We start from the raw sequence: 269627 nt of genomic DNA on the forward strand, positions 1-269627 counted from the left end.
TCTTTTGCAAAAATAGATCAAGCTCAGTCAGTTTTTTTCATGTCTTACCACAGAAGACATTTTTGACTGGGCCATTTTAACACATATATATTATAAGATCTAAACCATTCCACTGTAGCTCTGGCTGTATGTTTAGGGTCATTGTCTTGTTGGAAGGTTAATTTCTTTCCCAGTCTCAAGTCTTTTTCAGGATTTTTCAAGTTTTCTTCTTCCAGGATTGTCCTGTATTTAGCTCTATCCATCTTCCCATCAACTCTGATCAACTTCTCTGTCCATGCTGAAGAAAAGCATACCCACAGCATGATAATGCTGCCACCACCATGTTTCACAGTGGGGATGGTGTGTGTTCAGGGTGATGAGCAGTGTTCCATTTCCGCAACACACAGCGCTTTGCATTTAGACCAAAAAGTTCAACTTTGGTCTTATCTGACCACAACACCTTCTATATGTTTCTATATGTTTGCTGTGTCCCTACATGGCTTGTGGCTGCAAACTAAAAAACAAAACTTCTTATGTATTCTTTCTTTCAACAATGTTTTTTTTTTCTTGCTACTCTTCTATTAAGGTCAGATTTGTGGAGTGCACCACTTATAACTGTTCTGTGGAACAGAATCTCCCACCTGAGCTGAGGATTTCTGCAGCTCCTCCAGAGAATTTGTTGCCTTATCTGGAAATGGTAACATAAGGCTATTGGCATATGATATTTGTGATATTACTTTCCATATTCAATTAAATCATTTAGTTCTACTATTCACTCTAGAAAGAGATATTTCTTGCATTGTAACTTCAATTAGACACATTTTTTACAAAAAAAAAGGAAAAAAGAAAGTTGATTCAGATTTATTTTTTTCAAACTTTAGCACCACCTTGCGGATAAAAAAAATAAGAATATTTTTCATGATAAATTAATATGTCAAATTAAAATGTCTCTTTTAATGTAATAAAATAAAAATATGTATACATGTATATGTGTTTATAAATTACATTTCTACCAGCACCTCAAAAATCAGGGACATCTCCTTTAGAATTCCTTAGATTCCTTCAGATTGCTATGGGTCAACCCAATCAAGAGATATAAAACTTAATTCTATTTAATTGATATTAATTCTATTTAAATTAAACACACAGGTGCATCTCAAAAAATCAAATATCATTAGAAAAGTTACTATATTTCAGTAATTCATTTCAAAATCTGAAACTCATATATTAAATAGATGTATTACACACAAAGTGATCTATTTTAAGTGTTTATTTACTTTATTGTTGATTATTATGATTTACAGCCAATAAAAACCCAAAAATCAGTATCTTAGAAAATTACAATATTATATAGGACCAATTGGTACTTTTGGCAGTGTGGGCAGTTTACCAAGACCTGCTGGAAAATGAAATCTGCATCTCCATAAAAGTTGAACACTGCACTGACTTTAGACTTGATAATAAAACACAGTGGATCAACACCAGCAGATGACATGTCTCTCCAAACCATCACTGATCATCAGTAAATTTTGTATTTCATTTGTAAATCAAGGGAGCAGAGTCTGGAGGAAGAGTGGAGAGACACACAGTCCAAACTGCTTGAGGTCTAGTGTGAAGTTTCCACAATCAGTGATGGTTTGGAGAGACATGTCATCTGCTGGTGTTGATCCACTGTGTTTTATTATCAAATCTAAAGACAGTTCAGTTCATGCTTCCCTCTGCTGACAACTTTTATGGAGATATGGATTTCATTTTCCAGCAGGATTTGCTGCACACTGCCCACACTGCCAAAAGTACCAATTGGTCTTATATAATATTCAATAATAATAATATAATATTCTATCTATCTATCTATCTATCTATCTATCTATCTATCTATCTATCTATCTATCTATCTATCTATCTATCTATCTATCTATCTATCTATCTATCTATCTATCTATCTATCTATCTATCTATCTATCTATCACAGTGGATACATTTTAAACCCGTATTAGTGTCTAAATGATTTAAGAAAATTCCATTTAGAGCAGTTTATATTACAAATGTAATATAGACTAATTCAGGTCATCAAGTCTTTGGTCTCTGTGAACAGGAAGGATATGGTATTTTCCTTCTGCATGGAAAGCAACCAAATGAACTTCCTTCCTACTGAACCACCATTACAATAGTCCTGAGGGCAGCGGTCTGAAGCAGACGAGTAGTTATTACAGCTCAGAGTTAAAGCGAGATGGACAGGCTGTGCGTTAAAATACTGAGATTTATGCTTTAAACAGACTGAGGGAGGTGTTTGGAATCTATTGGGGAATGTGTGAGAAATCGTCCAGCTTCTCCACGCCTTTACAGGATGCCGAATGCACTTCTGGATGGATGTCTGATGATTGTTCTGGTGTTTTCTTGTCATCTTCAAGGTGAGTTAAGGAGCTAAAGCTCTTTATACAACCAGTATTTGTGTTGATGTTTCCCTCCAGTTTTAGGCTTTTGGAATTGTTGCTTATGAAAGTCGGAATAGTCCTTTTTCTGTTTGATCTGGAGCAAACAGCATCTATTTCTTTAAAAAAAAACAAAAAAGATCTGGAATACTGATTCATCTGAACACAATACACAAATACAGCTCTGGGAAAAAATAAGAGACCACTTTTACCAAATTAAAAACCTCTGGAATATAATCAAGAGGAAGATGGATGATCACAAGCCATCAAACCAAGCTGAACTGCTTGGATTTTTGCACAGGAGTGACATTAAGTTATCCAAAAGCAGTGTGTAAGACTGGTGGAGGAAAGCATGCTCCCAACGTTATACTTTGTTGGGTGTTGTGGGGGATTTTAACGTTGTTTGTTGGTGTTTTCAATGTGTCTTTATGTGTTTAAATGCTTGTTTAGATAAGTGAGGTTTAGTTTTAGTTCTACTTGTACTATTACTAGAGTGTTATTCACTTTTTTGTTGGGTTGATGGAAAAGATGAATAAGAGTCTCCACTGGAGTGTTGGAATATTATAAGCCACTGCCTTTTATAGTATCCAGCTGAAAGGGGTGTATATGTGAAGGAAATAGTGCTAGTATGTGAAATATAATACATGAATAACAACATTTATAATTAAATATATATATATAATTTACCTCTGGGTGATAAACTATTACATTTTGCGTATTATACTACCCCAAATCAGCTAGTTAGCAGGAGGCTACAGGTCAATAATACTCACCTCATACTCAAGAGCTAGCTGTTAGCAGCTAAAGCTAATGCTCCAGCAGTGCTAGGTGAGGTTAGCAGCAGGCTACAGGTCAATAATTCACACAGTAAAGTTACGTGGGATGAACCGCTACTCAAGGGCGTAGGAGCGGGTTTGATATTGGGGGGGACACATTTGCTAATATGCACCAAAGCCCACATAGTTTCTTAGAACAACATTTAAGGAATTACTTTTAATCACAAATAATCCATTTTTTCTGTACTCTGTTTATTATTAGTTACATCCAAGTAAAGGTGACTTTACAACCGCCATGTTACTCCAAATTACATTTAAACAAAAATGCGTGAAATGTCTGAATTATATACATATATGACAAAAACTGATCAGTTATCATCTGCGCTTTTAATTGTTTCTACTGAAAGCACTTCTTATGATGGTGTCCTTTTTTGAAAAAAGAATGTAACTTTACGTTTCATAGAGATTTTTGACAGAAGTTAATATAAATATTAGACTAAAGAAAAAAACATTTGCATTCGCCTGGAATCCCTCTATTTACTCAGGATTTAGTCTTACTGTGAACTACAAATAAACAGAAGTCAGGTTAGAGCAGTGTTTCTCAACCCTGTTCCTACACATTCTACTGCATATCCCCACTGCCTTCTCTGCTTTAAAGGCACTTAATAAAGTAAGTGGAGGTATGATGTGTCTAATACACTGCTGACATACATAATGATTTATGCTCAATAGGGGGCTAAGGGGTTTTAACAGGTAAACTCAGTAAAGGACTGTTTATTAGCTAATCAGTTGGATCTGGTGGAAAACACACAATTTTAGGGCAGAGATCAGGGTTAATAAACTGCTTTAAACTACCAACATAAAGTATTGTACTAAATTCTGGCTATCCACTACAGCTGGCTTCTAGCTAACTATTTTTTTAGTTTACTATAGCTTACAATAAGTCCTGCAATCCTAAATGAATAAACACAATTTGAAAATGAAATAGTGATTAGCTGATCAGGCATATCAGGGCAAGCTGAACATAACATTTATGTTTTTTTAAGCCTTGACTCCCTGTCTAGCTAATTCCAAAGTTAAGATAACTGACTAACACAGCTGCAGTTTATTAATCACACGGTGGGTTTAATCTGTGTGTTTTGATTTGGAGAGGAGTCTTTTTAACCAGCTATCAGAAATAATCTCAACACAGGTCACATGGTTAGCTCCGTTACCTCTTAGAAAAATCGCTGTATATCCAGATTTACTTCAACACCAGCTGATGCTGGACACCGCTTCTAAATCTCACAGCGAGGGGGAGGGGCTTCTCCTCCACCAGCACGCTAACTCTTCTCGCAAGACCAGCGAGCTGATTGGCTGTTTATTCTGAAAGGCGGGACTTTCTCCCTGAAACGCACCGTGATTGGTTTCCCAGCGCTTAGCGGTCGGTCTCTTCATTAACAGTACGACTGAGCTGAGCGAAACTATTTCATTTTTGGGGGGGACATATCCACCTGTTTCTAATATTGGGTGGGACATGTCCCACCCATCCCCCCCGGTTCCTACGCCAATGCCGCTACTTACCGCTAATATCACCTTGACTTACCGAAACACTCAGGATTCACCGCGGCTAGCGCTAACAGTTAGCTGCTAATAATCTGGAAATCTAAGCTTTCTGTAAATAAACAAAAGCACTTTACTCACCCAAATAAACAGTTTTCAGGAAAGAAATCTGTGTAGATTAACATCCAGCAGTCAATTTACTTTAAAAAAATGCTTTTTTAAAAAGAATTACAGTTTTGTTTTACTTAACGTATCTTAGCTTTACAGGTCTCGCCAACCAGCGGTGTAAAATGCACTCTTGGTGTAGTAAAACATGATAAAAAGTACTTACCTTTGATGAATAGCCCAACTCCGTTCTCCCACAGCGTTCTGAGATCCAGAAATTTTAACAGTTTGTCCAAACACCCATCAGACTGGGTGACACGGGGCATAATCAAATAAAATCAAATAAATCGCTTTTTAAACTGTTATCCAGCTCAAAGTAGCTCCACACTTCTTTGCTAGAATCCGGAGAGCCCTGACATTTAAAACGAGGGATTAATAACTTAAAAAGTGCACAAGAACCTTATAAAAAAACATGTTTACACCCCATAATGCTAGCTTCAGCTCCATGCCCCGCCATATTTGTACTGATAGTGTCATAGACACACATATATATTCAAAAATATACATTCAAAAATATACATTCAAAAATATACATTCAAAAAAAAGGTAAAAGGTAAGAAAGGTAAAATAAAAAGGTGCTTGGTAATATTTTGATCAAAACATGATCAGTTCCAGGAAAATATAACAATTCTGCTTCTGTTTACATTTTAAACGATTATATTTTTGAGCAGCCGTATGGCTTCTGGAGTAAAAGAGATCAGGGCATGTGGCTGTCTGATATAATTACTGTGTTATAAGACCTGAAAGAGGAACTGACAAAAACAAAGAAAAAACACACCAAAACAGCCTAGGGTTCAAAGGGTTAAAATATATTTTAACCCTTTGAACCCTAGAAGAACCCACTGTTCTTGTTGTAGTTTAATTTGAGGGATCATTTTTTCACGTTTGTTGACAAACTCTAGACCCTCTGCCCATCTTTGCTCTTTAAATACTGTGAAGTTCCCCACTGTGGGACTAATAAAGGATTATCTTATCTTATCTTACCATATGTTACCTTAGCTTATTAAAACTCAGCTTTTTTGTGGATTCCATTGTGGATTTTTCCTGTTTGAAATCATTATTATTATTTGTTTATTTATTTATCACATTTGATCTCTTTCAGTCGGTGTGACAGGGTGCGTAAATCGAGTGGTGGCAACCCGCGGAACCCTATATGTGCCAGAAGGGGGCAGCACCACTTTGCAGTGTGTGGTGGAGGAGTGTGGGCTGAAAGACTGGACCGGAGGATGGCGTCGGAAAGTTGGAGAACATTTCACTCCACTCACACCATCTCCACAGTTCCATCTATCCAACTACACTGTATCAGCCAACAGGACACGCCTACTACTCAACATTCAGAACCTCAGCCAATCAGATTCAGGGGGGTATAATTGCATGGTCCAAAGTCTGCATTACACCAGTCAAGGGCATATAACATACCTCAACGTGACGTCAGGTAACCATGTAAACATCAGTACGTATCCTGTCTTAATACTTTTTAATACTGCTAATTTGTGTTTTTATGAAGCTTTATGAAGACCTGAGCTCACAGGATGACTAATACAAATTCTAATACATTCTAATACAAATTAATTGTACACAGTTTTCCATTTAATCCATAAACAACTGGCTAAAACATTTAATGTCTACTTTAGTTTGGCATTAGATTTGTGGCATTAATGCAGCAGGAAAACACCAAACTATTTAAAAGTCATATTTTTCGGACTATAAGGAGCATTTAAAATACTTTAATTTTCACCTTGGGATACCGGAACACACTCTAGCGCTATGGCAGGCACCATTTGCTTCCCGCCAGTGCTGCGGTTAGCAGCTAATGCTAATGCTGCTGCACCCAGCCTTATTGCTGAAGAAATTTCACTAGAAAACTGAACCTTAGACAAACTTTTGGAAATCTAAGCTTACTGTAAATAAATGGAAGTACTTTACTCACCCAAATAAACCGTTTTCAAGAGAAAAATCTCAATGTTGCATCCTTACTAGTGTCACTTAATGCGCCTCATAATCCGGTGTGCCTTATGTATGAAAATATACCAGAAAATAGACATTTATCAATAATAAATCAATCCAATACCAAGTAAATACAGGGCCAGTATTGTTGATACCGTAACCAATACCAATACTTTTGGTTTTCCTTTAATTAATCATGCTTATGATGATAAAACGCAGGACAAAGTTTTCAGGCTAATAAAATTCTTTTATTAAGTAACTCAGATATGTTTATAGAAAAAAAACTACATTTCTCTTGCATTTGCAATTAACAAACTATTTTTTTTTCCTAAGGAGAAGGTCATGCCACAGCATCTCAATCAGACTTTGACTAGGCCACTCCAAAACATTTATTTAGTTTTTTAAGCCATTCAGAGGTGGCTTAAAACAGCAGAATTCCTGGTTCCAAATTGCATGTTGTCCAGGCCCTGAGGCAGCAAAGCAGCCCTGGAACATCACACTACCACCACCATGTTATACGTTCAGTATGATGTTCTTTTTCTGTAATTATGTGCTAGTTTTACACCTTAAAATCTGAAAATGACAGTAGGGGTTTATTGAAAATATAGAAAGAAAGAAATATATAGTTTTCAGTTTAACCCAGATGAAGTGATCAGTTTAAACCTGTTTGGGGCCCAACTTTCCTTTTTTGGTTTAGCACTGGAGCTACAGTGACGTGAAAAAGTATTTCCCCCCTGCAGATTTCTTTTGTTTTTGCTTTTTTGATATTTTTATGATTACCAAACAAGCATTAATATCAGAAAGATAACCTGAGTAAATATAAAAAGCACTTTTTAAATGATAATTTTATTTATTAAAGGGAAAAAATATACAAACCAATCTATCCCTGTGTGAAAAATAATAACTAGGGCTGTGCAATACTGCAAAATTTGGTATCAATGCAATACCAATTAAATACAGGGCCAGTATTGCCGATACCGATACCAATACCAATACTTTTTACTACTACCATCTACTTTTGTGTAGGGGAGATTAATGTATCATAATGTATCATAATTTATGACGTCAATGCATCATCAATATGCAAATTTAAATGAAAACTTGAATTATTTAATTGATAATTTAATTATGTTGTTAGTTTTCATTTAATTAATCATGTTTATGATGACAAAACACAGGACAACGTTTCCAGGTAAACAGAAAACTTAAAACTTAAATGTACTTTTTGGGGATGCAATCTGCATTTGCAATTAACAACCTTTTTTTCCCCTAATGTTCCTTTAACAGTTAACATAAAAGATTTATTCAGCCATATTTATATTTCAGGGTTGAGGCATAGCTATATCTTTTTATAGGTAGCGTATCAATTTTTCAGTTCCAGTGAAATAATTAATATAGAAAAAGAATTAAAAGAATTAACTGGCTAAATATATATTTCCTTTGTGACTGTCTGAATAGTCTATCAATCAGTCTGCTAAACTACAGTAATGACCAACTAAACTGAATAATAACCTAGCTTATCTAATGCTGGAGACTAAATCTTACTTTTACTTCACTATAAGCTACCTGGATATTGTTGCTAATGCTGAAACGCCTCTGCAGGGACCTCTGTCTCAGTGCTGTGGTTCTGCTTTCTGCTTCCTCTTTCTGCCTGCTTGAGTTTTGGTTGAGGGGTGTTTTTATGTGCTCGTATAAATTTGTGGTGCTGCCACAGTTCCGAATTTCTTTTCCTTTAAACACCGCAGGTTACATTGGTTTGGTTTTCAGCTGTAAAAAAGATGGGCATGTTGATCCAAATATCGATAATATTAATACCAACACTGGTATTGATATTGATCAATACTCGCTTTTTTCTCTCCTGCATGCACTGACTGCTGCAGACTTTTTTTTTTTTAACACTAATTTAAGAAAAAACTAAATGGTACTAAAAGGAAGAAAATTCCTTATTTTTAATTGTTTTTTCTAAGAATGATTTTATTTAAAAAAAGAAAGAAAGAAAGTAAGAATTAGATTTGGTGTCTAGTGAGGGGAGAATTTTTATTTTATTTTTGTATTGCTGTTTCTCCTTCTCTGTGTCAAAAAAGATTTCTTTTCCTAATGTTAAGGCAAACTAAATATTAAAAAATATCGGTATCAGCATCGCCAATAATGGCCCTGCATTTACTTGGTATCGGATCGATACCAAAATTCCCAGTATCGCCCACCTCTACTGCTCGCATCGCAGTAAGAGAGTGTAACAGCGGAGCCCCCCTCTGGCCCTGTATTTACTTGGTATTGGATTGAGGGGAGGGGCTTATTGAGCCGGATTGAAGTGAAGGAAGAGCGGTGTTGTACGGCCAGTCGGAGAGAAACTGAAACTGAAGAATTAGTCTCATCACAAAAGTTTGATCAATGCCCAATACCAATGTTAGTATCGATGCTATCGATATTTTAAATCCATCCGCCCACCCGTAAAAATAACCAGGTTGTGCCACCTTTGGCAGCAACATTGGAGGATTTTCCAGCTTCCTGTTTAAGATCATCCACAGCATCTCAATCAGACTTTAACTAGGACAATCCAAAATCTTCATTTAGTTTTTTTTAAGCCATTCAAAGCAGCCCTAGAACATCATACTACCACCACCATGTTTTACATTCAGTATGATGTTCTTTTTCTGTAATTATGTGTTAGTTTTATGGGACACACATCTTCCAAAAAGCTCAATTTTGTCACATCAGTCCACAGAATATTTACCCAAAGTCCTGAAGATCATTAAGATGTTTTTTTGGTAACTGTGACATGAGCCTTTGTGTTGTTTTTGGTCAGCAGTGTTTTTTGTCTTGGAACTCTCCCATGGAGACCATTTTCACCCAGTCTCTTTCTTATTATTGAATCATTAACACTGACCTTAACTGAGATAAGTGAGACCTGCATCTCTTTAAATGTTGTTCTGGGTTCTTTTGTGACCTTCTGGATGAGTTGTCCATGTCCTTTTGGAATAATTGCATGTTCACCAGTGTTCCATGTTTTCTCCATTTGTGAATATTAGCTCTCACTGTGGTCTGCTAGAGTTTCAAAGCCTTAGAAATGACTTTGTAACCTTTTCCAGACTGATAGATGATCCATGATTATGTTTTCTCATCTGTTTTTGAATCTTTTATCTGCTTCATGTTGTCAGACAGGTTCTATTTAGGTGATTTCTTGATTCTTAAAGTCTGTCAGTAATTAGGCCTGGTTGTGATTAGTGAAATTGATCTTAGCTAATTAATTAAACAGTTAATTTATGGGAGGCTAGATTGGTTTGGATAGGTTTTTTTTTCCTTTAAAAAATAAAATCATCTTTTAAAAAAGTGCTTTTTATATTTACTCAGGTTATATTTGTCTGGTATTAAAGTTTGTTTGATAATCTGAAAAATGTAAGTATGACAAAAATGCAAAAACACAGAATTCTGTAAGTGGGGAAATACTTGCCTTGTGTTTTTGTTTATTAATAGAGAGTTAAACGTTTTTGCATTACCATATATTTCCAGTAATTTTGGAGAATAAGTCCAGTTATGATTAGTGAAATTGGAGTTAGTAAAAATCATGAAACAATCAAATGAAAGCTATTACTTAATAAAACTTGCCTTTATGATTTGTATCTGCAGCTGAGTCGACACACAGAAAGCTCTCTCATAGGATACTGGTGTGGATTGGTGCCAGTCTGTGTTTTCCACTGGCTCTGGGCCTGTCCTGCTGTCTGGCCTCCATACGACTGCGTCCACCACCTGTTCCACCACGCTTCAGAAGCTCCTGTAAGATCTTCATCCCTGTCTGCATCCTCACTGCATGACTGTCATATCATTAGGCTTTTATAACCCTTACAGCAATGACTCATTACTCCCCCGCTGTCCTGCACTCATAGTGAGTTTAAACAATCCGTGCACGAGCACACGTAAGTCATGACTCACTGCTTAGTGGGTCTGCTGGTGTTGTGCCGAATGTAAAACCCCTGACATGAAAAGCCCCCTCTTTCCAGAGCAAGTACACCGTCTTCTTGATAAAAGCAAAATTAATCTGCTCTAAATTGTTTAGAAATATGTACAAAAATCACGTTTATCTCAGTCACGGTTACATACATAGCGACATAAGGAGCACTCCTGAGAGGGGGTGATTTTCCTGGTAGCGGTGGAGCGTATTGGCCCCCGGCATGGTTCAAATCTGCACTCCAATTTGTTTTTAAAAAATCTGTGTCCGAGCACGCTTACATAATTACTCACTGCTCAGTGGGCTTGCCGATATTGTGCCAAATTCAATACCCCCACCATAAAAAGCACCCTCTCTCAGGAGCATGTGCACAACGTCTTCTTAATAAAAATGGAGATAATCTGTTTTAAATGACTTAGAAATATGCACCAAAAGTCACAGTTATCTCAGTCACATTTACAGTCATGTGAAAAAATTAGGACACCCTATGAAAGCCTGTATATTTCCTAATGTATTTGGACATATTTAATATCAATCTTAACAGTACTCAGAGATCCAAGTAATATGACTAAACAATTAAAAATGAAGAAAAGTCTTTTTACAACTTTTCTGTAAAATGTAATTTAATAAGAATGCAATTTCAGGTGAGGAATAAATTAGGACACCCCTATATATTGATCCACTTATCACTTAAGATCACTCACAGGTGTATCACATCAGGTGCACATGATCAAAACATCATTACCCAACATTTTAAATGAAGCTTGCTCTATTCAAACCTCTGAAATTTAGTTTGGTGTGTCCTTGACTGTAGAAGTAAGAGTGAGCACAATGGTGAGATCCACAGACGTGCCTGAGGGTCTCAGAAAGAAGATTGTGGCTGCGTATGAGTCTGGTAAGGGATTTGAAAAGATCTCAAAAGAATTTGAAATCAGCCATGCAGAAAATAGTTTGGACATTCAAAACAACTATGCCCAGGTCTGGCCGTCCAAGCAACTTCACCCTAGAGCTTAGATTCTCTGCCCAAACTCGACCCATCCCAAAGCCCAACCCGAACTCGGGTCAGGTCGGGCCAAGATTTCCCACCACTTTCCTCTGTCCGGGTCGGGTCGGGCTACAGAAAATAGTCTGACATGTAGGCATCTGTTTTTTAATCATATTTTTATTTTATACAAAGCTCTGGCGTGATAATCACAGTGTAGCTAAGTAACCAACTATCCTTAAGGAAAACGAACAAAATAATAAAAACTGAAAATGAAAAAACATTTTCGTTAACAAAAACTAATAAAAACGGTAATTAAAAGGAAACAACATAACTAACTAACCAAAACATATTGAAATTACTGATAGAATACACTTAGTTTTCGTGTTTGTTAATTCATTTATAAGCGCTGTTTCTACTCCGGCAGCGCGCGACAGAAAAGCACGTGTTTTGTAGTAAAACTGGAGATACAGTATGTGGAATAAACTCCACCCAGCTATAGGTCCATCTGAGAAGCAGCTGTGAGAACCTTTACTTGTGAGTAGCTCATACACCTGAACACCTCAAGCGGGAGGATGAAGCGATAAATCTCAGTTAGAACAAGTTAGAATGTTATAATCACGCAGCTCTGGGCGCACGTGAGCTCCTCCACTTGTCCGCGTTTGACTTGCAGCGTTGTGTGCAGCTGTTTAGAAAACATTTTTATTAAATAATAGTTCTGTGCTTCATGGGTCGGACTCGGGATCATAATGACAGTTTATGGGTCGGGTCGGGCAATTTTTTTCTCCAATTTTTTTAAGAAAAACATAAAGTCCAGACTAAAGTTTGCCAGAGAGAATGCAGACAAAGACCAGGACTTCTGGAATAATGTTCTTTGGACAGATGAGTCTAAAGTTGAATTATTTGGGCACCAGAACAGAAGACATGTTTAGCGTAAACCAAATACAGCGTTCCAAGAAAAGATTGTTTAATTGTTGTTTAATTGCAATTAAATAGCTTTCTTTTCACGAAAGAACACTCCTTAATAAAGAGCTGACTATTTTATGGGGTGTCCTAATTTTTCACATGACTGTATATTCTAAGCGACATGCGTACCATGCCCTGGCACAGTTCAGAATGATCACACTAGTCAATCGAGCTGTGCATTGGCATGCATTGCCTAGTGTGAGTACACACTAAGTTATTTCTATTAGGCTGCTCATCATTTTGATATTATGCTCCTGCACTGTCTATGAGTCCTGTTCACCTGTATTGCAATATCATCATCTAGACTTGCTCCTCATTCTACTTAACAGTTCCTTCTTTTTCTGTTTGTAGCCACTGCTCGAGTTAAACCTAAAATCGAGGTAAGTACTTTAAAAGTTCTTTGGTAATTAAATTATGTAAGGTAAAGGTTACACTAGGCTCTTGCACAAACTTCACATTTATTTTAAAAGTTATATAAATATATATATATATATATATATATATATATATATATATATATATACATTTTTAAATATTTATCAGTAACATCTGGTGGTTATATTTAAGAGGTTTTCCAGGAATTTACTCCTGTGTTATGAAACTAAACACCAGGCAAAACACATCAAATCTAACACATGCTGACATTTTACACAATTAAAGACTGTAAAAAATAACATATAAAATATACTTAATACGTTTAAAACAACTATTTGCTCTCACTTTGTTTAGTAGAGTTTACTCCATATTTTGAGTAAATATTAACTTAAGTGAAGAAGTAAGACCTAGAAAAAAATAACAAACATCTTTCCAATTGGTCCCTAACATCCTTTATTTGCATAATAGGCATGTCTCTACTACTTTCTCTCAGGTATTCAGTTCTATTTAATGTAATGGTTCACTGCCTGGTTACAGTGTTGTAGGTGTTAAGAGCAAGTTGCCCTTTTCTTCACTGCGAAGCATGACTTTACCCTGGTTTAGAACTGCAATGCATTACTTTTGCACTGTTTAATTTAGAGTAAATGTATTTACAGTGTATGGCTAGCTATATTTTACAGTACCTTATTAAAGAACCCGAACATTTAAAATACATTTGGTTATTGTAAAGGATGATTGCAGTATTATAATATATGTATTCATACCACATCTGGAATTTTTGCAGGTTGTGTACACATCTGTAGTCCTGAAGAGTCCGAGACAGACAAAATCCAAGAGTCCTGCAGAGAGAGAGCCCACTGTATACACCTCACTTAACTTCTCTGTAGTCTGAGGATCCAGACCTTCACCCACCGGATCTTATCTTCCCTGGAAGAAGACTCCTCAGACCTCTCAGGTTCTAAAAAAAAAAAACATTTCCATGCAGCAGTTGAGTGTTTATTCATCACTGTATTGGTTCATTCTGTCGGAGATTCTTGAGAACAATGTTGAAGAATCAGTGAGAAAGTTGAAGTTAAAGCACCGTGGCTGGATACTTCAACAAGACAACGACCCAAAACACTAATCACTAAACACTGCTCAAAATCTACTAAAGCATTCATGTAGAGGAACAAGTACAACATTCTGGAATGATGATCTTAGTGCTCAGACCTGAATATTATTGAAAAACAATCTGTGGTGTGATTTAAAGCAGCTGTCCATGATCAGAAACCATCAAACCTGACTGAACTGAAGATGTTTTGTAAAGAAGAAAATGGACCAAAATACCTTCAACCAGAATCCAGACTCTCATTGGAAGCTATAGGAAGTGTTTAGAGGCTGTTATTACTGCAAAAGGAGGATCTACTAAATACTGATGTAATTTTTCTGTTGGGATGCCCAAATTTATGTACCTGCCTAATTGTATAAACTCTTCTATATGATATATTTAACTGAAATTGCTGATCCGAACAACCAATGATTTATAAAAGAAAATCATAAAATATTATCAGGGGTGCCCAAACTTTTTCATACCACTGTATAAGTCTCCTGTTTATAAGTGTGCTTTCAATGTAACTCTCCTGTTTATAATGCTGCTGTAACTACAGTTGCAAGAAAAACCCTTTGGCATTACTTGGATTTCTGCATAAATTGGTCAGTAAATGTATTTCTGATCTTCATCTAAGTCACAACAATAGACAAACACAGTCTGCTTAAACTGATACCACTGATATACAAAAAAGTATATGTTTACATGGTTTTATTGAACACAACTTGTTAAAATTCACAGTGCAGGGTGGAAAACGTATGTGAACCTTTGGATTTAATAACTGGTTGACCCTCTTTTGGCAGCAAAAACCTCAACCAAATGTTTCCTGTAGTTACAGTTTAGACCTGCACAACAGTCAGGAGGAATTTTGGATCAGTCCTCTTCACTAAACTGTTTCAGTTCAGCAATATTCTTGAGATATCTGGCCGACATCAATGGAAAAATAATTTCCCAAGCTAACCAAGACATTTTGCAGGAAAACTTAAGACCATCTGTCCGCCAACTGAAGCTCAACAGAGGATGGATAATGCAACAGGACAACGACCAAAAACATAGAAGCAAATCAACAACCGAATGGATTCAACAGAAGAAAATACGCATCCTGGAGAGTCCTGACCTCAACCCAACTGAGATGCTGTTGCACGACCTCAAGAGACTCTCCAGAAGGCGTATTGTCTTCTTTTGTAGCCATTCGGTTGTTGATTTACTTCTATGTTTTGGGTCAGATATCTCAAGAATATTGCTGAACTGAAAGTTGAAGTTGAAGTTTAGTGAAGAGGAATGATCCAAAATTCCTCCTGACTGTTGTGAGCTTCAGTTGGCAGACAGATGTTTTTAAGTTTTCCTGCAAAATGTCTTGGTAAACTTGGGAATTCATTGTTCCGTTGATAAGGGCAATCCATGCAGGCCCTGAGGCAGCAAAGCAGCTCCAAACCATGATGCTCCCTCCACCATGTTTCACAGTTGGGATGAGGTTTTGATGATGGTGTGCTGTGCCTTTTTTTCTCCACACATAGCGTTGTGTGTTCCTTCCAAACAACTCAATTTTGGTTTCATCTGTCCACAGTATATTTAGCCAGTACTGCTGTGGAACATCCAGGTGCTCTTTTGCAAACTTCAAATGTGCAGCAATGTTGTTTTTTTTTTTTTGGACAGCAATGGCTTCCTCCGTGGTGTCCTCCTATGAACTTTGTTCTTGATTCTTGTTTAATATTTTTCTTATTGCAGATTTGTCAATAAAAATGTTAGCATGTGCCAGAGATTTCTGTAAGTCTTTAGCTGACACTCTAGGATTCTTCCTCACCTCATTGATCATTCTGTGCTGTGCTCTTGCAGTCATCTTTACAGGACGACAACACCTAGGAAGAGTAGCAACAGTGCTGAACTTTCTCCATTTGTAGACCATCTGTCTTACCGTGAACACATGAACATCACGGCTTTTAGAGATATTTTTGTAAACATTTCCAGCTTCATGCAAGTCAACAGTTCTTGAACGTAGGTCTTCTAAGAGCTCTTATGTGTGAGGCATGATTCACATCAAGCAATGCTTCTTAAGAACAGCAAACTTAAAACTGGTGTGTGTGTTTTTATAGAGCAGGGCAGCTTTAACCAACATGTCCAATCTCATCACATTGATTGAACTCCAGGTTGACTGACTCCTGGTTCCAATCAGCTCTTAGAAAAGTCATTAGCCAAAGGGTTCACATACGTTTTCCACCCTGCACTGTGAATGTTAACATGTTGTGTTTAATAAAACCATGCAAACATATGATTTTTTGTGTGGTTTTAGTTTAAGCAGACTGTGTTTGTCTATTGTTGTGATTTAGATGAAGATCAGAACACATTTAATGACCAATTTATGCAGAAATCCAAGTAATGCCAAAGGATTACTGCAACTGTGGAACTTTTCTAATACTGTTTATAACTGTGATTTAAATGTAACTCTCCTGTTACATATAATGCTGCTGTAACTATCCCTCCTCTAATACTGTTTATAAATGTGCTGTTACAGTTTGTAACTCTGTTTGTATCGGTGCTTTAGTTGTAACTGTGCTGCAACTGTAACTGTTGATAACTGTGCTGTTATTATATGTAAATGTGCTTTAATTATGATTTACCTGCTTATAAATATGATGTAAAATTGTGTAACTCATCAGTTTACTCCATATTTTGAGTAAATGTTACCTCAAGTGAAGAACTAAGACCTACTTAAAATAATAGAAATAGTTAAATCTTTCCTATTGGCCCTTAACATCCTTTATTTGCATAATAGGTGTGTTTCCTCTACTTTCTTTCAGGTATTCAGTTCTGTTTATTGTAATGGTTGACTGCCTGGTTACAGTGTTATATACTGTAAACCAATACTTTGTTGGAACTCAAAGGATTTAAGTCTGTTTTACATAAAATTGGATATTTCTACACAATACTCAACTATTTTGAGTTAGTTGAACATTTGTGGGCACATATATACATTCAAACTGAGATCTTTGAGTTGAACCAACTTATAATAACTGAGTTTAGTCTGTTGTCATTGGCAGCTTCTTTTCCATTGGCTTCTGTCACAATCTATTTGCATACTGGGTGTGTCCAGCAGTTTCTGACACTCACCATCAGTGTGTAGTGATTCCCCCTGGGCTACCTTAGAAATAAATCAAGTTCATCTTTAGTTGTAATAACTTGGTATTTTAATTTATGCTAACTCAAGTTTTATTCCACAATAATTTAAAAAAATTAGCAAACCGGCTGCCTTAAAAAAGTTAAGTAAACTCAACTTATCTGGTCTTACACTATTACTAAAATAAAAAAGTTAAATCAACTTCTCCTTTAGTTGTTATAACTTGAAGTTCTAAGTTATGCTAACTCAAGTTTTCATTCCCCATTACTTAACTTTTTTAAGGCAACCAGTTTCCTCAAAATGTTTTAAGTAAATTCAACTTATCTGGGCTTACAGTGTTATAGGTCTTAAGAGCAAGTTGCCCCTTTCTTCACTGCAAAGCATGATTTTATTTTTTTCATGATTTTTATATATCTTGTAAAATTGTGTAACTCATCTATCAGTGTTTGTGTGTGAATTTACAGCACTGTACATAAAAAGAGCACTGTAAATAAATGGAAACAGCATGTTTGACACAAAATACAACATTTTATTTCATAATAAATTCTCAATGGCACGTTACATAACCAAATATACATATACATGAATAGTCTCTTAAATTATCTTCAGTTATTTAACTCTGAATTTACTCTGCAGTTAATTATTATTTTACATGACATCGACACGAGGTTTGAAAGCAATAAATTATGTCAGTATAAACACACTGTCGTTGGTGCTCCAGCTCTGTTCACAATCAAACGCAAGCTCCTGGGCAGCAGCAGGACTATCCCACACACACACACACACACTCTCTGCTCGGACACACGCTCTAGTCGAAGCATCACTTTTTAGTCAAATTCTGCACCTAACAGCGCTTCATTCAGACGGGGAGGGGCTACACACTGACGGTAAACCCCCCCCTCACTACGAGTAAAGCATTTGGGTGCCTAGCAAAGCACAGTACAAGTGCAACAAGTCGCTGCTGAAAATCACGCAACACTTTCCTTTGTGGGAAACAATGAACACTTCCCATTTCCCAGACTAGTTCAGAAAGTGCATTATGTTCTCCCAGTCTGGAACGGAAACTGAATCACAAACGTGGCTCACTCAGTCACAAGTCACTTCATTTACATATGGACGATGCGCTCGGGGGGATCTGAAACTATAGCTTTATGTTTATGTACAATTCCGTTCAATGTAATGCTGAAATAATGAATGGTGGAAGTGTGAAAAAAGAAATAAAAAAAATATAATAATAATAATAATAATAATAATAATGTGGAGATTACCTATTGTAACCACTCACTGAATGAACTGAAGGTAAATGATGCATACAATTTTTAATGTCATTAAACTGTTAGCTTTTTTTATATTTTTTTTTTTTTTCAAATTTGTATCGCATTTTCTCCAATTTTCCCCAATTTACATGACCAATTACCCTTATCACTAGTGATGCCCCAACACCAGAAGGGTGAAGACTAGCACATGCCTACTCTGATACATGTGAAGTCAGACTCCGCCCCTTTTTACAAACTGCTGCTGATGTAGCATCTCCAAGTAGCATCACAGCGCTCTCTGAGGAAAGCGCAGCGACTCGGTTCTGATACATCAGCTCACAGATGTTTTGTGCTGATTGACATCACCTTTTGGAATAAAGAGGAGAGAGAGCAAGTCCAATTGCGCTCTCTCAGAGCTCCGGTAGCCGATGGCAAGCTACATGAACAGGATTCGAACTGGACCACTCTGAGCCCATTTTAACTTTCTTTTTTTATTCTATATAATATTCTCACTATTTCTCAGTACTTTGTAAGCCACGGAGTTGGATTTGTGTATCTCTATTTTTGACATATTTTAATTTAATGTTTTTAAAATATGAATAGGTCACACTTTATATAAGTCTCTGTAATAAATGTGTAGTTACACATCAACAATCTATGTAATAACCAGTAACTGTAACTACCCGTAAAATAAGCATTGATGCAGATGTATTACATCTATACAGGTTATGTAATTAGGGCTGTGAGAGTGCTGTTTTTGAATGCTATAAAAATAGAATTAAGATTTGATCATAAGAAGATGGACAAAATATTCTGCTATTTCTAACAGACACTGTGTAATTATGTGTGGAATTATATATATAACCTGTGCAACTGTAATAATGCTCTAGCAATGCATACTTCAATGTTATTACATGTATTGTTAACATGTAATTACACAGTTATTAGAGACACATTATCATGAGGTGGGGTCTATGAATGTTCCAACTGTTTTTTTTTTACGTTTATGTCAGTAAATGTGTCAAATGTGTCAATATAATGAATAGTTTAATAGAAATACTCTAATTTCTCATAAAAAAAATACATAGACTTTCTTTGGTAGAAAAGAATGTATTTATTCCTTCTCCTTTTAATTGATGTAATGTACCCTTGTTGTAAAGTATTCCCTACATTTCCATAAAAACTTGGTTCTTTAGGGAGAACCAAAAAATGCTGATAGAATTATACTTTAATTGTATTATTATTATTATTATTATTATTATTATTATTATTATTATTATTTATCGACTTTATTTTTTACAGATTTTATATTTATATTATTAAGTCATTTTGGAGCATTTCTATTGGTCCATTCATCATGACACAATTGAGAAACAATATAAAGAACAAGCCACAGATTCACCTAAATCTTGTCAAAAGCAAGATTTAGGCCCAATCCCATTTTACCACTTGGCCCTACCCCTACAACCCATGACCCTTCAACCAGGGATTTTTCAGAGGCTCAATCAAATCAGAGGGCTATAAGAATCACTGGCAAGATGGCACAAATTATGAAAACATCCATATTAGCATAGTTTAATATGTAGTTTTAATGTTTTATGGCCATTTACTTCATAACCAGCATTAAAAATTGCTAGTAGTTTGTTTCAGTAACTAGCTAGCTAGCTAACTTTCCTTTTCCACCTTAAATAGTGCAACATATGGCAGAGGCTGCAGCATTTAAGGTGGAATGGAAAAATGTAATCAAATAAAGGCTAATAAAAGTTAATTTCAGCTCCTCATCTCCCAGAGGAATTAAGGAATGGGCAATAATAATGAATTGCTGCATCACCTGCCCCTTTCCTGAAGACATACCATGCCCTAAAGTTAACTACTGTATTTTTTTGCACTATAAGGCACACCTAAAATCCTTTAATTTTCCCAAAAATCGTCTTATAATCCGGTGCACCTTATGTAACAATTTTATCAGACAGGTATTAAGAAGCATTAAAGCCACTCCTCTGAAGTACAGCTTTATACAGCCAACTCTGGCTAGCACTGCTTAAGCAGCATTAGCATTGACTGCTAACTTTGCTAAGCTCTAGGTCTTTCATCATTCAGAGGTGAGACTTTTTGACCTGTAGCTTGCCGATAACTACAGCTAGCATTGCTGGAGCAGCGTTAGCATTAACCGCTAACGTTGCTAGCGTTTTTTACTATTCAGAGGTGAGTATATCGGAGTGTAGCCTGCACGTTTACCGTGTTAAAACAAGCCCTGACTTACTGGAGCCCTCTGGGTTCCTCAGTGTAGCACTGTCAGGCGACATTATCCACTAATGGCTAGCGGTTAGCCATTAATGCTAATGCTTTAGCCTTAATGCTGAAGAAATGTGGGAATCTAAGCTCACTGTAAATAAATGGAAGCGCTTCAATCACCCAAATAAACAGTTTACAGGAAAGAAATCTTTGTAGATTAACATCCAGCACTTGTTTGACTTTAGAAAGAAAGTCTTTTTTTTAAGAATTACAGTTTTGTTTACTTAGTTAGCTAATTCTGCGATGTAGCACTTTGAGATTTGTTTTAAATGTAAAGTGCATTACAAATAAAATGTACAATTATTATTATTATTATTATTATTATTAATTAGAAGGAAAACATGGCGACACCACTGTTCCTTACTAGTTGTTAAAAATTCTTTTTATAATCCGGTGCGCCTGATGTATAAAAATAGACCAGAAAATAGACGTTCATTGATAATGCACCTTATAATCTGGTGCGCCTTTTAGTGCAAAAAATACGGTAGTTAACCAGCAGCTATGTTGCTGAACTTTAGCTCTCCACGGCTATAGCTTTATCTGTATTAGGTTCTTGAAGGACTGTCCCAATTCTTAGAAGGAGGATTTCACCCCTTTCACACTTTTAATGCTGTTCTAAAGGGAGGCGTTACATTTGAAAACAAGGAATAGGGGTACAAAAGAGAAATGGGATTGGGCCTTAAAAGTACTTTTACTTTATTTTTTACTTTTACTTTTTAAAAGTACCATTACTTAATAATGTCCGTACTTCTTCCACCCCTAAACTGGATTTGTACCCAAGCCTCTCCAATCTTGCAACAACTGTTCAAAACAAAGCATTCATGAGTAAATTGGTCACAGAGTGTATACAGTAACTATAAAGCTGCTGATGCAGTGTGAAGTGTGCTAGTGATCTAGAGAAGACTGCAAACTAGCAATGCTATTAAACTAGCATCCTGAAGCCTAAAGACTTTGGCACTTTTTTGGCCAGTAAGCAGCATCTACACACAAATCCCCACACAGACAGAGTGCTAGACTGTTGAATAAATGTGAATACATTCTGTACCATTGTGCTCTATGGCTTCCTATAGATTGAGCTGTAAATATATGCTGTAATATTGAGTACTGTACCGTGTGGATCAGTCAGCACTTACTGAGAACATGGCAATAAGGGCAGTGAATGGTACCAAAAACTACCAAACAATATATAAAGCTCACAGTAATTACAAAAAATAAAATAAAATGAATGTATAAACAGCATCTCATGCTTCCTTTCTCTTTTCATCCATCTCTCGCTTAAACCCTCTCAAACCAACCAACTGCTTCCTTACTATCCTTACCAGAATGCAGCTGATAACCTCGACTATAGAGCAACAAAAAAAAAAAACAGAGGAAAAAAGACAACTGGAGTCTTGATTATCTGATCAAGTGTTTTCCTTCCTTGCAGAAGGTCAGAAGGTCTCTTCTACGCTACCTGTTAGATGAGAAGCAGCATTATCAGAGCGACTGTGCCGTTAAACGTTGAATATAGAAGCTTTCACAGGTTTGTACAGCAGAAGAGTTGTAGAAATAGTCCAGTTTTAGCGGCTGTATGATCCATTAAGACTCTTAAGCTTTTCCGCGGCTCCCGTATCCGTGTCCGTCTCGGCTTGGTAGGCGTGAAGTTGAGCAGTTCATCATGGCGGTTGTGGTGCTGAGCAGTGATGAAGGTGGTTGAGGTGCTGAGCAGTGATGAAGGTGGTTGAGGTGCATACAGCAGATGGTCCCGTCTTTCCTTTAAAATGAGCAGAAAGTCCCTTGGCTCTGAATAAGCTACACTGCCTGGAAAAGAAATTAATTTATATTAATTTACAGTATAAGTATGAAAAGAAAATAAGAGCATTAACATCAATATAATCAATAAAATGTAAAAGAAACAAAAATTGTGTGAGTAAATGCGTACTGTATCCTACAAATTTAAAAAGTAAAGGTTTGCCTGTAATGTTCGTGTGATTTTATCTATTAAAAGCCAAAAATGATTTTACATACCGTATTTTACGCACTATAAATTGCACTAATAATCTGGTGTGCCTTATGTGTGAATTTTACCAGTCAGTAAAGAGCAGTAAAGCCACTCTGCTAAAGTACAGCGTTATAAAGGAGTTTCAGGAAAGTTTCTCCAGCACAGAGACAGGAGCAGAGACAGGAGCAGTATTAGCATTAGCCGCTAACCACAGCACTAGCTTTTTATTTGTGTGTTTACTGTGTTAAAACAAGCTACATGGGATGAACCGCTAGCTGATAGTGCCCTGGCTTACTGGAGCACTCAGGGTTCCTCAGTGTAACTCTGTTGGATGTCATTTACTAGCGCAAACTGCTGCTAACCACGGCTAGCGTTGCTGCTAATGCGCGCTAAAATATTAGAAATTCAACCCTACTGTAAATAAACGGAAGCGCTGTAGTCAGCCAAATAAACAGTTTTCAGGAGAGAAATCTGTGTAGATTAACATCCAGCGCTCGTTTGATTTTGAAAAAAATGTTTTTTTTTTTTAAGAATTACTTTTTTTTTTACTTATTTTGAAACCCTTGTTCCTTACTACTGTCACCTATTTCCATGCCAGAGTTGAGGGGACTCATTACAATGCTTAAGTCTTTTTTTCCCACTTAAATCATGACCAGCAAGTGTCTCCTAATAATTATGAAACAGTTGCTGCTGTTTCTCCTGTCCAAACTAACGGTCCAGTTCTGATTACACAGTTAGCTAGTTAGCATTGCACTGCTAACCTGTCTACTGGCCTGACCCCTGTCGCTGCAAAAAAATTAAAGAATTTTAAAAACACTATGATAAAACTGGCTCTCATCAGGACCACCCCAGGAAAGTAATATCAAGAGTTTTCTCTGTTGCACAGGAGGAAGTTAATCTGAGTTACCAGCCTCAGAAACCGCAAATTAACATTACCCCAGATAAGCGCCACATAACGCATAATGTATTTTAGTTGTTTAACATTTTTAGGTTCCGTATGTGTTATGTCCTTATGATGATGTGTCCAACCATTTTACTGGTACATCACAAAAACAGGGCATTCAATATGGAAGGTTTCGGCACCTTGAAGATGATTATTCTTTAATTAAAAAAAAAAAAAAAAAAGATTTTATGGATATGAACCCTTTAAAGTTTACCTGCTCTCGCTGCAGTCACTCCATTCTCTCTTAATGCCCCTAAAAAAGAAAGGAGAGTATTTTTATTTATATAAAACTTTATATGCAAAAGTACCCCTTGAATATATTTACATTTTGTCACCATACAATCACAAACTTAAACGTTTTTTTATTATCAGGAAAGCTGGTCAGAGTTGAGAGTCATGTAAGAAAACCTGTTGGAGGCTTCAAACGAGATTTACCTTCCAGCAAGACAATGACCCTAAACATACAGCCAGAGCTACAGTGGAATTGATTAGCTCTTTGAAAATACAGTATGTGTTAAAATGGCCCAGTCAAATTCCTGACCTAAATCTCTTTGAGCCTCATGGCAAGACATAGATAGCTTTATTAACTATTGATATAGGGGGTTAAATACTTTTGCACACCACACTTTAATTATTATTATTTTTTTATTAAACATTTGAAAACCTTGTATCATTTTCGTTCCATTTCCAATTATGAGCTACTTTTTGTTAGTCTATCAGGTTTTCTTTTTTATGTTTGTGGTTGTAAGGTGACTAAAAGTGAAAAAAAAAATGTTCAAGGGATATGAATACTTTTGTACGCCACTGTATATATTTCTCCAATCAAAGTTAACACTAGAAGGACTCCTCAGCTCACTGTTACTCACTGTTGAAGAGTGGCTCAGCTTGTCGAAACGGAACTTCAGGTTTGACCGAGGTGAAGTTTTACTTTTCCCATCTGAGAACGAGAGAGAAATCTCATCATGCATACAGTACTAAATGTGTGTGTGTGTGCAGGCCTGTGTGGTGGTTTAGGACATGAATATGAGTGATATGTGAGATATATGAGATGTACAGGTATCATTTCACTTATTACCAGTAGAACTGCGGCACATTATGAAGGGGGTTGCAGAGTTCTGGCTCTCCAAGCTGAGGGAGGGGCTGAACACCACGGGCGAGGCCAAACTGGGGTGACTGCTCTGGGGGAACACAACATCAACCAATGCCCTGTCACTACCTCCACTGACTCCATATGCCTCTCACTGGCTATAATAAGCCCCCAAAAGCCCCTATAATAAAGCCCAATGATTCTCAAAAGCCTAGTTTAACCCTTATGTGGTTTTAATACTCTGAATAGTTGAGTTTTCTCTAATGCTGGGGTTGCTCTAAGAAAAGCCAATCAACTTCAAGCTGGAAAAATATCATTTTGTCTTTTTTTTTTCTGTTAAACATGGTGGTGGGTCATTTTTCAGTCCCTACTCTAGTGAAAAAAGTAGATTAAAGTATACTATGCGTTATTATGCTATAGTGCACCTAAAGTGTACTTATAGCCACATTGTTAATCAGTTTATTTAAAGAGTGCTAAAATGGAACAACTTTTTTTGTACTTATTATACTTTAATTATATAAAAGAAGTACAAAATCATATTTAAATTGCGCTTAAAGTGTTCATGAATTGAGTACAAATATGCTTCTTGTTCCTGTCTTTTGTAAATAGCACTCTTCTAGTATACTAAATTGGGTATCAAAAATAATTTTAATATACTGTACTACAATTTTTAGCGTGTTGCAAATTTACTTTAATTTTTTTTAATTAGTAGTACTAATTTAATTTACTTCCTAAAAATGTACATGATACATTGTACTTTAAGTACTTTACTTTATTCTCGTAATATTATGACTTTATACTCGTAATTTAATTACTTTATTCTCGTAATATTACGACTTTAATCTCATTATATTATGACTTAATTCTCGTAATATTATGACTTTATTCTCATAATATTACAACTTTATTCTCATAACATTACGGCATTATTCTCGGAATATTACGTCTTTAACTCGTAATATTATGACTTTATTCTCGTAATATTATGACCTTAAACACGTTATATTATGGCTTTATACTCATAATATTATGACCTTATTCTTGTAGTATAATGACTTTATTCCCGTAATATTATGACCTTATCCTCGTAATATTATGACTTTATTCTCGTAGTATTACGACTTTATTCTCATAATATTATGACTTTATCCTTGTAATATTATGACTTTATTCTCATAATATTACGACTTTATTCTCATGATATTACGACTTTATTCTCATAATATTACGACTTCATTCTCGTTATATTATGACTTTAATCTCATAATATCACATCTTTATACTGGAAGTGAACTGTTTTTATTTTTTTGTATGGCCTTCAAATGCCGTCGTAGTGTTTGCTATTGGGGAGCTGTAGAAATATAAATAATGTGCTGTATGAGATCATGCTGTGCTGTGCTGTGCTGTGTTGTGCATAACTGTGCTGTATCTATGCAGTGTTTCTGACCGTGTCCAGCTCCTCCAGGCCGTCTCCCTCTCCGGCGGTGCTGCTGAAGCTGCTGGTGCTGGAGGACGAGCGAGAGATGTTGGCCCTGCCGCCGCACTCCTTCAGCTTCACAAACGGCCTGGACAAAGACAGGGACAAAGAGACAGCACAGAGACAGAGAGACAGACAGGGTTAACCACTGTCTGGAGGAACTCACACACCTGTCTGATCACACAGCAGAACTGAAAGACCGCAGTGAAACTGACCTTTCTTTGTTTGGACAGATCTCTGGTGAGCTTGGGTTGGACGATGTCTCTGATCGGCCTTCCTGCGAGTGTGAGATAATGTCCACTGATTTCTGCTCACTGCAAAAAAAAAAAACACAGAGAGCAAAGCACACGTTTGTTTGCATATTAAACAAACTGAATCAGACAAACTCAATAACTGCACAGAATTGACTTGATTTAAACGTGGGCATCATTTTCACGTTAATAAAATACACGTTTCTGTTGTATAGTAGTGCACATACAGAACTCTCCCTTCCAAAATCACTTAGCTACTTCATAGCAACCATCAGGCAACACCAATGCAACCACTAAGCAATATCATATCAACCACCAGTGTTGGGCACATTACTTTGAAAAAGTTATTAGTTATAGTTACTAGTTACTTCTCCAAAAAAGTAACTGAGTTACTAACGGAGTTACTCCATTGTAAAAGTAACTAGTTACCAGTAAAAGTAACTATTGCGTTACTTTTGTGTTACTCGCCCCCCTAACCCCCACCCCCTGGCCCCCACCTTCTCAGAGCATGTTCCATAAGCCAGATGAATAGAGTGCATGACAGCAAAGACAACAATCATTGCTTAGGCGGTTATCTCATCCCCCCCTCGCTTCTGACTCACACACACACACACACACTTGTGCTTTTGTCTGTATGCGCGAAGTAAAAAAAAACGTTAATTGAGCGGCTAAAGTAACGTGCAGTAACGTTATAGTGACAGTCAGAGTAATTAGTTAGATTACTCCTTACTGAAAAAAGTAACACCGTTTATTTCAACGCCATTATTCCCATCACTGTCAACCACCATATAAATAGCTTAGCGGTAACCACTTTTGCTAACTTCTTTTTGTCAAATGTCTTAGTTTATAGTTCATGTACCACGCCGTATTTGGTAAATCTGTGCTGCTAATGCATGAGTGTTGCTAGGGTAGGGTTATCCATGTGGGTACCAAAGGGTTTCTTAGTGGTTGTTAGATGTTTGCTATGGAGTTGCTAAGTGGCTCCAATTCCATCGCTATGCTAGCCTGGATTGCTGTTATCCCATGATGTTGCTTTAGTATCCCAAGTGCTGACATTGTGTTGCTTAGTGGTTGTTATAGGTGGTTGTAATAAAGCTTTTAAGAGGGTGCTAGCTGGTTGCAATGGTATACCAGATGGTGTTGCTATGGTGTCTCGAGTATTTGCTCAGGTATTGTCAAATGTGTTGCCCTGTGCTGATGGTTGGCTGTTACACGATGCTGGGGGCTGAGCCAAATGCATAGACAATAAGATCAGATTTCAGCACTTTAGGAGATATAAGCACTACTTCTACTTCTACTTCTACTTCTACTTCTACTACTAATTCTACTTGTCCTTGGTAGTTGTTTATTTCCCTGTTTGGGTCATTAAAACTCTTTTTATTTTAGTCTTTTTTGTTTTCCTTTTTTTTCTCCCACCAACCAAGCTTTTTATGCAGAGCCCAGCAGGGGCAGCCGATCAGCACTGTTTATCACCGGGGATTCTGGGAAATGGAGTTTTGAGAGCTGCTCCCAGCTGCTCTTGTTTGTGTGCTGCTCAGGCCCCCTACTGGCAGCTGGGGGCAGGGGCGGACCCCTTTACAATTGTTTTGGAACTAATTCACTCCTGCACAATACTGTAAGTATATGAAATATATGATTTATTGTCATATATGTTTTGATGCTTATTATAAAAAAGAGTGGTTAAGGTAGAAGTTTGGATGGATGATGGGGTAACAGGTGTGTATGAGAGAGAGAGAGAGAGAGAGAGAGAGAGAGAGAGAGAGAGACCTGCGGGATGAATGTCTCTCAGTGGGGCTCTCTGTGCTGGAGTGCAGTCTGGGAAAAAGGCCTGAGCGCCGTTTCACCGGACTCTTCAGAGGAGACTTGGCCGAAAGAACTGGAGGCTGAAAACACACACACACCCACACACATTTGTTTTTACAATTCAGGACTGTATAGTATTATATGCAATTGTGTGCAAATTTGTTTGCTGCATGCTTTGTTGATTTAAAGTAAAAACAGCATGAACACAAGAAAGAGCTATTTATTACTATTTTTCTATATAAATGTTCTTTAAAATCTGGTTTAAAAAGCAGCAGCTAGGTTTGTTTCTCAAATGTTTTCAATTATTTTCACCTTGAAAATCAACAAAGCAAACCATCTGATCAGGAGTGCACTAAATCTGTTTATAACTTCATATGTTGTATAGAGTACATATCAGGTATCAGATGGACAGTGTCGTTTCCGGTTAAGAGTACGCTGTGGCTGCCGCTTCTCTCCAGTGTGTGGAGGAGTGCTGAGTGTGTAAAAACGTGATTGTAAAGCGTCCTTGGATTTCTGGAAAAGCGCTATATAAGGAGACAAATATCTAAACCTGATTCTCAACATAATTATACATTTACACTTGATAAGCAATGAAAGTGAATTATCCTTATTAACTATTAGCACATAGCGCCCTCTTTTGGCCGCTTACATACTTTGCTATCGTAACCACAGGAAAAGTATGCTTTGCGTGACTCAAAACATGCAAAAGGCGTGTTCCAATGCTGCTGTTAAGCTCTAATCGAAAAGCCCTCAGGGCATTACATCATCCAATAACACTTTCTGTATACTGTACAGCCTTAATGTGCCCTCTTATACTCCACTACTTCTTTATTACTGTCTGTCTCTGTCTCTCTCTCTCTCTCTCTCATTCTCCCTTTCTCTCTCTCTCTCTCTATGTTCTGCTCTTCTACTGACTTGTTGACTTATTCTTTAGTCTTTTCCTCCTCTACTTCTATTCTATTCTCTCTCTCTTTCTATATTACTCTCTCTCTCTCCTTTCTCTATCACTCTCTCTACCCCACTTTATTATCTACTCCCAGACTCCTTTTACACTTTTATTCTCAACCTCGGTTTCTAATTCTACCTCTCTCTAATTCTACCCTCTCTACGATCTACTCTTTCATTTGTTTCTCATTCTTTATTCTTTCTCTCCTTCTCTACTTCTATCCTCTCTCTCTCTTTCTTGCTCTATCTCTCTTTCTTGCTCTATTTACTTTCTCTCTCTCTCTTATTCTCTCACTCTCTTATTCTCTCTAGATGATGCTCTCATCTTCTCATTCTCGTTATTTACTATGTTCCTCCTTCTCTACTTCTGTTCTCTCTCTCCTTCTATATTACTCTCTCTCTCTCATCATTATCTCCCCCTCTTTTTTCTTCTACTCTCAGTCTCCTTCTATACTTTTATTTTCAACTTTCCATCTCTACACTCTCTCTCTATTATCTCTTAACTCTCTCTCTCTCTACACTATATATATATATATATATATATATACACACTATATGCTCTACTTTCAGTATCCTTCTACAATTTTATTCTCCACCTCCTTTCCTGAAACTACTCTCTCTCATTCTAACATCCATACTCTCTCTACTCTCTCCCTCTAGCTCTATGCTGTACTCTTCTATTGTCTCTCATTCTTTATTCTTTCTTTTCTAATTCTCTCTCTCGTTCTATATTACTCTCTCTCTCTCTCTCTCTATATATATATATATATATATATATATATATATACACACATACATGCTCTCCTCTTCTCTTTTTCATTCTTTACTCTTTTCCTCCTTCTCTACTTCTATCCCATATCATTATCTACCCCTCTCTTTTCTTCTACTCTCAGTCTCCTTCTGCACTTTTATTCTCAATCACCTTTTCTGACATTACTTCTCTCTCATTCTACCATCTCTCTCTCTCTCTCTCTCTCTCTCTCTCACCGTGAAGGTGCTCTTGGTGCACTCAGTGCTGCTCTGGGGGAGCACTCCTCCACTCACACTGGATGGAACTCCTCCCCCTCCTGCAGGCTTGTGTTTGTGAGAGCCCACCATCGTCTCCATGGAGTGACTCCTCACCCGCATGGCCCTCTGGGAAGTAGAGAGAGAGAGAGAGAGAGAGAGAGAGAGAGAGAGAGAAGGCTTTTAATAACAGAACACTCAATAGCAAAGGTTTTACATATCTGGAATCGATTCAATTCAGTTAAATCTCAAATGTGACTCTGATTTGATGCAGTTGTTATAGATGAGGTGCCATTTAGACTGGTACTGAATACGCTAACATGACTAGATAAACTATATACATACAAAATATTAAAAACCATGTTCCTTCACTTCATGGTGTCATTATTAAAGTGTCTGAAAATAATAAATAAAAAATCTGAACTACCAGCTGCAGTCAGTAGATGGCACCATTACCTGATAAATACAGCTCTGGAAAAAAATAAAAGCCTACTTTAAAATGTACCTAATTGAAAACCTCTGGAATATATTTAAGAGAAAGATGGATGATCACAAGCCATCAAACCAAACTGAACTGCTTGAATTTTTGTACCAGGAGTAAAGACATAAAGTTATCCAAAAGCAGTGTGTAAGACTGGTGGAGGAGAACATGCCAAGATACATGAAAACTGTGATTAAAAAACGAGTTATTGATTTCTGAACTCTTAAAACTTGAATATGAATATGAACTTGTTTTCTTTGCATTATTTGAGGTCTGAAAGCTCTGCATTTTATTTGTTATTTCAGCCATTTCTCATTTTCTGCAAATAAATGCTCTAAATGCTCAGTATTTTAATTGTAATTTGGGTGAAATATTGTCCGTAGTTTATAGAATAAAACAACAATGTTAATTTTACTCAAACATAAACCTATAAATAGCAAAATCAGAGAAACTGATTTAGAAACTGATGTGGTCTTTTAATTTTTTTTCCCAGAGCTGTATGTGATATAATCAGGAAAAGATATGTGATGTGATTCACCTTCCCACAAAAAGACATGTATGAGTGTTGCTTTTTAATGAAAATTAATATAACACATGGACATAAGCAAGTAAATGATTTTTTTTATGACATCCTATTTTAAATCCATAGTCGTTAGTGTGGAGTTGGTCCCCCTTTGCAGCTCTAACAGCTTAGAGAGGAGCGATGGGGACTTTTCTATACTACACTCCTTAAAACAGCCTATGGTAGTATATCTAATAGGGTAGGAATTTCAGAAGCTACCTTGTTGCAGTAGTGCCATCCTGTTATACACTAAGTGGGGAGAGAAAGCCATCTTCCCACCTAGAGAGAGCAGGGCTAATTGTGCTCTCTCAGAGCTCCAGTAGCTGACGGCAAGCTGCATGACTGGGATTCGAACCAACGATCTCTTGATCATAGTGGCAGAGTTTTAGTGTGCTGGACCAACCAAAGCCCCATTTTATACACCTTTGATATTGTTATTTTTGAAATGGTACGACTGATTGATGCTGACTTGCTGTCTGCTAAAGCAGCATATCCTAGTTATTAGTACTGTCACAGATATTAGTTAGTTGTTAGTAAGTTTGTGAGTAATTTATTTTTGGATTAGCCACTCTAGTAAGCTCACACATGGACAGGGCAGGTTAATCTGTTTTTTATTTCTTTTTATTTTCTTTTACTAGAACTATTATCATTATTAATAATAAAATATGCAATCAACAGCTCTGGAAAAAAAATAGAAACCACTTACAAATGATGAGTTTCTTTCATTTTACTAAATTGAAAACCTCCTGGATTATAATCAAGAGTTATCCAAAAGCAGTGTGTAAGACTGGTGGAGGAGAACATGCCAAGATGCATTAAAACTGTGATTAAAAAACAGGGTTATTCCAACAAATATTGATTTCTGAACTCTTAAAAACTTTATGAATATTGAGGTCTGAAAGCTCTGCATTTTTTTTAATAAATTAATAATACACAATATATGAACAAAACTGTTGGGACACCGGCTCTTCTGATGTCAATGGTATTAAGAAAACCCTCAAACTTCATTGCTTCTGTTGTCCAGGAAATGCATTCTTCTAGATTTTGGAGGATTGATGTGAGGATTTTATTGCATTCAGTGATAAAAGTGATAAGAGGGAGGTCAGGATGTTGGATGATCACCAGTCTACCTCATCATCACTTCATCACCTCATCCCCAACTCCTCAATGCCTGTATTGGCATTGAGCAAAATCCTTCCAAAGCTCCAGAGAGCCACAGTTTCAAGTTCTCTCACTGTTTTCAATGCTGCTAATAAGTGACAGTTTATGCCAAATACAGTTTCTGTTGCTGATTTTGTCTCTGCATGATATCATCTGGTTTGAAATGGTCTAAGCTGGTCTTTGATGGTCAAAAATAGTTAAAAAGCTGGTCAACCAGGGTAAAGCATAGCCTTCATGCTGGTTGACCAGTGTGTTTGACCAGCACAGACATAATTTTCATTTGAGTTTGTTGGACAAGCTCGTCTATCAGCATGACCTGCTTAACCAAACCAATTATCAAGCTGGTCATACTGGTGCTGAATCAGTGTCTTCATTGTCGGTCAACCAGTATGACTATGCTGTACATATAGTTTATAATTATAATTTTAAACTATTATAATGGTTGTTGGTGATATTACACAGTGAACACACAACTGAAAAAAGATTATTCATATTTACAAGTGTATTTATTCCAGTTTTTTAGTTATGGTCAGTTTGGCATCTCTGTTTTTCAAGTAGTCTCATTTTGCAGCAGATCACAACCAAGCTTAATCATGCAAGCAGCGCAGAAACATATGTATAAACACTATAGACTATTAGCAACACTTTATTAAAAAAATAAATTATAGTGATTTTTTTTTTATAATATCCTAATGACTTGACTTAAGTAATTTAATAAAGTTTTAACTTTTAATAAAAGACTTAACTTAAGACGTAAAGAGTAGATTAAACTACAGTCCGCCATTTTTAGTTCTTACCTAAATAATACAGTACAGTTAATATATTAACTCATGCACCTTCCCTACTGGTCCCTGGCAACACTTTACTTGCATAATGGGTGTGTCCCTCAACACTAACTCACCATCAGTAAGCAGCTTTGCCCACCAGGGCAAAAAAACGTTTTTTTTTTTCTTCTTCTTCTTCAATAAACCTCAATAAACCTGAATGTGCACATAAAATCCTATAAAAATCATTTAATTTTCCCCAAAATTGTCAGTGAGCCTTATAATCCGGTGCATCTTATGTATGAATTTTACCAGTCAGGTTGTAAAAAGCAGTAAAACCACTCAGTACAGCATTTTACAGGAGTTTCACTCAAGACTGGAGCAGGACTAGCATTAGCTGCTAACCGTGCTAATGCTAGCTTTTTAGTCATTCAGAGGTGAGTATTATCAGCCTGTAGCCTGCCGTTAACCCCAGCTAGCACTGCTAAAGCATCATTAGCATTAACTGCTAACTCTGCTAAGCACTGACTCTTTCACTGTTCAGAGGTGAGTATATCGGACTGTAGTCTGCGTGTTTAGCGTGTTTAAACAAGCTACGTGGGATGAAACACTAGCTAATATCGCCCTATCTTACCGAAATACTCAAGGTTCCTTAGTGTAGCTCTGTCAGGCAACATTTACTAGCTCTAACCGTGGGTATCTAAGCTTACTGTAAATAAACGGAGGCATTTTACTCACCCAAATAAAGGAGAGAAATCTGTGTAGATTAGCATCTATCATTTGACTTTGAAAAAAAAAATGTTTTTTTTTTTAATAATTACAGTTTTGTTTACTTAGGTTAGCTTAACTTAATTAAGTTACACCCCCTACAGATACCGCAATGCAGACGAGCTGAATTATTCTTATTAATCCACAGAAGTGTGCAATAAATGTACAGATCCACCAGAGGGTGCAGGCATTGTTAATGTCACAAATAAAGACCATATAATCAATGTGATGAAGTAATTTTATGTTTTTAAAAAAGTCTATTTTGATTCATACACCATTTCATTAATATATACAGGTATATAGTTGTTTGTTTTTTCATTTTTGTGTCGTGAAGGTCAGGCACTGGGCATCTGTATCATCTGGACGCAGTAGTAGACAGAGACGCCCGCTACACAAACCAGCACGGCATGAGCAGTGTGTGACCGTGAAACACCCCACACACACCTCCACACTGCCTGCAAACATCCACACATACACATACAGTCACACACTGGCACTCTGCAGAGCATCCTTTATTCCATAAAGCTTCTATTCCTTTTTTTTCAATTGCTCTCTTTTACAAATGCAGTTTATTATGGCATCTTTCAAAAAAATCTTTGTAGCACCTTTATTTATATTATGTTGTATGAATAAATTAATATATTTTTATATATTATATATATAATTAATAATAATTAATAATCTTTTATACTGCATAATAATAAATAATGGATGTTTTTTTAACTGTATCACTCAGTAGAAGTGAAACGAAAAGGTCAGGATGCCACAGTATATGGACAAAATCAAGAGGAATAAAATGAGTTTATTATGCAACTGATGAGTTTATTAGAGCAACTGTCTCTACTGTCCATGAAACTCATCCTAAAACTAGAAGGGGTGAGCAATGTATTATATTATTACAATATACCCACGTTAGTTCTGACCCTGCAATGTGATTGGCTAAAAGGGGTTTCTATGAGTGCCATTATCAGCCAGTAATGCACCATAACCAAAGCTCTGGATATACTACTTCGCCACATATAGGTAATCTAGCAAAAATGCAGCGCTTACAAGCCAAACAGCGCAGCTACAAACAGAGCAGCAATGGAACTATTTTAACTTACAATATAACCAAACAGATCATATTTTCTTGTCCTCTTTAACTCAAAATCTTTCAATAAACAGCGATAATGGAACTGTGGTATAATCGCAATAATACACTTGAGGTTTGAGCTATAACGTGTAATATTGGCACTGCTGTGCTGATCTATGGCAGTTCCAAAATTACACATTATAGCTCTCCCTCTCGTGTATTATTACCTAAGTATTACAATATTGAAAAACAAATCTGTAAACTCACCTTAAAAGACTCCAGCAGGCCTCCGTGGCCTCCGTTCTCCAGCTTATCTTCATCTGTAACTGAGCCTAAGCCTAACGTGGCCTGGGTCTGTCTGTGTAGCTCATCATGCAGGTTATCAAGCAGTGCTGCTCGCGTCCTACCCTGAAACACACACACACACATAAACACCCAGTGAAAATCAATTTTATTTATCCTTTTATCTAAGCAGGGAATCCTAGCTATTTAAAAAGAGGTTAAGTATGTAAGAACATACAGAACTAGACATCAAACACATACAACACTGACAGATTTAAACATTTTGTTTGCAGAATACCAAATTCTGAGAACAAGCTTAGAAGTTTTCTGAGTTGTATGACTAGTAATCATAATCACATGAAGCTTGCTCGCTCTCAGTCCCCTGATTATTGATTGTATTTACCTGTGTCCCTGCATATATACAGGTTTTTTAAAAGTTATTTTATTGCAGTGAAAGGTTCATGTGGACTGAGGAAGTAGAGTAATATTGCAGACTTTTACACTAATATAACTCATGATAGACAGTTTTACACAGTTCTAAAGAGAGGTCTCTGCTGCTTCACCAAAGTTTAAGTGCAATAGCAATATTATGTCATTGGAGTGGCAATGACTGAATTGTCTTGTTTTCTCTGTAACAATCATTGGATCATCAACACAGTTCTGATGCTGTTTTTTAAAGTACAAATTGCTACATGACTCTGGTTTAAAGCATCACACCCCAACATGTCCATTAAATGCTGGATAGAGCTGCATTGTAAATGCATATATAACTGATCCAAAGATTATATGTAAAGTACACCCAGAGGCCTATTTAAATTATTTGACTTAACAGGGTTCCACACAGTCCTAACTGCAGACTTTTTGAGGCATCCACTTAACCACACCCCCACATCTCCAATGGCAACTTTAGCAGTAAGTCAGCTAAACAGACCCCATTAGAAAATACTACTTAAAATAGCTTAAAATAGTTACAACACCCCTGCAATCTAGAAAATGTACTGTAATCACTGAATGCCAGAATTAGTTGCTAAAATAAAAAAAATGTACAGTATTTCCTGAGCGAGAAAACTTGACCTGGTCCCTGTTAGGATCTTTTCTTGTCTACTGAACCCTCTCAGTCTGAGCTGACTTGTACCTTCAGCAGAGCTCCCACTCACCTCCAGCTTGGCGAACTTGTCAGATTTGTAACAGGCATTTTCAGCATTGATAAGTTTTGTCAGCAGGAACTCTCGGAACTCAGGACCCTGCAAGGAGAAAAATCAGCTTGGTCACAATGCTGTTCTTCTGTTAGCACACACACACAGAGCTGAGTGAAGCTGACGTAGTAGACGTAGTAGCATCTCCCCCTCACCTTCTTAAAGACCGCCGGGTTGGGCAGCGGTGGGCCGAACGGGGGCACGTCCTCCCGGGCTGTGACAGAAACCTGCAACACACCAAACAGAGACAGGGTCACTTTAGAGCTGGTCTGTTCAGACTGAAACATTGATTTTACAGAGTTTATTTAGAAATAAGTTGAATGAAATGGTGTCAAACTTCAAGCATAACATTATGACTACCTCCATTATCCAATTCATATTTTAAGCTCCACTGAATATTGTATTTTTTACACTATAAGTCGTAATTAAAATCCTTTAATTTTCCCCAAAATCGTCAGTGCGCCTTATATATGAATATATGAAGTACAGCATTATACAGGAGTTTCAGTTTAGCTCTCCAGCAGTATTAGCATTAGCTGCTAACTGTGGTAAGCGCTAGCTCTTTCGCCATTCAGAGGTGAGTATTATCAACCTGTAGCCTGCTGGGTGGCATTTACCGCTAACCACAGCTAGTGCAAGCAGTTATTGCTAGTGCTAATTCTGCTATACCCAGCCTTAGTGGAAATCTGGAAATCTAAGATTACTGTAAATAAACAGAAGCGCTTTCCTCACCCAAATAAACAGTTTTCAGGAGAGAAATCTGTGTAGATTAACTTTCAGCGCTCGTTTGACTTGTGTTTTTTTAAGAATTACAGTTTTGTTTACTAAGCTTAGCATTACAGGTCTCGCTCCCCAGCAGGGAGACCTGCTGAATTAGAAGGAAAACATGGCGACACCCCTGTTCCTTGACAGTGTGCCCTAAAATCAAGTGCGTCGATACATCTACACAGTATACAGTAGAGTTTCTCAGTAACTTTCCTGTTCCACCTTAAATGGTTCAACAGATGGCAGAAGCTGCATTATTTAAGGTGGAATGGAAAGAATAAAATAAGATAAAAGCTAATTTCAGCTCCCCATCACAGACAAATTAAGGAATGGAAAATAACAATTACTGGCTGCAGCACCTATGAACACATATTATACCCTAAGAGTAACTAGCTAGTTAACCAGCAGCTAGTTTGCTGAACTTTATCACTTTCTCACTAATATCATCACATTAGCATGATTGTTTCTTATTTATTGTTCTTTGGCTAATGTCAAAACTGTCAAGGGTTGTCCAGATTTTTAGAAGGAGAATTTCACCCCTTCCCCTTGTACCTCAAAAACAAGGGGTAAGGGTACAAAAGAGAAATGGGACAGGGCCTTAGTGTGTGTTGTGCTGATGGTATGAGTGGATCAGATGCAGCAGTGCTGCTGGAGTTTTTAAACACTGTGTTTAACCATTCACTGTCCTCCACTTTATTACACACTCCTACCTACAGCTGAAACACCCTGTAGACAAAGTAAAATCAGACACAGAAGCTTTCATAGACTGTGTATAGCTTGACAGAGCATCGTCTCTCAAAAGTGAAGCCACCACAGGTCGGGCGCCCCCTGCTGTTCGGTTGCAGAAAGCTGTGTAACCCCACCCATCCCCATAGGTTTCAATGGCAAAACAGACAACTTTCAATCACGTTTTTGTTTTCCAATATACTGTAATTCTACCTCCTTTATTTAAATGCAACAGCTAGTTTCACCTCTGCTTATATTGTAAAATTTGTAGAATTTGTTTTTTTAAATGTTATTCAGCTCTATTCAAAAAGGTGCGGTTATTGTAAAAGGGCTGGGTTACAACCAGTGATGGTATAGTTACTTTGAAAAAGTAATCCGATTACTGATTGCTGATTACTCCTTTAAAAAGTAACTTAGTTACTTTATGGATTACTTGATTTTAAAAGTAACTAAGTTACTTTACAAGTTACTTTATTAGTTACTTTCAGCAGCTGCAGACACCACCTCCCGCCGCGGCGCCGCCTTAACATAAAAACTATAACCAGTTTTGCCAATACTCCCTTTTTTGGAAAATGCATTTTTAACAGCAACAATTTATCTCTATTAAGTTGAACTATTTTCTAAAAAAAATAAGTTTTTTTTTTAATAAAAATAAGAAAATTAACTTAACATAAATATTTTTTTATAAAAAATAAAATACGGTCTTTCTTGATTTTACTAAACATAAATACTTGTTTTTATAAAAAATATATAAAATAAAGAAAGTCTTTCTTGACCTGACATATTTAACACTGTAAAACTGAACATTGAACTTGTTGTTCTCTGCAGGGCAGCAAGGAGTGGTTTTATAAAACAGAACCGTGTATATGGTCTAGACCAGGGATCACATATATGCGGACTGCGGTCCGGGTCCGGACCCAGACGTTGTCCAATACGGACCCATACCGGACCCAACTACTGAGAAGGATTTAATTCTGACAGTGTTCATTTAAAGCACCGGAACTTTTCTTGTCTTTTCTTGCGCCACAGTGAACTTCCAATCACGTGTGGTGTAAAATCTTCAAACGCTCTCCTCTGCCAATCAAATTTGTGGCAGACCGCTGCCCTGGCTAGTGAATTGGGACGCGGCTGCAAAAAAAACGCCTTTATAAAGAGATTGGGAGCCCGACAACTGGCGGAAAACGAAAACGGGCGGAAACTAAAGACACGCCGAGCGCGAGAGAGAGAGACAGGAGAGAAAGCGAGACGCGTGTGATTGGGGAAGAGCGGAGGGGGAATGGGTAAGGGAGCGGTGTGTGTGTGTGTGTGTGTGTGTGTGGAGGAGATGAGGTGGAGAGAGAGAGAGAGAGTAACGCACAGTGACTTAAATAAGTAACTTTAATCTGATTACTGGATTGGAAATAGTAACGCGTTAGATTACTCGTTACTGAAAAAAAGGGTCAGATTAGAGTAACACGTTACTAAGTAACGCGTTACTGACATCACTGGTTACAACTAGCCAGGGTGGGACCAATGACTGTATGGGTGGGACCAATAACAGACCGTCAGCCTGTGACCTACTGTGTATAGCTCTGTGGAGGCAGCCCTCAGGGGCGGGGTTATTTAAATGAGTAGGCTGTCTCTCCACAGTCTTTCTCCCTCCTCTGGCCTCCACTGCGCAAGCTCAGGTTTTAGAATCGCCAACATGGCGGAAGATTTTGGCTTCATTTTCATTGAATAAATGGTAACGGCGACAGGGCGTCCATCTTTTTTACAGTCTCTGGAAGCTGTTGCTGCATATTTTACAGTGTTGATCATCATCTAGTTCTTCTTCATTGCTCACCAGATGCTGCCCACTTTGGACAATTCACAATAATTTTTCAAGGCTCTGTTTATGCCACTGGCACAAAGTTGCCATATCTTGACATTATCCCCTTTATTTTAACTTCTGGCAGCCAGGTATATCTTCACAAGTTAACAACCACTCTCTCAGTGTCTGCAGAGTGGAAACATTACATACTGCAGAAAAGTGAAAAAAAAAAAAATATCACGTCGTCTCAACAGCCACTTATAACGTCTGCAATACCAGTGTTTACTGTAGCCTTTAATCAGCACATGCTTCAGCTAGTCCCACATGAAATCAGGGCGGTAAGAGAAACAGTGCGTTTAGAGCTGACAGAAAGGTGTTATAAGCATGTTGTGGAATTGGAAAATATGCGCTTATTCAAGTGTAAGGCCTTTTCAAGACACAATTAAATGGTAGAAAAAGAGAGAGGCAGCACTCAAATGCACCAGTTCAAACTGCATCACACTATTAATATAATAAAACGATGAAAAAACGACAAATAGATGAGTGCAAGTCAGTGTGGCTGTGGATTAGACTTCAGACATTTTGGTTGCACTGACAAAAGGGAGTGAATGGGAGTAACAAGAGATGACGATATAAGGACAATTTAATGTTTAATGCAATTTAATGCAAAATTACAGAATTTGAATTTGTTCTCAGGAGAACTAAGATAGATAGCATATCTGAAGTTGTGTGTATCAGTTGAGAAGCAGGAGAACAGATGGATGTACTGTATACATTTGCACCACATTTACTCTTAATGAAAGAAACTTCAGATATTAGAATTAGCACTGCTGATCATTGCATTACTAACAATTCAAGCATTACCTTGTAGGTGGTGTGTTCGGTGCAGGGGTTTTCTGCCTGCACCAGCACATAAGCGTGGAGGAAGTTGGAGGCGATCATGTCTGGAACAAACGGCGTGGGCTCTTCCTGGAAGACCGCGGCCACAATGTCATTCCCAATGTGCCTCTTCCTCTGCAGCTGCAGGAGAAACAACCAGACCAACATCACTGATAACTGATATTCTACCCCATATAATACAGATTTATTTAGATTTTGATTTTGTGTCATGCTGATATTTTTACAACTATCAAACAAACTGTAATATCAGACAAAGAAAACCTGAGTAAATAAAAAAAGCACTTTTCAAATGATAAAACTATTTTTTGAAGTAATAAAAACTATCCAAACCAATCTAGCCCTGTGTGAAAAAGTGTTGGCCCCCTAAACCTAATAACCAATAACTTGGTTGAACCACCCTTGGCAGAAACACTTGCACTCAAGTTTTACCAATAACTGCCAACAAGTCTTTCACGTCTCTTTGGAGGAATTTTGTTCCACTCTTCTTTAAAGAATTGTTTAAATTCACCCGTATTGGAGGGTTTTCCAGCATAAACTTCCAGTTTAAGATCAACCACAGCATCTCATTTAGACGTTGACTATGCCACTTTGGGTCATTGTCCTGCTGCAGAACCCAAGTTCATTTCAGCAGGTCACGAACAGGTTTTCTCTCTTTTCTCTCTATGTCCACATACAAACCAAAGGAATATTTATTTATCTATTGTTTTTTGTAGCTATTGTAGCTGTTCTGCTTTCTTTGTTGTTGTTCCTTAATATTTGTCTTTTTTTTGTAGCTATATATTTTTTCCGCCTTTTTTGTCTTCTCTTTTTCCCCCTTCCTCTCCTCCCTTTTTTGCCTGTTATTTTGCTTATATTATTAAATTCCTAATATAAGAGGGGGGTAGTGGCGGGCCCCCCCAAAAAAAGGAAAGTGAGGTCTCCAGTTCTTTGCATGACCTCATTTGTGACCTCTTGGATGAGTTGTGGCTGTGCTCTTGAGGTAATTTTGGTTGGCCGGCCACTCCTGAGAAGGTTTACCACTGTCGCTGGAGTCCCAAAACTTTAGAACTGGCTGTATAATATAACCTTCTCCAGACTGATAGATCTCAATTACTTTTTTTTTCATTTGTTTCTTTGAATATTGGCTTTTGGTCTACTTCACTTTGTCAGGCAGGTCCTATTTAAGTGATTTCTTGACTGAGAACAGGTGTGGCTGTAATCAGGCTTGGTTGTGGCTAGAGAAACTCTAAGTTTTTACTTTTTAAGTTTTTACTGGGGGAGCAAACGCTTTTTCACAGAGGGTCATGTAAGTTTAAATTTTTGTGCAAAAAATAAGAAATTATAACTGGACAAACACTTTTTTAAACCAATGTACAGGTCTTACATAGTATTTTTCTGAACAAAAAAAAAACACATCTACTTCCCTAAAATCCTGTTTCACAACTGATATGGTTATGTGGTAGGCTTATGTTGGCCACTTTCAACAATTTCATCACCACACACGCACAGTTTCAAGTGTTTCTAGGAAGAAGCTAAAAGATTGTGCAAAACTGCATAATGCAGAAATGCACCTTGCTATACCAGAACGTCCAAAGCTCAGCTAAAGTGACTGATAGATCTTTAGATCTTAGATGTTCTTTGCTCAGATATATAAGTTTAAGAGAGAGACAATATGCAGTCATGTGGTATTCCAGGACCACAGCTAAGAACCACTGATAGATAGCATACGTGTGGTGAGCAACACACTGAAGAACATGTCTGCAGATCTGCAGTCTGATGAGAATGTGAGGTCTACCTGCTGTACATCTCCTTCAGTGAAGGGCAGTTTAGTAGAGACGTGGAACATGATTTCTCTGTTGCGGAACACGGTGTAGACAGACTGAGACCCCGTCTGCCCGTGAGAAACGTCCAGACCCCCCCGGAACCTGTAAACCATAATATCATCGATATTAGGGGTGTAACGGTACAACAAAATTCACGGTTCAGTTCACACCATGGTAAAAACTGCACGGTTTGGTACGTTTTCAGCACAGTTGGTGGAAAAAAAATAAAGAAGCTAGGCATTCTGTATAACCTCAGCTTTATTAACTACATAATATCAATGAATCTTTATTATAATCATGTTTTGTTTTTTGGTATGGAATGTTGTAACGAGGCTCAAGCACTTTTATTATTAAATGCTTGAAACCAGGGTTTTTTCCTACTGTCATCATGAGAGGATTTATCTTTTATATCTTTATTGGAACAAACAAACACTGAGCCTGATTGTGGAGCTTTATTAAAAACAAAAACAACAGCACTATTTTAACTGAAAAGTTTATTGCAGTGTTTTGTTAGTTCTTCTTAATAAATATCAGCATTAGATTGTTAAAATTATATTAGTGGTGTATGATTGTATTATTGTGAGGGGACAGTAATAATAGTGTAGTGTGGTTTAGGTCTGGCAGACTAGATCATTTTTACTGGTTTAAAATATTTTAGAAAAGAGAGAAAGAGAGAGAGAGAGAGAGAGAGAGAGAAAGAGAGAGAGAGATAGAGAGAGAGAGATAGTGAGAGAGACAGAGAAAAAGAGAGAGCGCGCGAGAGAGAGAGACGGCAAGAGAGAGTGAAAGCGCAAGAGAGTGAGAGAGAGAGAAAGAAAAAGATAGAGAGTGAGACAGAAATGGCAAAGAGAGAGAGAGATGGCGAAGAGAGAGAGAGAGAGAGAGAGAGAGAGAGAGAGAGAGATGGCGAGGAAGACAGAGAGCGAGCAAGAGAGAAAGAGAGAGAGAGAGAAAGACTGAAAGCAAACGAGAGAGAAAGAGACGAGAGAGAAAGAGAGAGGAAGAGGGGGCGTGAAAGATAGCGAGAGTGAGCAAATGAGAGAGAGACAGTACGAGCGAATGATTTGCGTTTCTGCGTGCGCTCTCTGTTTGTGTGCTCCAGCCTGCACTGTTACCAGTCAGAGCTAAACTGCTCAGGGCAGGCTATGGGCTAAGTCAGTAGCGAGTTGCTAATAGCAACAGTGCTACAGCTACACTTTCTGGGTGCAACACTCCATTAGTTCCGCATTATGTTCATTGGTTCCTCCACAAGTCTATGATATATATATATATATATATATATATATATATATATATATATATATATATATATATATATATATATATATATATATATATGGGGAATATGGGAATATGCTGCAATAAAGGCCACCCGTCATTTACATTACACATGTTCACATGCTCCGGACAGGAGCTAGTATTGCATCGCCCGTAACTTTTCCCCTGAGGTAACACTTTGTTATCAATTTACATACGGCTGTCCCATGACTTTTGGCAGTGCTTCTAACCTTAACTGTCCACCTGATCATAATGCTTTTACCACTATTGATTAAATGAAAGCATTAGGCTGCAGCTGGCGATCCAAGTCAAGTGTTAGCGACTAACAGCCTTAATGAAAGCATCACTCAATAAAGGACTTAATGAAGACCTTCCTGAGTCATAGTCTTATTAAAGCCGCCATAATTAAAGGCCTAATTAGATGTGTAAGTGGTGTGTGCCGGGTTCGGTGAGTCACCCTTTAAAGTCCTGGAGCTCGATGGTATCTCCCAGCACACTGAGGAACTCCGCAAATGCTGGCGTCTCTTCGTTATTTCCAAACAACTCTTCTTCTGACGTCTGTGGGTGAAGATAAAGACAAAACCCATAAGAATAAAAAGAATGAGAGAGATATACTACGTTTCATTTGAACTCCAGGTAAGAGATTTCAACTGGAACGCTCCCAGAATTTGTATTTTCTAATCGAAAGTCTCATCAACCCCAAAATTAAGAATGCAAGATGACTAAAATGCACATCAACAGTTGTTAATCAACCAGTAGAATTCTACAGCTTATAGGTCTATAGGTACTTCTACCTATTTGTGTCTCATTAGAAACATCTGTGGTGTTTGGTACTGGTATTTGCAAAATACTGCATAGTACATTATTGCCATAATACACCATAAAATACAAAAACAGTCATTAACAAAAAAATATGTACAGTAAATAATTATAGGTGTTGTCAGAAAGAATACATTTGGGTAGTGTACCTCTTGGTGAGAGATCACTGACTGCTAGACGAAGCCGTTACAATGCACCCAAAGACATTTTTCCAAGTTGACAGACTTTGTCTTGCCAGAAGAGGCCATCAAACGATTCCCATGCTGCCTGAAAGGCTAAAAGGATCTTAGAGGATACATTTGGGTAGTGAACCTCTTGGTGAGAGATTGCTGACTGCTAGAAAAGCCTTTACAATGCATTTGAGGGCTTTTTCCAAGTTGATAGACTTTGAGAGGGGGTGCGTCATTAGACTGAAAGAAGAACAATGATAATTTTGTCAAATTGCCCATTATCCAGTCATTGTTGATTTTTTAACATTTGCTGTGGTACCTTTCTTGTGTTATCTACAAGAAACCTGGGCCACTACAACTTGGAACTGTTTTGTCTTTAAAAATTTAGGTTTGTTTGGGATCTGAAGACAGTCGGGTTGCTGGTGTGATGATTAGAGGAACCATCACATATGACATTTGGTCAGCAGTAAGTGATTTCCAGGATTTATTGCCAATTATTTATTAATGCAACCAGTTGGGAAGCCAGATTCAGCAAATTATGGAAAAGTGTTTGGCTAGATGAAATACGGAACCTTTAAGCCTCCATCTCCAACTGTATTTCATCTTGTAATTAGCCTAGCAGCAGCCCAACCGAGACCCTCTATTAGCACCTCTTTTCAACTGTACCCAGTAAACTTATAAACTCCCTACTTTATATACTGTATATCATCAATACATTCATATATATACGTTGCATTTGATCCCAATAACAACTGCATTTTGTGACCTTACAACCACAAACCTGTGTGTATTTTCTGAGATTTTAAATGTTAGACCAACACAAAATTGAACGTGGAGTTTTGAAGTGGAATGATAATGCAAAAGTTTTCAGCACCCCTATGTCAATACTTAGTAGAACCACCTTTTGCTGAAATTATACAGCTGCAAGTCTTTTGGGGTTTGTCTCTACCAGCTTTACGCATCTAGAGACTGAGATTTTTGCCCCATTCTTCTTTGCAAAATAGCTCAAGCTCAGCCAAGTTGGATGGATGGAAAGCATCTGTGAACAGCATTTTTTTTTAGGTCTTGCCACAGAAGCTCAATAGGATTTAGGTCAGGAATTTGACTGGGCCAAACTAACACGTTAATATATTCTTTGATCTACATCATTCCACTGTAGCTCTGGCTGTATGTTTAGGGTCATTGTCTTGATGGAAGGTGAATCTCCTTCCCAGTCTTAAGTCTTTTGCAGCCTCCAACAGGTTCTCCTGTTTCTTGGTCTTTATGATACTGTTTGTTGTTCACTAGTGTTCTCTAATAAACCACTGAAGCCTTAACATAACAGGTATTCATATTTATACTGAAACTAAATGACACACAGCTGGACTCTATTACCTAATTAAGTTCTTCTGACCTCTGAAGGCAGTTGATTGCACTGGATTTAATTTAGGCACGTCAGACTTTTCAGAATTTTGAAAAGCATGTATCATTTTGGTTCCACTTCACAATGATGTGCTACTTTTTGTTAATACTTTGCGAGCCAATGTATATGAAAGTGTACTGTAACTGTTACAGCAACTTACCTGCCCAAACTTCTGATAAATCATCCCAAACTTGAAGGTATTGTTGACTTCGTGCTCGTCAAAGCTGACTATTAGATGCGAGCCCTTAAGGGGAAAGATCAGAACACAGAGCGGGAGTGAGAGATAGCCAGAAGGGGGAACATATGTGTGTCAGGACCTTTTCATAATTCAGCAAGGGCTTCGTGTTTGCCATGGCTGAGAGCCCAAATGGGTCCTGAGATGATCCGGAAGACGCTGGAACACAGACTGGCAGACTGGCGCTGCCAGGCATTAGTGAAGCAGATGGACTTTACAGCACCCCAGGGTGTGCAGACATTAGTTCAGATGACCTGGGCGACTGCAAATAGAGCAGAACTTTAACCCAATTAGTCTTAATGACAAAGCGACAGCAGGTAGGGCCATTTATGCTGTGTCAGGGGGCAGAAGTGTACGTGGGCCTGTGTGTGTGTGTGACAGAGAGGGAGAGAGATAGAGTGTGTGTGTGGTAGAGAGACTCACCCTAGGGTAGAGAACCGGATTGAACTTAAGACCCGTGACATCATCGCAGAGCAGCTGAAAGACACACAGGACTCTTTCATTAGACACAAAGCATCACTCTGCAGTACAGTATCATCAAAAATACAGCAGAACTTAACTCTTAAAGCCAAGTCTATCATAATTATTACATACAGCTCTGGAAAAAAAATAAGAGACCACTTAAAATTATGTTTTTCCTTAATTTTACCAAATTGAAAAACCTCTGAAAAAAAAAAAAATCAAGAAGAAGATGGATGATCACAAGCCATCAAACCAAGCTGAACTGCTTGAATTTTTGCACCAGGAGTAAAGGCATAAAGTTATTCAAAAGCAGTGTGTAAGACTGGTGGAGGAGAACCTGATGCCAAGATGCATAAAAAACTGTGATTAAAAAACAGGGATATTCCACCAAATATTGATTTCTGAACTCTTAAAACTTAAATATAAATATGAACTTTTTTTTTTTTGCATTATTTGAGAGCTGAAAGCTCTGCATTTTTTTTGTTATTTCAGACATTTCTCATTTTCTGCAAATAAATGCTGTAAATGGCAATATTTTTATTTGGAATTTGGGAGAAATGTTGTCTGTAGTTTATAGAATAAAACAACAATGTTCATTTTACACAAACATAAACCTATAAATAGCAAAATCAGAGAAATGATGATTCAGAAACTGAAGTGTTTTTATTTTTTTCCAGAAATGTATATCATCACATTCTAATGAAACATAAGTATTATCAATTTTCTTTTTGCTTGATTAATGGACCAATAGAAATTCTCAAAAATGATACGAAATAAACTGGACAGCATTGATGTATACACCATATGTTTAAAAAGTATTGTGTCAGTCCACTCTTGACGCTGTCAGTCTGCCTGCTCTGGACTCTAAACTACACAACAAAAACTCCAATTCCCAGCATGCACTCACACATGGCTTCCCTGACTTTGCTGATCGCTTGAAACTACGGTGTTCCCGCTCTCCCAGTTAATGATTGTTTGCACCTGGCCTGTCCTGTATAAATACCCCTCTGTTTGCTCTTTCCCTCTGCCGAGTATTGTACTCTTCTACAACATGTTTCCCTTGTTGATTTCCTTTGCTAGCAACTTGTTTTTGTTTTCAGACTATCAGTTTTGCCTTGCCCTCTCTATTGTTTATTACAGTTGGTGATTTATTTTTGTATTTTGGACTACTCTTTTGCCTTTGCCCCTTCTCTGCGGGATTTACAGTGTATGACCCTGTTTTGCCTGTCTATTCTTTTGTATGTTGTTTATATGTGCTGCCATGCTGTTACTGACCCTGCCTGTCCCTCACTACTCCTGTAAGCCTAGCCCATTTTATTAATAAACAATATGTTTGTCTGGCCAGTGAGACATATTGAAACACATTTTGATTTAAGGGCATTAAAAACAGTTGATCCTGCTTTTCTTGGAGTATCTGCTGGATCAACACCAGCAGATGACATGTCTCTCCAAACCATCACTGATCATCAGTACATTTTACATTTCATTTGTAAATCGAGGAAGCAGAGTCTGAAAAAAGTGAAAGAGACACACAGTCCAAGCTGCTTGAGGTCTAGTGTGAAGTTTCTACAATCAGTGATGGTTTGGAGAGACATGTCATCTGCTGGTGTTGATCCACTGTGTTCTATAAAGTCTAAAGTCAGTGCAGTTTTGTTTTCCCACAAAATCTTACAGCACTTCATGCTTCTCTCTGCTGACAACTTTTATGGAGATGCGGATTTCATTTTCCAGCAGGACTTGGCACAATGCACCACACTGCCAAAAGTACCAATTGGTCTTATTTAATATTCTAAAATTCTGAGACACTGATTTGTGGGTTTTAATTGGCTTTAAGCCATAATCATCAACAATAAAATAAATAAACGCCTAAAATAGATCACTAAATCACATTTTGAACTGAATTACTGAAATAAAGTAGCTTTTACTGCACACCTTGGCTATCTGAGGCACACTGGGCAGCTGAGGAAGCCCCTCCAGTGGGATTCTGTCATGAAGCGTCTTCGTCTTTGACCTGGTGGGTGAAAGATATACAGTATAAATATAAAGGAGTGTGGGTTTATTTAGACAGTGGGGGTGGGGGTGGGGGTGGTGCGGGCTCAAAAAAAGAGTCTAACAAATGTGGTCTACCTGCATAAAGTTGCCCAAAGGCAACAAATAGAAAATATATATTATATAAAATTTTAGTAAATTTACAACAAGAATGTACAAATAAAGTAAGAATACAAACAGGCAAATATACTTCTTTACATAATCTTGCACATATACATATTTTAATTTATGACCCACTGGTACGTCTCACTGTATTGGCCGTAGTGGATTGTATTGGAAGTCTCTAATCTTGAATAAAATAGTTTTAATATTAATATAAATATTTACGATATATTGGCCATCCCTGGTTGATCTGTGTGTCTACATATGGCTGTGAATGTGTATGTGTGTTAGTGTCATACCTGAGCATTATACGAAGGAATTCCTGCCCCTCACACTCCTCGTGCTTTAAAGACATGATGAGGTTCCCCAGACTACTGCCTGTACAGTAATAGTTCATGTGCTCCTGAGTAGATGAAAGAGAGAGAGAGAGAGAGAGAGAGAGAGAGAGAGAGAAGGAGACAGTGAGTAATCACACACACACTTCATTTCACATCCTCTGACTTCCTCACCCTGTCCGTCTCCTCTTCACACACAGAGACACGGAGAGCTTTATTTTCCAAATGACTGATTCTGAATTAATATTTCTCTGTGCTGTTAGAGGAGGTTCCACTTTCTCACACTTCCATCAAGCTGCTGTCCATTACACACAAAAACAGAGTCTCCAAAGCGAGCGAGAGTCTTTAGACTAAACAGAAAAATATAGTACATAAAAAGAGAACTCCAGTGTAAAATGGACTTTTGGCTCTATAAAGAACCTGTTTGTTTGACTGTGAAAACCCTTAATATTGGTTAAGAGACTTTACATCAAGTGAAGCATCTTTATACCTTACACTCTCTATTACTCTCTATTAAACATCCTATCCCGCAATATAATTGGCTGAGAGAAAACCACAGAAAATCTAGGACTGCACATAATCTAGCAACAACGCCAACATTTACAAGAGAAAAAACAACAACCATTCCTAATTAGCAGCATTATAATTATACAAATAACAGACGTAAAATGCTGTTTCAGCTGCTGCTGATACTCGGAGGAAAGCGCAGTGTCTTGGTTCTGAAACATCAGCTCACAGATGCCTTGTGCTGATTGACACCACCCTTTTGGAGTGATGAGAGGAAAGAGCGCCATCTACCCACCCAGAGAGAGCAAGGCCAATTGTGCAAGCTGCAAGACTGGGATTCAAACCAGTGATCTCTTGATCATAGTGGCAGCACTTAGCCTGCTGGACCACTCAGCACACCTGAATTACATGAAATACTCTGTGAAGCATTTAGGTGCTCTTATCTGGGGTGCTGCTTTAAACATGTTGTTTCTGTGGCTGATAACTCTGATAAACTTATTCTGTGCAACAGAGGTAACTCTTGGTCTTCATTTTCTTTGGGCAGTACTGATGAGAGCCAGTTTCATCATAACATTTCGATACTTTTAAAGGATACTTTCAAAGCTCTGAACTTTTTAAGTTGGATTGACTGACCTTCATTTCTTAAAGTCATTTTTTTCTTTACTTAGTTGAGAAGTTCTTGCCATAATATGGATTGGAAAACTGTATAGCTGTAACTCTACCTCTTTACAACTTTACAACTGATGCTCTCAAGCACATTAAGAGGCAAGAAATTCAAGTAATTAACTCTTGACAAGTTCAGCACAGCTGTTAACTGAAAGCTGATCATTTCAGGTGACTCTAACTCATAAAGCTGACTGAGAAAATCCAGCAAAGATGTGTAAAGCTGTTATTTAAACAAGAGGTGCTATACTTTGAAAAATCTATAATCTAAAACAAATATTCTGGTTTGTTTAACATTTGTTTTTCATTGCTAATTAATTCAATATGTTGGTCTTCATAGTTTGGATGACCTTAGCATTAATCGACATCTATAAAAAATAATGAATATTTTGTAAACAGCATTAGCTGAGAAGATGACTACCACTTTGCAATGCTGCAATTACAAGTACATAATATAGAATACAGTAAAAACAATAGACAGGCAAGTGTGCAAAGTGTCAGAGTGAATAGCAGCTACAGTAATTCAGATTATATATGTATAGTGTACACTGTGGATCCGGTTTCATGTTGTTTCTGTACAACTGCAAACATCCTCTTAGAAAGGCTGGATAAAGGTCAAGGTGAATATATTAAAGCTTAAGCTCACCCTGCCCAGAAAGTGTTTGCGGTAAGCTCGCGCTGTGCTGTTGCTCTCCAGCCGATAGCCGAATCCTCCTCCTCCTCCCCCAGGACCCAAGACCTCAGCCTCCTCTTCCTCACAGAAGCTGCTGTCTGAGGAGGTGGGGGTACCCACCGGAGCCTCGGCATCCTCGATCCAGTAACCCCCAAACTGAGGCAGGATCACCTGAGGGAACGGACCACCTTTCTCCAGCACCTACACGCATACAAACACAATGCACATGTGGACAAAAAGTACTATAAGGTGCCCTTATAATCCTTGAATTTTCCCCAAAATTGTTAGTCTCAAAATTGTCTTTTAATCCGGTGCTTCTTATATACAATTTTTACTGAAATGAGTTTCAGTTTAGTTCTCCTGCACCAGGGCCGGAGTATCATTAGCATTAGCCGCTAACCGCACTTGCTATTTTGCCGTTTAGAGGTGAGTATTATCAACCTGTAGCCTGCTCCTAACCCCGGCTAGCACTGCTGGAGTAGCATTAGCATTACCCGCGAACTGCACTTGCTATTTTCCCATTCAGAGGTGAGTATTATCAGCCTGTAGCCTACTCCTAACCCCGGCTAGCACTGCTGGAGTAGCATTAGCATTACCCACCAACTGCACTAGCTCTTTCCCCATTCAGAGGTGAGTATTATCAGCCTGTAGCCTACTGCTAACCCCGGCTAGCACTGCTGGAGCGGTTAGTTGCTAATGCTAATTCTGCTAATTCAGGAATTTAAGCTTACTATAAATAAACTTACGTGCCTTACTCACCCAAATAAACAGTTTTTAAAAGAGAAATCTGTGAAGATTTACACCCAATGCTCGTTCGACTTTTAAAGAAAGTCTGTTTTTATTACAGTTTTGTTGACTTAGCTTAGCTTTACTTAACTTAGTTAGATGTTGGTAAAAGTTGCTGAATTGGTCAAGCCTTACAAAACACTGGCAAAATTGAACATAAGAAAACTTACAAATTTTACACTACAATTTACAAATTAAAAAAATATATTTTTATTTCATATGCAAATCACTGGCCACTCCAAATTAAATATATCAATTTGTGCTGCCTTTCCCTTTTTGACGCAAATTTCATGATGAATGGACACGTACAAATGTTTAAAAATGGATTAAAATAACATCTTTTGACTTTCGTGGAAAATTAAGAAGGTTCTTTTATCTTTGCATGTAAAATTACCATTTTGGAAATTTTGTACAATAGTACCATTAGAATAGATTAGACTAATTGTCATATGCACACCTGTCACAATAACAAATTATTTTGGGGACGATATGTTGTCCCAGAAATTATTGTGATAAATGATATTATTGTAATTTTAAGACCATTAAACGCACTGACATAATAAAAATAGAATAGTGTAACAAAGCCATTATACCCTTGTAAAACAACAAATAATCATAGATAGGGAAATGTACAATCCCCTTTAAATGTATTGGAACAGTGAGGCTGGTCACTTTATTTCTGCCTTAGACTAAAACCATTTGGATGAGTATTTATTTCCAGGTATTTACATCTGGATCTGATACACAGTTCAGCACCTTTTACCTGAACCTACTCATTTTTCTTGTGAGAGAAAGTATTGGAACAGATAAACTTAAAGTGAATAAGACCTAATGTTAAGTTAAAAATCCTTTTCTTGCAGTAACTGCATGATGTCTGTGATCCACTAGCTTTTCCAGGCTGTAGTGGGTTTTGGGTCATTATCCTGCTGCATGATAAAAGGATCTCTGGTTTCATATTATTTTAAATTCACAGACACAATGTTTGTGTAGAGTTCATTTTACATCAATAAGGATTAATAAGCCCATCCTAAAAAAAGCCATGCAAGATTAAGCCATGACACTACCTCCACTGTGTTTCACAGATGAGCTGGTATGTTTGGGATCATGAGCAGATCATTTTCTTCTCCAAACTTTAGCCTTTCCATCACACTGGTAATCATTTATCTTTTTCTCATCTGTCCATAATCAGTCCACAGGCTTGAGTCGCTGTACTTCATGGAAAATTCTAGAGTGGCTTTCTTATTCTTTTTGTTTATTAGTGGATTTTATCTCCTGCTAAAGACTCTTTTTTTTAAAGTACTTTTGTTCATGAAAAACAGTAGATTGTGTTATCTTCACTCCTGCCCTCCAGAAGTTGTGGTTGATGTCACTAACAGTTGTTTTAGAGTTTTTCTTTACAGAACTTTCAATGCTGTTTCTGTCATCAACTGCTTGGTCTACCTGTTCAACATCTGTTATTTAGTACACCAGTGACGACTTTCTTCTTCAGGACATTTTAAACGGTTGTACTAGCCATGAAAATTAGTTGTGCAATGGCTCTGATTGATTTTACATCTTCTCTCAGCTTCACAGCTGATAGTCAGCTCTCTGGTTTTCACGTTGGTTACTCCACTAACTATAAACGCACAGTCTTCACAGACAAAACCCAAAACTGAGTGTATTCAGCGCTTTGGACAAAAGCGTCTGGCAAATGTAATGTAATGTAATGTAATGTAATATATTTATTGTTCAAATAATCAAAGTATCAGCACACGACAGTCACATGGTCCAAGTAGGTGGGTTCAGACAGAAGGTGCCTACTTCTGAACCTTGAAAACCTGGAAATAAAAGCTGAAATTTTGATCTTTTGACTCATATTTGTCCTTTAATATCAAACCCAAATGTCTACAGCAGAAATAAATGGATTGACTTCACTGTTCCAATACTTTTAAACGGGAACTGTATACTTTTATTTTTTACCTAGTTATTGAAGTAGTGGTCTGATATTGTATGACTGGCTGAAATATTGTTCACTGTTAGATATGTGAACAAACTAGAAAAGTAGAAACACATTTATTTAACAACCCATGTCGAAAAAAGGTGCTGGGAAATTTTAATAATGTTGGAATATACTTATATAATCTTATTAGATTGTAAAAATAATTTAAAAGACTGGGAAAATATACAGAACAGTGATATTTAATTTGAAAAGCCATAAAAAATACATTTAGTCTGTTTCATTCATGCAAAGGTTGATGCACCCAGAATAATTTCCATATTTTGATCATTAGATTGAATGGACTGTTGTCAGCAACCTGCAAAGCTCTACCTAAACTATAAATAGACAGCTCCACTATAAATGTGGCCCTGTGTAAGTTTACAAGCTTAGTAAGTGTGCATTTGTGTTTGTGTGTGCGTGTGTGTGTGTGTGTGTGTGTACTCACGTCTTCTATCCTGGGGTAAGGGATGTAGTCATCCTATTAGACAGAAAGCAAATGTAAGCTGTGAGAGCATATGACAGACAGGAGGATTATTACTAACAAGCACAGACAGCTCATCTGGAAAAGCACAGCAGCCACTCTAAAGCCGGGGTTGGGGTTCAATTCCAGTTCATTCAGGTCAACAGACAAAAACAATCCAATTCACACTTCTATTCTATACTATTCTATTCTATTCTATTCTATTCTATTCTATTCAGAGCAGGACTGCATAGCATATTGTTTATTCAATGTTACTCAGCCCTGGTCTTTGCAATATTGATATTATAGAAAGGTGCACATAATAGGGCTGTAAAAAAGCAATGTTTTTTTCTGGTGCATAAGTGGTTCCAACTTTCAGGCTATTGCCAGGCTGTTATTATGTGGTTACTATGCTAAAAACATGTTTGGAAGGTGGCTGCAATGATATTTCAATGGTTAAATAGATTCCCAGGTGTTTGCTACAGGGTTGCAAAGGTGGTTGTTTGGTTGGATATGGTGTCACTAAAGGCAGGTGCACTTTTTGTATGGCGGACGGTTTTGTATGTTAAAGCGTGAAAGCTGTTTTGGAGCCTGGGAGCATTCAGTCCAAAGTACCTATCTCTGTAACCCCTAAAACCAGTGGTCTGAGGTTCGTTTTTAGTAGATTCTGGTGCGCTTCTGTGGCAGGAGTGGAAGCTATCCTCTCCTGGTGCTGCATATGCGGTCATGTGATTGGTTCACTTTGTAATGTGACTGCTTTAACATACTTCCACTACTTCCACTTAAAAATGTATATATCCTAATAAGCCTTCACTGTAAAAGGACTTGAGTGAGGGTACTGTAATAAGATCAGCTTTGTGGAATGAGTGCAGGTACTAATGGTGATCCGCAGTTCAGCTGATCTGAGTCACGGTTCGGCTGAAACGATTCACGATTCGGATGGAGTTCTTGTGTTTGGAAAAACAAGCCAGTAATAAGGAGCCTCTCTCTCAAACTTGTGTATTTGGGTCAAGTGAGAAAATGTCCAAAGTGCTACAGCATTCCAGGTGGTTGCTTTGGTGTTTTAGGTGGATGGTGTGACGTCCCTAACAGGTCATTCAATTTAGAGTTATAGGGTTAGGTGGTGGTGGCTCTGTCTTTTTAGGAACTTGCTGTGTTGCTGCTTAGGGGTTACTAGGCAGTTGCTATGGTGTCAAATGTGGTTGCTATGATGTGGTGTTTTTAAGGTGGTTGCTTAGGTGTTTTGTTAAGTGATACTTAATGTGGTTGTTTGGGTGTTACTAGTGTATTTATATCGTCATGACATGAAGATGGAGATGGCCAAACCAACCTTTTTTTTATTTGATTCATTCATTTCTATTGAAAGAAATTAAAGAGGCACTAAACCCTAAACACTATATATATATATATTTTTTTTTTCATTAATATATATTGCAGTTGATATGCAAATTACTCAATTAATAATACTGCCCTTTCTGTGATGTTTAACCATCTGTGTCTTACCTCTATCAGAGGCACACTGCTCTGTCCAATCAGCATTCCCTTCTGCCCCACCTCTAAACCCATACATCACCCAGTGCCCCACCCAAACTACTCCTCCCATTTTTTTTTTTTTGCATTTTTCAAATTTGAGTTTAAATCAGAGGGTTTAGTGCCCTTTTAAGATGTTGTACATTGGATTAAAAAGCTTTAATACATACAAACACTGGTTAAAACTAAGTCTGAAATGAATTGAACCCCAAATTTTCTTTACAGGAAGATACCCAGCTTACGACACATGCTTCATACACACATATCACATATCAGAGTCAACACTCAGCATTAAAAATCCCTCAATAAATCATTTCACACTTTACAGTCTCACAACGTAACAAAAAATGTATGATTGAGGCTGAGCTCACACCCTCAGGTCTTTCACTCGCTGGCTTTTCTGCTTCTCCTGCCACAGTCTGAAAGCTATCAGCCCTGACCTTATCAGTTCTAGATGCAGACGACATTTAACACTAACTGGTATTTAGCATGAAGGTGACCTGAGGCGTTCAGAAGGTCCAGACATGGCCTTTATTCTCCTCAGCGGCTTTACTGAGTAAACCACCGTCAGCAAAAGAGCAAAGGAATGGAGGCAGCAGACACAATAGCAGGATTTACACTGTTTAAACAACAATATATAGCAATAATATACAGGTACACAGTCAGACACATGCATATGCACACTCACAGACAGGTATATAGTGTTGCAAAAATCTTGAATCTTCAGTTTTACAGAAGAAGAAAAACTTCTAAGTTTTCAATGGAACTCAATAGAAACAGATTATATTACTATTCATTTTAGAATATTCCTATTGGTCCATTTATTATGATATTTTAAAACATTATGCGAACTGGAGATGCAAGGTTTTTGCATTAGAGTGCTCATGCACACTCCCACCAGACCTTGTGCTTCTTAGTCTCCTCAGTTTTAGGAATCTGTAGTAATCCAGGTTAGCATAAGAAAGTGAAAAAGGGGGGGAAGAATGAGGTTAAACAACGTAAAAAAAGTCAACGTCACCTCTTTCTCAAATAACATAACTTATGACTAAACCCCTTATAATGCCTTGTCGCATATACGATCTACAGGTGTAGATAATACAAAACTCTTTTTTTCTGCAGAATATAAGCTATTTACACTCTGAAAACTTTGAGGGCTTTGAAATCTCCTACAGGACACTTAGAGAAGCTGCCTGTTTTCTCTATATTTCACTTAATAATTTCAGATCAGTAACAGGAATCTCAGGAAACTTAAGGTCTGCATGTTTGAAAATACATAATAAAATTAAAAAAAAAAAAAAACTAGAAACTAGACAACCTTAACGAAAAATGACAGGTTTGGAGGGCATGGACTGTTTTGATTTGTATTTTAGGAAAATACTTATTTTAAAATGAAGTTTAGGAAGTGGCATTTTTATGATTGTTATGCATTATATTTTTTAAGTTGCAGATTTACATTTTTTTAAATAATCTATTTCTATTAAAATTACAATTAGAATTTGTAAGGGGTTTTAACTGATGTAATTCTTGTAAAGTTTCACTTTTGTATGAAAGAATTCTATAACTAAACACTCAATACCTTTCCAGAAATTGAACCTGCACTTTAAACTCAGGATAACTTATGAGACTGAGATTTACTGAGATTTTCTGTCAAATATTCAACCTAAATGCTAATTCACACATTGTAACTTACACTCACTGAAGTATATTTTAGTTGGTGTGTATTAGTAGTGTCCAGTCTTGCCCACCAGATCTACCTTCCCTCAGGTATACAATTATGTTCAATTTAATGGTTTGACTGGCCACATTGTTGTAGGTCATAAGAGCAAGTTACCATTTTCTTTACTGCAAGGTGTGACTTCATGCTGTCTAAGAACTGCTATAAAACTGGACTAATTAATTCCTTTATTCCCTTATTTATCAATCAAAAAAGGGGTACATCTGGCAGAATGGACATAGGACCTTTTCATCCTATATTAGGAAATTAAACCTCAAGCTAACCATGCCTGAATAAGCCATAGTTAGTCATATTTAGGGGCTAATAATAATAATAATAATAATAATAATAATAATAATAATAATAATAATAATAATAATAATAATAATAATAATAAGAAGAAGAAGAAGAAGAATAAGAATAATAATACAACATATATATATATATATATATATATATATATATATATATATATATATATATATATATATATATATATATATTCTGTATTAATCAAATATGTTAGCCCGACTACACACTGATGGTCAGAGGTGTCAAGTAGTGAAGTGCAAATACTCTGTTACCTAACTTAAGTAGAATTTTTTATTATCTATACTTTAATTGAGTAATTATTTCTACTCTTTACATTTACATTACATTTACATTACATATACTTTACAAGTATAATCATATACCATTCTGACACCCTATTGGTTTATACAGTATTTATTGCATCTGCAAATAAATGAGCGCACAATCACGTCCTCTTGGCTTTAATTTTACTGTTCTAAGCTACACTGACTCGTGAGAAATAACAACAACAAAAAAACGTCACCTGCAGCCACTCGAAAGAGGGGTTGCCTTTTTATGGTAATAGTATATAGTATGGTAATATACCATAGTAGTGCCAAAATCTGCACCCCAGCCATGAAAAGCACCCCCTCTCTGCAGTGCGTACGCACTGTCTCCTTGATAAAAGTGAAGATAATTGCTATAAAATTGCTTAGAAATACGCTTTGAAATATGAGAGGGTCGCTTTTCCTGACGGGGGTGCTAAATTCGGCACAACACCGGTCTCGATCCAAACTCCTTTTATTTGAGCTAAACTGTTAATAAGACAGTTATCTATATATTAGCCAGAAATGGTTAATTACCACAGCTATGAACAAACGCTGTCTCTGCTACTTCATGCTGTATTGCAATGCAAAATGCAATTTAGATTTACTTTGCTATTTCAAGTCATTACAACGCAACTCAACTCAGTTATTGACGCAATATGGAACACAGGCTACTGAAATTAAGTTGGATACAAGTAAAATAAACATAATATAAAATAATATATATATTCAGAAACGGCCCTAATCTTTTCCACTAATGGCTCTTCCACAGCAGATCAGTCTTTTATGTGTTTCCCTTAGATTATGGGAGATAATGGTGGGAGTCATCTTCATAAGTGTCCACTCCAATGCAACTTACAATATGCAGTCTGAGTTCAGTCTGTGTTTTACTGCATTAAACAACTGCACCAGCATTTTTCAACCTAATCTCTGTCTGATTGTGGTCAATTACCACTGACAAGAGTCCTGACCTCTTTCCTCTGCACTTACAGAAGAGCAAAATACCCTTTTACTCACAACTAGAGCTGAGCCAAAGTACAAAAATATTATATCACACAATATTATTTACACAGTATTTACTATACAGTGCTGGAACAAAACAAAAAAAGAGTCCACTTAAAATGATGAGTTTCTTTGATTTTACCTAATTTAAAAAGCTCTGGAATATAATCAAGAGGAAGATGGATGATCACAAGCCATCAAACCAAGCTGAACAGCTTGAATACATGTAACTTTTTATTGTTTAAAAATATCTTTAATAAACTCGTGAAGACAGAGCTCTTCAAAGAGCTCTTACTCTCCTAACACCTCTAACACACTAACTACTTCTAACCTCATTTCCTTCTTCCCTCCTTCACTCCTCTATCCCATTATTTCCCTTTGACCTCCTTTAGGCCCTATCTAAAGATGTTTTTAACTTCACTATTGTAAGTCGCTTTGGACAAAAGCGTCTGCCAAATGTAATGTAATGTAACGTAATGTAATGTAATTTTTTGCACCAGGAGTAAAGGCATAAAGTTATCCAAAAGCAGTGTGTAAGATTGGTGGAGGAGAACATGCCAAGATGCATAAAAACTGTGATTAAAAACCAGGGTTATTCCACCAAATATTGATTTCTGAACTCTTAAAACTTCATGAATATGAACTTGTTTGTCTGAAAGCTCTGTATCTTTTTTGTTATTTCAGCCATTTCTCATTTTCTGCAAATAAATGCTCTAAATTATAAAATTTTATTTGGAATTTGGGAGAAATGTTGTCTGTAGTTTATAGAATAAAACAACAATGTTCATTTTACTCAAACAGAAACCTATAAATAGCAAAATCAGAGAAACTGATTCAGAAAATGAAGTGGCCTCTTATTTTTTTCCAGAAAAATATAACTGTATATAACAAAACACTGATGTGAACAAAATGCATCTGTAGTGGCAGGTTAGTTAAAAAACTTTATCATTTTATTTGGATGGTCCATTTAATATACCTCATAGATGCGCAACAGAATGTCTAAAAAATGCAACTGAACTCTCAGGTGAAAGTAAATGAAATTCTACTGAATGTAACTCTACTGCCTACAGGACACTGCCTACAGGATAGAACCCAGGACCCCAGGAAAAATAGCAGGGGCATCTGCCCCAGCTAATGGGGATCCAGTCAATAAATAAATAAATAAATAAATACAGGATACTGCCAAAAGGATACTGACAACAAGACACTTTCTACAGGATACTGCTTAAAGGGAAAATGCCAACAGGACACTGCCTACAAGTTACTGCCACCTGGACAGTGCCTACATGATACTGACAACAAGACACTTTCTACAGCATACTACTTATAGAACTCCGCCTAAAGGACACTGCCTACAGGATACTGCCTACTGGGCACTGCCTACAGGATACTGACAACAGGACACGGCCAAAAGGATACTGCCAACAGGACACCACCTAAAGGACACTGCCTATAGAATATAGCCTACAGGATACTGCCAACAGGACATTGTCTACAGGACACTGCCTACAGGATACTGCCTACAGGATACTGCCGACAGGATACTGCCTACAGGACACCACCAAAAGGACACTGCCCATGGTACACTGTGTACAGGACACTGTCTACAGGATACTGCCTAAAGGACACTGCCCAAAGGATACTGCCTACAGGACACTGTCTACAAAATACTGTATACAGGATACTGACAACAAGACACTGCCTACAGGATACTGCCTAAATGACACTGCCAACAGGACACTGCCTATAGAATACTGCCTACAGCTACTGCCACCTGGACACTGCCTAGATAATACTGCCAACAGGACTTTGCCTAAAAGACACTGCCTACAGGATACTGACAACAAGACACTGCCTACAGGATACTGCCTAAATGACACTGCCAACAAGACACTGCCTACAGGACACTGCCTACAAGCTACTGCCACCTGGACACTGCCTACATGATACTGCCAACAGGACTTTGCCTAAAGGACACTGCCAACAAGACACTGCCTACACAACATTGCCTAAAGGATACTGCATGTACAGCCTTGCCTACAAAACACAGCCTACAGGATACCCACAACAGACACTGTCTTAAGAGTACTGACTACATGACAGTGCCTACAGAATACTGACTACATGACAGTGCCTACAGGATACTGCCAACAGGATGCTTCCAAAGGACGCACATGGAGGACTCTGAGAACGATCCACCACCCAAATAATGACCATTGAAGAACAGAATAAAATGAGGATAATAAAGTATGTTGAGATGTAATGGGGACATGGCGGCCAAAGTTTATTTTACAAAACCTCAAACCTCTCCTCTGACAGCATCCAGCCGCTGTGAATCGAACCCTTTCAGCTGTGATTCTGAAGAGCGCGGCCCCCTTTATCATCCACTTGAAAGCCTTCAACATTTCAGCCCCCAGACCAGGGTGATCTCATCATCATACAGAGCTCAGGATGAGACAGAGTCCACTTCAAGGCCATCTGAGTGATGTACCGATCTCCTTTCCCAGAGGACAGTTCTATATATCGACCCGCTGTTCTTTAGCTACTAGCTAATATCCACATCTCCCAGCCCCTCCCTCTCGAGTGTCCAGAAGTGGCGTGTCAGGTCAATGAGTCACCACGCTCTGAAAAACGTGATTCCTGAAGCACGATCCCACCACCACCGCCAACACACGCCACTAACACTCCTAACAACAGCGGGGCAGAGTGGTGGACCAATCAATGGAGCTTTGAAAGGAGGCTGTGTATTCCACTCTCCTCTGTAATTATTCAATCAGACTTACGGGCAGACCACCACCTCCTCGCCACCGGCTCTGCCAAGGACAGACCACTTCAGCTCTCCCAGCAAATCAAGGACAAAATAAACTCCTCTTATTTTTATTTATACATGCTTCAGCTAAAAGGTTAAAAGCCCAGCAAAGCTCAGAGCCCATCACACAGTTAAAGCAGAGCTAAAACAGTTTTTATACAGTAGCAAATGTTAACCAAGGTTGGAGAAGTCCACTTTCGCTTACCTGCATCCTCTCCAGCATGTCAAAGAACTCGGCAGACTGAAAGAGAACAAAAAAAAAGAAAAGTCAGGAAATGCAGGACAGCGTGTATCCATACATTACTGATGATTACACTGTAAAAAAAAAAACTGTAGTTTTTACAGGAAAACGCTGGCAGCTGTGGTTACCAGAGTTTTCCTGTTAAAATTACAGACGATAAGTAAATAACTCTACTGAAAAAAAATGTAAATTAATTTACAGTGATTGAAATCACTGCTAAATTACAATAATAATCTGTCAAGTTTACACAAATTAAATGTTAATTTTGCATAGCAGTGTTCTACATAAAAATACCCTTTCCTGTATTTTTTACCTCTAACAAATGTCTTTACTACACTGTAAAAAAAAATCTTGTCAAATTGTTGTTTTTACAAGTGATAATATACCTTACCGTGAAGCCATTTACAAGATCACTGTATTTTTTACGGTGAAAAAATGGCAACCACAGCTGCCAGTTTTTCACCGTAAATTTGACAAGATTTTTTTTTGCAGTGTATATTTCACATCTTAAAACGGTAAAAAATATAATTGACGGCATGTTTTTTATTTAAGGTTTGTACACAGTGAATAATAAATAGTCTATTTTTAATATGACTGTCCAATGCTGTCACCATTTCAGCCTTTCACCATATATTTCACATGCTAAAACAATTAAAATGAACATTTTTCACAGTTTTTTAATCTATGGTAATTCAATGTTTATTCTACAATAATAAGCTTCTTCTTGCTTTACGGTTTATTTCTGTTGCCATTTCACAGTTTTTCACTGTAATTTTCACGGACATTTTTTACAGTGTATGTACCTGGTTTTAGACCACAATAATTTATTGTCCTGATGGAGAGTTCTGGTGGAAACAGGAGAGTTGAGGAGCACACTGAATTCTGCTGTGATTTGAGCAGCCGTGGTTTCATGTATTTTGGATACAATCCGGGTTAGCACCCGAACATCTCTTTCAGACAGCTTCCTCTTACAGCGTCCACAGTTAATCCTGTTGGATGTGGTTGGTCCTTCTTGGTGGTATGCTGACATTACCCTGGATACCGTGGCTCTTGATACATCACAAAGACTTGCTGTCTTGGTCACAGATGCGCCAGCAAGACGTGCACCAACAATTTGTCCTCTTTTGAACTCTGGTATGTCACCCATAATGTTGTGTGCATTGCAATATTTTGAGCAAAACTGTTAAAGCTCTTACCCTGCTAATTAAACCTTCACACTCTGCTCTTACTGGTGCAAAAATGTGCAATTAATGAAGATTGTTCAGCAGGCTGCTCCAATTTAGCCATGAAATCTCCCACACTAAAATGACAGGTGTTTCAGTTTCATTGTATAAGAAGCAGGAGGAAGAAGGAGGAAAGATATCACCTGGTTAATGTTTAATGTGTCATGGATTCATGACCAGCTCCACTCCACAAAGTCAGCACAAGCCTGGCCTACGAGCCCCAGGATAACCTTGGAGATCTGATACAATAACCATAACTCAGAGACGGAGGATCAAGCCCAGCTGCTGAGGTTCAACCACACCGAGACATGAATCAGCTATCAAAACACTCTCTCACACACACACACACACACACACACACACACACACACACACACGTGTATGTCCTGCGCAGAAGACAGGAGCAGCGCTCTGTGATGGACATAGCCTGAGGAAGACTGTTAAAGTTTCAGAGCTCCATGCTGAGAGCTCTTATCTCCGGCAGCAGTCTGAGACTCTGCTGCTGTTCCAGCTCTGATTATCAGCACTGCTGTTACTGAGAGGCCTTAACACACACACACACACACACACACACAGCTAGCGCTCACTGCTAACACTGCTACATACATACACTTTAACCCCTTAAACCCCCTTAACACTAAACACCTGTATACTGAGCCTATAATTCAAATAACAAGTTACAGAACAGTTTTATAGTATTACTCTTCAGTGATACTGAATAATGAATAGATGTTAAATATTTATTATATACTGCATAGCCAGGTCATATTAAACATACTGAATAATCAGTGGATACTGAATAATAATATATTATGAAATGTATTGACTGTTCAATAATTACATATTGAACAATCAATACATACTAAATTTTAAATATATGTATTGAATGATCAATGCATACTAAATAATAAGCGCATGTCAAATACTGTACTTAGTAGATACTAAATAATGAATCAAGTATCAGTAAATGTAGATAATGATGTAATAAATAATATACATTGAATAATCAGTAAATATTGAATAATTATAAAATAAAAAATAATTAGTACTTTGAAACTGCAATTAGTAAGTCTTAATAAATAAGCAGAAAAAATAGATGCTGATAACGCTGATAAATACTTATTTAAAAATATGTAGAAAAATAAATAATACTACTTATTAAATAATAATATTTAATACGTACTATAGTAATAATATGAAATAATAAGCAGATACAAAATTAATAGTGATAATGGAAAAAATAAGTAGATGCTGAGTAATATTACTTATTTAAAACATGTAGGTACTAAACAATAAGTACTTATTTAATAATTAATATTTTGTGAATGATTAGCAGGGTGTCACGTCTGGTGCTGTTAGCTCCTCTGTCCCTTCCACACCCAGCTCTAACGGAGGTTCTCAGGTCAACAACTACACTACCCAGAATGCACCACCCGCTGACATCACGCACTCACCTGGTCACATGACACCTCACCTGCTTCCTCCAGGAAGTCCCGAATACTGATTACTGGCACTATATAAGAGCACTCCACACAAACACCCACGCCGCGTATTGTAGGTTCTCCTCATTACAAAGCGTTACTTTATCTCTTGTCTCAGTTTATCTTGTGTATGACCTTGCTTTTGTTTTCTCGACGCCGATTATTGCCTTTGCCTCTGATATTGGATTGCTTGTGTATTACCTGGACTGTGTTTTCACTACTGCCTCTTGGATTACCTCTGACATTGGATCTCTCGTGTATGAACTCTGCACTGTCTCTCGTTTATGGTATGGTTTTGTCTACATTGCTCTGGTTTCTGGTGATTAACTGTTTTCTGTATCAACCACGTCTTACATCTGTTTATTTTTATAATAAACGTATTGTTTTATCAGTATCTGCACGTGTCTGCAAGTCTGTGCTCACCATGACACAGGTATTGAAAACTAAGAAGGTACACAATTATTAGAGCTAATAATTAAAAAATATATCGATGCTGATAAACAGTACTTATTTAAAAATAATTAGAAACTGAATATTAGTACTTAAAATTAAATTATTAGTAGGTTCTAAATAATTAGTACTTTGAGAATAATGAGTAGGTATTGAAAATTAAGCAGATACAGAATTATTAGTGATGATGGAAAAATAAGTAAATGCTAAATAATATTAATGATTTAAAAAGATACTGAATAATAAGTACTTATTAAATAATTAGAAGGTATTAAAAAATGAGCAGATACGGAATTATTAGTGATAATGGAAAAAAGGTAGATGCAGAATAAAATTACTAATTTGGAAATATGTAGGTACTGAATAATAAGTACTTATTAAATAATTAGTAGGTAGTGAAAACTGTTAAGATACAGAATTATTAGTGCTTATAGAAAAATAAGTAGAAGCTGAATAATATTGTGTGGGTACTAAGTAATTAGTAGCTAAATACATAAATAATTATTAGGTATTAAAAATTACATATACATATGCAGGTACATATGTAATACACAATATTAAGCAATAATAAGTATACAGTGAATAATCAGTAGGTTCTGATTAATTACAAAGGATTGAATTTGAAGTTGTAGTTATTAAATAATACTACATTTAGATAACAGATGCTAATGTACAGTTGATACTGAATAATTAGAATAGATATGTACTCAGTAGTGTGTTTTCAAATGCAAAAATGTCGCAATAAGACTGTTTTTTAGGAGTTTTATACTGTAAAAGGATCTACAACTAAAATCCTCTTCAGATCCTTTTAACAATCGAATCTCTACATTATTTACCATTTAGTAGTTTAGTAGTAACTGTAGAAAATAGTAAACAATAATTAATATGTCTTCAGATTAAAACTGAATCACAAGCATGCATTTTAACTTGTTTTAAAACAATAGTAAAAATAAGCTGGAGCACTGGAGCATGACCATATCAGATGAAGCACAGCCCTTCTGATAACACAGTCTGCTGAGAAAGCCTGAGTTAAGTAATGCAAACAGGCTGGAGTTTTAACAGAGCTAATAAACTGCAGCACCGCCTCCAGCGAAAAACTGCGACTCAGAAACAGAGCACAGTGAGAGTACCTGAGACAGCTGCTGCCGCACATCCAGCACACCTGCCTCCATACAGGCCTCCCTCCAACCCCTAACACACCCCGAGCTGCACACCAAAACACACCTCTCCTACTGTACATACTGTACACACACACAAACTCACACACACCTTCCTAGATACAGTCAGAGACAAAACTCCACCCCCCACACACATACACACCCTCACACATACAGCACACACACTTACACACACTGAACTGCACCACAAGTTACGCTACGCTGTATTACATAACACCTCATAACCTCATACATAATCATAGTCACCGTCATAATCTCAGTGTTTCCTGTTAATGACAGATATGTTATCTTAACTGTGGATTTATATTTCATATTAATTAATTGTTCTTTTTGTCTGACATGTAGTACAATGGCGTGAAAAGGTGTTTTCCCCTTACAGATCTCTTTTTTTTTTTCATTTTTGTCATACTTACATTTTTTCAGATTATTAAACACACTTTAATATTAAATAAAGGTACACTGAATAAATATAAAAACACTTTTTAAATCTCCTTATAAATTAACTGTGATTAATCACATTTTTTGAAAGTTCTAAATTCTTTATTCTTTTTTAGTTCAATTTCACTACTAACCACAACAAGGCCTGATCTCATTAAAATAAAACCTGTCTGAAATGAAGCAGCTAAAAGATCTCAAAAAGCAACACATTATGCCCCCGTTTCTGAAGGAATCGAACAACAGATGAAAAATAAAAGCATTGATCATCTATCAGCTTTGGGACTCCAGAGAACCACAGTGAGAGCTATTATTCACAAACAGACAAAACATGGAACACTGGTGAACCTTCCCAGGAGTGACCAGTCTACTAAAATTACTTCAAAAGGGCATGAACAACTCATCCAGGAAGTCCCAAAAGAACCCAGAACAACATCTAAAGAACTGCAGGTCTCACTCGCCTCAGTTCATGGTCAATGTTCATGATTCAATAATAAGAAAGAAACTGGGTGAAAAGCAAAAAACACTCCTGGATGAGTTGTTCATGCCCTTTTGGGGTAATTTTGGTAGGCTGGCCACTCCTGGGAAGGTTCACCAGTGTTCCATGATTTCTTCATTAGTGAATAATAGCTCTCACCATGGTTCTCTGGAGTCCCAAAGCCTTAGAAATGACTTTGTAATCTTTTCCAGACTGATAGATGAACATTTTTTTATTATTTCTTCAAAACGTGGCAAAATTTGTTGCTTTTTGAGATCCTTTATCCTGCTTCATGTTTTCAGAGAGGTTCTATTTCTACAGTCTCTGACAGCTATTATGCCTGGTTGTGACTCTTGAAATTCAGCTAAAAAATGCAAAAAAAAAAAAAAAACTCAAAAACACAATAACTTTTTTTTACATTGGGCCAGAATTGTTTGAATAGCTTTTTCCCTTAGTATATGAAATAATTATATCTGTCTGATGTTAAAGTTTGTTTGATAATCTGAAAATTGCAATTATGATAAAAAAAAGCAAAAAACTAAAGAAATCTGGGGCAAATACTTTTTCAAGCCACTGTTTGTCATGTGTGTACCAGGAATAAATACAGTAATAAAATCATAGAAGACTAGCATCTAGCATGTCAGTGTACGAAAATACAGACATAACATTAAAAACTAAGGAAACACTTTACTTGGATGGTCCATTTGATGGCCGCTTTGATGCTCAACTGAAATTCAACTAACATTCAACTACATGTTTATTAAATGCAAACGAACTAATAGGTGAAAGTAAATGATTCTCTATTGAATATAACCCTACATTCAACTCTAATCCAAACGCTTATCTTTATATTTTAGGATAGGGTTTAGGGTTAGATTTTACGCTTAGGTTAAGGTTAGGGTAAGGGTTAAGGTTAGGGTTAGATTTTATGGTTGATTAAGGGTTAAGGTTAGGGTAAGGGTTAAGGTTAGGGTTAGATTTTATGGTTGATTAAGGGTTAAGGTTAGGGTAAGGGTTAAGGTTAGGGTTAGATTTTATGGTTGATTAAGGGTTAAGGTTAGGGTAAGGGTTAGGTGTAGGGTTCGATTCTAAGGTTGATTAAGGGTTAAGGTTAGGGTAAGGGTTAGGTGTAGGGTTCGATTCTAAGGTTGATTAAGGGTTAAGGTTAGGGTAAGGGTTAGTTGTAGGGTTCGATTTTATGGTTGATTAAGGGTTAAGGTTAGGGTTGGGTGTAGGGTTAGATTTTATGGTTGATTAAGGGTTAAGGTTAGGGTGGGGTGTAGGGTTAGATTTTATGGTTGATTAAGGGTTAATGTTAGGGTTAGGTGTAGGGTTAGATTTTATGGTTGGTTAAGGGTTAATGTTGGGGTTAGGTGTAGGGTTAGATTTTAGGGTTTGTTTAATGGTTAAGGTTAGGGTTAGGTGTAGGGTTAGATTTTATGGTTGACTAAGGGTTAAGATTAAGGTTAGGGTTAGGTGTAGGGTTAGAGTTTATGGTTGATTAAGGGTTAAGATTAAGGTTAGGGTTAGGTGTAGGGTTTGATTTTATGGTTGATTAAGGGTTAAGGTTAGGGTTAGGTGTAGGGTTTGATTTTATGGTTGATTAAGGGTTAAGGTTAGGGTAAGGGTTAAGGTTAGGGTTAGATTTTATGGTTGATTAAGGGTTAAGGTTAGGGTAAGGGTTAAGGTTAGGGTTAGATTTTATGGTTGATTAAGGGTTAAGGTTAGGGTAAGGGTTAAGGTTAGGGTTAGATTTTATGGTTGATTAAGGGTTAAGGTTAGGGTAAGGGTTAGGTGTAGGGTTCGATTCTAAGGTTGATTAAGGGTTAAGGTTAGGGTAAGGGTTAGGTGTAGGGTTCGATTCTAAGGTTGATTAAGGGTTAAGGTTAGGGTAAGGGTTAGTTGTAGGGTTCGATTTTATGGTTGATTAAGGGTTAAGGTTAGGGTTGGGTGTAGGGTTAGATTTTATGGTTGATTAAGGGTTAAGGTTAGGGTGGGGTGTAGGGTTAGATTTTATGGTTGATTAAGGGTTAATGTTAGGGTTAGGTGTAGGGTTAGATTTTATGGTTGGTTAAGGGTTAATGTTGGGGTTAGGTGTAGGGTTAGATTTTAGGGTTTGTTTAATGGTTAAGGTTAGGGTTAGGTGTAGGGTTAGATTTTATGGTTGACTAAGGGTTAAGATTAAGGTTAGGGTTAGGTGTAGGGTTAGAGTTTATGGTTGATTAAGGGTTAAGATTAAGGTTAGGGTTAGGTGTAGGGTTTGATTTTATGGTTGATTAAGGGTTAAGGTTAGGGTTAGGTGTAGGGTTTGATTTTATGGTTGATTAAGGGTTAAGGTTAGGGTAAGGGTTAGGTGTAGGGTTAGATTTTATGGTTGATTAAGGGTTAAGCTTAGGGTCAGGTGTACGATTAGGTTCTATTTTGAATTATTTACATTCAACATAGGGTTAAGTTAAATTTAATGGACATTCAATTCAGTGTTAGTTGAATGTCAGTTGAGCATCAACAAGGTCATTAAATGGACCATCCAAGTAAAGTGTTACCAAAACGAATGCCTAATATTGTGTAGATAGATCTCTGTGGCTTTGAGATCCAACTGATGGCATAGATCTCAGTCCCACTTTGTAATAAGTGTTCCTAAGTACTTTGTAGTTACATGGCAACAAACTATGTAACTACAGTGTAACTACTGAGGAAGTACACATTGTTACAGATTATGTACAGAGGTACAGGTATGTAATTATACGTGTGTATTAAGGTGTATAAGGTATTATGGTGAGTTTATACAGACATGTAATAGGGCACGTGTAAATACACCTGTACCTTTATAATCAATCTGTAACAATATGTACTTCATCAGTAGTTACATTGTAGTCACATAGCTTGTTACACAGTATTTATAGACACTTATTATAAAGTGGGACCTGGATCTCCACTGAGATTTTTATACCAATGAGCCAGAACATTCTGACCGCCTGGAAAACAGCCTGTTAAAAATCATTTTGTCGTGTCAAGGTGTCCCGTATATTATCTGGAACCAAGACTAATATTAGCAGCAGATCCTTTACGTCTTGCAAGCAGCGAGTGAGTTGAGGCCTTAATGAACCACAGTAATGTGCCTTGGGTGCCATGACCTTGCTGCCGGTTCACTGGCTGTCCTTCCTTACAGGCTATTTTTAGTCAACAGAAGCATGCTTGTATATGCTTTCAATCAAATTATTACATAAATATTGTATTTTTTTCTTCTACTTGTTTTCTCTACTGACATGTGTACACTGATGACCCAGAACATTAAAACCACCAGCAAAATACGCTATGGCTTTTTGATCCTGCTGAAGGAAACCACTAGAATTAACATTAAGGGCCCTATGTTAGGGGTTTATAATCTATGGTCAATTGCAGATCACGCAGCTTAATTTAGGGCGTGTCTCTAAATCAATCAGAGTGCCAGTAGTCATTCCCTTTAAGAGAAAGATGAGCTCTGACTATGGTGTGTTCGTATCTTAACAGCACGGTGCTTTTGCACGTTTTAGCAGAGGATACTGACCTGCTCGTTCACGCTGTGGGGGTACACCAGCAGCACATTTAAGGAAAGAGCAGTGTTATTTTATTCTTCATTCTGTTTATCGTTGAGTTAAAAGTCGGGTTTGTGTGGTGCATGGCTAGCATTGGAAAGCTGACTGTTGACTGCTGTCAGGGTTTTAATCAGTCAGTGGTATTTTCCACTGCCACCAAGATAGAAACACGCCAGATATTTACCTGAACACACCTCACTTCCATTGGCGTAAATATATTTCTAAACGTTGACGCTATTCAGTAGATCACCAATGTAAACCATGGTGATGCTACAGCCAGCCATTCATGGCTCAGTGTGAAAGTCTGCACAGTCGGCCTCGCTCTGTCTCTCTGGGTGGGTGGTTGGGTGGGTAGGAGTGCTGTCCTCCTCCCTCATTACTCAGCACAATGCCAGCCGGTGAGGGTGTCTGTTGGCTGATGTAAGAGAACTGGCACTTAGCCAAGTGCATTCAGCTGTCCAATGACGTTGCAGGAACAGCAGTTTAAAAAACATCCAGCGGCTCAGAGGAAACACATGCCTACTGGTTCTTTCACCCTTACAGCTGCACTGGTAGCTGCAATGACGTAACTAAAACTGGGAGGAAATACTGTCAAATAAACACAGGGAATCATGGGAAATATCAAAATGTACAATTAAAAAATCAATTAATGGCAGCATTGAAAATTTAGGCAAATCTAAACTTGAAAAAAAAAAGTCTAGTTGGATATCCCTTTATTTGTAGCTTATCATCATTATTGATTATTGCAGAGCTGACTATTAGATTCAGAGGCCAGACCCAGACAGGCCTGTCACATGATTAATTAGAGTTATTATGATATTACAAACTTTTTCAGACCCACTTTATGACACTGATATGATGAAAATATTAGATTAGATTACAATACTTTAGATTAGATTAAATTCAACTTTATGGTCATAATGCAAAATACAGGTACAATATTTTTTATCTGTGAAGTAAGTGTTTTTAGCTCAGCGAAACACTAGCAATAAAATAAATACAAACAGCTTTTTTCCCCTTAAAACATCTCCTAATCTCTCCTCATCTGAGTTTAACAGAGTTATTTCTAGTTCTCATCATATTAATCAATACCTGGTTTGGTAAATCAAATCTTACTGATGTTAAATCAGGTGAGCTGATGCTGGAACTGAACATGTACAAATGCTATAACACATACAGGATATAACATACTTAGTTAAAAATAATAAATCCTTGTTACATTTTATGTATGTGTGTTTATTTGCATCTGTTCAAATCATATGTGGGGCTTTTTCAGGTAAAAAAGCTGAGATAAATGGATTAGTGTAATTTACTTTGGTTCCTAAAACTTTTGCACAGTACTGTATATACTCAGTAAAATTCAGTAAAAAATAGAGGGGTATGCAAATATAGCATTTGTCTTATGATGATTAATACCAAGACTGGTATGTCTCTTTATCGTTTAAAGTTTAGAAAATACAATTTAAACTGGTAAAACTGGTGAAATGCTGAGCCTTGTGATGTAAAACAATGCCAGGATCTTGTTAGGGTCATTATATATAATAATACAAGTCCTCTTTAAACTCTCTTAAAGTGCAGCTTTTAACTACCATAAAGCACATTGGATTATAAGGTGCATTAAAAGACATTACTAAGAATGCCTACATTGAAGCGAGCAAGAGTGTCGCCATGTTTTCCTACTAATGAGGAAGCTGGGGGAAGCGTAAACAAACAAGTAAACAAACCTTAAAAAAATTCGGAATATTAATCTACACAGATTTCTCTACTGAAAACTGTTTATTTGGGTGAGTAATGCGCTTCTGTTTATTTACAGTAAGCTTAGATTTCCAATATATTGTCTAAGGGTGAGTTTTCAGTGAAGTTTCTCCAGCACTAAGGCTGGGTGCAGCAGCATTAGCATTAGCCGCTAACTGCACCGCTAGCGGGATGTAAATGCCACCCAATAGCTCTAGACTGAAGAACCTGGAGTGTTCTGGTAACCCAGGACACTATCAGATAGCGGTTCGCGCAACGTAGCTTGTTTTAACATGGTAAACATGCAGAATACACTCTTCTCTGAGTGGCAAAAGATCTAGTGCTGCAGTTAGCAGCTAATGCTAATGCTGCTGCACCTAGCCTTAGTGCTGGAGAAACTTGAAAACTGAAAACTCACCCTTCTAACGCTGTACTTCAGCGGAGTGGCACTTTCTATACCTGACACTGTATAGAAAACGTTAACTTGCTCTTATATCCTACAGCACTGTGGCCATACAACCAAACAACCACTATAATAGATCATAAGAAGCTAATATTTACTACAAATGTGGGGTGCACTCTACCCAAATAAAGTGGGTGTAAATAGTAAATAATGCCTCAAATGTATTGAGTAGATTTTATAGTTTGTTTTATATCTATTGATCTATAATTGGGTAACAGGATGATGCGGATGTATTTTTGTCTCCAATCAAAGAAGTAAAATAAGTGGGAATAAAAAAAATTGAAATATTGTACATTAAATAAAACACAAATACAATAAATTATATATTTTTAAACAATGTCAAACACATGGGTCTCTCATTGCTAAGCAAACACAATGGGTAATATTGAGGTCGGCAAAAATGATATATATTATGATGTTATGACCATGTATTTTAACAGTAATTCAATGTTTTAATTACTGTAACAGCCCTAGGCTACTATTATCAGATTAGTGCAGTTAAGCAATAAAGCAAAGCAAGTGAAACTGTAAAGAAAACAAACTTTCTTGACGTATTTCCTTGATGAGCCTCTAGGCTACTTCGTGACCCTACGGGCTCCTCCAAGAATGAAAGAATCTCTGAAAGCTCTTTGAGGAATAGTGCAGTAAGGCAGTTTTAAGTTTTATCATCCCCAGCCCCCCCTACTTCCCCTTTAAAGGTAGTGGTCTGTATCATACCTCTCTTTCTGGCACTCTCCTTCAGCAGTGTGTTGTTGGTCTTTAGCAGATTCTCACACTCAGCAGGAACAGGACTGCCAGGTCTGCCACGGCAAACTGCTCACACACACACACACACACACACACACACACAAACACCCAGCGCAGCGCCACAACCGGTCCAGCCAGTGCTCCTGAATATTTACTCACACTTCCTTACTTCTCCTTTCTTCCTCCTCTCTCTCTTTCTCTCTCTCTCTCTCTTTAAAAACTCTCTTTATCAACAAATGCTGTGTCTCAGACTTGTTCACTATTGTGTGGTGCACACTTTATCAGCCTCGTGCACACCACTGCCTTTTCCTCTTTCCTCTTTTACCACTTAAATTGGGAGTGGTCACTGACCACAGCGTATGAGTGAGTCACCAACACAAGATTGCTATTACACGACACATATACATATATATATATATATATATATATATATATATATATATATATATATATATATATATATATGTGTGTGTGTGTATATGTTTATGTATATTTGTCTGTTGTATGTACAGGGTTTCCTAACAACTTTTTACTGAAACCACACCCATTAAAAGCAGGTGCTAAAGGGGGTTGTACACACCTTGTCCATGTGAATGTGGAAGGGTAGGTGTGAACGAACAAGTGTATTTTTCGCACTATAAGGCGCACCAGATTATAAGGTGCACTATCAATTAAAGTCTATTTTCTGGTCTATTTTCATACATAAAGTTCAGTTGTTGAGACTTTCACACTACACGACTGATCAGCGACACAGGATCACGCTTCGAAACACATTTTGTCACGACAACACACCAGAACTCAACACACACGAAAACTAGCGATGCCACGCCAGAGAATCTCTATAGAGGAGAATACGCACTTAAAGTGAGTCCAATATGAACGGGTTCATATGAAGCAACTGAGCAAAATCAGAGTTTATAAATGTCTGATCAGTTTTATACTGAAATATGTACTTGTGTCCCTAAACACAGAACTATATAAAATGTTTCAGTAGCGCAGACATCATTTTTTTTTTTTAACTCCAGTTATAAGCCTTTTAATCATGCTCTTCTTGTATCTCCAGGATTAGCTCGCCAACCAATCAGCTCACAGTAGCAATAATGCTAGTGCTTTACAGTGTAAAACCTGTTTTCTTTAGATAATCTGAATACGAAATTGCTTTATTTTTTTTTTAGCAAAATACATTATTCTACTTATTAAAATTAAAGAAATATTCAGAACAAGTAGTTCATAATTATTTTTATTTAAAGTTTTTAGGAGCTTTTAGCTCCATTAACCTCTATTCTTACAGGACTCACTCACAGGCTCCCTCTAGACTCATTTCATGATATAACAGGGAGAATGGTAGGGTGGTCAGACTCTCCATAAACAGCTCTGGTATGTTTTGAACCCGTGGTTCTCTTTCTGTGATCTCATTGGCTGTGAGAAGCCGCTGCTCCTGACTCCCAGTCGGCGACTGAGTCAGATATTAAACATGTTGAATATTTGCCAGGCGTCTGCGACTCGTCGGCGTTCAGTCAGCGACAGGTCAGTGAGCGTCTTTCAGTAGTTCACATTACACGACAGCGCGAGCGCCGAGTGATCCCTGATTTGCCTCCAATCAACAAAAAACTGGTGACACTAGAAAGGATGCAAACATCGAAGTGAGCAAGGGTGTCGCCATGTTTCTCTTCTAATTGGGAAGCGTCTAAGTTAACATAACTGTAATTCATAAAAAAAAACATTTTCTTTCAAAGTCAAACGTGTGCTGGATGTTAATCTACACAGATTTCTCTCATGAAAAAAAAAAACTTAACTTAAATAGTCAATATTTTGTCTTAGGGTGAGTTTTCAGTGAAGTTTCTCCAGCACTAAGGATAGATGCAGCAGCATTAGCTAGATAGTGCTAGACTAAGAAACACTGAGTATTCCGGTAATGCAGGGTGCTACCAGATAGTGCTTTGTTCCATGTAGCTTGATTTAACATGGCAAACATGCACACTACAGTCCAATATACTCACCTCTGAATGGCACAAGATCTAGCATTGTGGTTAGCGGCTAATGCTGCTGCACCCAGCCTTAGTGCTGAAGAAACTTTATTAAAAACTTGCCCTTATAACACTGTTCTTCAGCGGAGTGGCTTTACTGCTTTTACAACCTTACTATAAGAATTTATTCATAAGGTGCACTGGATTATAAGGCACACTGTGGTTTTTTGGTAAAATAAAAGGAACCTAATTGTCCGAAAAATATGGTAGTTTGTATTAGTGACCTGATGGACAATGGCATATAATAACCAGGCATTGGTCCAACCACAGGCAGCACAATAGCCTACATCAGAGGTATATATGTCCCAGTTTTGGACTTTTCTTCGACTCAACCTATTAATTGCCAGGTTTAGAAGAACTGTTATAGCTGGGAAATCAGAAAACAGTGCTGAAATTGTCCACCTCTGTACAATATGGATCCGACACAGAGGATCGCAAGTTCAAACCCGGGGTCATTCTGCTTTGCCACCAGCAGCCAGAGCCCGAGAGAACACAATTGGCCATGCTCTCTCTGGATGGGTAGATGGTGCTCTCTCCCCTCATCAGCTTCCACTGTGATGCTGGCTGGCACACGCATCTATCTATTGGCTGATGTATCAGAGCTGGGGATCTGAGGTAGTTATTGCCAGCTTCATGAAGAGTCGTTAAGCTCCAACTGGGTGGTACATCAGCCCTTTTCTGGTCTGTGAGAATTACTATATAGCTTGAAGGCTAGTAGAGGCATTTGGCCAGAAGCTACCACTGCTATTAATTTACTCAAAAATCTAAATCTCTGCTTATATATAGCTTAGCTCATTGCTTTCTTACACCCCACAAGCAGTCCATTTTCACACCTTCAGACTCCCTGTTTAAATAGCAAAGACACTTACAAATATATACACCGGCGGTCATGCTAGTCTGAAACTGAAGTGTATTCAGGTAAATTTCTGGCGTATTGCTATTTTGCAATCTTTGCAAATATACAAAGTATTGCCAACTCTTCTCATTGCATACTGAGCATTATTTCTGTCATTATTTCAGTGTGTAGCCTGCCTTTTTTTAGTCAGTCCAGCTTGTATTTTCTCTCTATACTGGTTTTGCCCAAAGCCAGTCTGTTTGCTGTTGTGTCGGTGCTCTTGTTAACACCATACACAAATGCTGTGTAGTAGAATCATATAGTTGTAGTTTACAATGCTTTAAATTTTAAATTCTATTGCATTCTATGTCATGGTTTTTGCTTTTTCTGATATATTTGGATATTGTCGCTGTCCAATTTTTGGTTTACTATGTGATTTAAACACACAAACTGTTTCGTATACTGTCTTTTTTTCATTCCTTTAAATAAATGAAGGTATATATATATATATATATACATTTATTTTTCCTACAACATAAAAAGTATTTCAGGCTTTCTTGATTTCACGGATATATTTCCAATATGATTCTTATCATTACCAGTCTGACATTTAAACCAAGTAAATGGTGGACAAAAAGGTCATGAGTTCAGGGGCTGATAATATTTCATTTTATTACAACAATATGTCATATTATCAAAATCTTTTCTCTTAATTGCATTCTTTCTTATCTCTGCATCACCTCTGTCTCTCTATCCCTTTCTCAGATCACCCCCACCCCTCCTTTCTCTCTCTCTCTCTTGCTCTCTGACTTCTGATAAAAGCTGACTCATTTGAAGGTGACACAGGCCGAATAACCCCGGTTTCCCAGCAGCAGCAGCAGCATCATCATCATCCATCACCTACACAATCTGTCTCTGAATGCTGTGTGTGAACTCTTTAAATAATAGCATGATCTGGTGGGCTGGAGGAGCTTTCAAATGCAAAGGAAATGGAGATACAGGAGTGTGAATTAAATTGAGCTTTAAATCCCGGAGGAAATAAAACTCCCAGCCCACGGATAAATCCACAGCCTGAACTCGAGTGACTCGGCAGACTCCGCCGCCTGGAGTAACCTTGAGTGAGTAATTGACTTTGACCTCGAAGCAAATGCACACAGCGTCTTCACCAGCCGCGTAAAGTCACCCCATATACAGTGCCTGTCAAAAGTCTGGACGCACCTCTCGAAATTGAATGAATTTTCTGTATTTGTATGTTTTTTTTTACATTGTATATTTAAAAAAGAAGACATTGAAGCTTTACAGGAATATATGCAGATTTTTTCTGTAAACAAGAAGTGTTAAAAGAACCAAAATATGTTTTATACTTTAGATCCTTAGTATCATCTCCTAGCTTTGAGGACAGATCAGATTTTTTTTTTTTACTGTTTATTAGATTATTCAATATGTGTGCCTTAATTGTTTTCATGTCTTTAATATTAATGTACAATGTAGAAAATAAATTAAATCAAACTAGAAGTTGTGCCCAAAGTTTTGGCTGGTACTCTACTCTCTAAGGCCCCGTCCACACGAGGCCGGATATTTTGAAAAACTGAGGTTTTTGTCTCCGCTTTTAAAATGTCTTTTAAATATCTTCGTCCACACGAGCAGCATTTTTAGAAATATCTCCGTCCACAGGGAAACGCCACACCACTCAAAAACGCTGAAATGAACAGCGATTCTCTAGACACTCCTCAGTAACAACTACTTAATCTTTTTAATTATTCCACCAATTTTTTTTACCGTTCGCAGTAAGGTCTGTACCTCCAGACAGGAGGACCGGAAAAAACTGCACACAGCGCGTTTTAGTAACGTTACCTCCACTGTGTTAGGTAACTTAATGTGAGAGTAACATTAAATTAAGCTGTGAACATGTTAATAATCCACAAATTGCAGAAAGAACAGAAGCAATCCAGGCGCTGTCCCTGTTTCAGGCTTTACAGTCAGGTAAATTACGGTCACTGGTTTTATACTGATTACATGCAGCACACCTGATCCAACTAATCAACTAACAACTAGCTTATCAACTAACTATCTGCCCTCACTGAGCCGAGCTGAGTGATACAGCAGTAGAGCATTAGTGTTACTCCAAAACCACAGAACTAACCCAGCTAACTGAAGAACCACTTAACGTAAAAATCGTAAAAATACTTAATGCGGGTTTTTTCCACTGAAGTCTGTTATGAGGAAGAATCTTAACGTGGCTTTATGTAATTACTAAAACAACGAGCCATAAGCACCAAACATCTCATTTTTTCACTGCATAACAACCTTAATCAGAATCTATAAACAAATCACTGTAACCCACATTACTGACCCGCTGCAAAATCCAGAAAGGCTGGGGAGTAAACAGGCTGGATGAGGAGCTCCAGTAACAGTAAATGATGTATTTTGTGTTTGCTGGTGTAGCTGGTCTGTCAGTGTATCCAGGGTGGTGTTGGATTAGTATAATTAAAGCTCATATGATACAGAGTAGTGTGTAGAACAGTCAAACACGCCACTATCACTGCTCTCAGCTACACTGGTAAAACAGCGTGTTACAGCGTTTAAAGCTGGTTCTGTGTAATTCCGCTCTGTTGGGTCAGAGAGGGCAGTTAGTTCATTAGTTGGATCAGCTGGGTGTAATATGAGGCAGGAATTCCCTGTTGTTGCGCTGAAAAGAGTCCCCTCTCGACCGCTAAGCTAATGCTAAACAAAAAGCAGACAAAAAGCTCCATTTTCCCCCGTCCACACGGCTCTGTTGGAGCGGAGTTTTCAAAAATCTCCCCTTTTCAAAAACCTCTGTTTTCAGTGACCGAAAATGCCGTTTTTGTGTGGACGGAAGGCCAAAACAGAGACAAAAACCTCTGTTTTTGGAAATACCCGGGTTCGTGTGGACAGGGCCTTGGACAAATCTACATTAAGGAAAACAATAAACATGGAAAAATGGAGTTTATGGGAGGACACCACGGAGGAAGCCACTGCTGTCCAAAAAAAAACATTGCTGCACGTTTGAAGTTTGCAAAAGAGCACCTGGATGTTCCACAGCAGTACTGGCTAAATATACTGTGGACAGATTAAACCAAAATTGAGTTGTTTGGAAGGAACACACACAACGCTATGTGTGGAGAAAAAAAGCAACGGCACACCATCATCAGGTTTGGGGCTGCTCTGCTGCCTCAGGGCCTGGATGGATTGACATCATCAACAGAAAAATGAATTCTCAGGTTTAGCAAGACATTTTGCAGGACAACTTAAAAACATCTGTCTGCCAACTGAAGCTCAACAGAGGATGGATGATGCAACAGGACAACGACCCAAAACATTAGTAAAGTAAAGTAAATCAACAACCGAACGGCTTCAACAGATGAAAATACGCATTCTGGCGAGTCCTGACCTCAACTAAATTGAGATGTTGTGGCATCAAGACCTCAAGAGAGCGATTCACACCAGATATCCCAAGAATATTGCTGAACTGAAAGTGAAGTTTTGTGAAGAGGACTGTTGTGCAGGTCTGATCTGTAACTACAGGAAATGTTTTTGCTGCCAAAAGAGGATCAACCAGTTATTAAATCCAAAGGTTCACATACTTTTTTCCCACCCTGCACTGTGAATGTTAACATGTTGTGTTCAATAAAACCATGTTTAAGCAGACTGTGTTTGTCTGTTGTTGTGACTTAGATGAAGATCAGAACACATTTAATGATTAATTTATGCAGAAATCCCAAAGTAATCCCAAAGGGTTCACATAGTTTTTCCTGCAACTATAAAGACTAAAAGGAAAAAGGATTTTTATTTTCAGAAGAAGAACCAGCGTGCCGGGTTTGATAATATTTTATCTTCCAACTGAAAGGACGTTAAGATTCACTGGATGTTAAAAACATTAATTTTGTCTGTGCTGAATATTATATTATTAATAGAAATGATTCTGTAATATTAGAACATAGCCCAGCTAGTAATTGGTCATTATGTTATTTTCATTATATGGTTATTGTATTACCACTGAGCTGAATGTGAGCTATAGGACAGGAATCGAATGCTCATATGTGGTACTCTGTAACTGGAATTAGATCAGGGTGATATGATTTCTGATGATTATTCTAAAATTAATAATATTTCATCTGAATTTAGATGATTATCCATTATTGCCTGATTTGAGCGAGTTTTTTATTAGCATTGCTCTGGGTGTCTTTACAGCAGCTGTGTTGAGGTTAAACAATGGAACAATATGTGAATGTGCGTGTGTGTGTGTGTGTGTGTGTGTGCTTGGTAAACTCACCTTCATTGTGGGTGGTGCAGTGCGGGGGGGTGAGGGTGGACATTCTCCCAGAGGCACATTGGAGATGGTCAGCAGCTCTTGTTTCCTGAAATACACACACACACACACACACACAGTGTAAGTCAGGCAGAACCGCACATGTTCACTATTGAACAGACTCTACAAAGCTCCAGTGTGGTTTTGCATTCAACCAGAGAAGTCCTCAGAAAAAGAGAACCTGCAATGCCCTTCTCTGAATCTGCTGAATAAATCACACACAGAGGAACAGAGGAACCTCCAGAGACTGAGGTGACCACCTTAAAAACCTGCATTACACAAACACACACACTCACACACACACACAGAATCAAATAAAACCAAATTTAGATACTGCTTTTTTATTGCTGATTACTTTATAAATCAGCTTTACAGAAGTTATCTTTATAAAAAACACCAAGAGATAAACTCTCTTTAAGCTGAGTTGAAGTGTGAAGGTTCAATTAGCAGGGTAAGAGCACAGTTTTGCTCAAAATATTGCAATGCACACAACATTATGGGTGACATACCAGAGTTCAAAAGAGGACAAATTGCTGGGGCACGTCTTGCTGGCGCATCTGTGACCAAGACAGCAAGTCTTTGTGATGCATCAAGAGCCACGGTATCCATGGTAACGTCAGCATACCACCAAGAAGGACTAACCACATCCAACAGGATTAACTGTGGACGCTGTAAGAGGAAGCTGTCTGAAAGGGATGTTCGGGTGCAAATCCGGATTGTATCCAAAAAACATAAAACCACGGCTGATCAAATCACGGCAGAATTCAGTGTGCACCTCAACTCTCCTGTTTTCACCAGAACTGTCCGTCGGGACAATAAATTGTTGTGGTCGAAAACCAGGTGTTTCAGTTTCATTGTCCAACCCCTGTAGGGTTGCCACCCGTCCCACAAAATACAACACGGGACACAATTTATTCCACATTTCCAGAAATATCCAATACACGTGTGTCACACACTCATCAACACTAAGGGTGCCATCGCACACCCTGATCTAGTGCGTTGCAATGCTTGTTGCTATCTTACACCCCATCCAAATCAAAGTATTTTCATACTTTGGGCCCCCACAATTAAAATAGTGTCAAGTGAGTTTAGGAATATAACTATACACTGATGGGCATGGTGGTATGGAGGTGAGGTGTGTTCAGGTAAACTTACGCATGGATGCGCTAGACCTTGCAAACCCAACTTTTACCTCAACCATAAACAATATGAAAAATAAAATATCATTGCTGTTTTCTTAATTGAGCTTCTGGTGTATCTTTAGAGCGTGAACACACAGGTCAGTATCCTCCTGTCAATTTCTCCCCAATTTGGAAGGCCAATTACGCAACCCAGTCCTTAAGACTTTAGCTATCTCTAACACATGCCTTCTCCAATACATGTGAAGTCAGCCGCTGATGGTGATGTAGCATCCTTGGATTGCCAGCACACTTGGAGGAAATCGCAGCGATCCAGCTCTGATACATCAGCTCACAGATGCCTGTGCTGACAAACATCACCTTGGGAGGGATGTGGAGAGAGAGTGGCATCAACACACCCAGAGAGAGCATGGTAAATTGTGCTCTCTCAGACTCCGGCTGCTGATGGCAATGCAGCATGATCCGGGATCCAAACCAATGATCCTCGGATCTAAGTGGCATCACCCTAATTCGCTTGATCTCTCAGAACCCTGTGATGTCACTTTCTATGTTTTTCTATTTATATGAAAATAGCTAAATGAAAATTTTAAATGTCTAACTTGTTTAAAAAAACGTATTTAATAGTAATAAAAAATATACTTAACTGACTTAACTATTTAAAACATAGGTTCAGCTTTACCAGGCAGCACTCCGGCAAAAAAAACACATATACACACTCTATATCATATAAATGTAAAATATACAAAAGGTAAATTAAAATAATGATGGTTACCAGTCCTCTATATTTGCAGCAATGTGCTAAATTTAGAATCTTGTATTGTTACACAGTGTCTATTAGGAGTGGGCAATATTATATCATACACAATATATCGTGACACAGAAATATCATGATATTAAAAATCCATATCGTGATAATAGGGCTGTTCTGTCTTAAAAATAGTCTATTATTTACTGTGAAACTTTAAGTGTATTTATTGTATAATTGTTTTAGTTTGCAGTTTATATGCATATTGCATATATAATATTCTGCAATATTTTTTGCTGCATTATATTATTTTATGCTATATTATTTATTTTGCCACATTATGATTATACTGTTATACTCTTATACTATATTCCTGAAATGAATGAATTATTTTAGTTTTCCTATATCGCCAAGTATATCGTTATCGCAAAAATACCCTGAAATATCGTGATATTATTTTAGAGCCATATCGCCCACCCCTAGTGTCTCAAAAGTGATGATAATAAAAAGGAAAGTAATAATGACTGTAGGGATGCAGTGTTCTTCAGTACTTTCAGTGGGTGAGAGGGCTTTTGGTTTTAGGAGATTGTTCACCGTTGAAAATAACTGCTTGGAATTTCCCAGACTATTTGTGATGATGTTTCCATAAAACTGTGACTGTGCTTTTGTAATGGACTTCGAGTAGAGTTTTTGGTGTTGCCGATACGCTGCCTTGTGAACAGTGAGGCCCGAAGCTTTGTAACGCCGCTCAAGGGCACGGCCAGCTGCCTTCATCTTCCTTAGCTCATCCGTGAACCAGGGAGTTGAACGAGAGAAGGTAACCATTCTGGTTTTAACAGGAGCATGGACATCCAAGATGCTACTCAGAGTTTTATTGTATAAATCCACTGCGTCATTGGCCGATGGCAAGTCTGTATGTAGACGATGCTCCAAATCGACTGTCATGGCCTCTGGATTAGTTTTTTTCAAATTTCTGAAGCACATTTGTCGTTTTGGCTTCATGAATGAGGACAAAATTGGCAAATCCATAGAGATCACTTTATGATCAGATACACCTAAATCAAACACAGAAATATTACTAACAGAGGCAGAGTTAGTAATGACTAAATCAAGAGTGTGCCCTCTTGTGTGTGTGGGGACATCAACATGTTGCTTTAGACTGAAGCAGTCCAGCAGTTGGAGAAATTCAGCTGCAAAGCGACATGAAGGAGTGTTAACATGAATGTTGATATCTCCAAGTATGATGATGTTGGAAGAGGCTGTGCAGAATGATGAGAGGAGATTGTACATCTCAGGCATGAAAGATGGGTTTGGTTTAGGAGGCCGATAGATAAGGAGAACTGTCACAGGAGATGGCAATTTACATCTAAATGCCAGGCATTCACAAGATGAAAGCTCAGGTAGAGGCAGAGAGGACAAGTTCAGATCACTGCGGTAGACAGTAGCCAGGCCACCACCACGTCCTGTGCTGCGGGCTTTCTGAAGATAACAGTAGCCGGATGGACACGTCTCATTTAGTACAGAAAATGTCTCTGGTTGGTGCCATGTTTCTGTAAGGCACATTATATCCAGATCCTTGTCCAGAATGTGGTCATGTATGAGGCAGGATTTATTTGTTAATGACTGTGTATTAAACAGTTCAATTTTGATATTTGCGGAAACACTGAGCCTCTGTATAGGCTGAAGTACACTGAAATCGACTCCACGTTTTCCCTCCTGCTCAGCGGGTGGCGTTGCCATGGGAACCCTAACGCTACTAATGCAAGAAGCAGTAGCGCTCTGATGACGCGTTTGGGGTGCGACAGTGCGAGCAGCAGACCAGAGAGAAGGAATGGCGTTCCCGGTGGTGGAGTAAACAAACTTTCTCTGCAGGCTTCTATGTACATAGCGAGGTCGGCGAAGGAGTCCAAGTTGTTTAATAACTGATATACATGATGGAGCAGTGAAATTGTTGAATTTCATCAGTTGGCTGACCGAATATTTCAACATTATGGAGAGTATAACCTGTCGTTGGACACAGCTAGCCGTGGACGCGTTGATCCGGGAGAATACACATCCAACACAGTGCGTAAAAAGCGAGGTATCAGCTTGGCAGACTTTAAATCACAGGACCAGATATCAAGGCAGACTACATAAGGAGAAAGAAGACTTTTGAGCCTGAGATACTGCCCAGTCCAAGTCGGCGCGGCGGCTGCGGCAATCCGATGAGGGAGTCTCTGAGCAGTAATAGATTGTCCGCAAAAGGTGAGTAAAAAACTTGTAGGGTTACAGCCGAAAGGGTATTAAACCTTTAAATAAACTGTCAGATTTGAATATCTTGAGTACACTCGGGTGGAGAAGCGGCGAACAAACCACGTCAGCGTCCTCCCCCCCCCCCCCCAGAGTCAGATAGTATAATAGTATAATAGATAGTTATAATAGTAATATTAATATTAATAATAACAATAGTAACCTCAAAAATGGCAGAAAATACAAAATTACTATTTAGAGTCCATATAATCTTATAATATAATCCAAGGCAGGTGGGCAGCTGGTCTGTGGCTGGTGACAGGAGAGCCTGACGCTGAGAATAAAGCAGCGGCTCAGAGGAGATAAAGAAGAGGAAAGAAAGGAGATGAGATGAGAGAAGGTACTTAGAGGAAGTCCTTGGAGGAACATGATCACACACTAAAAGCACGTCTTTTGACCAAAGACAAACATGAGAGGACCGGCCCCGAGCAGGTCTGAAATTAGCCAGACTAATATTCCCATTAAGTGGAAATGGAAACTCTCCTACGGAGACCGAGCCCGGCTGCGTGTCATTAGATTACACTTAAAAAGCTGAAAAGAAATGAGAAAAGTAAAGTAGAAAACTGCTGCCACAATAAAATCTCACACGCAGGAGTTCATATGATTTGTGTTGCAGAGAAATGCTTCATTTATGAGCACATAAATACTGATTGCCCTAAAATTACTGTTTGAGCTTCATGTTATATTTCTTCTTCTCTTCGCCATGCCGCTTCATTTTTTAAAATGTTGATCCTTTGGCCTCATATGCAGACACTGCTTGAATCATCTAGTGGTCACATGACAATATTACACTCAAGTGATTGAAAACAGGATGTCAGGAATCCCAGTCAAAAGTTTCTACAGCCAGTCCAGATGGAATAATGGGCCAGGTAAAAATGATTGCCCAATGTATGAGTTTCACATTTTGAACTGAATTACTAAAATGCAGTAACTTTCACTATTATCAAATATTATTATAATTTTTAATGCACCTGTATCTAATGATAATACAGTACAATTCTGGTGTAAGGGGAGGAAAAACTTAAGAAAAAAGGAAGTTTTGGGGCAGTGGGCGGGGGGGTGGGTGTGGGTGGCAACATAAAGCATTTGTGCTAAGCTAAGGGCACTCAAATGGCTAGCGCCGGCCCTGGATACACACTTGATGCTGTGGATTGAGGAATGTTAAATGCCATGTGCATGCTGACAATTGTTAGCCTTACTCACAAGATAACACCTCACAACTTGCACAGATGTGGACATTTTCAGCTAACACTAAATGTTCAATTTACATTCTGTTCTCCCATTTTTTTTTGCACGTCAATGTGCGTCACTTAAGAAATTATTGCTCAATAATATAATGATAATAAAAACATTCTCTAAAACGGACTGTGCCTTCCGCCAAAAAGTAGTTCCATAACAAGTGAACTGTAACAGAGCTGTAACTACAAAACAGCGTATGGTGTATACAGGATTGAACATCATGAACGTTAGCTTGAAATCAAAATAGGGGGTTAGTGGGGTTGGTAAACATTAGGACCGTAAAATATTGCTGAAACTCTCCTCTCCTGTTCCGCGGAGTCGTCTTCGTGTGAAAACTGTGAGTTTGTGAGCATTTCTGTCTGTTTGCTGGATGGTGTTGTTTAGCTAGCCAGATGGACTGTGGTTAGGTTAGCATAACTTGCTTTAGCTTAGCATTAACTTAGCTTAGCCTAGCCTGGCTGATTACCGTTCTGGCTATTAGACTGCGACAGAGGTGACTGATGGATTGACGTGCCAGCGCTGCAGGCAAGCGTGCCTTACCTGGGGGCTAGCCTTTGCTAAGCTAATGCTCCTGCTGGTGCTGCTGGAGGTGATGATTCAAAAATATCTTGTGTGTATATACTGTTAATCGACAACGCGTCCACGGAGTGATACAGATTTAGTTTGAGAATGCCATGGTGTTATCACAAATATCAGTAGGGTTAGAACACTTCTCAAACAATCAGATTGTGAGGTCGCAAGTAACCGTTGTATAAAAGCTACAGTGCTTTGCAAAAGTATTAGGCCCCCTTGAACTTTTCAAACACACATTTGCCACATTTTAGGCTTCAAACATAAAGATATGAAATTGTAATTTTTTTTAGAAGAATCAACAACAAGTGGGACACAATCGTAAAGTGGAACAAAATTTATTGGAGATGAGCTGTGTTGCTTTTATGCCAAACATATCGTTTTGCATTGTGGCCAAAAAGTTTGATTTTGGTTTCATTTGACCACAGCACCTTTATCCATATGTTTCTTCTTGCCACTCTTCCATAAAGGCCAGATTTGTGCAGTGTATGTTTGATTGTTGTCCTATGGACAGATTCTCCCACCTCAGCTGTAGATCTCTGCAGTTCATCCAGAGTGATCATGGGCATCTCTGATCAGTCTCGTCCTTGTTTGAGCTGTAAGTTTAGAGGGACAGCCGGGTCTTGGTAGATTTGTAGGTTTTTTACAATTTCATATCTTTATGTTTGAAGCCTGAAATGTGTCAAAAGGTTAAAAAGTTCAAAGTAGCCGAATACTTTTGCAAAGCACTGTATTACCAACTTGCTTTCAATGAGGTTAGTTCTGTTGCTGTACAAGTTTTGATTGATGTGGAAACGATGCACACATTCGAGTTTGCAAATGCAAAACACGACTCTTTTGAAGGAGTAGCTGAATTACATCATGATTAGAGGAGAAGTGATGGGACGTCTGCTGAGAGTGAACCAGTAGCTATAGCAATATAGTATGATGAGGGTGTTCCAGATGCTGTTATCATGAGTTTCAGAGAGCAGACTACAGAAACAATTGCATTTCATCGAATTACTGAAGCGCAGACACTGCCTGGCATTCAGTGACAAAACTAATGCAGTGACACAGCAAATTTGCCAGCAAATGTGCCTCTGGAGGCTTCAGCTGGAGGGAGTGAATGGAAAGCAGCGGTCATTTGCAGGTCACCTGCATGTGATGAGATTGATTGGAGCCTAATTCTCAAAGAGGGAAATGGCTCTGGCTTTTATTTGGCAGAAAACACAGTGTTTTTCCACTCCGGTCACAGCCATTCCTTCCTGAAACACACACAGCTCCTAGAAAGAGCTCGATTACACAGAGTACAACTGCTAAAACACTGGTTTAACCCTTGTACCTCCTGCATTATATGCCAAAATATTTGTAGAAGCCTGTGCTAATGAATACACAGCTCTGGAAACAAATAAGAGATCACTTTACTATGAGATTAAAATTATGAGTTTCTTTCATTTTACCAAATTGAAAACCTCTGGAATATAATCAGGAGGAAGATGGATGATCACAAGCCATCAAACCAAACTGAACTGCTTGAATTTTTGCACCAGGAGTAAAGGCATAAAGTTATCCAAAAGCAGTGTGTAAGACAGGTGGAGGAGAACATGCCAAAATGCATGAAAACCGATAGATTCTTGAACCCTTAAAACTTTATGAATATGAACTTGTTTTCTTCGCATTATTTGAGGTCTGAAAGCTCTGCATCTTTTGTGTTATTTCAGCCATTTCTCATTTTCTGCAAATAAATGCTCTAAATGATAATATATTTATTTGGAGTTAAGGGAAAATGTTGTCCGTAGTTTATAGAATAAAACCACAATGTTCATTTTACACAAACACATGCCTATAGATAGCAAATAAATAGGTCTCTTAATATTTCCCAGATCTGTATTCTGCTTCTCGTACACTACTATGAAAACAGGGAAGGCTTTCTTTTAGAGTTTGAGGCATCACTGATGTTGGATGATCATCACGCTATCTCATCCACGCTAACTCCCCAACTCATCCCAGAAGTATTGGATGGAGCACCATCATTCCATTTCATGCATGCCATGTAATGGAATGGTACCAATATATTCATGTAAACAGATACACTATTATGTACACTATTCTTTTGGCAATATTTCTCAACATTTGTCAGAGTTTTCACATCTGTGCCAGCAAGCATGACAACCAGAATGACCACAGCGGTTGACCAGCATGACCAGCAAGACCAAGCTGATCAATCAGCATCACCAGCATGCTCAGCTAGGCCAAAATGGTTGACCAGTATAACCAGCAAGACCAAGTCATCAAACATCAAGACTAGCATGTCCATGACTTTCAACCAGCATGACTACACTGGTTGACCTGCATGACCAGCAAGACCAAATAGGTTGACCAGCATGACCACAAAGCCAAGCTGAGAGAAGTCAGCATGAGAGAAAATGAGCATTAAGGCCATTACTATTGACCAGCAAGATCAAGCTGGTCAACCATCATGACCAGCATGACCATGACCTTTGACTAGCAAGACTACACTGGTTGACCTGCATGACCACATCTTTTAACCAACATGGCCAAGAGATTTTAGTGGTTGACCAGCATGACCAGCAAGGCCAAGTTCATTGAGCATCATGACCACAACTGTCAACCAGTATGGCCAAGAAGATCATAGTGCTTGACCAGCATGACCAACAAGATCAAGCTTATCAATCAGCATCATCAGCATGCTCAGCTAGGCCAAAATGGTTGACCAGTATAACCAGCAAGACCAAGTCATCAAACATCAAGACTAGCATGTCCATGACTTTTGACCAGCATGACTACACTGGTTGACCTGCATGACCAGCAAGACCAAGTTGGTTGACCAGCATGACCACAACTTTTAACCACATGGCCAAGAACACCACAGTGGCCAACATGGCCAAGAACACCACAGAGGTTGACCAGCATGACCACAAAGCCAAGCTTGTGAATCAGCATGAGATAAAATGACCATTAAGGCCATAACTATTGACCAGCAAGACCAGCAAGATCAAGCGGGTCAACCATCATGAGCAGCACAATCAGCATGACTACACTGGTTGACCTGCATGATCAGCAAGACTACAGAGGTTGACCAGCATGAACAGAAAGCCTAGCTGGTGAATCGGCATAACAGAAAATGACCATTAAGCCCATGACTATTGACCAGCATGACCAGCAAGATCAAGCTGGTCAACCATCATGACCATGACTTTTGACTAGCAAGACTACACTGGTTGACCTGCATGACCACATCTTTTAACCAACATGGCCAAGAGATTCCAGTGGTTGACCAGCAAGACCAAAGCTTTAAACAATATGACCAGCATGACCAAAACCAGCAAATCCAAGCTGGTAAATCAGCAAGACCACAATGATTGACCAATGTGCTCAACCGACACTTGACAACAAGCATGACCTTGACATGGTAGAGTGTATGTCAAGGTGTAATTAGCCCGTAATTAGGTTTGAAGCTTTTTAACTTTTTAAAGGTTCAGCTGGTTCTAGGACAGCTTCTTCCCACAGGCAATCAGGCTGCTGAACAGATAGTGGCAGTGTATCAGTCCACAATACATCATCCTGTAATTCATTTCACTCTGTCCCTCCTTTTATTCATTGAATTATCATCTAATTCAGTGCCTCTATATAAATAGTTAAAGTGGAGTGCACTAATAAGGAACACTATGCACTATTTCATCTGAACATCCATGCTAATGTGATATGAAAAGCTATAACTCTAACATGGTTTAGAAGCTTGATAAAGAAGCATTAGTTGTAGAGGAGAATCTGGCAGCTTCTCAGTCTCATCAGAAAGCATTATGCATGCAGTCACCCGTCCCGCAATCCATCCGCCCCTTCCATCTCACTGAGCAGCTGGCTCTGAGGACACGCTCCAAAACACTGCCCTTGTGGCTGTTGCTTCAAACTGCCAGTCATGCCAAACTTTTCTCCAGTCCAACTCACACCAGCACATGCCAGACCACCCCCGACTGTTAGCTTCTCCACACAACACAGCTGCTGGAGCTCGCTTCAGATGCTAATGAGCTAGCTACAGTCACAGGACTATATGTTCATATGTCCATTCCCAGACACTGTTACAGCCAGGAAAGTGCCAGTATGAGAATTGTGATATTCTTCATGTAAATACTGGTTCAATATCATTTATACAGCTCCAAAAAAAAATAAGAGACCACTTAAAAATGATGAGATTCTTTAATTTTACCAAAAAAAAAAAAAAACTCTGGAATATAATCAAGAGGAAGATGGATAACCACAAGCCATCTAGGTTTGCACCAAGAGTGGCATAAAGTTATTCAAAAGCAGTGTGTAAGACTGGTGGAGGAGAACATGCCAAGATGCATGAAAACTGTGATTAAAAACCAGCCAGGTTACTTCACCAAATATTGCTTCCTGAACTCCTGAATTCCTGAAAGCTCTGCATCTTTTTTGTTATTTCAGTCATTTATAATTTTCTGCAAATAAATGCTCTAAATGACAATATTTTTATTTAGAATTTGGGAGAAATGTTGTCTGTAGTTAATAGAATAAAACAACAATGTTTATTTTACTTAAACATATAAATACCTATACATAGCACAATCAGAGAAACTGATTCAGAAAGTGGTCTCTTAAATTGTTCCAGAGCTGTACATAATATACCGACCGGAGAACATTTTGGAACATTGCTGTTGGGGTTTGATTGCATTCAGTAACAAAAGTATTATTGAGGTTAGGATGTTGTGTGATCACCACCTTTTGCCACATCATCCCCAACTCCCCACATCATCTCAAAAGTGTTGGATGGAGCACCAGCAATCCAGAAAACACACCTCCACTGCTCCACAATTCAATGATAGGGGGTTTTATATTATATTTATTTTTAGAACACACCTATACACACCTGTATCTGCTCCAGAGGGTATTATTCTATAGGCATTACTGTTGCAAGACATGTTGTATTATCCTTACATCCTAAAAGACAGATTATCTTTAAATATCTTTTTCTGAAGCACTGTTCAAATGTTACACAAACTGCATTATAATCACTCCATCATTGACAGCTGTTCACCTGCATTTGATGACAAACTGAGAGAAGCAGCATCTGAAGTTAAATAAGCATCTGTACTGAGATTATATAGTAATGTTACAGGATTTTGCATTAATATGACTCCACCAAGGTTGCATAGTGTAGTAGCAACTTTATGACCCAAAATGGTGAGAATGACTGAAATGCCATTCTTCCTTTTACAGTCAGTGGAGCATTAATGTCTCAATAATGGCTAAATATGCTACGCTAAGATTATTTAAGCTTGCAGTTCTGCATTAAAACTGGAGTAAATAAGAAAACTCATACTTAGATTACAGTCGGTTTTTTTTGCTGTAATACATCTGATTCTATGCACCAGCTCATTACCACACTCTTCACGAGCAGAATCAGGTGTGTTAGAGGAGAAAAAAGCCACGCTGTGCCGTGCGATGGCCCTCAAGGCCCCGTACTGGGCCCCCCTGAGTACAGTGAGCTGGAACAGACAGGGCATGCTGAGCCTGTTCAGAACATTTTAGAATATTAAGAGTCATGAGGCTTTTACCCCTCATTATAAACTAATTACTGACACCTTAAAGATACAACACACCATGCATAACACCACACACACACACTACGCAACACACACACACGCACACAACGAGACACACTCATCACAGAGTGGCGGCGTGTGCTGGTGGCGCAGTGCCGCTGTCCTTGTGTCTGTCTCTGTGGTAATGAGGCAGAGTCTGCGTCACTGTCTCACTAAGAGAGGACAGAACTCAGAGACGCAGCATGACACAGGAAAACACAGAGACAGAGAGAGAGAGACAGAGATGTGGATAGATACAAAGAGTGTTGATGATGGAAAGAAAGATGAGGATAGATACAAAGAGAGAGAGAAAGAGGAAGAGAGAGAGAGAGAGAGAGCGAAAACTGAGGAATAGATACAAGGAGAGATGTAATGGAGAGAGAGAGGAACAAATAAAGACGAGCATAGATACAAAGAGAGCTGAAAGAGGAAAAGAAAGAAAGAGGGATGAGCACAGATACAGAGAGAGTTGACATAGGGAGAGAAGGACAGATACAGAGAGAGAGAGAAAGTGCTGAGGATAGATTCAGAGTTGAGAAAAGAGGGAGAAAGCTGATGGAGAGGGAGAAAGATAAAGAGGGATGAAGATACAAAGTGAGAAAGAGAAAGAGAGAGAGAATACTGAGGGATAGACACAGGGAGAGATGTAATGGAGAGAGAGAGGAACAAATAAAGCTGAGCATAGAAACAAAGAGAGCTGAACGAGGAAAAGAAAGAAAGAGGGATGAGCACAGATACAGAGAGAGTTGATAGAGGGAAAGAAGGGCAGATACAGAGAGAGAGAGAGAGAGAGAGAAAGTGCTGATGATAGATACAGATTAGAGTTGAGAAAAGAGGGAGAAAGCTGATGAAGAGGGAGATAGAAAGAGGGATGAAGATAGATACAGAAAGATGTGATAGAGGGAGAGAAACAAAGAGTGATCAGGATAGACAGTTAATAGAGGGAGAGAAAGAACAAGAGATAATGATAGATACAAAGAAAGAAAGAAAGAAAGAAAGAGAAAGGGAGAGAGAGAAAGTGCTGAGAGTAGATACAGATCACAGAGAGTTAAGGAAAGAGAGAGATTATACGAGAGAGAAAACTGATGGATAGAAAGAAAGAGAGAGAGATGGGGATAGATACAGAGAAAACTGATAGAGGAAGAGAAGGACAGATACAAAGAGAGAAAGAAAGAGAGAGAGAAAGAAAGAGGGTAGATACAGATAAAAGAGAGTTAAAGAATGAGAGAGAAAGCAGACTGAGAGAAAGAGAAAGAAAAAAGGGTGAAGATAGATATAGAAAGTTGATGATGGAGATAGAGAAACAGACAGAGTAATGAATATAGATACAGAGAGTGGATGGAGTGAGAAAGAGTGATGAGGATAGATACAAAGAGAGTTGATAAAAAGATAAAAAGACAGAGAGATGAGAATAGATAAAAAAGAGAGAGAAAGAGGAAGAAAGAGAGAAAGTGCTTAGGGTAGAAACAGATCAAAAATAGAAATTATAAGAGAGAGAGAAAGCAGATGAAGAGAGAGAGAAAGAAAAAAGAGAGTTGAAGATGGAGAGAGAGAGAAAGAGTGATGAGGACAGATACAAAGAGGGCTGATGAGAGAGAGAGAGAGAGAGAGAGAGAGATGAGGATGGGTACAGAGAGTTGATGATGAAGAGAAAGAAAGAAAAAGAGTGATAAGGATAGTTACAAAAAGAGTTGATCATAGAGAGAGAGAGAGAGAGAGAGAGAGAGAGAGAGTGATGAGGATAGATACAAAAGAGATGATGATGGAGAGAAAGAAAAAGAAAGATAGATGTGATAGAGGGAGAGAAAGAATAGATGAGGATAGATACGACGAGAGTTGATGGAGAGAGAGGAAGAGTGGTGAACATTTTAAAGATCACAGCTTCTCAATCAGACTTTGACTAGACCACTACACTCTTTTTTGTAAGCCATTCAGAGGTGGACTAGTTTGTGTGTTTTGGGTCATTGTCCTGCTGCAGAACCCAAGTACGCCTCAGCTTGAGGTCATGAACAGATGCCTGGACATTTGCCTTTAGGATTGTCTGGTAAACAGCAGAATTCCTGGTTTTATCTATAAAGCCTTAAAGCAACAAATCAGCCCCAAATCATCACACTACCACCACCATGATTTACATTCAGTATGATGTTCTTTTTCTGAAATTATGTGATAGTTTTACACCAGATGTAATGGGACACATATCTTTCAAAAGTTCCACTTTTGTCTCGTCAGTCCAAAGAATATTTACCCAAAGTTCCGGGGATCATCAAAATGTTTTTTTGGCAAATGTAAGACAATATGTTGTGTTCTTGTTGGTCAGCAGTGTTTTTTATCTTGGAACTCTCCCATGGAGACTTCATCCTTTAAAAGCTGTTCTGGGTTCTTTGACCTCCTGGATGAGTTGTCCATGCCCTTTTGGAGTAATTTAGGTTGGCTGGTCACTCCTAGGAAGGGTCACCAGTGTTCCATGTTTTCTCTATTTGTGAAAACTAGCTCTCACTGTGGTTCTCTGGAGTCTCAAAGCCTTAGAATTTTTTTTACCCTTTTCCAGACTGATAGATGATAATGACTTTGTTATCTCTTATTTGTTTTTGAATTTCTTCAGATTGGGGCATAATGTGTTGTTTTTGATCTTTTATCTGATTCATGCTGTCAGACAGGTTCTATTTAAGTCATTTAAAACTACAGGTATGTGTTTAATCACAGTTAATTTATGGGGGGCCAAACACCTTTTTTTTTTTTTTTTTTTTTACAAAAGGCTACATTGATTTGGATAGTTTTTTTCCCTTAATAAATGAAATCATCATTTAAAAAGTGCTTTTTATATTAACTCAGGTTATATTTGTCTGATATTAAACTTTGTTTGATAATATGAGGTTTTAAGTATGGCAAAAATGTAAATACTTTTTTTAGGTTAATATACAGCACTGGAAAAAAAAATAAGAGACCACTTAAAAATGATGAGTTTCTTTGATTTTACCAAATTAAAAACCTGGATGATCACAAGCCATCTAACCAAGCTGCATAAAGTTGCATGAAGTTATTCAAAAGCAGTGGGTAAAACTGGTGGAGAAGGACATGCCAAGATGCATGAAAACTGTGATTAAAAAACAGGGTTATTCCACCAAATATTGATTTCTGAACTCTTAAAACTTAATGAATATGAACTTGTTATCTTTGCATCATTTGAGATTTTTTTGTTATTTCTCATTTTCTGCAAATAAATGCTATAAATGACAATATGTTTATTTGGAATTTGGGAGAAATGTTGTTTGTAGTTTATAGAATAAAACAACATTGTTCATTTTACTCAAACATAAACCTATAAATAGCAAAAATCTGAGAAACTGATTCAGAAACGGAAATGATTTCTCTTTCTTTTTTCCAGAGCTGTATATGCACATAGAAAAAAAGGGAAAGCAACAAAAGGTCAGAATAGGCAGCATTTATTATTATTTTTTTTAAAAGCAATATTAAAATGAGCAAGAGAGAAAAACAGAGAGATGAGAAGATAAAAGAGAGAGAGAGAGAGAATTGCAAAGACACAGTAGAGCAGTGAAGCAGCAGGAAGCAATAAAACATCAGCAGACACTCAGAGAAGCTCACAGACAACCTAAAAAAAAAAAGAAAAAAAAAAAAACGACCACCTCCTGCCTGATATTACAGCCTCAACTCTTCTCAGCATCAAAACAACATAAACAACATAAAAAAAATACTTTTCCTTCACTTTGGCGAAGCTTAAATTTCATAATGTCAGCATGTAATGGCGTAATTTCTCAATATACAGCTTGATGATGAGATGTGGAAGTGGATGCTATCTCAGCCAGCTGTCATAAACATAGCGTAAACATCTCGTAAACATCTCCTCGTCGCTCATCAGCTCGGATTCAGAACGCCGTCGTATTTCTGTTTCTTTAATTACACTTGATTCAATACTAACCGCGTCCGCCCCGCAGCCACGCCCGCCTAATGCTCCGGCTACAATAATTCATTGTGGTGACGGACAGTTCTGGTGGAAACAGGAGAGTTTCCCAAACATCCCTTTCAGACAGCTTCCTACTAACAGCGTCCACAGTTAATCCTGTTGGATGTGGTTTGTCCTTCTTGGTGGTATGCTGACGTTACCCTGGATACCGTGGCTCTTGATGCATTACAAAAATTCACGACCCCCTCCTGCCTGATAATATAGGCTCAACTCTTCCCAGCATCAAAACAGCATAAACAACATATAAACAATGTACTTTTCCTTCACTTTGGCGAAGCTTAAATTTGATAATGTCAGCATGTAATGGCGTAATTTCTCAATATACAGCTTGATGATGAGATGTGGAAGTGGATGCTATCTCAGCCAGCTGTCGTAGACATAGCGTAAACATCTCGTAAACATCTCCTCGTCGCTCATCAGCTCGGATTCAGAACGCCGTCGTATTTCTGTTTCTTTAATTACACTTGATTCAATACTAACCGCGTCCGCCCCGCAGCCACGCCCGCCTAATGCTCTGGCTGCACGTCTCCATGTCTACTGTATCGATTACATTCTAGAGACAAAGACATCATGAACACGATGCTCACAACAACCCCTCCATCAGAGAGCCATATGAGATCGAAAGGAAGGAGGGTGGGCTGGGAAAAAGAAAAGAAAAAAACAGAAAGGGGTGGGCGGGGGGGTGAACAAGAGAAAAGTCATTGGGTGAATGAAAAACACACACACGCAGCCACTCGCTAATTAAACTCTAATTACGAGTCTTGTTTCAGACCTGATAAGTGTTTGTTATGAAACGATAATGAACTTGATCTTCCTCCGGCCCGACAATTACAGCTGCATAAATCACTCGGCTAATGCACTTAATACTCCACAGGCAGGAGATAAGGAGCCCTAACAAACCAATCAGGGCTCGGACTGGGGCTGGGTCATGTGATACTATCATTACCGTAATAGGCCAGGATGTGTTTTTCTGATTTCCCTGATCTTCCTGTTGAGATGTTAGGGGCTCGTGTCTTGGATGCGGATTTGATTTTTACCTAGGTCTGCACGGTATTGGAAAAAAAATATATTTTTTTCTGCAATCTACAGGGGTTGGACAGTGAAACGGAAACACCTGGTTTTAGAACACAATAGTTTATTGTCCCGACGGACAGTTCTGGTGGAAACAGGAGAGTTTCCCGAACATCCCTTTCAGACGGCTTCCTCTTACAGCGTCCACAGTTAATCCTGTTGGATGTGGTTCATCCTTCTTGGTGGTATGCTGACATTACCCTGGATACCGTGGCTCTTGATACATCACAAAGACTTGCTGTCTTGGTCACAGATGCGCCAGCAAGACGTGCACCAACAATTTGTCCTCTTTTGAACTCTGGTATGTCACCAATAATGTTGTGTGCATTGCAATATTTTGAGCAAAACTGTTAAAGCTCTTACTCTGCTAATTGAACCTTCACACTCTGCTCTTACTGGTGCAAAAATGTGCAATTAATGAAGATTGTCCACCAGGCTGCTCCAATTTAGCCATGAAACCTCCCACACTAAAATGGTGTTTCAGTTTCATTGTCCAACCCCAATTGTATTTAATATGTAAAATGTGGACAATCAGTGGGCCCAATTCATTGAATGGGCTCCAAGGCTGATGCCTAGCATAGCCTGTGCATTAATCAGCCACTACAAGTAAATGAACAGTTGTCTCAATACTTTTTTGTCCACACTGTACAGCCATGCACTTTGGTGGACACGTTCCTCCACTCTTCCTGTCCATCTCCTGATAATAACTGTCAGTGTCCTCTGATGCAGCTCCACCAGAAAGCCCTGAGTCACTGATCTACACACTCTCCATCTGTGCTGGACTTCAGAACTGTGCAGTTACTGGATTACTGTAGCAGTTGAGTCAGAGCTCCTCCTGCCACGTTAAACTGATAACAGCCACGTTCAGATAGCCCCATAATTATTACCGCAGCCAGAGATTACGAGTCATGGAGAAAATGATGATACAGCGAAGAGCAGAAGTTTGAACATGCTCAGACCAGTGTATCCTGGATGATGACTCTGTAGTTAGTGCAGTTAGTGATGGGGTTACAGGGGTCCTTCCTGTGGGCTCACACACTGACGTGTCCAGCTATTTATAGAGAGAGAAATGTGGTGCCTGGACAGTGACCACCACATGCAGTCTCAATAAATATTATTACACACACACCACACTCTGATTTAATGTAGTTTTAATATTATTAAGCAATAATAACCTCGAGGTTTGTGCTATAATGTGTAATATTGGCACAGCTGTGCTGATCTACGGCACTCGGCCTACCCATTATAGCACTTTATAGCACAAACCTCGAGTGTATTATTGCGATTATACCACAGTTCTATTATTACTGTTTTCTGAAAGATTTTAAGTTAAAGAGGACGAGAAAATATGATCTGTTTGGTTATAAAAACTCTGTGAGTTAAAATAGATCCATTGCTGCTCTGTTTATAGCTGTGCTGTTTGGTTTGTAAGCGCTGCATCGTTGCTAGGTTACCTTTATGTGGCGGATTAATACATGGAGTGCTTCGGTTACAGTGAATTACCAGCTGATAACGGCACTCATAAAACGCCTCTCAGCCAATCACATTGCAGGGTTGGAACTAACTGAGGTATGATATACATTTAGACATCTGTAAATGTGTTTGTCATGCAAAAACTCATATACATTAATGACCAAAACAGGTCTAATAAGGTCTAATTTGTAGATTAATACTAAAGTCATCCAAGCTATGAATAAAAACTTTATTTAATGTTCATTTATGCTTATTTAACGAACAAAAAAAGTTAAACAAACCAGAATATGTTTTATATTTTATATTCTTCAAAGTAACACTTAGAGGACAGTTTTGGTCTTGATCTTGGTTGCATGTTGTCAGGCAGCTTTGTGAGGTAGAGTCACCTGGAATTCAGGCTTTCAGTTAACAGCTGTGCTGAACTTGTTAAGAGTTAATTACTCAAATTGCTTGCCCTTTTAATGTGTAAAGAAGTAGAGTTGGTATACAGTGAATAGCCCTATTTGAATACTGAATAATCCATATTATTGCAAGAACTACTCAACTAAGTAAAGAAAAAAAAAAGGAAAAACAGGGCAGTCACAAAGACCATCAAAAATGTGATGGCGAAACTGGCACTAATCAGGACCATCTCGACAAAGGAATACACATACTGCTCTGGAAAAAATTAAGAGACCACTTTAGTTTCTGAATTAGTTTCTCTGATGATTCTCTGCAATTTATAGGTATATGTCTGAGTAAAATTAACATTGTTGTTTTATTCTATAAACTATGGACATCATAAAGTTTTAAAAGTTCAGAAATCAATATTTGGTGGAATAACCCTGTTTTTTTAATCACAGTTTTCATGCATCTTGGCATCATGTTCTCCTCCACCAGTCTTACACACTGCTTTTGGATAACTTTATGCCTTTACTCCTGGTGCAAAAATTCAAGCAGTTTAGCTTTGTCTGATGGCTTGTGATCATCCATCTTCCTCTTGATTCCAGAGGTTTTCAATTTGGTAAAATCAAAGAAACTCATCATTTTTAAGTGGTCTCTATTTCCAGGGGCAGGGCCCGATTGGACTGATTAATCCCAGCCAGCAGGCACATTTAAAGGCCTTAGCCCACACATATGGAAAGCAGCGAGGCCAATATAGTATATTAAACAAGCATTAATTGACACTAGTTAAGACCTTATTAATCATTACTCAATTTTAATGCTCAAGAATGCTGTAAATAATAATGATTTGAGACATCAGTTATGATTAATAACGTATTAACTAGTGTTGATTAATAATTAGTTTAATAATTGCCATTCAGTCATAAGCACTGTTAATTAATGTACCCTTATTGTAAAGTGTTACCAATAAAACAAACTAAATCAATTGAGCACATATATTTTCTGAATATTCATTAATAATAGATTTTAAAGTTTAGATGATACTTTACTTTTTTTTAAAGTATGTCTACCAAATGTGAAAAGCTTGTTTTTTTAAATAGTAGAATAAACATTAATAAATATGAATTTTAAATAAAAGTTCTGAGAATTTTATCAGATTAACAATCAAATAAATCAAAAACTCTTCCATTAATAACCTTCAAACTGCAATTTTTTTAGGAAATAAAAGTTTTTTCCGAATTTAATGAAAAGCAGTGTGTGTGTACTAGGTAGAACAAGCACATATGCGCCCACACACTTACACACACACACACACACACACACACACTTACATTTACACACACTTACACCCACACACACATCCGAACTAATTCAATTTACTTCGCCAACCTACACAAGAATTAAGGGGAAATTTAATTTGGAAATAATTAATGACGAATTACAGCAATTTGACACTTGATGAGAGAGATCAATACAGAGTGCTGTTAAAACACTTTCCTGAGGTTGGTCCCTGCTGAGGTAAAGAGAAGAGCTGCAGGAAAAAGGCTTTAAATAAGGCTAAGCAAGGTTGCACGTCTGCAGAGATTAAAGTGCTTGGGTCTGGTAAACATCACAGTCAGCCCGTTTTATTCCGGCTTTAAATTGTTAAAAGATGTTCTCCGCTTGTGTTCTCCTAAAGGGCACAGCCAGTAATTACAGCGTGCACTCTACATTTACTTTCACAACAAACATATTGTCAGATCACTCAGGTCTGTAGTGAACTTTTCAGTGAATGAGGATGGACGATAAGAAGCAATAAAGCTACACAGAGACGTTACTGGATCTGCAGGCACTTTGGTACTATCTTTAGTAACATCTACTAGTGTAGATAATAGATTTTTGTTTGTACGCTCACTACACTATACATAAAGTAGTTAAATAGTGATTTGGGTAATAATATAGAACATGGTGCAAACACTGTGCAACCACTTCTTTAGAGAACAAAATATTTTACGTTTGATAACTTATAGAAAACAACAACCTAAAACCTCAACATACAGTTGCAAGAAAAGTATTGTGAACCCTTTGGGGTTTCTTAGATTTTTTTTTTGCATAAATTGGTCATTAAATGTGTTCTGGTCTTCATCTAAGTCACAACAATAGACTAACACACTCTGCTTAAACTAATACCACACAAACAAATTGTGTGTTTTGTTTGCATGTTTCTTTTTAACACAACATGTTAAAGTTCATTCACAGTGAGGGGGGAAAAAAGTATGTGAAACATGTGAAACTGTGAAACATGGTGGAGGGGGCATCATAGTTTGGGGCTGCTTTGCTGCTTTTTCAGGACCTGAACTGATTGCCATCACCAATGGAAAAAAAAATCATTCTCAAGTTAACCAAGACATTTAGTAGGAACACTTAAGACCATCTGTCCGCCAACTGAAGCTCAACAGAGGATGGATGATGCAACAGGACAACGACCCACAACAGTAAACTAAGTAATAAAAACAACTAAATGGCTTCAACAGAAGAAAATATGCCGTCTGGAGTGTAAATGCAGCACTATTACTTTTACAGGTACTGCTTAGTTTCTGCTTAGTTACCTATTAACTATGGAACAGTATTATATGTATAGAGTTTCTGACTTAATATTTTATACATATGAAAAAGAGTTTTAGTTGGCACTAAACTGTCTGTGTTTTACTTCTAAACTTAAATATGTCTTTTTTCCAGCTTTTTCATTTTTATAGTGTACCAGCATCTGTTTTCACTTTTGACAAACTGAGAAATTCAAGAATATAATTCAGTTAAGCAGAAGAGTATATATGCATTGAGAAATACTATTACTTATTAAGCCAAAATCACATTTCCTAATCTGATTTTTTAGACCATACTCTAAATCTAAAAAAAAAAAATCAGAAGAAACTGTTTACCTGACTAATTCAGTAATTAGAACCACAGTAATCTGTGTTTAATCAGATTATTAGGTGCATGTATTAATGTTATGGCTGAGCGATAGATATATTGTGCAGAAATAGAATAGAACAGCTGTAACTGAAAAACACCTTTTAATAACACACAGAGAGAGTGGTGAAACTGTAATAAAGTGATCTGAAATGAAGCTGTATTAAAATGTTAATGTAATATGCTAGTCTGCTTGTTTAAAAGCATCTATACTCCTCGAAATAACAGGACCCTGATTGGACCTCAAACACCTAAAACACATGCACTTGCTCCCCATTTCATTCTATTGGGCTACACCCAAACTAAGTAGCCAAACAATGTTTAAATTAATGAAGCTGTTTAATGGCCCTCGCCCAATGGAAACACAAGGCCTGCTGCTATGGCAATCAGCAAGAGCAACACACACATCCTATAGCAGAGAGGGAGAAAAAAGACAGCGTCTGACATTAGAGCTGGAGTGTGACAAGGCTGTTCACTATGACTGGAGCTTTTATGTGTGAGTGAGTCAGTGTTTATGGTTTCTGTAAAATATAAAACACACACATACAAATTCTCCATTTACACACACACACACACACACACACACACACACACACACACACACAGCGTACTGAAACCTCTGTACTTCTACGCTAAAGGTTGGACCATGAAACTGAAACACCTGTCATTTTAGTGTGGCAGGTTTCATGGCTAAATTAAAACAGTCTGGTGGTCAATCTTCATTAATTGCACATTATTGCACCAGTAAGAGCAGAGTGTGAAGGTTCAATTAGCAGGGTAAGAGCTTTAACAGTTTTGCTCAAAATATTGCAATGCACACAACATTATGGGGGACATACCAGAGTTCAAAAGAGGACAAATTGTTGGTGCACGTCTTGCTGGCGCATCTGTGACCAAGACAGCAAGTCTTTGTGATGTATGAAGAGCCACGGTATCCAGGGTAATGTCAGCAAACCACCAAGAAGGACCAACCACATCCGACAGGATTAACTGTGGACGCTGTAAGAGGAACCTGTCTGAAAGAGATGTTCGGGTGCTAACCCGAAAAGACTGTATCCAAAAAACATAAAACCACGGCTGCCCAAATCACGGCATAACTCAACATGCACCTCAACTCTCCTGTTCCCACCAGAACTGTCCGTCAGGACAATAAATTATTGTGGTCTAAAACCAGGTGTTTCAGTTTCAGTTTCATTGTCCAACCCCTGTACTTTTACAGCATAGGGATGATTTGTGAAATAAAAAGGTATAAAAGGTATATACAAAATTATATAGGATAAAAATAACATTGTTAAACAAATTACAAATTCATTAATTTATTTAGCATTTTATTAATTTATTTACTGACTCCTGTGTGTGAGTGCATTACAGACAGAAACAGAATTTTCTTTTATCACTGGAACATAATTCAGGTCTGAAAGGGTTAATGTTCTACTGCTTTACAGTACTGTATTTTTCTGACTATAAGGCACATCGTATTATAAGGTGCACTATCAATGAACGTCTATTTTCAGGTCTATTTTAATACAAGGCTACACCGGATTATAAGGCGCATTTTAAGCGACACTAGTAAGGACCAGGGCTGCCGCCATGTTTTCCTTCTAATTCAGCAGGTCTCATCACTGGGGGTGCCTAAGTAAACAAAACTGTAATTCTTAAAAAAAAAACATTATTTTAAAGTCCAACAAGTGCTGGATGTTAATCTACACAGATTTCTCTCCTGAAAAATGTTCATTTGGGTGAGTAAATTGCTTCTGTTTATTTCCAATAGCAGCAGCGCTAGTCACAGTTGGTAGTGCTTAGCGCTAATAAATGCTGCCCGACAGCACTACACTGAGGATCCCTGAGCGTTCCGGTAAACAAGGGTGATATTAGCTAGCGGTTCCACCCACATAGCTTGTTTTAACACAGTAAACATGCAGACTACAGTAGTCCGATATACTCACCTCTAAACGGTAAAAGAGTTAGCGCTGTGGTTAGCGGCTAATGCTAATACTGCTTCAGCTTTAGTGCTGAAGAAACTTTACTTTATAACTCCTTTATAATGCTGTTCTTCAGTGGAGTGGCTTTACCGTTCCTTAATACCTGACAACTAAAATTCATACATAAGGTGCCCTGTCTTTTTTGGGAAAATGAAAGGATTTTAAGGGCTCCTTATAGTAAGAAAAATATGGTAACTGGAACTTGGTAAATAATTAATAAACATAAACACAAACATGTAGTATAAACATACACACAAATACGAAAGGGCCATCCAGACTAATAATAATAATAATAATAATAATAATAATAATAATAATAATAATAGAGCATTATAATAATTGTATAGTTTTTAAAGAGTAATTAACTTTTATTTTTCTTATGTTCATATATTCAAATTAAAAGAAAGCATTTAACCCTTTCAGAACTGACTTATGTTCTAGTACTGAAAAAAATATATACAAATATATATTTTCTGTAATATGCTCAAAAACAGGAGTCAGTCATGAAATACATAAAATAACAAATAAATAAATAGAAATCAAAAATAATATTTAATTTCGTCTGTTCATTGCAGTGCAGTCATTTGTTTACCGCTGTTATTTCTATTTCATATTTCAACTATTCAACTTATATTGTCTTTTTATTCCACATACATTTTAATATATATTTATATCCTTTTTTTTTCATTATTAAGCAGTAAAAAATCATAACATAATGGGGAATGGTGTTTACTCTGCACACATTAGCTGGGATGCTGGGTCTAAAAGGGTTAAAATCATAAAAGTCAAAATTCTGGCCATTCAAGGTACAGTGCACTTCTTACTAAGAAAAACATATTAATTGGAGATAATTACTGTGTACAAGTCTGTATACTGTACAACAGGTTGATGATGAAACTGTCATGAGAGGCCTATATCTTAAATAAATAAAATAAAATAAAACAAAATGTGTTTTATAGTTGACATGCTGGCTCATTTACATTTATAAACATTACTCATTAAGTACAATTATTGAGGTTGTGCAAATACAGTAGATTGTACAATGAGTCAATAATATAATTACTCTGAAAGCATTTTTCAACAAGACAATGCAAAAGCACATGCTTTTTTTTTTACAAAGTTAAGCAGTGAAAAGCCAGACCAGGTGTTCTAACAATAGACAGAAGTCTGGTTTGTGAGTCTTCTTGTCTTCTGTGTGTCACATTACAGGATAACAGATAGTAGCTCTCCATCTTAGAGGCTACAGTGTTACTCTGATGTGTTACCAATAGCACATCACTCTTACAGAGAGACAGAGGAAGAGAGAGAGACAGGAGAGAGAGAGAGAGATTGGATTAGCATTATTGGACTGCTGAGAGAGTGGCTCTCTCTCTCTCTCTCTGTCTCAGCTCATTGGTCTCTAAATGGAACGTATTGATTTTGGCAGTCAGGCAGCGGCAGTGAAACAGTAGGATCACTGGCTGTGGAGGGAGGGAACTTCTGTCCATATCAAAGAGCCAACACCACATACACAACAGACCTGTTGATATAATATAGACCTATAGATCAACAGTACTGTCAATGTAAAGTGTAATGTAAAAAAAAAATGTAAAAAGATTTCATTATATAAAAAAGATGTACCAGTTAAATGCTTGGATACGTCTCTCCTCATTCAATCGCATTGATTAATTACGCAACGTGCAACTGGATTTGGAGCATGTCGATGTGTCTTTGGTATTGTGAGGCCGCAAAAAATATGCCTTGCGAAGCTCGAAGCAACGCAAAATGCTTGTACTAATTCTATTAATTAATCATGGGGGGTGTTTTGGGCGTAACCATAAAAAAAGTGTGTCACTTTCCATTCCCTTTAAGAGCCAGGTGAGCTCTGACTTTGGCACGTTCGTATCTTAACAGCGCAGTGTTTTTGCGTGTCTCAGCAAAGGAGACTGACCTGCACATTCACGCTATGAAGGCACTCCAGCAGCTCATTTAAAGGAACAGTAAGGTTATTCTATTCTTTATTCTGTTTATTGTTGAGGTAAAAGTTGAGTTTAAGCAGTGCACTGTGTCCGTGTGTATGTGTAACGAGTGGGAGTGTACATACGCAACATGCACAGCGCTCCTGCAGGACTAAGATAGGATTGGGCAGTTGACTATTGACTCAGACGTCCCAAGTCTCACAGAAGTTGCAGGAGTTTATTGCATATCAATAACAGCTCCCTGTGATTACAAACACAGAAACAGGCAACACAAAGAGGGAGAAAAAGATGCTCCCTTTGTGCGCATATTCATAAAGCGCATGCAAAACAGAGAGGGTTCTGATTGGCCTGTTTTCTGCAATGACTCTGTGAGTCAGCCAATCAGTTTTATTGTGGGCAGGCAGTGTTTTTTTTCTGATTGGCTGATTGGCTACTGTGAGTAATTAGTGGGAGGGGCCTCCCTGAGGGGAATTCTGACAACAGTGTTGTTAGACTTTTTCCTGCACTGACTGTTTGTGATTGGTTTCAATTCATAACAAGTCATTGTCTGGGGGCCCCAGACCAACTTGGGGCCCCAGGCAATTCAATGAATTGTTTTGCAAGCCTTGTTGCAACAGGCCTGGATTTAAAATCAGGGGATTGTGGAGGACAAACACTTTTTTTTTTTTTGTTTACTACAATAATTCCATATGTGTCCCTTAATTGTTTTGATGTCTTCAATATTAATCTACAATGTAATAAATGAATTGAATAAAAAATAAAGAAAAAACACTGAATGAGAAAGTGGGTGCAAACTTTTGACTGGTACTGTGTGTATATTTTTCCTCATATATGCTCAGATACACACCTAATTATATATAGTTTCTTTATGTTATATATTTTTAATTGTCTCATAAATTGATCCTCTTTTGTTTACAAAATACTTGACGAAGTAAAACAATAAAATTATTAAAACACGTAAAATGATTATAAATTAAATTCTAAATAATTATGATGTACAGCGGCGTTAAAAAGTATTTGCCTCCTACAGATTTCTTTTGTTTTTTTTGTCATATTGATCTTTTTCAGATTATCAAACAAACTTTAATATCAGACAAAGAAAACCAGAGTAAATATAAAAAACACTTTTTAAATGATTTTATTTATTAAAGGAAAACAAATATCCAAACCAATCTAGCCCTGTTTGAAAAAGTGTTTTCCCCCTAAACCAAATAACTTGGTTGTTCCTGGTTATTAAATCATTAACACTGACCTTAACTGAGGCAAGTGAGACCTGCAGTTCTTTAAATGTTGTTATGGTTTCTTTTTGACCTCCTGGATGAGTTGTTCATGCCCTTTTTGAGTAATTTCGGTCTTCTGATCACTCCTGGGAAGGTTAACCAGTGCTCAGTGTTTTTTTTTTTTTTATATATTTGTGAATAATGGCTTTCACTGTTGTTCTCTGGAGTCCCAAAGCTTTAGAAATGACTTTGTAACATTTTCCAGACTGACAGATGTCAATTACTATGTTTTCTTCAATTTTTAAAAATTTCTTTAGATTTAGGACATAGGGTGTTGCTTTTTGAGATCTTTTATCTGCATCATGTTGTCAGACAGGATCTATTTAAGTGATTTCTTTATTCTACAGGTCTGGCAGTAATCAGGAAATTGAACTCAGCTTTTCAAAAAGTGTGATTAATCACAGTTTATTTATAAAGTTATTTTTTGATATTTACTCAGGTAATATTTGTCTGATATTAAAGTTTGTTTGATAATCTAAAACATATGTATAAGTATGACAAAAAAATAAATAAATAAATAAATCTGTAAGCTGCAAATACTTTTTCATGCCACTGTAAGTTAATATGTTCTTTCAAATGCACACATTTATGAAAGTGTGCTACAAAGGGTACTTTCAGCTCTTTTTGGAAAAAATAAAATAAAATAAAAAGATGTAGCACATGTGTCAGTGTAAATTGAACCTGTAAAATGCTAAAGAACCTTTGAATTACAGCTTCAAAATGATTGCTTTATTGAAATGAAGCATTTTAACCCTTTCAGACCTGACTAGTGTTCTAGTGATGAAAAAATATTATATAAAATAAATAAATAAATAATTAATAAATACTGTTTCTGTCTGTAATGTGCTCAAAAAACAGTGTTCAGTAATCAAATACATAAAATTAAAAAAATATATTTTATAATTATAGAAATCAAACATAACATTTGTATTTCTTCTGTTCATTGCAGTGCAGTCTCTTATATTGTTTTTTTTTTATTATTATTTTTTATCCCACACATTATCACATTTATTTTTCATAAGAATGTAAAACTATTTTTTTTATCTGGATCAATATCTGCAGTGCAATTCTGTGGTAGTTTTGCCTGTTGATTTATTTATTTATTTTTCTTTCCAAAAACAGGACATATTTGATTAAATGGAAACAGTAAATGTTCTTAAATAAATGTTGCTCTGGTTTTGGTCTTCCTGAAGCTTAATACACTCTAATTCTCTGTAAGCCTGTGATGTTAAAAACACAGCCTCAAACTATTCTGTTTTAATTCATCGAGTGCCCTCCGGGTTGTTCTAGACTCTGTAAGACTGTAAGTGCATTTATCCTTGAGTTTACATCCTTCTAAGTACAGACGGAGGGCAGGCCCAGCGTTCTGGAGCACAATAGATCGAGAGAGAGAGAGAAAGAGGGAGAGAGAGAGAAAGTAGGGGGAAGAAAAGTGAGTTCTAAAAATATCTCCAGAATCCTACAGTCTAACGCTCTGTAAATAGGTGCTCTGCTGTCTGTCAGTGGAAGCGGCGGCGGGTACTTGTTACGGAGACACTAATGCCACCTCATCCATTCCATTTACTGATACCGCTGGGTAGCCTGGCAGACGCACACACAGACACTCACACACACACATACACATATATCCAGGCACAGAAACAGTAGGTAGGGCAGAGAAAAATTCACAAAATAGTGTACAGTACAGGCCAAAAGTTTGGACACACCTTCTCTTTTTCGATGCGTTTTCTTTATTTTCATGACTATTTACATTGTAGATTCTCACTGAAAGCATCAAAACTATGAATGAACACATGTGGAGTTTTATACTTAACAAAAAAAATGTGGGGTGAGCTGGAGCACAGAGTGAAGACAAAGGAGCAACAAGTGCTAATAAACACCTCTGGGAACTCCTTCCTTCAAGACTGTCGGAAAACCATTTCAGGTGACCACCTCTTGATGAAGCTCATTGACAGAATGATGCCAAGAGTGTGCAAAGCAGTAATCAGAGCAAAGGGGGGCTATTTTGAAGAAACTAGAATATATATATATATATACTGTAAAAGAGAAGGTGTGTCCAAACTTTTGGCCTGTACTGTACATTCACTATTCACTTGATTCAAACCTACTATTTTGCCAAAAGTACCTTTTTGCACTATAAGGTGCGCCACATAAGGCGCATTATCAATAAACTTCTATTTTCTGTTCTACTTTTATACATAAGCTATGAGCTTTCAGATTATTAGGCGCATTATGCAACACTAGTAAGGAACAGGACACATTTGATTGAATTGAAACTGTAAATGTTCTTAAATAAATGTTGCTCTGATTTTGGTCTTCCTGAAGCTTAATACACTCTAATTCTCTGTAAGCCTGTGATGTTAAAAACACAGCCTCAAAGAATTCTGTTTTAATTCATCAAGTGCCCTCCGGATAGTTCTAGACTCTGTAAGACTGTAAGTGAAGCTAAGCTAAGTAAACAAAACTATAAATCTTAAAATAAAAACAAGCACTGGATTATAATCTACACAGATTTCTCACCTGAAAACAGTTTATTTGAGGGACTAAAGCACTTCTGTTTATTTACAGTAAGCTTACAGATTTCCACTAAGGCTGGGTGCAACAGCATTAGCATTACGAGCTAACCGCTAGCTGCTTTTAGATCTAGTAAATATCGCCCGACATAGCTATACTGAGGAGCCTTAAGTGTTCCGGTAAGCCAAAGCGATATTAGCTAGCGGTTTGTCTCACGGTAAACATGCAATCTACAAGCCGATGTTACTCACCTCGAAAGGGTAAAAGATCTATCACAGTTAGTGGCTAATGCTAATGCTGCTCCAGCAGTGCTAGCCAGTTTTCAACTATCTTTTGAAGGTGTAGGAAACAGTACTCACTGCTCTCTGGCTTCATATGGAATACTTTTAAGTGTTTTCTGTGTTTCTGTGTCTTTTTCTAGTTATTGTGATGAAAGTGTGAATGTGCTGTGTGTGTGTAAATGCTGCAGCAGAGAGTAACAGCGTAACACCATCTGTTTCATCACTGCTTTACTACAGATAAAAGTTTTGTAAATTTATTTTTTTTATCCATTTCCAAACCTCAGGTTAATTCCATTGCTGGCTACTAGCTGTAAGCTGTTAACCAATCAGCCCCTCTATTTTTAAACAATATATAATTTCAGTCCATTTTAGTCCACTGGATTTTGTACCCTATCTAGCCACTGACTAGACCTAAAGAGCTTAAATGGCAAAAATAAAGGGGCCACTATGATCAGGAGATCACTAGTTTGAATCCCAGTCATGCAGCTTGCCATCAGCTGCCGGAGCCCTGAGAGAGCACAACTGGCCTTGCTCTTTCTCTGGGTGGGTAGATGGCGCTCTCTCCCCTCTTCCCTCATCACTCCTAGGGTGATGTAGATCAGCACAAGGCTGCATCTGTGAGCTGATGTATCAGAACCCGAGTCGCTGTGCTTTGCTCCGAGCGTGCTGTGATCAGCAATGTTATTGTGCATCAGCAGCAGTTCATGAAGAGGCGGTGGCTGACTTCACGTGTATCGGAGGAGGCATGTGCTAGTCTTCACCTTCCTTGTGTTGAGGCATCACTAGTGGCTAGCAGCTGAATGGGTGGGACAATTAGCCACATAAATTAGGGAGAAAAATGGGAGAAAATTTGAATTTACCTCAAAATGATCCAGGCTTTTAGTGTAGCCTCCAGTAAATGTACAGTGTTGTTGCTCCTATTGCTTCTTTTAAAGAGCAACTCTGTCAGATACAAACTTTTCTTTTTCTTTCCTTGAAGCGAAATGATTTTTTTTTTTCAAACCTGATCCAAAACCTAAGCTTTCAGAGTGCAAACAACAATACATGTATTTATACACATTGCACAAGAATTGCATAAGACCCTTCCAGCCTGGCAAGCCTTGATTCAGGAGTACAACATTACCTTAACATTCTGCTCACAGACAGTAAAGCTTCAGTAAACAGTCAGTGTCAAGAGTTTAATGGCCACTTTGTGTGAGGTTTCTCAGGAAAGTGACTGAACGGAGTCAATGAAGGCTACAGAACATTTACAGCAACCATAGATACACTATATATTGAGAAGCACAGATCGATAGAAGGTCATAAAATAGCTTAAACAGAGTCTATACATCTTTCAGTCAATGAGTAAATATTGGTGCTGTCAATGTTAAAGTGTTAATGCATGCAATTAATTTGGAATCAGAAGCAGATGCCCAGATTTTTTTTTTTCTGGAGCGGTTCGCTTGTGGTGAAAATGTGATCTGGTCTCAATCTGAACCAGCTATCAAATATACTTCTTTTTAATTGAGCAAAACTGCTGATAAGGCGCAGTTTAATTTGCTATTAACAAACATAAACATAAAAATCAATATTTTATTTTTTTTGTCTTATATATTTGGAATGTGATTTTTTTTTTTTGTTAATGTTATGTTCGTTTATATTATTAATGTAGAGGCTTTATTTAATTTAATTTATTTTTTATTTTTTGCTATTTGTAGTATGTTTTTTTTTTTTTGTGCAACAATAAACAAATAAAAATAAAAATAACACTGTCTCTGCTGCTCCATGCTGTTTACCCAAGCAGTAATGTACAGCGTTCACTGCCTGCAGTGGCACATTATTAGCATTCTGTGTTAAAGCAGCTTCATACTACAGATATAAACGCGCTGGAACACAGAATCTTCTCGATAAATTTACTTTCTTGCTCCTGCACCAGACAGCTCTGTGTCATGGTCAGAACAGAATAGCAGACAAGCGCAGATACTGATAAAAACAAAGTATGTTTATTATAATAATAAACAGATGTAATCAGGGTCGATACAGAAACAGGGGTAATTACCAGTAGACAGAGCAATGCAGACAAAACCATACCATAAACGAGAGACAGTCCAGAGTTCATACACAAGCAATCCAGTATCAGAGATAATCCAAGAGGCGGTGGTGAAAGTACAGTCCAGGTCATACACAAACAATCCAATATCAAAGGCAGAGGCAAGAATCGGCGTTGAGGAAACAAAAGCAAGGTCATACACAAAGTAAACTGAGACAAGAGATAAAGTAACGCTTTGTACGAGGATAACCTACAATATGCGGCGATGAAGTCTGTTTGGCGTGCACCTTTATAGTGCCAGTAATCAGTATTCGGGACTTCCTGGTGGAAGCAGGTGAGGTGTCACGTGATCAGGTGAGTGAGTGATGTCAGCGGGTGGTGCATTCTGGGTAGTGTAGTTGTTAACCTGAGAACCTCCGTTAGAGCTTGGTGTGGAAGGGACAGAGGAGCTAACAGCACCAGACGTGACACTCTGACCAATCAGAAGAGACAATGTGCTTGCAAGGTTTGTTGGTGAGCATTTTGGTGCATTTAGGTTTATGCCTGTGTGAAACCAAACCAAACAAAGGGAGAAACCTCTCCAAGTAAACAAATTCATCAACTGATCTGGGCTATAGAAACACACAACAGGTGTTAAAACATTCTTTTATATTCAGAAAATTAAGTTTTAAATCAGATATATTCACAACCAAGCTGAGACGTTAACAGTCATGTAAAAAAAAGTTTCCTCCATTCTTTATTCCAGCGCCCCATGCTGGCTTTACCTCCCCTCAAACATACAAGTATATACTAGTATTTTATTTGACATCACTATTATAAATATAACTGCATTTTACATTTCTTACATTCATTATTTTATTAACATTTAAACATCCACTATAAACTCACTTGCGTCTTAAGAAGAACAAGTGCGATAAATTGCTGTTAATCAAAGAAAAGTGTTGTGATTAATCTGATTTATTTTTTTAATTGATTAACACCACTAGGTAAATGCATATACAAAACTACACCTCCACCAGGACATCCCATAATAAGCTGAACTGCAGGTCAGAGAGAAAGAAACGGGTAAGGGATGCCACTTTACTGCCAGCACTAACTCTGAAGACCTTACAGATGTCAGTGACTGAGACAGGAAAAAATGTGCATCAGTCAACGTTTTCCAGAACACTGCACAAAGCTGGCCTCTCCGGCAGGGTGGGATGAAGGAAGCCGTTACTTAAACATCGAGAAACATCTCCAAGACCACCTGGACTTTAAAACAAAGCACCTCACCTGAATAAGACCAGAACAGAAGCCGAGGAGCAGTAAATCTGGTCCAGATGCAGCACAAAGCATTTTCTGTCAAAGCTATCCAAGCAGTGAAGCCTGGTGGTGGTAGCATCATGGTGCGAGTTTGCTTTTCAGTAGCATAGACTAGAAAATCATGTCAAAGATTGAATTATACTCATAACTGCATATGAATTGACAATATTTAATATCTAAACTGTAAACAAGCACTCAAATAAATGTAAATATAAGTCACGCCTCCCACAAACCCTGGTCCGGAACTACAATCCCCAGTAAGCACCTGACAACATCAGATATTTGGACGCAGTCAATAACGGCACTTTTTCGCACTTGTCATCTCCGGAATTTTAGATTGTGTTCAGGTGTTTGTGATTTCTTCAAGCACAAAAACCCGTCTGTTTGTCATGTATTTTGCAATGTATTTTCCCTGTTTACCAGCAATATACTGGGCGTTTTGTTTTACAGACTTATGTCTGTAGCATTACACTATACAATTAAGCATTAATACAGTTATCAAAACTAAAAGATGGAAGAATTGATCTGTCTAGGCTAGACTTTATCAGTTTTTGCTGTATTCAATACTGTCATACCTCTCAAGAGTACACCACTCAGCCCAGAACAGTGAGTTTCAGAACACTAAACCAGATACCCCTCTTACGAGTACACAACTCAGTACAGTGGCTCATTCTCTCTCTGGATTTGACCCATGCTTGCTATACAACTACGTTTTTTTGTTTACATGTCCTGTAATAAAGTCTTGTTTTGTTTTGTTTTTGAGCGTCTGACTCACGTCTGTAGCGCAACAATATACAAATATACATTAATAAAGTTATCAAAACTAAAATATGGAAAAATGTATCTGTCTAGGCTAGACTTTATCAGTTTTTGCTGTATTCAATACTGTCCATTGTGTTTTCTTAGTATCAGAACACTAACCAGATACCCCTCTCAAGAGTACAAACTCAGCCTAGTTCAGTTACTATGGAGTTTATAATGCTTGATAAGCATCTCTTTTTGCTTGTTTTTCACAGTGCAGTTGAAGTACAAAACCAACTATGCCAGAAAACGTACCTTAACCATCGGTATCAGCCCCAAAAACACTGATTGCTACATCTTTAAACACTCATACAGCCTATACTTAGTTATAAAGACAAAGCATGCAGACACATTGCTCTTGACTTTATAACTTCTGTCTGATAAAAGTTTTAAATGAGTTCAATTCCTCTTCTGAGCAATAACTCAAAGATCAAGGGAAACCAATGTTCTGCGCTGCCTTCAGGAAAACAAATGATTGTTTTTGAGTGGACCAGCCAAATCTCTGATCTGGGTCCCTCTGAGAATCTGTAGCAGGTCTTGTTTTTTTTAAATTGCTTTCTATAAGCTCTGGTCAGTGTTGACAGGGGATATTAGGCCTTGTTTGGGCCTAAGGATAAATACATGTCCATAATTACTGAGTTTACAAATCTTACTAATTGGGAAATGTTCATAATTCATTAATTAGTTTTCTTCTAGGAAGGTTATTGGACTTTAAATACATTTCGCAATGTCATATCATCACTTTTTTATTAACAACTGTTTTTGCTTTAAAGATGAAAAGAAAGAAACCAGACACATTTATACACTGACATGCCAAGAATCACAGGATAGCAGTGAATAAATTGATCATGTAGTGTTACCATCTCAGGGGACTGCTATGGAAATGTACACCTGTATTGTAGTTGTGAGGTGTTATCATGTCAGTGAGGGTAAAAACCAGCGCATTTATGGCATGGAGCCATTAATTATTGAAGTTCAAGCAAGGCCTGATCCTGAAGGATGGAATGTTCCATTTCCACATTTGTGTAGGCATTTACCGTACCTTAATTCTCACTGCATACCAGAAATGCAGCACAGTAGGTGAAAATGATCATGATCGGTGGTGTCTGGCTAGAACTGCCCATGCAAACAGATATTATACTAATTCCAGTTCAGTGAGTATAAGAACAGTGACAGTGATATGTTTAAAAACTCAAGAGTTCATCACTTATCCCAGTGCAGTGAGAATCAAAAGACTAACTTGATACCCCTCTCAATAGTTCATCACTCAGTCCAGTACAGTGAGTATCCAGCCACTAACCAGGTACCCCTCTCAAGAGTCCATCATTCAGTCCAGTACAGTATCACAACACTGAGCAGATATCCCTCTCAAAAGTCTATCATTCAGTCCAGTACAGCGAGTATCAGAGCCCTTGTTGGTTGTGTTTCCCAGTGCAGTTGCTGTATAGGAGCATGGAGTTCAACAGCATTTTACTGTGGTTAATTCTAAAAAATAAAGAACATTTTGTCTTAAGATACAGTGCAGAATGTTACAGAAAACACATAGTAAATCCAACAGGTGTTAAATTTTGTAAGGTTAGATATAGTTGAGTTTTTGGAGGAACATTTTTTTAAATGTCCATTAGAAAAGCCTAGTACAGGGAGTATCATAACATTAACCAGATACCCATCTCAAGAGTCCATCAATTAGTCCTGTACAGTCAGTACAGTAAGTATCAGACCAATAACCAGATACCCCTCTCAAGAGTCCATCATTAAGTCTAGTCCAGTGAGCTTTAGAGTTTTGGTTGTGTTTCACAGTGCAGTTGGAGTACAGGAATTGGAACATCACTAGAAGCTGTGAACAATTACACACCATAGTTCAAAAACACACCATAAATCTAACAGACATTTTGTTAGAATTTTTCTCAGGAAACAAAAGAAAAAAGAGTTCTTTTTGTATATTCACATTTGTGGGATCGGTACCAAAACATGTCTATTATCTCTGATTTATTACTGCCTTAAACAGCTCCAGAATGAGCTACAGTGGTGTAATAAAGCACATATCCATTGTTTTATTGTACACTTTTACTGCAGGGTCATACACAACCCTAAATCTGTCACTGGCTCTACAGCGCCGTTCATAAATCTGTTTTCTGACCTCTTCTGAATGAACAAAACCTGTGTTTCCTCATAGATCAATAGATCATACGTATAGAAACGAAGTAAGTAAGTTATAAAACTGTCGTCTACTCTACAGGCACTCACGTCAATATACGTACGTCCAACGTCCAAGTCAGCGTCACTGTATAACAAGCCTTCTGACCGTTCTGTATTTTTCACTGTTGAATGTGTATGTTTTGACCCTGAAGCTTGGGAGCTTGTCTCCTTCGAATGTAACACAGCTGCTAATCATAAGTGCTTTCTCAGAGAGTGGAGAAAAAGAGAGAGAGAAAGATTGGTAGAGAGAGGAGAGAGAGAGAGAGATGAAAAAAACAAGAGGTAAAGAGGTAAGTAAGAGAAAAAAAGGTCAAACGATCAAGATGAAGCTACAATGAAACGTAGCAAGAAATGAAGGGTAACAGGAAAAGCTGAAGGAGAAGAAAACAGTGTAAGGAGAAGACGGCGCTATGGTAACAGTGTGACTCAATGAGTAAATAAGGAAGGAGACGGCATAATGAGAGGAGCGAATGATGAAACAGGAGAAAATTAACCCTCGTAAAAGACAGAAAGCTGCGAATGACAAAAAGGAAACTGTTTCAATATACAATAATGGTAAAAGGCAGGGACTTGTGTCTTTGGATATTTCTGTGATACATGGAAATAAAACACAAGCACAGGACAATGAAAGAGTGTCATAAAAACACCAATAACTGATTGTGCTCCTTTCGCTTTGTTCTTTAATGGAGAGAAACCCATTAAATCACAACAAAGAAGGTATACTTTGGATGGTGGGTCATTTTTCTTTTTGTCAGCAATGCAATCAGTAACACTGCTTGGGGGGGGGGGGTGTTGTACTGGTGGTACAGTGAGTGGATAAGATACAGAAGATATCTACAGTAGTTGTTCCACCTTGTAGATAAAGTAAAGTCAGAGACAGAAGCTCTCAATCTGTTGCTGCACAGTTTACAGTGTTGGTCATCCTTTAGTTCTGTAGTCCATCAGTGGTCACAGGACACTGTTGGTGGACTATTCTCAGTCCAGCAGTGACACTGAGATGTTTAAAAACTCCAGCAGCACTGCTGTGTCTGATTCACTTGTACCAGTAAAACACAAAGAAAGTGAGAACCAGAACACTAACCTGGTACCCCTCTTAAAAGTACATCACTAAGCTCAGTACAGTGAGAATCAGAACAATAACCAGATACCCCTCTTGAAAGTACATCATTAAGCTCAGTACAGTGAGAATCAGAACAATAACCAGATACCCCTCTTAAAAGTACATAATTAAGCCCAGTATAGTGAGAATTAGAACATTAACCTGATATGCCTCTTAAGAGTACATCAGTAAGCCCAGTACAGTGAGAATCAGAATACTAACCTGATACCCCTCTAAAGAGTACATCACTCAGTCTAGTACAGTGAAAATCAGAACACTAACCTGATGCCCCTGTTAAAAATTCATCACTAAGCAAAGTACAGTGAGAATCACAACACCAACCTGATGCGCCTCTCCAGAGTACATTACTAAGCCCAGCACAGTAAATTTTAAAACACTAACCCAATTCCCTTCTCAACAGTCCATCACTACGCCCAGTACAGTGAGAATCAGAACACTAACCAGATACCCCTCTCAAGAGTACATCACTAAGCCCAGCACAGTAAATAATAAAACACTAACCTAATTCCCTTCTCGAGAGTACATCACTAAGCCCAGTACAGTGAGAATCAGAACACTAACCCGATACCCCTCTCAAGAGTACATCACTAAGCCCAGCACAGTAAATATTAAAACACTAATCCAATTCCCTTCTCAAGAGTCCATCACTAAGCCCAGTACAGTGACAATCAGAACACTAACCTGATACCCCTGTTAAGAATTCATCACTAAGCAAAGTACAGTAAGTATCAGAACACTAACTGGATTCCCCTCTTAAGAGTCTATCACTAAGCCCAGTACAATGAGATAGATAGATAGATAGATAGATAGATAGATAGATAGATAGATAGATAGATAGATAGATAGATAGATAGATAGATAGATAGATAGATAGATAGATAGATAGATAGATAGATAGATAGATAGATAGATAGATAGATAGATAGTTTTTTTTTACTGTTACCAGACACGGATATACTTTAGAATAGTCTGATGTGCAATGAGTTTTGATGGGAGCCGTGATGTTCCTGAAGGCATCCCCTCATCCCTTTCAAAACGGGAAAAAAAAACACCGTCCACCCACACTAAAAACTGATTGGCTGACTCAAAGAGTCTTTACAGAGAACAGGCCAACCACAACCCTTTATGCTTTACATGCACTTCATGAATATTCACACGAGGGAAGCGCCTTTCTGTCCTTTTCCCTCTCTTTTTCCCCCATGTGATTGGTAAAGAACGTCTGTGCCGCCTGAATGCACATTTGTGGGGCGTTCTAGATTCCGGGAGATTTTAAATAATATGCGGGCATCATAGATAATTTTCTTATGCGGTAGACTCCCGCAACTTCTGGGAGACTTGGGACCTCTGCAGTCTAGTGCAGTGAGTATCCGACCACTAACCAGATACCACTCTCAAGAGTCCATCACTGAGTCCAGTGCAGTGAGTACACCTTATACAACAACACCATGTCACTAAAGTGCTTGTTCTGTGGGTTCCTTTGGGGACCATTAAAGAACAGGGTGAAAGGAAGATGAAAAGACAGTATGCAGTATACAGTAGAATTACAAAGTGTTTCTCCATATATGCTCAGTGGAGCTGAGCTATCCTAAAATGGATAATGGGTGGTCATAATGTTATGCTTGATTGATGCATTAAATCATAAAACTTCGAGAAAGCAGACATGCCCCAGAAGATTACAAGCTAGCGTCAAGCTAGTCCAGATTTTATCTAGAGAAACACACAACTGAACAGTGCTAATCACCTTCAAATGACCTGTAATAAAACATGCTTCACCCTTGTTTGACTGGCTTTACGCGTCCGATTTAAAACAAAAGCTGTTTGCCAGTCATTACAAAGCAATCAGCCCTCAGCCAAACAGCCAAAATGACGCCAGCCTTTTCCTCGGTCGCAAATTTATTTTTTTTTTTCTAAGGTACAGATTGGCCCAGGTGCTTTCCATTACAATTATACCCAACCTATCACACACACCAGTGAAAGGGCCCATTTATTTCCATCATGGCGAGCGACTGCACGTTGGGTTTCTGCACTGGAGACACGAGGCTGAAGACGGGAACGTTCCCGAACAGGTCAGAAGGGCGACTCTGACTCAGTGTTCATTGCGCTAAAAAGGCCCGTCTGGAAGTCACTTATCAAATGAGCCCATGCAAATAGGAGCACATGTGGGGACTGTAAACACAAACCATGCTGTGTGTTCCTTGTTTAAATATGAACTAATGATTAGACAGGGAGAGGAACATTTGGCCTTAATAGTTCATGTTTGCACAAGACGTGTGCTGCATCTGCTGTCAAAATTCTAATTTAAACCAATAGTTCTGGACGTCTTCTGCTATCTGGAAACTAAAGGTTGTCCAGTGGCCTAGATGTTATTTGGGGTGGAACCTTTAGATAATATGGAGCAGAAGGTCTAGACAGACTACATGAGGTTCTCCGCACTTGTGTATCTCATGCTTATGTTACCTGTTGGTCGCCTAGCTTTGCCAAACATTCAGACAAAGCAATCCAGACTGTTCTTCTACCTAGTTCCCCAATGGTGGAACAAACTACCTTCTACTACCAGATCAGGAGAATCTCTCGCTATCTTTAAGAAACTCCTGAAGACAGAGCTCTTCAAAGAGCACCTACTCTCCTAACACCTCTAACTAACTACCTTCTACTACCAGATCAGGAGAATCTCTCACTATCTTTAATAAACTCCTGAAGACAGAGCTCTTTAAAGAGCACTTACTCTCCTAACACCTCTTACAAAATACTTCTAACTTCATTTCCTGATTGCCATCTTTTCATTCTTTGTCTCGCTTTTACCTTTTGGCCTCCTAAAATGTTTTTACTTTGAACTTCTACGTCCTCCACTGCTAATATGCATCATTATTTTTAAGTCGCTTTGGATAAAATTGTCAGCTAAATTCAATGTATTGTATTGTACGATATTTGTCAGACTATAAGCTAGGGTGACCAAAAAACGGGTTTTTTTTTCAAAAAGTGAGGAAATGTCCTGGTTTTTAAATTACCTTCATTGGACCAGAGAGCAGTAGACAGCGTGACTATCAATATGGAGCCCTCCCTCCCCCCCTTCTGGTGCAGTCTCACAGTAAGAGCACACAACGCTCCACGCCTCAACCACCTCCCCCCCCCCACCAGGTGTCCTGGTTTACCCAAATGAAAATATGGTCACCCTACTATAAGGCACACTTAAAATCCTTAAAATTTTTCCCAAAAATTGCCAGTTTACCTTTTAATCCAGTGCTCCTTATGTATGAATTTTACCGGTCAAGTATTAGGGAGCAATAAAGCCACTCTGCTGAAGTACAGAGTGAGTTTTCAGTAAAGCTTCTCCAGCAATAAGGCTATGTGCAGCATCATTAGCATTAGCCGCTAACTGCAGCGTTAGCTCTTTTGCCGAGTCTGGATGTTTGCCGTGTTAAAACAAGCTACGTGGGACTAACTGCTAGCTGATACGCTTTACTCACCCAAATAAACAGTTTTCAGTAAAGAAATCTTTGTAGACTTTTAAAAAAAATGTTTTTTTAAGAATTACAGTTTTGTTTACTTATGGCGACATCCTTGCTCACTTCGATGCAGACATCTTTTCTAGTGTTGCTTTATGTGCTTTATAATCCAGTGTGCTTTATGTATGAAAATAGAGCATAAAATAAATGTTCATTAATAGGGCACCTTATAATCCAGTGTGCCTTATAGTCCCAAAAAATACAGTATTGTAATTTGCATTCATGATATTTTAACCTCTTATTCTCCCTGACTCCTTTTTTTTTACACCTTAAGAATTACTATTCAGGTGGCATAGTGGTGTCACAGGCATAGTAGCAGAGGTGCACTCCAGGAGCATAGAGCTGTGGGTTCAATCCCTGGTCTGGTCACTGTCCATGAGTTTGTTGTGTTCTCTCTGTTCCAGTTCTCCGCCCACCTCCCAAAAATACACATGGTAGCTGAATTGGTTATGCTAAAAAGGTGTGAGTGTGTGAGGGAATGGTGGAATGTGGTACCCGGTAATAGACTGGCGCCTTGTCTAGTAGTGCTGCAATATAATATATCACAATATATCACTTCAGCTTCACCCTCTCAAAGACTTGCAATGTCAACAAAAACAAAATAGACTAAATATGTCGTGCTACAAATTGTTCGATTCAAAAGCAAATCGCCACCTTTTTAATTATCAATGATAAATCTGTAAGTGCCAGATTATACAGCTCTGGAAAAAATAAAGAGACCCCTTCAGTTTCTGAATCTATTTCTCTGATTTGGCTATTTATAGGTATATGTTTGAGTAAATGTAAAGCTTTCAGACCTCAAATAAGGAAAATAAAAGTTCTTATTTATAAAGTTTTAAGAGTTCAGAAATCAATATTTGGTGGAAAAACCCTGGTTTTTAATCACAGTTTTTGTAAATCTTGGCATCTTCTCCTCCACCAATCTTACACACTGCTTTTAGATGACTTTGTCACAAAATTCAAGCAGTTCAGCTTGGTTTGACGGCTTGTGATCGTCTTCCTCCTGATTATATTTCAGAGGTTTTCAATTTGTACATATCGTACATATATATGTATATGTATGGTTTGTTTTATTTTACTGTGAATCCACAATTAGTTTAAACTCAAATAAATTAAGTCAAATAGTGTATTTCCAAATATTTCTCAGCAATTTTGAGCTGAGGTGAATATTTGTGACAACATATACATTCAAATGAAGATCTTCCTTTCCTATCTCTAAGTTTCTGATACTCATCATCATTGTGTAGTGATCACCCCCAGGCTACCTTAGGTAAACTTGTAGATCATATAAATATATATTGTATGATTAGCTGCCTGGTTTCTGTGTTGCAGGCTATAAGAAGCAACAAGCATTTTCTGAGCTGCTAACTCTGTGTTGACTCTGTGTTATACTGTTCACTCTATAGCATCTTATATCCCCATCTGTATTTTACTTAAATTAAAGAAAAAAGAAAACTAAATACAAATCTACTTTATTACTTAAAAAAAACATAAAGTAGAATCATTGTACAAAGATATTGATATAATAAAAAAAAATCTGTTAAATTAACTTCAAAATTAGGCATAATAACTACATGTTTTAAGTCTAATTAAGTCAAGCAACAAATTACCTGAAATTATTTCATTAAATTCCACTTACCAAGGTTTACAGTGTGATGAATACGCAGATGGCATTGTTAGCATCAGAACTATTGCAACATTTTTATATATGTTTGTTTTCTTTTATAGCACAATATACATTGCAGAACAACAAAAAATACATTTTAAGATGTTTTAACACCACTTTACAAAATTAAGACAAAATTAAGACCAGACGTCAGATTCACAAATGGCAAAAAAGCATGAAACACCAATATTAAGCTGGCAATTCCTGTATTTCCTAAAACTTGTAATTTAAGCATATGAAACATAAATTAATAAAACCCATACTTCATACACAGAAAATAGGGACCAGCACAACACTGGGGTTATCCATTTACTTTTCCCTATGCCTACTGTAGCATCTTCTGTAGCTAAGAGCAATTAATAAACTTGTGTAAAATAGCACCCGCAATAGCCATAAATAATGATGTTGGTTTTACTTAGCTTGCATTAGATCAACAAGCTAACATGCATAAAACAAATAGGAAATTACTAAATGCAATGTAAATTGTATTTATTGTCCGTGGGATGTTTTTTTTTTTTACATTTCAAAGATTTAAGGGAAATAATTATTATTTTTAAGCTAAATTAATTTATACAAGACTTTATGAAGATCCACAGACACCCTGTATCTATTGCTGATTTGAACGAAGTGGAGGTGAAGACAGATGGATAAACGGGTGGATAAATAGCCTCATGGACAGATGGATGGGTTACTGTTCAGCAACTACATGCAAAGTTGTTGCTAAGCTAAGCTGTTCCTAAGTTATAAGTCTAAAACATCACAGGAAGGAATAAAGCCAGGTACCATCAGTGGTTCCAAAAACCTTAAGAAAGTAAAAGACCTTCAACTGAAAAGCTATTTAGGGTTTAGAATAGCTCTTTTCTAAGGCATTCCTCCAAAATAACCTTTTCAGCACCTGTTATTTTTAAGAGCTTATCCCGAGAGACTCCACCGGACTAGCTGGGAAGTGGTGGCATGAGGCAAATTAAGGGCAGATTTGAAAAGGTTGAAAACTGTCCAGTCTACTGGGAGACTCATAGAAACAGCCTTTCCTCAACTCCCTTATGTCCACTGTCTGCTCTGGCCAGTAACCCCACTGGAAAGAACAGCTTACCAACACTCGCCCTTTCAACTTTCTCACCTTTTGTTTCCTTCTCTTGCTTCTCTCCTCAGCCCATTTCTCTGAGCTGTGATTCTCATTCTGGATACTCCACAGAGATGCTCTTTGTGAGCATCCCTGGAGATAGAGTGGCCACTTTTGTACGAGGGTTCTCCATTACCACTCGTTTTGGAGTGACTGATGCACACCTGTCCTTGCAACTGAAGTGCCTTTTCTCTTGTACAAATGTTCCTCAGTGGTTTCTATAACAAATGCATACAGACACACAAAAAAACTCTCCCTAACGAGGGTTTGTCATCAGGTTAATCAATCCAGTACTGGGCAATCCATGTTCTCCTTCCTCTCTTGCAAATATGGTGGCATAGTCCTTGTTCTAACACACCTGATCCAACTAATTGGACAATTATCAACATCCTCCTGAAGCTAAAGAAGGTGTGGCAAAGCAGGTAAACACAAAAGGGTACAGGACGCCTTGAGCACGAGACAACCTTAAATATCCTGCAAGTCAACCCTCTGAGTTAGCAGAGAAACGACTCCTAAAGGTCTGCCTTAAAAAGAATTCCTCAAAGAGAGACCCTAAAGAATTGCCTTTATGCAATGTAAATATTCAATGCCAATGAAAGGTTTTCCCAGAACTGCACACCCAAGCCAATATTTTGCCAACTGAAGAACCCTTATTCCCACCTAAAGAGTGCCATCCAAGACTGACCAAGTGGTACCACAAGTAGTCCCCCAAGAGGGTAAACTAAGCCAACCAGGTGCTGAAAGAACCTGAAAGAGTTCACCTACTGTCTTCTTTCTGTCTTTTACACACAAGATATGACAGTATAAAGAATATTTCTGACAGCTAAAGAACCTCCATGCAATGTTAATGTTCCAATGCCAATGGAAGCTTTTTCCTGGAACTGAACAGCCAAGCAAATTGAAGAACCCTAATTTCTACCTAAAGTCCAAGACTGACCAAGTGGCCACCCATTGATGAAAAAAAAAGAGACATTCACCCACATGCCAGGCTAAAGAACCTTTTTAACATTGAAAGGACCTTAAAAATGACAGTGCAAAGATTCAATGCCAATGGGAGTTTTTGTTTTTCCAGAACTGCACACCCAAGCCAATATTTTGCGAACTAAAGAAGTTTTATTCCCACCAAAAGAGTGCCCTCCAAGAGTGACCAAATGGTACCACAAGTAGGAAGAGGGTAAACTACTCAGACCAGGTGCTGAAAGAACCTGAAAGAGTTCACCTATTTTTCACATATTTTCTTCGTTTTCTACACATGATATGCCAGTGTAAAGAATCTTTCTGACAGCTAAAGAACTTAAGGTTTCAATCCCAATGGAAGATTTTTCCAGGAGCTGTACATCCAAGCCAATTGAATTACTCTTATTGCCACATTATTGCACCCCCAGGAAGGTAAACCAAGCCGACCAGTTGAGACATTTACCCACATGCCAGTCTAAAGAACCTTTTTCAAATGTAAAGAACCTTGTCAATGACATAATGTAAAGATTCAATGCCAGAACTGCACAAATAAGCCAGGTGGTTACCTGTTGAAGAACACATATTCCTTCTACTTCTACTTAAAGTCTACTAGCAACCAAAGGATGTCCTTAGATGCTCTTGCAAGAAGGGTAACAAAGGGTATAGGGTCAGGGTATAAAAACAGTGAAGTTCACCCACATGCCAGTCTAAAAACCTTTAATGCCAATAGAAGGTTTTCCAAGAACTGCACATCCAAGCCAAACTCTCTCTTGAGGAACCCTTATTCCCAGCCAAGAGTCCAAGAGTGACCAAGTGGTCCCAGAAGTGGCCCGCAAAGAAGGTAAACTCAGTAGACATGGTGCTGAAAGAACAGACAAGTTCACCCACCGTTCTTGCTCTCCTTTCTCCCTCTCTCTTTCCTTGTGTCTCCTGGACTTGTGAAGTAGTCCAATGAGGATAACCGCGGCCCGGATTCCGGCTTTCTTAGACTGGACGTTGGCTCCGGACTCGGACATTGTGCCTGGCCCTGGTGTTGGTCAGCCGGCCCCAGTTGTGCCCCAGCCTTTAGACCAGGGATGTGATCCACTGCTAGAACACAACCAACCTCTGCACCACCGGCTGTGAAAGTGTGCATCTCCGTCCACCTCTCGCTCCTTCTCTCCCTCTCTCCTTCCCTCTCTTGCTCCCTCCTTCCCCGGCACTCGCTGCCTACCCTCTCCTCCACCTGATAGGAAGCTTCTATTCCTGGCTCCACCCCATCACCTCCCCTCTCCCTCCCTCTGCCCAAAAACCCCTCCCCCAAAGCGCTCCACTCCAGCCTTATTTGTTTCCATCTGTGTGCTTTCCTGGCCTCCTCTCGTCTCTGAAGCTGGGACTTTCCCCCTGCGTGATAAAAGAAACCACTCTGCACTCTCGCTCCTTTTCTGTCTCTGTCTCACTAGTAATGCAACTCAAGTTCAGTTTTTCATCTTCACTGCCGGTCACTTTCCCTCACATCTTTCCATTCTGATCAAAACCACTGGCTCTGACTAGAAGCACTGTGTCTCCATTGTGTGCATTGAGCATTCAAAGAGGAAAGAGCTTCAAGGGAAAAGATGATTCCGTGGTTTCTGATATACATCTCCTTGCATGGGCTGCTGGTGAGTGTTGAGGTGGTGTGTTTGTGGGTCAGAGTCTAGCTTTGTTGGTCTAAAGTGCTGCCACAGTTCGGAAAACACCAGTCCCTCTCAATGGTGTCCAAGGCTACTTTCACACAGCAGATAAAAAAAGTGACAAAAAGTGACTTTTTTGACTTATGTTACACAAATGTTTCATTTGTGTCACAGTGTGATCTTTAAGGCTGCACAATGAATATAGTCGATTTAAACATCAATTGTGAATAATTAAACATTTATAACAGCTCCACACTACACTAAGTGCACAAAGTAGAAAAGAGATAATGGGCTCAATCACACAGTAAACCCTCAACTGGATCTGTGTCTTCAAAAGTGCCCAACCACGGCCGATAACACACAGTATTTATTCCCTACATATCAATATGTTCCACATTTATACTTCATCGGGCATTTATTATTATAATTTTTTTTTCTCAAATGTTTCCCCCTTTCCTCAATTTCCATGGCCAATTACCCAACCCACTCATTAGGACTCCCCGAAAGCCAGCGTACTTAGAGTAATTGCAGCGACTCGTTTCTAAAACATAAGCTCACAGATGCCTTGTGCTGATTGACATCACTCTTAGGAGTGATGTGGGGGGAGACCGAAATCTGACTACCCAGAGAGAGCAAGGCCAATTGTGCTCTCTCAGGGCTCCAGCAGCTGATGGCAAGTTATATGAACAGGATTCAAACCGGCGATCTCCTGATTATAGTTTGCTTCATAAAGCAATAAAGGGGAATGGCAGAAACAGTCGTTGACTATTTAACTAATTTCAGATTAGTCAATTACCAATTACAGATTAGTCAATTATCTGGCAACCCTAAAGAAATGTTATCTGACTTTTTTAAAGATTTAGAGGAGGGATAGTGAGGAAACAGACATCATAAACATTTGGGTTAATGTCTCTCTTATATAAAGTCCCTCTGGCAATATTAGAAGGTTTGTGCTGCAACTGCTTGGTGTTTCTAATAAAATGGCAGAATGTGGCTGCAGCATTTAAAAAAAAAGAAAAATATCAACACGTGTCAAAAAACAAGACTATTTTACAGCAAGCTTGAACACTATAACTCCTGTAATTCTGGTAGGTATGAAACCGAAACTTTACGTGAAGCGTTGCTGCTTTTCAAATGTCACATATAAATCACATTAAAAAGACTGTGTGAAGAGTCTAAAATAACCATCGGATTTGGACCACTTTCGATTGTCTGGTTTCCACTATCTGTTTGTGCCTCCCTTTTGTTGGATTTTCTTTCAGCCTTGAATGAAGGCACTCCATTCTCTGGCTCTACGATGACCTTCTGTTTCCAGATGGTCGTTTCTCTGGTTCATTAGAGCTTTTTTCTTCTTTCAACCTCGATGGGTTTTACTCTCTAAACAACAGCCACCCTACCGCCTGTTGAGTTTGGAAGACCTGGAACCTTAACATGTGACTTTTTTTCACTAGGTCCTGCAAAACCTGCTGGTTTTCAAACACAGCTATCACTAGACACTAGGACTCGTGCCAAAAAACACCAAGAACATCAAGAACCGAGACCATCCCCTTCCCCAACGTCAATAGCCTACTGTATGCTTTGTCATTACTCAGCAGTCACTGACATGGAAAACTCTAGAATTTTGAGATTTAAGATGCTATACTGCCATTCAAATACAAAGGGCCTCAGTCACAGGAAGGCCTGGTGAGTTCAGAGTTCTCATTATTTATATATATATATATATATATATATATATATATATATATATATATATATATATATATATATATATATATATATATATAAAGTCTTCTGATGCCAGAAAAAATATGTTAGAAAAATGACCCTAAAGATGCTGAGATCACACACAGTTTAAGAAGTGACCACCATTAAAGCTCTCCACTTGGTAGTTGGCAGTCACTATCAACATGCCAGTGTTTTATCGGTTGAGTATTGTTATACACCAGTATTGTGCAATGAGTCAATGAGCCGCTGAACAAGCCTCTTTAATGTCAGTGAGCAAACACAGCTTTTGTTTTGCACACTGTTTGAACTGTGAGAGCTCTTAGCTACCCGGTGAACTGGGAGTGTAATTAAGTTGACCTTGGTAAAGAAAAAATAGAGCAATGCAAACTTTCCTAAAAAAAACATGAACATTTTAAGATGTTCAATGTACTTTATTTACACACAGCCCTGTAAAAAGAGTAGGATTCTAGTTAATTAGCCACTGAGCCAATTGAGGTTTACAGTTATTAAAAAAAAAGTAAGTGAGCACTTAAAAATAATGAGTTTCTTTGATTTTACCCAATTGAGAATAATCTGGAATATAATCAAGAGGAAGATGGATGATCACAAGCCATCAAACCAAACTGAACTGCTTGAATTTTTGCACCAGGAGTAAAGGCATAAAGTTATCCAAAAGCAGTGTGTAAGACTGGTGGAGGAGAACATGCCAAGATGCTTGAAAACTGTGATAAAAAAACAGGGTTATTCCACCAAATATGGATTTCTAAACTCTTATAACTCTTAAAAGGTCTGAAAGCTCGGCATCTTTTTTTTTTTTTCATACATTTCTCATTTTCTGCAAATAAATGCTCTAAATGACAATATTTTATATTTGGAATTTGGGAGAAATGTTGTCTGTAGTTTATAGAATAAAACAACATTGTTCACTTTACTCAAACATATACCTATAAATAGCAAAAATCAGAGAACCTGATTCAGAAACTGAAGTGGTCTCTTAATTTTTTCCAGAGCTGTATATTGAAGTGCTGTATCATGTCCCATGACTTTTGTCATATCCAATAAAAGCTAAAAAGGCTGCTGGATATGTGTTTGGATCCTCTTACATTGAATGTTGGTGTGATATCTGCCATCTTGTCTGGTCACATGGACAGTTTTAACCTGAAACCACAGGTCATGATAATTACTAATTACTATCAAGCACCGTCTTTCCGTCTTTGCTATCGTAACGACGGGAAAAGTACACCTTGTGCATCTCGCACAAAGGAAAGTGACATAGCAACAGGCAATCGTTCATGTTCTATTATACCACAGTTAGTTCCGACCCTGCAATATGATTGGCTGAGAGGAGTTTTATGAGTGACATTATCAGCCATTAATGCACTGTGACCGAAGCTCTCCCTGTATTACTCCACCACATACAGGTAACCTAGCAACGATGTAGCGCTTACAAACCAAACAGTGCAGCTACAAACAGAGCAGAAATTGAACTATTGTAACTCGCAGAGTGTTTATAACCAAACAGATCGATTTTTTTCATCTTCTTTAACTTAAAATCTTTGGTACCACTTTAAAATAAGACTACCCTTATAAAGGGTTTATAAATGATTTATGAAGTAGATTATTAATTACTATTGATTAGGTTGTAAATTAGTAGTTACAACACATCAATTGAAAAAATAACATTGATTTGTTGTTTGCTTAGTCATTTATTTCAACTTTTTGCTTAGTCATTTCATTTATAGTAAATAGTTAAACATATTTACAGATATATTAATGTGACAGGTTTAATGCTAACTGATCGAAAACACAAAGTAAAATCAATATATAGAAAGATCTGAGGTTGACTGTATAAATTAGTGTGGAATTACTATTTTGCAAATGTTCAGCTCAATTAATAATATGAATTTATTAATTGTTATTTATATGCTTTAACGTATTTGCAACCTAATTAATAACCATTAATAAACCCCTTTATAAACCATTTATAAACCCTTTATAAAGGTAGTCTAATTTTAAAGTGGTACCAAATCTTTTTATAAACAGCAAAAATGGAACTGTGGTATAATCACATTAATACACTCGAGGTTCATGCTATAACATGTACAGGGGTTGGACAATGAAACCCTAAATTCAAATTGGACCAGCCTTCATTAATTGCACATTGCACCAGTAAGAGAGAGGTTGACGGTTCAGTTATTGCAATGCACACAACATTATGGGTGACATACCAGAGTTTAAAAGAGGACAAATTGTTGGTGCACGTCTTGCTGGCGCATCTGTGAGCAAGACAGCAAGTCTTTGTGATGTATCAAGAGCCACGGTATCCAGGGTAATGTCAGCATACCACCAAGAAGGACCAACCACATCCAACAGGATTAACTGTGGATGCAAGAGGAAGCTGTCTGAAAGAGATTGTTGGTGTTTCTGGTGGGTTGGTTGTTTGTAGCTTGCTAGCTAAATTTACCATGTCTTATTACAATCAATGTATTTTTAACCATTTTAATGATCTTTATTTAGCTACCAATATTTAATACAAATGCACATTTCATAAATAATATATATTTATTTTTTTTATATATATATTTTGTGCTCATGCAGCATGAGCAAGGCAACATGTGTTTAACCTTTCTCACAAGATAGCACCTCACCACTCACAATAATGGCGTGGGTGTGTAACACTCCTCGATCCACAGCAGTGTCACATGTGTACCAGAAATACATCATAGAAGGCATTGATAACCACCCACAGAGGACCCACAGTGCAGTGGGTGTTAATGATCGTGACCGGCGGCATCTGGCTAGACTTGTCCAGACAAGTGAAACAGACAAGCGACACAGCTTGGTGCAGCGTTCTTTAGCTTCCACGGATCATGCCAAAAGTCACGGGACGTGCTACTTTTTTTCTGTCTCCCTTCTGTGTCCCATCACTTTTGGCGCTCCAGCTTGTGACACCGTAGTTTTTTAAGCAGTGATGTGAAGAGTGAGAGTCAGTGGAGACATCATGAGTGATGGATATGGGTTGAGACGTCTCTCCGGAATGATAAACGGAATCCCGTCGGGAACGCCACGGGGTGAACGGAACATGATCCACTTTCTTCTGTTGTTTCACAATTTAAGGAAGGAGGAGAGGAGGCATTAAAACAACTTCTTCATGTGAAGGCCGGGCTTGTGAAAGGCCTCATGGGAAACACACACACACACACACACACACACATATACATATCAACATGTGCACAAAACTCACACCTTATCTCCCAGCCTCCCTTTAGTGCGTAATACACACACACCTCAGCATCCCACAGGAAATCACCTGACAAGGTCCTCTTCTAAACATCCTCAGCACCTAGCACAGACACACACACACACTCACCACACACACACACTTAATGCCTCAGTGCATACCACAATGCACTCACCTACCTTTTCAACTCCCAATTGTTCCATCACCTCCCAAAAGCAGACACACACACACACACGCACACACACACACCCCTCACCCACTCAACAGAAGTCTTTGTCAACGTCCGTCACACATAAGGTGTCCAGTAAAGCAGCATCGTACATCACCCAGACCTGCTCTACACAATCGCTGTCAGCTGCTCTATAAATGTGACACCTACAGTGGCAGCCAGACGCGGCAGGTTCGCACTGTTCCTGCCTACTACACACACACCCGCCCACACACACACCTACACACACACACACACACACACATACAAAGTATACAGAGTGATAATACCACCCTGGTAAAGCTTATTTCCCAAAGGTGAAAACATCACTTTCCCTCAAACAAAAGCACGGCTCCCTTCACAGCGCTTTCACCACCGGAGGCATATATACCCTTTAAAAGACAGATAGATACGCATTATAAACGTATAAACGCACACTTACGACGACTTACGACGACTTACGACGACTTACGACCTCTCCCAACCTCCTTATTCATATCCAATTCCCTTTCATTTTAAACCCACGTTAAGTTATGTACTAAATGCAGTGTTTCACTAAAAAAAGAGTAATGTACTGTATTCAGGTTTTATTCAGCCAAGCCCATTACTTTCACAGGAATACAATATATCAAGACTGTGCTAATATAATGCGCTTATTAGCCTGTGTGAACCGTGACTAAGCCTGGCCTTCAGATCAACCCACACATGTTCAAATCATGTTAAAAAAGTGGGGGAAAGGTGAATCAAGGGGTTGTTTAAAAAGTATAGCCCCAAGGTAATATTGTGTATTCAGACCACAGACACTGTAACCAATTGCTGTTTTTTTTTTTTCAGTAAAATCATACAGTAAATAATGATGTTTAACAATGTTCCACTTATATATATGTAGATTTAACTGTAAAATTAAAGTAAAAACAGGTGGTTAGACTAAAGAAGTTTCCCCAAGAATTGACTGCTTTGTTGTGAGACACAATATAAAAGTTACATCTTTGCTATTGGCTCCTGAAGACGTAACTTTTATATTGGCTTCTGAAATCATTAATTTGAGTATTTATTATATTTGGGCACCCCTAACTCACCATCAGTGTGGACTGCCTACTGAGAGAAGCTTTGTTTGTGGATTTAGTTATATAGTTAATATATATTATATATATATTATATATAAATATATATTATTATATACCACAAGTAAGGCTCTACTGGTAACAACATAATATACTGTCATACATAAGTCATACATTAAGATTTTATTGTTCAAAGTATAGCAGATTTGGACTGTACATGTAAAAATGAGGGTGTTAATGCACATGATTTATTTGCAATCAATAATGCGTAATTATTAAATAAATATTATTTTTTTACACGACCAAGTTTGACCCTAATTTCCGCCCGTAATCTGCCCTGCCCCCACCCAATGTTTGTGGTGAGAACATGATCTGGTCTCGATCCGACCCAGCTATCAAATATACTTATTTTTAATTGAGCTAAACTGCTGATTAGGCGCAGTTTAATTTGATATATTAGCCAAATAACAACTTGCACACACACCAAAGGATAACAAAACTTTACTTTTATATTAATTAATTTTACTTTTTTTAAATATAATTTAGAGTATTCAGAGGTGAAATTACTTTGATCTTTTTTCTTTTTGGAAGGCCCTACCTCTGCTTTCCTTTTTTTTTTTGGAAAAAAAGCCTTTATTTGACAGAAATTGACAGTTACAATATCACAAGAAATTGCACAACATCAAAAACATTTAATATCATATTACAATAATTATTAATATTGCCTCCGCCATGATCTGCTTTCTCTCACTTACTGAACAAATCCCGTCCGGGAGGGGGGAAAAACACTGCCCGCCCACACTACAAAAAAGGGGGGGCAAAAAGAGGAAAACTATGCTTTGGAATGTTTAACTTACATTTTTATTGATTCTTTGATTCAATTCATAAAAAATAACCCAATTCTATGTCTGTTAACACATTTCAGTCTACTGCTTTACTCTACTCCTTCTCTGATGACCTTAAGTCACCTCTTGGCACACATTTTACAGTATATGCAATATGAAGCCACTGTTAGGAAGACATTAGCCAGACATTTGCTATTAAACCCAGATTTTTAAAACACATTATGATAATCATATTAGGAATATTATGTTAAGGTTGTTACATATAAGCCACCAAGTGTGACAATTCAATTATTCTGTGTATGTATTACATAAGCCATTCACAAATGAACAGGAGATGGAAATCAGTTCCAGGTATGAGTAATGATATTTCTAACATCTGTTTAGAATCAGTAAATATTTATATATTTCAATAAATATTTACCCAGTTGACTAAGAGAGAACTCCTACAGGTCATATGAGAGTCTAAAACAGCCATTTAAAACTTCATTATCTGATTTATTTGGACATTCAGCAAACACAGCCTCTAAAGACTATCAGCCTCGGTAAGAACAAAGAAGGGGAAGAGTGTTTGGGAGGAGAGAAAGCCGCTTTTAAAGGACTTATATTATGAAAAACTACATTTCTCTGGCTTTTTGGGCTTCTGTTTTTTTTATTTATGTCAGAGTTTAATGTTTCTGTTTAGGGTTTTATAACAACCAGTTAAAAAGTACAATAAGAAGAGATGCTATGATGAGTAACGAAGCAAATCAGACGTTTTGGAGTGAAATAAGACGGATCCCATAAGACTAAGAAGAATCAAAAGCTAGTAAAACAGTTAGGACCTAATAACAATCCAAAAAAGGATAGAAAAATAGTAAAGAAGCAAATCAGAGTCTGTAACAGACAGTGTTGGGAAGGTTACTTTTAAAATGTAATCCCTTACAGATTACTGATTACATCACTCAAAATGTAATTTGTAACGTAATCAGTTACATTACTTCAAGTGAGTAACGTAATCTGATTACTTTGGATTACTTACAATATTGTCGTTTTTTTAAGAATGTAGCAACCACATACTTATTTTTCTTTCCAGTTAACAAATAGATAAACAAATAGATAAACAAAAAGCCTTTTCAACCACTCTATAAAAATACTTATGAAACCATTTCATCAAACAATTTTATGAAAACACTTCTATAAATTGATAATAAAACAATTTAAAACCAAACAATGTAACAACAACTGTAAGCTATCTACTTGCAGGTTTGCCTCCAGTGTTAATTTTGACAACAAATTTTGATTTAGTCTTAGTCATAGTCTTGTGACGAAAATAGCATTTAGTTTTAGTCACAATTTAGTAATTTAGTCGACTTAGTTTTAGTCGACTTAATGTCATAAGAATATAGTCTACTAAAATTACAGTAAATTTAGTCGACTAAAATGTAAAGGGTGTAAATGTAAATGCTTTTTCATCAGTTCCCTTGAATTATTAACTCTACACGTATACGAAATGAAACGTTTAATAACCACTTGAGTAATATTGTTAATGTTTGAATGTGAAATATATTTATATATGATTTAATGTATATTATTATTATTATTATTATTATTATTATTATTATTATTATTATTATAGGTGTGTGACTATATATATTTTACATTTAAAATTTTGCTCTAGAAATCAGGTCATAAAACATCTGAATAGTTAAATTATAGTTTAAACAGAGCTGTAGATGCAAAAACAGCTTTTAAATGATCTAGTTTTATCTCCAGCAGTAACCCAGCACACCTACTGGAGCTACAGTCTATAAATGAGATCAAAAACACACATTCACACACTGTCCTGTAGAGATGCTCTCAGGATGTACTGAGAGACTTCATGAGTTAAAGTGAGAAACTTATGAGAAAGTGCTGTAAGAAACTTTACACAGACTTTTGGGTTCATAGATTCACTTATTTTATTGTTTTATTTTGGTTATATTATTGAGTTCCTTTCTGACCTGCTGCTGATTTAACACTAGCTATATCTTTCCCACTGTGAGACTAAACAGATGATCTGATCTTAATGAGTGAGTTCTGTATCAGTTCTGTGTTTTAGTGCACTGCCGAGTTAAACACATCAGCTCATGAAATAACATCAGTATTAAAACGCGGATCTCTGCATGGAGATCTGTGGGACTCTGCTCTGCAGAAGCTGAAAGATTAGTGGTGTTTTTACCGGAGATGGAGTCGCTCCACACGGTTTACACGTTATCTTGTTTTTCGCGACGTCAAAGGAGAAATATATCGCCTCTCCCCTCTCTCTCTCCCTGCTGAACTCTGTCGAGTTAACTTCCAGTCGAGCTCCGTAACGACAGGTTAATTCCCGGGTTTGTAACTGAGCGCGCGGCGCTACTGCAGGAGAGGCGGGTACTGATTGGATGAGTACCCCGCTTATCCCGCCTCTCCACCTTCGCTAAAGTAGCAGTGATTGGATCTCTTCTTAACTGGTCCCTACCTTTCACAGAACTAAACCAGTCTGATTGGATTTCGTCTCTGCCAAACATTTTCGTCTTGTTTTTATTCGTTGACCAAAATGTCAGTTAATTTCGTCTCGTTGTGTGTGCGGAGCCGCTGTTCCCTTTCATATCAGAGCGATTTCACCGCAAAATGTTATTTGCGTTTTGTCAGTGTTGGAAGAGCAAAAATAGGAAAGTACCGCAATGTAATCCTTTAATTTTAGCAGAGTAACTGTAATCTGATTACCATTTATTGAAGCAGTAACTGTAACGGATGACAGTTACTTATAATTTGTAATCTGATTACGTAACGCCGTTACATGTAATCCGTTACTTCCCAACACTGGTAACAGACAAGCAAAACACAGGACAAAATGTCCAGTATACAATGCGAAAGGTTGAGCTGGCAATACTTTGCAAATCAAGAAGAAAACAGCAAACAGACTGTATGTTTACACAAGAAGAATAAATAACTAACAAACAAGAGTAATTTAGTAGTTAAGTGACTGGGAATGAGGAAGCTGTCTTTGATTGGCTGAAGGTAAACACATGACAGAAGGTTCAGGTTCTAAATACAGGACAATCCTGGAAGAAAACCTGTGGGAGGCTGCAAAAGACTTGAGACTGACAAGAAGAAGATTCACCTTCCATCAAGACAATGACCCTTAGCTCACAAGCTAATGCTAGCCAGTTAGCAAAACAAGCTAATACACTGGAGTAATGGTAGCACAGTTCTGTGTAGTCAAATGCTCGTCTCACCAGCACTTTATCTGAGGAGCTCCTGCTTCTGTTCCTTAATGTATGAGGGTTTTTATCCGAGTAAAATAGAAAAACAACAGCAAACAGCAATTATTCCCTCAGAAAAGACCATAAAAAACTCCCTAAAACTCTGGATACAAGGTGAAAATAAACTTCAAGAGCAGTAACTATAGCCCTTTTAAATATAATAATACTGTAGCTTGAAGGGCAATTTTTATGCATACTCAACTGAATTTATCATAACTTGAAAAAGAAGGGAATTGTGACTGACTTTAATACTGTAATGCCTCTTACTTGTGCAATAGAGCTTTTAAGAAATATCTCTTTTAATACTCACTTTTTGAGTATTTTAGTGTTTATGAAACTATTGGTGTATCTGATTTCTATATGGTGTGTAATTTTGTGGAACAAAGTAAATTCAATAGTAATTAAAGCCTTAATTTTAAGCCCTAGGGTTTTATATTATACTGTATGTACTCCAAACAGTACAGTAAGGCACAAACCTATATTAAAGCCCAGTATTGCAATAAAAAAAATAATAATAACATAAAATAATACAAAACTGAACTGAACTGAAACTGAATCTTGAATAATACCGTGATATATACAGTTTTGGTAATACCGCCCAGCACTAGTATATATCAAAGAATATTCATGTGTTAAAATAGCTCTAAAATCACTAGACGCACAAAGCTGATAGAGACATACCCCAAAATACTTGCGGTAATTGCATTGAAAGGTGGCTTTACTAAGTATGCATCGGGGGGGCAGAATACTATTGCACAGATTTTTAGTTAATTTAGTTGATTTTCAATCCACTTCACAGTCATGTGCTACTTTTATATTGATCTATTGATCAATTTAAATCTCAGTAAAATCATTTAAAGGTCTCCTTCTGCTAAAATCCATTTTTTTCTTGTTCTTTGTGAAACTTTCTTAGCCTCCTTTGTCAAGCAAGTAAAAGAAAATCCTCAGAAATACAAGTTGATCAGAGATTCGTTAGGGTGTCTACGTCAACTAGTGACTTCATGGCCTCGCCCACCTCGTCTTAGGACCGCCCACAGGTGGCGCTGAACCTGGGCTACAGCAGAAGGATCTATAGCTAAGGAGGAGCTTACAGCTCTGTTTACACCAGCTAGTTAGCGTTAGCTTTCTTGTGTAAGTAACTGCAGGTTGAAATCGGATCTCCGGCATTTGACCACCTTGATCATTAAAGAGCCAGCTTAGGCCATTTTTCAAAACCAGCTGGAACATTTCACAACCCAGTAATTTTATGGAATCAGGAGAGGCTGGAACATTTTGGTTTAGTTAAATTGGTTTAGGAAAATTAGGCATTCTGTTTGGTAGAAGTGGAGAAAAGTTTAGGATGTGGACCCTTTAAAGGGTAACTCCAACAAGTCAGATAGGGGCTGTACTGTAAATAAAGGTGCTGGGTAACCCAAGGCCAAGGTGACCGAGGGTGCTGCTGCTTTCTGATCCAATCAAAACCACGCTGGCCAGAAATAGCCGGGCGAAACACTGGGCAAACATGTGTCTCTGGAGTCCGGCCCAGAGTCCAGCAGCTCCTGCACTACTCCAGCACTATCAGTGTGTTTCACACTCACACACACTTACACACACTCATAAACACAGAGCAGATCCGGCTGCCAAAAAACCTCTTACACACTCCTGCAGCAGGCCTCCCCTGATACAGGCATGTGGGACGAGTTTGTTAATGTAAAGGTTTTTAGCGTGACGCAGACTGTGCTGTGTATAGAGATTCATTCTCAGCAGAAATCTCATTAACATTTGAGTGCAACTAATGGGCCATTCCAACGAATGGTTGCCGTTTGCTTGTTGTAATTATTCCAAATTAAACTCATTTTTTTTAATCTTTTTTTTTTTAATCTAATAACTCATATTTAACTATTCAAAACATGCACTAGTCAATCTCAAGCAGCTTTTTTTTTTCAAGGTTTCTAATCCAAAAAAGTTTCTTACCAAAACTCATGTGACATTTAAAAAGCATGTTCAAAGGCAAGTCCACTAATTCCTTTGAATTTCTCTTAAGAAAGTGTTCCTAAGTAAAATAAGTAAATTAAAGTATACTAAACAGCATTATTATGCTATATTGCACTAAAGTAAACTTGTAGCCACATTGTATTAATCAGTATATTTAGAGAGTGCTAAACTTTTGTTGTACTTATTATACTTTAATTGTATGCAAATAGTACAAAAGTCTTACCTAAATTAAGCTAAGTGTACTAAACTGTACTAAAATGAACTATTTTAAATAACTAATAAATGACAGTAATTTAGTAGTCAGGTGACTGGGAATGAAAACTGTCTTTGATTGGCTGAAGGTGATCACATGACAGAAGATTCAGGTTCTAAATACAGGACAATCCTGGAAGAAAACCTGTTGGAGGCTTCAAAAGACTTGAGACTGGCAAGCAGAAGATTCACCTTCCAGCAAGACAATGACTCTAAACATACAGCCAGAGCTAGAGTGGAATAGTTTAGATTATTCAAGACTATTCATGTGTTTTGTGTTTGTTTGTAAATTTTCTGTATATGGAGATCCATCCTCGGAATTAGAGATCACAGCAGAAGTCTCGTTAATATTTGAGCGCAACTAATGCATAAAACTCATGAAATTAACATATTAAAAGGCAGATAAAGGCATGGAGCATACATCACTTACTAAACAAGGCCAAAAAAGCTGACTCTACTTCTTCTAGTGAAAGCAGAAGTAGAGTAATTGTGAAACTGTGATGTTACCACAGTTTGCTATGTTTATTTTAGGTGTCGCGTCATTTGGATTGTATACTTTATCGCTTCCTTTAAACTATCTATAGTCTCTCTCCAAATCTGTAACAAACTATCTGGTAAAAATCTTTAGGACTACAATTAAGGCTGATGAACATAAAATTAAGCCTGTAAGGATTATTGTTTTTAATGGATATTATACTGTTCCAAGGATTACCGTGATAAATAATATTTAGCATGTTTTTCGGGCTATTTTCCCCAAAATCTACAGTGCACCTTATGTAACAGTCAGGTTGTAAGGAGCAGTAAAGCCACTCCATTGAAGTACAGCTTTTTACAGGTGAGTTTTCAGTGAAGTTTTCTCCAGATGTAAGGCTGGGTGCAGCAGCATTAGCATTAGCTGCTTGTGACGCTGCCTCGCCGAACCCCGAGCTCAGGGACACAAAATCAGCGAGTAGGTAGTGACCAAGGGAAAAAAATGCAGTGAATCCAGCAGTTCAAATGGTGAGTTTTTATTTACAGTGCGTGTGAAAAAAATACAAACAAAAACTGTGTAAAAACGAAAAAAATAAACGCAGTTTAAATTCCTGACTAGTTTCAGTTCAGGTAATTAAACCAAGGCCGCAAGGCCATAGGTTCAAAACTCGGTACCAGCTCGACCCGCACCTGTGCCCCCTCTCAGCATCAGGTCAGTCATAACTGAGCCAGCCCCCCCAACCTAAGCTTACCCAGTCCCTCTTAATCAATTAACCCCGCCCCTACTATAATGGATCACATCATTTCTAGACCTACAGGGGAAAATGGCTAGACTAACAGACATGAAGTAATTATAACTATTTACATAAGGCCTTAATAAAGAGAACGATTTTACAAATGTCGACATGAACATATATCAATGCTAACATTACCGTTTTTGATGTATTATCTTTTAGGGATTACTCTACCCCTTACCCCTCCCTGAGGTAGCCAAGGGCCCCTTCAGCTTGCCCCAGAGACAAAAAAAGGTATAAAAAGGTAAGTATAACAGGTGCTACAAATAGGTATAACAGGTGAGTAATACAGGTACGTATCAATAGGTATAAAAAGTAAGTAATACAGTAAGTATCTATGCTGGTGATGAAGACAACTATTGTCTTCATCACACTGCTAACCGCAGCGCTAGCTATTTCACTGTTCAGAGGCAAGTATATCGGAATGTAGTGGGACAAACGGCTAGCTGATAGCACCCTACCTTACCGGAACACTCAGGGTTCCTCATTCTAGAGCTACTAGACTGAGGAACCACTACGTCCCACTAGTGCTGTGGTTAGCAGCTAATGCTAATGCCAAAGCTGCTCCACCCAGCCTTAGTGCTGGAGAAACTTTACTGAAAACTCACCCTTAGGCAAAATATTGGGAATCTAAGCTTACTGTAAATAAACGGAAGCTCTAACATGGCGACACCCTTGCTTACTTTGATGTAGGCATCCTTACTAGTGTTGCTTAATGCGCCTTATAATGCGAAGAGTATGGTACTATTGTAATTTTAATTTGGATCTCCACTGAATGAGAAATATCAAAGTTCTCATGAGAATTATGTTTTCTCCACCCCCCTGTCGAACAAACTATCAGTGTTTCTTGCTCTAATACAGATATAATAATGTTATTTTAGGACTCTAAAGTTGTTTTAAGATTATAACATTTCATGTCAAGTGACCTTCACATCATTTCACACAAATGTGTGTAAAATTCAGATTTTTTAAAATGATTTATTCAGCTAAAACAGCCTGGGGTCAAACTGACCCCAAACAACACCGATGTATACAAAATCATACCATCACCTTAATGTTATGTTTACCCAGTTGTCCCCATTAAATTAGGAAAAGTCACCAAATATGAAGTAAATAAAATGATATTAACTGCTTATTTTAAAGGCGTTAAACATGGAATGGAGTCAAATTGACCGCAAACATAATAGGAAGGTTAATCATTTTTAACTTTAGGTAGAAGGAAGTTTATTAACCAAGTGGTTAAGGTTACATGAGTTACTGTAGACGGGCATAGCTAACAAAATACAGTCAGGGAGAATAAACAACATATCAGAGAGAGTAGAGAAGCAAGCCAGGACCATACACGTTAAATCCAACACAGAAAAAGGGGAAATCAAAAATACAACAACAAACATTAAACTGGGCAAAGCAAAAAAAGGGTCCGTAACAAAAGGGCAGAAATACAAATCAAACACGTTGTAGAAGAGCTAGAAAACTAGATTCAATACTCTGCAAGAGACAGAGCAAACAGACAGAACAGGTGCAAACAATCAGTAAGTGGGGGAGCAGGAACGCTGTAGCTTTACATGTGTAACACCTTAGCCCATGTCTGTCTTCTGTTTCTCCCTCATTTGGTCTCTTGTGCTCCTGCCCCTCTGTTTACCTGTCATGTTTCCCAGCCATGTGCTATTGTTGTATTTAGTATCTGTCTCCACCCTAGTTCCGCCCCAGCCCTGCCCTATAGCATTAGTGTTCTCACCTGTGTCCTGTTTGTAACCCCGCCCCCTCGTCATCCAAGCCCAGGTGTTTCTCACTCTCCTCTTGTATTTAAGCCCCTCTGTTTGAATGTTCAGTGTCGAGTCTTTTGTATCCTCGTATCCTCGCTGTCCGTTCGTGTCCTTGCTGTCCGTATGTATCCTAGTCTCAGTTTAGTAGTCTGTTTTTCTTAGTCTTTGTTCTAGTTTTATATTCTCGTTGCCTTGTTTTTTGCGTTACCCGTGTTTTGTTTACTGTTTTATTTTATCTTGTTTGTTTAAATAAAATATTTGAACTTACGTCCATCCCTCCCTCCTTCGTAACAACATGATCAGCAGAGTCAGGGAAATCCAGTGTGGGTGCATGCTGGAAGTCCAGAGAATGCAGACTGAAAGCTTCAGGACTGACAGCCCCTATATTTACATATAGACAGTATTTATGATATTATGGTATTATAAGGAAAATTTCTCCTCAGAAATATATTTTAAAACTGTACAAATTGAAGAATTTGTTCTTATTTGTTGTTGGACTAAACTGAAATTAATAGAGGGGTGTTTTTGACATCTACACCAAGCTGAACAGTATATTCCTTACTGTATGTGAATTTATAAGAGCATTTAATAATACTTTATTATAATCTGGCCACAGCAAGTGACGCAGAATGGGAAAAAAATGGTCACACAATGTCTTAAGGAATGAATAGGGCGCCTTTAAAAGGTAATGCCTCTATATTTATAAAAAAGCACAAGGAACAGCAAGAATCTCGGCAGTATTGCTTTCTATAGTCCTCCATTGTAGAGAAGTTGGCGAGGTCAAGAACTCAATTCACAGCAATAGCACGTCAAATGCCTTTAGGGCCTTTCGCACACATTGCGTGAGAAAGCAGTGCCTGAATGTATGCATGATTTACACTTATTGTACTTTTCTGCACTTCAGGTGTTCACTGTGTGGGTGGATGTGGGAGGGTGTGCTGTGGGAACAATAAATAAAGACAAAGGAATAGCCTAACTAACTCAATTATGTACTCTGCTTTCTTAAAATACAGGTTCTTCTCGAAATTAGGTTCTGAGAAAAAAAGAACAGATGTATTCAAAGTGCAATTGTGAAGAAGTTGGTAAAGGACTTTTGTGTGAAAAGATTTAAATGATCCTTCAGGCTGAAACAAGCTTCTTTATGGAAACAACCATAATTCTTCTATGACATTACATATACATCTCTGGAAAAAATGAAGAGACTACTTGAGTTTCTCTGATTTTGCTATTTATAGGTATATGTTTGAGTAAAATGAACATTATTCTTTTGTTCTATAAACTATGAACAACATTTCTCCCAAATTCCAAATAAAAATATTGTCATTTAGCATTTTTGGCAGAAAATGAGAGATGGCTGAAAAAAAAAAAAAGATGCAAAGAAACAAGTTCATATTCATAATGTTTTAAGAGTTCAGAAATCAATATTTGGTGGAATAACCCTGGTTTTTAATCACAGTTTAATGCATCTTGGCGTGTTCTCCTCCACCAGTCTTACACACTGCTTTAAGACAACTTTATGCCTTTACTCCTGGTGCAAAAAATCAAACAGTTCAGTTTGGTTTGATGGTTTGTGATCATCCATCTTCCTCTTGATTATATTCAAGAGGTTTTTAATTTGGTAAAACCAAAGAAACTTATCATTTTTAAGTAGTCTTTTATTTTTTTTTCCCCAGAGCTGTACATTAAAATAGGTGCTATCAAAGAACCTTTCAGTTCTCTAAACTAGAACAACTTTCAGTTCTCTAAAGCACGGTTTAAAACCTTTTTTTAAACTGTTGGTCACAGAGGATGGTGAGTGGCTTGTGAGAAAACTTCACCAGTGTATTTAGTGCTTTTATTTTTTTCCTACAGCAGAGCAGATCTAAATTAGGCCGGATTTAGATCTGACACACGTCTGCTCTGCTGTGTCACTCTTCTGTTTTCACACAACCTCACACTAACCTTATTAATCAACAGTGATCAGAGTACAGAACTGGCTGGCTGACAGTGTGGATCAACACACATTTAAATTAGATATAATATCATCCATCCATCCATCCATCCGTCTGCTTATCTGCTTCATTCAGGTCAGGGTCACGATGTATTTATCTAATGAGTCTATCCAAGCTTAGTTATTATCAGTAGTTCCTCTTTCTGCTTCATTCTCATCAATTTAATTTATCACTTTTATTTTGCCACTGGGATTTATGACATGAATGGCACAGTGGAGAAACAGGAAGTGCCTGGGGTGGTACGTTCCATCACCATTACAGTAACTGTCTGTGTTCTTCCTGGGTTGTATACTCAGGGTAGTCCAGTTTCCTCCTAAACCCACTAACAGTACAGATGGTAGCTTAATTGACTGTGTTAAACTGACCCAAGGATTGAGTGGGTAAGTAAATCCATGGGTGTTTCTGCTTCAAACCTAGTGATTCCAGACCCACCACAAACCTGACAAAACAAATAAGCCTTTAGTGGTTAGTGGCTAATGCAAACCAACATAGCTACACAGAGAAACCCTGAGTGTTCCATTAAGCCAGGGCGATATTAGCCAGCTGTTCATCCAACGTAGCTTGTTTTTACATGATAAACATACCAGCTACAGTCTGATATACTCGCCTCTAAACGGCCAAAGGGCTAGCGCTTATCATGGTTAGTGGCTAATGCTAATGCTGCTCCAGCAGTGCTAGCAATAGTGGTTAGCAGCAGGCTACAGGCCGATAATACTCACCCCTGAACAGCAAAAGAGCTAGAACTTAGCGCAGTTAGTGGCTAATGCTAATGATGCGTCAGCAGTGTTGCTTAAGCGTAAGCCGGACAGAGATAGACAAAGGCCGTACAATGCCCAGGTCTGTAAGGATTTCTGAATTACAACTTTGCTAATGAGTATAAAAATATCAGGAAGTGTTTGGTATTGCACACATGCTCACAATTTGGGGGGATGGCCATTTAAATGGTCTGGGTCATAGACTGTATATAGCTGGACTGAGCACTGTCTCTCAAAAGTGAAGCCACCACAGGTCGGGCGCCCCCTGCTGTTCGGTTGCAGAAAGCTGTACAATCCCCCCATCCCCATAGGTTTCAATGGCAAAACAGACAACTTTCAATCACGTTTTATTCTAATATACTGTAATTCTACCTCCATTATTTAAATGCAGCAGCTAGTGTAACCTCTGCTTATATTGTCAAATTTTTATATCCCCACAGAACTCATTTTTTAAAACGTTATTCATCTCTATTCAAAAAAGGTGTGGTTATTGTAAAAGGGCTGGTTATGGGCGGGACCTCTGCAGCCTGTGACCGCAAGTCAGCCCTCAGGGGCGGGTTTATTTAAATGAGTAGGCTGTCTCTCCACAGTCTTTCTCCCTCCTCTGGTCTCTACTGCGCAGACTCGGGTATCAGAGATCGCCAACATGGTGGAAGATTTTGGCTTCATTTTCATTGAATGAATGGGAACTGTCACACGGCGTCCATCTTTTTTTACAGTCTCTGGTCTGGGTGAAATATGTAACAGCCAGTATTCAGGAATGTCTACACTATTCCTTTAAGATTTCCTTATGCTGTGTTCATGTTACACTTCATTACATTACATTACATTTGGCAGACGCTTTTGTCCAAAGCAACTAACAATAGTGAAGTACAAAAGTAACAGAAGGTAAAAACGTCTTCAGACAGGGCCTAAAGGAGGTCAAAGGGAAATAAAGGGATAGAGGAGTGAAGGAGGGGAAGAAGGAAATGAGGTTAGAAGGAGTTAGTTTGTTAGAGGTGTTAGGAGAGTAAGTGCTCTTTGAAGAGCTCTGTCTTCAGGAGTTTCTTAAAGATAGTGAGAGATTCTCCTGATCTGGTAGTGGAAGGTAGTTTGTTAGAGGTGTTAAGAGAGTAAGTGCTCTTTGAAGAGCTCTGTCTTCAGGAGTTTATTAAAGATAGTGAGAGATTCTCCTGATCTGGTAGTAGAAGGTAGTTAGTTAGAGGTGTTAGGAGAGTAAGTGCTCTTTGAAGAGCTCTGTCTTCAGGAGTTTCTTAAAGGTAGCGAGAGATTCTCCTGATCTGGTAGTGGAAGATAGTTTGTTCCACCATTGGGGAACTCTGTATGAGAACAGTCTGGATTGCTTTGTGTGAATGTGTGTTTGGTAAAGCGAGGCAACGTTCATTGGAGGAGCGCAGCGGCCGGGAGGTAGCATAAGCCTTCAGGAGCGAGTGCAGGTAGGAAGGAGCTGTTCTGTCATCACCTTGTAGGCGATTGTAGTGGGTTTGAATTTGATGCGAGCATCAACTGGTAGCCAATGGAGCTCAATGAGCAGCGGGGTGACATGTGCCCGTTTTGGTTGAAGACCAGATGTGCTGCTGCATTCTGGATCATTTGGAGTGGTTTTACTACACAGGCCCGGGAGGCCAGTTAGTATGGCATTACAGTAGTCGAGGAGTCCCATGGCTGCGAACAGTGAACGCTGCACATACCCTGCTCAGCGTGTAAACAGCATGGAGCGGGCCTAACCGCAGATTTTTTCTTCTGACTGAATGACTGAAAAGCTCAAAATGATTGTGTTATGTAGTGATATAGTGTTTTTTTTTTTTTTTTTTTATAATTTAGGCATAGTTATAATCATTCATAATTATAATCATTAGGCAATAACTCAATGGAAACTCCTGCTGCTAAACCTTTTTCCTACATTTTTTAAAATGTATTTATCATTTTTAATACAGGCTATAGAATACCATCACTGGATTGATCTGGCACCTTATGTTTTTTTTTTTTTTGTAATACAGTGAACGTTTTTCTAAGAATCCTTCATGTTTTATACAAAAATATTTGTATCACAAACACGTACACACACACACACACACACACACACACACACACACACACTCACCATAAATATGAATTTGGAATTTTCCTTTCTTCTCAGATTTCTCTGTATCTACACCCTTCATTCACCCTTCAATGCCTCAGAGAGCTTTTGGATCTGGCTATGGCGATACACTCACTTCATGAATCAAAATCAATAGGTGTGTAACGCTTAACACCACACTACACTATAAACCTCACGGTTCTGTACGACTTCAGTACAGTGGGTAGAACAAAAACGGAAGAAGAAAGGATGGGTTTCATTTTGTCAATTTATTTTTAAACAGAGAGTTGTGCAACTTACAGATTGCTCCATGTACTGTTTTACAGTATATTTCCCCTCTGATGTAGTTCATACACCATGTACTGCAGTAAACAGTGAAATGTAAACTTATTTACATTTTTTTGCATATTTTTATCTATTTAAAAAAAAAAGCCATCTCTTATGTTAACTATTGCAAAATATAAATCTGGACACAAAATAAGTTAGGCACCCCTAATCATTTTCAGATTTTCTTTCCCTTTATAAATCATTGGTGGTTTAGATCATGAATTCCAGTTAAATATATCATATAGCAGATGAACACAGTGATATTTGAGAAGTAAAATAAAGTTTATAGGATTTACAGAAAGTGTGCAATAATTCTTTAAACTAAATTAGGCAGGTGCATAAATTTGGGCACCCCAACAGATGACATCAATATTTAGTAGATCTCCTTTTTGCAGAAATAACAGCCTCTAAATGCTTCCTATAGCTTCCAATGAGAGTCTGGCTTCTGGTTGAAGATATTTTGGACCATTCTTCTTTACAAAACAGTATTGATTTCTTTTTTTGTTGTTGTTGTTTTTATTTTAATATGTTTCCAAGGCTCAGTTTCTGTCTGTCCCACACTCAGCTCTACTTACAATCTACAGTTGCAGGACTACACTACCCAGAATGCACCACACATTGACATCACACCAGTTTCATGATCACATGCACACGGCATCTCCAGGAAGTCAATCACCGGAATATTGAACACACCTGCTCTCACCCATATAAATACACCCTTACAGTTTAGTGGAATCTGTACCAAAATCTGTACCATTTCTTAACCTTAAAAGCTTAAAAAAATAAAAATATATTGTGTATATTTTTGACTGGTTGTGTATATATTATACATATTAGTCTATATATGAATCAGTTACTGAATGAATACATTGGATAACAATAACACAAGCAACTAGTTTCTTTAAAAAAAAGTTAATAAATCTCACTTTCTCATAAATACTCCAACATATCTTTCTTTCTCTACGAAAGACAAAGTCAATTAGGTTCACTGAAATCAAAAGTGTTTAATTATCCTCATTTTTAGTTCTACAGCCCTTTCCTCACACTGAAGATCACACTGTAAAAACTGATGCCTATTATCACATTAACAGCAGCACATCAGTGCCAGACTATAATCAGACCCTCAGTTTCTTCATTACATCAAACACTGACAAGAACTCTAACAACTCTAACAGTACAAACTGAACCTTAGTCAGCCATGACTAACCTACTGAAACCGCCTGTATGGGTACATAGACACAGCTGTAAATATTGCCAAACTCATAGTTTCAACACCTCAGACTTTTAGAGAAGTTTCTTCTTCTTCTGTATTTCTCATTTTACAGCACACACAATAAAAACTAACAGAGTTATTTGTTCTCATGATCAATTTTCTCACCTCTCATCCATTAAAAATCTGTAGCTTTTTAAAGCTTGCTTTGTTAGCGCTGCACTGAGGCTATGAAGATGAAACAGAGTAGACAACAAGTAATGAAATTTTAACAATTTTAACAATTATCTTTTACCAGTTATTAAGAATACCACTCAGGCTTATATGTAAACTTCAGTCATTGACTTTAACAAGTTTCTGACACTATGTTTATGTTCAAACAGCAGGTAAAAGTGGAATTTTTTGAAAGGCGTGTGTCCCCCTACATTGGGCATAAAACTAACACATAATTTCAGTCTGGGGCTGCAACTAATGATTATTTTGGTAGTCTACTAATCTTTTGATTAGTCAACGATTATTTCTGCCATGTTCTCCATCTCTACGATAGAATGATAAAACGATAGAAACAGCTGAATATTTAAAATATTTAAAAGGCATTTAAATGTCTAGATGTTGTTTAAAAGTGGAGAGTACTGATATTTAGTGGTAAAAAATGTATTCTGTTGTGTTTGGGCACTTTTGGAGTGAGCCATGTACCCATCTCCTATTGCACTTCTGTGCCCATCACTTTGTGTAATGTGCAGAGGGAGAGAAAGTACTGAAAAACTGTAATTAAGGAAAAGTACCTTTACTTTGCTAAAATTCTACTCAAGTAAAAGTAAAAGTACTCATCTAAAAATCTCTGAAAAAATGTTTTATTCAGATGATTGGGTTTTTTTTACAGCAATTTATATTTTACTCAGTAATTGGGAGTTTTCCAATGTAGTGAAGTAAATTACTTGTGGCAAAATGTACTTGAGTAAAAGTAAAGTTACCTATTTTAAAAACTACTTTTTTTCCTAAATTACAAATTACTCATAAAATCTACTTAGTTACAGTAACCTGAGTAAATGTAATTCATTACTTTCAACCTCTGGTCATGTGGTACTGTAACAAATTAACGATTAGTCGACACATTTAAATACTCGACATTGTCAATTATATCGACTAATCATTGCAGGCCTATTTCAGACAAAAGAACATCATACTGATCGTAATGTGTGATCTACTAATCTACTAATCCTGTCTCTCCCACACTCAGCTTTACCTGCAATCTCCAGTCTCCAGACTGCACTACCCAGAACGCACCACACACTGACATCACACCAGTCAGTCACCGGAATATTGAACACACCTGCTCTCACCCATATAAATACCATATATAACGCCAATTACTCCTTGAAAAGTATTGACAGATTTATCCTTGTTTAAAGTGTTATCCCTTTACCTGTGTTAGCTCTCTCGTTTTTGACCTTTTGTTTTGTATTTACTTACTTTGATGTGGCTAAAATTCTGCAAAGAAGAGTGGAACAAAATTTCTCCACAGCGCTGTGAAAAACGTATTGCCTGTTATTGCCAGGTAAAGCTTGATTGTAGTTGTTGCTGCCAAGGGTGACACAACCAAGTTATTAGGTTTAGACCGCTAAACGCTTTTTTACACAGGGATAAATTGGTTTGAATAGTTCTTTTTTCCCTTAAGTAAAAATCTTATCATTTAAACAGTGCTTTTGAATAAAAAAATATCAGTATGACAAAAAAGGAAAAAAAAACAACAAAAGTTATCTGTAGGGGGCAAATTCTTTTTCCCGCCTCTGTGTACAATTTGCGGCAGAGCAAAGCTGAATGAATGGCCGGATCAGAATTCATGTGACTTGACTGAAGATTCATGCAAAAATGAAGGGAAAAAACACTCATAGAGCAGAGTAATTTTTTTTGTAAACTTTAGTTACTTAGACTTCAAAACTTTTGGTTATTATGCCTAAATTATAAGTTAACTTAAATTATGTATTTTTTTTTTTTTTTTTTTTTTTTGTTATCAATTGTTTTACACAATAACTCTACTTTGAGTTTTATGGTCAGGAAAATAAAACAGATTTGTATTTAGTCTTCTTTTTTATTTTAAAATGTAATTTTAAACAATAAAACAATAATAATAAAAGACTAAAATCAGATATTGTAAGTTATTTCAACTGAAAGACCTGTGTTTGAACATACAGCATATGCTCACCTGACTCAAAATAATTTATTAATGTTTAAAATACAGAAATACAGATTTTTTTTTTATGGATAACCAGTGGGAACCAATGTGGCCCTGACTAGTAAGAATTTGATAAGAAGATACATAATAGAATGAATGAATGAATGAATCAATACTCTAAATAACAAATGTCTGAGAAAAGACAGAAGCCCTGTGTTAGAGCCCCCCCACAGTCCCCTATCACACCTCCAGTCCTACAGCTACAGATAAACGCAACCACATCCAAGACCCCCCACAGAGCCCCTCAGGAACGACATGCTCTTGATCCTGTTCTGCTCTGAATGTCAAAGATCTAACGCAGATTTCTCCCACTTTATCATTCCACAGCACGGATTCTGCTCGGCTCTGAGACAGAACTCTTCAGGCTACTGTAAGAATCCTGACAGGCTATCCATCATACGGCTGCTTCTACAAGACCTGCGCTCTGTGTAGAGGCCAACAGGATAAACCGCTCTCTTTACAAACTTCAGGAGGGCTGCCAGCTTTCATGTAGATCAGATATGTTTATTTTGTGTAAACACAGATGGAGTGGTTAATGATTAGAATATGGTTAGAATATAACTTTCTATTCATTTGCTAAGTAGCTCGGTGTGGCTGGGATCCAGAAAGGTGACGGTTTCGGTTCTTACACTGGCATTTCAATTTTCAGGCTAGAAGGGATTATACAGTGAAATGAGAGGCGGAGGTCTGTTTGAAAGGGTTAATACCGTGATATTAAGTGAACTGAGTAGTGGAGTTCAAGATTAAAGGGTTAATACAGTGATCATGAAAGTGAAAAGAGAGGAGGAGATCTGTTTGAAAGGGTTAATATAGTGATATGAAGGTGAATTGAGAAATGGAGGTCCGGATTAAAGGGTTAATAAAGTGATATGTGAGTGAATTGAGATGTAAAGGTCTGCTTGAAAAGATTAATATAGTGATATCCACGTGGACTGAGATGTGGCAGTCATGTTTGAAGGGATGAAACAGTGATGTTAAGTGAATTGGGAAGTGGAGATCAGAGTTAAAGGGTTAATACAGTGATTATGAAAGTGAAAAGAGAGGGGGAGGTCAGGTTTAAAGATGATGATACAGTGATATTAGATGAATTGATGAATTGAGGTGGAGGTCTGTTTGAAAGGGTTAATATAGTGATATGCAAGTGAGATGAGAGGAGGTGGAGGTCAGGTTTGAAGGGGTTCATACAGTGGCATGAATGTGAATTAAGAAGTGGCGGTTAGGTTTGAAGGGATGATACAGTGATATGAAAGTGAATTAAGAGGTGGAGGTCTGTTTGAAAGGGTTAATAAAGTGATATGCGTGTGAACTGAGATGTGGCAGTCAGATTTGAAGGGATGATACAGTGATATTAGGGGAATTAAGAGGTGGAGGTCTGTTTGAAAGGGTTAATAAAGTGATATGCATGTGAACTGAGAGATGGAAGTATTTTTAAAAGGGTTAATTCAGCGTGAACTGACAGTTGGAGGTTTGTATAAAGTGGTTAATATAGTTATATGCAGGTGAACTGAGACGTGGCAGTCAGGTCTGAAGGGATGATACAGTGATATTAGGTGAATTGAGAGATAGAGGTCTGTTTAAAAGGGTTAATAAAGTGATTTCGAGTAAAATGAGAGGTGGAAGTCTGTTTGAAAGGGTTAATATAGTTCTATGCACTGAGATGTGGCAGTCAGGTTTGAAGGGATGATACAGTGATATAAAAGTGAATTGAGAGTTGGATGTCTGTTTAAAAGGGTTAATATAGTGATTTCGAGTAAAATGAGAAGTGGATGTCTGTTTGAAAGGGTTTATATAGTGGCATGCAAGTGAAATGAGATGTGGCAGTCAAGTTTGGAAGGATAATACAGTGAATATAAAAGTGAATTGAGAGCTAGAGGTCTGTTTGAAAGAGTTAATTTAGTGATATGCAGGTGAACTGAGAAATAGATGCCTGTTTAAAAGGGTTAATTTAGGGATATACGTATAGGCGAATTAAAAAGTGGGGTCAGGATTAATGGGTTAATACAGTGATTATGAAAGTAAAAAGAGAGTTGGATGGGAGGTCTAAATGGCTAATACAGTGATATGAAAGTGAAATTAAAGGTGGAGGTCTGTTTGAAAGGGTTAATATAGTGATATTTGGTTGATAACAGAAGTGGAGGTCAGGTCTATATGGTTAATACAGTGATATGAAGGTGAATTTACAGGTTGAGGTCAGGGTTAAAAGGTTAATACAGTGATATGAAAGTGAAAAGAAAGGTAAAGGTCATTTTGAAAGGGTTAATATAGTAATATTTGGGAAAATTAAGAGGTCAAGGTCAGGATTGAAAGGTTAATACAGTGATTATGAAAGTTAAAATATAGGTAGAGATTAGGTCTAAATAGTTAAGACAGTGATATGGAAGTAAAAAGAAAGGTGGAGGTCTGTTTGAAAGGGTTAAAACAGGGATATGCGGGTGAAATGAGAGGTGGAGGTCAGGTGCAGATAGTTAATATAGTGATGAAGGCGAAATGAGAGGTAAAGGTGGGGTCTAAATGGTTAATACAGTGATATGAAGGTAAATTGATGGTTAGTGGTTAAGTTTTGAAAAAGTAATACAGTAATATGAAGATAATTTCAGAGGTCTATTTGAAAGGGTTAATATAGTGATATGAAGATGAATTTAGAGGTGAAGGCCAGTTTTTTTAAACTTTTGAGACTGTTTTTCATTTTAACCCCTTAAATCACCCCCTCACCTCCTCCTCCTATTGATCTTCATAATATAGCTGTATTAACTCTTTGAACATGACCCCAACCTTGAACTGTAAGAGATCACCTTACATTTCTTCTAATTGGCTACTCTAACTGGCTACTATTATTCTTTATTTACTAAAGAAGCTTCTCTCTTCAGAAACACTTCATGACTTCAGCTGTCTGTGATCTGGGACCTTTAAGGGGTTAATGATGATATGGGCAGAATCTGGACAAGAGGGGTTTTCTAATTGGAAAGGAGATGGGTGGCCACGCTCCCGCACTAAGCAGGGCCTCTGCTCATCTATATGCAGGCTGCTAATTGCTCGGGCGACCTTTTGGGTCTGCCAAGAGGAAAATCATCACAGATTCATTCTGCGGGGCTCAGAAGGTGCAGGACGTGTAATCGTTCCACAGCAACTGCATTAGAGGACGGCTCTTTAATATATTCACACAGGCTTTTTCTCCGGAATCATCTGCATCTCTCCATCTCTCTCTCTCTGAGGAGTGGAAATTGTCCAGACTGAATGGATCGGGCCTTGTTTTGTTCTGCCGGGTGCATCCAGCCTCCACCTCTAAATCCTTTCTTCCTCTTCTGCTACACATGGCATTTATTTAATTTGAGCTATAAATCAGTTTGGCCAGCAGTGCCGGTGATGCTGATGGTGATGCTGATGGTGATGGTGGTGGGTGTGTGTGGGTGAGAGAGGGAGGGATATGGGGGGGTTGACGAGGTCCAGTCTGACAGCTGTTTCAAACCTAAAACCCACCCTCCCACACATGCACACACTCAGGAAAACGTCCAGCTAAACACAGAAACAGGCCTCACCACAGTAAATAAGTAAATAACAAATCTCTCGCATCAAAACATAGCAAACAAATACTTTTTGGCAAATATAAAATCCTCTATTCCAATCGTCTACATCCGATATTTCTCATTATAAGATTGTTGGGAGAACACACTGTTCCTCACACATGCAGAAGTTTGCCAAATTGCAAACAGAAACACACTAAGCCACTAATACGTCACAACTAAATAGAACACTGTGGGGGAAAAATCAACTTTAATTTGTGTTCAGAATAATAATTTAAGTCAAAAAGGTAAACTATTTATTTTAAATATGTATTACATATGTCATACAAATTGATATACATCTCTGAAAAATATAAAAAAATAAGAGACCATTTCAAAATGATGAGTTTCTTAGATTTTACCAAATTGAAAATCTCTGGAATATATTCAAGAGGAAGATGGATGATCACAAACCACCAAACCAAACTGAACTGCTTGTATTTTTGCACCAGGAGTAAAGCAGCATAAAGTTATCCAAAAGCAGTGTGTAAGACTGGTGGAGGAGAACATGCCAAGATGCACAAAAACTGTGATTAAAAAACAAAGGTTATTCTACAAAATATTGATTTCTGAACTCTTAAAACTTTATGAATATGAACTTGTTTTTTTTTCCATTATTTGAGGTTTGAAAGCCCTGCATCTTTTTGTTAATTAGACCATTTCTCATTTTCTGCAAATAAATGCTCACATCTCTGACAATATTCATATCTCTGCTCACAATATACATATTGCTAGATTGCCTGAACAGATACAATGTCTAGTGATGTTAAATGGTACAGAGGTATGCTATAAACTGCCAGACTTTTTGAGGGGAAAATATAACGCAAAATTTAAAGGGGGGATTTTTGAGAACAAGTCGATTTTCAAGCACTTTCAAGTAAATTTATCTTTAAAAATGGACTTTAACCACTTTATAATCCCTTTGTCTGTATGAATACAGTAGTATGAAGGTGAATAGAGAGGTGGAGGTCTGGTTTAAAGGGTTAACTGATGCCAAAAGGTTGGAAGAACACCATTTCTTCTCTTGATTGACTTGAATTGACTTTATTGTCTGATGTAACATTAGGTCCTTTGGAAGCTGTAGACCCTCGGCCAACGAACAATGAGCTGAGGGATCTTCAGGTCCACTCATTGCAGTTGGTGGGCTAAATAAACCTTATTGAAACACAATAGGAACAAATGACTTTATTATCGACACGCGTGAACCTGGCAGTTGTTCTTTACATTCAGTCAGAATTGATGATGAATGGACCAAGAGAAATGCTCCTAAATGCCTTGGATTAACATTGACTATATTTATAGTGAGACAGATGATAAATAAATAAATCTAAGCTTTGCTTATACATGAGAGAAGAACCTTCCATATGGAAGGGCAGAAGGACAACAGGAGGTGGGCACTCATTAAGACACATTCATGATCTAGAGGGCACATCATCATAATTTATTGCAAAAAAGGAGGACTCAAGTGGCCACTCGATTTTTGCCACAAGAAGGGCAGGCAATACAGATTTTGCCACTCTAGAGGGCATCCAGCAGTGCTTTATCAAGCATGTGGATACTGGGGGTGATTGCACAGTATATATTTCTAGTGTGTATTGGTGCATCCCAGATGTTTCCAGGCCCAGAAACGTTGCTTTCTTGAATGATTTACAGGTGCTCTTTCTATAAATATTTTTTTTCTTGTTTTTTTATAAAATACAGTCTCTCTGAGTTGTTTATGATGCTGCATATGAAACTCTTCCTCAACTTCCATTGTCTGCAGTAGCTAGTAAAAGAAAATATTCAGAAAAACGAGTTGATCAGGAAAAGCACCGTGTCTACATCAACTCGTGAATTAGTATTCACTGCTCGCCCACGTTGGCTCACAATGACCACCAACAGGCAGAGCTGAAGCAACGCAGCTACGTTGTGTCATCAGTTAGGAGCTAAAAGCTTTAGAAACAGCATGGCAGTTCATTCCTGTATTATTTGTGCAAATAACACATCAGTGTTACATGCTTTGCACAGTAATTCAGAGCTAAGGAACAAATGGTTACAATTTGTCTTAAAAGTAAAAATCCACCACTTTCTGAAGCTGGACTACCCACCTCTGTGTAAGTAACTATAGGTTTACATAGGATCTTCGGTGGATTTTCGGGTTTTACAGCGACTCAAAGTCTACATCAGTGGCTAAACTGCACGTAGCAACGACTTACACGTTGTAAAGTATCACAAGACATTGCAAAGACTGTTATAATTATTAAAATGTCTTAATTTTAAAACGTTTCTAAAAGTGTTGGCCTTTCATGGATTTTGCTTTTGATTTGTACCTCTTCACCAATGCCAAATTACAGACCTTAAATGCAGGAATGAATGTACAGTATATTAATAAATTAAATGAAAAAAAAGTTGAGCAGACACAACATTAGTTGTCTTGTGTTGTCATATTGTCTGCAATCAAACACAAATATTTTTTTGCTTTTTTTAGGGTTGTACAATGGAAGCATCTTTTTTACTCAAACGAAAAAAAATATATATAATCTATATCTACAGTATATTTTGTGTGTGTGTTAATACTATTTACATGCCGCTGACATTCACAGACAGTCCTGTAAATCACAAACAATGGGCCGGACCTTTCTGTGGCCCCCGATACAAAACACAACAGCAGGTGGGCAGAAAAAAAATGACTCATGAAAAATGAAGAAATTGGGTTATGTACAGAGGGAGTCTAATACGAGAACGGCCTATTCATCATCATTTTTAATAGCCTCGGGGTGTGTGTGAGGCTTGTGGCCGGCCACGTTCTCGCCTGTGACGCAGGCCTCAGCCGCTTCAGTTTTAATAGATTTCTCAAAAAGTCCTTTATGACAACAGATAAGAGCTCCAATCAATCTAGCTGCAGGTTCTCTTGCTCTCTCTATCCACCTCTCTCTCTCTCTTTCTTACCATTCTGCTTGCTTTTATGATGTGTAGAGGGAGACATGATGGATTATACTATAGAAACATATAGAAACATGTTCTGAGACCAAGAGTTTTGGTGTCTGTAGCTACACTTCCATTGAAGTTCTGCACAAAGTGGTAAAGTGAAGGGATTAAAAAGAGTCGCTACTGTCTAGGAAAAACTTTCTATTACATTTCGCAGCCTTGCGGTGAGAAACTGATTGTGTTCAGCTTTAGACAAGAGTACTAGTGAGTACGGGTGTGTTTAAAAAAAAAATCGATCTTCATTTGAATGATCCGATCGATATCTATTCATATAAATCCGAATCGATCTTTAGAGATTTTAGCCTATTTTCTGTACAGTTTTAACGTCTCGCGTTTTTATCCCGCCCTCTGGCTGGGGTGAGCTGGAGGCTGGTGAAAAGGAGTCGCACTGCAGGGAGTTTCTGTAAAAATGTAAGTAATTTTCTAAACTTCTGTATTTTTACACACCGTTGCCTGTGTTTATCAAACTAGAACATTTAACACTGTTTTAAGTTGTTTTCCAGTGTTGTTTTCGCCTGTACTTTATTTAAACTAAGACCTGACCGGCTGAATCCACCGCTAGCTTAGCTCAGCTGAGTGCTAGCTAGGCTAACAGACTGCAGATCTTAAAGGAGATGGCTAATGGCTAACTGGTGATACTAACTGTATTTCTGAGTGAAATTAACCGCTGTTTTTAACAACAGATGGGTGTGTTTGTGCTGGTTAGTGTTTGTAGATCCTGTGGTTTAATAGGATATGTGGATTATGACTATAGTTTACTCCAGTCTGTAGTTATTACCTTTACAATACCAGAATGCAGCTGTCGGATCAGTGCTAGCTACGCTAACAGACTGCGGATCTTAAAGGAGATGGCTAATGGCTAACTGGTTATGCTAACTGTATTTCTGAGTGAAATTAACCGCTGTTTTTTACAACAGATGGGTTTGCTTGTGCTGGTTAGTGTTTGTAGATCCTGTGGTTTTATAGACTATGTGGATTATGACTACAGTTTACTCCAGTCTGAAGTTAATACCTTTACAACACCGGAATGCAGCTGTCGGCCCGATGCTAGCTATGCTAACAGACTCCAGATCTTAATAGAGATGGCTAACTGCTAACTGGCGATGTTAACTGTATGTCCAAACGACATTAATCGCTGTTTTTAACAACAGATGGGTGTGTTTGTTCTGGTTAGTGTTTGTAGATCCAGTGGAACTGGAATCCGGATCAGTGATGTGTTTCATGTTAAAGTTAAGGGGGGTTTAATGTCCAGTTTAAGCTGCGGACTGGAATATGGATCAGTAAGTGGATCGGCCGCGCTCGCCCGATATCCAATACGCTGATTACATCAATGTCAGCCCCGATACCGATATTGTATCGGACCGGTCCCACCTTTTTTTATAAGACCAGAAAGCAATATGCGGGAGAATCCGGAGAGTCACTGGACAGGTGGGATATCTGTGGGATATTTTTAAACCAGTACCAATGTGAACTTGTCGTGAAATTTCTATATAAAACCAGAGTTCTGCTCTGTTCAGTCTGACAGCGTCATTAAGATACAACCTCAGTTTTTTTGTTAATGAGGACATGCTACATAATGAGGAAATCCTCGGTCTCTGTATTGTTTACAGCTGGTGATTATGTGACCAACCCTAACCCCAGGGAGAGGAGCTTTATGACAGTGGACAGATGAAAAGACACAAAATGCAAACACACACACACATATTCACAAATATTCTATCACACACACACACACACACACACAAATCTCATAGAACTGAAAGGTCACCAGCGGTTATATCAAACTGGGGGGAAAAATCTTCTAACGCTTCTATTCTTTTCTTCTCTTTTTGTGACACTGTCTAATCTTTTGTGGTTGTTTTTTTTTTTGCATTTTTATCTCTCTCTCTCTCTCTTTCTCTGTCTCTTTCTCTGTCTATCTCTCTCACTTGCGCACACACACATCCTTTTCAGATGCTAAACTCAGTCTCGCTGGCCACCCGGTGCACAACGGCCTCATCAGAATTCATTTTCCCGCCCGCCTTGCATCGGATTCAATCATTAGCGGATCTTTGCCACATTTGCCTTATCATTCTCGCACTATCTCAGACGAGGTTGTGCCTTTTCTCTCCGTATCTGCATGGCCTGAGCGGCCCGTGCACCGCAAGTCTCCAGCCTCAAGGACATCAGCTCGTTTGCAGCGTGTTTGTTAGCACACAGCCCTTTCAGCCGGTGTTTCCAACAGCAACAAGGCTCTGGCTTTTCTTAGAAGCGCAAGCCCTCAGAGCCACACGGCGAGAAACGAACCAACGCAGAGCCTTAGACAAACACAGCAGGCTGAAGTGTAACCAACATTCGCCCCAGAGGACTGATGCAAGAGGCTCTGTGTTTCTGCGACAGATGCAAAAACACAGGCAGCAACAAACACACTGCTTACTGCTAGACCTCCGACCCCACCGAGGCCGGGCAGCTGAGCGCAGGTTAATCATTACTGCAGTGTTGCTCGCTGTAATGCGACACTACAAAGGACTGCAGCATCATGCCAGACTGCTGGAGCGTGCCTAATGCATTCAAATATTATTCAAACGTTATGGTTACAGCAGTGTTACTGAGAAAAATAGCTGCCTTTTCAGTACAGCGGCCGTGTTTTCATAGTGCGATGTAAACATTTTGACTCATCTCAGAGATGTTCTCAGTGTGAATGTGTGTTGCTATCTTGTGACAAATGATACACAAGACATCAAGTCATTTCACACAATTACAGCCATTTTTTGTCTTCATTTTCTAAAAAAGTGGTCAATTTCTATTTTTAATGTGGTAAATTCTTTTTGCTTTTAAATAATTGAAATAATGCAATTAAAAATATAATTAGTTATTGTGCTGTAAATTCATACAACAGTAAAAAGATTTTTTTTTTATATCATTTAACCGGACTGTTATTTAACATCTCTACACTGTAAAATGTTATGTAAACTTTCTATTTGACATAATGAACAAAAAACATATTTTTTGCACTATAAGGTGCAAATAAAATATGTATTAATTTTATCAGTCAGGTTGTAAGGAGCAGTAAAGCCACTCTGCTGAAATACAAGGTTACACAGGAGTTTCAGTTTAGTTCTCCAGCAGTATTAGCATTAGCCGCTAAGAGCTAACCATTCGGCCGTTCAGAGGTGAGTATTATTGGCCTGTAGTCTGCTAATATAGCTAATATCACCCTGGTTTACCAGAACACTCAGGGTGCCTCAGTATAGCGCTGTCGGGCAGCAGTTAGGCGGCATTAGCGATGCTGCAACCTTAGAGAAAATCTGGAAATATAAGCTTAATGTAAATAAACAGAAGCACTTTACTCACCCAAATAAGCTGTTTTCAAAAGAGAAATCTGTGTAGACTAACATCCAGCGTTGGTTTAACTTGTCTGGCTCATCTGAAAATGTTTTTTTTTTTCAGAATTACAGTTTTGTTTACTTAACTTAGCTTGGTTTTACAGGTCTTGTCCCCCAGCGACAAGACCTGCTGAATTAGAAGGGAAACATGGTGACACCCCTGTTCCTAACAAGTGTGGCTTAAAATTTTCTAGTAGTACAATAGTAAAGGAAAAAATTATATGTTTTGTTAATTCACTAAATATTTGTTCTGCTTTGCGATTGGTTGAAAAAGCCACATGATCAGTGTTGATTGGAAGTGCATCAGAGAGTGAGGAAGTAAATGCTGATGCCTGGGGCAGTAGAAAATAAACAGCACTTCAAGCTGGTATTCCGTCTCCATCCTGCTTTCTTTTTAATAGATGATAATTAATCCATGCATCTTTACTATTGGTTCCTGGCATCGTTTATTTGCACATCCAAAGCATGAATTAAAAAAAAAACATGGACTGCCAGTTTTTAGATAAAAATCAATAAACATCTGTTTTCTGGTCTATTTTCATACATACGTCACATCGGATTATAAGGCACATTTTAAGCGACACTAGTAAGGGACAGGGGTGTCGCCATGGTTTCCTTCTAATTCTCACCATAGTGTGGTGGTGGGGGTAGTTAACTATATTCTATATAAACTTCTGTTATATTTACTAACCCCATCAATCTTTTTTTTTTTTCTTTTTCTTTTTTTTTTTACATCCTGGAAATTCTAGCCAGCCAACTTCACTCACAAGATAGCACCTCACAACTTTTTAGATTTTGATGCATGACTGATTATAATTATGTTGTTACATATATTGTCTCATGGCATACTACTATCACCATGTTGGTCATCCTTACACTGACTTTACATGGATATAATCCATGTTATAGCCAAAGAATGTTCACAGATTGTGAGCTAATTAGCATTTCTGTAAGTATGGAGCATTTATATGCAGTAATAAAGTAATAAAGCTAGTATACCATGTTTTGTGTCCACTTCCCAGCAGGGAACAGTGTTTCTAAATGTGATTTTACCTCATTAATGCCAGCATCTTATCTCAAGCACCTGCTTAAACAGTGCAAGCGCTGTGACTCTGATCTCCGATTGATCAGAACAAACAAGCTGGACTGAAAGAGTAAAGCCGGCCCTAGCAGATCCAGATCAGAGCCTTATCCGCAGGAGGGTTCGGTTACCCATTGCTCATCCATCCCTGCAGTGGGGATTCAGGAGGACACCCAGGAGCACCTCCCCGACGGACTGCGGGCTTCTATACAGCCCCTTAAAAGCCCCATTAAAATCCAGCTGCCAGATGGGCCCTTATCAGGGCAGTGTGTGGCGTGTCAGTGGGGAAGTGGAGTAGTAAATATTTGTCAGGAGAGGCGGGCAGCTGCTCGAGAGGAGCCCTGCACTGAGGACACACACTTTAAACAGCCCATTCACACACTGGCTGGTCCAGCTACGGAAAAGAATGGAAAGGTAGGGAGTGGGGGAGGGAGGAAAGGAGGGACAGAGAGAGGGAGGGTGTTGTTTCCAGGACTATATATAGCAGCCAATTCAAATTATCATTTGCTATCTGCAGGCTATCTCATGCTAGAGTCATGCTAACGACCGCAATGTCTGAAATCATAAAAAAGTGTAATGTTCCGGGATATCAGCTATAAAGGTCAATCTATTTATGTATATTTAGTTTAAAAAAATTCAAGGGTGTTCTAGTTTTAACTCAAATAAGTCTGTTTTACCAAAAATTGTACACTGTAAACCCATAAGTTGTTTGAACACAAGTGAATAAAAACTCTGTTTTACATAAAATTAAATATTTCTAAACTTTACTCAACTATTTTGAGTTAGCTGAACATTTGTTGGCACACACTGTACACCCTAATGATTTAAACCTACTCAAATCAATTGAGGTAATCCGTTGCCTCAGAAGAATTAGGTTTTTTTAAAATAACTTTTTTAGTAGTTTATAATAATGTATGGAGTTGAACCAATGTTCATCTTTAAGTTCAACAGACAAACCACAAGTAACTGACACTCAAAATGTGGGGGACCTTAAAATTAACGTAATTATTGCACAACCATTCTATCTTACTTGTTTATTAAGTTAATTCCAATGATTAAATTGCAATATGCATATTGCAGTAGTTTTTTATAGCCAAAAATTCAGCCAATAAAGGGGCACCACAAAAAAAAAATCTAATCAAAAATCTAAAATCAAAGTGAACTTGAATTAACATAGACTCTTAACAGGATTTAGTGGACAAAACTAGCTTACATTAGTAGCCTTTTTCTCAAAATCATTAATTCATTAATCATTAATTAACATTAATTCGCTATAGAGTGAACAGTATAGGAGAACACAGCCAACACAATGTTAGTAGCTCAAAAAATGATACTTGTTTTTAAAGCCAACAACTCAGAGGCCAAGCAGTTAATTACAATATATCATCAAAAAGTTAACCCAAGATATCCCAGGGGGAATCACTACACACTGAGGGAAAGTGTGAGAAAATGAGGGACACACCCAGTATGCAAATAGATTGTGCCAAAAGCCTATTGAAAAGAAGCTGCCAGTGGCAACAGACTAAACTTACTAAAATTATACCATAGTTAGTTAAGACCCTGCAATGTGATTGGCTGAGAGGCGTTCTGTGAGTGCCGTTATCAGCCAGTAATGCGCTGTAACTGAAGCTCTCCATGTATTACTCCTCCACATACATGTGTAACCTAGCAACAACACAGCGCTTACAAACCAAACAGCACAGCTACAAACAGAGCAGTATATGAACTATTTTACAACCAAACAGATCATATTTTCTCGTCCTCTTTAACTCAAAATCTTTCAATAAACAGCGATATTAGAACTGTGGTATAATCACAATAACACACTCGAGTTTTGTGCTATAACCTTTAATATTGTTGTGTATTATTGCTTAATTATAAGTTGATTCAACTCAAAGATCTCCGTTTGAATGTATATGCACTGTAAAGCCATAAGTTGTTTGAATTAAGTCTGTTTTAAATAAAATTGGATATTTCTAAACACGAATGGACTATTTTAAGTTAGCTGAACATTTGCTGCCACGTATACATTCAAACAGAGATCTTTGAGTTGAGTCAACTTATAATAACTAATAAGAGTTTAGTCTGTTTCCATTGGCAGCTTCGTTTTTATTGGCTTCTGGCACAATCTATTTGCATACTGGGTGTGTCCCTCAGTTTTTGACACAACACTCACCATCAGTGTGTAGTCAAAAGGTCTGTTTTCATACATACGTCGCATCGGATTATAAGGCACAGTTTAAGCGACACTAGTAAGGAACAGGGGTGTCGCTGTGGTTTCCTTCTAATTCTCACCATAGGGTGGTGGTGGGGGTAGTTAACTAAATTAACTTCTGTTATATTTACTAACCCCATCAATCATTTATTTATTTATTTTACAGCAGCTTCGTTTTCATTGGCTTCTGGCACAATCTATTTGCATACTGGGTGTGTCCCCCAGTTTCTCTCTGAACACTCACCATCATTGTGTAGTCATTCACCCCGGGTTACCTTAGGTAAACTTGTAGATCATATTTTATGATTAGCTGCTCGGTGTTGTAGACTGTAAGAACAGGCATCAACTGAGCATTTTCTGAGCTGCAGTAACTCTGTGTTGATGTGCTCTCAACACTGTTCACTCTATAGCTAATCTATAGCTAAAAGTGAATTAACGATTCTGAGAAAAGACTATTAATGTAAGTTTATGTAACTTTTAATGTAAGTTTGTAACTTTATAAAGGGTTTATAAATGGTTTACAATTAGTTTATTAATGGTTACTAATTAGGTTGTAAATGCCTTAAAAATAATTAATAATCAGTTATAACACATATGTAGAAAGGGCAACAATGACCTGTTGTTTGCCAAATAGTGAACCCACAGCCATCTATATTGTTGCCCTTTCTATGTATGTGTTATAACTGATTATTAATTATTTTTAAGGCATTTGCAACCTAATTAGTAACCATTAATAAACTAATTGTAAACCATTTATAAACCCTTTATAAAGGTAGTCTTATTTTAAAGCAGTACCTTTTTTTTTTTTTTTTTTAGTGGTGCTGCTTTAATTTAGAATTTTTGGCTATAAAACAACTACAATATACATATTTTGAGTGAAAACACCTTAATGTAATCACTGCAATAAACATAAAAAAGTAAATTTGACCGACCAGTTGTGCAATAGTTACTTTAAATTAAAATTAAATTTCGGGTACACCACATTTTAAGAACTTGTGGTTTGTCTGTTGAACTTCAAGATGAACGTTTGTTCAACTCCATATAAGTACGTTTTGAAAACTAACCGAAATACCTCAAATAATTTTTGTAGACTAAAACTATTAGGGTTTACAGTGCAATAACGAACTAGTAATGCCAAGAAAATACTAATAAAATGCAGATTAAGTATTATAATAGAATTTATTAATCTATTAAAATATTAAAAACGAATCTATACTTATTCCACAATAATTACATGATATAAAAATATAATCATTCTACATACAGTTGAAGTAGACTGTTATTATTATATTAAAATATACTCCTTTTCTTCAGAAAAGTAAACTGGGCTGAAGGGGGCAGTAGTTACTGGTTGGAGTTTTTGCTCCTGCAGTAAAGAGAACTATAGTTTCTCACCACAGTGTTTTTTACCCTGTGTAGAGCGGAGCAGCTGTCACACTACTGATCACATAAGGCAGAGTCTCTAGAGGCCCATAAACAATAGAGAACAGAGACCACCTCCAGGCCATTGGTGACCCACCCTCCTGCTGAAGATCTGCTTTACAGGATAATGAACATCCAACCAAATCTGACACGCGTCTTAACACTAATTGAAGACCTCTGAAATCAATAATTAGCTGGATCAGCTGTGGCAGGTTAAGATTAGGGTTGAACTCAGCAAGATGGTTGATGTCAAGTAGCGTGATTGCTGGCCACTGATCAGACTCTGGAAAAGATTGATGAAGGTAATAGTTTGAGCTGATGGTGAACGGTGTAATTAATCAATGATTCCAGTATCTAGTATTCCAGTTTAAGTTCAACAGACAATCCAGAAGTACTTAACACTAAAATGTGGTGTAGCTTAAACATAACTTAATTTTAATTTAAAGTAATTATTGCACTGATTACATTAAGTGGTTTTAACTCAACATATTGTAGTTGTTTTACAGCCAAAAAATTAAAGGGGCACCACTAAAAAATCTAAATGAACAATGATGGCAAAGTTAAGTTAAATTAACAAAGACTTTTCTCAAAATAATTAAATTAGCTATAAAGTGCACAGTATTGAGAAATGTATTACTGTCAAAGCTAATTATATTGTACTAATTTTAGCGGGTATTTAAATGTGTTAATACTTTTTAGTTTTATAAACTATACATTTTACGTTTTTTAATGGTTTGACTTAACTTTCTAAGTTATGGTAATTTAACATATTTTATTTTTATATTAAAGAGCTCAATCAATTAGTTTGAACTAAAAAGAAAAATGAAAAATGGATAGTTCCAAACATTACTCAAGTATTATAACATTTTTGTTTCTGCTCCTTACAACCTGACTTTTTTTCTGTGTTCTCTTACCTCTGATTCAACTTACAACAGCGTTCATAATTAACGGAAGTGTGAAAAACACTGAAAAAGAGTCAATTAAAAATGTAAAACTAAAATTCTGTGAAAGGTTCTAAAAAGTCAGATCTGAGCATATTATAAAATGTTTGTTTTATTTTATTATTTTCCTCGTAAGCTTACAAAAGATCATACTATACACTCTAAAAAACAGAGGTACGATATGAGTACTTTTTTGTACTCGAAGGTACACTCTTTATAATTGTACCCTCAAAGGTACAATATTGGTCTTTACAGGGTCAGATTTGTTCCCTCTGAAGTACAAAGTCATTTCTAACAGCAATAAGTACAAATTTGTACCATTTAACCAGCCAAAGGGTACATTCAGTATTCTGTATCACTGTACTAATGAACAATATATATTTAAATTGCACATTTTTTATTTGAAAGCCAGACAATTTTGTATCATCAAGTTTTTGAGCCATATTCAGTTGATGATAATGTTTATAATCTTTATGATCTTTACTGCCACAAAAAACATGGGTACAAAAAAGGACTTTCATTGAAAGGTACTTTTTTGTGCCTCAATATAAGGTACAGCCCCAGCGACAAGCTTTGTACTCTTTTAAGTACAAATCTGTACTTATATTTCTTAGAGTGTACATTAATAAATACCTCCACTTCCCATGGTATTATTTTAGCAGCCTATTGCTAATATAACAATTATATATTTTCATTAATGTTTTAAAGTCTACAAATGTCCTGATGTAATGATTATTCTCAGTAGATTATTTTTGTTTTTTTATGAACACAGCAGTTTCCTCTAAAGTTTAAAGCAAGATAGGAGCGCCCTCTAGAGGACAAACTGGATTTAAAAAAGAAAAATCTACTTTAAATGACACAGTCTCCCTCTAGTGGTAAACAAAAGTGTTGCTCCTCCTATTTCCAAGTCTCATATATTTTGTAAAAATAAATGAAAAAATCTATTAACATTTTTAAGTTTTACTTTTTAAAAATGTTGTATTATTCTACGATTAGTTATAAATTAAATAATTTACAATACTTTATCTTGTATTTACTGTAAATTATTCAGTCATTACTATAAATGATCTGATAATCAGTGTGAAAATATGTTGTGTAGGCCCACACAAGCCCATGAAGTTAAAGATGCTTGCTTCAAAATGTGCACCATTGTGTAACAGGTCTGGTTCTTTCAGGCTCTGGGTTTGGTGGTTTGAAGTTGTACAAAAGCACATGACAACACTTCCTAAAACACTTCTGAAACAGACAGAAGTTCTTGAACACATTGCAAAGACTAAAATATAACACAAATAAATACTCCACTTAATTACGGTCAGAAAATAAACAAAATGTTTCATTTGACCTTTCATATTACTGTATAATAAGAATAGTAATTTACTGTAAACGAACTATAGAGTATATTTGACACATATATACAGCTCTGGAAAGAATGAGAGACCACTTTAGTTTCTGAATCAGTTTATCTGATTTTGCTATTTATAGGTATAAAATGAACATTGTTGTTTTATTCTATAAACTACTGACAACATTTATCCGATTTATATATTATATATTAAAAATATTGTCATTTAGAGCATTTTTTTTTGCAGAAAATAGAAAATAGCCAAAATAAAACGTTTTCATAACTTAAATAATGCAAAGAAAACAAGTTAATATTCATAAAGAGGAATACCCCTTGTTTTTGATCAAAGATTTCAGGCATCTTGGCATGTTCTCCTCCACCAGTCTTACACACTGCTTTTGGATAACTTTATGCCTTTACTCCTGGTGCAAAAAATCAAGCAGCTCAGCTTGGTTTGATGGCTTGTGAACATCCACCTTCCACTTAATTATATTCCAGAGGTTTTTAATTTGGTAAAATCAATTAAAACATATAATTTTAAAGTGGTCTCTTATTTTTTCCAGAGCTGCAAAATGACTGCAAAGTTACTTAAGAGAATCTGGCCTTGCAATTACAGTCTACAACACTGTGGCCAGACAGAGAGTCAAGCACTGTATAAAATGTAGTGTACAGCCAAAGGCAGGTAGCCTCGGTAGGCAAGATCCACATTGATGGTGGGTCAGGGTTGGGGGAGACACCCATAATGCAAATAAAGCATGTCAGTGGCAAATATGAAAGATGTAACTTTTGTGTAACATACTAAGAAATGTTAGATTTTTTACATTTATTCAAAAACTGGAGTAAACGTTACCCAAACAAAGTGAGAGCATGTAAATGTTTCAAATTTTCTTTTTGAGTAGAAGTTCCTCGTACCAGCACAACAAACACTTAACACACACCACCATCATCATGTCATTCAGTGTCATGCAGTGCTGAGAATCATCCACCACGCAAATGAAGTAGTATCGTATTTTTCACACTATAAGAAGCATTTAAAATCCTTAAATTTTCCCAAAAATCGTCAGTGTGCCTTTATAATCCAGTGCTTCTTATGTATGAATTTACCACTCATGTTGTAAGGAGCAGTAAAGCCACTCCACCAAACTGCAGTGTTATTCAGAAGTTTCAGTTTAGCTCTCCAGCACAGGGGCAGGAGTAGCATTAGCATTAGCCGCTAACAGCATTAGCTCTTTCCCCATTGAGAGGGGAGTATTATCAGCCTGTAGGCTGCTTCTAACCCCGACTAGCACTGCTGGAGGAGCATTAGCATTACCCGTTAACCACGCTCACTATTTCCCCGTTCAGAGGTGAGAATTATCAGCCTGTAGCCTACTCCTAACACCCGCTAGCACTACTGGAGTAACATTAGCATTAGCTGCTAACCGTGCTCACTATTTCCTCATTCAGAGGTGAGTATTATCAGCCTGTAGCCTACTCCTAACACCGGCTAGCACTGCTGGAGTCACATTAGCATTACCTGCTAGCCGCGCTCACCATACCTGTCAAGTCTCCCATTTTGGCCGGGAAACTACCGTATTTTACTCCTCTTTCCCGCCGTCCTCCCGTATTAGTATTTTCCCGTATATTTCCCGTATTATATTAAAATTTAAAAAACTTTATTAATGAGGCGACCACTGTGTCTATTAACCAATCGTGGTGCCGGTTCAAGGATAAAGTCCTGCCTTTCAGGAAAAACAGCCAATCAGCTTGCTGGTTTTGCGACGTGCAGAGGAGGATCAGTGTGGGGATAATCTAAATGTAGTTTGTAAGTGGTTCACAGGTGGTTATTTTACATTTCTTGTAAAACTGTCTTAAAATGTAAGGGATACTGAACCTCGGTTGGGCTAGTGGGCTAAGTGGACTGCGGAAAATGTCCCTTATTTTTAAATCCAAAACTTGACAGGAATGGCGCTCACTATTTCCTCATTCAGAGGTGTATTATCAGCCTGTAGCCTGCTCCTCACCCCGGCTAGCACTGCTAGAGTGGTTAGCTGCTAATGCTAACGCTCCAGCCTAGTGCTGGAGAAATTCTGTAATCTAAGCTTACTGTTAATAAGCGAAAGCGCTTTACTCACCCAAATAAACAGTTTTAGGTTAGAAATCTGTGTAGATTAACTTCCAGAGCTCGTTTGACTTTAAAAGAAAGTTGTTGTTTTTTTGCAGTTTTGTTTACGTCGCTTAGCTTTACTTAACTTACTTAACACCAACACCCAGCAGCAATACCTGCTGAATTAGAAGTTCCTTATAATGTCTCTTAAAATGCGCCATATAATCCGGTGTGCCTTTTATATATAGTGCGAAAAATATGGTAAATGTAAGTGCAGCATTTGATTGTCAAATGATTGACAGTTAATCTCTGTTGTATGATTGTGGCTGATGCACAAAATGATTGACAGCATCTCTGCACACACTACAAGAGCACTAGAACCGGGTAAAAGGACCGGGATCAAATTTGGGCCTTAAACAACGAAACAAAATGTAGATTGGCTGATGCAAAAAATGACGAATAGGTCGTTCTACTCTGCAATTGGTCAATGCCAAACGTGATTGACAGCTAAGGGCAAGAATTAAATTTTGTTTGTGGTTGATGCAAAACAAAAATGATTGACAGGCTCATGTCTCAAGTCCTCGTCCATTGACATCTCCAGTCTGCAGAATTACCCTTCTCTAAATAATACCTGCTCTGTGGTGGTCCTGTGGGGTCCTGACCATTAAGCCACAGGATAAAAGGAGGCTACAGTGTTTTGAAACACATGCAAATTGCATATTAAGTCTTGAGGTTATACAACAATTAGACTTGCAAGCTGTGGATTGGGGTGAATGAGAACAAGCTAAATGAATGCAGATTAAAAGGAGGAGGTGGGCGTTTATATAGAAGGAGGATCGTGTAGAATATGCATGAAAGATGAAACAGAGATACAGCACGGGGGCCAGGAATAGCAGGAAGAGCAGAGGCCAACAGGAAACAACAGTGATTCTGCTGGACAGTTAACATTTTCACCTGGGTACAAACATGCGGGCCTGAACTTTCTCTGCTGACAGGTGGTGTGTGTGTGTGTGTGTGTGTGTATATAAATATCTTGGTATTCTGCTCCTAGTGAGCTTGCTCTTTGTCTGTGATGAGTAATGAGTCTCTGGTTAGTAATATGTCTGTATGAGCTGCTGCAGTCTGTAGCGAGTGGTGTAATGGGTAATAGCAAGCCTGTGGCTCTAATTGCCCCTTGTAGGATTCCTGGAGAAATTGATGTGACTGCAGATGCTGTGTTGGACAGGAGCTCTATGACTCCATCTGCAGCAGCTTCTGTACAGAAACCTAAAATATATATCATAAAACACAATATAATATATAGTAGATACAATGTAAAAAAGGGCTCTACTATTCAGATGCAATGTACAAAAAATATTAAACATAATAAACACGAAACTACCCTACACTATCCTGCATATACTATATTGCAAAATACACACATCGTTAAACATTCAACACTGTAAAACACACTACAGTATATATATATATATATATATATATATATATATATATATATATATATATATATATGACACTTTACCATACACTACACCATCCTATACACTACAGCATATAGAGATACTACACTGTTAAAAATGTACAATACAATGAATAAACTTACACTGTACTTTTAAAACACAATACAGTATAAAATACACTACACTGTATAGAGATACTACACTGTAAAACACACTACACTGCACTGACATACAGCAGTGTGAAATATGCTACACTGTGAAGCATACTACACTGTAAAATATACTACTACATACAACAATATAAAAATACACTAGAAGTATTAGGGATCCTAAACTATACACTGTAAAATACACTACTCTGGTTATACATATTACTCTGTAAAATACACTACACTGCAAAAAGTACACTGTAACACAGTACACTGTAAAAAGTACACTGTAAAGCACTACACTGTATAGTGATAGTACACTGTAAAATACACTACACTATGTGTATATATATTCCACTGTAAAATACACTACACTGTATAGAGATAGTACACTGTAAAATACACTACAGTGCACAGACATACTACAGTGTAAAATATGCTACTCTACGCTGTAAATAAAATGCTACACTGTAAAATACACAACATTGTGTAGACATATTACAATGGAAAATACACTACAAGTAATATGGATTATACACTGTAAAATACACTATGCTGGTTGTACATATTACACTGTGAAATACACTATACTGTTTATTCATACTACACTGTAAAATACACTACACTGTTTAGAGATACCAAACTGTAAAATACACTACACTGTTTACATATTACCCTGTAAAATACACTACACTGAAAAAAAAATTCTGTAAAGCGGCACACTGTAAAATACACTACACTGCAAAGCGGCACACTGTAAAATACACTACACTGCAAAAAGTACACTGTAAAGCGGCACACTGTAAAATACACTACACTGCAAAACGTACACTGTAAAGTGGCACACTGTAAAATACACTACACTGCAAAAAGTACTGTAAAGCAGCACACTGTAAAATACACTACACGGCAAAAAGTACACTGTAAAGCAGCCCACTGTAAAATAAGCTACACTGCAAAAAGTACACTGTAAAGCGGCACACTGTAAAATACACTACACGGCAAAAAGTACACTGTAAAACAGCCCACTGTAAAATAAGCTACACTGCAAAAAGTACACTGTAAAACAGCACACTGTAAAATGCACTACACAGCAAAAACTACACTGTAAAACAGCACACTGTAAATACACTACACTGCAAAAAGTACACTGTAAAGCAGCCCACTGTAAAATAAGCTACACTGCAAAAAGTACACTGTAAAGCGGCACACTGTAAAATACACTACACGGCAAAAAGTACACTGTAAAACAGCACACTGTAAAATAAGCTACACTGCAAAAAGTACATTGCAAAGCAGCACACTGTAAAATAAGCTACACTGCAAAAAGTACACTGTAAAACAACACACTGTAAAATACACTACACGACAAAAAGTACACTGTAAAGCAGCACATTGTTAAGTAAGCTACACTGCAAAAAATACACTGTAATGCACACTGTAAAATACACTGTACGGCAAAAAGTACACTGTAAAACAGCACACTGTAAAATAAGCTACACTGCAAAAAGTACACTGTAAAACAGCACACTGTAAATACACTACACTGCAAAAAGTACACTGTAAAGCAGCCCACTGTACAGTTTGAAATATGATTCTCTGTAAACATACTACACTGTAAGATATACTACACTTAATACACTACAATATGTATACATACTATACAATACAAAACAATATACACTTATTTTTTATACATACTGCACTATATACTATAAAACAAAGAACACTGTAATCATATTACCATGTGTAGACATAGTACAGTGTGAAATATGATGCATTGTAAACATACTGCACTGTAAGATACACTACACTGTAAACATAAACTATATAAAAAAACACTATACTTCAGATATATACCACGCTGCAAAAGTAAAACACTAGATCATAAGACATCCTTTACTGTACAATACACTAAACTACAAACCCACACTATATTGTAAAACACAAAGTATATACATACTACCCCGTTAACACTACAATGTGACACACACACAATGCATATTTTTTCCAAAGGTGCTGCTACAAAACAAATCAACCATGTCAATAACTTTCATTAAAAAAAAATTAATTGTGAGAGGAACACACAGCAGAATCTGAGTGGGGTAACACAGTGAGTACAACACAATTAAAATGATTGCAAAGTCAAATATAGTGCAGTATTACCTCCAGCTATCTCTGTTCTGGTTCTGTTAATAGTGTAAGCACACTGGCTGAAGGGGTAAACTGCACGGCTGATTGTCCCAGAGTGAGCACTTCATGTTCATGTTCTTCTCTGTGTTCTGATGTAGTATTTACATTTAATTAGGTTGTTACATAATTAATCAATCCAGTTTGCGTTGCTTTAACATTCTTTATTCTTAATAATGGTAGGTGTGGTGCAGTGGATAACACCACCACCTGCCAGTGAGCTTCCATGTGGGAGACTGGGGTTCAATTCCAGGTCTGGGTGACTGAATGCTGTGTAAGACTCCTGACACTACATTGGCCCAACTCTAATATAATCTTATATATAATATAAATAGCCTTGTAATTCGCTCTGGATAAGAGCCTTAGCTAAATGTTGTAAATGCATACCATATTTTTCAGACTAAATACTGGATTGTAAAGCACAATATATTCAGTAAACATCTATTTTCTGGTCTATTTTCAAACGTAAGGTGCATCGGATTATAATGCACATTTTATGCGAAACTAGTAACTGGTAGCAGAAACAGGGGTGTCGCCCTGTTTTCCTTGTAAATGTTGCAGTATAGCTAAGCTACATTAAGTAAACAACACTGTAATTCTTAAAAAAAAAAAAAAAAACATTTCAAACACGATTAGCAGCAGGGTACAGGCCATTAATACTCTTTTCTGGATGGCCAAAAAGCTAGCGTTTAGCGTGGTCAAGAGGTAATGCTAATGCTGCTCCAGCAGTGCTTGCCAGGGTTGTCTACAGGGAAAAGGCAGATAATACTCACCTTTGAGCGGCCAAGAGCTAGTGTTTTGCACAGTTAGCAGCTAAAGCTTTTACTGCTCCAGCAGTGCTAGGCGGGGTTAGCAGCAGGTGACAGGTCCATAAAACTCACCTCTGAATGGCCAAAGAGCTAGCACTTAGCACAATTATCAGCTAATGCTAATGCTGCTCCAGCAATGCTAGCCTGGGTTAGCAGCAGGCTATAGGCCGATAATACCCACCTCTAGATGGCCAAAGAGCTAGGGCTCAGCATTAGTATTAGCATTTAACAGATAATGCTAATGCTGCTCCAGAAGTGCTAGCCGGGGTTAGCAGCATTATCAGCTATGGGCTGATAAAACTCACCACTGTACGGCCAAAGAGCTAGTGCTTCGCACCGTTAGCAGCTAATGCTAATACTCCTGTATAATGCTGCACTTCAGCAGAGTGGCTTTACTGCTTCTTACAACCTGGCTGGTAAAATTCATACATAAGGGAAAATGAAAGGATTTTAAGTTATTTGTGATCATTATGGGATAATGTAAATTTGTTTGTGCAAGAATTCATTTGAACAATTACAAGTTAAAAATGAAAATGAAAAATCTCCTTAAACAACAATTTTCCATTTATTTCTGTTTATTTACATTCAATTACACCAGGATTCCATTATCGCCAATGACAACAGCGGCTTCCAGGCTTTAATCACTGTCGAGGAACGAGCGTACGTGAAGTCATTTTCCAAACAGAGCCCCTCTCACTTTGCACCTCAAGCAAACCCAACAACGAACTGCGCAATATGAAGAGTAGCGGCCTGGCCGAGTCCGTTAATAACACAGCCGTCATAACACCACATCCCTGTCAGCTGTGTGCAGTTAATAGGCGCCCATGGCAGGAGATAATTATATCACGGGCTGCTGATGTGATGCTGTATGACAGCGTAAGCAGCTTTGCAGGCAGCGCTGCGTTTAGGCGTCAGACACTTCGCGTCCCATCACCGGGCCATCACCAGCCCACTAACTGCTTTCTTTCAGTCCGCAGGAGGTGAACTCCTCTGCTCTACTGGCTTTCTTACCAGCTGGGAGATCCAGGCTTTAAGTATCAGCAAGATCGTGTAAAATTAGCATAATATTCATCTTCTTAATCTGGATCATATTTAGGGTTATAACTTCATATTAGTGCTGGCTGGTATACCAGTTCATGCATTTTTCACCTAACACTAGAGGCACTGTGGAGCCCTGTGTAGAACAGCACCGCCAAAGAAGCAGATACAGCTCGCTAACTAACACTAGCCAGTTAGTTAGCATAACAAGATAGCACACTAGAGTAACTGTAGCTCAGCTACAGTTACTGACTGTAGAGTCAAACGTTCGTCTTGCACTGTCCTACCCAGAGAGAAATGAGAACAGCATTTTATCTGAAGAGCTCCTGCTGCTGTTCCTCACTGTATGAGTGTTTTTATCAGATTAAAATAGAAAAACAACAGCAAAAAGCAACTAGAAAAGGCAAAGTTCGTGAACGAACTTTAAGTTGGCTTGGAAAAGAGCACTAATAACGTTGAAAAGTTAAAATGGTTGTTAAGCTGTTTCTGTCTGAAGAGTCGTTGCTATGCTGTTAACTTTTGGCTAAAAGCTAATACCAAAAACGCTGTGATCTAAAAACGTTTGGTTAAACGCTTAAATCTAAAAACATTTGGTTAAACGCTGAAATCTAAAAACTTTTGGTTAATTGCTTACATCTAGAAATGTTTGGTAAAATGCTGAAATCTAAAAACATTTGGTTAAACACTGAAATCTTAAAACATTTGTTTAAATGCTGAAATCTAAAAACTTTTGGTTAAACGCTGAAATCTTAAAACGTTTGGTTAAATATTGAAATCTAAAAACTTTTGTTTAAGTGCTGAAATCTAAAACTTTTGGTTAAATGCTGAAATCTAAAAACTTTTGGTTAAATGTTGAAATCTAAAACTTTTGGTTACATGCTGAAATCTAAAAACTTTCCAGGTGGTTGCTAAGGTGTTGCTATAGTATCTGGGGTGGTTGCTGAGGTGTTGCTAGGTGGTTGCTAAGGTGTTGCTATGGTATCCAGGGTGGTTGCTAAGGTGTTGCTAGGTGGTTGCTAAGGTGTTGCTATGGTATCCAGGGTGGTTGCTAAGGTGTTGCTAGGTGGTTGCTAAGGTGTTGCTATGGTATCCAGGGTGGTTGCTAATGTGTTGCTAGGTGGTTGCTAATGTGTTGCTATGGTTTCTGGGGTGGTTGCTAAGGTGTTGCTAGGTGGTTGCTAAGGTGTTGCTATGGTATCCAGGGTGGTTGCTAAGGTGTTGCTAGGTGATTGCTAGGTGGTTGCTAAGGAGTTGCTAGGCGGTTGCTAAGGTGTTGCTATGGTATCCGGGGTGGTTGCTAAGGTGTTGCTAAGTGGTTGCTAGGCATTTGCTAACGTTTTCCACGTGGTTGCTACGCCTTGCTATCATTTCTAAAGTGGTTGCTAAGTGGTTGTTAGGCAGTTGCTAACGTATTCCATGTGGTTGCTAAGGTGTTGCTAAGTGGTTGCTAGGCAGTTGCTATCGTTTCTAAAGTGGTTGCTAAGTGGTTGCTAGGCAGTTGCTAACGTTTACCTAGTGGTTGCTAAGATGTTGCTAAGTGGTTGCTAGGCAGTTGCTATCATTTCTAAAGTGGATGCTAATTGGTTGCTAGGCAGTTGCTAATGTTTTCCTAGTGGTTACTAAGGTGTTGCTAAGTGTAAATACTGCCTAAAAGGTCCAAATTATTTAATTTAATAATTATTTAATTTATGAATTGTACTTTTTTTACATCAAATTAATAAAAGTAACTGTAACTTTTACTCAAAGTACATTTTAAATTGAGTACTTTTTTACTTTTACTCGAGTAGATTTTTAGATGGGTACTTTTACTTTCACTTGAGTAGAATTTTAGCAAAGTAAAGGTACTTTTACTTCATTACAGATTTTCAGTGCTTTTTCCACCTCTGAGAATAACATAACAATAACATATTGTAAGTTGATATTAAACTTGATATTTAAATAATTTTACTTGTGCAATAGAGCTTTTAAGAAATATTACTTTTGAATACTTAACCATTGAGTTTTGGGGGACTATTTATAGTTTTTATTAACTATTTTAAATATTCTGGAGCATTTCTTTTGGTCCATTTATCATGGTTTTGTAATACTAAATGGAGCTGTTCATATACAGCTCTGGCGAAAAAAACTAAAACTCTGAATTAAGATATCACTTCAGTTTCTGAATCAGTTTCTGATTTTGCTTTTTATAAGGATATGTTTCAGTCAAATTAGAGAAAAAAGTTTTATTCTATAAACTAAAGACAACATTTCTCCCAAATTCCAAATTGCAGAAAATGAGAAATGGCTGAAATAACAAAAAAAAAAAATGCAGAGCTTTCAGACCTCAAATAATGCAACGTTTTCATGCATCTTGGCATGTTCTCCTCCACCAGTCTTACACGTTGATTTTGGATAACTTTATGCCTTTACTCCTGGTGCAAAAATTCAAGCAGTTCAGTTTGGTTTGATGGCTTGTGATCATCCATCTTCCTCTTGATTATATTCCAGAGCTTTTCAATTTGGTAAAATGAAAGAAACTCATCATCTCATCATTAAATAGTGCATTTACAATATACTACAAGTGTACTACTACTACTACTACTACTTAAAATCTACTTGTTTTCAGACCTTGTTTTCAGACCTACCTAATGCTTTTATGTTGTGTTTAAATATTGCTTGATTACAACTGAAATATATTTAAGTTGCCATAAGTTGTTTCAAAATAGAAAAATTAGAATTGATTAAGTACATATTCATTTTTAAGTATTAAAAGTATGTACTTTTCCATGTTAAGTATACTTTAAAAAATATATACGTACGTGCACTTTTATTGTACAAAGCTATATTGAACCTATTGACCAAACAATCAATACAATATTTATGAAAGTATAATAATTATTTTATTATATATAATTCTGATGTATATCTAAGTTCCCTGCAGTTGATAAAGTGTAAAGTTATATCACTGTATTATTATTTCAGCTCTCAGTGAGGAGTAGGAACACCCAAAGCGTCTCAGTCTCAGAGGAGAACTCTGAGCTTCAGGCTGTAGTTGCTTTTTAAGAAGCAGAGCATGTCCTTAAGCGCCCCGTGGAGACACACACACACACACACACACACACACACACACACACACACACGCACACAGAGCAACATTAACAGCAGCAGACTCTGTAACTAAGCTCACACTTCAGGCCCTGCAGCAATATAACACTCACCAGATTCTGCGAGGCATCTTGATCAGAGAAAGTGTGAACAGCAACAGCAAGCAACACTGATCTTCTCTCTCTCTCTCTCTCTCTCCACCCACTCTCTCTTTCTCACTGTAACCTCCCTCCCTCTTTCTCTCCCCTCCCTCCCTCTCTCTTACTATATTCTTTTTCTCCCTTGTTCTCTTTCTCTACTCCCTCATTCTCTTTTTCTCTCCTCCCTCTTTCATACTTGTTCTCTCTCTACTCACTTTTCTCTTTTTTGCCCTCTTTCCCCATCTTTTTTGTTCTGTTTCTCTCTTTCTTTTCTTTAACTCTTGTTGTATTTTTCCTTTCTAATCTATCCTTCTGCTCCCTCATTCTCTTTTGCTTTTTCTTATTATCTATTCTTTCTGTCTCTCTTTTTTATCATACACTTTATTCTCTTGTTCTTTCTTTTGTACTCTTTTTTTCTCACTCTCTTTCTTCCCTCTTTTTCTTATTCTATAACTCTCTCTTCCCTCTCTTTCTCTATATCGCTCTCTCTTTTCCCATCTCTTTATCTCTCTGTTCTTCCCTCTTTCTTTCTCTATTGCTCTCTCTTCCTTCTCTTTCTTTCCATGTTTCAGCTCTCTTGCTCTCTCTCTCTCTCTCTCCCACCTCTCTCGTTCTGTTTCTAGCTTTCTTATTTTCTTTATTTTCTCTTTCTGTCTCTCTTTCTTCATCATTCACTTCTTTCTCCACTCATTTTGTCTCACTCTCCCCTCTCTCATTCTCTTTTTTCCCTTATATTTTTGTCTCTCCTATTTTCATATATATTCCTATATACACATTCTCTCTCTTTTTTTTCTATTTTCCCTTTCTTCATCATTCTCTTTTTTTCTCTCTCTATCGCTTTCTTCCTTCCCTTATTCTCTCTCTCTTTCTTTTTCTCATTCTTCCCTTTTTTCTCTCATCACTCTCTCTTCCTTCCCGTTCTCTCTATCTTGCTCTCTCTTTTGCTCTATCTCTTTTTATTCTCTCTCTCTGACAAACACACAGCCACCTTGTTAATAATTCAGACAGCACTTGTCTTTATTACACACACACAAAAGCCCGAGCATAAACAGTTTCACGCTCACACACACACACACACTCACACACACCTGATTATGCTGTATTTTTGCTCTTGCTGCAAGTTGAATAGAGACCACTCACTTTGTAGTGTCAATCAAAAGACCAGAAGGTTTCGATGACAACCAAAGCCCCCTTCAGGCCAACACACACACACTCACTCACTCTCACACACACACACACACACACACACACACAGTAAGTTGAAAGCGTGGTTTTTGTAAATTGATTTCCATGGATACTGGCATGGATCGAAAAGGGGCAATCAAGGGCCAGTGCAGGCCTGATTCATTCAGACAGGAAATCAGAAATTACACACACACAACCACATACACACATATACACACACACACACTCTACAAAAAGTTTGATGAAAAATCACAACTTATTCTAAATCATAACTGCACAACCTCACTGCACAAAATGGATCGAGACTGCTGCTCAACACTTCTTCTGAAATCAAGAATACTATCAAATGAATGCTTTTCACAAGATTTTTGGGGCATTGCTGTGAGGATATTATTGCATTTAACAACAACAGCATTGGAGGATGATCACCAGTGCAAATTTGTCCCCCAAATTCCCAACTTATTCTAAAAGTACTGTATAGTTCAGTCACTGACCTAGTCTTAGAGTCTCTGTAAAACATGAAATCCACCGGAGATCCTATGTAAAACCTCTGTAAACTGCCTGTGGACACGGGTTGACGTAGACACAGTGCTTTTGCTGATCAACTCTTTTTTCTGAATATTTTCTTTTACTAGTTACTGCAGACAACAGAGGTTGAGGAAGAGTTGCATGTTGCAGCATGCATATACAACTCAGACAGCATATATGTTATTTCTCTAAAGAAAATACTTCTATGTTTAATATTTACAGATTTCTCGTGTTTCTGTGTCTTTTTCTAGTTATTATGATAAAAGTGTGAATGTGCTGTGTGTGTGTGTGTGTGTGTGTGTGTAAGTGGATAAATGCTGCAGGAGAGAATAACAGCAGTAACACAATCTGTTCCAATACTGAGGTGGTAGAGTTATATGAGGGGATTTTATACTAATATGACTCAGGTTACACAGTGATACAGAGAGAGGTCTGAAGAGAGGACTTGTGTGGCTCCACCTAGTGTTGCATGGTGTACAGATACTAGAAAAGTATGTCAATATGTTGTCATTAAAAATGGTATAATACTCCATTTAATGTCAGTACATACTTCTCAGCTTACCAACCCAAGAATGCCTCTCAACACATCCACATCAGCATAAACCATATATATGGCTAGAAGAAGCTACAAAGAAATTTTACATTTCTAAAAATGCTGAAAATTGCAGCACCATCGCTCTCCTGTGAGGATCTGTTATTATTCCATTGTGGATAACACTCAGTAATAAATTCTCCTTCTTAGAATTCTTAAAAGAAACAAGCACTGGATATTAATCTACACATATTTCTCTTCTAAAAACTGTTTATTTTGGTGAGTAAAGAGCTTCCGTTTATTTACAGTAAGATAAGATTCCAAATTTCTCCAGCACTAAAGCTGAAGCATTAGCAATGGCCCCTAACCTCCAGCACTAGCCATGGTTAGTGGCTAATGCTGTCGACGACAGCACTACACTGAGGAACCCTGAGTGCTCCAGTAAGCCAGGGTGATATTAACTAGCGGTTTGTCACATGTAGCTTGTTTTAACACGATAAAGACACAGGATACAGCCATTAACGCTAATGCTGCTCCAGCAGTGCTAGCAGGGGTTAGCAGCAGGCTACAGGCTGATACTACTCACCTGTGAATGGTGAAAGAGCCAGAGTTTAGTGGGGTTAGTGGCTAATGCTAATACTGCTCCAGCAGTGCTAGATGGGGTTAGCAGCAGGTTACAGGTCGATAATATTCACCTCGAAACAGAGAGAGCTAGCGGTTAGCAGCTAATGCTAATGCTACTCCAGTCTCAGTGCTCGGTTGCATTAACTAAACTGAAACTCCTGTATAACGCTGTACTTCAGCAGAGTGGCTTTAGTGTTCCTTATAACCTGACTTGTTCATAAACACAGCAAAAACAGCAGAGTTGAAATTTCAGAGTTTAACAGCTGAGAGTTGATTTTCACTCTCAAAGTGTAATTTTAACTCATTCAGATTTAAATTGTATTTCACAGTGTTGAATATTTCAGTGTTAATCCCAATAAACCCAGTCAATTCTGCCCAACTCCACAGAGATTTAACCAAATTCCGCCCAGTTTAGCTCTTTATTTGCATAATGGGCGTGTCCCCCAGATCCTAACTTACCATCAGTGTGTAGTCTTGCCCACCAGAGCTACCTTCCATATAAAGCATAATATTCTATTATGCTTTATATAATAGCTGTTTGTCTAGAGAACGTATTGTAGGCTATAAGAGCAAGTTACCGCAATCTGTACTGTAAATTGTGACAAAGTGTTGGTAATGCACTGAACTGCAATGCAGGATTAAAGTTCATGCAATGGAAAAATGTACTGGCAGGACATAAGCAGGGATGTTTTGTCCTGTATTAGGAACCAAAAACACACGCCAACCTCCCCTGAATAATAATTCAATAATAAATAGTCATATCAATTATAATAATAACCTTTTTAACACTAATTTTAACACCTTTTTTGAGTGTTAGTGTAACAATTTTGTTGTTTTGATGTTTAACTATTTTGAAAGTGTTGATTTAACTCCAAAGAGTGTGGAGCTATATAAAACCTCTGTGGGAGTTAATTTAAAACTGGATTTTTTTTGCTGTGCATAGAGCCACTGGATTATAAAGTGCACTGACAATTTTTGTGAAAATTAAAAAAATTAAAGTGTGCCTTATAGTGCAGAAAATACAGTATTTCATTACTTTCTGCTGTTTTAGCTTTCTGCTGTGGTATATAGTTTCAGCATCAGTATTAAGATATTTTGGCATTGTGACAATACTAGCTTCAGCAAAGTTACATAGCGCAGTAGCAGTGTGTTTTATGATGCTTATTTAATATTTAATTGGGACAAATTACAAAATGCATATTTAGGAGTGAAGGTTGAGGACAGAGGAAGTGCTAGAATGAAGAGAACAGCATGTGAAGAGGAGAGGAGGTGAAGGAGAGGAGCAGAGATGAAGAGGCACAGACAGACAGATAAACATCAAAGCTGCCTCTTTTAAGTGGGGACAGGTGTGCTTCCTATGGCCTTTTGTATCAGCCTCTCTTCTCTAGTTTGCAAGTACTGTGTGTGTGTGTGTGTGTGTGTGTGTGTGTCCTTGCTTGTGTCTGTTGTCAGGTTGAACAAAATGTTCCTGACGTTGTAAAGGTTAAATCCAAAAGGGGTAAAAACTTTTTCTTTGTGGTTATATAAGCTCCTGACACACATGCAGTCTTACAGTGAATATGAACAAGGTTAAAGCATTATGTGCAAATATTACATTAAAATACCAACTTAAGAATCATGTTGATGCCTCAATAATTGTAATAGGCAGTATAGCATATTGTGTAACACTGCATGACTCGAAATATATTAACGTAAAATCCTGTAATATTACTGTAATTATTTCTCATAATTCCTACCCTTCAGATGTTCTGAATATATTTCAGCTTTTCAGCAAATGTATGTGTAAAGCTGTCTATAATGGGTTGCTCAATGCATGATTTTTATTTACTGCAGTGGTTTAAAAGTGAACCAGACTCCTCAGCTTTAGGGAGAACCCAACAGCTAAAAAAAACATCTGTATCATAATCATCGCATGGGAGGATTTTTTGCAATTTTTGCAAGTTTTTTTTACAATACCAGTCAAAAGTTTAGGAACCAGTCAATAACCGCAAACAATAAAAAAAACAGTATTATCTACACTGAATAATTCAGTATTCCGTATCTAGACTAAAGTATTCAGAATGCACTATAAATAATTAGAATAAAGAACATGTAATGAATAATTCATATAATATCATATTAAGTTATTAAGTATATAATATAAATGATTCCAAATCAACTATAATTAATTCAGTATCTACATTTGAATCCTTTCCATAACAATGTACAAATAAAAAAAAATATGGTTAACTGTTACAATAGGTTATTTAGCACCTATTATAAATAATTCACTAAATGCTATAAAATCATGTTTAACTTAAATCAACTGAGGGTATAAAATGAAGTATGTGCTACGTACAGGCTTTCAGGGTTTACAGGGTTAAACTGGACCTACTTTACTGATGTAAAATATCTATATATTATTACACAGCATTAGACTTAGATATCTGTATGCTGGCCCAGTAGTTTATTAAACATCATAGTCTAGCAACTACAGTGGTTAAATTTGCTTTAAATGCAAAATATTTTTACTCATTCTTACAAATTCTAAGTTCCATTTTCTTAGTATCAGTAATTTTAATAATTTCATTTAATTCTAAAGGAAGGAGACTTTTTTTCCACATATGCGGTATTTGGTGTACATATTATATCCATCACAGTCATCAAAAAGCCCCAGCAGTACCTGTAGAATAACCTGGCTGTGCTCTGTAGACAGCTTAGCACTCCAAAGGGTAATTTCCACCACCCCCCAAAAAATTATCACCTGCCCACTACCCTGCCCTGAGGACAGATATGATAGCTCTCGCTGCTTTAGAAGAGCTAACAGCATCCTTCCAGGCTTGGCTTATCTCACCCGGGACATCATTTGTTTGATCTGTTGCCCTATGGTAGGCGCTACAGCTCCATTAAATCAAGCAAACTCTTTTTTTTTTACCCCAAAGCCACATTTCACTCGATTCAGCCCAACCAGGAATACTGGGTCTAAAACTGGACTTAACTCAATTTTTTTATACAGTACATGTACAACACAATGTACAAAAGTCTTGGGACAGCTGTTTTTGTTGGTGTAAATGTCCAGGGAAGGCTTTCTATTTTTTTCTAGGGTTCTAGAAGCATCGTTGATAGGCTCACACCTCAACTTCACCAAATCCATAACTCATCTCAATAAATAAATGAAATAATAAATTAATAAATTAATGGATAAATAGGTTTTCTGACTGGGAAGCTAGATATATCAAAATATATCTGTTTTAAAGTAACATAAACAGAAGGAACCTGATTGGTTCTTAAGGGATTTGGGCTCAGGAGGGGAGAAACCGCCCCTGCCCTAGTGATGCCATGCCCTAAAGTGCCCTCTGTAGTGGCAAACACTAAAGAATAAAATAGACACAGTGTCCTACTGGCTGCCATTCTAGTAGCGAAGAAAAAAAAGTGTCACCGCTCTCCAACAAGAACATTTCTGCTCATCTGCAGTTTGTTAAAGATCACATAGACAAACCAGAAGGCTATTGGAAAATGTTTTGTGAAAGGATGAGACTAGGCCTGTCAAGATTTTTTTGTGGACAATATATTCCCACTAAACCTCCTCCAATGAACGTCGCCTCGCTTTACCAAACAAACATTCACACAAAGCAATCCAGACTGTTCTTATGCAGAGTTCCCCAATGGTGGAACAAACTACCTTCCACTACCAGATCAGGAGAATCTCTCACTACCTTTAATAAACTCCTGAAGACAGCGCTCTTCAAAGAGCTTTTACTCTCCTAACACCTCTAACACACTAACTATTTCCTTCTTCCCCTCCTTCACTCCTCTATCCCATTATCTCCATTTGACCTTCTTTAGGTCCTATCTAAAGATGTTTTACCTTTAAATTTCTATTACTTTTGTACTTCACTATTGTAAGTCGCTTTGGACAAAAGCGTCTGCTAAATGTAATGTAATGTAAATAATTGCGTCCGTTGGTCCAATACCATTTCTGCACTTCTACACGCCGTGCAAACTAGGTCCACTATTTGGATGTCTAACTATGACCCTAATTGGACGTCAATATGCAGTTAAACATTTGAACGTCGGACCAGGTAACTTTTTTGGACGTCCTGGGGACGTACATTATTAAAGGATATATTTATTATATTTATATTAATTTATCAACCTTGTTGTTATCAATATCATTGATTGATATGAATATATATTATTTATTATTAAGCATTGTTTATTACTAATTACATTCTATTTTTGTATCTATTTAATTAATGAACGAATTTAGGTATTATTTCTGTTTTTTTGTTTTTTTGGAAATGCAATTTGTGTGGAACATTTTTAGGTGGATTTCAACCAGACAGCGCCACTCTGATTTGCTGAGACCGCAGGTCATCATAACCCAAACTCCACTCTGCTCTGTGAGGCAACACTGCACGCACACGCATTTTTTTAGGTGCTGCAGAAGCGCATGTATGTGTTTGTAGTGTTAGTAGTTTTTGCTCTGAAGTCTTAAACCACCCAAACCTGCTGGCGTTGCCTCTTTTCCCAGGCAGTTAGCTAGCGAACTAGCTAACTAGCTAGCTAGCTAAGGATAGCTAAACATTGCCCATAGTTAAAATGTGCTGTTTTAATATATATATATATATATATTTTTTTTTTACACAACAGATGAGTCTATTAAAAATCAACACAGTGGTACGATAGGGGTAATTAATGTAATTTATCCATTGCTTTTTTTTTTAGTGGTTGTTGGCAGGTTGAAGTGTTTTAGAAAAAATGAGGGGGATTAAAATGCAATGTATTGTAAAATATGGTGTGTAACAAACGTGCATAACTAGTACCAGAAGGTGGTGAAGCTGTTTTGTGTTCCAGTAAACCTTCCTATAGCATTGTTTGACTTAGCAGCAGATTTGAACGTAAGCAACACAAGTCATTCTACCAAAGAATGGTTAAAGACTAATAAAGTTAATGTTTTTTTGTTTTTTTTTGGAATGGTCAAGTCAAAGTCCTAAAGACCTTAATCCAGTAGAAATGTTGTGGAAGGACCTGAAACAAGCAGTTAATGTGAGGAAACCCTCTAACATCCCAGAGTTGAAGCTGTTGAAGTTGTCCAGGTACTGAAAAAGCAAAGGTTCACATACTTTTTTGCCTCTCATAAATATGCAATATTGGATCATTTCCTCAATAAATAAATAACCAAGTATAATATGTTTTTCTCATTTGTTTAACTGGGTTTTCTTTCTCTACTTTTAGGACTTCTGATGATGGATCTGATGCTGTTTTAGGTCATATTTATGCAGAAATATAGGGTTCACAAACTTTCAAGCACCACAGTATGTATGCTGCATGTGTCTGTGTGTAAAGTACTGTATGTGTGTATTACTACCGTTAAAAAATGTTATTTTCACTTGTACTGCCCTTGTTTGAACTTTTCTGTGCTTGAAGGCCAACCCGCAGAACTCTAGAGGTAATGGACGGTCAGATCACACACCAGGGGACCACACACACACACACTAGCGCACACACACTAGTGCACACACACACACACAGAAAAAAACAACAACTCACCTGGCTTTCAGAGCTGCAATGCTGGACTTATCAATCCTGCAGAGACAGACAGAAAAAAAAGAAGAATTACTGGATCCTCTCTTTCGACCTTAAAATGTCACATATAAAGAAAGCACTTTTTGTTCACTTCCTCAGGATACAGCAGGATGACCGCTCAGCTTCATTAAGATCATCAGTCACATACTTCAATATAATATTACACTTCTGCAGCTCCTTTCAGCAGCATTCCATTAAACACAAGCCCTGATTGCCCGGTTTCCGAGACACGTCGCTACTTTTCCACTAAATCTATTAAGCCAAGCTTTTAGCCGTTTAGCCTTAAGAGGGACTCCCAAGAAATCATTAAGTGAAAGTACCTGAAAAAAAGAGCTCCGAGCTAATTATACCGCGCTGAACCTAAAGCCTGGCCTTTGCGATAATCTGATCATTTTAAATATGTGAAAAAAATGATTTCAGAGAACTGTAAGACATTTATATGAATATAGAGTATGCCTGTCAAACTAAGTGATGGGAAATAGAAAAAAGGATTCAAATCTGGGCGATTAGTATCTTTTTGTGTAATAAACGATTCGCAGGGTAGCTGCTACAGTACTTTAAACAGCCAGTTCTTTAAAATAAAAACATCTATACTTAATTACTCATTCAGCCCATTCACCACTTTATCCACCACTATATTTCAAAATAAATCAAGGTTCCTCCAGTATGGAGCTACATTAGTACCAAAACTACGAAAATAAAGAAAACATATTTTGTAAATACACTCTAAAAAACAGAGGTACGATATGAGTACTTTTTTGTACTCAAAGGTACACTCTTTATAATTGTACCCTCAAAGGTACAATATTGGTCTTTACAGGGTCAATTTTGTTCCCTCTGAAGTACAAAGTAATTTCTACCAGCAATAAGTACAAATTTGTACCATTTAAGCAGCCAAAGGGTACATTCAGTATTCTGTATCACTGTACTAATAAACAATATATATTTTAATTGCAAATTTTTCATTTGAAAGCCAGACAATTTTCGATCCTCAAGTTTTTGAGCCATATTCAGTTGATGATAATGTTTATAATCTTTATAATCTTTACTGGCACAAAAACCATGGGTACAAAAAAGGACTCCCACTGAAAGGTACTTTTTTGTACCTCGATGTAAGGTACAGCCCCAGCGACAAGCTTTGTACCCTTTTAAGTACAAATCTGTACTTACTTTTCTTAGTGTGTACTCTATACTACTTGCAAACAAACACAATTTACAAATACAAAACACGACTATCTAACACAACCTGATGGTTGTAAATATGTATGCAACCTTCAAATAAATACACAGCTGTAACAGTTGCAAGAAGAAGTATGTGAAAGCTTTGGGATGACTTGGATTTCTGCATAAATTAATCCTTAAATGTGTTCAGATCTTCATCTAAATCACAACAATAGGCAAACACACTCTGCTTAAACTAATACCACACAAAAAAATGTATACGTTTGCATGGTTTTAATGAACACAACATGTTAACTTTCACAGATAACCTTTGGATTTAATAACTAGTTGACCCTCTTCTGGCAGAATAATCATTCGGTTGTTGATTTACTTCTATGTTTTGGGTCGTTGTCCTGTTGCATCATCCATCCTCTGTTAAGCTTCAGTTGGAGGACAGGTGGTCTTAAGTTTTCCTGCTAAATGTCTTGATTAACTAATAATTTGTGTGTGGTAATAGGTTAAGCAGACTGTGCTTGTCTATTGTTGTGACCTAGATGAAGATCAGAACACATTTAATGACCAATTTATGCAGAAATCCAAGTAATCCTAAAGGATTCACATACTTTTAACTTTACATTCTTGTAACTGTATGTACACATAGCTAACCTAGTTGTACTCTTTCTGAGCTCAAATTCTTCTCCATCTGTCGTACACACTGCCAATATTTACTCTCGATATATTCTGTCTTTGGTCACTGAGCTTTTTTAGCAAATGCCGAGGCTTGTTAGGCGGTGTAGCAGCTGAGATTTGCTTGTTAGCTTCCGTGGATGCTTAAAAGGCAGCTGTTGTGGTTTTAAACCTGGCAACCTCGGAGGTGGAATTAGTGCTGTGGAACGAACAGCAGGTACAGTCAGAGGCCACACCCACACAGATTTCCCTGATGTAGCACACAGTTCTAGTTAGAAAATACTGCCAACAGATGACAGCGCCTGAACTTTGCATGTTTACTTAATGTCTCATGATACATCCTAATAATTTCAAAATCATTTGCTGCTGAAAATATAATCCTGCATGGTGATTTAAGCTGATACAGTATTTTATTATTATAGAGCAACACATTTCAGCTATTGATGTAAAAAATGTATTAGTGTATTTACTCTTTAAGACATATTTGAGTAGCCAAATTGTCATTGTCAACACTGTAATTTTTGGTGTAAATGACTTTGTATTTTTACTCATTCACACTGAAAAGTGTTTTTTTTTTTTTGCCACGTTTGGAAAAATACAGCACTAGAAAAAAATAAGAGACCACTTAAAAATGATGAGGTTTTTTTTTATATTTTACCAAATTGAAAACCTTCTGGAACATAATAAAGAGGAAGATGGATGATCACAAGCCATCAAACCTAGCTGAACTGCTTGAATTTTTGCACCAGCAGTGGAATAAAGTTATCCAAAAGCAGTGTGTAAGATTGATGGAGGAGAACATGCCAAGATGCATGAAAACTGTGATTAAAAAACAGGGTTATTCCACCAAATATTGATTTCTGAATTCTTAAAGCTTGAATATGAATATGAACTTGTTTTCTTTGTCTGAAAGCTCTGCACGTGTTTTTGTTATTTCAGCCATTTGCTCATTTTCTGCAAATAAATGCTCTAAATGACAGTATTTTTATTTGGAATTTGGGAGAAGTGTTGTCTTTAGTTTATAGAATAAAACAACAATGTTTATTTTACTCAAACATAAATCCTATAAATAGCAAAATCAGAGAAACTGATTCAGAAACTGAAGTGTCTCTCCTAATTTTTTCCAGAGCTATTTTTGGACATGTATATCACAACCACACCTACAGAAACTCAACATAATCTTGCATATTAATATCTAATCAATAACAACACAATATGAGTCATTTTCACAACATGATATTTTCATGAATGACCTTTTACACGTTCTTCACGCAAGTGCTTCTTGTTTCACGCCATGCTGAAATAAACCAAGACCGATAAGGCACCATCGTCATGGTTACGTTAATGATGCAAGCGTCCAATCAGGGCACATTGTCCAATATGGAGGGCAACGTCACCATCGGTCTGAGGCTTATCAGCTCATCTGTGTTTACTGGACTGATCCCAGGGGTACTGCACCCTCCTGAACCATGGTGAAGAGAGGGGGAGTGCAGGTGTGTGTGTGTGTGTGTGGGCACCAAGGCATATGAGTGTGAAGTGGGAGTGTGAGAGCTCTGTCAGTAAGTGTAAGGGTGTATAAGTTAGTGTGTGTATCTCTATGTGTGTGTGTGTGTGTGTGTGTGTGTGTGTTTCTGCACAATTAGCCGTGCCTGATGGCCTCCTCTATAAATACACTAGGCTAAGCAGTAGAACAGTATGAGGTGGAGAATGAGAACATTGTGTCACAGAATGGAGAGTGATATGGGTAATGTATCACTCTGCTTCATAAACCTGCCGGATCCTGTTACCGCATCATCTCTCAATGCAGCTATTTCTGCTCTTTAATCCACTCTAGTACATTTACATCACTGAAATCCTTTGACTGTGTTTCTAAACAGTGTTTCTTACATTTCCTTTAACTTTTATTTGATTGCAGAAAGTATGAACCCAAAATATTCCATTCTTTATCTGTTCAGTATTATTTAATTTGTTAATATACATCCATTCCTGTATTTCAGATCTATAACAAATTACTAACATAATTGCTACAGTAAAGTATTTACCAAAATAAAATTCTTTACACATTCCGTATTGGGAGCAAGTTCAAGCATTCTCCCAGTACCTTGTAAAAAAAAAGTATATATTGTTGCTGTCCAATGAAAAACATATAGGGGAAAGTGGGGTGATTTGTGCCAGTGGGGAAGTTGTGCCACCCCCTGTTTCTCGGGAACCACAGAAGAAATTGGTCATGTGACCACACATTTTTAAAAAGTATGCCATTTTACTCACCCTGCAAAGATTAGAGCCTCATTGGATGAGAGGTAAGCACATTTAAGTAAAAAAAAAAAAAAAAACAAAGTAGGGGTGTTCCATATCGTATCGTATGTGATAATATCGCCAAATTTTTTCAATATCGTGTACGATATTATACCCTGAAATATCGTGTCATATTACCTACCTCTAATTATCACATCAGGGTTCTACTGTTTTGCTGTTTTTAGCAAAATAAAAAAATCACACTGTTCTCATTTCCCATTTTATATCTACTAGAGACTAGAGAATATATTTGTCCATTATTATTTATTTGACTTTAATCCTGGATATATGGATATATGGAGTGCATTATTAGTACCATGACATTCTGGACCATTGACTTCTGTTACAAATCGGATTAATTTCTTGTATTTTTTTTAAATAGTGTAAAAGTGTATTCTTGAAAAAAAAAATGTAGTTTAGTATTTCTTCATATCGCCAAGAGTACTTTTAACGCGAAAATACCATGAAATATCGTGATATTGTTTTAGGGCCATATCGCCCACCTCTATTTCAAAGTATAATTTTTATGATCAAAGATTTTTGATTGTTGTGTCTGAACAGTTATAGACAAGTTTGAAAACATTTCAAACTTGTTGTAGTTCTTTGGTAAAGCTACACTATGAGTCTACACAGCTAGCATGATGTTAGCCCAAAACTACTGGATGATGCATTTTTTTCAAAATAGTGGGGTTGGGGTAAGTTGTGCCAGTGGCCCAACTCACTCCCACTTATGAACATATTATTTATTTTTTTTGTAATTGTACATTTTATCACTAAAACTATGTGACATTCTTAATTTTAGACCAAAAATTTTGAGTATGCACAAAGAAATGACATCGATATCCCTGCCAGCTGGATCAGAGAGGAAAAAGGAGATTGGGTTATCCAAATGTGAACATAAACTGCAATGGCTCAATAAGGGACAAATTTAGAGATATGCTAATTATGCTAATAAACCTTTAATCTTTGCTAGGATGTGATTGGATTGTTAGGCCTTGTTTTAGAAAATTGACCTTTGGTGTGCTCGTGTGTGACCTTTCGGTGTGCTCAAATTGACCTTTGATGTAAAGTAACTGGCACAATTTACCCCAATGTATTCTCTCCAAATGCACAACTTACCCTGCACTGGGGGCAAGATGTGCCACAAGACCACTTTTTTCAAAAAGCTATATTTCTTAAATACTATATTTTAGTGACTGTTCCAGGGATGCACCACATCCTGAAATATATGCACATATATTAGTTGGAAGCATTACTGTCATGGCCTCGCTTCAAAGTCACTTTAAGTAAAAACTGGCACAAATCACCCCACTCTATCACTCAATCTCCATAACAGAAACTTTACAGGAGAGAGATACAACCTGCTTAAAGCTGATGTCTGTAAGTTTTGGGATTTAGGGGATTGGGGACCCTCTCTGGTGACTATGGGTAATTGCACAGAGCATGTGGAGGAATCATTTTATACTGGAAAGGTGTGATGCGTTCTCCTTTCAAATGAATGATTCCAGGTTATGTTCAGTCACAGAGAGAGCGAGCTCAGTCAGAAACTTCACTTACATTCATTATTACTTCATTTACACACTTTGTTTTTACTATGACTGAATGAGCTACTGAGCTCTGAGTTTCCCCTTCTGAAGTCTCCAATGCTCCACCAGCTGCTCGCGTTCAGTAAAACTGAGCCGGATCCTCTTTTAGAGGCTGTACGTGTGACGTAAGTATGTAAAGACGCATGAGCGACCCGACACCCCAGTTTTTAGAATGTATATACAGTATTAGGCTGAGCAGGGATGGTCGTTCCAGCACACAATATTTAGTCTCTTCTCCACTCAGAAATGCTTCTACGTTCAGTTTAAAAACAAAATAATATGGACTGCCACTTTAACTTTCAATAGAGACAAATTTATTTCAGGCAGTTCTATATAAAGGAGAAGTTCTATTAGACCATTCATCAAGACTTTTTTGACACAGTGTACAGAACAATTGGTGTGTTCAAATTATGTAGTAAACAATAATGCAACAATAATGGACAGCAATGATACGATCTTATTTACGGGTCACTGCATGCTTTTTGAGTATTAGGAATATTTCTCAATTAGAACAAACCATTATACACTGCAAGTGTAAAAAACAGATACAAATCCCATCATTCACACCAATTCAGGAGCTAAACTGAGATGCATTTGAGTCGTTACGTTATAGCAGTAGAAACACATTCGTCTCTCCACAACATTTAACAACCAAAACATCTCCCAGTCCAACCAAACCTCTTCCTAGTACAACAAACCTCCTCCCAGTACAACAAACCTCCTCCCAGTACAACAAACCTCTTCCTAGTACAACCAAACCTCCTCCCAGTCCAACCAAACCTCTTCCTAGAACAACAAACCTCCTCCCAGTACAACAAACCTCCTCCTAGTACAACCAAACCTTCTCCCAGTCTAACCAAACCTCTTCCTAGTACAACCAAACCTTCTCCCAGTCTAACCAAACCTTCTCCCAGTACAACCAAACCTCCTCCTAGTACAACCAAACCTCTTCCTAATACAACAAACCTCCTCCCAGTACAACCAAACCTCCTCCCAGTCTAACCAAACCTCTTCCTAGTACAACCAAACCTCCTCCTAGTACAACCAAACCTCTTCCTAGTACAACAAACCTCCTCCTAGTACAACCAAACCTCCTCCCAGTCTAACCAAACCTCCTCCTAGTACAACCAAACCTCTTCCTAGTACAACCAAACCTCCTCCCAGTCTAACCAAACCTCCTCCTAGTACAACCAAACCTCCTCCCAGTACAACAAACCTCCTCCCAGTACAACAAACCTCCTCCCAGTACAACAAACCTCCTCCCAGTACAACAAACCTCCTCCTAGTACAACCAAACCTCCTCCCAGTCTAACCAAACCTCTTCCTAGTACAACAAACCTCCTCCTAGTACAACCAAACCTCCTCCCAGTCTAACCAAACCTCCTCCTAGTACAACCAAACCTCTTCCTAGTACAACCAAACCTCCTCCCAGTCTAACCAAACCTCCTCCTAGTACAACCAAACCTTATTTTAATACAACCAAATCTTCTCCCAGTACAACCAAACCTTCTCCTAATGCAACCAAACCTTCTTTTAATACAAACAAATATTCTCCTAATACAACCAAACCTCCTCCCAGTACAAACAAACTTCCTCCCAGTCCAACCAAACCTCTTCCTAGTACAACTCACCCTACTTCTAGTACATCCAAACCTCCTCCTAGTACAACCAAACCTCCAAAACACCAGTTATTGCCACCCAATGAGCAAATGTGTACAATTGGCCTCAGACAATATTGTAATAATGTAGTCCAACTATGCAGAGATGCATTTGACAACCGAGGTAATACGATTGAGATTATAGAGTTGTCAGCACATTTAAACACTTTTATATTAAAGATTTTACAGTTTTTCTGGATTGTTTACACACATTTTCTGAGAACATGCCTCATATTCTCAGAACTCTAAACACAAATCCAACAAACAAGCACACAGTAGGCAAAACCCTTCAATTATCCTGCAAAATGAAACTTTACATTCAAGACAGTGTTATCTCTTCACAAAAGGCTATTTTGTGTTTAGATGATACACACAAACCATCATATGAACAGACACTCAAAAGAAGCAGCTGAACACTGATGTGCTCAGTGTAAAACACAATTCTCCATTCATCATAATGACTTTTGTCATTTTTTGTTCAGTGTTACACTTACTACAGACAGTAAATACATAAGTGCGTTGTAAATATTTAATAACATTGTTTTTATACTCAGAACACACAAATACACAGTAAAAATATATTTTATTTTTCCAATAAAAACAATGCACACAGTGTACAATGCAACCAACACAAAGATGCAGTGATTTACATACAAAACAACAGAAGAATTTATTGTATAAACTTAGAGTAAAAAAAAAAAAACTATGCTGCATCCTGTCTTCTGTTTCGGTCTGCTAAAGTTTTGATTGCTGATTGTATAACCTGTGTGAAGGGTGTTTGCCCATGTGACCAGTCGGTGTGCAAAGTAGACTTTTAAACTTTAGAGTTTTGAATAACAGTGTGTTCCTTGTGAAAACAAGAGATTTTATTCATGAAAATTGTGCCAAATGCAGAAAATTGTGTATGCAGCGTTTTGAAAATGTGTTTTAGAACTGCAGTTTGAGTGTTAAGCAGGAATTGTGCTTGTAGTTTAGCAGAACTGGTTCAAGGGGTTGGTACGTAAGTTACATGTTGTGGTCATTGTGTCTCAAGTACCAGAAATTGTGTGTAAACAATCCAGAAAAACTGTAAGTAAGTTACAAAAAACCTTTTCAATCAGGACTGTAAAATAAAAAAATGAGCTCTTTCAATCACTGCCAGCTCTCATACACTCCTGGGTCAAAGGTAAAGGGAGTGTGTATTTGTGTGTGATAAGAATATTGATAGCCAAATAACCAGAAGAACTGCCAACAAGTGATGCAACAGCCTTTTCAATTTCCTGTGTTCATGCTGCGCAACAGCGATAGCAACTGCGGTGAATTACGTATATTAGCTCACTCCAGATAACAGCTAGTCTGTATATTGCATCTCCATTCTTCTTGTGCTGAATGAAGACATTTGCGCCTCAGCTGTGGCACGTCACTGGCTGTGGGTCACACCTCTAGGCGTGAAAAAAACTGACAATAATCTCACAAGTGAGTCTAAAGTGCCATTTCAGAACACTCTGCTTTAAATCTCATTCACATACGGATGATCTGTCTGCAGTTAGCATAAGATCATTTTCTAAAGAACTACAGGAGAACTTTTAAACCCCTTAACCTGTTTTTGTTACTATGGTTTTACTACATTATGGGGTCTAAGCCTAGTCATAAAGTATATTTTTATTTCAATGGAAAATCTCCATTCAAAATGCTGTGCAATCTAAGACTAGGCTTAATCCTTGTCCAGGACATTGCCTCTATACGCCAAAACAAGTGTTTGTGGACACCCTTCTAATGAATGCACACAGCTACGTTATGTTGCACCCACTAATAATCCTCTGTTTGTCTTGTAGAAAGAGAAATATTTAAAATACAATAGGATTGATTGGCTTCAAGCTCTGGCTCAACTCATCTCCATCCACCTTACTCACCTGTAACCAAGCAAAGGTCATTAAGGATGCTTTCATTCCTACCTTGTTTGCTCGGGACCTTCTGGCTTTCCAGTTTGATCCAAATCAAAAGCCAAATCAAGGGGCTGCAAACAATTGATGAACCAAAGGACCAAAATTTGGGTCAACCAAAAGAAATGGTCTCAATCTGGAACAACTGAACCTGCAGTGTCTGCAGTGTTAAAAAAAAAAAAAACATTTCTCAATAGTTCAGACTTTCTGACCAATTGCAAGGAGTTGCGACAGGATACATTAAACAAACGAAGTAGAAAAAATAAAGTTTTTGTGTCAAAAAAAAAAATTCTCTTGCTATGGAAGACAAACAAAGTCAACAAGTTTAAAAAGGTTCAACGTCAAGTCTTAGCCAAACAACTCTCTGGTCTTTAGGTTTGCTATTTAAGTCTGATTTGAGTCAAGTCGTACATCTTTGAAAGGAGGAGGTGAAAAAAGTCAAGTCAAGCGTCAAGTCAAGAGGCTTTTATTGTCATTACATCTGAGTACAGGTACACAGTGTGATGAAATTACGTTCCTCCGGAACCATGGTGCAACATAGAACAACAAGCAATAGACAACATAAAGTGCAGGAGTGACGACAGTGCAACATAAAATTATAAAATTATAACACTAAATTACAATAAATACAAAAGACGAGACAATTTAAAGACAGGACAGTGCAGTACCGATACGGTATAATAAAGTGTATACTGGGGATAAGGTGCAGAGATGTGTGACATACTGTAACATATAGAACATATATAATCACAGCAGTTACTGAGGTAGAGTTTATAGTTTTTAAGAGTGCAGCAAATAAAGTCATGTCAGCCTCTGTGTGCTGACTGGGTGTGTGTGTGGGTGAAGTTCAGTTCTTTGTGAGTGTAAAGGGGGGGGGGGTGTACAGTTTAGTTTTGTGTAAAGGGGGGGGGTGTACAGTTTAGTTTTGTGTGAGTGTGTTGGGTGAGTGGTGGGTGGGGTGGGGGTTCAGTTCTGTCTCTGTGCGATGAGAAGTCTGACTGCCTGGTGGATGAAGCTGTTGCAGAGTCTAGTAGTGGAGGCTCAGATGCTCCTGTATCTTCTGCCGGACGGCATCAGAGCGAAGAGTCCGTGTGAGGGATGGGTGGGGTCGTCCACAATGCTGGTGGCTTTGCGGATGCAGCGTGTGGTGTAGATCTCGGTGATGGAGGGAAGAGAGACTCCGATGATTTTCTCAGCTGTCCGCACTATCCGCTGTAGGGTCTTGCGGTCTGAGGTGTTGCAATTCCCAAACCAGACGGTAATGCAGGTACTCAGGATGCTTTCTACAGTGCCTCTGTAGAATATGGTGAGGATGGGGGGTGGGAGATGTGCTTTCCTCAGTCTCCGCAGGAAGTAGAGGCGCTGCTGGGCTTTCTTGGTTATGGAGCTGGTGTTGAGGGACCAGGTGAGGTTCTCTGCAATGTGAACACCGAGGAACTTGGTGTTATCCACAATTTCCACAGCAGAGCCGTTGATGTTCAGCGGGTGGTGTACACCTGGAGCTCTCCTGAAGTCAACAACCATCTCCTTGGTTTTATCCACGTTAAGAGATAGGTTGTTGGTTCTGCACCAGTCCGTCAGCCACTGCACCTCCTCTCTGTATGCTGACTCGTCGTTCTTGCTGATGAGGCCAACTACAGTTGTGTCATCAGCAAACTTGATGATGTGGTTTGAGCTGTACTTTGCAGTACAGTCATGAGTCAGCAGAGTGAACAGCAGTGGGCTGAGCACACAGCCCTGGGGGGCGCCGGTGCTCAGTATGGTGGTGCTGGAGGTGTTGTTTCCAATCCTGACTGATTGTGGTCTCTCAGTCAGGAAGTCTAAAACCCAGTTGCAGAGGGAGGAGTTCAGGCCCAGCAAGCTCAGTTTTCCTATCAGATGCTGAGGGATGATGGTGTTGAATGCTGAACTGAAGTCGATGAACAGCATTCGAACATAGCAGTCTTTGTTGTCCAGGTGGGTGAGAGCCAGGTGGAGCGCAGTAGAGATGGCATCGTCTGTTGATCTGTTTGGACGATACGCAAACTGCAGAGGGTCCAGTGAGGACGGGAGCTGGTTTTTGATGTGCCTCATGACCAGCTTCTCAAAGCACTTCATGATGATGGGAGTAAGTGCAATGGGACGGTAGTCATTAAGGCAGGACACTTGAGACTTCTTCGGCACAGGGACGATGGTGGTCGTCTTGAAGCACGTCGGCACGATTGCAGTACTCAGAGAGATGTTGAAAATGTCCGTGAGAACATCCGTGAGTTGTTCTGCACATCCTCTGAGCACTCTGCCAGGTATGCTGTCTGGTCCTGGGGCTTTCCGTGGGTTGACTCTGAGTAGAGTTTTCCGCACATCAGCTGAGGACAGGCACAGTACCTGGTCGTTTGGAGGAGGTGTAGTCTTCCTTGCTGTCGTGTAGTTCTGTGCTTCGAACCTTGCGTAGAAGGAGTTCAGTGCATCTGGAAGGGAGGCATCACTGTTACAAGCAGGGGAGGGTGACTTGTAGTTGGTGATGGTCTGGATGCCCTGCCACATGCGCCGAGTGTCAGTAGTGTCCTGGAAGTGGGCGTGGATTTTCTTTGCGTAGGTGCGCTTTGCCTCTCTGATCCCCCGGGAGAGCTTGGCTCTAGCTGTTCGGAGGCCAGCCCTGTCCCCTGACTTAAAGGCCTTGTCTCGGGATCTCAGCAGCGCACGCACCTCTGCAGTCATCCAAGGCTTCTGGTTGGGGCGGGATGTGATGGTTTTGGAGACAGTAACATCCTCAATGCACTTGCTGATGTAGCCAGTCACTGAGTCTGTGTACTCCTCCAGGTTGATGGAGTCATCAGAAGTAGCAGCTTCTCTGAACATGTCCCAGTCAGTGTGCTCAAAACAGTCCTGAAGAGCAGAGATGGCTCCTGGAGGCCAGGTTGTAACTTGCTTCTTCTCTGATTTGGCACATCTGATGAGCTGTCTGTATGCTGGGATGAGCATGACAGAAATATGATCAGAGTAGCCATAGTGGGGGCGGGGCTCTGCTCTGTACGAACCGGGAATGTTAGTATACACACAATCGAGCAGGTTAGCTCCACGGGTTGGAAAATCCACATGTTGGTGAAAGCTGGGCAGCAGAGCCTTCAGATTACTGTGATTGAAATCACCAGCAACAATAAACAGTCCGTCGGGGTGTGAGTTCTGGAGTTTGGAGATAACAGTGTACAGTTCTTGCAGAGCGTTAGCATTAGCACCGTTAGCATTAGCACTGGGTGCTACATACACTGCTATTATGTAGACGCTGCTAAGCTCTCTGGGCAGGTAGAATGGCTTGGCTCTGATTACAGCAAACTCCACCAGCGGCGAGCAGTGGCTGGAGATCAGCGCAGCGTTGTTACACCATGCTGTGTTGATGTAAACACACACCCCACCTCCACGTACTTTGCCCGAGAGGCCGGCGTCGCGGTCCGCGCGGTAGCTTAGCATGCCGCTCACCTCAATCGCGGAGTCCGGAATGGAGTCCGTTAACCACGTCTCCGTGAAAACAAACACACAGCAGTCTCTGAACTCGCGCTGGGATGTCCGCTGGAGCCGGAGATAGTCAATCTTGTTCGGCAGGGAGCAAAGGTTGGAGAGAAGGAGAGATGGAACCGCTGGCCGGCTGGAGTTAGCCATTAGCTTAGCGCGGACTCCGGCTCTCTTACCGCACTTTCGGCTCCTCGCGCAACGCTTGCGGAGAGACCTCTTCCGGCTAGCAGGCTCAGGAAACGCCGCGGATCTTAGCAGGCCTAGCGCGCGTAGCTCTGCTCGTAGACCGTCTGTAAGTACAGATTTTTGTTGATTTTGCAGGTCTAGCAGGGTCTGTCGGTCGTAAGTTGTTCCCATAGCGAACTTTTGCATGATTGCGAGTTCAGATCGGATTATTTACACAGAAAAACAAACAAAAGCTTCCGGAGTGGCCGCTGCGACTGCTCGCGCCGCCGACAGGAAGTTGAAACAACCAGGCGGTTGGCTTTTGCTGGGTTTTTTTTAAGCTATAGCTGCTCAGCTGCACCAAGAGATAGAGTGTGGGTACGAGAGAGAAGCATGTAGCGCTAATGCTAATGTTAATGTGTAAAAGCAAAAAGACGCATGAATTCTGATTTGACCGTTCACATTCATGCCACATGTCCAGGGATCGGATACGTATCCAATTTAGGACAACATATGAAAAAGATTTAAATCTGGTTCACACAGCTATGAAAAAATCTGATCTGAGCCACATTGAGCAAAAAATCTGATTTGAGTCACTTCAGCCTGGTAATGCGAACGTAGCCCAAGACAAACTCAACAACCAAAACTCCTCCCTATGAAGTACATCATTGCAAAGCTGATCAATCTAAACATTCAATTTGGCTCTGTTTACATTTATATCCATCTTGGGTTTTAGGGTTATATATAAGGCCAGTCAGGATTATATAAAGCCAATTCACATAAATTGCCAGCGTAAATATATACAAAAGATTAATTTGAAAAACATCCCAATCTAATCATTAAAAGAGGTCACCTTTTTACACCTGGACACACGTTACAGTACAGAAAAATAAAAACATGATTACGTCTAATGAAAACTCTAGCTCTAACTCTAAAGATGAATTAAAAAGAAAAGCCAATTTCCTGCTTCCCACACGCATACAGTATATAACACAGTGTATATGTAAAGCTGAACATGAATTAACTAGAGCTCGAACAAATCCAGCACTAATCTCTCCATCTTCTCCTTCTGATCTGCACAGCTGCTGCCACCCCTCAGTTCAACACAACCCAACGTACCATCCGAAACCTCCGAAAGACACACTCCGCTTTCTTCTGAGCATGCTGCCACCACTGGACGGGTAGAACTGGACAAGAAAGCCCTCTTCACACACTCACTTACACACTCATACACACACTCACTCCTATACACACACTCTCACAGTCTCACTCTGTCTGGCTCTTTCTCACCTGTGCTCTGTAGAACGGCTTCCTGCTCCGCACTCAAAGTGGATAGGAGAACAATGTAAGGGAGGGGCAAAGAATGAAGTGGTGAATGCTTTAGCTTTAGCTTTTCTTTCTCTCTCTCTCTTTCTCTCTCTCTCTCTGTATAAACCCCATTGGACTCAATTACATGGCTTCACACCACCACTCTCTAAGCTTCGGTGCCATATAATGACTATAGTAGTGTAACAGGTCATTTAAAGATGTAGAAAACCGCTGTTCTACATACTGTATGGTCATTTCATTCGAAACACCCACCTCTGGCATGCAGGACCACTCTCCAGGGGGCTTAATTGCCCCAAGGCTTTCACAAGGTGAAAAACAGACACGAAGCACAGCAGGCTAGAGCAGCTGAAGGACACCCAACTGGTATAAAAAAGGCCTTGGCTGCTACAATGTGGCTGAGTTGCAAGAACCACACTTGGCAAACACTTTGGGCCCTACCCTGGTGAAACAAAATATATATATTCTTAATTGCACTTAAAACAGGGGGTGTCGAGTGGTCCAGCGCTGGTCTAAAGCGCTGCCCCTATGAGCGGGCGTCATGCAGCTTTGCCATCAAGCTCAGCCGGCACTCAGAGGGAGCACAATTTGCCTTGCTCCCTCCAGGTGGGTAGATGGCGCTCTTTCCCCACATCACTCCAAAGGGTGATGCCTGCAGCACAGGGCACCTGTGAGCTGATGTATCACAACCGAGTCGCTGCGCTTTCCTCTGAGTGCGCTGTGATGCTACTCAGGAATGCTGCATCAGCAGCAGTTTGAAAATAAGTGGTGGCCGGCTTTACATGTATCGGAGGAGGCATGTGCTAGTCTTCACCCTCCTGGTGTGTTGGGGTATCACTTGTGATAGGGGGAGTTCTAATGAGTGGTTTGGGTAATTGGCTGTGTAAATTGGGGAGAAAATGGGAAATTTTTATAATAAAAAAAAGAAAAAAATTAAACTTAAAACATATTGGGAAATGGCTTTGTATGCTGTGAATATACTAACAGATCTAAATACTTACCTAAAAGTACATTAATACTATGCTTTCATCAAATGTTTGAAAGTCAACTTTGATCATACTTTGATCAAAAAGCACCATATAGTGTATTTTAAATAAATAGACTACTATAAAGTACACTTTTAGTTTAATGTGATTCAGTATACCTCTAAAATACTTATTTCCAAATATACTTTTGTACATTTTTAGCAAAGTTTGTTGTAGTAGTTTACTTAAAGTACAATGTATCATATAACGTTTTCTTTTTAGAAAGTAAATTAAATTACTACATTTTTTAAAATGCTTTAAAAATATATGTAGGTATTACGTTGATATAACAGTTCAAATGTATTTCAATGCTCTGTAATTATAATCAGGAAAATATAAATATATGTAAATCATAGGATACAGTGTTAAATAACATTTAAATGTCAAAAAAAAAAGGAAAAGTAAAATATATTTTTATACCCAATTGAGTATACTAGTAGTGTGCTACTTTCAAAAGACATAAGCAAGAAGCATATTTGTACTCTAATGTAAACAGATCACATATATTTAACATCAATTTATAATACATTTCTATTATACCTGGTGTATAATAGTGATACAGTTGTAATATAATTTTACTATTGGCATATTTAAAATATGGGGTTACATACATGAAGTAGTATGCTTAAATGTTATTTAAGTATATTTAAAATAGTTCCATTTTAGTACAGTTAAGGACATTTAGCACAATTTAAGTAGGACTTTTGTACTATTTTTATACAATAAAGTATAAAAAGTACAAAAAAGTTGTTCCATTTTAGCACTCTTTGAATATAGTGATTAATAATGTGGCTACAAGAACACTTTAGTGCAGTATACCATAATAATGCTTATAGTAAGCTTTAATCTACTTTTTTTTAACTAGGGTATTTTAGCGATATATAGTGCACTGGTTAATTGTGAATTGCGCATATTGGTTTAGGGCGAGTCGGTGTGTCTTTGAGTGCTCAAAAAATGACACCTTGCATGGCTCAAAACATGCGAAAGGTATGTGCTAATTTTCTTAATTAATCAGGGGTGTGTTTTGGGCGTAACGTCGTCATTCCCTTTAAGAGCCATGTGTGTTTTGACTTTCCCATGTTAACAGCCCAGCACTTGTCTCAGCAGAGGCTAATGACCTCTGTGTTCACGCTGTGAAGGTAAACCAGCAACTTATTCAAGGGAACAGTAATGTTATTTTATTCTTTATTCTGTTTATAGTTGATGCAAAAGTCAGGTTTGCACTCTGCGGCGCATCAGTGTGTGTGTGTTTAACAAGCAGGAGGGTGCATATATGCTAAGGGTGCACAGCGCACATGGTGCTCCTGCATGGCAATATATGGTTGCGCAGCTGTCTGTAGACTGTTGTCAGGGTTTTAATTAGTCAATGGCGCTCCTGTGTTTTCTGCCACCAATATACTCACAAAATCAGATTTTTACATGAACACATCTCCCTTCCAGACCACCACACCCACCAGTGTAGATCTATTCCTAAACTCTGACGCTATATTAACGGCACGGGTGCAAGGCCTGAAAATAGACTGTTGACCATTACTTAAAGGTCTCCTTCTGCTAAAATCCACTTTTTCTTGTTGTTTGTGAAATACTATAGGTCTCTCTGAGTTGTATATGCATGCTGCACATGAAACTGTTTTTCAACCTCCATTGTCCTCCATAGTAAAAGAAAAGCATCAGAAAACGAGTCGATTAGAGAAATGTTGGCGTCCACCTCGACACAAGACGCTGAACCCGGGCTGCAGCAGAGCCGACACTGTCTCATTAACTAAGGAGGAGCTTACAGATTCTGTTTACACAGCTAGTTAGCGTTATCTATGTAAGTAGCTATAAGTTTAAATTGGATCTCCGGTTGATTCTGCGTTTTCCCGCAACCTTAAATAAACACTAGAGAAGCATGGTTTAACAAGGCAGCACAACTCAACAGAACACCAGACAAAGCGGGCGCCGTTTGCGTCAGATTTTATGATATAGAGTGGACTGTTTGAGGTAAGAGTTTAGTAGAGTTAGTTTATCTGAAAGAAAGATATCCATGCTCGGCCTGGAATCCGTGGCGGTTGGTGGGGGGGTTTGATGTTAAGCAAAGTTTACTTTACCTAGCACAGTGCTGTAGCTTTATAACTAAGGCTGTATCTCTGAAAACATTTTGTCCTTTGAGTTTTAGAGCTGAAAAATTGACCGTGGGGGGAGGCAGCTAGGCGTTCTCTGCTGCAGTGCTGTTAGCCAATCGGAGGTGACATATTTGCATGTATGAATATTCATGAGCAAGAGCCAAATCTTGTCTTTCTTTAGAGACCAATAACTCAGATATCTAAAACAGGGCTAAATAGAAAAACCTGAGCACTTTAAAAAAAAAAAAAATGGCTCACATGGCATTCATTCATACTAGAGTCCACAACTAGACATTTTAAAAATAATTAAAAAACGATGGAATGAGACCCATAAAAGACAGAATACTATAGTAAGACCAATATGCAATATAGCCACAAATCCCACAATGGCTGATCATAGGCCTTAATGTGTAACTGAACTCCCCAAAGACAAATGCTCTGTTTGTCTCTTTTTGTTTTTAAAATGCAACTCAATTTCAGTTTTCAGAGTGTCCAGCAACAGCTTTGGTGGAGAATGCGTGTAATACGTGTAATTATTAGGGCTGTCAGATTAATTAATCACAAAAAAATGTATTAAGACATTAATAAATAAGACATTATTGCTGATTAATTGCTTTTAATTGGTTCCACTTGATCCAGCACTCCATTCCGGTGTTCTGAGGTCAATAACTAAAGACTAGAGTGAACTAAAGCCATAATCCACATATCATACAGAATCTACTGACCTTACCAGTGCTGATTTCAGTATTTGTCTTTTATTGATAAATAATGATCTGCATGACTTCACCGTACAGTACACAGTGTCCTTATTTACTCTGTAGTATTACATGAACAATCAATGCGACAGTGTTACAGGGCAGTGGTAGCTCAGCGGATGGAGCACTGGGTTGTAGGACGTTTTCACACCAGCACTATTTGGTTCAGTTAAAACAGACTCTGGTTAGTTTGTACCCTTAGTTCGGTTCCACTAAGCAGGTGTGAAAACAGTAATCGCACTCTGAACCAGAGACCTGCTAGTTAGCGCTAATTACCACAGCTATGAACAAATGCTGTCTCTGAAATATATATGTTTGCATGGTTTTATTGAACACAACATGTTAACATTCACAGTTCAGGGTGGAAAAAGTATGTAAACCTTTGGATGTAATAACTGGTTGATCCTCCTTTGGCAGCAAAAACCTCAACCAAACGTTTCCTGTAGCTGCAGATCAGACCTGCACAACAGTCAGGAGGAATTTTGGATCATTCCTCTTCACAAAACTGTTTCAGTTTTGAGATATCTGGTGTAAATCGCTCTCTTGGGGTCATGATGCCACAGCATCTCACCTGGGTTGAGGTCAGGACTCTCCAGAAGGCGTATTTTCTGCTGTTGAAGCCATTCGGTTGTTGATTTACTTCTATGTTTTGGGTCATTGTCCTGTTGCATCATCCATCCTCTGTTGAGCTTCAGTTGGTGAACAGATGGTCTTAAGTTTTTCTGCAAAATGTCTTGGTAAACTTGGAAGTAAATTTTTCCGTTGATAAGGGCAATCCATCCAGGCCCTGAGGCAACAAAGCAGCCCCAAACCATGATGCCCCCTCCACCATATTTCACAGTTGGGATGAGGTTTTGATGATGGTGTGCTGTGCCTTTTTTTTTCTCCACACATTGCGTTGTTTGTTTCTTCCTTTTTTTGAAAGCAGTGGCTTCCTCTGTGGTGTCCTCCCATTATCTCATAACTCAACATTAAAACATTCTTGTTTAATATTTTCCTTATTGTAGATTTGTCAACAAAAATGTTAGCATGTGCCAGAGATTTCTACAAGTCTTTAGCCTACACTCTAGAATTCTTCCTCACCTCATTAACCATTCTGTGCTGTGCTCTTGCCGTCATCTTTACAGGACAGCCACGCCTAAGCAGAGCATCAACAGTGCTGAACTTTCTCTGTTTGTAGAGCGTCTGTCTTACCATGGACACATGAACATCAAGGCTTTTAGAGATACTTTTGTAACCCTTTCAGCTTCATGCAAAACAACAATTCTTGAACGTAGGTCTTCTGAGAGAACTTCTTAAGAACAGCAAACTCAAAACTGGTGTGTGTTTTTAACAGGGCAGGGCAGCTTTAACCAACACATCCAATCTTATCTAATTGATTGGACTCCAGGTTGGCTGACTCCTGATTCCAATTAGCTCTTAGAAAAGTCATTAGCCTAGGGGTTCACATACTTTTTCCACCCTGAACTGTGAATGTTAACATGTGGTGTTCAGTAAAATCATGCAAACATATAATTTTTTGGTGTGGTATTAGTTTAAGCAGACTGTGTTTATCTATTGTTGTGACTTACATGAAGATCAGAACACATTTAAGGACCAATTTATGCAGAAATCCAAGTAATCCCAAAGGGTTTTTCTACAGTTCTGTCCTTCTACAATTGCATTTTCCAGCAGCTGCTGGATTCTGAGTGTTCCTTAAGGAATTCAAAGCACACCGTCTCCATCCTTTGATGCCTGTGAGCGCCGTGAGTGAGCTGTTCAGATGTGCTGATATGATTTACTGATCAAAGCTGCTGTTGTGCTTTGAATGGAAATGCGACGTCTGATTCATTCTGGCCTCGGACAGCTGAAGTGTTCCGGATGCGGAAAGGACTCGCGGTCGGCATTGTGACCAGACACCCTCCCGGCTACCCTCATCACACTCTCCAGAGATTAATGGCAGGCATGGTGGAACATCGATATGTGTGTTAATCAGATGAGCATCACTTGAACTTTTCTCTGCAGCTTTGTGCCTCAGAGGATGCTCGAATGGAAGAGACCTTTCCTGACTTGCCGTTATTGGCGGGAGCGGTTGGGATTGATTAAAGAGAATTAAATCACACACATACATGCCACACAATGCACACACACACACGCACATATAAACACACACGATCTGTCTGGATGAGTCAGAGCTGAGCTAATAGGTGTAGAGTTGCATGGTGAAACCGATGCCTCATACCAGGCCAGCTAGACCTAACACTGTCAGTAACATCATCTCTACAAATCAGTAACAGCAACCCAAACTACAAAACCGATTAAACTGTTACACAGCTAAAATGTGGTTCCAGGTGGCTGCAGTGGTGTTGTTAAGTGGTTGCTAAATTGCTGCTATTGTGGTCAATATGGTATCCCAATTTATTTCCATGGTGTTGTGGTCTTCTTTTAGTGGTATAGCTGCTGGTTCCTGAGGTGTTATTATGCAGTTTCTATCACGTTGAGTTGTTGCTTAGGTGTTGCAAAACTGCTGCTCAACTGTTGCTAGGTATTGCTGGAGCTGAAACAGTTTCAATATCTTGAAACTGACCAGTTAATGGTATCAGGTAGGTTAATGTAATGTATTTTTCGCACTATAAGGTGCACCAGATTGCAATAAATGTCTTATTTTTGATCTATTTTCATTTATAAGGAGCATAATGTGACATGTTTTCCTTCTAATTCAGCAGGTCTTGCTGCTGAGTTGGCGGCTAAGCTAAGTTATGTAAACAAAACTGTAATGACAAAATGTCAAGTGAGCACTGGAAGTTAATCTACACAGATTTATCTCCTGAAAACTCTTTATTTGGGTGAGTAAAGTGCTTCTATTTATTTACAGTAAGGCCTGACAGTGCTACACTGAGTGCTACCCGAGTGTTCTGGTAAGCCACGGTGATATTAGCTAGCGGTTTGTTCCACGTAGCTTGTTTTAACATGGTAAACATGCAAACTACAGTCCGATAATTTACCTCTGAACAGTAAAATAGCTAACTAACACTTTGCATGGTTAGGAGCTCCAGGAGTGCTAGCCGGGGTTAGCAGCAGGCTACAGGCCAATAATACTCACCTCTGAACGGCAAAAGAGCTAGCGCTTAGCACAGTTAGCAGCTAATGCGAATACTGTATCACTTGTAATGAGCGGGGTGTATGCATGTTGAGCACATGCAGAACAGCCTGCATTCCAAGATAGCACTGAACAGTAGCTAAACTATGTTGGAGAATGCTTTCTAAAAGTTACTGGATGTTCTCACTGTTTACAATAGTTTTTTTTTTTTGCTTGTTTCTGGTTGCACTTTAACCGCAAAGGGGACATTTAAGTGAAAACTAAACAAATAAAAAATAGTTTTTAACCATTTCGTTATCACCTTTTATTAGATTTTTAGTATGGGAAAAATTCGATTTAAATCCAAAAATTGGATTAAAAAAAAATAATCGAAGATTTTTTTTTTTGGGCCATATCGCCCAGCTCTAATATCTATCTATGTATATTTTCTTATTTCTTAATTTCTTTGAAGCTGCTTTGCAATATCAGCTTGTGTAAAAGCATTCTAGAAATAAATCTGATGTGAGCTGACTTGACTAGACTTCGGGGACAACTGGAAAAACCTAAGCTAAACTAAAGATCAAGAAATAATGAAGAGCTTAAATCTGTAACCCAGAATAGGTCCAGGATAAATAGTGGAACAGGCCCAGTCTGCTGATTCTGAGATTCTGAGTACACATACACACACACACATACACACACAGAAGCTGATCTAAATCACTTCAGTCCACAGTCTCGCCGCTTGCTGGAGCTGGAATCCGATTTCACCATTCCGCCTCATTCACCTTGCTAATACCGTAGATTATGTAATCACCTTTCAGCTCTGCACTGTTGCACCAGCAAGATCAGCCATGTGTGAAGCAAACACAGCTCTGGAGCTGATAAATGTGTGCGGATTAAGTCAGCATATCTAAAGAAGTGCGCCTTTACTTATGGGCTACACACACACACACACTCACACACACTCACACACATTCAAAGAGAAATGGATAAACAGGAAGTGCTTTTTATTGGCTCGGCTAAAAGCGGGAGAGAATACTGACGTATTATTCAGATCTATTTCCCTCTTTTCCACTTTAGACTCGACTGCCACCGCCGGAGGAGACTGAAGGGCACGCAGGGTGAGAGACAGGCAGACAGACAGACAGAAGGAGAGGGAGACTGAGTTAGGCTTGGTGCCAAAGCACCAGTCATCTCAAGGTTAATCATAAAATACAAAAGGATGGGGGGGAGGAGACGAGAGAAGAAGAGCTGAAGAAAGAGAAGAAGGGTGATGAACAAAAAGTTCATGAACAGACGGCTCAAAATTAAACCATTCCCCTTCATCTTTGTCCTTCCGCCCACTCTGATCTGCTCTGACAGCCTCAAAACATCACAAAAAAATAACGTAAAGCAGAAACTGAGCTTTACAATCATTTTCCACCAACAAAATTTAAAAGGAAACATGTTTTTAAGTTAAAACTGTTAGTCAAATCCTATGGCAGAGGTCATTAATAGGCGGACCGCGGTCCGGGTCCGGATTAAAGAATTAAAGTTTTGTTTACTTGTGCGCCCCCCAGCGGCAAGACCTGCAGAACCTGCAGAGTCCACCTTACATTCAGCTTAAAATACCCTATATTAACCTGATATTAGGCTGGACTACTGCAACGCGTTGCTGGCTGCAAGTCCACATAAATTACTCCATAAACTCCAGCTAGTTCAAAATGCAGCAGCAAGAGTGCTTACCAGAGCTAGAAAGTTTGATCACATTACACCTATTCTTTCATCCCTACACTGGCTACCTGTTAAATTCCGTATAGATTATAAAATACTCCTCCTGACGTATAAATCCCTCAGTGGTCTGGCCCCGCATTATCTAGATTAACTTCTTACTCCTTACAATCCGCCACGTTCACTCCGCTCCCAAGACGCTGGCCTGTTATTAGTCCCGCGTATTAGAAAAAACTATGCAGGAGGAAGAGCGTTCTTTTATAAAGCTCCCCAACTTTGGAATAGCCTCCCTATTAATATACGGGACTCAGACACACTCTCAATCTTTAAATCTAGACTCAAAACATTTCGATTTGCTCAAGCTTTTGAGTAATATCTCATTACAATTTTCTTCCTCTTACAGCTTATCCAGGAAACATAAACCCTGTCCTAATCATCTGCTTTCTCTTTCTCTCCCCATGTCCTGAGCTGCTGCTACCAGTGCCCATCCCACTCCAGCAGAGTTTTATAAAACCATTCTAACCCCTTTTTCTTCCCTCCCCTCTCTGTTCTCTCTCTCTATCACTCTCACATGTGCTGAGACGCCTGGCCGGCCGGTCTTCCTGGATGTGTCCGTCTGTGGTTCCAGCTTTCAGGAATCAGCCCTGTCCTTCTACTCATCAGAATTATTACACAACCCTTCTAACTTCTGCTTTTTTTCTCTTCCTTTCCTTTCTGTTTTCTCTATCTATCTCTTTTACATGTATGGAGATGCCCTGTTCCTGATGTTCCCAGCCTGGCTCTCCACTGCCCACTGTGTTGTACTCCGGCTCTGCAGCCCTGCACTGATTACCATTAACACACTCAGTATCTGTTTCTGTATTAGCCATAGCTCTATAGATTGTGCCCATCACATTTTTATATTCATAAATTAGTACCTGTTATATTTGTTCTGTATATATACCTGTTTTGTTCTGTTATTTGTTTGTTGTTTGTTTGTACTGAGCGGGTCAACCCGAGTAGGATGGGTTCCTCGGACTGAGTCTTGGTTCCTTCCAAGGTTTCTTCCTCTTAAAGGGAGTTTTTCCTTGCCACTGTGTCACCATAAAATTGGCATCTCTGTGGTGCTGCTCATAAGAGGCGTGGACCTGTTTTTCCTGTAAAGCGGCTTTGTGACAACCTTTGTTGTAAAAAGCGCTATATAAATAAAATTGAATTGAATTGAATTGAATATTAGTGACATTCAGAGGTGAGTATTATCAGCCTGTACCCTGCTCCTAACCCTGGCTAGCACTGCTGGAGCAGTTAGCTGCTAATGCTAATGCTCCAGCCTTAGTGCTGGAGAAATTCGGTAACCTAAGCTAACTGTAAATAAACGAAAGCACTTTACTCACCCAGTACACAGTTTTTCAGGAGAGAAATCTGTGTAGATTTACATCCAGTCCTCATTTGACTTTAAAATATTTTTATTTTATTTATTACATTTTTGTTTACTTAGCTTTAAGTAAGCCCACTTAGCCCACTTAGGCAGCGGGAGAAACCAGAGGGTTGATGCATACTGAGGAAATCACACATTGTTTTAACTGTGTTTTTTCACTCTGCGGACTCTTGAATGTATCTGGAATGTGTGTGTTAAAAGCCAATACCCAGTCCATTAAAATACGCCGCTGGATTGGATGAGGAGATGTAGATATGTTACAGAGAAGAGTGTGACAATTTATGCGTGCAGTTTGTATTAAATGGGTTCTGCAGTCAGACACATCCTCTAATGGCCTTGAGCACATGAATGGTGCTGTTGTTCTCTGCAGCAGCACTGTCACTAACTAAACGCCGCACTTTATCATTAGATTAGAGAGGCAAGTGTGTGTGTGTGTGTGTTCTGATGTTGCGGCTCATTAGACCCACCGCTTGAGTCATCTCTCCAGAATAGCTCTCTTCTTCTTCTTCTTCTTCCTTCTGTTGTTTCACTGACGACTTCCGAGATCTGCTTTTCTCTCTTCACTGCAGAACACCTTGCTGTCTGCATTGTATTTTGAAGCATTGCTGTGAGGATTTGATTGCATCCCACACTCCCCAGATCACAGTTGTAATCTCTTTTATGCAAATATATTACCTAGCAACCACTTAGAAACAACATAGCAACGACCATGGATACCACAGCAACACCTCAGCAACCACCTAGAAACACCCTAGAAAAACCATAGCAACCACCACGGATACAATTGCAACACCATAGAAACCTCTACAGATACCATAGCACCACCTTAGCAACCGCCTAACAACACCATAGCAACCACTTAGCAACACCATAGCAACCACTACACATACCATAGCACCACTTTGGCAACCGCCTAACAACACCTTAGCAACCACCTAGCAACAAGTTAGCTACCACCGATCAACACCATAGCAATTACCACGGATGCAATAGCAACACCCTTAGTAACCACCTAGCAACACCATAGCAACCACCACAGATACCATAGTAACACCTCAGGAACCACCAAGCAACACCATACCAACCACAACAGATACCATAGTAACAACTCAGCAACCACCTAACAACACCTTAGCAACACCCCAGATAGTAAGACCTTAGCAACCACCTAGCAACAAGTTAGCTACCACCGATCAACACCATAGCAATTACCACGGATGCAATAGCAACACCATAGCAAATCCTTAGCAACACCATAGCAACTACCACGGATACCATAGTAACACCTTAGCAACCACCACAGATACCATAGTAACACCTCAGCAACCACCTAGCAACACCATACCAACCACCACAGATACCATAGTAACACCTCAGCAACCACCTAACAACACCTTAGCAACACCATAGCAACTACCACGGATACCATAGTAACACCTTAGCAACCACCACAGATACCATAGTAACACCTCAGCAACCACCTAGCAACACCATACCAACCACCACAGATACCATAGTAACACCTCAGCAACCACCTAACAACACCTTAGCAACACCATAGCAACCACTACAGATACCATAGCACCATTTTAGCAACCGCCTAACAACACCATAGCAACACCCCAGATAGTAAGACCTTAGCAACCACCTTACAACACCATAGCAACCACCTAGCAACAAGTTAGCTACCACCGATCAACACCATAGCAATTACCACGGATGCAATAGCAACACCATAGCAAATCCTTAGCAACACCATAGCAACTACCACGGATACCATAGTAACACCTTAGCAACCACCACAGATACCATAGTAACACCTCAGCAACCACCTAACAACACCTTAGCAACCACCTAGCAACCGCTTACACTTAGCAACACCTTAGCGACCTCTTAGCAGCACCTTAGCAACCAGCCACAAATCAGCACTGCAATCACACTTGCAGTTTCTGCAGGAACTGCAATCAATTTCCTTCTGTTGTTTTACTGACAACTTCTGAGATCTGCTTTTCTTTCTTCTAGTTATGAAAGTCTAGATTTGCACAATATGGACAAAAATATTTAGACACTTGCTCATTCACACTAAAAAGAGTGTATCCTGCTTTTGTTGGAGCACCTGTCTCTAATGTTTAGGTAAGGCTCTCTAATGCCAAGCTCAGACTACACGACATTTTTGTCCCTCACGACGTTCACTATGTCAGATTAAGCAGTTATTTTCGTTTTGTGTCGTTCTCGGGGGACTGGCAACACTACACGTTAGTCACCAACCAATCGTTGTCCGCATCCTCGCGTGAGTTCGTAGGTCATCGCGGGGGAGAAGCATAGAATCGGACAATCATGGTTACAGAAGCGCTTTGCCTGATGGTAGGGTTTTTGTGCTCAAAAAAACAAAAAAACAGGGAAAAGCGACTGTGAGCTCGTTCCTGGGTGACCCAAATGGACATTACATGCTTCGTGTATTCCAGAGAGAACTTGAGGTATAGTTAAGATGTAGCTACTTAGGTTTCAGTGAATGTAAACAGAATATTTTATGGATGAAGTAGATTATTAGATGATTATTAGATTATTTTTTCTGTTTCTCTGATCCAGCAAACTGCAGGAGCACTGTGCCGCTTTCTTTTCCCATGTTTACATCTGTGTGCCACAGAACGCTCTGTCTTCCTATTGGTCAGAGTCAGGGAGCACGTCGCCGAGCAGCATGATGTCAAACTAGGGGATAAAATACAAACAAATCTAACATGCTGGTCTTTCCGTCGGACGCTCCGACGGCGTCGCTCACGTCAAATTACTGCTCTTTGACTGTGTCACACTACACTGACCATTGTCCTTCGCGACAATTGAAATTCGGATCTGACGCACGCAATTTGTCGGCGCCGACAAAATCGGGTCAAAATCAGGCTAAAAGCGTGTAGTCTGATCCGGGCATAAAGGATATTTTAAAGCATTGCTGTGAGGATTGCATTGCATCCCTGCACTTCCCGGCTCATCCCAGAGATAATGGATGAAGCACCATCATTCCAGAGAACACAGTTCCACTACTCAACGGCTCAGTGCAGGAGGCTTTTTATCTCTCTAGTATAGAGCTTAGATTGGGCCCAAAAAAACTGACCCGCCCCGCCCCATAAACTGTAATTATAAGCCCAAACCCAATTTAAACCCAACATTTTTATTTTAAGTCAAGCGTTAAAATTTAGCTTTTTATTTTTTTTATTTCAGAATGATGTTAATTACTATTGCAACACTGAAGAAGCATAGACCTATTTTTTTTTTTTTTAATAACAGCTACACACAGCGCTAAAAGTCAAGTGCAGAAAGTGAAGGAGCTCATGTGTGCCTCCCAGAGCTGTGTGATTATACCATTCTAGCTGTGCAACTTTTATTTAACTTAGCTATAGCATTAAAAAACAGACGCATATGTCACAGACTATTTTCTTGAGGCCGACCTGACCCAGCTGAGAAAAATGGTGGTCAATCTCGGCCCGACCCGACCCTGAGTTCGGATTGGGTTCAGGCAGAGAATCTAAGCTCTACTCTAGTAGCTCACACCTGCAATTAGGAATTAGGAAATTTACCAATATGTGTTTGTGTTTATATGATCCATAGGGTCCTATTCTATTGGCAGTGTTACGCATGCATTTGCACATCTCTGTTAGCAATGGGTGCAACTGAAAATAGTAGTAATGTATTTGTGGGAATGGGTGTCTACAGATATTTACACATCATATAGTGTATGTAATGGACACTGCAGAGCAGCACTGTGTAAAGTGTGACCGTCATAAACTCACATTGAAGATAAAGAATGGAGGAAAGAGAGAAAGATAGAGAAGAAGAGGTAGAGAGAGGTCGAGTGTCACTGGAATGCTGTATTTGATAAATCTGATTCCTTAATAGTGAAAGTATATGGGCATAGCAGAGAGGGGGAGGATGTGTTGCACACGTGGGTGATGTGTGTGTGTGTGAGAGAGAGAGAGAGAGAGAGAGAGAGAGAGAGAGAGAGAGAGAGAAAAAGAGTGGGCGGTTGGGTGGGTGTTGGATGTTGCAGTGCAGAGCGATGCTGCGAAAGAAAGAGAAAGAGATAAAGAAGAGAAATGACCTAGTGGGAGCAATGAGAGGTTCTAATGGTGGGATTAGAGAAGAAGTGATGTGCAGGAGCTGGAACGAGAACGAAAAAACTGGGAAAAAGGGAGAAGAGGGATGGAGAGAGAGATAGAGAGAGAGTGATGAAGACGGAGGTGATGGAATGGAGCAGATTAACTGAAATAATAAGATAGCGATGATGCAGTATCTCCACTTCTAAAACTTGGGATGCACTGAATATTTGGGAACAGATATAAAATATAAAAGTACTTTTGGTGTTCAGACTAACAAACAAAGGCTAAATAATTTATACTGAACAATTACTAGTTTATTTTAGGTAATATTTATAAGTGTTTTTGTTAACAGAAGAAGAGAGGATTTTAAAGCAGCAACAGCAGAATGCTAACACAGAACCACTTCTCCTCAGAGGGGAAAACGGCCGGTTTAAGTTCATTTCTGCACTCATAAAATCATGAACCTTTTCACAAACTGGCTGTTTTCATGCCGATAGATACAAGCTGCACAGGGCTAGGATATTAACGTTAGCTTGATACAGTGGTATGAAAAAAAGGTTTGGGCACCCCTGATAATTTTCATGATTTTCCTTTATAAATCATTAGTTGTTTGGATCAGCAATTTCAGTTAAATATATCATATAGCAGATAAACACAGTGATATACGAAAAGTGAAATGAAGTTTATAGGATTAACAGAAAGTGTGCAATAATTCTTTAAACAAAATTAGGCAGGTGCCAAAAATTCTGGCACCCCAACAGAAAAATTGCATTAATATTATTAGATCCTCCTTTGGTGGAAAGAACAGCCTCTAAACTCGTCTTACAGCTTCCAATGAGAGTCTGGCTTCTGGTTGAAGGTGTTTTGGATCATTCTTCTTTACAAAACATCTTCAGTTCAGTCAGGTTTGATGGTTTCTGATTCATTTTCATGAACATCCCGCTTTAAATCACACCACAGATTTCAGTAATATTCAGGTCTGGGGACTGAGATGATCATAACAGAATGTTGTTATTGTTCCTCTGCATAAATGCTTTAGTAGATTTTGAGCAGTGTTTATGTTTAGGGTCGTTGTCTTGTTGAAGTATCCAGCCCTGACGCTTTAACTTCAACTTTCACACTGATTCTTAAACACTGTTCTCAAAAATCTGCTGATATCGACTGGAATCCATGCAACCCTCAACTTTAACAAGATTTCCAGTACCTGCACTGAACAAACAGACAGCTTGGATCCTGCATGGATACACAGACAGCATATTAATACAATATAAAAGTCCTAAAAGTATTTAAACGTATCTTAAACTTAAAAACGTATCCGGCTGCAATAAAGTGCACCCATTTCTGACACAGGAGTTCAATATCACACACACACACACACACACAGCATGTATAATCTCCACAGAAAAGCCATATAGCTATAGAATAGCACTAGAAAGAGTCCCTCTGGAACAGCATCATATAAGCCTATAGGCTCCCCAAGGCCAATGCCAAGCATCTGCTTTGGGGGATGGGTATAAAGCCCCACCACCACCACCATTAGACTGTGGACAAGTGGCTCTTTCTTCTCTGGAATGATAGAACTCCGCCCACTTTCTTTTAGGTGAGCTAAAGTGGCAGAACTAACCACCAGTGTTAGGCACGTGACTTTGAAAAAGTAATCAATTATAGTTACTAGTTACTTCTCCAAAAAAGTAACTGAGTTACTAACGGAGTTACTCCACTATAAAAGTAATTAGTTACCAGTAAAAGTAACTATTGCGTTACTTTTGTTATTTGCCCGTAAAAAATGTATTTACTATTATTATTAGAAAAATAACAAACGAAAATTAAACCCAAAATGTTGACAAAAATATAAGCTAAGGAATTACAAAAAAAAAATTCTCCACACAACCAAAGAAAATTACTAAAATTTGTAATACTGACAAAAAAAAGAAGAAAAAAAAAGAAAAACGCATCTGGGGAACAAACCAAGGTATACTTAAAGAAAATATATATATATATAAACAAAACAAAAGAATGGACAAAAACAACAATCTAATGACCGTTAAAATGGTATTAATATATCAGTTTAACAGCTGGATCAAACAGCTTCACCAAAAGAGAAAGCAGCAGCACCACAAAAACCAGAGCAGCTAAAAAGAGCTTAACGTCCTTAAATCGGAACTTGGCCTTGGCCGTTAATTTCAACGCCGTTTCTCCCAACACTGCTAACCACCCAACATTAGTAACAGACCTCACTTTAATTCACTTCTTGTGAACTAATGCAATCAAATTCTCCAACCAATGGCAAGTATCTTTATTCCAGCATTATTGCGGCTGTTCAGGGACTGACCTTACAATATTTCTTGTGGCTGAATGCAATCCAATCCTCACACCAAAACTTAGCCAAACGAAACAAAACATTATAGCAGCAAAGTGACAACAAATGAAGTGTCAAGTTATCCAAACAATACAGTTCTGGAAGGACCACTTCAGTTTCTGAATCAGTTTCTCTGATTTTGCTATTTATAGGTATATGTTCTATAAGCTACGGACAATATTTCTCCCAAATTCCAAATAAAAATACTGTCATTTAGAGCATTTATATACAGAAATTAAGAAATGGCTGAAATAACAAAAAAGATGCAGAGCTTTCAGACCTCAAATAATGCCAAGAAAAGAAGTTCATATTGATAAAGTTTTAAGAGTTCAGAAATCAATATTTGGTGGAATAACCCTGGTTTTTAATCACAGTTTTCATGCATCTTGGCATCATGTTCTCCTCCACCAGTCTTACACACTGCTTTTGGATAACTTTATGCTGCTTTACGCCTGGTGCAAACATTACAGCAGTTAAGCTTGGTTTGATGGCTTGTGATCATCCATCTTCCTCTTGATTATATTCCAGAGGTTTTCAGTTTGGTAAAATCAAGGAAACTCATAATTTTTAAGTGGACAACAAAATGCCTATTAATACTAAGGGTCCTGAAGAACTATCTGCTTAGGATAAGGCATATTAATATTATTATGAATACTTAACATTTCTCTTGTGTCTGAATTCAAATACAAAATCAAATACTTACACTAAAGTTCTCCAAAACAGTTAATACAATTGCAACAGCAATATCGTGGACAGTCTTTTTGTTTTGCAAGAAATTGTGAATACAAGTGTGAGGAAACTTTTGGCCATATCACAGCTGCATGTCCATGTCTACCTAAAAGCAAGAGTATTAATCTTTCCACTATTGGGCTGTGAGGTCAAGAACTGACCTTTTTTTTGTGGCTTAATGCAATCAAAAACACACAGTAAGACTCCTAAACCAAGTGAAAAGACTTACAAATAATACATACAGCACAAGCATCATCCCAATAAATGCTCCTGATTTTGAAACAAGTGTCCACAAATTTTGTCCATCTCATAAAATTATAGCTAAATGAACGTAACCATGTAATGCAGACACTTAATTGCTAATAGTGTATTAATCTATATAACTGATTGAACTACACAGCAGATGACATGCAGCAGCAGATCCAACCGCAGATACCTAATAAGGCAGGCCATCAAAGCTGCTGCTGCTACAGCGACATCTCTCCTCATCAAAGTTCCTCAGACTTCACAGTCAGAACCCGCAGAACACTGATGTGAGGAGAGGCAGAGCAGGAGGGATGAAAAGGTACAGGAACAGCACCGGAGGGTGCGAGAGGTATAAACTGAAGCTCAGAGCTGAGAGAACAGTGGAGCTGAATACAGAATTACAGGGTAACTGCACAACCGCCATCAGCAATAATGATTATTAAGATGAGAACACAGGGCATGACTATATTAGCGGATGGGCATTTCAGCACATATTTAAAAATAAATGTTTTAAATATCTGAACTAGACATGCACAATATTTCCTTTCAGCATTGTCATCGTAATGTGCGCATATGCGCATATTTTCTTATTCTTCTAAAACCCTTAGTTATTTTTTTTTTGCTGTGATATTTTCCTGGTTAAATAATACACTGTAATACATTATATTACATTACTGATTACATCCTAACCTGATTGCAGAGAAACATGATACACAGATCATATTGTTCAGAAACCTGAGCTAGAAGGACTGAGATCCGTATGCAGTGTCAGTCGCAGGGCCGCATGCTGCAGTGTGAGGGGCAGCGCACACCTCTGGTCCTCGGCGAGGGCTGCTAGATCTACAAGTATTTGTTTTGGGCTGTGCAACACCACCTGTTCTGCCTAATGAGCTCTCCCTTAACAAAGAGAAGCAGGGCAATGAGAGAAGGGAAGCTAATTAGCAGAAACAGGTGTTGTGGTGCATGTTTGGCAAAACGCATTTCAGCACTGCAGCCGCAGGGTGGAATCTGGTAGAGTAGCAGAGCTCTGCCGTCTTTTTAAAACACCAGGCGACAAAAAAAAAAAACAAAGACACATATCTGGATATTAAAATTTAGCTTGCAATTTGGTTTCCTAGCCACACAAAAAAAAGCTTTTCAAACAGTCTCAAAGACTGAGATTTTTGATAACCCTGTTTTCATCCTTTTCATTTGGACAGCTAGGAATATAGTGTCTGAGAAACCCAACGAATGCAAATAAAAAAGAGCTGCAAATATAGCCACAACACAGTGGAAGTAACTCACAACACAATAACATTTCCTTGGGGGGCCCTAAAAAACAGCTCTGGAAAAAAAAAGAGACCACTTAAAAATAATGAGTTTTTTTGATTTTACCAAGTTGAAAACCTCCGAAATATAATCAGGAGGAAGATGGATGATCACAAGCCATCAAACCAAACTAAACTGCTTGAATTTTTTACTTGAACTGCACCAGGAGTGGAATAAACGTATCCAAAAGCAGTGTGTAAGACTGGTGGAGGAGAACATGTCAAGATGCATGAAAACTGTGATAAAAAAAAACAGCATTATTCCACAAAATATTGATTTCTGAACTCTCAAAACTTGAATATGAATATGAACTTTTTTTCTAAGCATTATTTGTGATCTGAAAGTTCTGCAACCTTTTTATTATTTCAGACATTTCTCATTTTCTGCAAATAAATGCTCTAAATTACAATATTTCTGTTAGAAATTTGGGAGAAATATTGTCTGTAGTTTTTAGAAGAAAACAACAATGTTCATTTTACTCAAACATAAACCTATAAATAGCAAAATCCGAGAAACTGATTAAAAAACTGAAGTGCTCTCAATTTTCTCCAGAGCTGTATATTCCTGTAAGCTTCAGTTAAGCTAATCACAGTTAACAAACATAACTTACTTTTTAGAAGTTCGGTTGCCACTAATAGTCCTCTGTACACACAGTGAAGTCCGAGATTTTACTGAAGACATAGTTTAGGGGTACAGTACCTTTAGGGTCCCTGGGGAAATTCTGTTGTGTTGTGGCTGTCCTTGCAGTGTGTTTCTGTATTTGCAGGACCCAGAGAGTACAGCAACATTTTAGCCAGTAATGCTAAAATGCTAAAAGAACTTGTTACAGCCTAAAAAGAACAATAGGCTAGACTGCAGGCGTTTGCCACAATGCAAGCCACCAGTAGATAAAAGTAGAGATTTTTCTTCCCTAGCTCTCCATAAAAGGAAAATCAGCATGTTTTGTTCTAAAGTAAGTAAAATACTGTTTCACCCAAACTAAAGTCACACATTTAGTTACTATTTGTACATGAAACAACAAAATAAAAATACAAAAAAATATTAAAAACACTATTAGAAGTATACTTCCTCAAAAACTTACTTATAATAGTATATTATATACTTATAACACTTATATAGCACCTTTATGCCACTCAAGAACACAATTACAATTACATTCCATACACACTTTAAAGCGACAGCCAATCGCACACTGCGTACTCTAAACCGGAATAACCGTCCACCTGGAGAAAACCCACAGACACAGGAGCACATCAAAACTCCACCCAGATATATTAGATAAATATTAGAAATAGGTTTTTCTGAATGTGTTGAACAACAATGTGGTCTGGTGATACTTGGTAGTAATATAAAATGTTATGGCAGTGACAAAAATGGCTCCCTATTTACATTTCATGGCACTATTAAGTATGACAGCCATTTTTCAGAGTTACCCAAGTGGAATTAGAAAGTGATTTTGAGGACACTATAAGCTCCCACAATGCATCATGATTTGTATTAAATATCGCTGCATACTACGTGAGTCGAATGAGTCCCATAATTCATTGCAATTCTCACTACTAAGCAAAAGACAGCCAAATGAAAGGAGTCGACGGTGAGCCACAAGGGTTGCCAGATTGTTATTTTGGAGTCCAGTTAAAACCAAGTCACTGGGTAAAACCAATAAAATGCAAAAAATTAAAAATAAATAATAAAATACTGCTGTTCAGCATTATTGCAGGATTTATTCCAGCATAGTCTTAAAATAAAATGCATTATCTTAAATAAGCACAGATCAATAATTAAAAAAACATGACATGTCAATGATTTTTTTTTTCTGCAATGTGTATTTTACAGGTTTAGTGCATTGTATGACAGGACACATGATCCTATGCCGTCAGAAAAGTAACTACATGAAAATAAATTAGCAAGGAATTAAATAAGTAAATACTCAAACATAATAACATCATCACTACTCACTCCAATTTCTCAATTGAGCAACAAAGTCTAAAAACTCGGTAATTTAGTCCACCTTTCAAAACAATTTCCCACACAAGCAATTTGGCATGGAACTGCCCAATCTGGCAACATTGCGAGCCGCTGGATGCTGTTAATTTCAAATAAATTCCCTTGTAGTTCATTAATTTACGTGTCAATTATTTTTGACTGGTCCACCAAGAAAGATTAAGGAGTTGTTTTTTTTTAACGAAAAATACTGGAGTTTTAAATAGGATTTCACAACCAAAGTCACATTCTATGTCCCGGTGCCGCTCTCCCCATAGTTGAGAAATGTTATCAATGCAGCAGGGATTCAGTGCTTGAGCAGTCTCCCCACATCAAAGTCGGCTCTATATCATGAAATCCGGCGCGAACGGAATCCGCTTTGAATGGTGTTCTGTCGAGAAGTGCTACCTTGTCAAACCATGCTACCCTAGTGAATATTTAAGGTCTCTGTAAAACGCGGAATCCACTGGAGATCTGATTTAAACTTATAGTTACTTACACAAGATAGCTAACGCTAACTAGCTCTGTAAACAGAGCTGTAAGCTGACAGTGTCGGCTCTGCTGTAGCACGGCTTCAGCGCTGCCTGTGGGCAGTCCCGAGCCGTGGTGGGCAAGGCCATGAACTCACGAGTTGACGTAGACACGCTGCTTTTCCTGATCGACTTGTTTTTCTGAACATTTTCTTTTATTCGCTACTGCAGACAATGAAGGTTGAGGAAGAATTTCATGTGCAGCATCATATACAACTCAAAGAGACCTATTGCATTTTACAAACAAGAAAAAGTGTATTGTAGCAGAAGGAGGCCTTTAACGTCTTGGTTGTATAGCTAAAGTGACTATTATCTTCAGGCAGCTGTTATGTTGTTGCTTTAGTATTCAAGTTGATTTCTTTTGGTGTTAGTAGGTGGTTGCTAGGTGGTTAATGCTGTGTTACTAGGTGGTTGCTATGGTATTGCTGAGTGGATATTAGATTGTTGTTGCTGTGTTGCTTAGTAGATTCTTTGGTATTCCAAGTGGTTGTAGTGTTATAGTATTGCTAGCTGGTTGCTATGATATTGCTAGGTGGTCTCTCCTGTGTAGCTATGCTAATTTTTCAATATAAATTATATGGTGTAGATAAAGGTTTCAGAGTTGAGTGTGACAATACCAGTCGAAAGTTTGGAAACACATTCTCATTCTATGTTTTCTTTTTTTCCTACATTGTAAATTAATACTAAAGTCATCCAGACAATGAAGTAACACATGAGGAATCATGTAGTAACTTAAAAGTGTTAAACAAACCAAAATACTCTCTTATCTGAGGGGCTGTTAACTCTAAGTTTCTGAGGCTGGTAACTCTGATAAACTTATTGTGTGCAACAGATGTAACTCTTGCTCTTTCTTTCCTGGGGCAGTCCTGATGAGAGCCAGTTTCATCATAATGTTTTTAAAGGTCTTTGCGACTGCATACGAGAAAAGAAATGTCGTACTGACTGATTGACTGGCTCTTTATTTCTTTAAGTATTGTTTTCTTTTCTTAGTTCTTGTCAAATATGGATTAGAACATTACTTAAATAGTTCTATTCACTGTATACCACTGTATACCTGTAACTCTACCTCTTCACAACTTTACAACAGATGCTCTCAAACACATTAAAAGGGCAAGTTTACGTAATCAACTCTTAACAAGTTCAGCACAGCTGTTAACTGAAAGGCTGAATTCCAGGTGACTCTACCTCATAAAGCTGCATGGTTGCCAGGTTCAACAAAAATATTCAGCCCAAAGTCAGTATAAACCCGCCCTTCATAACCTTAAACAAGTCTGTCACACATTGGAAGCAAATGTCAGAACAACTATGAGTGTACGACTTAGTATTTTGTTTATAAGGGATTTATTATCAGTATTGCTATTTATCTTAAAGTCATAAATAATATTGTATCATTAGTGATTTATTAGTTCTTTTATCTCAGTCAAGAACATTTAATAGCAACATAATTAGCAAAAAAAAAAATACTTTTATCAGCCCTTTTCTGTTCTCACCCCTCCTGAACTTTCTCCTCTCCTCAATAACCCTCCTATTATCTTTGGGGTCAATTTGACCCCATTTAATGTTTAAAGTCACTAGTTTTGTGATTCATATTTATTGTCTATTTATTTTAAATGTTCTATTAAGGCTGTTTTATATGCATAAAACATAAGAACTATACATATTTAACTCGCATTTGTATGGTAATTATGTTTAAAGTCGCTGCTACAGTCAGTTGTGTAATCTTTCTCTAAATGTCCCTTCACTTTAGGCTCTATCTTCACACCACAATACTAATAATACTCATATAATACTAATGTAACATTGTAATAATGCTTTGCCAACATGTTTATTTAAATTTAATTATAATAATTTTTGGAGAGTTTAATTGCTGGGATCATGTTGATCTAGAGAATAAGGGGTGTTATTAAATTTGAGGATAGTAGGAAGGGATAACCTTTTTTTTATCGTCTTGTGATTTCTGGTTACATTGTGATTTTTCTGTCTCTCTTGACTGGATTTTTTAAACAAGCCCAATTTGGCGGAAAAAACGCGAACCTGGCAACTCTGTAAAGCTGACTGAGAAAGTAATTCAAGCTAGAGATGCTTTGAAGACTCTAAAATATAAAACATATTAATGTTTAAAAAGAAATGTTCACTATGTAACTCCAAATGTTTTTACTTCAAAGTCTGAATGACTTTAGTATTAATTTTTATGACAATGCAGAACATTTTAAAATAATGTAAAAACACAGAATTTTAGGTGTGTTCCCAACGAGTTAATATGTTAATACTATGTGTATTAACATGCCAAACCTTGCACTATTAAGATTATTAAGTGGATAATATTACACAATTGGGACACAGTCTAAGCATTCTGTAGCTGGAACGGTGTCAACATCTATAAAACTGCAGCAACATAAATATTTAAAATACTCAACAAATGCATAGTTGGAAGCTGTATTAACACAAGAATTACTCTGTCAATCAGGTGTCTACAAACTTTTAAACATCATATAATACACAGGATGTCAGCAGAGCCACAAACTGTGCTGCATAGAGCTGCAGGATTGAACAGGCTGCTCGGCTGTGCTGCTCTGGTGTTAATCAGCAGAAGCTGGGCATGATCCCACTTACCAGGGTCTTCTCCTGACTCATGACACGAGCAGCTCATGATGACACACACCCACACACACACACACACACACATACACACACACCTGAGAGGCTGCAGCTGGAGATTTTGCTCATCCACATGGGCTCATACATCGAGAGTCACAGTAATAGTTTAACAGGGGCTCACACATTCTTACACACACTCTCAAACACACACACTTAACACCACGTGAGAAAATGAAGGAAATTAAATAACTGCTCAATATATTTGATTAAGTAGCATCTTACCTTGAGTCTGCCATCAGAGGCTTGCAGGCTGGAGTAAACATAGCAGGCAGCAGAGATAGACTGCTTCAGCACGAGAGAATGCACGGCAGAGTGTGTGTGTGTGAGAGAGAGAGAGAGAGAGAGAGAGAGAGAGAGAAAAGGGAAGGATGGAGGGAGAGAACAGAGAGAAAGACAGGGGGTGGGATAAAAAAAAACGTGAGATTGACACTGTGTGTGTGTGTGTGGTTGCTATGGTGAAAGCTATGTCTATGTTCAGACTCCTTATGGTTGGCATATAGGAAGCAATGGGTTGTGTATGCAGGCATAGACACACAGTGCGTGCGTGCACACACACACACACACACACACACACACACACACACACATACATACATGCAAAGATGATCATTTAAGCATCCAAATGGTTCTTTGAAATGTCACAGTTCTATATAGTTCTATACGGAAAGCATTAATGTTAATGAAGAACATTAACAAACCCTTTTTAACCCCTTATGGAATGTAATAAATGCTTTTTGGGATGTTGAGTAATTTATGCATCTAAATAGATTTATATAGCATCAATATATAACTTTATTATTGTCAAGAGAAAGATGTTTTCTGTTGCCCAAATGGTTCTTTGGGTAGTCAAAGTAGATCTATAAGGAACTCTCAAAGGAAAATGTTACCAAAGAACCCTTAAGGAGCCATTTGAAAATAATTTTCTGAATAATTATTGAAGTGCTTAGTAGTAAAGTAGTAAAGGGTAAAAAAATATATATATATAAATAACACCAATAAAGGTTTCACCATTTCTGGCATACAAATGGTTCTTTGAAAGAGTCTATTTCAATGTAGAAGCATAACTTTTAATTAAAGACACTAGAACCTTAATAGAACCTTTTAAAATGTGTACTGTATTTTTCGCTCTATAAGACACACTTAAAATCCTTTCATTTTCCCAAAAATCGTCAGTGCGCCTCATAATCAGGTGCGTCTTGTGTGTATGAATTTCACTAGTCAGGTTGTAAGAAGTAGTAAAGCCACTCCGCTGAAGTACAGCTTTATACAGGAGTTTCAGTTTAGTTCTCCAGCACCGGGACTGGAGCAGCATTGGCATTAGCTGCTAATTGTGCTAAGTGCTAGCTCTTACGCCATTCAGAGGTGAGTATTATCGTCCTGTAGCCTTCTGCTTACCCCGGCTAGCACTGTTGGAGCAGCATTAGCCGCTAACCATGCTATGGCTAGCTCTTTTGCTGTTCAGAGGTGAGTATTATCGGACTGTAGCCTGTTCCTTTATCGTGGTAAAACAAGCAACGTTAATAGCTTATATCACCCTAATTTACTGGAACACTACACAGGGTTCCTCTGTGTAGCGCTGTTGGGCGTCATTTACTAGTGCTAGATGTGTAAAAGCGAAGTTATTTTCTGACACATATGACTTGTGTAGAATCGTCAATCAATAGCAATCAATAGTTATATATTTGACCATAACTTTTACTAAAGAACTTTTTTTTTTACTGAATTATTGTTAGGGTGGAATGATGAGTATTTTAAAGGATTTTATTTGCTAAAGAAGCTGTGGGTATAGGTGATGAACTGGTCAAGCATGTCTCTAGACCTAAACCCTATTGAACATCTGTGGGGCATCCTCAAACAGAAGGTGGAGGTGCACAAGGTCTCTAACCTTCACCAGCTCCGTGCAGCTCATGATGTCATCGTTTGGCCATTTTTACTGTGAGGTGTACTCAATTTTGTTGCCAGATGTTTAAAATGTAATTGCTATGTATGGCTGAGTTATTTTAAAGGGCACATCAAATTTACACTGTTATGCAAAATCTGTACGCTGAATACTTTACATTTTGTAAAGTGTCAAAGTGAATCTTCAGTGTTGTCTCATCACAAGATATAAAAAAAACATATTGTGAGAATAAAATATTGTGAGTTTTGTAAGATACAGTGTATATATGGTGCTCAATAGCTACAGTCACTATTTAAAAAGCTATGAGAAAGCTATGTTGTTTTCTGGCTAATATATCCTTTTTTACCTCTATAGAGAATCTTTTATCTAAGAGTATGCTAACATGCACCAGCACTGAGCCGGAACTAAGTATCTCTGAAACAGTCTACCAGCTTTTATATCACCTTTACTTTATAATAAACAGCTCTCTATTTTTAGTTGGTCCATTCCCCGTGAACTGTTAGCATAAGATAAACAGCAGCTGGTGTTTTCGAGCGGTGTGAAAATAAGAGATAGAAAATCAGAGTTATGGGGTTTTGATGTGACAGCGATGATATCAGCTTAATATTGCTAACAGAGACAGAAAAAAATGAAAATGTCAAGCTGACAAAACAGCAAAACCAGCTCTATCATAAATGCAAGCAAGTGAATCCACCTCAGCATGTTCGAGAGATACACAACGCAAGCATAGAAACCTTCACACACAAACACACACTCACACTACTTACATTTAACCCTTGTGTGGTGTTCATATTTTTGTTACTCGTTTACTTTGTTACTTGTATTTAATTCAGCAAAATTAAGCAATTTTACATTAAAATGCTTTACACATGCTTGCTTCACCTAAATTGCAAGCAATATAAACAGCTTACATGGTTAATATTTGCCCTTTACCTTTCTTATGTTACATTTCTTTCAAAAAGTGCTACTCTTTTTTTTTATTAGTTTTTTTTAATAAAATGTAAAAGAAAATTAATTTAACTGAAGAAATGTGTAGAACATTTGTTTAGTTTCAAATTTACAAATGAAGCAATGTTTATAAGCCCTTGGCCAAACATACTGTATGTAATATAAATGGTTGGGGGTGTTTTGATATACGTTTTTCACAAAAAATGAGCAAATGCCAATGAGTTTGAGTTAGAAAAAATATTTTTTTAGTATCATTTGATGAAAAATGAAAACGGGTCCCAAAGACCCGAACACCACACAAGGGTTAAGCGTATATATGTGAATGTGTGTTTGTGTGTGGTTGCTATGATAGAAGCTGCGTAAAAGGTAAGTTATGTTCTCTTATGACTCCTTATGTTGGTTGGTTGGTTGGTGTATAGGAAGCAGTACACAGCACACACGTAAAGAATCATTTGAGCATCCATAAAAAAACCTCTTTCAGGGACCCTTTGTAATGAGTGCACTGAATAACCTTTAGGATGTTGAGCAGCTGAAAGGGTTAAAGTGTGAGCGTTCACTACAATGCACCAGCATCAGGTCAGTTTAAATGTCATAGGGTGCATAATATCACTGCTGTGTAGAAGCTCAGCTTCGTTCTGACTCCTTCTGCTTGATATTAGAGAAAGAAAGCACATGGCACACAGAGAACCATTAAAGCATCCGAATGGTTCTTTGATATTTTGTGATTCTACATAGGACATAATTTTTTACTATAGAACCAATATGTAGCTAATTTTCAGTAGTAAATGATAAAATGATCAGGATGTGTCATCAGATTTTAGGGAAACATGCTGAGTGAAAGCACCCGCATCGCGGAGCTCGCACGGTCCGGCACATTTAGGTCTCTTTCGTGCAACATACAGTCAATATAACACTAGATACGGGTGATAGAAGAGTTTAGAATTGCTGTATTTCTCCTCTCTCCTCTCGATCGAACTCTACATTCTCCGCCTCCGCCATTTACAAATGTAAGTGACCTGTATCTGTGTGTAATGTGAATGAATCTTCTTCTTTACGTGTCTAAACGTCTTCTTCTTTACAAACAAAACAAAAAAACTCTAATTGTGGTGTCTAGTATAAATGAATACCATGTCAGCTGTTTTTTGAGAAAAAAGTGCTCAGGTGTATCTTTTTTGCCCTGCTTTAGACCACTAAATAACTGGTCTCTAAAGAAAGACCGAATTTCGTCACTTGCTCATGAATATTCATACATGCAAACATATTGCCTCTGATTGGATAACAGCACTGCAGCAGAGAACGCTTACCTGCCTTCCCCCACAGTCAATTTTACAGCTGTTAAATGTGAGTGGAGGCTGCCCACCGTGCCACCGTTCCCCCTCACCATTGATAACGTTTTGCACTTTTACTCTAAATATATACTGAAATATAGCATACCTGTCAAGTCTCCCGTTTTGGCCGGGAAACTACCGTATTTTACTCCTCTTTCCCGCCGTCCTCCCGTATTAGTATTTTCCTGTAAATTTCCCGTATTATATTAAAATAAAAAAATATATATTATTGAGGAGACAGGGCACTGACCGCTCTGTGTCTCTTAACCAATCGTGGAGCCAGTTCAAGGAGAAAGTCCCGCCTTTCAGGAGAAACAGCCAATCAGCTTGCAAAGGAGGGTCAGTGTGGGGAAGCCCCCCGTCGCTGTGAGTTCAGGCAGCTAGTTGGAGCTGCTGATGTTACAACAGATCTGGGTATACAGCGATTTTTCTTAAAGAAAGGTAACGGTAGTCTAATCATGTAAACTGTGATGAGATTTTTCTGATAGCTGCATAAAAATACTCGTCTCCGAATCAAAACACACAGATTAAACCTTTTAAATTAAACAAATTTACAGCTTGTGACTCAGTTTAACTAGAAATGTGGAGAGGACCGAAATTAACTGAACTGATCAGGGGTGGAGTGATCAAAAGAAAGAAGTATTAATTAAAAATTATTGTGCAGGCCCCTTAGGACTAATTTTTACTGATGGAATATATCTGGTCCATGTCCTTTTAGTAAAAGCTCATTATACTATGTTTAGGTCACCAACAGTCATTTTGCACAATTTGTGCACCCTTTGTTCAATTTTAAATCCATTAAATAAATAAAAAATATATCATATAAAAGAGTGCATTTATTACAAAAAGACATGAAATCTTATTTTTTTTTTAAAGAAAAGGATTTTTAATTTGGCTGTATTAAAAGAATGACATATGTAGGAATGTCCACAACATGTCAGATTCTGATAATCTAACTGTAGTGTGTAAGTGGTTCACATGTGGTTATTTTAATTTTTTTGTAAACCTGTCTTAAAATGTAAAGGATACTGAACCTTCGTTGGGCTGGTGGGACGGCTTTAGGAGTACAGAGGAAAATATCCCTTATTTTTAAATCTAAAACTTGACAGGTATGATATAGGGATACAGTATTTTGCAAAGCTGATGGTAGGGTGAAGGGGGATGCTCACTTAAATAATAGCTTTTGGGTTTTTTTACTGGTTTCATTGTTTTCAAGTTGTATTGCGTTGCATGGTCATAGGTTGCCAAGTCTGTGTAGAATCTTCAAGGTGGGGTTGCCAGTTCAAAACAGAACCCTTACTGGGGGATTCTGACAAAAGTTCTACAGTCTGAAGAGACTCACGTGGGATCATACAGAAGAGAAGATGTTGAATTTATGGTAAAACCAGCTGCAATATTTCCGTACTGTTCTGTATTTCACTGCATATAATAATTAATATATAAATAATTCATACCAGAGTAAAAACGGATTGACTTCCATTACAAGATGATTACTGTGGATGTCAATGATTACAAAATATATATTTTTAAATCTGAAGTTTTGCATTTTGTGAGTTTGTGAGTCAAATAAAATGTTTTCAATCTTATATTTCAACTTTACAAAAATGCATACACATATATTGTTAAAATCTTGTTCCTGTTCTTGTGAACCCAATATCATGTCTCATCACACCCCTAGTAATTATACATCCCTATTTTTTGTTACGTAAGAACTACAACATTTCAAATCATAATTAAGAATTGCTCATATATTCAAAGAACATCGAGCTTAATGTAATGTAACACTTAACATTAAGTGTTTACTAACAACCATGAATTAATGCATTAGTTACCATGAATAAGACATGAGGTAATACATTAACAATGTTTAGGTAATGATAATTAAACATGGAACTACAGTTTTAATTAATGTTATTTTCACATTATCTAATGTTAGAAGTTATAATGTTAACTAATGTTAAATAAACAAGTAACAACTGCATAAGTTCTGCATCTTCTTGTCATTTGCTTATATGCTGCAGCTATGCATACTGTCAGTAAATATTTATTTATTAAATATTAGTTATACATATATTTGGCTGTGATAACACTTATGCAGTGGTTATGCAGTTAGTTGTTTTATTTACTGATGTCAGTTAACTGATATAATATTACATATTTTTTATTTTTTCTTCTATTGGAAATACATCTCTATATGTATTAGAATTATTTCAATTTCACTTTACATCAGGTATATATTTATTTTACTGAACAGAGCTGTCTGTATAAGTGCTTAGTAATGTTTAACAGCTGTTAATAATAATGCTTAACAAAGGCATTGTAGGTTAATCATGGTTTATATTTACAATTTCTACATGTTATACAAGTTGAATTCCAACAAACAGTCACACGTATATACAGTATGATGAAATGAAGCATAAGCACCATCCAGACTAATATTTACTAAAATATAAATATATAATGATTACCGTACGTGTCACACATTAGCCTGTGTCTGTCCTGTGTTTTCCCTGCCCTTTGTTTTCCTGTCTTGTGTTCCCAGCCATGTGCTTTTTTGAGCACATGGCATTGTTTTGTTATTGTCCAGTCTCCACCCTAGCCCCGCCCTAGTCATTAGTGTTATCACCTTGTGTCTCATTTGTAACTCCGCCCCCTCATTACTTCCACAGGTGTCCCTAGTGTGTGCCTGTGTATAAATACCCCATGTGCTCCTTTGTTCTCTGTCGTGTTTTTTGTTTTGATCGTGTCCTGTTACTCTGTTTGAATTTTGTTTTGTGGTTTTTGTCTTAAGTGTTCCATGTTTGCTTTATGTAGTTTGTTTCTTTATTTGTTATTGTTGCTTGTTTGTTTCAGTCTTTTAGTTTATCATCATGGTTCATAGTGTTATGTTTTAGTTACCTTTTCTTTATATTATTTCATAGTGTTTTGTTTTTTGTTTGTTTTGTTAAATGGAAAATAAAACTGACTTGCGTTTGCATCCTGCCTCCTCTCCGTTACAGTACGCATAACTCCAGTACACAAGCAAACGACAAGAAGATTAATTAATGCAGTTGATACTTGTTTACCTAACATTAGTAAAGTATATGATAATAATAAAGTATATTATTTATTGTTCATCTTAACAAATGATTCACTTGTAATGTGAAAATAATATTAACCCTTGTGTGGTGTTCATATTTTTGTTACTCGTTTACTTTGTTACTTGTATTTAATTCAGCAAATTTAAGCAATTTTACATTAAAATGCTTTACACATGCTCGCTTCACCTAAATTGCAAGCAATATAAACAGCTTACATGGTTAATATTTGCCCTTTACCTTTCTTATGTTACATTTCTTTCAAAAAGTGCTACTCTTTTTTTTATTAGTTTTTTAATAAAATTAAAAAAAAGAATTAAACTCAATATATGAGTAGAAAATTTGTTTAGTTTAAAATTTACAAATGAAGCGATGTTTATTAAGGGGGGGTGTAAAATGTGTTTTGATATATATTTTCCACAAAAACTGAGCCAATGAGTTTGAGTTAGAAAAAATATTTATTTAGTATCATTTGATGAAAAATGAAAACGGGTCCCACAGACCCGAACACCACACAAGGGTTAATTAATGCTGTACTTCCGTGTTTAATTAACATTAACTAAGCATTGTTAATGTATTGCCTCATGTCTTAGTCATGTTAACTAATGCAATCATTTATGTTAGTTAGTCAACACTTAATGTAAATTGTTTTACATTTTATATATATAACATATTTAAAAGAGATTTATTTAATATTTTTATTGTTTAAAATATCAGTCAGCTTTAACACCCATCTGCACAACAAAAGCATTCAAACACACACACACACACACACACACACACACACTCACACTATTGAAGTACCTGTGGACACTGAGCCCTGTAATCAAATACACACAAGTGCTAGTATTGATTTGGCCTTGTGGCAATGTCAGGGCTCTGGCAATAAAAATAAGTAATCAGCTGTGATCTGACCCCTGGCAGAGGGGGTGGACACTCACACACCCTCCCATACACACACCCATACACACACACACACACCCAAAGAAGGCCTGAGGTTGTGCCAAATCTAATCTCCCCCTAAACCACCCAATTGAACACAGCCTGCCTCGTTCATTTTGCTCGACGCTCTCGCTCACGTCTCCTCCAATCTCCTGCTGGATTAGCCGTACAAGAGCCAATGTGCCTTCTAATTGGTGCACTGTCCAGGGTTGCCTTGGTAACCCTGGGAAATGTTCTTCCAGTCTTCTTTTTTGGAGCCCCACCACAGCAGAACGTGCATGTTGAGCGAGCATAGCGAATGCGGAGCATGTGTACATCTAAACTCCCTTCAAATAAGGTGGGCTTGGCCTAATTACATGGTGTCTTGGCAGGGTCCGCTGGGAATTACACTTCACGGGTTGCCAGATTGGTTGTTCTGCATCACGTGGCTTGGCAGATGTATGGAGCGCTATGTATGGACTACATTACGTGCGACTGCGTGAAGAAACCCCACACAAACTGTGACTCACGGAGGAAATCTAAAGAGATCTAAAGCAATAGTGTGAACAGTATGTGAACTGTATATCCAAATATTTATGAACACCCCTTTTAATATATGCATTCAGTTACATTCATCCACCTAGATTATGTTCCATTAATTCCTGACACACACAGCTTGTCTAGTCCCGGATTATGTCCAATAGAATAACAGATAAAAAAACCTATAGAACCTTTTGGCACCATGTCTAAAGCCAGATGTTCTCTGGAATGATGGAGCTCCATCCAATGTTTTTGGGATTAGTTGGAGAGTTGTATAATGAGTTAAATGATGAAGTGGGCTGGTGATCATCCACCATCCTGAATTTACCAGCACTCTTGACGCTAAATGCAATCAAATCCTCAGTAGAGGCTATAACTCAGAAAAGCAGATTAAACTTTTTCAAAATCCTTAATTTTGAAAGAAGTTATAAATGAGTAGGTGTCCCAATACATTTGTCCATACTATGCAAGCACGTCTTAAGATGTACTACGGTTTGAGTGTCGTCAAAAATTCTCCACACACTCTCTATTGGAGACAGTTTTGAACTGCAAGCAAGTGATTCCAGTACATGTACCTTCTTTTTCCACATCTTGAAGGCAGAATACAGCTCTGGAAAAAATGAAGAGGTTACTTCAGTGTCTGAATCAGTTTCTCTTATTTTGCTATTTATAGGTATATGTTTAAGTAAAATGACGATTATTGTTTTATTCTGTATCTATCTATCTATATCTATATCTAGCTACAGACAGCATTTCTCTCAAATTCCAAATAAAAATATTGTCTTTTAGAGCAGTTTTATTTGCAGAAAATGAGAAATGGCTGAAATAACAAAAAGATGCAGAGCTTTCAGACCTCAAATAATGCAAAGAAAGTTCATAATAATAATTATAAAGATTATTAGAGTTCAGGAATCAATATTTGGTGGAATAACCCTGATTTTAATCAGAGTTTTCATGCATCTTGGCATGTTCTCCTCCACCAGTCTTACTAGGGTTGGCACCTGTGTCTGACAAAAAACCAGGACACTGTCATACTGACAGCTCCCCACATATGTACGATTGATGTAACAGAATCAGAGACAACTTTGAGAAGTAGGGTTTTTCAAAGCTATGAATATTTTAAATTCATTAATTATGAGAAGAAACTGCTGCTTATCTGCTTATCTAAGTACTGGTGTGAGCTTTGTCTTGTGCTTGTTTTTGCACTGTCTTGGAAAAGGTTAAGGAGGGAGAGCACACCAGATAAACTAGAAATTAGGTAAGGAGAGACCTATGATGTGTGTTTTCTTATGTTCACTTCTATCTCTTAAGATTATACACATAACTCTATATACCTGTAAATTTATATTTATAGTTTTTTTTTCTTTTTTGTTTAAATGTGGTGATTCGATGTGGAAGAATTCGAACAGTTCAGCTTGTTTTGTTGGCTTGTGATCATCCATCTTCCTCTTGATTATATTCCAGAGGTTTTTAATTTGATAAAATCAAAGAAACTCGTCATTTTTTCCCAGAGATGTATATATATTTTTTTAATTTTCAGCAATAATGCCGCATCACAAAAGTGTACTGACAGACTCCCATACCATGACAGGCCCTGCTTATTTTTTTGCTAGATTCACATTACACAACTTTTGAGTCGTCAGTCGTCGTGCTGTTCACACTACACGACTGGTTGTGCTGCAATCGTGAGTTGAGTTGAGACTTTCACACTAAACGGCTAATTAGCAACTTCTAAATGCAATTAATTGCATTTAGAAAAGATACTTTTCTGAATATTTGTCTTTTTTTTATTTGTACAAAATATTTTGCATCATGCATAATTTTATTTCCACTTAACAATTGTGCACCACTTTGTGTTGGTCTTTCACATTAAATTTCAATGAAATATATATATATATATATATATATATATATATACACGTATATATATATATATATATATATACGTGTATATATATATATATATATATATATATATATATATATATATATACACGTATATATATATATATATATATATATATATATATATATATATATATATATATATATATATATATATATATATATATATATACGTGTATATATATATACATATATATATATATATACATATATATATATATATACATATATTTATGTTTGTGGTTTTAATGTGACAAAATATGGTAAAATTCAAGGGGTATAAATCATTTTGCAAGCCACTGTAGTTCTTAATAGGATGTTTGATTCAATAAAGAACCATGTTTAAAATAGAGAGTGTGGAAAAAACATTAAATTGATTATGGAACTAAAAATGGTTCTTTTGTGGCATTGTTTCCTTTGTAGAACCATTTGAAGGACCTTTTATTTTTAGGTTAAACTGCTACGGCCAATCAAATGAGGTATTGGTAGAAGAATCACAGCATGCATGCATGAGCTTCTATGTGATGCCTGTTACAGTCACTTCCGTGTTGCAGCACGTTCTAATTATCTGAGCAGCAGCTGAATGCTGCTCCTGTACGGGCTGATATTATTAGGGTTGTAAAAAGGAACATGCTTCTAAATACCACACAGCAGCAGCGTAATAAGTCTGTGTGTTCTCCGGCTCACAAATTAGTGTCACTGCACTGGCTGGACCCACAAGTCACCCAACAATACCCTGCATTGATCTGACCTTTACAAGCCTCCCAGCAACAAAACACTCAACGGTCCGCTGAAAAATGAGATATGACACATCCGTTCAGCACAGCCTGCCGCCCGCTGAGCTGGTTTGTCACCTACAAAAATGGAGCCATGAGAAACTGGACTGGTATTAAAGAACGGTCCAATAAGTTCAATAAGCGCAGGAAATAGTTAAAGGCCCTATTCTGAATTTAAAGTCCTCCTTTGTCCTCATGTCTGCCTATGATTTGCCCAATGACCCAATTGCAGAACAGTTGATCTCAAAGCAGGTAAACCCAAGAAGAAAGGAAAAAATAAATAATAAAAAAAAAACACCGGTGTCGTCAGAGTCGCAGTCTAATACACTACCGCTGCCCCAGCTAGTGAATTGGAACACAGCTGGGAAAAAACTCCCTTATAAGGAGATAGGGAGCCAAAGAACGGGCGGAAAAAAGAGAAAGGGCAGGAATTTAAACAAAAGCTCATCAGAGAAGCATTTTATTTATATTTTTTGTTTTTTTTACCTTATCGTTAATTATAATTCAAACAACCTCACGGGCCAGATGTTTCATGCCGCCTATTGCCGACCCCTGATCTACACTGTACATTTAAATCAGCTCTGTTCTGATTGTACCTCTCTCTTATACCTCTTTCAAAAAGCAGCCCCGTTCATAATGGTGAGCAAAAATAAATCTGAGAACACGAAAAAATTTAGATGTAACAAGTCAAAAACTGTAAATGAAAAAGCAAAACAAAGTAGTTCTTCTTCAAATATTCTTCCTCTTCATCTCCAGCTTATTTATCCTGCAGTTTTTGAGATACACACCGATCCAGGTCTTTCAGAATGGTCTAGAAATCAAGCTACAGAATCAGATCAAGAGAGCTGGATTTCTCAGTGTGTTTATGTATGCAAGAAAACAGACCAAGGCAGCATTTAACACAGTAACTGTGAAATGACAACAAAACACATCTAGTGTGAGTTTTACACGATGATTACCTGACATTAACAAACATCAATCAACTTTTTAGCAGTATGAGCGCATTAACTGCATGCAAAAGTATGCTGTGATTTATACAGTACCAAAAGTTCGAGCTAACTCATTCACCTTAATAGATGAGAAATATTCTGCAATGTAGAAAATAAATAAATAAATAAACATTGAATGTGAAGGTGTCCATATATTGACTAGTACTGTATACATTGGAAACACCCAACCAACTACATAAGGTGACAAAGCAACACCTTGGCAACCACTAAACAATCCCACAACAACCAACTCACAACAGTATTGCCATTACCTACAGTGTTTCCTGTAAGATTTTATTCATCAACAGTGGGAGACCCATATGTACGCTAAAATTTTAGTAAGTTAATTACTCTGTCGCAGTTTGCTGAGATTACTACTGTATTTTTCGCACTATAAGGCGCACTTAAAATACTTACATTTTCCCCAAATATGTCAGTGCGCCTTTTAAGACTATGATATATAAATATATATATATATATATATATATATATATATATATATTAGTCTATACATTTTATAACATAACTCCATAAAACCATGAAACAGTATGCTAAGTTTGTTAAAAAAAATATGTTTCGGCAGACACTTTTAGTATTAGATTAATTCAAACGTGCTAACGTTTTAGGCACCAAAGTAATATGAGTTTTTTTACAGGGAAAAAGCACCACATATGATTTAAACAGATGCAAATAAACATAAATACAGTAAAACATAACAAGGAATTCTCATTTTGAACTAAGTATGTTGTATCTTGTGATCCGAGCTGAAGAACAAAGTGTAGAGATTCCATTTTCTCCTGGATGCTCCTCAGCCAGCATGTGTATATTATGTTCAGTTCCGTCAGCAGCTCACCTGCTTTACCAATTTACCAAACCAGGTGTAGATATGATGAGAAATAACACTATAAAACTTAGATGAGGAGGAGAGATTAGGAGATGTTTTATTAAGGAGAACAGGGCCGTAAAAGCTCTGCTATTTGTAAAAGTGCTGTTTGTATTTATTGTATTTTTAGTGTTTTACTGAGCTAATAAACACTTACTGCACAGATAAGAAGCTTTTTCTTTACTGAAATCCCCACAGGTGCCTAAAACTTTTGCACAGTACTGTATGTTTCGTTCAGAAATATGTTGTTCATAACAGAAATATTTTTAATGTAATAAATTAAATTGTGCAATTTTTGCTTTCAAATTAGCTTTTTTTTTATACCATATCAGCTTCTGGAGACGCATATCGCACAGGGAACCTCAACACTGCTCCCTCTCCCTGTATTCTCCTCAGCCTCTGGTCTCTCTCCTGCTGCGTGCTGTTAAACGCTGTACGTGAGCGCTGGTCTCTGCGTTCTAAATCACAGGAATAGTGCACTATATTGTGTGTTAACCAGTGGTAAATAGTGCACTGTTTCTGTGATAGGAAGAGAGTGATTTAGAACGCGCCACCGCGCTGCCCCTCCTCCTCTCAGATAGCAGCCACTCCTGAACAGAGGCTGCGCTTCTGATTGGTTGTGAGTCTCCGTGTCATGACCAATGAGAGTCACAGCCTCTGTTTAGAAGGAGTGGCTGTTCTCCAGCGGAGGAGGGGCAGCGCCGCAGCGGTGTTTCTGAAACAAATCACCCGCCTTGATAACTCACCTTAAAAATACGGGACAAAGCGCGTCCCGGATCAATTCAATACGTAACGCGTATTGTACTGCCCAAATACGGGACGATTACGGATTTCAAGGGACGGTTGGTAACCCTAGCGCTAAGTGCTAGCTCTTTTGCCATTCAGAGGTGAGTATTATCAGCCTGTAGCCTGCTGCTAACCCTGGTCAGCACTTCTTTAGCAGCATTAACATTTCCCGCTAATCACACTCTTTCACCGTATAGAGGGTAGTATTATCGGCCTGTAGCCTGCTTCTAACTTTAGCTAGCACTGCTGGAGCAGCATTAGCATTACCCGCTAACTGCGCTATATGCTAGCTTTTTTACAATTTAGAGGGGAGTATTATCAGCCTGTAGTCTGCTTCTAAGCCTGGCTAGCACTGCTGGAGCAGCATCAGCATTACCCGCTGACCGCGATAGCTCTTTTGCTGTATACAGGTGAGTATTATCAGCCTGTAGCCTGCTGCTAACAATGGCTAGCACAATGGAGGCACATAAGGTTCGGGTGGGGGCGGTTGTCCACCAGTGTGTAAAAGAGCCCAGTTACTCAAGCTTTGGCCTCACCATGACTCTGACCAGTTAGAAGATGTATGACATGAGCCCTATACATATAGGAATATATCTTATCTTTATCTTATACATAATCAAGCAGCAAAAATTAAGTAGCAATAAAACATATAAGCCTGTGAGCAGAGTTAATCAGTTTTCTCTTTTACAAGAAAACACACCGGAAAGATCGTATGAGTAATCTGATGATATGCTACAGACACAGCAGATACAGATTAAACTGAAAAATGCCTTTTCAAGTATGCCACATAACAATCTGTGAGAGAGGATGCTAACAGCTACAAAAGACGTTTAGGGGAGGACTGAACAAACCCGAGCGTGCATAATTACTGTTTCTATGACAGTATGACTGCTGGACTGAAATAGACACGGCTGCAGTTGCCAGCGAAGGAAGCCCCCAACTGCAATCTGAGTTGGCAACGGCAGAGCGTAATATATATGGTAATATGTCCCCTCCGTGGCAGTGCTGTTTATCTTCATACAGAGACAGTCACCCCACTGACGAAGAGGTGAGGGAAACAACTGATGGATGACAGTCCACATGTCTGTTAAGTGTTAAAGGGCAGCAGTGCTGATCTAGGATCTACATCTAGATTCCATATATCATTATTGTCATAGTAAAACCCTTTAACTTTGCATTAAACAATGTAGTACTTTTACCTTCAAATATCAGGCTCAGAATCATGATGATGCTATATATGACTACACCTGTAGTTGATTTCTCTGCTCTGAATCAGTTGATAAATTTTGTTTACGTTGAGCGTTTCTTCTTCAGTTGGGTTTGTTTTCATACGGACACAAATGTACAAACCTACCATATTTTAGTAGCATTAGCATTAGCCACTAAGCATGTTGATGCTATATATGAATATAAAGCACATAAACTTTAGGGTGTTTTTTACACCTGTAGTTGGTTTCTCTGCTCCAAATCAGTTGATACATTTTGTTTACGTGGAGTGTTTTATTCTTCAGTTTGGTTTGTTTTCACACAGACACAAATGCACAAACCTACCATATTTTTCACACTAGAGTAGCAATAGCATTAGCCGCTAACAGCTATTTTCCCGTTCAGAGGTGTGTATTATCTGCCTGTGGCCTGCTCCTAACCCTGGCTAGCACTCCTGTAGCAGCATTAGCATTACTCTGAGCTAACTGCGCTAGCTCTAATATCAAATATCAGAATCATGGTGATGCTATATATGAATATAAATGCCATTAATGTGTTTTTACACATGTAATTGGTTTTCTGCTCTGAATCAGTTGATAAGTTTGTTTATAAAAAGCGTTTTCTTCTTCAGTTTGGTTTGTTTTCACACAGACACAAATGCACAAACCTACCATTTTTTTCACACTAGAGTAGCATTAGCCGTTATTTCCCCACTCAGAGGTGTGTATTATCTGCCTGTGGCCTGCTCCTAACCCTGGCTAGCACTGCTGTAGCAGCATTAGCATTATCCGCTATCTGCCCTAGCTCAAATATTAAATTTCAGAATCAAGAACTAAACTGAAACTCCTGTATAAAGCTGCACTTCAGTGGAGTGGCTTTACTGCTCCTTACAACCTGACTGGTAAAATTCATACATAAGATGCACCGGATGTTTTTTTTTTTATTCAAATAAAAAAATATTAAAAATTAAAGGATTTTAAGTGCACCTTTTAGTGTGAAAATATGGTAGGTAAATGCACCAAAATTTCTCCAATAAACCAGGCAAGTACGCTGTCTATCATGCCATATGATTTAGAATATGGCCAACCGGGTGTGATGTCATTTTTAGCCTCTAATAAACAGAAGTATTTGAGGCAAGGAATAAATTACAGTTAATAACAACACTCACAATGATCTGCCACACTGTGCATACACAAAAAACTACTATTGCTGCAATATATTAGAAACATAGTATATATTTCATATTGTGAGCATCATGTAAATGCATGTAAGCATGCAACTTTAAATGATTCAAAAAATAAAAACAACTTTATTACTTTATTATTGTTATTTTAAAGATAACACACTTTGTTTGTTTGTTTAACATTGGCAGTTTTTTATTACATATATTGTTTAAATGTGCTACCTTTATATGTTGAAATATATGTCTCGAATGGCCAATTTTATTGCAGGTTGACTTATATGTGACATATATTTAAATATGTGACAAATACAGAGAAATATAAACCATTCCTAGGTCAATATCAACATAGGTTGTTTACATTTTATCCAAAATACATGTTTCAGGATTTAATCTGAAATATGAAGTAGTTAAATACCACAAATAAACCACAAAAATAACCAAAATAAAGTAAATATAAATATAAACAATATGTTGCTTGGAGTTTTGTTATCCAAAAGCAGTGTGTAAAACTGGCGGAGATGAACAAGGTGCATGAAAACTGTAATAAAAATCAGGGTTATTCCACCAAATATTGATTTCTGAACTTTTAAATCTTAAATCTTGTTTTCTTTGCATTGAGGTCTGAAGGCTCAGCATGTCTTTTGTTATTTCAGATTTTTCTAATTTTCTGCAAATAAATGCAATATATCAGAATATTTTTATTCAGAATTTGGGAGAAATGTTTTCTGTAGTTTATAAAATAAAAAACAAAGTTCAATTTACTATATAATATAATATGTAATATTAATTACTTAATATTATATATTTTTTCCCCTTAAAGAAAGTAGCTTTTAAAAGAAATGACATCACAACATTCACACTGTTTTATTTCAGGACTGAAGATTCTTGCTGCTGCAAGTTCAGCAATTAAAAGTATTCATTTCACTCATTAGCACTGTGGGGGCAGGGCGCGAGAGGGGAGATGAGAGAGAGAGAAAAGGAGGATTAGAGGAAGATCAGCTGATTTGTGTTGAAATATAATGTAAATATCACTGTACATTAGGGTTGCAGCGGTAACCGGTTTCACGGTATACCATGGTATTAAAATGCACGGTTATCATACCGTGTGTGTTTGCTTATTACCGGTAAAACGCAAGCCAGCGGAGAAACTCACCCGCGCATGCGCAACTCTGCGCAACTCTGCTCCGCTTCAGCTACTCAGCCCTCCAGCACACAGCGGTGAGGATGGCAGAACGTGCATCGGATTTAGCAAATCTCTGTCCGCCTAAAAAAAAGGCTAAACTGAAATCTGCTGTGTGGGACTATTTCGGATACCCACCGAACTAGAGTTGCACGGTGTACCGAAGGTTCGATTCTTTTTCGATACTACGTCATCACAAACGATTCGGTTCTTTAGCGTTCGATGCTTTCGATACTGTATATAGCCCAGTCACTAGCTTCAAATGAGTCAAATTAGTAGGCGCGATTTGATTCAGTTCATAAGAAAACTGATTCACACCGCAGCAGTCGGTGTGGCAGGATTCAGATAAACTTAGTGTTCTGAACAAATGAATCGATTCACGCGCAAGCCAGCAGAGCAGCAGCGAGTGTAGAATGGCGACGGCTAAAATAACAGATGTCTCTCGTCCGCGACTTGTGGACAAAACGGGCGCGAGGAGTGAAGTGTGGGAAAATAGTCTGAGATGTAGGCATCTGTTTTTTATTTATATTTTTATTTTTAAATAAAATAACGAAAACTGAAAGTGAAACTAAACTACTTTATTTATTAGCGCTGTTTTCACTCCCGCAGTTGTACAGCGGGGGTGTTGTGCCGATTCTGTCCGCGAAGCGGGAGTCGGATTCAGTAGCGGATTCGGCACAAGCGCGGCGGCACCTCGCGGGCCGCGGTGTTAGTTGTAAGAGCTCGCGCTAGCCGCAAAATACGACAGAAAACACTGAGGGAGCTGCAGACTTATGTGTGGGACTAGAATATGAGCACGAGGAGATAAAAGAGAACCTTTACCTGTGAGTAGCTCACATCAGAACACGCAAATCTCTCTCTCTCTCACTCTCGCTGTGTCTCTTTCTCTGTTTCTCTCTCTCTTGCACGTGAACGCCTCCGCGTTTGACCTGCAGCACTGTGTTTAGCTGTTCTTAAAAATCATTTTAATTAAATAATAGTTCTATGCTTCTATGTTACAGTGTTATTTAACATAATAGCAGACAAGCACCCTGATCTCTACAAAGAGCTGAGAAGTCGACAGGTTAGTGGAGTTAGTCAAGATACACTCTGTCTGTAGCTTTACTAAGATTTACTAGCGACTGCTTATTAAAAACGGTAAACGGTTGATTAATAAAACAGAGCAGTGAGTGTTAAAATGAACATAACATTGTAATGTTCTTCTGTCTCTTTATTTTCCTTATTCAGAACTTAACTTCTGCCCGCCCGTCAGGTTCACATAGTCAGGCTACCATTACCTCTGGTTTTAGTTTTAGTTTTTAGGAAGTGTTTAGATAATTATGTTATAGTTAAGGTTATAATAACGAATCTTGTTTTTTGTTCAAATGTTTTATTTTAGAATAAAAACGTTTGCACCTATTGTTCAGTGTTCAATCCAGTTCAGTCAAAAATAAACATTTTATGTTCAGATATTTTTATTGTTTTTTTTTTCTTCCAAGTATCGTTTTGGTATCGAGAATCGTGATACTACAGTTGGTATCGGTATCGAAGTCAAAATTTTGGTATCGTGACAACCCTACACCGAACGCACCCGAGGATGGGTATCCGATTTGTAACCAATGTGGCCGTAAAGTCGCAGCTAAAGGAGGAAACACATCGAACCTGTTCTCCCATCTCAGAGAACACCACCCTGCTGTGCAGCTCAAAGTATGTGTTTAGTTTATAATTTTAATCTGAACCTAAATAAAACCTCTTTGTAGTCGTGCACAACCCATGCGGTAAGCGCCCGCAAAAGCGCTGAGTTATCCGAAATGTGGGCACTCAGGTGCTGGCGTGAAGTGCGTGCTGCGATGGATTCACGTGTCCGTGTAAAGGTCCTGGCCGGACTGGATGTGAAAGACGTCATTCATTTACATGCGTTCATTTTCAAATTCTGACGTGCCTGTTTTTCATATGTTAAAACCAGACTCGGTGTGAAAGCCTTAAAATAGAAATCTCTATTGTGAGGATCATGTCAGAAATAAATCCCCTCTTTCTGCAGTATCTGGTTATATACCAACTTGGCAGTAAAACGGACGTTTACAACAGTTGTTGATCAGACACTGACCCAGGCTCAGTTTATCAGATATTAAATAATTTAAACTTAAATAATTGTACTGAATATTTTAAATACAGGATCTTTACTTCTTAGAGGACATGTAATGTGTGTAAAGTGTGTGTGTGTGTGTATATAATATATATATATATATATATATATATATATATATAAATATATATATATACATATATACATACATATATACATATACACATATATATATATATATATATATATATATATATATATATATATATATATAAATATAATTGATTAATATAAATATAATTGATTAATATTATTATTCTATTATTGGTTTAGGGTCAAGCTAGCTGTGCAAAGAAATTTCATGATCCAGCTCAGCCAACTGTCGCACAGTCATTTGCAAAGGGAATTAAGTTAGATCCCTCGTCTAAACAAGCCCAAGAATTGAATCATGCTGTGGCATATTTTATTGCCAAAGACATGATGCCCTTAAGAGTAGTGGAAAAACCTGGTTTCCTTCACCTGATGAAAAAAGCTGTTCCAATGTACCAAGTTCCATCAAGAACATACTTTGCCACCAGTGAAATCCCTCGCATGTACCAAGATGTGAGAGCTAGTGTTGAAGAACAGCTAAAGGAAGCTGTGTGTTACTCAGCCACCACAGACTTGTGGACCAGCAGCAGTGGAGGAGGGGAACCATTTATAAGTTTTACAGTCCACTACCTCTCTTCAGACTGGCAGCTCAAATGTCATTGTTTGGAAACTCATTTTTTCCCTGAAGACCACACCTCAGAAAACATCTCTGAAATGTTTGAAAACATACTTCAGGAATGGAAACTTCCAAAGGAAAATCTGTGTGGAATTACCACAGATAATGCAACAAACATGATGAAAGCCTTTTCAGAGTTCCCTTGTGTCTGGCTCACTTGTTTCGGCCACAATTTAAATTTGGCCGTTAACAAAGTTTTGAAGATCCAAAGGGTGGAATCTGCTGTCAGAGCATGCAGACACTTGATTCAAGGTTTTTCTCGGAGTTGGAAGAAGAAAAGAGATTTCAAGAAAAAACAGGCAGATCTGGAACTCCCTGAGCATGCCCTAATTCATGATGTAATAACAAGATGGGGATCAACTTTTGAGATGATCTCCAGGTTCCTGGAGCAACAACAGGCTATCTGCGCAGTACTGGCAAATGAAAGGAGTAATTGGCATCTCATGCCAAAAGACAGTGACATAGCTGTACTTGAGAAGGTCAGCCAGCTTCTTCACCCCTTCTATGAGCTCACTGATGCTCTGGCCTCTGAGAAAAGGGTTACACTGTCCTCACTCTCACCAGTACTGGAGCACATCAGAAGTGAAATTCTCGCTGAGCAAGCTGAAGACAATGCACTCACCAAACAGATGAAGCAAGTAATAAGGGAAGACCTAGAAGTCAGATACACAGAGCGGCTAGAACGAGTGCTGAAAGTATCCTGCTTTGTTGATGCCCGGTTTAAGGGAAACTTCTCCAAAAACCTGGATGACACAGTTGAGGCCTGTGTTGAAGAAGCTGTAACCATTGCAACAGAAGTGTCTTCATGCCAAAAACAGCCTCAAGAGGAAAGGGAAGAAAATGAGGCAGGAGAGGGCAGCAGCAGCACTGCTACTGTTACTAAGAGAAAAGGGAAAGGTCTGTCTGCATTGCTACAAAAAATAAGTTCATCCAGGCAAAACAAGGCAACCTCAGGAAATCAAAACATCCATGAAAAGGTCATGTCTGAGGTCAAGATATACATGTCTCTTCCTACTATTGGCACTGATGCTGACCCTCTGGCTTGGTGGAAAATGCATGCTGAAGGAATGCCTTTTCTGGCAAATGTGGCAAGAAAATATCTTTGTATCCCTGCCACAAGCGTGCCTTCTGAAAGAATGTTCAGTACAAGTGGACATATTCTGTCACCTCAGCGCTCAAGATTGAGCCCTGAAAAACTTAACATGCTTACGTTTCTGCATCATAATCTGGCATAAATATTAAACACAAATGACTGCTGCACTAAAAGTCTGATCTCAGGAGAACTGTTCAAGAATTTTGCTGAACCTTTTTTTCACATTTATGTTTACAAAGAAGTATTTTTCTTTCTAAAGAGACATTGATTTTTATTTAAAGATTTAGGTTTCTCTAATTTTGCAGTATTTATATGAACAGGAGTACAGCTTATTTTTTTTAACGGAGACATTTTGTATATAACAGTTCCAGGTTTCTACAATAAATAGTTAATTGAACAAAAATCCTTTGTTGTAATTTCTTTAAGGATCAGTGTATCTTTTAATAATATATGTAACAAACTGTGATACCGAGATAACCGTGATACCACGGTATTTTCTGAGACGGTTATCATACCGTGAAAATCTCATACCGTTGCAACCCTAGTGTGCATAAAAAAATAGAGGACATATATTTTTCTGCTGTCAAATGTTATATTGTCATAAAAATGTGATCATCTATAGGTTATTAAACCATAATGCAACTGTAGACAACATTCACATGTGATTGTTCTGATCAGTATTTTCAGTACTAGAGTATAAAATGATCTAACATTATAGTGCAATTAATTTTATAACATGATAACACTGTGCCTATTTTGTAATAGAACTTTCTATAATCACCTTTGGTTGTTTTGATCTATAGTATATTCTTCGTATTTGAGTAGCGCCTTTCTTGTATGTTTTGTAAGTGAATTGATGGATAGTAGTTAAGTTATATAATATATATGTCTAATCAAAACTCATTGCTATATTTCAGCTAATTTGTGTTCTTTAAATAAATAAAAAAATATTCAAAATGTGGACCCTTTAATCCTGTGGGAGGTTTAATATATATAAAACGTATATAAAAGGTTTACACACCAAAGCAAATGACACTAATTTGTTTATCTCATCAATATGAGTGTTTATATCTGAAAAAGCACCACATATGATTTAAAAAGATACCAAAAAAATTACATACAGTAAAACTTAACAAGGAATTCTCATTTTAACGTATGTTATATCCTGTGAGCCAACCCTTATGAAATATATTGGAAAATATAGTGCAATATATTAAATAATAAATTTTCATATTTGGAAAAAAGTACATATATTGTTTAATATAGGGCAATATTTGCATGGACCATGTATGTCTATATATTGGTAAATATAAAAAAATATATTGCACAGTTACAGACCCAAGAAAAAAAATACATTCACATTTACATCATCCACAATTACTTGTTAAAGCGGTCAAATTCATGTTTGCATGTTAAAAATGTGAATGTAACAAAGATTGACAAGTAATTACATTTAGTTTTTTTTGCCCAGATGCTACAGACATTATACAGACATATCCCAAAATCTTACATTTGTCACAGACATTTGACGGGTATGAATGAATAAACTACTACTAACTACTAGAACTACATTTAGGTGTATTACACTTATAGAGTCATGTACAGTCATTATCATTCATTTTGTGTAAAAGGGCATAAGAATATTAGTATATATTATATTATTGTAACACGCAGACCAGGTAATGGGATGCAAATGCAGAGAAGCTTTAATGACAAAAAATCACGAGGCAAAAAATCAGAGTCGAAAAAACAGGCAAATAGTCAAAAATCCAGAAAACCAAAACACAGGATGAATAACGCTCAATAAAGTCACAGAGTGGCAATATCTCCCAGAGAAACAGAGCTAGAGTCCCAGTACATATACATTTACACAACTGCAATTAGCCAATATGCATCAGGTGAGTGAGGGCGGAGTCTCAGTAATCCGGAGAGGCTGATCTCAGGACAGTGGAACTGGCCAGTGGTGGCTAGGTGTGACAATTATATTATATTATATTGTATATTTTTATTTTTTTATATTACTAATAATGCATTCAATTTTTAAAAACAAATTTACCTGCAATCTAATAATTGCAATAAGAATATTATTACATTATATTATATTATATTGTATTTTTAATATATTACTAATAATGCATTGTTTTTTTTTATCAAATTTACCTGCAATCTAATAATTGCAATAAAAAAAACTTTTCTATGGTCAGTGTGAGTGAATCACCACATACAATAGTTCCTGTAAATGTGCTGTGTCTCAGTTGTAACCTGCTGAATATAAACTGAAGAACAAAGTGTAGTTCCAGATTTCTCCTGGATGCCCTCAGCCCTATATGTTCAGTTCCATCAGCAGCTCACCTGATTTACCAAATTTACCAATTTACTAAACCAGTGTGATGAGAACTAGAAATAACTCTATTAAACTCAGGAGGAGAGATTAGCAGATGTTCAAAGGAAAACAGGGCTGTTAAAGCAATGCTTTTGTTTGTAAAATTGCTGTTTGTATTTACCGTAATGTTAGTTTTACTAATAAACACTTACTTCACAGATAAGAAGCTTTTTCTTTACTGAAATTCCCACAGGTGCCTTAAACTTGTGCACAATACTGTTTAAATATAATGTTTAATTGGGAAGAGTTACAATAAGCCAATGAAATTCATTCGGTGGAATGGCCCATAGGTTTAAAAAAAATAAATAAAAAAGTAAAAGTGGGTCTGTTGACACTTTCGGTTTCAATTTTTCACAAGTGAAACTATCTAACCCTCATAATATCACAACAACTCTGACTGACTCCAGATTACTGTCGAGTCACTATGGACGATCCACTGGAAGCTCCTGAGGAACTGGTTCAGTGTAGCCACTGGTAAGAAAAGTGTTTTTGTTTGTGAAATATAATTATATCACCTTATTTTAAGCTGTATTTTGTGTTTTGTAGCAAGTTGACTGAGCGTGGCTGATTTAAATTGTTGGTTCCACCTTAAATGTGTCTCAAGAACGTGTTCTCGTTGCTATTTAAGGTGGAACGGAAAAGTTAGCGAGGCTGCGAAGCAGTCAATTTATCACTAACGTTAGAAAATGAGATTTAACACCTTAAAGAAGCATTCAGATAATGTGTAAGAGCATTCAGTCAGTTAAAATAAGCTGTGAAGTTGTGTTAGTATGATTTTTAGGTACAATTTTACTGATATGAAGTTTTTAGGAGGTTAAAGTGAAACTAAGACGGGCAGGAACCAGTTCAGGTAGACAGGTAACCCAGATTATGTTGTTTACTGAAGATAAAGCTGAGAGACTTTCAGTATCAGTCTATTTATATCAAGGTCCTCCTCTGTGTGACATCTGCACTGTAAGTCACATCAGATTAGTTCTTATACAGAATAGTTCTGGCTGTTGGTGTTTGTCTCTCCAGGACAAACAATAATAATATTCAGACAGTGGGTGTATCTCTTGCAGGAAATACAGTATACACACTGTAAAAAATGTATTTAGACACACAGCAAAATTGACAGTGTTAAATTAACTCTTTAAGATAACATATGGTCCCACTTATAGTGTTAAAACCCATTGTATAGTGTTAAAATAAATTAATTTACCACTGTATGGAGTCATATTAACTCTATATACTCCCATCAATTAAAAAAAAAAGTTAACTCATTTTGTTTAAGTTCGTTTAAATTTATTTTTCTATATTTTCTGAACTTCACTTGAAACTATGTACTGTGTTTTTTGCACAATAAGGTGCATTGGATTATAAGGCGCACTGTCAACTAATGTCTATTTTCGGCTCTATTTTCATACATAAGGCGAACTGAATTATAAAGCGCATTTTAAGAGGCACTATAAGAAACTTCTAATTCAACAGATCTTGCCACTGTGTGGTGGGGGGCTGGGTAGCTAACTAAGTTAAGTAAAGCTAAGCTAAGTAAACAAAACTTAAAAAAAAATGTTTGTAAAGTCAAATGAGTGCTGGATGTAAATCTACACAGATTTCTCTCCCGAAAACTGTTTATTTAGGTGAATAAAGCACCTCCATTTTTTACAGTAAGCTTAGATTCCCAAATTTCACCAGCACTAAGGCTGGAGCATTATGCTAGCGGGTAGCGCCCGACAGAATTGAATAGAGGTACCAGAGTATCTATAAAACATCATAAAATGTAAGCTATACCACAGAATCAGTTACTTTTATCCTATCTAAACTTTATTAAGAACAAGAGAGACCATCAAAAACTGCTAAAAAAAAAAAGCATTGCTTCTCCCATAACACAATAAATCTTGTATGGAGAACCTTATCCACCCTCTAAGCCAGGGGTGTCAAACTCATTTTGGCCGAGGGCCACATTGGCATATTGGCTGTCCTCCGAGGGCCAGATGTAACTTATAAATGTAATAAAATGTAACCAAATGTAATATATGTAAATGAATGTAATTACTCCTTAATGTTAAATAACTCTCAATATATTATTTATTCAATCAAATATTACAGTTGCATGGATAACAGCTAACAGCAGCCGTTTAGAGCATGAGTCACTGCTGGGATTACATTATAAACAGGTCAGTTAGCGCGCTGCTAACCTCAGGATGTTTATAACTACGGAGTTTAGTGGACACACCACGGCTGCAAGGTTAGACTGTTGAAGGCTACTGAAGACTATTAAAGGCTATTGGAGGTTATTGAAAGGGTTATTGAGGGCAGAAATCATTAAAGGCTGGTTAGATAAGTGATTCACGTGCTCCTCCTTTGCTGCGGTGAAACTGCGACTAGCGCTGTCACAGTGATGTTTATTAACGTCATTAAAACAGATTTTGTCAGCTATTGACTTATAAATATTTACACAGAACTTATATCTCTCCTAAAAAGCGTTCATTTTGGTCAGTAACACTCTTCGTAACACAAAAGGCATACCGGTCTTTCGCCTTGAAGCACAGCCGTCCGTCTGCATCAACTTGTCTTTTTCTGGACATTATGGGATAAACATTTATATGTCTCAATTCCACCCGCGAAGTTACACCTTCCCTCCGGCAGGGTTTCCACATCAATGACTACACTGCCGTGTAGTGGCAGTAAGCCGTAACTTTGCGGGTAATACAATCGACAAGCATTGTGGGAAATGTATTTTTTGGTCAAAGAACGCTTCTGACTTATTTATTATAGACACTAAGATCTTACAAGCTCTCGCGGGCCACATAAAAAGACGTGGCGGGCCACATTTGGCCCGCGGGCCTTGTGTTTGACACATGTGCTCTAAGCCAACATCAAAAGTGTGAATAAGGAAAACCACTACAGCTTAATCCCAGTTAATTTACGTACAAACACAAATATAAGACACACACCCACACAAAAATAACCCCAAAGAAAGAATAATGGTGACTGCAGTGCATGCTGAGACTGTAGCAGAATCAAAAATTGGATCTGTTAGAAGAGTTGAATTAAAAAAACAAAAACTCCCAGAGAGTTAAAAACATGTTTACACTGTGATTTTAACACTGTGGATTTTACTGTGTGGTAGTTAAAGTAATGCAATATTTTGAATGAGAACAAGGTAAAATCTAACTGCTTTACTGCTTTAATTAATTCAGTTATTGTAACTTAAATACCATAGAACTTTGGGAACACTTAACCTGATAAGATTAAACTAACTCAAAGATATTTATTTGAGATAATTAACACACTCAGACCTTTTGTATCAACTTGGGCATAGGAGTGATTTAGTTGAGTTGCACTGACAGCAGTGATTCATTTCAGTAAAAATATTAGTGTAACCTTTAGGGTGTGTGTTATATTTGTGTAGTGCAGTATTAATGAGTATAACTCAATTTCTATTGGCTCCTGTGCCCATTTATTTGAATACTTGGCATCACACCCACCTTCACTCACTGAGCAGCTATTCCCCAAGGCTATATCCCACAGGTCAGTGCAGCAGTAGCTAGTCAAGAGACAAAAATAGCTTTTATCTTGGTTGGGTATGCCATACAAATGTGTGGTGGATGGATATGAATAGTGTAAATTATGTCATTTTAGCCTTGGGAAGTTTGGTAGCACCAGTAACAAATAGGGTAGGACAAAATATTGTTATAGCGATTTATCATATTGTTTTTGTTTGTAATACATTATTATAGGTGCTGTTTGCTTATTTAGGAGTATTTTATCCTCTTTGCTAACACAGATACCATAAAGTATCACAAAAAATCCCACTTCTAATAACAAGATATAACAAGATATTATTTGGCTAATAAATATAACTCAGGGAGCTCTTCACAAACATACAAACACAGTATGGTGAGCTGCAGCTTCAGCCTTGCATAACTCAAGTAAAGACTGTTAGATTTGAACCTGATTTTTCTTTTACATCACTGTAAGGGGAAGACTAAAATTAGAATGAATTTCAATAGCAGTTCAGTGTTCAGGCTGACAGAACAGAGTGTTCGTTCCGATATGATTACAGTGACTTTGTATTTTAAGATGCTCCTTTAATGCTTTATATCAAGTAAAAATGAACTTTTTACACTGTTTGAACCTAAAAACTAATCAGTTCAGACAGGAATAATGTTTCTAGTAGCTTCAAATGAGCTCTAATTTCATTAACAAGTTCATACACATAATATACACTGCCTGGCCAAAAAAAAGTTGCAACCTGGATTTTACTTTAAGTAAATAATGTGGGGTTGATGCTGCAGTTGGTCTGCAGGTTTAGGTTCAGTAACAGTATGTGCTGAAAGAATGAGGTCAGCTGACTACCTGAATATACTGAATATTGACCAGGTTATTCCATCAATGGATTTTTTCTTCCTTGATAGCACAAGAATATTCCAAGATGACAATGTCAGGATTCATGGAGCTGGAATTGTGAAAGAGTGATTCATGGAGCATGAGATCATCACTTTTTTACAGTCCAGATCTTAACCTCATGAAGAATCTTTGGGATGTGCTGAAGAAGGCTTTGTGCAGCGGTCAGATATATCAATATATATCAATATATCAATTAAAGAGCTTGGTGAAAAATTAATGCAACACTGGATTAAAATAAACCTTGTTACAGAAGCTTATTGAAACAATGCCACGTTAAATGCAAAAAAAACTAAAATTGCTCCAACAAAATATTAGAGTGTGTGACATTTTTTTTGGTGGCAATGCTTTTGGCCAGGCAGTGTATATGTACAGCATAAATGCTGAAAATATTGCAGGCAGATCAGGACTGCAGGCCAGTTAGGTGCTTGAAGCAGCTTTTTTCATTAAACAAACAGGAAATAGACCCCAGCTTTTTTACATGTAAAAATGGAAATCTATAGTAGTTACAATGAGTTGTAATGTAAAAAAAAAACATCTACAAAGAACTAGCAACCCAGACTTGAGTAAAAGTACAAATGTTCTTTCTAAAAAGTGACTTGAGTAGTTGAAGTGTTCTTTAAGCACTACTAAATTATTCAGATTTTTTGTACTTAAGTATTGCAAGAAGTTTATTGTAAAATGTACTATTTAACTACTGGAAGTAAAAGTATAGTATTGTGTTATGTAGTTATTACAGAAAAGCAGCAAGGTCTTCTTATAAGATCAGCTTGATCTCTTGATTCACTCAATGATGAGGAGCTTCATTAAACCCGATGACAGTGCAGAGCATCTTCCACTTTGGCTTTAGTGATAATGTGGGTTTGGAAAGATTTGTATAATTGTTATGATGCAACACATAAAAATTGTATCAGAGTACAAGTAGTTCCACTTCATTACTATACATCTCTGCCCATAACACTGTGTTTCTTCATGTTATTATGAAAAGCATACCCTAACATATAAACACACTGTAATGCATACACTCCTCGATTGTTTATTAAAAAACAAAATTCATGCTGCTGCTTCCTTGCCAACCAGTACCAGTGTCGATCAGTTGGCAAGGCAGCAGCAGCATGAATTTAGCCAATGAAAAATGGAGGCGTGTATGCATTACTGCACAGACTGCTCACATTATTTCAGTGTTCCAGTGGTACACGCCCTAGCTCTCGGCCATTTCATCTGCAATTAAGTAACTTTGGCTCCACACCCTGTGGTGTGTGTGCAGTAAGTATGAACCCGTCTGAATGCTTGTCAGCATTTCTCTGCCAATCCAAGTTTAGTATGTTTGCAAAGGACATAGTCCCTGTTTCACTGAGTTTAATCCGTGATTGTGTTTCTTTTTTTTTAATAATTTTATTTCAAATTTTTCCCATTTTCTCCCAAATTTACATGGCCAATTATGCAACCCACTCATTAGGACTCCCCCTATCACTAGTGATACCCCAACACACCAGGAGGATGAAGACTAACACATGCTTCCTCCGATACATGTGAAGTCAGCCACCGCTTCTTTTCGAGCTGCTGCTGATGCAGCATTGCCGAGCAGCATCACAGTGCGCTTGGAGTAAAGCACAGTGGCTCGGTTCCAGTACATCAGCTCACAGATGCCCTGTGCTGTGGCCATCACCCTAGGAGTGATGTGGGGAGAGAACAACATCTACCCACCCATAGGGAGCAGGGCCAATTGTGCTCCCTCTGAGCGCCAGCAGCTTGGGGTTCGAACCTGCGACTTCCCGCTTATAGTGGCAGCGCTTTAGACCTTTGGATTGATTGTGCCCCCATGATTGTGTTTCTTTTTTAGCTTGTAAGCAAGTACTGCTTATTTATTATTTTATGTTTATTGTTTATTTTAATGTTACCCCACAGTAATAAAGAGGTGGCCAAGGTGAACCTTCCTGTACATGAAGCTCATTGCCAGCGGTTCCTCTGCCTGTGTTCTGACTGTGATGAGTTGGTGCCTAAGGATCAGCTTGAAGAGCATCGGGTGGAACAACACACAGTGGTAACACACATTAACCCATTGAACTCTAGACTCATTGTTCAATAACTACTATCATTTATTTTACCTACTATGAAATACACTCATTTGACCGATGGTTTTGAACTGGTAACATTTTACAGCATCCACATAATGTAAAGGATCTGTGTCAAACACAAACAACAGTTGTTGTTTTATTCTATAAACTATAGACAACATTTCTCCCAAATTCCAAATAAAAAATAGTCATTTAAAGCATTTAAGTGCAAAAAAATGAGAAATGTCTGAAATAACAAAAAAGATGCAGAGCTTTCTGATGAATAAGAAGAGAGGAAGAGAGGCAGAAGAAAGGGAGAGAAAAAGGAAGATGGCACGAGTGGAAAAAGAGAAAGACTTCACAAGAGAGAGAGAGAAAGAAAAACTGTGGGAGTGACAAAGAAAGAGAGAGAGGCAGAGGGATAAAGGGAGAGAGAGGCAAAGATGGCATGAGTGAGAAAGTGAGAGAGAGGAAGACTGCGCAAGTGAGAAATAGGGAGAGAGAGGAATACAGCATGAGGGAGAAAAAGAGGAAGATGGTACAAGTCAGAGAGAGAGTGAGTGGATGAGAGACAGAGCGAGCATGAGAGAGAGAGAGAAAAGATGGCATGAGTGAGAAAGTGAGAGAGAGGAAGACTGTGCAAGTGAGAAATAGGAAGAGAGAGAGAGGAAGACAGCAAGAGGGAGAAAAAGAGGAAGATGGTGCAAGTCAGAGAGAGAGTGGATGAGAGACAGAGCGAGCATGAGAGAGAGAGAGAGAAAAGATGGCACGAGTGAGAAAGTGAGAGAGAGGAAGACAAGTGAGAAATAGGAAGAGAGAGAAAGAGAGGAAGACAGCACGAGGGAGAAAAAGAGGAAGATGGTGCAAGTCAGAGACAGAGTGAGTGATTAAGAGACAGAGCGAGCACAAGCGAGAGAGAGTAAAGATGGCATGAGTGAGAAAGTGAGAGAGTGGAAGACTGTGCAAGTGAGAAATAGGAAGAGAGAGAGAGGAAGACAGCAAGAGGGAGAAAAAGAGGAAGATGGTGCAAGTCAGAGAGAGAGTGAGTGGATGAGAGACAGAGCGAGCATGAGAGAGAGAGAGAGAGAGAGAGAGAAAAGATGGCACGAGTGAGAAAGTGAGAGAGAGGAAGACTGCGCAAGTGAGAAATAGGAAGAGAGAGAAAGAGAGGAAGACAGCACGAGGGAGAAAAAGAGGAAGATGGTGCAAGTCAGAGAGAGAGTGAGTGATTAAGAGACAGAGCGAGCACAAGCGAGAGAGAGTAAAGATGGCACGAGTGAGAAAGTGAGAGAGAGGAAGACTGTGCAAGTGATAAATAGGGAGAGAGTGAAAGGAAGACAGCACGAGGGAGAAAAAGAGGAAGATGATGCAAGTCAGAGAGAGAGTGAGTGATTAAGAGACAGAGCGAGCACGAGAGACAGAGAGAAAGAGAGTAAAGATGGCATGAGCGAGAAAGTGAGAGAGAGGAAGACTGTGCAAGTGAGAAATAGGGAGAGAGAGAAAGAGTTAGAGGAAGACGAGGGAGAAAAAGAGGAAGATGGTGCAAGTCAGAGAGAGAGTGTGTGGTTGAGAGACAGAGCGAGCACGAGAGAGAGAGAGAGAGAGAGGAAAGATGGCATGAGTGAGAAAGTGAGAGAGAGGAAGACTGCGCAAGTGATAAATAGGGAGAGAGTGAGAGGAAGACAGCAAGAGGGAGAAAAAGAGGAAGATGATGCAAGTCAGAGAGCGAGTGGGTGGTTGAGAGACAGAGCGAGCACGAGAAAGAGAGAGAGAGAGAGGAAGAAAGAGAGGAAGACTGCGTGATTGAGAAAGAGAGAGAGGAAGACTGCGCGAGAGAGAAAGAGAGAGAGGAAGACTTCGCGAGTGAAGAGAGAGAGAAAAGGAAAGATTATGTGAATGAGAGTGAGGGAGAGAAAGAGAAGAAGACTGCCTTTACCATCACCTTTACCTTCTGCTTCCTCAGCAAGACAGTTGCCACCTTTCAGGTGTGTTTGGGGGTCATTATCATGTTAGAAAACTGCTGTGTTTCCCAGTTTCTGAAGGGAGGGGTCATGCTCTGCTACAGAATGGCACACTATATGTTGGAATGTACCTCCCCAGTGCTGGCAGCACACACATAGCCCCAGACCATGACTCTACCACCACCATGCTTTACTGTAAGCAAGGGAGAGTTTTCTTGGTACAGTACTCTTCACCAGGGGGCTGCCACATATCACACACCATCTGAGCCAAACAAGTTTATCTTGGTCTCGTGTTATATCTTCAGTGTTGTCCCCAGAAAGAATATATAAAAGAGTAACCTACTGTAAGTTATGTACAAGCTGTATAAAACAGTAATTAAATAACTGTATTAATTTTTACAGGTGAGATGTAAAATGTGTGATAAGAAGATGCAGAGGTACAAGCTGCCAAACCATGAGGTAAATACCTTCTTTTTTCCCCAAATAAGAGAGTGCAATAGAATAAGATATTAGTGATCTTACCCATAACTTACAGCTCTGAAGAAAATTATGAGTTTTTTTCTCTGATTTTGCTACTTATAGGTATACGTTTGAGTAAAATGTACATTGTTGTTTTATTTTATAAACAACGGACAACATTTCTCCCAAATTCCAAATAAAAAAAAATATTTAGAGTGTTTATTTGCAGAAAATGAGAAATGTCTGAAATAACCAAAAGATGCAGAGCTGTCAGACCCCAAATAATGCAAAGAAAACAAGTTCATATTCATAAGGTTTCAAGAGTTCAGAAATCAATATTTGGTGGAATAACCCTGGTTTTTAATCAGTTTTCATGCATCTTTGCATGTTCTCCTCCACCAGTTTTACACTCTGATTTTGGATAACTTTATGTCACGCCTGGAGCAAAAAATTCAAGCAGTTCAGCTTGGTTTGATGGCTTGTGATCATCCATCTTCCTCTTGATTTTATTCCAGAGTTTTTCAATTCATTTTTAAGCCGTCTCTTATTTTTTCCAGAGCTGTATAGTACTGTGTGTATAAGAAGTGCGTTTTGTTGCAATTCATTACAGTAACAATAGTCACATTACCCATTCTTAGCTCTCTATGCCTCTATCTCTCTCTCTCTCTCTCTCTCTCTCTCCCCCTTTAGACAAATGAGTGCAGAGAGAGGCCTCAGGTCTGTGAGTTCTGTGAGCTGGATCTGCCTCTGAGCGCTCTGGAGGAGCACGTTATGACCTGTGGAAGTCGGACAGAACGCTGTCCAGACTGTAAGCAGTTCGTCACCCTGAAAGACCAGAAAAAACATGCCCAGATCTGTCCCTCTGCGCTCTCTGAGGACGACAGCCACAGTGGTCTGTATCTTAATGTAAATCTGTATTCATTTGTGTGGTGTGTTGTCAGGGTTAGGGAACAACCTACTGGTCCTGATTATGGTTAAATATGTCAAGCCTACCTACCTAACTACCAGTTATTTTCTTTTTATATTATTATTAGTCTATTCACTGTTAACTGCACTACAAATCCCAGTAAAGCACAGCAACAGTGTGCACTTCTATCCCCCTTCCCCCTAACTACAATATGACAGCAAAGCACTGTAAGCATGGGTAAGAATGGGTAAGAAGGCATCAGTCACTTTCTCTCATCCTGGAAATACCCAAGCTTGGCCTACATGGCATCTACAGTATATGCCTGATGGTCCGGTTAATGATTATGAATATGTTAAATAAGTGTATCTACCTATACACCTATCATCCACCTACGTAGCCACCCACCCACTTACCTACCTATGTACTTACCTGCTGACTGACCAACTTAGCTATTTACTAATCAACTGATCTAACTAGCTACTCACCCACCCAATTACCACATTTTTGAATCATGAGGCTGGAGCAGTATTAGCATTAGCCGCTAACCGTGCTAAGCTCTAGCTCTTTCGACGTTCAGAGGGGAGTATATCGAACTGTAGTCTGCGTGTTTACTAATATCGCCCTGGCTTACTGAAACACTCAGGGTTCCTCAGTGTAGCACTGTCAGGTGGCATTTTCTAGGGCAAACCACGGCTAGTGCTAGTGGTCAGCCTCTAATGCTAATGCTGCTGTACCCAGCTTTAGTGGAAATCTGAAATCTGAAAATCTAAGCTTACTGTAAATAAACGGAAGCAATTTACTCACCCAAATAAACAGTTTTCAGGAGGGAAAACTGTGTCGATTTACATCCAGTTCTCATTTGACAAGAAAATGTTTGTTTTTTTCAGAATTACAGTTTTGTTTACTTTGCTTAGCCTTACTTACCCTAGGTACCCCCCCCCCCACACACACACACCACCACCCAGTGGCAAGCCCTTATGTATTAAAATAGAGCAGAAAATAGATGTTCATTAATAGTGTGCCTTATAATTCGATGAGCCTTATAGTGCAAAAAAAACAGTACCTACTTACCTATCAGCGCAGCTACTTGCCGACCAACCATCCTGCCTACCTTCCTACCAAAAAACAGTCTATCTGTATCTACCCATCCATCCATCTTCCCACATATCTAAATGCTTACCTACCTAACCACATAAACTCTTACCAAACCATCCACCCACCTACCTAGCTATTTACAGACTGAGCATCCTGTTTACCTTCCTACCAAACAAACTAGCTACCCATCCATCTACTAATCTTCCTACCTATCTTTATTCTTACCTACCTGCCCACCTACACACCTACCCAACCATCCACCCACCTACCTACCTAACTACTTACCAGCCAATAAAATAACCATCCTGCCTACCTTCCCACCAAACAATCTACCTAAACATCCACAATTCTCCTGCCATTTCTCCATACCATTCTATATTGTATAAACCTTCAGTTAAATGAATTGCCATATCTTTTTTAGAATGAAAAGTTATCGTTTTGCCCTAAGTGCATTAATCTTCCCATTGACTCTGTGTTAGCAGCAGTTTAAACAGATGTGATGGGGCTTCATGTGTCTCAGAAGAAGCAAACGCCAACCTCCACACTTCCAGCCTGGTAGCATTGTGTATCTAGGATACTAGATTTAACTGGACATTACTAAATATTATAGAAAAACAAACTGGAGAAAAACTGAAACAAATGAAAGGATGTTTACATTGTGACCAGTCAAATCACCCAAGCCTTGTCAAGGATCATGCAAATATCCAGTATCATTTTGAGACTGTGAGCATACTGTCATCAACTAATGGCAATTTCCAAGTCCTAATCACTGCTTGGCTGCCTTGATTAATGGCCTATCCCATCATGGCTTGTCTAGGGACATTAATTAGACTGCACTGGTAACAGCGTTATGAATACATGCATCATGTTTGTTTGTTTGGTCGGATATTATGACTGTGTTTCCTTTTATCAGAGGAGGAATCCACTTATGGAGCTATGAAGCCTGCGCCAATTAATAATTTGCAGGATGATCAGAAGGTAAGGTTATGAATATGCACTCATTATTAAAGAAGTAGTTGCAAAAAATTGTTGCACCATCAAAGAAGTGTCAGTTTGCAATGCTATTAGGAAGTAAAGGTTACCAGGAACAATAATTTTAAAATATTTAGATTGGTATGGGCAACTCCTGGTCATATACAACTCAGGAAAAAAATAAGAGACGCCTTAAATATGATGAGTTTCTTTGACTTTACTAAATTGAAAACATGATCACAAGCCATCAAAACAAGCTGAACTGCTTGAATTTTTTGCACCTGGAGTGGCATAAAGTTATCCAAATGCAGTGTGAAAAACTGGTGGAGGAGAACATGCCAAGATGCATGAAAACTGTGATTAAAAACCAGGGTTATTCCACCAAACATTGATATCTGAACTTTTGAATATGAACTTGTATTCCTTGCATTATTTGAGGTCTTAAAGCTCTGTATCTTTTTTTTGTTATTTCAGAAATTTCTCATTTTCTGCATATAAATGCTCTAAAAGACAATATTTTTATTTGGAATTTGGAAGAAATGTTGTCCGTAGTTTATAGAATAAAACAACAATGTGCATTTTACTCAAACATATACCTATAAATAGCAAAATCAGAGAAACTGATTCAGAAACTGAAGTGGTCTCAATTTTTTCCAGAGATGTATATATTGAGACACTGGTGTTCCGTATTAATGTATTTCATTCAGTTTAAATAGTCTTACACAGTTCCTGCAGATTCTGCAGTAGGGACTGTTGACAGTATAGATATGTTATGGACATATTTTTAGCCATATCTGTGATAAAGGTAAAATGAATAATTTATTGCTTTCTCACAACACAGCTTAAGAATCCGTACTTCACGGCTGACTCTGGGTCTGACTCTGAGAATGAAGAAAATAAAGAACCTCCAGACTTCACTTTCTCATCTCACTACATGAGTAAGGGGGGTGGTGCTGCTGGATTTGTAGACTTGGACCAGATCCGTACCTGTCCCAACTGTCACCTGGCACTTCCACTACAGACACTGCAATGGCACGAGGTACAAATCAGCAGTTTAGTATTAATGTACAGAAGTGTAATGACAAGATATTTGCCATTCTAATGAGTTGGTTGGGTTGTTGGTACAAAATCTACCAATGATGGTTATATAGTAGCAAACATTAGATATAGATATAATTAACTGAGCCCTTCCAATGAATAACCATATGTAAAATCTCCTTTTTGGGAGAGATCAGTTATTTTCTTTACTATTTTTTATTTTTGTTTTACAATATAACTACAGCTATAAGTGCCATCATGAATGAAGCATGTTTTTTTCATGTAAAACAGTTTGTCCAAATAAGAAAAAGAAAAAATAACTACAAAAAAATAAAAAAAAAGAAGAAATCATAGATATATAGTTGTTTGTTGGAAAGACATTCTGAATGATTCACTCCTATTGACTAAATATTTTGCACCGTCACAAAATAGTATACTATGCAATTCAATTCAATTTGTAATAAAACAGCATTTATATTTATTCTAGGACTGTCAATTTTAAAGGGTTAACGCACATGATTCATTTGGAGTAAGTAATGAGTCAATATTTTTTAAGGCCAATTAATTACAACATCAAGTTTTCTCCCAACTTCCATCGTAATATGCCCCACCCAACTCGCAATTGTTTTCTCTGGCTAAATGACTGAAAATCTCCAAAATGAAAAAATCTCCACATTTTAAAGTGTTTTAAATTACCAAAAAATAGGTTTTCATATGGATTGAGGGCAAAATGCGACCGAAAATGTAAGTTTTTAAAAATCCAGATTCATGTTCATGGGTCCTCAGACTAACATTTGATAAGGTAATAAATATGTTTTCAAACATCCACTCTTCTTCTTTTCAGGAAAAATGCAAGATTTTTGAAAGCTTGAAACTGATCGACTGAGACAGAGAACACAATGTAAGTCCCCTTATCATACATGCTAATTTTATTTAATACTTTTTCATATTGTCTCTCTAACCAGGATTAATAATGCTTTTAGTATTCTTTTTACAGTACAAACCCCTTTAACATCACTGGACAGTGACCTCATCATTAGTAATGGAGCTGGTTTGGGCAAAAAAGGGGATTTAATGCACTCCACACCAACCAATATCTGCACTCTGCAATTAACAGCAACTATCAAACGGAGAAGAAGGAAGAAAGAGGAGAAGAAGTCTTTTCTATGGGTCTATTCATCATAAAAATTTTACACATAAAAAAAACAGCTGTCCGATTTACCATGTGTTAAAAATTAAGGCAACAAAATGTATACTCTAACTTTATATCTACTTTAAGAAATATTTTTATTAGATTTTTATATGATTATTATGAATTAAATAGTAAACTAGTGATTATGTGAAAGAAATTTAAAAAGTGCATTTTAAAAAGTGCAATATACATTGGCATACCAAAAGTCATGGGCCAGAAAGTAGTATCATGTCCCAAGAAGCTAAAGAATTCTGCACTGATCTGTGGGATGTGTGTGTAAGTTATCCAGCATTGAAAATGAATGTTGTTTTTGCTAAAGCTCAACCTCACAAGTTAACACCTCACAACTTGCACAGGTGCGGGCTTTCCCAAGATGTCCCCTAAGGTAACACTTAATCATGAATTTACACATTGCTATCCCATGACTTTTGGAATGTATAAAAAACAATGAAAGTAAAAAAATGACACAAATGCCAAATGTATATATTATGTACTTTTAAATATTAGGTACTTTTTTTATTATTATCATTGTTATAACAAATTCTTAAATGATTGAATGTAATAGTAAGTTAGTATGAATTAAAAATGTCAATGAATGTCAAATATGTTAAAATGATGACTTTTTAACATGCATTACATGTTTTCTTTTTAAGTCACTTTTAAATGCAAAAGTTATCTAATAAATTGGAGAATAAAATGATGGTAATGTGTGTGTAGTGTTGTTTTTCTCTACTAGACATCTTGTATTGATACCATTGAGAGCAGGTGAGTACAGTCGCTGCATTGTGTCTAGCCAATCAGGAAAGAGTAGGCTGTTACATCACACACATATGAGCATCACACACAGACCAGACAACTTTTAAACGAGGAAGAGAAGCAAAAAAAACAGCAGAATCTTGCTTTCTGGAGCTATATAGTACAATAAGATTACTTAAAAATGTTAAAATCTTGGATTATAATTACCTATGTTAAGATTGTTCTGTTGCTTCAATCATTACATTACATTACATTACATTTGGCAGACGCTTTTGTCCAAAGCGACTTACAATATTGAAGTGCAAATAATAGAAGAGGTTAAGTACAAAAATAATAGAAGTTAAAAATAAAGCATCTATAGATAGGGCCTTAAGGAGGTCAGAGGGAAATAATGGGATAGAGGAGTAGAGAAGAGGAAGAAGGAGATGAGGTTAGAATTAGTTAGTTTGTTAGAGGTGTTAGGAGAGTAAGTGCTCTTTGAAGAGCTCTATCTTCAGGAGTTTCTTAAAGGTAGCGAGAGATTCTCCTGATCTGGTAGTGGAAGGTAGTTTGTTCCACCATTGGGGAACTCTGTATGAGAACAGTCTGGATTGCTTTGTGTGAGTGTTTGGCAAAGCGAGGCGACGTTCATTGGAGGAGCGCAGCGGCCGGGAAGTAGCGTAAGCCTTCAGGAGCGAGTGCAGGTAGGAAGGAGCCTGTTCTGTCATCACCTTGTAGGCGATTGTAAGCACTTTGAATTTGATGCGAGCAGCAACTGGTAGCCAGTGGAGCTCAATGAGCAGCGGAGTGACATGTGCCCGTTTTGGTTGGTTGAAGACCAAACGTGCTGCTGCGTTCTGAATCATCTGGAGTGGTTTTACTACACAGGCCGGGAGGCCAGTTAGTACAGCATTGCAGTAGTCGAGGCGTGAGATTACCACAGCTTGTACCAGGAGTTGGGTGGCCTGTTGCGTCAGAAACGGTCGAATTTTTCCGATGTTGTAAAGCGCAAAGCGGCAGGATCGAGCAACTGAGGCCACATGGTGCGTGAAGAGAAGCTGGTCATCAACCATGACACCCAGGTTCCTAGCAACCTTTGTCGGTGAGAGAGAGAGAGAGTCGATGGTTATGGCAAAGTTGTGTTGAATAGAAGGTTTTGCTGGTATGACCAGAAGTTCAGTCTTTGAGAGGTTTAGTTGGAGGTGATGTTCCTTCATCCATGCGGATATGTCTGAGAGGCACTGTGATATTCGTGCAGAGATTGAGTGATCATCTGGTGAGAACGACAGGTATAGCTGAGTGTCGTCAGCAAAGCAGTGGTAGGAAAAACCATGTGAGCGGATAACCCGACCTAGAAAGGTGGTGTATATTGAGAAGAGAAGAGGTCCCAGTACCGAACCCTGGGGAACCCCAGTGGGTAACGAGTGGGCTGGGGACAGCTGTCCTTGCCATGACACCCTGAACGAGCGCCCAGTGAGGTACGATCTGAACCATGACAGCACATTGTCTGCGATCCCCATGTTTGAGAGTATAGTTAGGAGGAAGTCATGGTTGACTGTGTCAAATGCGGCCGAGAGGTCCAGCAGAATGAGCACTGAGGACTGTCCTGCAGCTCTAGCAGTTTTTAACGCTTCTGTCACAGACAACAGAGCCGTCTCAGTAGAGTGCCCTTTCTTGAAACCAGATTGGTTCTGGTCCAGGAGGTCATTTTGGGTGAGGAAGCCAGAGACCTGATTGAGAGCTGCTCTTTCTAATGTTTTAGAAAGAAAAGGCAGTAGTGAGACCGGTCTGTAGTTATCAACCTGGGCGGGGTTGAGAGAAGGCTTTTTAAGCAGTGGTGTGACCTGTGCTTGTTTAAAAGCAGTCGGGAACACACCAGATGTTAAAGAGGCATTGATCGTGTGAGTAATAGCCGGAATGATTGCAGGTGCAATGGTTTGCAGAAGGTCTGAAGGAATCGGGTCAAGTGGACACGTAGTAGGACGGCTACGCGTTAGGAGAGCCAGTGTCTCGTTCTCAGTGAGAGGAGCGAACAAGGAGAAAGCGACGCCTTCGGTAGAGGGATACCGGGCAGCAGAGCATGATGTAGGATTGCTACATGTCGCATCAGTAAACTGTCTGCTGATAGCTGCCACTTTCCCAGTAAAGAATGAGGCAAGAGCTTCAGCCGTAAGGCAGGTAGCCGGAGGAGGAGGTGGAGGGTTGAGTGGTGTTTTGAATGTAGCAAATAGTTTCCGGGAGTCTGTGAGGGAGCTGATTTTTTTTGTGAAAGAATTCAGCTTTAGCAGCAGTGAGGCTGGCTGAAAAAGAAGCCAGGAGCAGTTGGTAGTTTTTTAGGTCTGTCTGGTTTTGCTTTTTTTGCCATTTTCTTTCAGCAGCTCTGAGTTTGGAGCGTAGTTCCCTGAGCGTGTCATTTTTGAGCCATGGCTGCGGTTTGCTTGGTTTAATGGCTCGAGATGTTTGAGGACAGAGGTCGTCCAAACAGGAGCTTAGTGTGGAGCAGAGAGTATCAGTGGCATCATTAACATTGAGTGATGAAAATGAGCCTAATGGAGGCATATTGTCAGTCACCAGCGAGGAGTACTGGTCTGCTGGGAGATCTCGAAGATTTCGGCGGAACGAGACCATAGTAGGAGTAGCTGTGGGTTTTTTCGAAATGCGAACGTTGAGTTGCATGAAGAAGTGGTCTGAGAGGTGCAGAGGAGTGACCGTTAAAGAGTCGGTGTCACAGTTACGAGTGAAGATCAGGTCTAGATGTTTGCCAGCTTTATGTGTTGGGGGGCTGGGGACCTGCTCCAGATCGAAAGACTGCATGAGGGATGAGAAGTCTGTGAAGCTGTTACTGTCATGATGGATGTTCATATCCCCTAGAATGAGCATGGGGCAATCTTGCTCGGGGATAGAAGACAGTAGCATGTCAAGTTCAAATCTGAAGTGAGTATAAACAGAAATAGACGAGTGGCTCAAAAATAGCGAACATGCTAGACAAGGGACAAGATGATTAACAGTAAGGGCATTTGAGGAATTATACCTAATCATTCATGCTCATTGGGTCTATAGAATGTAATAATGTTAATTCATTAGTAAATGTATTGATAACTGGAAGAGTGAGGTGACCTTGGTCATATAGTATAACTGTATATATATTATAACTGAATATACAGCTCTGGAAATAATTAAGAGAGCACTTCAGTTTCTGAATCAGTTTCTCTGATTTTGCAATTTATAGGTATATGTTTGAGTAAAATGAACATTGTTGTTTTATTCTATAAACTACAGACAACATTTCTCCCAAATTCCATATAAAAATATTGTCATTTAGAGCATTTATTTGCAGAAAATATATAATGGCTCAAATAACAAAAAAGGATACAGAGCTTTTTAGACCTCAAATAATGCAAAGAAAACAAGTTCATATTCATAAAGTTTTAAGAGTCCAGAAATCAATATTTAGTGGAATAACCCTGGTAATCCAGTACCTGGCCTATAGACCTGTTCGCAAATTTGGTGTTGGGGGAATTTCTCACTTGAACTGAGTTAGTGGGTTCCTAGACATGAAAAATCCCAGAGGTGCTCGTCCGCCATAGTGCCACGAATTCCGTAATGGTCAAATCAAATATGGCTGCCATCGGCTATGATGAAAATCCAACTTTGTTGTTTTTGAATGTATATACACATATAATACCTCCATTTATACTAATTATGGTGTGAGTAATTCATTTCTGATATTGTTATGACCATATTGGGTGATCTTGACAGTAAAAGGTCATGGTCAAGGTCGTTTTTCTATTCTGAAGACCTTCCCCATTATAAGGAATCAAAACCAGATACAATAAGTCTAATAAATCTGACATTTAATATTCTTTTCAATTTTAAACATCCCTTTAGAACTTATATTTTAACTGATTGTTAGTACAATGATATAAAATAAAACAATTGGGTGTAAATAAAACTATGTAGCAATAAAAGTGATACAAATTACATCATACCAAATGAACTAAAAGTGCACCATGTAGTGTGATTTCTCTCAAAGTGTACTGTATGCGTGCATGCATGTTAGTGGGATGGGTTTTTACAGAATGATTTTCCATATTTCCATGGCAGAATACGGTGCATGAAGCTCCAGCAGAATGACAGCCACATCGACCATTGTTACACTTGCCTGCACACTTACATACTGAGAGCAGACTTGGTGCTAAAGGCTTCAGATATTTTGATGGCAGGAATGTGCCAAAGTGCTCATTCCATCCATGGTACGTTGACTCTAGTCTTGCTTTGGTGTCCTTGGCTGCTGTAAGCAAGTTGCATGTCGTATGAACCAGAAAAGCCCCTCGTTGGATGTGGCCTCTGATCACACTACTTGTGAGAGCATCAATTCCAGCTGTTGTTGTTGATCTGACCTGTTTGAAATTCGGCCTTCAGGAATCAGGAGTCAGAAGTTGTAAGAAATATGCCATCCGGCTCACGGCACCAAGTTGTTGAAATTCTGCCTTCAGAAGTCGGATTCAGGAGTCAAGAGACGAGAGATGCATGAGAGATGACTTGAGTTTATTCTCGTGCAGACAGAAAATCTACACGGGCACAGCATAGTTGGTTGTTGCTCCCTGTGTATGTCTGACTAGTCCATCTGACTGTTACTGTCTGACTAACTGAGACTGAACTACTAAGACATTTCAGTAGGACTTTACATACAGTAGAAACTGATTTGAACACAGCAGGGGGAAGAAAGTTAGGGGTTTAGGGAGGAGTATGTGGGGGGTGTCTTCATTGGGGGTTGATGGTCATCAGATGGTCGTCACCTTGGTTGGGATTTCAAATTACCATATAAATGACTTATAAACAAAGAAGGCAATGTTGAGACCGATGACCATCAACTATCTTCAGCTATGATATCAGTGTAAAGGGGAATAGGGG

The 269627-nt window shown here is 38.0% G+C and overlaps 3 protein-coding genes and 1 long non-coding RNA gene across 18 annotated transcripts; 3 read left to right on the plus strand and 1 right to left on the minus strand.

Moving 5' to 3' along the window:
* Window positions 1-2041: 2041 nt before the first annotated feature.
* On the plus strand, window positions 2042-15401 carry si:dkey-52l18.4 (uncharacterized protein LOC560708 homolog). 2 transcript variants are annotated; one of them, XM_007229245.4, is made up of 5 exons: window positions 2042-2390; window positions 5997-6329; window positions 10469-10615; window positions 13087-13115; window positions 13895-15401. In XM_007229245.4, the coding sequence occupies exons 1-5, from the start codon at window positions 2327-2329 to the stop codon at window positions 14000-14002; spliced, it is 681 nt and encodes a 226-aa protein (XP_007229307.2). In that variant the 5' UTR covers window positions 2042-2326; the 3' UTR covers window positions 14003-15401. The 2 variants fall into 2 exon arrangements, with proteins under 2 accessions (XP_007229307.2, XP_015459623.2); XM_015604137.3 differs by having other exon boundaries at window positions 2043-2390; window positions 5997-6347.
* Window positions 15402-17820: 2419 nt separating this feature from the next.
* Window positions 17821-226300, minus strand: rap1gap2a (RAP1 GTPase activating protein 2a). Of its 12 annotated transcripts, none has more exons than XM_022682532.2 (25): window positions 226199-226300; window positions 187678-187713; window positions 81376-81460; window positions 62420-62455; window positions 56976-57008; window positions 54528-54560; window positions 51292-51519; window positions 49440-49543; window positions 48922-49000; window positions 46951-47004; window positions 46453-46536; window positions 44359-44459; window positions 42596-42725; window positions 40786-40941; window positions 36797-36868; window positions 36603-36689; window positions 35431-35571; window positions 30338-30484; window positions 28370-28485; window positions 26567-26665; window positions 26322-26439; window positions 24863-24965; window positions 24654-24724; window positions 24002-24040; window positions 17821-22663 (listed from the first exon to the last, which is right to left on the minus strand). In XM_022682532.2, the coding sequence occupies exons 1-24, from the start codon at window positions 226237-226239 to the stop codon at window positions 24032-24034; spliced, it is 2163 nt and encodes a 720-aa protein (XP_022538253.2). In that variant the 5' UTR covers window positions 226240-226300; the 3' UTR covers window positions 17821-22663; window positions 24002-24031. The 12 variants fall into 12 exon arrangements, 11 of the variants coding, with proteins under 11 accessions (XP_022538253.2, XP_022538382.2, XP_022538207.2 ...); XM_022682661.2 differs by lacking the exon at window positions 226199-226300 and adding an exon at window positions 201967-202108; XM_022682486.2 differs by lacking the exon at window positions 226199-226300 and adding an exon at window positions 201796-201945.
* LOC125782697 (uncharacterized) lies at window positions 68576-70322 on the plus strand. Of its 2 annotated transcripts, none has more exons than XR_007425434.1 (4): window positions 68576-68631; window positions 68794-69014; window positions 69688-69951; window positions 70054-70322. It is a non-coding gene; the product is annotated as an uncharacterized LOC125782697 (long non-coding RNA). The 2 variants fall into 2 exon arrangements; XR_007425433.1 differs by having other exon boundaries at window positions 68627-68685.
* Window positions 226301-250276: 23976 nt separating the features above from the next.
* Window positions 250277-264676, plus strand: xaf1 (XIAP associated factor 1). 2 transcript variants are annotated; one of them, XM_007229247.4, is made up of 8 exons: window positions 250277-250379; window positions 256206-256341; window positions 258718-258774; window positions 259465-259666; window positions 261690-261754; window positions 262590-262787; window positions 263631-263687; window positions 263770-264676. In XM_007229247.4, exons 1-7 carry the CDS (start codon window positions 250330-250332, stop codon window positions 263670-263672), a joined length of 750 nt encoding a protein of 249 aa, XP_007229309.3. In that variant the 5' UTR covers window positions 250277-250329; the 3' UTR covers window positions 263673-263687; window positions 263770-264676. The 2 variants fall into 2 exon arrangements, with proteins under 2 accessions (XP_007229309.3, XP_007229308.3); XM_007229246.4 differs by having other exon boundaries at window positions 263784-264676.
* The last annotated feature ends 4951 nt before the right edge of the window (window positions 264677-269627 follow it).

Source organism: Astyanax mexicanus, chromosome 18, assembly GCF_023375975.1.
Source record: "Astyanax mexicanus isolate ESR-SI-001 chromosome 18, AstMex3_surface, whole genome shotgun sequence".
Taxonomy (NCBI): Eukaryota; Metazoa; Chordata; class Actinopteri; order Characiformes; family Acestrorhamphidae; genus Astyanax; species Astyanax mexicanus.

Excerpts from the sequence above, each read along its gene's own strand:
- si:dkey-52l18.4 (XM_015604137.3), top strand. The coding sequence starts at position 2,327 with ATGCCGAATGCACTTCTGGATGGATGTCTGATGATTGTTCTGGTGTTT. Across the intron at positions 10,616-13,086 it reads ACCACGCTTCAGAAGCTCCT|CCACTGCTCGAGTTAAACCT; the intron begins GTAAGATCTTCA and ends TTCTGTTTGTAG. Across the intron at positions 13,116-13,894 it reads GAGTTAAACCTAAAATCGAG|GTTGTGTACACATCTGTAGT; the intron begins GTAAGTACTTTA and ends GAATTTTTGCAG.
- rap1gap2a (XM_022682403.2), bottom strand. The coding sequence starts at position 126,586 with ATGTCCGAGTCCGGAGCCAACGTCCAGTCTAAGAAAGCCGGAATCCGG. Across the intron at positions 57,009-62,419 it reads ACATGCTGGAGAGGATGCAG|ATTCCTAAAACTGAGGAGAC; the intron begins GTAAGCGAAAGT and ends GGATTACTACAG. Across the intron at positions 26,666-28,369 it reads GAGAGACATTCATCCCGCAG|TGAGCAGAAATCAGTGGACA; the intron begins GTCTCTCTCTCT and ends TTTTTTTTGCAG.
- xaf1 (XM_007229247.4), top strand. The coding sequence starts at position 250,330 with ATGGACGATCCACTGGAAGCTCCTGAGGAACTGGTTCAGTGTAGCCAC. Across the intron at positions 250,380-256,205 it reads CTGGTTCAGTGTAGCCACTG|TAATAAAGAGGTGGCCAAGG; the intron begins GTAAGAAAAGTG and ends GTTACCCCACAG. Across the intron at positions 258,775-259,464 it reads ACAAGCTGCCAAACCATGAG|ACAAATGAGTGCAGAGAGAG; the intron begins GTAAATACCTTC and ends CTCCCCCTTTAG.